The 288358-nt window shown below is 43.4% G+C and overlaps 2 protein-coding genes and 1 long non-coding RNA gene across 4 annotated transcripts in view; 1 reads left to right on the forward strand and 2 right to left on the reverse strand.

Moving 5' to 3' along the window:
• Nucleotides 1–9766, forward strand: part of LOC309567981 (surfactant protein C-like) — a 22667-nt gene extending 12901 nt beyond the window's left edge. Inside the window, exon 6 of the mRNA XM_082273538.1 lies at nucleotides 9633–9766. Coding sequence (XP_082129664.1) covers nucleotides 9633–9722 — 90 coding nt within the window. The 3' untranslated portion in view covers nucleotides 9723–9766. The remainder of the gene's footprint in view (nucleotides 1–9632) is intronic.
• Nucleotides 9767–29263: 19497 nt separating this feature from the next.
• On the reverse strand, nucleotides 29264–129631 carry LOC309567977 (glucose-6-phosphate exchanger SLC37A2-like). 2 transcript variants are annotated; one of them, XM_082273533.1, is made up of 19 exons: nucleotides 129388–129631; nucleotides 90653–90734; nucleotides 83141–83231; nucleotides 77400–77478; nucleotides 73617–73752; nucleotides 72468–72544; nucleotides 69531–69697; nucleotides 67765–67805; nucleotides 67197–67358; nucleotides 62731–62821; nucleotides 59719–59781; nucleotides 56401–56486; nucleotides 54925–54973; nucleotides 53566–53639; nucleotides 39887–39965; nucleotides 39014–39111; nucleotides 37789–37853; nucleotides 31543–31601; nucleotides 29264–29655 (listed from the first exon to the last, which is right to left on the reverse strand). In XM_082273533.1, exons 1-18 carry the CDS (start codon nucleotides 129444–129446, stop codon nucleotides 31556–31558), a joined length of 1545 nt encoding a protein of 514 aa, XP_082129659.1. In that variant the 5' UTR covers nucleotides 129447–129631; the 3' UTR covers nucleotides 29264–29655; nucleotides 31543–31555. The 2 variants fall into 2 exon arrangements, with proteins under 2 accessions (XP_082129659.1, XP_082129660.1); XM_082273534.1 differs by lacking the exon at nucleotides 31543–31601 and having other exon boundaries at nucleotides 29265–29655.
• A 139463-nt stretch (nucleotides 129632–269094) lies between these two features.
• Nucleotides 269095–283719, reverse strand: LOC309567984. Its single transcript, XR_014225980.1, has 3 exons — nucleotides 283611–283719; nucleotides 274138–274287; nucleotides 269095–269214 (listed from the first exon to the last, which is right to left on the reverse strand). It is a non-coding gene; the product is annotated as an uncharacterized lncRNA (long non-coding RNA).
• Between the last annotated feature and the right edge of the window lie 4639 nt (nucleotides 283720–288358).

The raw sequence follows: 288358 nt of genomic DNA on the forward strand, positions 1-288358 counted from the left end.
AGAGGCTTGGTCGAATATCAGTCCAGAGTCATCAGGAAGAGTCATGATGATTGTGAAGGCAAATGGTGAGATACAGGGAAATGGCAAGAATTCAGTATCTTCACCATACTGCACTAATATTGTTGAGAAGTATGGTAACGGCAGAAACATTCTCCTATGCATAGGCCACTGTTGGGAAGGGCAATGGGAAAAATAATAAGTGGTGTCTTGTCTAACTCCCCCTCTGGAGCACACCCTACATTTCATTGATGTTTTCGGCCTGTTTCTCTGGGAAGGACTGTATCAGGAAAATAACACTCGTGGAGTTGGCTCACTGATGTGCACTGATGAGGCAGCACTGATGGGTGCTAATGAGGCTCCACAAATGTGGCGGCACTGATAGACACATTGATGTGCACTAATAAGGGGGAACTGATAGGTGCTGATGAGGCTGAGGCTCCACTGATAAGGCTCCACTAATAGTGCGGCACTGATAAGTGGCACTGGTGAGGCAGCACTAATGGTCACTGGTAAGCAGCACTGGTGAGGCAGCATTGATGGGCACTGCTGGGCACTGTGTGGCAGTGTAAAACATGTGTTGCACTTTGTAATAAATGCACTCACTGTTTCTGGCTCAGATTGTCTCCTTCCCTCACAATCCGTCCCTGTGTGAGGGAAGGAGACCTGTCAAGCCCCCAATGACCCTGCATTGTTTACACTTGTAAACGTGTGTGATTGGACCCATCGATCATGTACGAAAAGGCTGCTGTGATTGGCCCTTTACCCCGATCTGTGATGCTCTGTGTCCAAGGCACACAGCAATCACAAATACTTCCTAATGGGTGCCCCAGGGGGATGCTGGAAGCTCGTTCACAGGAGGAAGTCCATAAACACCCTCCTGGAACAAGAAGCCACACTGTAGCTGTCTTTCGGCTATGGCGTGGAAAGAAGGTGAATTACCTTCTTATTATGGAAGTGGTTAAGAAGGTGCATTACATTGCAAGGCATCCAAATAGGAAAAATGTAGCCAAGCAAATGTGCACACAGCAGGATTAACGAGCCTTAACCGTACCCATACGTCCTTAGGAACAAGCAGTTATTTCAATGTAGCACTCTCCTAGTTAGAGTAGGCTACTAGGCCAAATTTAGTTTTGCTCCTCTGTAATCAGAGGAGTAGGGGTTGATTGATTGATTGAAACTGCTCAGGGATTCACAGTCTGCTGCTCTACTACTTCCCCCTGTCTTCTAAAAATTTCTAGAACATAGTGGGAGGGGGGGGGGGAAGAGCCTGCAGCCTGAAATAATATGGGACTATAGCCAATCCCTGGGGAGGTGTGCCCAGAAAGGGGGAGGGGTACATAAATAGTCTAAAGCCTGTGCAGCAGGGGAAATTGCAGTATGTGTGTGTAGGGCAGTTTTCAGAGTCCAATCTGCTGAAGGAGACTCCTGTTCAGAGACCTTACCCTCCTGGGCAGAAGCTGGGGAAGGAAGTCAGCCTGAAGATACTGAGGTTCGAGCTAGGCTTAGCTGGGGGCATATTTGCAAAGTAACCCAAGAATCCAGAGAGTCAAGAAAGTTAATGGGATAGAGCCGGTGGAAAGCTGTGGGAGAGAGCCCAAGTTATCCGAGAGGCGGTGTGAGTCTTCATCTCCCTCACTGGAAAGAGCCTGGTGGATATCAGCATGAGGCAAACTATGATCCTGTGGCTGGGTGAGTACATGGCCCCAGTGCTACAAGTGCAACAGTGTTATACTTTAGACTCTGGGAAGAGGACAGGTCACAGACAGCAGAGATTCTGTGGAATTTTCCTGGTAGAGTGTAGCTAGAAGTTTCTCTACAGCCAAGCAGTGGTGTAATATCTCCAGGAGTTGTACAAGTGCAGCCAAAGTTGTGCAACTTTTCAAGAGCTGTGCAGACAGGGACCGTATGCACTTCCGGGGTATCCCATGCTCTATATACGTATGCAAGATCACCGTTCCCCTTTAAAAAACAAAAAAAGAAATCCCTGGACTGATTCTTGAGCCAGAGGAAGAATGCCAAAAATGCTGTGGGGGGGGGGGGGGGTGGGATTTGTAGTCCCAAATTACCGGCAGCTCTTTTGGGGTTGCACTATACCAGCAACTGCAGCTATGATCCTAGAATCAAAATTTGCTTTCCTGTAAAACTGTTCTGAGTGACTCTACAGCTGCCCAATCACTTTTACAGGGTGTGGAAGAGGGTCCCCCTCCGCTGCTGCTGTTCCTGGGCTCTCTGGTGTGATTGGGAAGCCTGGGACCACTGCTCTCTGTAGGGCTGACTGGGCCATACTCCGCCCTTCTCTGTAACAAATGAAGACGGAAGCCAAAAGGTTTTTATAACTTTTGGTTTCAGTTTAATGTTTACAAGCTGTTTTTTTTTTTTTTTTTTTTTCTAAGCGTCTCTGGTCCTCCTATGCTTATGCACAAATGCAAAAGTAGGTCCTGCATGCATATGTAAATAATGATACCACCCCACATATGTGAGGTATTGTTGTGAACATCAGAGTAAAAGCAACAATTCTACTGCCTGTATAAAATAGGGAAATCCTATATATATCTATATACATATTTTTTGTAAATACTGTCACAAGTCAGTATCCATGATCATGGTAAGACCAGTCATATGGATGATGTTGTACTGTTCTGGTGACAGCATGTAAAAAAAAAAAAAAAAAAGTGAAATAAACATATTTTGTTTAATTTCTTCATTTTCCAAAAAACTGCGAAAAAAATTACAACTTCAAAAACTTTCCAAAAAGGGGTAATTTGGGGAGCATTTGTACTGTCCTGGCATTTTAGGGCCTTTAAGAAATAAGACTCCTAGATTTCCAAATAGCTATACCATAGCCGATGGACTTTCCTACAGACTAGATATTATACTCTAATTTTGGTTACTCTTACCAAAGAAATGTAGCAGAATACATTTTGGCCTAAGAAACCATTCACCCTGAATGCAGCTTTGATTTCAAAGCCACCAGTCAATGAGATTTCATGTTCGGCCTGCCAACTCTGGGCTTGGGATGCCTAAAGTGGAGTTCCGGCCTCAGGGGTCAATTTGAGCTAAAAATACCCCCGTGACAGTCAGGGCTAGTACATTCCATAATAGATAGCCTCTGAACTGTCCCGGGTGGCACTTACCTGTAAGAAGAAATACTTACCTTGAAAATTTCTTCTCCAACGCTGCCATCTCAGGTGTGGGCAGCTGAAGCCACAGCGTCCCTCTTCGTGTCCTCTTCCGTGTATTCTTCGTGACCTCGGAGTCCCACAATGCACTGCACCGGCCTCGCTTGTCACTTCCGGTGCAGGCGCGGCATCCCTGCACAGCACACAGGTGAACAGAGAAGCCAAAGACCACATGTGAAAAGAAGCAAGGTTGAAGCACTGCAGAAAGGAGACCTCTTTTAAGAACAAGCTCACATTAAGAAGTGAAAGCATTCAGAGATTGGAGAAGGCAGATTCTGTCATTCATGTGCCCATCCTTCGCAGAACACGTTGCATTCGTGGAAATAATATTATGAGTTCTATGTAAGGAAGAGGCAGGCGGAAGGTACAGCAATATTACACTATTGTGAGCTTCTCCTTCCGCATATGGTCCCATCCCGCTGAGTCCATAGGAGGTCCCTAGGTGGTCCCAATCAGCCATAAGGAATATTGCCCAGATTCCTTGCCGGACTTAGCCTGTGTGACCCTTACACAGTATTGTCTAGGGGTCCATTCCGTCCGGTAAGTGTAATATCCTGGGGGAGAGGGAAAGTCACCGTTTTCACCACACCATGGCAGCATGTTTTTGCACATAATTTCCAGCAAATGAGCACCTTTTTTCCTGGTGGAGTACCTTTCACTGGCTACTTGTTGAAGCACTTTGACATTTATAGATTTTATGATTGACTTTTAGTATTTATGGATTTACACTTTTATGAACTTTGTTCACTCACTGCACAGGGTGCAAACTAGTGTTTTTTATTGACAGTGGTTTTGTATCGATTTATTTGTCTCCTATATTTATTTATTTATTTATATGTTTATTTATTCATTTTAGGCACTCTAGTGGTTAGTCACCATATGCCAATCACAATCAATTTTGCGCTGTTTCTTTATATTATCATGCCCAGAAGCTGTTTAGCAGTGAATACCGCGCCTGCACCGGAAGTGACGAGCAGGGCCGGTGCAGGCGCATTGATTCCTGGGAGCGATGATGTTTAGCTCCCAGGAATCCTCGCAAACCGGAAGTGACGGCGCGGGCTGCGGCCGCAGAGGGAGGAAGTGGAAGGAAGGTGAGTATATTTTCTTCTATAATAAGGTAAGTGACCAAAAAAAAAAAAAAATCTCCATTATCCATTTCTTTTCCAGGTTCCCCTTAGCAAGCGGATGGCCCAAAATCGATTTTATCGATTTTGAGGCCGGAACTCCGCTTTAAATAGGGTATCACAGCATTGTGGACAATCAAGGCAGGGAAACAGAGACAGATGTGGCTGTAGACAATCTATATATGGGAGGAAGGGCTGTGTGTGGCAATAGGCCAAATCAAAGTACAGGTGACTAGGCAGACAGAATTGACCTGGTGCCTAGCAATGAGAATGCCTTCTGAGGGCCATGCCACTGTCAGGCAATAGGAGTGGCGGCCAGGGCATTGTCTGCATTGCTAGGTAATGGAAATGGAGGCAGGGCTGCAAGGGGCTGAATGGCAGGTTGCTGAATAGGAGTGAGAGCATATCCCATGCTCCTTACAGTAGAGGAGGTAAACCTTTAAAGGTCAATACATGTAGCGGCCAGTTTTTGAGTAGAAAAATTAAGGGTTAGGTTTCTTGTGGAGAGGCAAACCTGATTCCTGACCCAAATCTAAAGGGGCATGAGAGCGAAGGCAGTCTGAGAAGCATTTCTGGCTAGCCTGGATTTTGCTCCAAATTTGAGAAAATGCTTGAACTATGTTATTGGTTTCAGGAATATATGTGGAGAAGAAAAACAAAAAACAAAACAGGATTTGGGATGAGAACTATAAACCTAATTGAAAGAAGATGGGGCCAGTTTATATAGACACAGTATAGATATTTGCCAGCACACCACGGATCTTCAAGTTGAGTCCAAACGGCTTTAGTAAAGTATGATCACATCACAAACAAGAGAGTGCAATGCTTTGTAGTCATGCAGGCAGTGGCGGCTGGTGCTCAAAATTTTTGGGGGGGGGGGCGCAAAAAGAAAAATGTAATAGGTAATACTTCGCATCAAAAAACGCAGTAAAAAATTGCGTGACTTTGAAGTCATGGTACAGGCATGGCACAGGTGATGGTATAGGCAAGGCATAGGTGATGGTATAGGCATGGCATAGGTGATGGTACAGGCATGGCACAGGTGATGGTATAGGCATGGCATAGGTGATGGTACAGGCATGGCACAGGTGATGGTACAGGCATGGCACAGGTGATGGTACAGGCATGGCACAGGTGATGGTATAGGCATGGCACAGATATGGTATAGGCATGTCACAGGTCATGGTACAGGAGATGGTATATGCCCCCTTTCAATGCAGAGACCAGCGTACATGCCCCCTTTCAATGCAGTGACCAGCGTACATGCCCCCTTTCAATGCAGAGACCAGCGTACATGCCCCTTTTCAATGCAGAGACCAGCGTACATGCCCCCTTTCAATGCAGAGACCAGCGTGCGCAGCTTTAATTCAAGCGGTTAAACATAAATATCACATTTTAGGAACTGCAACCACAGTCCCCCCATTTTCATGGGCTCAAATGTAATTGGACAAATTAATATAATCATAAATAAAATGTTCATTTTTAATATTTTGTTGAGAATCCTTTACTGGCAATGACTGTCTGAAGTCTGGAAATCATGGACATTACCAAAGACTAGGTTTCCTCCATTCTGATGCTTTTCCAGGCTCTAACTGCAGCTGTCTTCAGTTTTTCTTTGTTTGTGGGTCTTTCTGCCTCTAGTTTTGCCTTCTACAATTGAAATGCATGCTCAATTGTGCTGACACCAGGTGATTGACTCGGCCATTGCAGAATATTTCATTTTTTTTTCCTTCAATAGCTCCTGGATTGCTTTTGCAGTATGTTCTGGATCATTGCCCATCTGTACTGTGAAGCGCTGTCCAATCCACCTTTCTGCATTTGGCTGAATCTGGGCTGACAGTATACAGTGGGTACGGAAAGTATTCAGACCCCCTTAAATTTTTCACTCTTTGTTATATTAAAGCCATTTTCTAAAATCATTTAAGCTCATTCTTCTTCCTCATGAATGTACACATAGCACCCCATACTGACAGAAAAACACAGAATTGTTGACATTGTTGCAGATTTATTGAAAAAGAAAAACTGAAATATCACATGGTCCTAAGTATTCAGACCCTTTGCTGTGACACTCATATATTTAACTCAGGTGCTTTCCATTTCTTCTGATCATCCTTGAGATGGTTCTACACCTTCATTTGAGTCAAGCTGTGTTTGATTATACTGATTGGACTTGATTAGGAAAGCCACACACCTGTCTATATAAAACCTTCCAGATCACAATGCATGTCAGAGCAAATGAGAATCATGAGGTCAAAGGAACTGCCTGAAGAGCTCAGAGACAGAATTGTGGCAAGGCACAGATCTAGCCAAGGTTACAAAAAGATTTCTGCTGCACTTAAGGTTCCTAAGAGCACAGTGGCCTCCATAATCCTCAAATGGAAGACGTTTGGGATGACCAGAACCCTTCCTAGAGCTGGCCGTCCGGCCAAACTGAGCTATCGGGGGAGAAGAGCCTTGGTGAGAGAGGTAAAGAAGAACCCAAAGATCACTGTGGCTGAGCTCCAGAGATGCAGTCAGGAGATGGGAGAAAGTTGTAGAAAGTCAACCATCACTGCAGCCCTTTATGGCAGAGTGGCCCGACGGAAGCCTCTCCTCAGTGTAAGACACGTGAAAGCCTGCATGGAGTTTGCTAAAAAAACACCTGAAGGACTCCAAGATGGTGAGAAATAAGATTCTCTGGTCTGATGAGACCAAAATAGAACTTTTTGGCCTTAATTCTAAGCGGTATGTGTGGAGAAAACCAGGCACTGCTCATCACCTGTCCAATACCGTCCCAACAGTGAAGCATGGTGGTGGCAGCATCATGCTGTGGGGTTTTTTTCAGCTGCAGGGACAGGACGACTGGTTGCAATCGAGGGAAAGATGAATGCGGCCAAGTACAGGGATATCCTGGACAAAAACCTTCTCCAGAGTGCTCTGGACCTCAGACTGGGCCGAAGGTTTACCTTCCAACAAGACAATGACCCTAAGCACACAGCTAAAATAATGAAGGAGTGGCTTCACAACCACTCCGTGACTGTTCTTGAATGGCCCAGCCAGAGCCCTGACTTAAACCCAATTGAGCATCTCTGGAGAGACCTAAAAATGGCTGTCCACCAACGTTTACCATCCAACCTGACAGAACTGGAGAGGATCTGCAAGGAGGAATGGCAGAGGATCCCCAAATCCAGGTGTGAAAGACTTGTTGCATCTTTCCCAAAAAGACTCCTGGCTGTATTAGATCAAAAGGGGGCTTCTACTAAATACTGAGCAAAGGGTCTGAATACTTAGGACCATGTGATATTTCAGTTTTTCTTTTTTAATAAATCTGCAACAATGTCAACAATTCTGTGTTTTTCTGTCAGTATGGGGTGCTATGTGTACATTCATGAGGAAGAAGAATGAACTTAAATGATTTTACCAAATGGCTGCAATATAACAAAGAGTGAAAAATTTAAGGGGGTCTGAATACTTTCCGTACCCACTGTATCTCTAAACACTGCAGAATTTTATTCCACCGCTTCGGTCTTCTGTCACATCATCAATAAACACCACTGACCCAGTGCCACTGGAAGCCATGCCTACCCATGCCCTCACACTGCCTCCACCATGTTTTACAGATGACGGTGCTTTGGATCATGAGCTCTTCCAAGCCTTCTCCACACTTTTTTCTTCCAGTGATTCTGGTACAGATTAATCTTAATTTAATTCGTCCAAAGAATTATTTTTGAGAACTGGTCTTGTTTTTTTCAATGTTTTTGAAAGTTTAATCTGGATTTTCTATTCTGTATTTGCTCTTGTGAAGTCTTCTCTTGATTGTAGACTTTGACAACGATACGCCCACCTCCTGGAGAGTGTCCTTCACTTGTCTGGATGTTGTCAATGGGTTTTTCTTTACCATAGAGAGGATCCTGAGACCACCACTGTTGTCTTCCATAGATGTCCAGGCCTTTTTTATATTGCTAAGCTCACCAATGCGTTCTTCTTTCCTCAGAATGTAAGAAACTGTTGATTTGGCCACTTCTAATGTTGCTGCTATCTCTCTGATGGATTTGTTTTTGTTTTTGAAGCCTTACAATGGCCTGTTTTACTTGCATGGACAGCTTCCTTGAACGCATGATGTAAGTTCACAGCAATAGATTCCAAATGCAAATACCACACGGGAATCAACTCCAGACCATTTACCTGCTTATTTTATGAAGAAATAACGAAGGAGTAGCCCACATCTGGCCATGAAACAGCTTTTGATTAATTTACTCAATTACTTTTGGTCCCTTGAAAAAGGGAGGGGGGGTGGCTATTTTTAAGAGCGGTAATTCCTAAACCCTTCTTCCGATTTGGATGTACACACAATCAAATTAAACCTGAGAGTGTGCACTTTCAGCCCATATTCATTATGGATTCATATGGACCTAACTGTATATTCCAGTATATTCACAAAAGACATGTAGTAGAATACATTTTGACCTAAATTTATGAAGAAATGTGATTTTCTATTTTTTATTTATTTTTGGATAAGTTCACACCAGAAATAAAAAAATTCTTGTTTTTTTTTCAAAGTTTTTGGTCTTTTTTTTTTTTTTTTTATCGCAAAAAAAAAACAAAAAACAAAAAACCAGTGGTGATCAAATACCACCAAAAGAAAGCTCTATTTGTGTGAAAAAAAAAGATAAAAATGTAATTTGGGTACAGTGTTGCATGACTACACAATTTCCAGTTAAAGTAGCACAGTGCTGAATATAAAAAAACATTTTGGTCAAAATGGGGGTAAAATTTTGAGATCAAGTGGTTAAAAAGCATGTTTACTTCCTTTACCCTTTGCTCCTACAGAATCCTCCTTTCCATGAGACTAGTCCTCCTGAAGCCGCTTCTCTTTGGCATGCTATCTGTCAGTCACGCTCTGACATATTTTCTAATGCATGACTAGCAGTTCTGCATTGTATGTGAGGATGAGGAGGGCCCTCCACAACCCAGAGGGAGGATAAGAGTGCTGGCTGCCAGAGGAGTGATGGATAAAGTTAGCAAAAGTTGTATAGACATGATTTACTAAGCTTAATTCAAAGCTGAGGAGTGTTCAATCGCTGACATTTTCCTTGTGTATCCCCATCTGCACACTCAAGTTCTAGGGCGGCCATGTGTCTGCTCTGTATCTAAAAAGGGGCTTACTTAAAAAAAAAAAATGTGACTTGCTAGAAGTAAGAAAGAAGTATCTTTCAGCATGACATCTATGTCACATCATTTCCACATATTTTTTTACTTTAGTTCACATTTAAGTGAGCTCGGGGGGTACAAGGGTAAAATAGAGCAGGAGAGAAAGATGACAATAATAAATAGCCTTTTCTTCTTCTAGGTGGATCTTCGGCAACGGAAAGTTCATGGCAACATTACAATAGATGTTCATGTTGGATGTTTTCGCCTTACATGCACTATAAGTTGGTGAAGTTACCCTCCTCTCCGGAGTTCTAGGCTTTAGGAAAATGACTGCTGTCAATATATCTACATAACATTCAGGCCCGGACTGGGACAAAAAATAGGCCCGGGCATTTTAGACTGAGCAGCCTTTTTTTTTTTTTTTTAAACCAAATTACAAATAATGACAGCTACCCGTTTCTCAATGTCTTTTAGTTCTATTTAGCCTTCTACAGTCACTGCTCACTGATTGCTAGAGGTTACTGCACATTTTTAGCACTAACCCATTGGTGGCTGGGGAAGGGGGAGGTGTAATCAGTGGCAGTACTGGGGGGGGGGGGAGGAATGAGTGGCAGTTCTGAGGGAGGGGGGGGGTAAGAATTAAGTGGCAGTGCTGGGGAGGGGAGGATGGAATCAGTGGCAGTGCTTGGGGGATGGGGTCAGTGGCAGAACTGGGGGGGGGGGGGGGTGGAATCAGTGGCAGTACTGAGGGGGGGGGTGTGATGAATGTCGGGGGAGATTGGATGTGATCAGTGTGGAGGGTAGGATGGAATAAATGGCAGAGTGGGGGGATAGGATGAGTGACAGTACAAGAGGAGGGTGAAATGACTGGTAGTGCTGGTTGGTTGTTGGGATGAGTGGCAGTGCTGAGGGGGATGAGATCAGTGGCAGTACTGGGGGGGATGGAATTAGTGGCAGTGTTGGGGGGGGGTTGGAATTAATGGCAGTGCTGGGGGGGATTGTATGGGATCAGTGGCAGTGTGGAGGGATGGTGGGATCAGTGGCAGTGCAGGGGGGGATAGGATGAGTGACAATACATGGAAGGTGGAATCAGTGGCTGTGCGGGAGGACGAGATGAGTGGCGGTGCTTGGGGGAATTGAATGGGATCAGTGACAGTGCTTGGGGAGTGGGATGAGTGGCAGCGTGGAGGGAGGGGATGAGAGGAGTGGCAGCGTGGAGGGAGGGGATGGGAAGAGTAACAGCGTGGAGCGAGGGGAGGAGTTGCAGCATGGAGGGGAGGGGAGGGGAGGCAGTGTGGAGGGAGGCAGCATGGAAGGAGGGAGGAAAGGGGAGTAGTGTCAGTGTGGACGGAGGGGAGGAGTGGCAGCGTGGAGGGAGGCAGTATGGAGGGAGGGAGGAAAGGGGAGTAGTGTCAGTGTGGAGGGAGGGATGGAGGGGATGGGATAAGTGGCAATGCTGGTGGTGGGATGGGATCAGTGACAGTGTTGGGGGGGTCAGTGGCAGTGCTGGGGGGATCAGATCAGTGACAGGGCTGGGAGGGAAGGATTGGATCAGTGACAGGGCTGGGGGGGATCGGATCAGTGACAGGGCTGGGGGGGGAGGGATCGGATCAGTGACAGGGCTGGGGGGGGGATCGGATCAGTGACAGGGCTGGGAGGGAGGGATCGGATCAGTGACAGGGCTGGGGGGGGGGGGGATCGGATCAGTGACAGGGCTGGGGGGGGGATCGGATCAGTGACAGGTCTGGGAGGGAGGGATCGGATCAGTGACAGGTCTGGGGGGGGATCGGATCAGTGACAGGGCTGGGAGGGAGGGATCGGATCAGTGACAGGTCTGGGGGGGGATTGGATCAGTGACAGGGCTGGGGGGATCGGATCAGTGACAGGTCTGGGAGTGATCGGATCAGTGACAGAGCTGGGAGGGAGGGATCGGATCAGTGACAGGTCTGGGGGGGATCGGATCAGTGACAGGTCTGGGAGGGATCGAATCAGTGACAGGTCTGGGAGGGATCGGATCAGTGACAGGTCTGGGGGGGATCGGATCAGTGACAGGTCTGGGAGGGATCGAATCAGTGACAGGTCTGGGAGGGATCGGATCAGTGACAGGGCTGGGAGGGATCGGATCAGTGACAGGTCTGGGAGGGATCGGATCAGTGACAGGGCTGGGAGGGAGGGATCGGATCAGTGACAGGTCTGGGGGGGATCGGATCAGTGACAGGTCTGGGAGGGATCGAATCAGTGACAGGTCTGGGAGGGATCGGATCAGTGACAGGGCTGGGAGGGATCGGATCAGTGACAGGTCTGGGAGGGATCGGATCAGTGACAGGGCTGGGAGGGAGGGATCGGATCAGTGACAGGTCTGGGAGTGATCGGATCAGTGACAGGGCTGGGGGGGATCGGATCAGTAACAGGGCTGGGGGGGGAGGGATCAGATCAGTAACAGGTCTGGGAGGGATCGGATCAGTGAAAGGGCTGGGGGGGATCGGATCAGTGACAGGTCTGGGAGGGATCGGATCAGTGACAGGTCTGGGAGGGATCGGATCAGTGACAGGGCTGGGGGGGATCGGATCAGTAACAGGGCTGGGGGGGGAGGGATCAGATCAGTAACAGGTCTGGGAGGGATCGGATCAGTGAAAGGGCTGGGGGGGATCGGATCAGTGACAGGGCTGGGGGAGGGATCGGATCAGTAACAGGGCTGGGGGGGAGGGATCGGATCAGTGACAGGGCTGGGGGGGATCGGATCAGTGACAGGGCTGGGGGGGATCGGATCAGTGACAGGGCTGGGGGGGAGGGATCGGATCAGTGACAGGGCTGGGGGGGATCGGATCAGTGACAGGGCTGGGGGGGAGGGATCGGATCAGTGACAGGGCTGGGGGGGGATCGGATCAGTGACAGGGCTGGGGGAGGGATCGGATCAGTGACAGGGCTGGGGTAGGGGGATCGGATCAGTGACAGGGCTGGGGATCGGATCAGTGACAGGGCTGGGGTAGGGGGATCGGATCAGTGACAGGGCTGGGGATCGGATCAGTGACAGGGCTGGGGGGATCGGATCAGTGACAGGGCTGGGGATCGGATCAGTGACAGGGCTGGGGGGATCGGATCAGTGACAGGGCTGGGAGGGAGGGGGGGATCGGATCAGTGACAGGGCTGGGAGGGAGGGAGGGATCGGATCAGTGACAGGGCTGGGAGGGAGGGAGGGATCGGATCAGTGACAGGGCTGGGAGGGAGGGAGGGATCGGATCAGTGACAGGGCTGGGAGGGAGGGAGGGATCGGATCAGTGACAGGGCTGGGAGGGAGGGAGGGATCGGATCAGTGACAGGGCTGGGGGGGATCGGATCAGTGACAGTACTCACTCAGGGAATTCAATGTCCATTCTAGGATCTTGGGATCTTCAAGGCTGAGGCTCTCATGGCAACTTTACAGCTAAACAACTTCTTCTTCCCAAGATCCTAGTGAGCTTCAAAGTGGGACACAACGTTGTTGTAGAGGCTAATCTGTGTGACTGACTGTCAAAATAGGGATTATTTTTTGCAGCTGGTGGCAATGTGGCATAATAGTCACTCAGTCACTTCACTTACCTTGCAGGACAGGGCAGGCCTTGGGGTGGTGCGGCGCCTGACACTGTTCCTTCCTTCCCGCCATCAAGCACTGTGCAGAACTCAGAAGGGGTCTCCTCTAGCTCCACCCCCTTCCTTCACAGACAGTGACGAGACTCACGACAAGTCACCTGCTGACCTGACCCCTCGTTTCCAATTCCACTGTGGTACGGTCCACCCCTCCTGACTGGGCTGCCTAGAGAAGGCTGGATGGCTGCGGAGCCGGCCGCAGTGAGCGGCGCTGGGCTCAGCATCAGCCCGGCTGCTCAGTGGGGAGTGGACTGTCACTGGGACATACCCGGCCGGCCACAACAATATGCGGCCGCGGCCCTCTCCGCGGAATCGGCCGCGGAGAGGCCAGCGGCCGGCAGCAAGTGATAGGGAATCAGAGGAGGGACGGTCACGGAAGTGAGAGTGACATGCGGTGCGGGCGGCCCACCGGGCATATGCCCGGTCTGCCCAATGGTCAGTCCGGCCCTGATAACATTGGTTACAATCACCTTATCCTATGAATATTTGTAAAGTACTGAGGCAAATACATGCACAAAGATAATGTCTAATTGTGTTATCCCTGACATCATCCTCTTTTCTATATCATAAAAATCATTCACTTAGTAAAACATTTTCAGCTAAAGTCTGCGTATTTTCCTCTTTCAACATACAAGTTTTATTCTGAGTATTTTTAAAGCATAACTCCACTTATGTTGAGCAAAAAACATTCCTCTCTGGATGATCTATGTACATTGCAAGGATTAGCTTTGTTGCAGATTCCTACCTTTTGGTATTCTGAAGAAATCCCTGTTTGTTCCTCTGTGCTCCTAGACTGAGTCTAATGGGGACCCACATAGCTGTAGAGCACTAATGAGGAATTCTGCTGGGTCTGCATCCCTTCAGACGTGTTCCTATTGGGAGTATCTCACCAAAAATGACATTTTTGTTGCAGAAGTGTTTTGCTTGCGTTTATTTAGCAAGGTTACTTTGCGGTATAATCAAGGAAGCTCAGACCTCTGCAGTGTATAAATGTGCTTTTACTATACAAAACCTGCTGTACATACAAACTATTACAATATTAGGGACATAATAAAAGACTGGCAGATACAGATAAAGATAAAGGAAAATATATCAAGAATACTTAACTAAAGATGTTTCCCGCCATGGAGTCCCGTTTGCTATTATGCAACATGGCACATGTAATCAGGACCAGACACTTGCTTCATGGATGTTCTGGGTGAAACTGCTCTTAACAGCTTGGGCAGTGGTATTTAGACTTGTGTATAAGGAATCTATGATCCCCCAAGCCAACACCCTTTATCCTGAGGAGAAAGGGCTCGCTTATCCATTGTTTGGACAGTGACTTCACCTTTTAAGGGGGAAGGGTGGGCTTAGTCATACTGCATTCCTCAAGCCTTACATCAGAAAGGTATAACCTATACATATGCCATTATATGGCTTCTTGAATGCAGTGAGCCACTTTATTATTAAGCAAATATGTAATATGCAATTTCCACAACAAGGGGATGCCTGAAATCTGACTTGTATCTTAGGTAGACTTCTGGTTAAATTGGTTAGTCAATCAGGAAATGATGTTTCTGGGGTGTGATCAGTACACATTCTGGTGTACGTTTATTAAACTGAGAATTTTTCTCTCAGTTCACTTTTCGGCAGTTCTCAGAGAAAAATTATCTCCTCTGGCACCCTGTTTATGAAGCAAAGAACTTTACTTCTCACAGGGAGAACAGAGGAGAAGTTTTTCCTCTGAAAACGGCAGAGATCTGTGAAAAACTGGGTGGACTGCCTGTAATCTTGCGAGATATTATGAGATTACAGTGCCGCCAGTTTAAAAAGTGAAACCAAAGTTTAAAAAGAACATGTAATGACGCTCGTGATAACTAACTAAATATCTATCTATCTATAGATATCTCTCTCTCTCTATTTCTCTCTTATACATACACACATACATATACAGTATCTCACAAAAGTGTATACACTTCTCACATTTTTTGTAAATATTTTATTATATCTTTTCATGTGACAACACTGAAGAAATGACACTTTGCTACAATGTAAAGTAGTGAGTGTACAGCTTGTATAGCAGTGTAAATTTACTGTCCCCTCAAATAACTCAACACACAACCATTAACCACTTTAAGACTGGAAGATTTGACCCCCTTCCTGACCAGGCCCTATTTTGCGATTCGGCACTGCATTATTTTAATGGACAATTGCGCGGTCGTGCGACACTGTACCCAAATAAAATTGACATCCTATTTTCCCCACAAATAGAACTTTCTTTTGGTGGTATTTGATCATCTGTGCGATTTTTGATTTTTGCGCTATAAACAAAAAAAGAGCGACAGTTTTGAAATAAAAAACAATATTTTTCCCATTCTGCTATATAACATTCCCAAAAAAAAATTAAAAAATCTAATTTTTTTTTAACATTTTAGGTTTTCTGCTACATACTTTTGATAAAAAAAACCGCAATACACGTTTTTTGATTGGTTTGCGCAAAAGTTATTGTGTTTACTAACTACGGGAAAGATTTGTCATTTTTATTGTTTTTTTTTTTTTAACTAGTAATGGCGGCAATCTGCAATTTTTTGCGGGACTGCGACATTGCTGCGGACAGATCGGACCCCTAACTGACACTTTTGACACTTTTGGGGGGGACCAGTGACATTACTACAGTAATCAGTGCAAAAATATGCACTGTTACTGTAATAATGACAATGGCAGGGAAGGAGTTAACCCTATGGGTGATCAAAGGGTTAAATGTATGCCTCATGCTTACTGACGTGTGTGTGTGTGTGTGTGTGTGTGTGGGGGGGGGGGGGGTTCTGTGACACAGACAGAGATCGCAGGTTCAGCCATGCTGAATCCTGTGATCTCTCCCTGTCTGTCACTGAGAAGATCCGCCTGCTCTTTTTACATAAGCAGGCGGGTGATTGCCGCCTCTCCTCCTCCGGCCCGACTCCCGCTGTGTCCAAACACAGCGGGAGCGTGCGCCGGGACCACTAGAAGTCCAGCGATGTAGGTCTACATCACTGGACCCAGGGGAGCCGCACTGCCGCAGTAGAATTACTGTTGGCAGTCGGCAAATGGTTGTCTAAATCACTGGCAACAAAAGTGAGTACACCCCTAATTGAAAACGGCTGTGAGATCTTTAGATCTCACTTTCAAAAACTGGCCTTTGGGACAGAACGGTCATGCACTGTGATAAGAAGCTAAGAACGTGTTCTCTGCTCTTCATCTCAGCTACATAAACTAGTATTTACTAGAGATCAGTTGTGATCCTGAGGATCACAGAATTTCTCTGTTTCATAACCGGACACCTACAGTGGGTACGGAAAGTATTCAGACCCCCTTAAATTTTTCACTCTTTGTTATATTGCAGCCATTTGCTAAAATCATTTAAGTTCATTCTTCTTCCTCATGAATGTACACATAGCACCCCATACTGACAGAAAAACACAGAATTGTTGAAATTGTTGCAGATTTATTAAAAAAGAAAAACTGAAATATCACATGGTCCTAAGTATTCAGACCCTTTGCTGTGACACTCATATATTTAACTCAGGTGCTTTCCATTTCTTCTGATCATCCTTGAGATGGTTCTACACCTTCATTTGAGTCCAGCTGTGTTTGATTATACTGATTGGACTTGATTAGGAAAGCCACACACCTGTCTATATAAGACCTTCCAGATCACAATGCATGTCAGAGCAAATGAGAATCATGAGGTCAAAGGAACTGCCTGAAGAGCTCAGAGACAGAATTGTGGCAAGGCACAGATCTGGCCAAGGTTACAAAAAGATTTCTGCTGCACTTAAGGTTCCTAAGAGCACAGTGGCCTCCATAATCCTCAAATGGAAGACGTTTGGGATAACCAGAACCCTTCCTAGAGCTGGCCGTCCGGCCAAACTGAGCTATCGGGGGAGAAGAGCCTTGGTGAGAGAGGTAAAGAAGAAACCAAAGATCACTGTGGTTGAGCTCCAGAGATGCAGTCAGGAGATGGGAGAAAGTTGTAGAAAGTCAACCATCACTGCAGCCCTCCACCAGTCGGAGCTTTATGGCAGAGTGGCCCGACGGAAGCCTCTCCTCAGTGTGAGACACATGAAAGCCCGCATGGAGTTTGCTAAAAAACACCTGAAGGACTCCAAGATGGTGAGAAATAAGATTTTCTGGTCTGATGAGACCAAAATAGAACTTTTTGGCCTTAATTCTAAGCGGTATGTGTGGAGAAAACCAGGCACTGCTCATCACCTGTCCAATATAGTCCCAACAGTGAAGCATGGTGGTGGCAGCATCATGCTGTGGGGGTGTTTTTCAGCTGCAGGGACAGGACGACTGGTTGTAATCGAGGGAAAGATGAATGCGGCCAAGTACAGGGATATCCTGGACAAAAACCTTCTCCAGAGTGCTCTGGACCTCAGACTGGGCCAAAGGTTTACCTTCCAACAAGATAATGACCCTAAGCACACAGCTAAAATAACGAAGGAGTGGCTTCACAACAACTCCGTGACTGTTCTTGAATGGCCCAGCCAGAGCCCTGACTTAAACCCAATTGAGCATCTCTGGAGAGACCTAAAAATGGCTGTCCACCAACGTTTACCATCCAACCTGACAGAACTGGAGAGGATCCGCAAGGAGGAATGGCAGAGGATCCCCAAATCCAGGTGTGAAAGACTTGTTGCATCTTTCCCAAAAAGACTCCTGGCTGTATTAGATCAAAAGGGAGCTTTTACTAAATACTGAGCAAAGGGTCTGAATACTTAGGACCATGTGATATTTCAGTTTTTTCTTTTTTAATAAATCTGCAACAATGTCAACAATTCTGTGTTTTTCTGTCAGTATGGGGTGCTATGTGTACATTCTTGAGGAAGAAGAATGAACTTAAATGATTTTAGCAAATGGCTGCAATATAACAAAGAGTGAAAAATTTAAGGGGGTCTGAATACTTTCCGTACCCACTGTAAGTGTATAGAACAACTCCAGGTAGCCATATTGTATTTTCTGAAAATTATAGTGGCTGCAGATGGAAAAGGAAAGGTAATTTTAATAACATTCAATTATAATATTGAGTCGCAAATGTATACGCTATATTATTTTTTCTTTATTTGCTATTTTTTTCCCCACGAAAGTAGAGCATTTCAAGGGAGTATGACTGTAATTTACAGTGCTTATGTCTAATTAAAAAAAACAGAAAGAGTTGGGAAGGTATTACTCCTCATCCCTTTACTCCTTTGCAAAAATTAGCAGGGGAAGGGGAGACACTACAAGAGTTTTTTTTTTTTTTTGTGATTTCCAGAATATGAAAATGTGATGCTACAACTCTGGGCTCCAAATAAAGCATAAGAGATTCACACCTGTGGCAGAATCACAGCCGCACAAGCGGTTAGACCAGACATTCAATTGAAAAAATTCGTCAACCCAATGTCCTATACTCATAAAAGCTTCTTTATTGCATATCCATCAGGAGTAAAAAAGATCCAATACACAAAAGGTTCTGACACCTTTCAGCCCTTATGGGCTTTAGAGCCAGTTCACATATATGCGATGACAAAAATTGCATGTGATTTGCAGCGCACTGCTCTGCAAATCACATGCAATGTCTGAGCGATGCAAATTCAGTCATACAGATTGTATGGCTGAATTTCCATTGCATTCGGACACAGTTTGCACAGGACCCTTTTTTGGGTCCGCACCAGAATCAGATCGTATGGGTGTTCACACCTATGCAATCCGATTGATGTCCGAACTGACAGTTCGCACTGCGATATGCAAACTGATCTAGGGGTGTCGTTAACTTTGTATGCATATGGCAGTGTGAACTGTCTGCGAGTTGAATGCGATGCGGGAAGCCGCAGTGGATTCACAGGGTTCCCGCATCGCATATATGTGAACCGGGACTTGGTCACATCAGAAGGTAACAGCATTAAAGTTTTTGTTACCCCATCATTTCATATTCTTGATTTGTGCCTGCTTTACCATGTACTTGTAGGAAAAAAATATCCTGTTCTCTTTGTATTGCTTTCCTTATGTGAAATCTCCGGTGTTCCTGCGTTTCCATCTGCTTTCCTAATAAAAACAGATTACACTAAGCAGGAGAGCACAGCGTGCTCAGTTCTCTAGCTATATGTAAACAAATGTACAGTGCTAATGTGTGATGTATAATGGAAAAAAAAAAATTAAAAACACAATGCTATTATAGGTAAATATGCAATATACCAAAACACATACTGCAATTGTGCTAGTAAATGTGAAAAACAGCCAAAGTGATGACTAAGATAAAGTTAATAGTCCATATTAATATTTCTTCCGTGGTATATGCAGTGTGTCAAAACACTCACCAGATTCAGAAAAAGAGAAGGCACAATAACTTTCAATACACCTCAGGTGAAGTGACAGTGCACCTCAAATGAAGAAAGCAATGCTTGCAATGTGCTCCCCTCCAGCTTTCCAATGCACTCACCAGAGACCAAATAAGTAAACGCCTTGCAACCAATCCGGCTGGGAGCTGGTACAACAGCTAGTAAGGCCACTCACACAGTCGCTGTGTCCTGGATAAGCTCTTCCCGTCCTCAAATCCGTCTCATCTCCTCTGACAGGCCGGCCTCTTTTAGTGCTCTATGCATGCACTGATTCTCGTATGGCAGCTTGCCCACATCAAACATGACCATGGTCATCACTTTGGCTGTTGTTTCCATTTACTAGCACAATTGCAATATTTGTTATGGTATATTAATATTGACAACCCCATAAGGGCTGAAAGGTGTCAGAACCTTTTGTGTATTGGATCTTTTTTACTCCTGATGGATATGCAATAAAGGAGCTTTCATGAGCATATTGATAGTTATTGTGCCTTCTCTTATTCTGAATCTGGTGAGTGTTTTAGCACACTGCATATACCTTGGAAGAATTATTCCATTTTTTGGATCAAGAACACTATGGACTATTGACTTTATTTTAGTCATCACTTTGGCTGTTGTTCACATTTACTAGCCCACATGCAGTACAGTAAAACCTTGGTTTGAGAGTAACTTGGTTTAAGAGCGCTTTGTAAGACAAGCAAAATTTTCAAATAAATTTTGACTTGATATACAAGCAATGTCTTGATATACAAGTAGCCTCAAGTCACAGCTGAGTATAAAAGAGAAGAGAGGCGCCTCTAAGTGTAGCAATATGGTTAAATTTAATGAAGGTACATTTAGCAACTCACATGGTTGATGATTGGAACAGGCACATCTAAGGATCCAGGCTAAAGCTGTCCACATAGACCATCCTCCTCACCGCCATCTATGTCATCCCTTCCATGCTGCCCCTCGCTTTCAGATCGCTTTACTGCAGGGTGGTCTTCCCAGTCAGGATTACAGACTGGCAGCCGGCGGTGCAGAAGATAGTCTATGTGGACAGCTTTACCCCGGATGCCTGCATACTTATGTGTGCCTGTTTTATTCATCAACCATGTGAGTTGCTAAATGTTGTACCTTAATTAAATGGAACCATATTGCTACACTTAGAGGCGCCTCTCTTCTCTTTGATACTCTGTAGCTCCTGCTGGATTTTGCTTCTAATTCCCTTGTGGAAGCGGCTATTTGTAATTATAATCTTTTTATATGGACTATAAACTGAAGGATTTATGAATAAATGAATAAATGGTTGTGGAACGAATCATTTGAGTTTCCATTATTTCTTATGGGGAAATTCGCTTTGATATAAGAGTGCTTTGGATTACAAGCATGTTTCCGGAACGAATTATGCTCTCAATCCAAGGTTTTACTGTATTTGTTTTGGTATATATAGAAATTCACTGCTTCTCCTCCCACCAGCTCTTATGCAGCAGAAAATAGAGGTAACAGAGGGAATGTGATCAGCTATAAAAAAAAAAAGGAAAAAAGATATTTATACATTTTTTTTTTTTAATTAAAAATGTTTAGCCTTTCATTTCTATTTTAAGCTGAATAGGTTGTTTTACAAGGTGATCATTTACAATCACTTTAAATAACCTCCCTCTGAATTCGCAAAAGAAACTGGGGCAAAACCAACGTACACAAACCACAAATAAACATGATCCCAAATGTAAGGGTACAGCATGCTTAATCGGCAAACCGAGGGAAGGAGAACTAAAAGGAATATATCTCATAGTTATATACTAATATATATATATATATATATATAACTATGAGATTTAATTAATATAATTTGTTTATTTTGTCAATTTACAAAATGTAATGTGAGCGCACAGTGTGATTGCCCTTTGACTAGCATCAATTTAATTCATCAAGCTCTTTTGAAGAAGCACAAAGAAAGGGGTAACTCTGAGGCTCGGTTCACACTGCCACGGCCCGAAAGTTGGCACAACTTTGCCGGGCAACTTTGATGCAACTTCAGGAAATGCATCAATTAAGAATAGGATCTGACTTGGAGGCAACTTCCATTAAAGTTAAGGCCACAAATCGGATCGAAGTCACCTTAAAGTAGTACAGGGACCTTTTCTAAAGTCGCAGTGACTTCAGTAGTGCTAATAAAGACATCTCTCGTTGACTAAAATAGGATTTTACATGTCACGTGACTTGGAGTCTCACAAGTCAGATCCCAAGTTGCAGCAGTGTGAACTGAGCCTGAGGATCATAGACACAGTGGTTGGCCAAAGAAACCTAATGGAGCAGATGAAAGACACATCAGGCTTACTTCCCTTTGACATCAGAAGATGTCCATCAGTGACATCAGCACAGAACCGGCAGAATCCAGGTACACCCATCTACTGCCCCAGGAAGTCTGGCCAGAAGTGGTATTCATGGAAGAATTACAGCCAAAAAGCTATACCTCTGATGTGGAAACAAGGCTAAGCGGCTCAACTATGCACGAAACATAGGAACTGGGGTTCAGAGATATGGTAGCAGGTACTCTGGACTGATTAATCAAAATGTGAAATATTTGGCTGTAGAAGGAGGCAGTTTGTTTGCCAAAGGGCTGGAGAGCGGTACAATATTGAGTGTCTGCAGGCAACAATGAAGCATGGTGGACGTTTCTTGCAAGTTTGGGACTGCATTTCTGTAAATGGAGTTGGAGATTTAGTTATGATCAATGGTGTCCTCAATGTAGAGAAATACCAGCAGATATTTATCCATAAAGCCACACCATTGGGGAGGATGATTGGCACCAAATTTATTCCGCAGAAGAACAACAACCCCAAACATACATGTTTGGAACAACCTACTTGGTGGAGTTTCTTCAAAAACTGTGTGCAAGTGTACCTAGAAGAATTAATGCAGTTTTGAAGCCAAAGATTGGTTACACCAAATATTGATTTGATTTGGATTTCTCTTCTGTTCATTTATTTTCCATTGTGTTATTTGATAAAAAAAAATAAACTATTACCACTTCTATTTCTGAAAGCATTCTATGTTTACAGCATTTTTTTTACAACTGTCATTTAACCTCTGCGGGCTGTAGTCTGCAATCCAAATATCCACCACACCTCTTTCTCCAAAAACCTGCAATAACCATTGCCCCCCTGGGTGCCTGGACCATAGGTTAGATCTCAAAAAATCCAAAAGATCACCCAATAATGCGGCCGGTTGGTTGTCATCATTTATTAACCAGGCATGTGTATAAAAAAAGGAACACAATCGCTCATTGCGAAAATTCTCAGCATAAGAAATGTATTAAAAGAACAGTATTCTACTCATAAGTAAAGGTAATAAATCAGGCGTGCTGACGTCACCTCCATCCCTGTTCTGCCACTGTGGTGTGTGTGTGTGGGGGGGGGGCGTCCTCCCGCCGCCTATTCCTGTAGAATCCAGTGATGTCGGGAGGCGGAGCAGAAAGTCAGCTGACGGCTGGTATAGTAAAGGGCGGGAGCTCTCCCATGTCAGAAGGCACATGAAGAGAGCAGAGACACAAAGAGCAAAGTGTCAAATGATACTGAGAGAAGGTGAGTGCCAGTGTCCCTGATCCCATCCCTATTCCACTAATCCCACCCCCCCATCACCACTGCTGCCTATGACTGATCCATTCCCCCCCCAATCACCACCGCTTTCTCTGACTGATCCCTCCCCACTTGACAATTCTTTCAGAAGCACATTTGTGAGGTCAGACACTGATGTCAGACAAGAAGGCCTGGCTCGCAGTCTGCAATCTAGCTCATCACAAAGGTGTTCTATCGGGTTGAGGTCAGGACTTTGTTTGGGCCAGTAAAGTTCCTCCACTGCACCGATTCGAACAGTGCCATTGCCGACAATAGGCTCCGATTTGACATGTCAAATCGCATGTCAAATCGGCCCAATGTGAATAGGGGCTTAAGTGCAGAGGAGGCATCTGGGGTCTGCTAAACCCCATAGATCCCAGATCTCTCAATAAATACTTGCCACTGCATATTGCTATCACAGGGGATATTTACATTCCCTATGAGAACAATAAAAGTGATTTAAAAAAATTTACGGAACAGTGTAAAAATAAAAATACATTTAAAAAACTTTTTAAAGCGCCCCATCAACACGTGCTTGCGAGCAAAGGCAAATGCACGCATCTGTCCCGCATTCACACAAAACGTGGTTGTATCACTGCGAACATCAGATCATGGGGAGGATTCTAGCACCAGACCCCCTTGTAAATCTAGGATAGATGCCTATGGATAGTTACATCATTTGTAAATAAAGGTGTACCGCGCTATGGATAAATAAAGGTGTTTAAACCCAAATGCTGCTGCTCAAAAATTAGGTACAACCAAATTCTAAATAGAAAGTGCCAATACACAGCGCAAAAAGGTATGTGATATAACAATACTGACAAATAATCACACCAAGTAATTATAAATAATCATTAAGTGCAATGTGCAAACCATGTGCAAAAATTGCTATGAGAACAAAAATCCCAAAACATATGGGATACCCCTTGTCAGGGTATCATACTTATAAAAATGTGAAATAATTCAATGTGACAGTCCAATAAATAAATAAATATATATATTATATATATATATATATATATATATATATATATATATATATATATATATATATATATATATAGTGCAATCAGCAAGTGTCCAAAGAAATCCAAAAGTGCTTAGGTGCCAGGAAAAAAGTGAAAAATCATGCCAGCAATCCAGTGAAGTGGGATGTGCCAATCCTCCCCCTTTGGATGTTCAACTTACCGGACTCAAATGACCCCTGGGCTGTATAGCTAAGAGGGTCAGAAGGAGCTTGTGTCCCAGTAAGGAACCTGGTGTAAAATTCTTGGAGGTTTGGTATTTGTAGTTCCCAACGGATATAATAGCCCGGTATGCATATATATATATATATATATATATATATATAAAGAGAAAGAACTCACAATAGTGTAACTCCGTAATGTAACTTTTATTAATATTGCACATAGAGTAACACTCACATTTTGTAGAACAAAATCAGGCTTGTAGATAATATGGATGCGGATCTGGTATAACTTCCTGGCCGCGGTGTGCGCTCGGGATGTGCCCTTGGTCCCGGCGTGCGTTCCACCGCAAACGGAAGTGACGTGGCGATGACCGTAAGACGCAATTTCCGGGCATTAATCAGAGAAGCAGCCAAGAGGCCCATGGTAACTCTGGAGGAGCTGCAGAGGTCCATAGCTCAGGTGGGAGAATCTGTCCACAGGACATCTATTAGTCATGCACTCAACAAATCTGACCTTTATGGAAGAGTGGCCAGAAGAAAGCCATAAGAAGTTCCATTTGCAAGAAGCTATGTGGGGGACACAGAAAACATGTGGAAGAAGGTGCTCTGGTCAGTTACTATGTGTAGCAGAAAACTAACACTGCAAATCACTCTAAACACCATCCCCACATTGAAACATGGTGGTGGCAGCATCATGTTATGGGGATGCTTTTCTTCAGCAGGGACGGGGAAGCTGGTCAGAGTTGATGGGAAGATGGAAGGATCCAAATACAGAGAAATTTTAGACGAAAACCTGTTCGAGTCATCTGCAAAAGACTTGAAAATGGGGCAGAGGTTCACCTTCCAGCAGTACAACAACCCTAAACACACAGTCAGAGCTGAATGGAATGGTTTAGATCAAAGCATATCCATGTGTTAGAATGGCCCAGTCAAGTGCAGACCTAAATCCAATCGAGAATCTGTGGCAAGACTTAAAAATAGCTGTGCACAGACGCTCTCCATCCAATTTGACAGAGCTTGAGCTATATTGCAACGAATGTGCAAATCTGGTAGAGACATACCCAAAAAGACTTGCGGCTGTAATTGCAGCAAAAGGTGGTTCTACAAAGTACTGACTCAGGGAGGACTAAATACAAATGAACGCCACACTTTTCAGACATTTATTTGTAAATAAGTTTGAAAACCATTTATCATTTTCTATACACTTCACAATTATGTGCCACTTTGTGTTGGTCTATCACATAAAATCCAAATAAAATACATTTACGTTTTTGATTGAAACATGACAAAATGTGAAAAATGTAAAGCTAACCTCTTTGACCTTAATAAATTAGGGATGTTACAGTCCAACAATAATAATTTGCAGGGCTTTAAACATAAGGATGTGCAGTCTTCAGAAGAAAATTTTAGTGGGAATTGTGCAGGAGTGGGTGCTTCAACTGGGATGAATGGACTAGATGAATTATAACATTATGCTGAAGGTCAGATATGTGGTGAGGGTGAAGGTTTCAGTCAATGTTCTATTCCCTTCTAAAAACCCTTTGCAAACACTCCTTTATGTCCAAAATCAGTTTTTTTTTTTTTTTTTTTTTTTTTTTTACCCCCACTATGTAAAAAGTGAATACATTAAAAGATTGTATTCCATGGTGTATGTTGGTTTTACAAAATTATGTCAGAATCCCCAGGCTGTGGGGTATAGTAACCTCACAAGCCTTGAAAAAGCAGCGATAAGGAATCTGGAAAAAATATATTTATTAACTAGATCAGCAGATAAGGGGGGAGCGATTCAAAATAGAGAAGATTATTTGAGAGAGGCATTTAGACTACTATACATATTAGGAGCTCCCTAGAGATCCTTTACCTAAATTTTACATCTGAGATTCACAAAATCATAAAGGAAGCATATGCCAATGGTATTAGTAATAAAACAGAGAAAATGTTCCTTGTGAGAGATTTCTATAAAACACCATATTTCTATCACATTACAAAAGGTCCACCTGGAACACCAATAGTAGCAGGGATGGATGGTCTTATTAACAGGATTTCTCAATATGTGAACCATTTTCTCCAGCCTGTGGGGACTTCCCTCCCTGCCTATATTAGGGATCCCCCCCCCCCACATATTGGAACACCTTCAAAAATATGGGTGGCAACCAGGGTATCTTTAGCTATCATTGGACACGTGTTTATTATACACATCCATTTGTCACGAGGTGGGATTGGAGGCCCTCAATCATTTTATTTTCGCTACAGACTATATGCACCTGCACCAGGCTTAGTTTATTAGTGCATGTACAAAATTTGCATTAGAGCATAATCATTTTCAGTTTCTTGATTCATATGATCTCCAAAAGTCTGGAACAGCAAAGGGGGCATATTTTGCACCCTGTTATGCGAACATTTTTATGGGCTTCTGGGAGAAAATGTGTATTTAGGGAGATAATCCCGTTGGTAGACATCTTGTGTAATATGGACAGTACATAGATGATATTATTTGGGAAGGCCCCCCAAGACACTGTTGATCAATTTGTGGATTATGTCTGTAACCATAATCAATATAATATCAAGTTTACACATTTTGTACACTAAAAAGAGTTTAATTTTTCTGGATTTGTTTTTTTCATGGGATGAGGAAGGGAATATTGTTTGCATTTTAGGGACACTGCAGGTAATACATACCTTCATTGTATTAAGTAAGCCTCACCTGGCAAGCTGGAACAATATATACCATATAGTCTATTTAATAGATTAAGAATAAATTGCATAAAGACATCTGATTATTTAGAACAGGGCTAAATATTGTGCAGAAAATTCCGGGATAAAGGGTATGATAAAGAGCACATCCAGGATGCTTTGTGCAAATATGAAAATAAAATGTTTCTGCCAGAAGAGATAGGGAAGAACAGTAGATATTGCTTAACAAAATGTATTACTGGATAAAATAATCAGCACTGGGCAAATAAAAACACCTTGAAAAAACAATGGCCTATATTTTTACAGGATCCAGAATTAAGTAACATTCTTCCCGGGAAACCAAATACACTATTTAAACAAGTTTTGAATGTAAAAAGTCGCAGAACGCCTAGAAAAATCAAGACTATTCAGCCTAAAATTCACGATATGCCTTCCTTTTTAGATATTTGTGGCTCTTTTCAATGTAGGAAGTGGAAATGCAAGAAATGTCGGTTCATCGGACATGGCAAAAGAAACTTTTACTACCAGGAATGGTAAGGTATACAAGATCAACCAATTTACCGTATTACTTGCAGCACACAATTTGCGGTGTACAGTATGGTTTGAAGTGCTCTTGCGGCCTATTTTTTTGGGCCAGACCATTTGCACTATGAGCACGCGGTTCAATGAACACTAAGTTTATTGAGCTTGGTTGCCGTAAATGTTGTGTCCCACAACATTTTAGTACCTGCCATGGCAAAGACACATCCGGATTGGAATTTTTCGGGATCGGGTCCATCTCCATGCAGTTACCTGATGCTGAAAGATTTTCTCAGCTTTGCCAGAGAGAAACTTTTTGGATATTTCTTCTGTGTTATGGTGCTTCATCTCACAGACTGACAGGTCATCCATATTGCGGATTGAGCTGTTCCACTCTAGTGCAGACCAAGGGAGCCTTGTATGGATTTCTTACATGTGTGGCACAAAGATTTACATTTTGAGTGCAATGGTTTATTTTACATAATAAAAGCTTATTACACTAGGGCGGTGCGCTCTCTTCTTGCTGCTAATACAATTGGTTGATTTTTGCAATACACAAGATACAATGTCCGGTACATTATCACTCTGAACATTCAAAAAGTTTTACGCATGTGTTATTCCCAATACTCAGGAGTAGTGGAATGCTTTTTGGGATGTATTTCCAAGTATGTTCATGTTGTGTGTGAAAAATCTCTGATAAAACTGAAAGCTTTGTGTAAGAAAAAAAAATAAATAAATTACATTTTCCTTCCACATTTTTCAAAATCTTGGAAAAAAAAAAAAAAAAAAAAAGAAGTCTTCGAGAGACTCACCATGCCTCCTAAAGGGACCACAGCAAGTTAGGAGAGACTATTAGAGGGCATGACAAATTGTGAGAGGTTATATTATAGGCCAGGACAGGTTGCAAGAGATGATCAGAGGCCACCATGGATAATCTCAACGTTCGGTCCAAACACATTCAGACTGAACTTTGGCTGTTCAGGCGTTTGTCCAATCAATTCATTTTTAGACCATTTGGTGGGAACTTAAACAGAATATATTAGTACAAATTTTTCCACTGCTACTACATATGACCGCTTGCCATCTGTCAATGATTGTTATGTCACCCTGCCCCATTCATTGGCCTAGGAAACTTGTGGTCATGTGAAAAAAGGGGCAGGGAAAGTGTGATATCAAGGGCCAAATAAGGACATTGACCAAATATGATTGTTGCATATTCTTGCCCCCTTAGCCCCCCCACCCTTTCTTTTTCTTGCATGCCAGGCAGCATCCTTAGAAAAGATTCTTGGGAGGGACACCAAGTTTTTGACTTGTTTCTTGCCTCAGGTTCCCCTTTAAAATTCATCCTAGAACCAGAGGTCGGATTTGGAATCTGTGGGTGCCCCCCCCCCCCCCTGAATTCCGTACCAGGCCATCAACAAAAGAGAAGGGTCTCGTATTTATTTTTAGGGGAAAACCCACACCCTTTTTTCTATGGTGGTCACCCATTAACATCTATATCAGACCCTAATCTAGGATAAGGGTCTGGTAGAGATAAAAGGAACCCAATAGCTGCAAGTGTAGATCTGGGTATTCTAGCAGGCTCCCCATTGTTAGAATACAAGGACACAGTGGGAGAGATCCCTGCATCAAGACATGTGTTGATGTGGGGATCTGTCAGTTGTTTTTTCTTTCAACTCGCTGATTAAAAAAAAAAAAATGAAAAAAAAAAAAACCTGTACGTGTATACCCTGCTTTAGTCTCACACAAATATTGTACCAGCCTGAGTATCCGCTTCTGCTTTGTCAGACAGTAACAAATTTCACACAGAAAATTATAGAGACTTTTTTTATTATAATTTGTTTTATGTACATACCATTAAACATCAATACCTTAACAATTATATGGTCGATTGTTGATTTGCTGCAAATAATCCTTGGTCTACAGTATATACAAGCTCTGAACAAGTCTCTATAAACATTAGGTGACGTAAAAAGTTTGGGATTTTGACTGGAACAAATGCAGCATAATAATAGAAACCAAATCCTATTTTACACAGAGATGGGAATGATATGACAAGCCTTTGGATTATTTAACCCTTTATCCTCTTCAGATCTTTAGTAGCGACAAGTCAAAATCCTTTGAAGAAAATCAATTAAAAACTTCCCACATTTAAAAATATTTAATAGCAGCAACTAGCTGGACCGGCCAGCCATAAAACGAATGAAAACACTGACCAAACAGCCGCAGGGGATTCATCACATATCTTGATACCTATAAACAGATAAAGATAAGATTTTCAATAAAAGCAAAAAATTCAAATTATTATTATTATTTTTTTATGATCTCAGGCAAAGCTTTAAATTAATTCATAAAATAAAATAAAAAAAAATCACTGCATGAAAATGATTGAATACCCATCACCAAGTTGTAAGCAGAGAAATCAGAATCGTTACTAGGGGTCATTGATTGGAAAAATTTGTGACGTTTTTTGCATGCATTAAGGAACGGATTCAAAATTAGGAAATAAACAGTGTTTAAAGCCAAATTTACATTCTAGTTTAAATCAGCTAAATGCATTCGATTTGAAATAAAACAGAAAGGTGAAAAAAGTCTCTGTATAATGCAGTCAAAATCTGAGTAGAAAAGTCTGTCTCCTGCCAGCATGGTATAAAGAAAGAGCCTTGATCTTTGGGTGGAACCAGTAGTCTCTGCAGTGATCCCACACAACCCTAATGAATCAGAGGTCTCCAGTCAGTAGGGAACATAAGCTTTCTTATTGGAGAACTGCTCCCACACAGGGAACAAGAGTTCTTCTCTGCAACATGTTGGCAGGGGACATGCTTTTCTACCCAGGCTGTGGCTACTTTCTGAAGAAAACAAATTGTCAGGCTCTGAGCAATTTTTGCTTTGATACACCTGTAATCTATTTCATGGATTTAACATAAAAGTTATGTTGAGCTTCTGTAGCCTGTGGTAGCCGAGTGACAACACTGCCTTCTTGGTCACCTGACCTGACCCACTAAGGACTACAACTAGAATTACCAACATAGACCTCCGTTTGCACCCTTTTTCCTCCGCCACAACAGTCAGCATGAACAGGCGTGTGCTCTGACACAAATAAAAGGACTGAGCAGCACGGCTTGCATGGCACTCTAAAATTAAAAAAAAAAAGAAAAAAAAAGCCTACAAAAAAATATATTAATTTTAAAAAAAAAATAAAAAATAGGACGGGCTAAATGTATGGAAGGTTTCATACACAAGCTTTTAATAATATGCAGTTTTGAATAACATGCAGCGGTGTGTGGTCATCCCTAGTGTACAGCATTTTTTACATGATTATGCAACCTAATTATCAAAATCTAAAACCCAACAAAATCTGAAAAAAATCCCCCCATGATGGCCTCGGAATCATTGGAAATTAATTAAGAGCGACATTCAAAGCTTATGATAGGCAAGATGAGTCTTAACAGATGCAATACTTGTTATGTTTTATTAAATCGGTTAGTTGTTAAACTGAATTGTATCAGTAAAAAAATATATTCATGCCCCTATTTTAGCCAGGTTCAAGACAACAAGGCTTACGTATAATATAAGTGGATGTAAGGACTGGAGGAAATACCTACATAAACCAGGTAATTTGGTTTTAGCTGTCTTAGGAGGGTGAACAGCAATTTATATATCTGATAGATCCGGTGACTGAGATTGGCAGAAGTTTCCAGTGAACCCCAGAGTCACCTGTCTAAGCCTATTACTGCAGAAACTACATGTATTCAGCTTCTTTAGCTCAACTCTGCTGCCCTCTGCTGGTAGAATAAAAGAACAGAGTTACATTCTCTGATGTAATATACAGATACAATAGGGGCATCATTTGTTATTTTCCCAGTGTGGTTAGTCATAGCTAGTTTTGTTATACGTTTAAGATTGTTAAAGGGTTAATACTGTTTTTTTTTTTTTTCTACCCATAAAAGTATGGTGATCATTACTTTAAAACACATTTTATTAGCTTTGTATTTTAAACTTTAGAACTGCAGTATGGTGTAATGATGGGACCTCCATGTGGAGGGGAGGAAGTTTTGCATCGGAGTTCAGACTCGGCAGAAAATTGCAGCAATATTTTTGATTGCAACACAAAGGGCCCCGGACACAGCTCATACTTACGATGTACATTTAACTACTCATATGATCCGGGAATATTGTTCTTTAATGTCAGACTATCACTATAAAACACAGTAAGAACTCGTTGTTTGGTATTTTCTGATTATGACCAATAAAAGGCTTAAATTAGATTTAAAAGATGAACTCCAGGCAAACAGCTAGATACACTGATTGGGTCTATGTATATATACAGTATCTCACAAAAGTGAGTACACCCCTCACATTTTTGTAAATATTTTATTATATCTTTTCATGTGACAACACTGAAGAAATGACACTTTGCTACAATGTAAAGTAGTGAGTGTACAGCTTGTATAACAGTGTAAATGTGCTATCCCCCCAAAATTACTCAACACAACGCCATTAACGTCTAAACCGCTGGCAGCAGTACACACCTAAGTGAAAATGTCCAAATTGGGCCCAATTAGCCATTTTCCCTCCCCAGTGTCATGTGGCTTGTCAGTGTTACAAGGTCTCAGGTGTGAATGGGGAGCAGGTGTGCTAAATTTGGTGTTATCGCTCTCACACTCTCATACTGGTCACTGAAAGTTCAATATGGCACCTCATGGCAAAGAACTCTGAGGATCTGTAAAAAATAATTTTGTTTTACATAAAGATGGCCTAGGCTGTAAGAAGATTGCCAAGACCCTGAAACTGAGCTGCAGCATGGTGGCCAAGACCATACAGCGGTTTAATAAGACAGGTTCCACTCAGAACAGGCCTTGCCATGGTCGACCAAAGAAGTTGAGTACACATGCTCATTGTCCTATCCGGAGGTTGTCTTTGGGAAATAAATGTATGAGTGCTGCCAGCATTGCTGCAGAGGTTGAAGGGGTGGGGGGGTCAGCCTGTCAGTGCTCAGACCATACGCTTCACACTGCATCAAATTGGTATGCATGGCTGTTGTCCCAGAAGAAAGCCTCTTCTAAAGATGATGCACAAGAAAGCACTGAGGACCAGCAGACTAAGGACATGGATTACTGGAACCATGTCCTGTGGTCTGATGAGACCAAGATAAACTTATTTGGTTCAGATGGTGTCAAGCGTGTGGGGTGACAACCAGATGAGGAGTACAAAGACAAGTGTGTCTTGCCTACAGTCAAGCATGGTGGTGGGAGTGTTGTGGTCTGGGACTGCATGCGAGCTACAGGCACTGGGGAAGCTACAGTTCATTGAGGGAACCATGAATGCCAACATGTACTGTGACATACTGAAGCAGAGCATGATGCCTTCCCTTCGGAGACTGGGCCGCAGGGCAGTATTCCAACATTATAACTACCCCAAACACACCTCCAAGACGACTACTGCCTTGTTAAAGAAGCTGAGGGTAAGGTGAGGGACTGGCCAAGAATGTCTCCAGATCTAAACCCTATTGAGTATCTGTGGGGCATCCTCAAAATGGAAGGTGGAGGAGCGCAAGGTCTCCAACATCCACCAGCTTCATTAAGTAGTCATGGATGAGTGGAAGAGGACTCCAGTGGCAACCTGTGAAGCTCTGGTGAACTCCATGCCCAGGAGGGTTAAGACAGTGCTGTAAAATAATGGTGGCCACACAAAATATTGACACTTTGGGCCCAATTTGGACATTTTCCCTTAGGGGTGTACTCACTTTTGTTGCCAGCGGTTTAGACATTAATGGCTGTGTGTTGAGTTATTTTGAGGGGACAGCAAACTTACACTGTTATACCAGCTGTACACTCACTACTTTACATTGTAGCAAAGTGTAATTTCTTCAGTGTTGCCACATGAAAAGATATAATAAAATATTTACAAAAATGTGAGGGGTGTACTCACTTTTGTGAAATACTGTATGTTTATATATATATATATATATATATATACATACATATACACATACACACACACACACACACACACACACATACATACACATATATACATACATACATACACACACTATATTGTCAAAAGCATTTGGACACCTGTCTTTACACGCACATGAACTTTATTGGCATCCCAGTCTTAGTCCGTAGAGTTCAATATTGGGTTGGCCCACCCTTTGCAGCTATAACAGCTTCAACTCTTCTGGGAAGGCTGTCCACAAGGTTTAGGAGTGTGTCTATGGGAATGTTTGACCATTCTTCCAGAAGCGCATTTGTGAGATCAGGCACTGATCTTGGACAAGAAGGCCTGGCTCACAGTCTCCTCTCCATTCATCCCAAAGGTGTTTTATCAGGTTGAGGTCAGGACTCTGTGCAGGCTAGTCAAATTCCTCCACCCCAAACTCGCTCATCCATGTCTTTATGGACCTTGCTTTGTGCACTGGTGCGCAGTAATGTTGGAACAGGAAGGGGCCATCCCCAAACTGTTCCCACAAAGTTGAGAGCATAAAATTGTCCAAAATGTCTTGGTATGCTGACGCTTTAAAAGTTCCCTTCACTGGAACTAAGGGGCCAAGACCAAATCCTGAAAGACAACCCCACACCATATTCCCCTCTCCACCAAATGATTTGGACCAGTGCACAAAGCAGGGTTCATAAAAACATGGATGAGCGAGATTGGGGTGGAGGAACTTGACTGGCCTGCACAGATCCCTGACCTTAACTCGATAGAATACCTTTGGGGTGAATTAGAGCGGAGACTGAGCCAGACCTTCTCGTCCACATCAGGGTCTGGGCCCACAAATGCGCTTCTGGAAGAATGGTCAAACATTCCCCATAGACACACTCCTAAACCTTGTGGACAGCCTTCCCAGAAGAGTTAAAACTGTTATAGCTACAAAGGGTGGGCCAACTCAATATTGAACCCTACAGACTAAGACTGGGGTGCCATTATATATTTTTTTTTTTTTTATTTACTAGGGTTGCACCGATACCAGTTTTTTTACCGGCGAACACGAGTCAATCAAGTACTCGCTGAAGCCTGAAACCAATACCTTTGTGGTGCAGTTTGAGCCCATACAAAATCAATGGGTTCAAATCGTACTGCATAGATTTGATTGCGATTTGAACAGGAATGAAGTGCGATTCCTGCTCAGCTTGCATGCGCTTTCCCACACTGCTCCTGTGTTAACCCACGCTGAAGACTGACAAGCCTGGGTTCACACAGGAGCAATGGAAGAAGCCACATGTGATTCAAGTCACATGAGATACTTTGCAGTGCGATTTGAGCAAATTCATTTTGTATGGGTTCAAATTAGTGATCGACCGATATCGTTTTTTCGTTGCCAATACCGATATTTTGGCCATTGCATATCAGTATCGGACGATATTTTCATACATTTAAAACATTTTTATTTTTATCACTTAGAAGGTACTCTTATGGAGGGATCTGGGGATCTAAAAGACCTCAAACCCCTCCTCTGCACTTAAAACCATTCAAAAAACGCCAAGTTTGGCTGTTTTGAATGCTGTCATTTTTTTTTTAATCTGGCGCCGAGTACCCGGAATTGGTGTCCTGACATCACTTCCGGGTTTTTACATGGAGACCCGATCAGAGCCCAATGCGGCTTTGATCAGGTCTTCAGCGGCCGTGCAGGCTGGTTGCCCGGGTCTCCCAATGGGGTGGGAGACCCGGGTGAGCCACGGAAGGCGGCGGGGGGGCGTCCCTTCCCGCTTCTTGTAATGACAGCTGAGTGACTTCTCAGCCGCATCGATTGTCATTACAAGTCAGCCGACTGTCGGCTATGGACGCCGGTATGGGGGTGATGCCTCTAGCTGCAGGCATCATTTCCGGTACAAACACTTTCCCGAAATATCGGCAAAAGGTTCAAATAGCGCCACAAAGGTATCGGTTTCAGGTATCAGAGCATTTGCACGAGTACTGATGCAAATGCTTAGTATCAACGCAAACCCTAATATATATATATATATATATACATACATACATACATACACACACACACACATATACACACACACACATACACATATATATATATATATATATATATATATATATATATATATATATATATATATATATATATATATATATATATATATACACACACACACATATACACATATATACACACACATATATATATATATATATATATATATATATATATATATATATATATATACACACACACATATACACATATATACACACACATACACATATATATATATATATATATACACACACACATACATACATACATACATACACAGGGCTTTTTTTTCAGCAGGAACGTGGGGGGGAACTCAGTTCTGGCACTTCCAGCACTGAATGTATGTAATAGCAAGGGATGTGGTGTAGGGTCTCTTGATGTTGGCTGCTTGGGGATCTATTGTCACTGGTAGGCATCTGTTATTGTGTGAGGGTCTATTGTTGCTGCTGGAGCATCTATTGTTGCTGGGGGGTCTTATGTTGTTGGTAGGGATCTCCTGTTGAGGTAGAGGTCTATTGTTGGCTGATCTATTGATACTGGTTGCTGGGAGAGCCGTTGTTGCTACTGGAGGGAGTCTAATGTTGCTGGGGTGGATCTTTTGTTGCTGGGTGAGGTACTTTGTTGTGTGTGGGAGGTGGGTAGGGGGTAGAACCAAGGGACAGTGCTCAGAGGTGGGTAGAGGCTGGAGACAAGGGGTGACTCAGAAGAGGGGAGTTACTGCACCTATTCTCCAAGAAAAAAAGCCCTGTGTATATATATATTACATACATGCACATATACAGTTGTATTGTAGAGACCTGATTCATTTACAGTCATGTTCCTCCCCAGCCTGTGTAACGGACAGTAAAAAGAGAGGCAGCAGACTGATTCTCTCTGGCATTCTGCTTACTCCTATCAGAAGGTTTCTTGTACTGCAGTATACTGGATTGGCTCCTTGTGCTGCTTCGCCCTTTCCTCTCTGAGTTTTACTGTACAGGAGCTGCACAAGGTTGGCAATTCAGGTACTTCGCTACATAGCTGAATATGTCTGCCTGAAGTTCAGCTTCCAGAATACAAGAGGTTTTTAAAATCAATAGGACTTATGACCAGTCTAACATTCTATAACACCTAAAAAAATTATCAAAGTTATACACACAGACACAAATGCACACGTGTATATATATTTTTCTTATTTTTACACACACTACTGTAAATTACACAATATGTGTAGCCATTTCCAATTTCTACATTCTTCCTAACTGGCCAAATACAATATCTGCTTCTCAGAACTGTATATGTTGCTTTAACATTATACAGAAGATATGTAATGCTCCATGATACCTTATACACAATATCACAGTACAAACACAAAATGAACAACAATAAAGGGTCACCCTTCCAAAAATAGACAGCTCAGTGTCTGGATGTTGTTGGAGTGTTAAACCATTTAACAATTTATTAAATACTATATGGCCAAAAGTTGTCAACATCTCACATCACACCTATAAGAGTTTGTTGAGACAAACTATTCCAAAATGATGGGCATTATATTCGGAGTCCCCCCACCCTTTGTGGCTATAACAGCCTCCACTTCTAAGAAGGCTTTCCATAAGATTTTGCAGTATATCTGAGACTATGCGCCCATTTATGAGGTCAGGTACTGATGTTGAAGAGGAAGACATTCCAATGGTCAGGGCTCTGCGCAGGTCACGTGATTTCCTCCACACCAAATTTATCAAAGCATGTTTGGCACAGTCATGCCGGAAAAGTAAAACACCTTCTCCAAACGGTTACCACAAGGTTAGATGAGCAGAACAGTATAAAATGTCCTTGTATGCAGTAGTATTATTAATACGCTTCACTAGAAACACCTGAACTTCCTCATTTGGAGAGGCCGGGGGTCCACATACTTTTGTGCATTTCTCAGTCATGAGATATCAGAGTTCTAGGATCTGCACACCAGCTGCAGACATTATAAGGGGTACTCGCTCTTCCTGCTGGATAATAAATTGGTTGTATACTATGGATAAAGCTAGAAAAACAGAGTTTGAAGTAAATGGGTATGGAGACAAGTAGGAGTTAGCGCTACTGGAGACATCGGATGCCGGCTGATCCCAAAATCAACCTATGATTGGACTAACATCTAGGAAAGCTGACATTTAAGCCTTTATTGGGTTTGCTACTTTGTATACATTTTAAGCTAATGGACTACACACAAACAGTTTTTCTAATCAAATTACTTTTCTTTCCATTATCCTGGGATGGACTCCGCTCTCCTGTGCTTGCTCTGTGCTCTCTACAAAGCAGCTTTTTGTTAAATCTTAGGATGATAAATATAAACATTTATAATGGAAGACATGGCTGAAAAGCAAAAAATGAACCTAAAAAATAAATCAAATAGGTAGTCTTACCCCCTGGCCTTGCTGAAACATCGGCAGAGCTGTTTAATCTCTTTGTACACCAGACGTGCCAGAAACTTGAGGATACAAGAAGTCAGGATTTGTTAACATTTATTAACACCATTTTCTGCTAAGTATTAATGGTAAAACTGATTGACGTTTCAGGGTAGCACTACAGTACGTTAGGAGCGGACTGGATTGCTGTACTTGCATCATTTGTAATGTAACAAACAAACCATGAAGAAATGTGCTCATATTGCACAGAAGCACTTAATATATATATTTTTTTCTTTTGCCCAAAAATATACTTCAATTACAGCATTTCATAGTAGGTTTACATTAGGGTCTTCTTTATGGTCAGTGCTGAGGGCAGGGAATGGCCCTTATGTACATGAATCGGTAGATATAAACTCATGCAGATTATTTTAGGGATCTAGAGTCAATCAATCATTACAACTGTTTATGAAGGTGGTTTGGAATTTCCAGTATCATACAAGATATTATTTCCAAATTCCTACCCCATCTTATGGCACTTTTCCACTGCAAGTACCGGCTCGGCTCCACTCGGCCCTGCTTGGCTCGGTTTGGTTTTCCACTGCATAGTACGGTGTTGGAACGGTTTGGTACGGTTTGCTTTTCCACTAAAGTAGTAAGTGGGTGGGATAACAACGATTCTCTGACCAATCAGTGGCTAGTAGTGACAAACAGTCAAGGCTGCATGCAAAGGATTTGTGGGATATGGTATCGGTACAACCCTCTTGGAACCCCAACTGAGGTGGTACTGCCTAAGCGAGCCGTACCGTTCGGTTCCATGTAGTGGAAAAGCGCCCGCTGGACCGTGCTGAACCTTTCCTACACCGTACCATGTGGTACCACGCAGTGGAAAAGTGCAAAAGCGAGCTGAACCGTTCGGTTCCATGCAGTGGAAAAGCGCCATTAAAGACTCAACAAACCAGGTCTTACCCTAAAGGTATACCACAAAGAAGCCATCTCCCACTTACCATATACTTTTTATTGCATACAAACCATATAACATTTACCATGGTTTTTATTCCATATGTTTTGTGTACAGGAAAAAGGATATTTTATGTGGGAGATGTCTTCTTTGTGGTAAATATTGGGTGAGACCTAGTTTGTTGAATCTATAAGGCAGGGGGTAGAATTTTGGGAAGAACATAGTGAACTGCTGATCCCATCTACACTGACAGTTACACCCAAAGAAATCAACGAAACTCACCAAACAAGCCAGGAGATCGGCAGCTATCAGCATGTAGAAGACATAGTTCCAGCCTTTGGAAGAAAGGACAGAGGCCAGCAAGGGTCCCAGAGCAGCACCTGAGCGACAATTAAAACTCGTATCAAACCCATTTACTAAACAGGGAAACAAAGCCTTCAGGGTAGAAATGTTTCCATCAACAGTGTCAGAGTGGTGGCTGGATAACCCATGATCCTCTAGCTACATTAATTTTTGCAGCCCCATAACTACTCTTGGCCACCTCAGTTCTACAGAAAGTCGCCTAAGGGGAATTCCAATTTCTTCAGTATGAAGTCTGAAAATACCCCTAAATGTAAAAAGAGCAGGGGGGAGGACACCTGAACGGACACCGGAGTCAAACAATGTATAATATCTACATGTTCTCTTGAGCTCCAGCCCTATACCCACTGCTCCATACTCAACATCCCCAGCCCCCATACTAACCTTACAATTAACATGTCTGCTGTGTTACCTCCTGTACCCTATTCTCTAACACTAAGAACCCTCCTTTGCAACCACACCACCAACTCTTTAACCTCCCTAACGCTTAACGCATCCTACATTATGTAAAATGTTCCTTCTCCTACAAGAGAAGTTATTTAGCTGAACATTTGCTCAAGCTGATGGCGAGGGACAGGGCATATGGGGGCAGATCAGATGAATACACTTGAGCAGGCCCTATGGGTCCCCTAGGAGAAGAAGCCTGGTGGCAGCCACAACTTCTGCTACTCCCTTTACCAACTATGTCTTGCATTGTACAAATCTCTTCTAGATTTCTGTTAATCCTCATGGCAGTACAGGTTACAAAAGAAGCTTTAGTCTTCCTATAAAGGTGAATGTGGTCACCCCACTAACCTATAGATCCAGAACCGTCAATGATGGCGGTGACTGTGGATAGGGCCTTAGCATTTCCGTGTAGAGATTCATGTGTTCCCTGCAAAATAAAAATGTAAATAAAGCCTTTAAAACAGAATTTCACTTTGAGTTTTTTTGCTGCAGAGGGGGTCCTGACCTCTTTTCACTGCGTGTATTAACTCCATATTCAGCATCTTTGCAGAACTTTGTGTACTTGCAGACAGCGGTATAGTTCTCAGTACTACAGGGGTGACATGCAGGCGTCACAGCCAGTAGTCTTTTATATGGTTTTACATATAATTTAAAAATGAAAAAAGTATTCTCTAGAGGAAGGGGAGGGGACTAAAGAAAATGATTACTTTATTACCTGGAGTTCTGCTTTAATCATTTTATGGACAAACAAAACTGTTCTGCATTTATTGGTATACTTAACATTGCATTTCATAACTTCGTCTCTAAAACACGACACAGTATTTCCATTGCAAAGGTTTACATAAAGCAAAACAGTACAAACTTATTAGAATAAGGATAACATGGCGTTTAAACAGGGCCGGATTAAGAGCATCATGGGCTTGGTGCTGAGGATTTTGAAGGGCCTTAAGGGCTGTGCCTTGGCATGCACCCAGAGGAGGAAGGGTGCAGCCATGCATGCCTAATTCCACATGGGATGCTGTCTCTGAAGCCCATAAACACATCCATGCATCAGCAACTGTCCCTCCTTGTCCGGCCTTCGTGCTGTGTGGGGAGGTTCTGAGGGAGCTGCCTGGGGAAGCGAGCATAGAAGCCAGACTTCTGTGTTTACAAGTGACAGAAGAGCGGTAACAGTGAATATGGCCAACCCGGGGCCTATATAAAAAGGTAGGGGCCTGGAGCTGCAGCTCCAATAGCCCCTACGTTAATCTGGCCCTGCGTTTAAACCACATTCAGATGTAAAAAAACAAAAAAACAATCACATTCTGGAAGCCTTCACCTACTTCTTGTCATTTTTTACCTTGCCAAGATACGCTTTTAAAGAATAACACCACATAAGTATAGTATATAAAAACACAGTTTAGGTATTTATTTAAAAGCTCTGAAAAATGGATTTGATAAACTGGTGTAGTTGTTTAAGTATCTTTTTTGCAAATACAAGTTGAAATTAGGCATGTAGTGGGTGAGGCTGCTCAGTAAATGAATAGGTGAAAGAGCCAAGGAGGGTTAAATAAAGGCAGAGGGGAGGGTGGCGTGGCCTGGGCATGGAGGAGTGAGGCAGCAGGACACCGGAGCTCTGTCCTCACACTGCTACAATCAGCTATAATCCGGGGTTAATCACAGCTGGAACGGACATCCTGCTATGTCTCACCAACGGAAAGCCTCTTCACAGCCTGCGACCTGGGTTGGCATAGATTCCTTCTTCCGAGGCCGGACGGACGCATGGAGGAGCTCCCAAGATGGCGCCCAAGCGGGGGGGGGGGGGGGGGGGGGTTGGAGTACGTGGCCCGGCCTCTACAGCAGATAGCTGCTTTATGATCCTCTTTCCTAGGATGGTGAGTGATTCAGCTCCCCCTGTGTCCCCCTGGTCCAACACCTCCCAGGATTTGGGAACTGATATATCCGACATCATAGGGGATAGAGACCTTAAACAGCACATATGGTCTCTCCCCACTAAAGAGGACTTGGAACGGACACATTCCAATTGGGTAATCGGTTGAAGTCCTTGGAACAGAAACTTGAAGAAACTATACCTGCCCTTTCACAACTTAAGGATAAATGCATGAAACAATACCACCAGATTACCAATACCACCACTCGCTGCTCCTGATGACGTCAGTTTTGATGACGAAACGCGCAGAGCGTAGGCACGTCAGTTCCGCACCTTGAGACGCACATCCGGCCGTTGAGGCGCACGGCGTCCGGAAATACCACTATACGAGGGGTTCGCGGTCCCTACTTTCCTACAGATGCTTTATCTTGTTTTTAAATGCGAGTACTTGATTTTATTTGCCTAATAAATGAACACACATTACGGTACTTCACTATATGAGTGTTTTTTATCCATATAATCCCGGACATTATCTTTTGCTGGAGCGCTGCATATTACCCCTATGACACATCGCTCATCCCTATTACCTACCATTTGAGGGAGGAAGTACAACTGGTCCCACCAGGAGAAGAGAGGCTCACCGCGGTTTATCGGGGTTTACCCCAATTACCCAACGCTGGTTACCCCTGTAGGGGTGCCGCTCTCTGGTGAGTGCGGGCTATTTAGGAAGGGGAGCACGGAATTCCCTCACCCAGCACCCACATCCTGATCCACACCAGGAGACACCCCCTCCATCCATGCAATTTTTCCTGGCACGTCCTATCACCATATTGCACGCTGTTGGACTATTATATTGAGCATATATTTTTCTTTGGACTTTTTGTCACTTATATTACGGACTATCTTATTTTTTATATTCATATTTATTTATCCACCAGAAATTCACCTATTTATTGGTTCTTTACTTTTTACATTTCACTTGGCACATCATATGTATTTTTACATTACTTGGCTGGTTTCTATATATATATTTACTTCACTTGGATACCCATTTTTGCACTTAATTTTAGATTTTGATTTAATTATAGCACCTGGCACTTTTCATTACCTATTATTGGTTTCACTTGGATATCCATACTTAATTTTGAATTAATACTGCCACCTAGTGTTTACACCAATCGTTTTAAGAGTCACTATACTTTCTATTTTGAGATACTGTTCACTGTTTTTATTAATTTATTGGCTTGCCTAATTATTGCATTTCTATCAAGTATTTATTCGTGATATTAATTGATGAATGGTTGGTTATATTATTAATTTATTTATTTATTGATATCTTTAATATTTATTGTGGCTTATTACTAAGACCATTGGTTATATTATGAGGACCATTACTTACAGCAATAATTTTTTCTGACCACCTATATGCACCCAGATTTATGAGACACACCTTTATATTTTTCTTCATTATTTGGCAGCGCCAATTACCCTAATATCTTCTTCATATTCAGATATAGTTTCACTATATTTTTGGGGTAGGCTGCAGCCAACCACACAATTTGATCCATTTGCGCGGAATCCTTTCTTTACAATACCACCAGATTGACTCTTTGCTGGGTCAACTAGATGCCGGGCTAATATCCGGATCAGGGTGCTATCTGAAGCCACTGCACCCAGAGATGTAGTCCCGACTTCGCAAGGGTCTTCAGGGATATCTTGGGACTCTCCGCCACGGATCCAGTGGAAATTAATAGAGCTCATAGAGCACTTCGCCCTCCATCTGATTGGCCGGGGGCGCGATTACATCACTCCCGCGCATGCGCGTGGGAGCTGCCGTTCACGGCACTGGGATCTGAAGGAACGGCACGGGTGGCCGTTCCTTCAAGAGCGCATGCCCCGATGACGTCATCGGCTGCATGCACTGTAAATATCTCCTAAACGGTGCAAGTTTAGGAGATATGTATAGCACCTATAGGTAAATGTAAACAAAAAATGGATTTTTGTAAGATCTTACCGTAAAATCCTTTTCTCTTAAGCTCATTGACAGACGTAGTCTTCTTGATTCTCAAGAGCTGGGTTATGTTGTCTCAGCAGGAGTAGGACTAGGCAGAAAGACAAAACGTTCTGGCTCCACCTTAGGGGCAGTCCCTGAGGGTATATCCTCCCTCTCTCTGCTACAGGGAATCAGTTCTGTTCTAAAGCAGTAACAGAGAATTTAACCCAACCCAACTCAATGATAGAGGGGCGGGTACTACGTCTGTCAATGAGCTTAAGAGAAAAGGATTTTACGGTAAGATCTTACAAAAATCCATTTTTCTCTATCGCTCATTGACAGACGTAGTCTTCTTAATTCTCAAGAGCTGGGACATCCAGAAGCAGTGCCACAAATGAGGGGTGGGATTGACAAAAATCAAAATCCAATCTAGAAGGCCCAACCGGTGCCAAACTAGAAGTTTTAAAGGCTCATTATAAACAAAGAATGAGACTCAAATGAAAATTTCCAACGGAAAAAAACCCTCGAGGTAGACCACTGGTCTCCTCAAATGGCGGCCTGCAAAACCTTGCGGCCAAACGAGGCATCAGACGATGCCATTACATCAACTTTATAATGTTTTGTAAAGGTATGCACCGACGACCAGGTAGCCGCCTTGCACACCTGGACCACTGACGCCTGATGGCGAAAGGCCCATGACGCACTAAGTGCCCGAGTGGAGTGAGCCTTAACAGGGAACGGGGGCTCCCGACCCTTAATAGAATAAGCCTGTACCACCGTCTGTCTGATCCATTTGGAAATGGTCGCGGCAGATGCAGGCAACCCCTTTTTGGGTCCATCCGGGATCACAAAAAGTGAATCCGTCTTGCGAAACGAGTCTGTCGTTTTCAAGTATACCCTGATCGCCCGGACCACATCCAAGGAGTGTAAAGCAAACTCCCGAGGATGACTGGGCTTAGGACACAGGGAAGGTAATACAATTTCTTCATTCAGATGAAATTCTGAAACCACTTTTGGTAGGAAGGATGGATTCGGACGAAGAACCACCTTATCTCTATGAACCACCAGATATGGGGAACGACAAGATAAAGCGGCAAGTTCTGACACCCTGCGTGCAGAAGTGATAGCCACCAAGAAGGCCACCTTCTGGGACAACGTAGGTAGAGGAATCTCCCTAAGATCTTCAAAGGGAGGTTTCTGAAGAACCGACAATACTAAATTAAGATCCCAGGGTGGTAACGGCGCGCGCACTGGCGGAGCCAGATGTCGCACCCCCTGGATGAAATTCCGCACCAAGGAATGAGTAGCCAAAGGCTTCTGAAAGAAGATAGCTAATGCTGAGACCTGACCCTTGATAGTGCTCAAGGCCAGTTTCTGCTCAACCCCTTGTTGCAGAAAGGCTAATATTCGGCTAACCGAATAAGTCCGTGGACGGAACCCCAGAGGTTCACACCATGCAATGTAGGACTTCCATGTACGATGATAAGTCTTTCTGGAAGTCGCTTTCCTTGCTTCAACTAGAGTAGGAATAACTGAAGCTGACAAACCTTTGTCCTTCAGCACCTGGGTTTCAATAGCCAGGCCGTTAAAGCCAGCGATCGTAAAGCAGGATGGAAGATCGGTCCCTGAGACAGTAGGTCCTCCCTCAGAGGAAGTCTCCACGGGACGTCCGCCACCAGTCTGACCACGTCGGCGTACCAAGCTCGACGAGGCCAGTCCGGAGCTACCAGGATTACTGGAATTCCTTCCTCCTCTATCCTGCGAAGAAGTCTTGGCAGTAACCCGAGAGGAGGGAAGGCATACATTAGCTGGTATTGCCCCCACGGGGCGATCAGTGCGTCTGCGGTCTCTGCTAGAGGATCGCGGGAGCGAGCCACGAATCTCTGTACTTTCCTGTTGAATCATGATGCCAACAGATCCACATCCGGGGTGCCCCACCGTAGGCACAACTGGTGGAAAACTTCTGGATGGAGGGACCATTCCCCCTGATCCAGAGTCTGACGGCTGAGATAATCTGCCTGCCAATTCTCCACCCCCGAAATGAACACCGCAGAGATAGCTGGAACAAATCGTTCAGCCCAGCGAAGAATGCAAGCCACTTCTTTGGCCGCTCGGACACTCTTGGTGCCCCCCTGGTGATTGACATAAGCCACGGCCGTGGCATTGTCCGACTGGATCCGAACCGGGCTGCCCTGGAGCTGCTCGGTCCAGTGAATCAGACAAAGTTTGATCGCTCTCAGTTCCAATACATTTATCGGCAACCTGGATTCTTCCAGGGACCAAAGTCCCTGGACAGATAACTGACCGAGAATTCCTCCCCATCCGGATAGACTGGCATCCGTGGTCACTATTGTCCAATATATTGGCAGAAATGACTTTCCCTGGCTGAGCATCGGAGACCGAAGCCACCAGACCAGAGACTCTCTGGTCTGTTTGCTCAATCGGATCCGATTGTCCAGGGATTCCGGATTCCGATTCCATCTGAGAAGAATCTCTTGCTGAAGAATTCGGGTATGGGACTGGGCAAATGGGACTGCTTCGAAGGAAGCCACCATCAATCCCAGAACCCTCATGCAAGTTCGAAGAGAAGACCAGCTGTTGGATAGTAACAACTGGACTGCTGATTGAATCTTCCGGAGTTTCCCTACCGGAAGAAAAACTCTTGACCTGACTGTGTCTAGAATTAGACCCAGATATTCGAGCCTCTGGGTGGGAACCAGAAATGACTTTTGCTGGTTCACCAGCCACCCGAATTCCTGTAAAGAAATTATAGTAATCTCTATGTTTCGTAGCAGGGTCTGAGGAGACTCTGCATGAAGCAGAAGATCGTCTAGGTAACCAAGAATCGATATGCCTCTTTGGCGCAGTAGTGCCAACATTGGGGCCAACACCTTCGTGAAGACCCGAGGAGCCGTGGCGAGACCGAAAGGTAACGCCACAAACTGATAGTGGTTCTCTTCTACGGAAAAGCGTAGAAACCGCTGATGTCCTGCGAAAATGGGAATGTGAAGATAGGCGTCCTTGATGTCTATGGACGCTAGGACATCCCCTGGATGCAGGAAGGCTGCTACTGTGCGAATGGACTCCATTCTGAATTTTCTTATGTTGACAAAAGAATTGAGTGCCCTTAAGTCCAGGATTGGACGCACTTTGCCCTCTTTCCTGGGTATTGTAAATAGGTTTGAATAAAACCCCTGAAAACGTTCTGTCCAAGGAACGTGGACTACCACTCCTTGTTGTAATAAATCCGTGACTGCTCTCCGCAGATCTTCTAAACGATCCGGGGATAGTCGAATATTGGAAGGGAAGAATCGTGCCGGTGGGAGAGATCGAAACTCGATCTTGTACCCTGACCTTATGACTTCGCAAACCCACTTGTCCGGGATTCTGGAAAGCCATGGATCCGGGAACCGACGAAGACTCCCCCCACCCCAGTTATGGGTGGGGGCGCACCTTCAGGCTTTGGACGATTTATCTTCAGGTCTGGAGGGGGCGGGCTTTTGCTTGCCCGACCAACGTCCCCTGAAGTCTCCTGAAGGAGCTTTGGAGGACTTAATTTTTTCACCCGTGGGACGAAAAAACCTCTTGTGAGCAGAAAAAGAAGGCCCTCGTTTTTGACGAGTTCCTTTACCTTTAACATTTTGTGGTAAAAAGGTGCTCTTTCCACCCGTGAGATCCTTAATGATCTCATCTAAGTTGGCTCCAAATAGACGCTCTCCTAAAAAGGGGATATTAGCCAATGCTTTTTTAGAACCTTGGTCGGCTAACCAACCTTTTAGCCACAGTGTACGCCTGAGAACCACCGCTGAGACTGATGCTCGCGCCAATAATGGAGTGGCGTCTAACGCCGCATCACATACAAACTGTAACTCCTGTATCATTTGTTCCAACAAATCTGATACCGCCTGAGGGACCTCTTCTAAGTCCCGGCATAACCACTTGGTCCATTCAGTTACAGCCTGCAAAACCAGCCCAATAGCAATTATTGGTCTGAAAGCTGATCCAATCAAGGTAAACATGGTGCGAGACATAGCTTCTATCTTGCGATCCACTGGATCTTTAAAAGACGGAGCGTCTTCTAGAGGAATAACCATGGCTTTATTCAATCTAGCAATTGGTGAATCCACCACAGGTGGTTCTGTCCATTTCTTAATGAGGGTTTCCTCAAACGGATAACGCCTGTTAATGCGTTTAGAAATAGTAAAAGTGCGTTTTGGCAGACTCCATTCTTCCTTGATTGGATTGCCAAAACATTTGGGCAATGGAAAAACCTTCGCCACTTTGATGCGTTTTTTAGTCCCAAAAGGGATTTCAGTTTCAGCTATTTCCGACGGAATACCCTGTAATCTTAAGGTTTCTTGAACAGATACAATGAGTGCGTTTACCAACGCTTCCTCTTTGGCTATGGCTGATGCCGAAACATCCTCCTCACTGTCTGAAGAAACAGTACACGAGATACCAATCCCAGATGAGGTACCTGCAACTGCAGAAATAGGCTCAGAGTCTGAATCCGAAGTTTCAGATAATAAGGGGTTAGGCGGGGGTCGCTTTCTTGCGCCCTGTCCCTGACAAGCCACTTCCACCCGGGACACAAAAGTTTCCATAATAGCTGACAATGATTCAATCGTCAGTGGGGTGCTGGAGGATCCTGCAGACCCCTCGAGGGGATCCGGAGGAGATACATGAAGGGCAGGGTCCATGTTAATTCAGGACACCTTTGCCAGAAAAAACAAAAAAACGTTTTTTTTTTTTTTTTTTTTTATGTGTCTCCCCCTAGCGCAATAGCGCCCCTCAGAGTACCTGCTTCTCGATCCCCACAGAGAGAGAGAGGGACCCCCAAGGCTCACCAACCGATGCAGTGAAGTTTCCAACCAACTGCAGTCAGCGTCTGTCTTTTACAGACTGGAAGGAGCTGTTGCTTTTTCCCGGGTAGAAGGACGTGGCTCCGCCCCCTGTGTACGCCTTCCGGCGTTCCCAGCTCTCCATGAGGTAGCTGGGCTCATGAAACATGGCCGCCCCCATACAAGAGACATTAGACTCCAAAAACATGGCGGCCGGCGTGACCTGAGGACATACATACACCTGGTCTACGGCAAAATGGCGGCGGACCGCCGAGATCGTTTTTCCCAGCACATCCACCTGCATCTCTGCTAAGTGGCGATTTATTTATCTACAGGAGATACACTACAAATAAGGTAGGATTATACCTCCTATGTCTGCTGTAATGCTACAGTCTGCTGGGTAGAGTGTTAGCTCTCAAACCAAGTCCACTTCCCACAAACACATACTGTATTTACAAGGGGGACTTTTTAGTGTCAGATATATACTGACCATGTATGGAGGGGCCCATAATTCATACTGCCTCATAACGAGGAAAAAAGGGAACGTTTACTCACCATACCGAACCGACAGGCACCCTCTCTTCACAATACCCTCTCCACCGGGGTGGGGGGTTGTGGACCACTCCGGACGCCTCGACTCTCTGGTTCCTGGCGTCCAAGCGAGACTTTTAACTCGCAAGGTCAGTCCCTCCACTGGGACTCCGTCGTGGCCGACCCAGCGCGGAGCTCTGGTCTGCATGCGCTCGTAGGCAGAAAACCGGGGTGACCACTGGATCTCAACATCCAGCCCGTCGCCCGGCCCCGCATACTTACTTGAATGTGTCGCGGCCGACCAAGCGCAATGCAATGGTCTGCGCTCGCTCGTAGGCCGGCTGGGGTGACCACTAGTGTCGCCCAGTCCGGCGTTTTTGCTTGAAGATCTCACAGGAAAAAAACACTGGAGAAAAACTACCTAAAAAAATATTTTTTCTAAAGAAAAATCTTGCCAGGACCAAAAAGATCCCAGCAAGGAACTTAGGTCCTTACTCCTGACTAGACAGAAAAAAACTGATTCCCTGTAGCAGAGAGAGAGGGAGGATATACCCTCAGGGACTGCCCCTAAGGTGGAGCCAGAACGTTTTGTCTTTCTGCCTAGTCCTACTCCTGCGGAGACAACATAACCCAGCTCTTGAGAATCAAGAAGACTACGTCTGTCAATGAGCGATAGAGAAAGAGGTTTACAACCTCTTTAAGGAGCGAATTATGCAGCAAATGCGGAAGAAGCCCTTCTATGATTTTGATGGGGCGTGCCTTTTCTTTTTTTAAGATTCCTCTAGACGCACACCAATGCAACGTAGGGCACTGCGCCCTCTTCTGGAAGCGCTAACTAAAGCAGGAGTTACCTACACCTGGGGATTACCTTTCAGCCTTCAAGCTCGGAAGGATGGACTGTTCGCTATTGTACGCACTAAGGATGACTTACTTTCTTTTAAAACTAGGCCTTAGTCCTGTGGATTTCCCAGATTGGATATTCACCCACCTTCGGGTATTCCTCCATGGCTACTGGCTCGATCTAAAAGGCCCTCAAGAGGCAATCACCTGCAACCACTCCACCTCCTCTGATGGGTGACTAGGCGACACCTCTTCCTGCTTCTTTCCAGTTGCTCCCACAACGGCTCATGGATGTCTATATTATCTGTCTCACGTGACTGGGGACACTATTGACTCGCTGCTTGCCATTACTACCTCTGGAGGGGTCCCCCCCCCTTTTTTCCCTCCCCCCTTCTCCAGAAGCCTCGTGACCCCAAACGCCTGGATGCAGTACCTGGATGACCATGAGGTTACGGTAAACTATCTGCCTTTTTTTTTCTTTTCTGGGAAACCCAGATGTGGTCACAGGCTGAGTCTGTAACACCCCCGATGTATGCCCGTTTGTACGCAAGTGTAGGCTTACATGTTAGGTGGTGTAGGAGCTTGGTCCTGACCTACATGGCGGACCACGTTCCCCACATAGGTCTTCCCCACAGAGGGGACCACCCTACTATGGGCACCTTGCTCACCCCCGGAGATCTAGCCTTTCTTGGTGGGACTTCGGGGTTGATCTCGCAGTTTAATTATGGCCTGTGGCCGTATAGATTTGTTGAATGTTTGACAGTTGTCTTTCATATGTTCCTCTTGCAGCTAAGTTACTTATTTTTTTTTTAGGCAGCCTGCTATTTTTCCATAGTTTCCCACTCGGAGGTTGTGGTTTGGTCATCTGGACAATCACTGCATTGGATCCCCCCAGGCCTTGCAGAAGCTTACTGTGCCCTGGGAACTTTTCGCAAAGCTCCTTGATTGACGAATTAACCGACGGATGCGGTATGTCGCTCGTAAAGATTATGAGCATGGCAAAAAATGCGTCAGGATGCTAGCGAGAGCCTTACGTAAACACAGCACCTCCTCTTGGGTACATAAAGTTCAAACCCCTCGGGGAGTTGCGGAAGTGCATACCTCAAAAATCGCCTCTCTATTTCGGGACTATTATGCTGTGTTGGATGACTTTGATTCTGCCTGTCCCCTCACTGACTTAAGACTCCAGGCTCTCCCATATTTCGAATTATCTGGCTTCTTTGGGGCTTCCCTCCCTCTCATTAGGACAGAGGCACCCTGGAGTCGCTGATCACCCCTGAGGAATATTGGAGGCATCAGGGTGGGCTCAGTGGAGCATAAGCTCTCTGCATATGTGAATGATATTCTGTTCCATATTCCGAACTCCTTGGTCTCGCTGCCAAACCTGATGGAGGAACTGAAGGCCTTTAGCCGGGTGTCTAACTTCAAGATAAACTATGTGAAGTCAGAGATACTGGCAATCACCATACCTCCGGACCTGTAATGATCTGTACGTGCATCCTTCCCCTTCACTTGGGCAAAAACCTCTGACATACCTAGGGATACAGCTCTCTAACCAATACAAATCCCTTTACATGACCAATTATATCCCCTTACTCACCAAAATCCGATCTGACCTACAGTCGTGGTCCAAGGCGTCATTTACTTGGCTGGAACGAACTAACATACTTTAGATGACCGTTCTTCCTAGGATTCTGTTCCTCTTGCAGATGGTGCCTATTTCTCTACCTGGCCGCTTCATTCTTGAGCTTCAAAGTCTGTTCATACAGTATGTCTGGGGGGTAGGGGGCAAAAGACCACCAGTAGCCATGCCGATATTGAAAAGACCTAAAAGGCTGGGAGGTCTTGGTGTTCTGGACATTAAAAATTACTACAGAGTGGTCGCTGTTCAGAGGATTCTGAATTGGGGATTCCATACTTCTTCTAAACTGTGGATCCCCCTGGAGAAGACACTAGCTGGCCGTAACCTATCTTATGCCCTATGGGTCAATACAGCTGACAGGGGCCTCTTGGACTGGGCTTCACCCTTAACAATACACACCCTTAAGGTGTGGGATAAACTGAATAGTTCCCTCTCCCTGGTACCACCGTGGTCACTCCTGGCCCCCGATCGGGGGCTTCCCTTGGTTTCCTCCGGGGAAAGGCTAACTGAGCTTGGCACTTGGGTGGCGGATGGGATTGTCAGCATAGGCAAATTTATGAGGGCGGTGACTTGGAGCCCTTGGACTCCTTAAGGGAGCGATATGGTTCTTTCCCTCTAGATTTCTGGAGATACCGCCAGCTCCTTAACTTTTTTTCTCACTCATAAGCAATCCCTCCAAATCAGGTCTGCTTTAAATGGCATTTGAAAGCCTGTGGGTGGCTACAGAACCCACACCACATATGATTTCAGCCCTGTATCAGTTGATGCTTTCCACCGCAACGCAAGCCGGGGTACATTAGGGAGTGGAAGCGAGACCTACAGTGTGAGTTTACAGAGGAACAGTTGTCTCATCTATATCAACTGACCCATAATAGTTCTCTGGAAACTAAAACACAAGAAAATAATTATAAGCTACTGACTAGATGATATCAGGTACCCCTCCTCGGCCTCTGATCTTTGTTGGCGAAGAATGCGGCCAGCGGGGCTCTTTGCAGCATGTATGGTGGGAATGCCCCTTGATTAAACCCTTTTGGACAGAAATTAGGGATAATATACAAGATATTCTAGAGAATGACCTTCCACTGTTGCCGGCCCACTTTTTGCTTCATGTCCCCACGATCTCCATGACGAAATACAAAAATGCAGCGCCCTCCCTCACTTGCTCAAAGCAAGTTATACCGATATATTGGAAGAGTGCTCAAGTACCTAGAAGTGGGGAATGGGTTCGGAGGGTGACCTCAATCATGGAGACTGAGGAATGGTTAGGCACCTGTAAAGGCAGACGTGACCGCTTTGATTATATCTAGGCACCGTGGAAGCAGCATGTTGCAGGGACACACTCAGTTACCTCCAGTTTAGATATTGCATTGCTTGCAGACCCCTTATTTCCACAACCTGTCCAGACGCACCACAGAACCTAACTCTCTTATTTTTATTTATTTTCTGACATTGTTGGTTTCCTTTCTAGGGGAGCCCTCTGACTCGCCTGGCACAGACACAGATACGATGGGAATCACCCATTAACCACATCTGATACCAATTATAGTTATTTATGCTGAATTTTGTCGCTTCTTCATCCACTTCCTTTCTTTGTGGGAACGGGGAATGTCTACCCAACTACCCTTGCAGGGAGGGTGGTTTCTCCAATACATACGCTCCTGATACCTGGCGTGGTTGGATCCACACCTCACTGGGGCAGCTCCTCCATGGCGACTTTGTGGGCACATTTAATGGCCAGTCACAGTGGACGGGGGCCACTGGCCCCGCTGCCACATTTACAGTTATGCGGCGGGGTCGGGGTTGTGTTGTCTCCACCTGGTTACGATCTATTCACAAAAAAGCAATCTGGAGTGTTGTTTTCTTTAGCATATCAGATAATGGGTTTATATATGAATCGGTTTGAATATTTGTGGTTTAAGATACTGTGGCACCAATTTAATTTCCATGTGAATGTTCATTTTTTGTTTCCTTTTTCTGAATAGAAAATAAATAAAGATTAGATCTAGCAGAATAGTGCTGCAGATAACGTGTTTTTGTTTTTTGTTGAAGGAACTTTCCTCCTGTGTACACTTTTTCTGCAATTGGCACTAGGGAACTATAAAATGCTGCTAAAGGACAACTCAGACAGTTCTTACTGCCAACATGAGGACCAATAGGAAGTGTTTTTGGTATAAGGGTGGAACACTTGGGTCTTATCACCATCCTGTTATTCATGAAACACAAACGCAAAAGACTGGGGACAACTGTACAAGTGTCCCCATTATAAAGCCTCTTTACACAACTGGTTAGTGGATCAGCGAGAGATCTTACCAGATCAGCAGATACGGCGGTGGTGATGAGAGAATACGGCCCGTTCACCAACATCCCGCAGATAATCAACATGGCTGCAGAGATGAGATATGACCAATGATACAATGTAACAAGGGACACACAGGAGATACGACCAATCACAAAACAAAGAAGAGATAAAACCAGAGAGCAGATATAACCAACGATACAAGGTAACAAGGAACAAAGAAGAGATACGACCCAGCATATGAAGTAAAAAGGAACAGAGGAGAGAAGACCGACGATACAATGTAACAAAGAACAAAGAGGAGATATAACCAATGATACAATATAAGGAGGAACAGAGAGAAGACAAGACCATTGATACAATGTATCTAGGAACAGAGAGGAGGTAAGACCATTGATACAATTTAATAAGGAACAGGGAAGAGATATAACCAATGATAGAAAATAATGAGGAACAGAGAGAAGAGAAGGCCAATAATACAATGTAAAGAGGAATAGAGAGAAGATATGATTACTGATATAATGTAGAAGGAACAGAATAGAGATATGACCAATAATTCAAGGTAAGGAGGAAGAGAGAAAAGACCAGACCAATGATACGATGTAAAGAGGAATAGAGAGAAGATACAACCACTGATATAATGTAGCAAGGAACAGATAAGAGATACGACCAATGATACAATGTAACAAGGAACAGAGAAAGACTAAGACCAATAATACAATGTAAAGAGGAATAGAGAGAAGATACAATCACTGATATAATGTAGCAAGGAACATAGAAGAGATATGACCAATGATACAAGGTAACAAGGAAGAGAGAAGACAAGAGCAATGATACAATATAATGAGGAACAGAGAGGAGATTTAACCAATGATACAATGTAACAAGGAAAAGAAGAGACCTAAGACCAATGATACAATGTAACAAGGAATAGAGAGAAGATATGGCCATTGATATAATGAAACAAGGAACAGAGAGGAGATTAGAACAGTAATACAATGTAACGAGGAATAGAGAGGAGATAAGACCAATAATACAATGTAAAGAAGAACAGAGAAGATACGACCACTGATATGATGTAGCAAGGAACAGAGAGGAGATAAGTCCAACAGTACAATGTAGCAAGGAACAGAGAGAACATATAACCACTCATACAATGTAAGAACAGAGGAGAGCTACAACCACTGATAAAATGTAACAAGGAACAGAGATAACATATAATCAATCATACAATGTAACAAAAGAACAGAGGAGAGCTACAACCACTGATAAAATGTAACAAGGAACAGAGATAACATATAACCAATGATACAATGTCGCAAGGAACAGAGAAGAGGAAATGTAGGACCAACACAAAGAAGATAGCCACTCACCAATCGTGGTGGAAAGTCCTGTCTGGCCAAACTGGTTATATAAGAACAGCTGGGAGAGCAGAGGAGGAGAGAGGGATTAAAAAACAGTATGCCTAACATCCTAAATCCAAGATTTATTCAAAATTCAATTATCTTTGTAAACTGAAGGGTTTGGTAAATTTTGATACCCAAATCACTTTAAATTTCTGGTACTGAATTTTTCACAAAATAAAATGAAAATTCTTCAAAGATGGCTTTGCACATTTCAATGTCATTGCACAATCCCTATGTAATCTCTTTTAGATCTATCAAAAATATGTGTTGTGATGACCAACCTAAATAATCGATTCAGTAGTTCAGGCCTTTGCACTTTGTTGGTGGATCTAAAAGAGATTGTACTATTAGACTGTAATGTCCATTGTTATTACAATCTGATTGTACAATCACCTTTGGTCTGTTAAATTATGATTGAAAGTGTTTTATTATATCTGTTCAATGAGTGCAAACAAATTACCAGATAATCCCTCCAGAAATCCAGAGAGTTTATTTTCTGTACAGTCTGCCTGTGCCACTCTCCAGATACATTTTCCCAGCTATCTCTGAGGACTACAGAACACCTCCCCCAATATTAGGGAGATAAGGAGAGAGGGAGGGTTTTTGGAAACGTGTCCTAGGGTTTAAATGCTGCTCCTCCATAGATATGATACAGTGAGTGAACATGTTACTGGCAGGATGATCATGTAAAAATAAAGAAGGGAAACTGCACAAAATTACATTTTAGTTCTTGAGTTTAGGAAAACTTGAAACAAATTCAATTTTGAACTCCAGCCTCCTCTTTAGGTTTGCACAGTTGTACAGTCTCCTCTCCTGTACTGAAATTGCTTACTCTGATTTCACTGCACACTGAGCTTCTCAAAATTTGTATTAGCAATTAAGATACAGCCTGCTTCATTTTATGACTGGATCTAGCCCTTTCAACCCCAGCCTCACTGTCCCTGGTCTACCCCTTTCATTCATTGGATTTCAGTGCTTTTAATCATGGAGGCTCAGCATCACATGTGGGCATTACCTAGGGCGGTGTGCATGCGAATGCAGCCTGTCTGGGAATTCCCACTTCTCCAGACTGACATCGACTCATCAAGACATTTTAATATTTTCATAACTCCTGCCAAGAAGCAGCCCACGAATTGAATCAGAGCTGAGGACTCTTGAGAAACATACTGAGGCTCCTCCCACCAACTGTGATCTGTGAATTGCATGGAAAAGCTCAGAGACCCAACAACGATGTCACTGGGTCTATCATATGGTACATAACATTTCATAATCTATCATTCAGAATGTGCCACGTATAGGGAGAGCCTTCTTTATTAATCTTTAGTACATAATAAAAACATTTTCCATTAGCATGTTGATGAAGGGGGAAGGGACAAAAATCGGAAAGGCAAGCAGAATATATTACAGCTTTATAGGATTATTGATCAGATATTGCACACTCACCATGGGGGCAGTTAATATCAGCATGACAGCGCAGGTAATAGCTCGTCCCCCAGTGTAATCGGATATTGCTCCTGCAACAATCCCACCTAGAACACAATTCACACATTGATTAAAACATGGCAATAATCTGGTGGTCTGGTATTTCAACAATTAGGAAAACTGACATGATATCTCATCAATGAAAAATTGTCTGCCATTCAACAACTTCAAAATGGTTTGGATTCCATGGATATTGCATTATTTTCCTGGGGACTTCAATGGGTCTCTGTGGATCAATACCCATCCAGACACAGGGATACAGAACTCAGCATGGTGGTGCCTGTGTTGGTCCAGATCCATTTCCCCAAAACCCCTTTCCGACACCATCCCTCTATCCTCCACCAGCTCCCTCTTCTTAACCTCTGCCCACCTCTTTTCTTCATCTCCCGTCTTCTAGTTAGGTATCTTCCTGGTTCTGGCCAAGAGGGATTCCTGGTGCAGGGCTCCTTCCCCAACTGGCTCAGATTGTCTACCAAAGTACGACCATGCAGCCACCCTCATACTTTGCTAGGTAGTATACGGTCTGAACAACTAGATACCCACCTGATAACTAATTGCTCAGTATGCAATCACATCAATCGTTGGTAAACACCCGTCTGACCTTCGTATGTCACCCACTCATCAATAGATTTCCTAAAGTGTTACTAAACCCAAAACCGTAAAATCACATGCACATTCAGGACATGCAGTAAAGCATGCTTGGAATACTCACTGTGGAACCTAAGGGGTTAATCCTCTGCATTGTGTAAAAAGGCTGTTTGATCCTGTCTTCTCTGATCCTCCCCTTTTTCCACAGTGCCTTGGGGGCACTTTGCACATGCTCGGTTTGGTGCGTATTGCTAGAGAGTTTTTTTTTTTCTTGGGAGGGTGCATGTGATCGGCACAGGGCCAATCAGCACAGTCCAGTCGGAGGGTCAGGAGAAACTCAGGTTTCTATGCATGTTCCCAGAATACGCAAAAAGCGCGCTTCATGCCTGTGGTGCCATATATATTGTTAAATGGCACCCCAAAAGTGGCTAGGAAACACACGTTTTGTCATGCGGTAAAAAAAAACGCACAAAATGCTCCATACGCTACTTTGTCGCACATAGGGTTGCCCATTAGCACAACACGAAGGGCTTAATTAACTTCTCTGATTTCATTTAATTAACCCTCATATTTCTTTTTTTTTCCTTAAGAACAATTCATAGACTCAATTGAGGTTTTTTTGATTTTTTCATCAAAAAACCCATAGCAGTTGGCCTCATACTCCATATTTTAGCATATTTTTTTGGAGTCTTTATAAATCAGTCATTGTCATTCCATTATATGAATGTTTTTCTTATGCATTGAATACATTATGTTAAATCAGGCTCACTTTAAAAACTACAACCTGGGCTGAGATTTAATATACATTGATGATATCTTTTCTTATATCTGTAAGTAGTAAAATCCAAGTGGGAGGGCGAAACGCGTCAACATATTTCCGGTGCGAGAGCCATTGACGCGTCACTTCCTGGAGACCATGGAACGCAGCACACAGCGTTCCCAGAACCTACCACTGTCAGGCGGCGATAGTGATATGCAGCTCTTTTATTACGTTTGTAAGTAGATTTCTGCTTCTCAATAAATGTTTAATATTACTGGTTTCACCATGCAAGTTTTTCATTCCTTTTGAGCAAATAACCACTGTAAGGGATACAGCCATACACCAACAGCTTGGAGGAATTTGATAAAAGTGAAGGGGTCACCCGTCCTGCAGTTCGTAACTAATTTTACATCAGTTTTAAGTCTATTTGACCCTGGCTGGAGGGTCCATTTCTGGTGAGTGAGGTTCTTGAGGGAGTTCAGAGACACCTTGCACTGGATATTGGAATATCACAGCACTTTAGCAATTTTTATCCACAAAAATGTGAGTGTTATCTTATTTATTATACACAATAAACTATCCAAACGGGATTATGCTTTGTGAGTTTCCTTCCCTATGGTTTTTATCCTACTGGCATATCTGGGGGAGATCGCTTTCCAACTAGCCTAAAGGACACAGAGCTCATTCCACACTGGACTTAGCGTGTTTGACCCACATGCAGTACTGCTAGGGGGTCCTGACAGTCTGGTAAGTGGAACATCCTTAGGGAGTGCATCTTCACAAGATTGCACCTTATTGTGGCACGGATTGCACTGATCTGCATACTAAGAAGCACTTTTGTGCACTTTTACTGGCCACTTGCTTACAACTTTGAACTGTTTGGGACTTTGATATTTTCTCAATATTTTTTATTTATTTTAATTTATTTTCATATTGTTGGTATATGCACCTGTGATTATGTATATTTGCACATTCATATGTGATTACATATGATTAATGCACATTTGTACTATTATGTGATTTGCACGGATTATAGGCACTTTGATGCATATGAACTTTTTTGGTGAAAAGGTAATAGATTTAATTGCACAATTGTCACTTTACACCCATTTTGCGCTTAATATTATTATTTTTGACTTTTTTGATTGTAGTATCACCAGCACTCATCTGCACTTGTATGGGACTGTCTTTGCACATTACATTGGATTTTTTTAAATAGAATTAATATTTGAGAATATCACATTTACCAGCACTTGGGCACTTTATATATGGAATAATTTCTTTTTACACGTATTTATTTATATACTATTCTGTAACAGTTATATAGGAGAGTTGGTATTCTTTGCAAGTGCTGTTTTTTTCTTTCATATTTAGTAAAATCCATAAAATAAAAAAATTAAGAAAAGAAAAAAAAAAAAAAAAAAAGTTCTCTTATTTGCTCCGGTTGTTTTTTTTTTAAAGTATATCAGTGACATTTTTTTGTTATATCTGTTAAGTTCTAAAAAAATACCTGTTGATCCTGGCAGAAATCTTGTGAGCTGATAAACTGTGGTGCACTCCTATCTGTTATATTTTTTTATGCTATTGCTAAAGGACTACAGAACACCTTCCCTCTATGTTTTGGAAAAAAGAAGAGAAGGAGCTGTTGTATAGACCCATGGGGTGACAAAGCTGCTGCTCCACAAATAAGAAAGGAAGTGAGTGTTGTCCCCTTAGGACAAAAAATTTGTTATTGGAGGATCAACCGGTAGAGAATAAGAAAAAAAAAGCCTGAAAGAACTAAAAAAAGGAATGCAGCAACCTCATCTAAGAACTGGCAAGCTGCAATATGTTACTTTTTTTTTTTGTTGTAGCTGGGTTTAGTGTTAATGATTTGGGGGTAGGGTAGCGATATTTATTGTAACTGAAACAAAGGATCTGAAAGGCCTTACCTATAATTCCGCCAGCATCAAACAGAGTAGACATGTCTCCAGCTTTTTTGGGATCAAAGTGAGCTAGAATGCAAAGGAAACAAAAATGTTAAAATATATAAATAATGTTTTTATTTTTGTAACTCTGATATTTAGAGCCGGTTCACGCTACTCCGACATGTCAGGCGACTTGGTCGCCTGACAAATAGCGCTCTATGCTGTGCAATGGAACCGTTCTAATCAGAGCGACTCAAGTCGCTCCGACTTAGAAAAAGGTTCCTGCACTACTTTTGGACAAAGTCGGAGCGACTTGCATTGACTTCTATTATGAGGAGTCGTTTGCAAGCCGCGATGAAGTCGTGCTGCATGGGCGACTTCAAAGTCGCCCAAAGTCGGGGCGACTTTGAGTCGTGGTAGTGTGAACCGGCTCTTAAGTGCACGCTCTGTCATAATCTATTGTATTATTTCATATACAGATTTGTGCGCGCTCCCTCTAGTGGCTGTTTGTACATCAGAAAATGCATTCAGCATCCTTGCTGAATGAGGAGGGCAGAAGCAGTTCCAAGGCAAACCACCAAAGAGGTTGCATAATTGTTTCTAAACCATCTACTGGGATTTTTGGAGTTTTTACATTTTTATTATTTATGGCACAAAGTGAAAGATAAAATGGTCAGGAGCAATACGTATTATAAGGCTACCCATGGATGAAAGAAGACTAAATTGATAACAATGGAAGAAGATGGAAACCATTAAACCTGACTCAGATCTATTGAAGAATTATTAAAAATCTAGAAATAACTAGGGAATCCACTAAGAAATAAACTAGGGAATCCAGCTGTGAGAGTCTGACACTTCTATGTTTTGTAAGAGGGGCAGAGACAAACTACTGGGAAAGTCCTCACGATTGGAGTCCTGTAGAAACGCAAAGTGACTCTTGTCATGAGGGAAGTATTGGGGATGACACTGCTGGCCTCCTTTAAAAATGCTAGTTTCCTGGCTTTTGTCTGACTTTAGTACTTTTAATCATGGACTTAAAACAAGCATGCTATAAATAGTCAGAAAAGTGTCTGAATTCATCATCTCTAATACTTGTTCTGGGTCAATGGTTTCCAAAGCACCGAAGTCAAGATATCAGCATGACAGCCAAGAAAGCAGCATATTCAGTGTTTACAGTGCATCCAGAAAGTATTCACAGCGCTTCATTTTTTCCACATTTTATGTTACAGCCTTATTCCAAAAAAGATTCAATTAATTATTTTCCTCAAAATTCTACAAACAATACCCCATAATGACAAGGTGAAAGAAGTTTGTTTCAAATCTTTCCAAATGTATTAAAAATAAAAAACGAAAAAAAATCCCATGTACATAAGTATTTACAGCCTTTGCTCAATACTTTGTTGAAGCACCTTTGGCACCAATTACAGCCGCGAGTCTTTTTGGTATGATGCTACAAGCTTGGCACACCTATTTTGGCAGTTTCTCCCATTCTTCTTTGCAGGACCTCTCAAGCTCCATCAGGTTTGATGGGGTGCGTCGGTGCACAGCCATTTTCAGAATTCTCTTTAGAGATGTTCAATTGGGTTTGAGTCTGGGCTCTGACTGGGCCACTTAAGGACATTCACATAGTTGTCCTGTAGCCACTGTTTTGTGATCTTGGCTGTGTGCTTAGGGTCGTTGTCCTGTTGAAGATGAACCTTTGCCCCAGTCTGAGGTCCAGAGCGCTTTGAAGCAGGTTTTCATCAAGGATATATCTGTATATTGCAGGGTTCATCTTTCCTTCAAGCTGGACTAGTCTCCCAGTTCCTGCCACTGAAAAACACCCCTACAGCATGATGCTGCCACCACCATGCCTCACTGTAGGGATGGTATTGGCCAGGTGATGAGCGGTGCCTGGTTTCCTCCAGACATGACACTAGCCATTCAGGCCCAAGAGTTCAATCTAGGTTTCATCAGACCATGATTTGAGAGTCCTTCAGGTGCCTTTGGGCAAACTTCAGGTGGGCTGTCATTAGGGTTGCCACCTCATTCCTTTAAACCAGGACACACATTAATTACACAGGTTCGGTGGTTGATTAAGGTGGTAACCAAAATCACTTAGTGCCTTACGTTCATTTTATTAGCCTCAGAACCTATGTAATTAATATGTGTCCTGGTTTAAAGGGATGAGGTGGCAACCCTAGCTGTCATGTGCCTTTTATTAAGGAGTGGCTTCCATCTGGCCAATCTACCATACAGGCCTGATTGGTGGAGTGCTGCAGAGATGGTTGTTCTTCTGGAAGGTTCTCCTCTCTCCACGTAGAAATGCAGGGACGTTTGGGTTCTTGGTCACCTCCCTGACTAAGGCCCTTCTCCGCCAAATCGCTCAGTTTGGTTTGGCGGCCCGATCTAGGAAAGTCCTGGTGGTTCCAAATTTCTTCCATTTAGGGATGTTTGAGGCCACTGTGCTCATTGGGACCTTCAATGCTGCAGAACTGTTTGTTACCCTTCCCCAGATCTATGCCTTGGTACAATCCTGTCTCAGAAGTCTACAGACAATTCCTTGGACTTCATGGCTTGGTTTGTGCTCTGACATGCTCTGTTAACTGTGGGACCTTATATAGACAGGTGTGTGCCTTTCCAAATTATGTCCAATCAACTGAATTTACCACAGGTGGACTCCAATCAAATTGTAGAAACATCTCAAGGATGATCAGTGGAAAGAGGATACACCAAGTTCAATTTTGAGTGTCATGGCAAAAGCTGTGAATACTTATGTACATGGGATTTTTTAATTTTTATTACATTTGCAAAGATTTCAAACAAACTTCTTTCAGGTTGTCATTATGGAGTATTATTTGTAGAGTTTTGAGGTAAATAATGAATTGAATCCATTCTGGAATAAGGCTGTAACATAAAATGTGGAAAAAGTGAAGCACTGTGAATACTTTGAATGGCATAAAATCTCAGGGAGGAAAAAGATTCCATTTGTTATTTCTAACCCCTTTGCATCCCTGAATGGCCCAGGCCCTCCAATTACACTGCATGGGATCTTACCAACATTCGATATATAGAGGGGGAGCCAGTAGAGAAAGGTGTAACTGACAAGCTTTGCGAACAGCAGACACAGCGAGAATTCCATCACGCCCTAAAAAGAAAAAAGTTGCCTCTGATCAGAGTCAGACAAACAATGTACAGAGTAGAGGTTTTGGGGCCCATTCACACACAAGCTCCCCTTGTTGTTTGATTCCATCAAAGTTTTAGTATAAAAATGTTAGGATTTTAGCATGGTTCTTTAGTCATGTGACTGGTGAGATAGAATCTTCGCTGGTGAGACAGAATCTTCGCTGGTGAGACAGAATCTTCGCTCAGTATTTCTGCTTTTAAGCATGGGAGGGGATGCAGGGTGCAGAATAAGTACTATCTGTACATAAAAAAAATATTGAGGCGCTAACACATGAGTATAACAACTGGTCACAAAAAAAAGGTAAACTCAATATATTGTAATAAATATCACCAGAAGTGACGTGTATCAGTGCAAAGAGTAAATAGCTCTACCTGCACTATAGGTCCCCAGAGGCCTTAGTGCTTCTGGTAAGTGACCTCAGCTCACTGGTGAAGGATCAGGCATTTTTTTTACGTCACTTCTATATTCCACCGAGAGAAGAAGCACTGAGAAAATACACAAGATTTGTCACCATTTCACCTGGAATTTTTGCACAATTTTATATGGACTTTCTTATATTTTATTATGTGTCACTTATGTACATTTATATGTGTGTTTAAGCACTTTTTTACACATCTGGTACAATTTGTATCCCCAATCTTGTTTTGGAGATTTTTGCATGAAGCACTCCGCTCCCTATTATTGATATTTTTTGGCTGTATTAGTTGGTACGCCCACCTGCAGCACCAGCACTATTGACTTTAGGAAGATTATTGCACAAGTACTTCTACCATTTTGTTCATCATACATTCACATTTGCTTTATGCACTGGTAATAATTGATATAGGTTTATTTCTTCTATATTTATATTTCTTTTGCACTGATACACGTCACTTCTGTGTTAGCGCCTCAATATTTTTCTTCATCTTCATTTAAGTCCACTACACTTAAATTCGAAGGCAGCTTCACTATATACACTGAGTTCATTTAAAGGGAGGCGCCTTTACTCTCTACATTACCCCATACAATCTGTACATATTCATTGAATAATGTATGTTCATGGGAAAATGCCTTAAAAAGTGTTTGCTAAAATTGCTACCCTAAAAAAAAAAAAAAAAAAAAAAAGAAAAAAAATTAGATCCATTTCCTTTACAATAAAAGCATTGTGCTGTGTAATTTGACCCCCTGTAACACCTGGCTGAACCTGCCTGGCTATACCCTCACCTATGAAAACTGACCACGGTATATCATGGCTGCTGAGCCCTGACACCATGGTCAGTTTACATGCTTCCATCAGCTGCAGCCCTGCTCTCTGTCTGTGTCCTCCTCAGCCTTCCCTGCCTTTCAGCTCCCCGATCCTCCCCTCCTGCTGTAAAAAAAAAAAAAAAAAAAACTGTTTGTGCTTTCTATAAGTTCCTCTGTTATATAATATTAAAGCTACCCAGTGGCTGTCATTTATAAAAATATGCTGTATAATACCCATAGGCGTGCGCAGCCTATTGCATTAGGGTGTGCACCCCAAAGCTCAAACACACATGCGTGTATATTATATATATATATATATATATATATATATATATATATATATATATATATATATATAGATAGAGCAGTGATGGCGAACCTTGGCATGAGACGGTCAGACTGCAGACATGATACAGGAGATGGTCAGAGACTGCAGACATGATACAGTAGATGGTCAGAGACTGCAGACATGATACAGGAGATGGTCAGAGACTGCAGACATGATACAGGAGATGGTCAGAGACTGAGGACATGATACAGGAGATGGTCAGAGACTGAGGACATGATACAGGAGATGGTCAGAGACTGCAGACATGATACAGGAGATGGTCAGAGACTGAGGACATGATACAGGAGATGGTCAGAGACTGAGGACATGATACAGGAGATGGTCAGAGACTGCAGATGTGATACAGGAGATGGTCAGAGACTGCAGATGTGATACAGGAGATGGTCAGAGACTGCAGACATGATACAAGAGATGGTCAGAGACTGCAGACATGATACAAGAGATGGTCAGAGACTGCAGACATGATACAGGAGATGGTCAGAGACTGCAGACATGATACAGGAGATGGTCAGAGACTGCAGACATGATACAGGAGATGGTCAGAGACTGAGGACATGATACAGGAGATGGTCAGAGACTGAGGACATGATACAGGAGATGGTCAGAGACTGCAGATGTGATACAGGAGATGGTCAGAGACTGCAGATGTGATACAGGAGATGGTCAGAGACTGCAGACATGGTACAGGAGATGGTCAGAGACTGCAGACATGATACAAGAGATGGTCAGAGACGGCAGGCGTGATACAGGAGATGGTCAGAGACTGCAGACATGATACAGGAGATGGTCAGAGACTGCAGACATGATACAGGAGATGGTCAGAGACTGCAGACATGATACAGGAGATGGTCAGAGACTGCAGACATAATACAGTAGATGATCAGAGACTGAGGACGTGATACAGGAGATGGTCAGAGACTGCAGACATGATACAGGAGATGGTCAGAGACTACAGACATGATACAGGAGATGGTCAGAGACTGCAGACATGATACAGGAGATGGTCAGAGACTGCAGACATGATACAAGAGATGGTCAGAGACTGCAGACATGATACAAGAGATGGTCAGAGACTGCAGACATGATACAAGAGATGGTCAGAGACTGCAGACATGATACAGGAGATGCTCAGAGACTGAGGACATGATAGAAGAGCACTAGGGGGGCCGGAGAGCACAGGGGAAGCAGAGAGCACTGGAGGAGGTGAAGGGCACGGTGGGGGGGGGGGGACAGGAGAGAATTAAGAGGGGGTTTGGAAAGCATTGTAGGGGGGTTGGAAGGCGCAGGGGGTGGAGAGGACTGGGGGGGCGAGCAGGGAAAACCAGGGGGGTGGAGAGCACTGGGGGGGGACAGGGAGAATAGGGGGAGGGAGATGAAAAGCACTGTGGGGAGCTGAAGAGCATCGGGGGGGCAGCAAAGGAAGTTGTATAGGAGGGGGATGGGGCAGCTGCATATAGATGAATTGATCTTTCCCTATTCTTCCTGCAGGAGGGAGAGGAGGAGAATCAGTTATTCAGCAGCTGCAGGAAGAATAGAGAAAGATGAATCCCTCTATATGCAGGTTCCCCATCCCCCTCCTATCCAGCACAGAACACACACCCTTGAGCAATGGGCACTCACCTTCTTCCCGCCGAGGCCCCGCCCCATTCTTCCCGCCGAGGCTCCGCCCCCCTTTCTTCCCGCCGAGGCTCCGCCCCCCGCTTGCAGCACGGATTGAAGGAACTGCCACTGCAGCTGCCTTCACACTGCCATACAGGATCTCTCAGAGGACGCTGGCTGATTCCCCTAGTGCGCCCCCCCCCCATTGGTACCCCACTGTGTGTGTGACACTGTCCTGACTCCTGTAGTAGCTGCTTGCGGTGATGTCGGGGGTGGGTGGGATCGAGCAACTGTCAAACACCAGCCAATGATTGGGCTGCTTAAGAAAGGGGCGGAGCCACATAAATGAAGCAGCCGCCCAGACCCCATCCCATTGGCTGGTGTTTGATAGCTGTTCGGTCCCGCCCATCCCCGACATCACCCCTGAGTTCTGACAGCTGGTCTTTCCCCTGCAAGCAGTAACATTACCTGACAGTGTCACACACACTGAACGGCTCTGGTAAGCCGCACTATCTGCTGGAGCCAACAGCACAGCCGCCTCTCCACCGAGTATCTCACTACCCTCAGTGCCAAAGATGGAGATCTCGGGAGACAGCAGGCCCTACACTAACAGACACAGGGTGATTAGGGTGTGCCCAGGCACACCCGGCACACCCCGTGCGCACGCCTATGATAATACCTTATTTACGAGTGCCGCTCATGTGCCTGCCTGTCTCATTATCCGGGCTGACGTCAGCATGGGGGGGTTACCCAGCAACTTCCCCTGCAGCTATCAGATCGGGAGAGACCAGCGGGCAGTTACGTGAGTGCCGAACACTGCTCGTAAATAAGGTATTATACCACATTTTTATAAAGGAGATCCACTAGGGAGCGTAATGTTTTCTAATAGAGGGAACTATAAAAAAAAAAAAAAAAGTGGCTTAACAACTACTTTAAGATTTAGAAGAAATAGATTGGCTTTATCCCTTTTATAACCATGAAAAAAGTCTGGAACCAAATTTTTGATGTGCATGACTCTTCAATTAAGGCACTCTTCAATGCACACACGCAAAAGTTTTCATCCTGAGGTACCAGCATCCGGCTAAATGAGAAGCAGAAGACCCTCACAAGGCCCCATCAACCATCCATCGGAGAACCCCAATTTCTTTGGCAATGCCCGCTTACCGGTATCCTAAGCGCCCCCAAAAAGCTAATGGCCTGTGGGTGTTCAACAGGCTCTTGAGGATTCCCAGACTCCTCGAGGTCGGCTCCGGACTGTCTCTTAACTATGTTCTCTGTGCTGCTGTTCATGGCCTGAATGTTCTCCAACTCATCTTTCGCTTCTTCCTGAAATGGTAAAACATAATGGCATTGGGTCAGTTTTCTCCCTGACAGCTGTGTGTGTATGTCCAAACCATGGCATAGTTTTTCTAAAGAAAATGAAACAAACACTGATTGGTGATTTATAATCTCTGGATACTAAAGGATAACTAAACCATAGAACAAAAATATATTTTCTATGTTGTCTATATTGCAGCCCTCTACTCCTTACTAGATGCAGCAGTTGCATTATTTTACTTTTTTTTATTTTAAGGATAAGGTCATTTTTATTAGGTACAAGAAAAAACGACTACCGATCCGGCCATAAATACAGTGTCAATGTTGTTATCTCATTGTCCTAAATACCTGTCTAGGGCAGCTTCTGTACAAGGATTTTCAGAGAGGTATTTTTTATGGTAATTAAAGGACTCACATTGTTCTGATCCGGAGGGGTACAGCCTATATCTTCGGGATCTGCAGAGAAAGCATAAATAAGACCATTTGGATGAGATAAATTCAAGAAACAGCTATGACCCGACATGATTTATCAGGACAGATATACCAACAAAAAAGCAATCATGTGTTCACCCACCAGCTCCGTCACGGCTACATCACCCCAATTCCAGGCCCCTTACACTGGGTTCCAATTTTATGGAGGATAGCCTTCAAAAGTCAGCCTACCCACAAAACTCTAAATAACTTGCCTCACCCTGTTTGACAGAACATCTGGTCACCCATACACCCACATGTGCCTTCTGCTCCTCAACGAAAAGAGAAAAATTACAAATTAAAAGAAAAATTACTCGTGCCCAGAATTGTCCTGAAATCTCCTGGATCTCATGCATTCTGTCTTGTAGCACACACCACATGGAGCTCACTGCCATCCATTGTCCAGGAAGAACTTCTCTGCAGACTCAGGACACACCTATAAATCCAGGCTATAGCAACACCTGACAAACCCTTTTCTTCAAAGATTCCAACACCAGCTTAAGAAGTGCTTTGAGTCCCCAGGGGGAGAAGTGTTTTATTATTATTATTGTTAAATGATAAATTGAACAATGCCTCAGCTGGTAAAGGCTGCACTTCTGTAGATACCTTCGGTCAGGAAATACTTTATGGCCCGCACTCTAGGATACAATTACCAAATGACTGCAGTTCAGCAGACAAAAAACAACTAATTACACAGAACACTGTTCCACCAACACAAAAGTTGAGGTTGCAAGTGTGACCCAGCCCCATGCTCCAGGGGGCCCGTGCAGCCCCCCTGTACATCTGGATAGGAGAAGAGGCGGGGGCGGCTGCATATAGAGGAACCGATCTCTCCATTTTCCTCCTTCAGGATGGAGAGGCGAAGGGGGCATTCAGTGGCTGCAGGAGAAAAATTGAGAGATTGGTTCCTCTATATGCAGCCACCCCCGCCGCTCCTCCTATTCAGCTTCTTTCTGCTGCCCCCTGTGTGCTCTCCAGCACCCCTGTGCTCCTTTCCAGCCCCCTGTGCTCTCTTCTGCCCCCCCCCCCTCCTTCCCGCAGCTCTGCCAGGTTCCCCCTTCCCTCTCCTGCCGGCTGCTGCGGGGGATCTGTCAGGATGGAGAGCTGGGAAGGGTCCCATTTACCAGCCTCTTCCTTTTCTGAATGGAAAGTCAGTGATCTGTACCCATCACTGACTCTGTCCATTTATAAAACTGAAACATAGTAAATTTTGTTTACTATGCTTCAGTTTGTGAATGAACGGGAACCTGTACAGAGCTATTACTGTCCATTCATTCAGTGTAGCTGAGGCAGCAGAGAAGGAGTTTGAGTGCTGTGTACTTTATCAGCTTTCTGTGTCTCAAAGGTAAAACATCAGAGGTCTTTTTAGACCACTGATATCTCCCCAAAGCCCCCCAACAGGGCTCCTAAAAAAAAAAAAAAAAAATTGCAAAAGATAAATTGTAACAAAAAAACAAACACACAATAAAAAAAAAAAAAAAAAAAAAAAAGATAAAAAAAATTACAAAAATTAAAAAACGACTGACACCAGCGGTAGAACTACCAGGGTCACAAAAGTCGCACTTGCAACCGGGCCCTGGTGTTCTGCAATCAGCTTCAGAGGGAAGGCCCCCCGGTCAGAGCCCTTCATGGTTTCTTGCATTGGGGCCCTGAAGGTTCTAGTTACGCCACTGGCACAAATATGCCAGAACAAATATACTAGGGACTTACACTCAATGAGGAAGAAGAAGCATATAATTCCCATGGCACCGATTATAATTCCAGGTACGATGAAGGACAAGCCCCAGGCAGAGGAGACAAAAACCCCAGCGATTAGAGAGCCCAATATGTTGCCGACAGCTGTGTGAGAGTTCCAGATCCCCATGATGAACCCTCGCCTGTGAGTGGAACAAAGTAAAATATGCCAATTAGATTGTATCAATAGAGAAGTTCACAATTTATTTCCATCCTTCCAACATAGATAAACAGAGACACAACTAAGTAGCTTTAATAAAAGCATGGTTAAATCACATGTGGAATGGTGAAACAGACATGGATTTGATGTATATTTTATGAGGCATCCTCGGATTTATTTTTCTTTTTGTGTTCTCAAAATGAGGTCTCACTGACACACAGAGGGCGGGAGGGGGGTCCCAGACTATTGACACACCGACACTTGGGGGTGGGGGTCCCAATGACCAGGGGAGGACTGAGCCAGGGGGACAATTGCCCCCTGGGCCACTCTGATGCCCCATAAAAAGGCTGCACCGCATCTGCTACAGACATGCCCTAAAGGATTTCTGAGTGCGGGTTGAAGACAAGGACAGAGTGCAGGCCTACCCCCCCAGCATGGATGGTGTAAACTGTGTCTGAACAGAGGCTGGTTCCATGCCCCACTGGAGACTCTTCTGCCCCAGCCAGCCCCAACCGAGCTGTCCCAGCTCCCCCCAACCATCCCCTGCTAGCCAGGTCAGAAACCCTGATTCAGCCGGTAAGTAGAGAGTATCTGGAGCAGGGCTTCAGCTTGGAATGGGGGGTCAGGAGGAGGATTGGGAGAGAGGGAGTGGGGCTGAGTCGCTGCACCATGGGCCTCTGGTTTGTACTTGTCCCCTGGGCCGAAAGTTGCCAGTCTGCCCCTGCCAATGACACACCGACACTTGGGGGTCCCAATGACACACTGACACTTGGGGGTCCCAATGACACTTGGGGGTCCCAATGACACACTGACACTTGGGGGTCCCAATGACACACTGACACTTGGGGGTCCCAATGACACACTGACACTTGGGGGTCCCAATGACACACAAGATTCTGGTGTCCCAATCAGCCTTCAAAATTTCCACTTGCCTATTCGCATTAGGTGAGTGGAAATACATTGAGGAAAACTGTGGAGCAGCATCAGAGGGGGAGCAGGCGCTGCCGGCATGCAGGGTTGAAAGGGAACAGATTCTCCTCCCAGCCTCCGCTCATCATTCTCTTAGCAGAGCCTGGCACACAGGGGGAGTCGGTAAAGAACTAGATAAGGTGGGGGCGGGGCAGGGAGGGGGATTGGGTGGGAGTTGCCAAAATTTACCAAATTAACTCATATGACGGCGGGTCAGAATAATGCAACCACCTTCCCGTCGTCAATTGCCTATAGGGCGGGCAATGGTTAAGGCTATATTTAATATAGCATTAAAATATTTTAACAAGGTAGTATTGATGTGTACAGTGCCTATAGTAGTCAACCATATTTTATCCTTATTTTATTTATCACAGTCAGATCAATGAAATATGCTTTATGGTAATATTGTTAAAGTCGCTGTTGTTAATATTTATTTTTGTAACTTAACCTCTTGCCAACCAGCCACCACCGCACTTTTATTGTGGCAGGTCGGCTTGATTACGCAAAACGACATACCTGTACATCTTTTCATGTAATAGCCAGTTGGGGCGCGCCGGCCACCCGCGATCGCTCCACATAGAGACAGGACGGTGGCTTGCTTATGTAAACAAGGCAGACCGCCGTTCTGTCACAAATGAGAACAAGGATCCTGTGTTCCTGCTATTTAGGAACACAGATCTCTATGTTCATCTAGTCAGTCCATCCCCCACACAGTTAGAAAGCATCCCCTAGGGACACACTTAACCCTTTGATCGCCCCTGGTGTTAACCCCTTCCCTGCCAGTGTCATTAGTACAGTAACCGTGCATATTTTTAGCACTGATTAATGTAGTAATGTCACTGGTCCCCTCAAAAGTGTCATTTAGATGCCCGATCTGTCCGCCACAATGTCGCAGTCCCGCTAAAAATCGCTGATCGCCCCGATTACTAGTAAAAAGAATAAACAAATAAATAAAAATGACAAATCCCCTAAAAAAATTGTTGTATTTTTTTAAGAATTTTCGTTTTTTTTTTTTGTTTTTTTTTTATAGCGCAAAAAATATAAACCGCAGAGGTGATCAAATACAGCCAAAAGAAAGATCCACTTGTGGGGAAAAAAAAGGACATAAATTTTTTTGGGTACAGTGTCGCACGACCGCGCAATTGTCAGTTAAAGTAACGTAGAGCTGTATCGAAAAAAATGGCCTGGTCATTAAGGGGGTAAAACCTTCCAGGCCTTAAGTGGTTAATTCTGCATAAAATATTTAACAGTGAGATAATTTACGAGGGAGTGTTTAGGGGAGGAATTATGGGCGAGACAGGGTAGGGGTTGGGTGGGGAAACTGGTGGGGAATAACTTTTAAGGCCTGCCTAGTAGCTCAAGACTTTACATTTTAAGCCCTGCCCAATGACACATTCATATTTGAGGGGTCTCAATAACCCTCAAAGGTCCCAATGCTACACCAACACTCAGAGATTTTATTGACACAGTAACACGGGTTTCAAATAAGAACACATTGACACCCTGATACTCAGGAGTCCCAATGGCACTGACACTCAAGGGGTTCAATGACACGTAATATTCTGGTGTCCCAAAGACACACTCATATTTGGGGGGGTCTCAATGACACACAAAGCTCAAAAGTCCCAAAGATACACCGACACTCAGAGGTCCCTAAGGCACACTGACACATAAAACAGACTAATGGCGCACTATGATCTGCTGGTTCCTCTATATTGTACAAGAAGATCTTTAACCTCTGAAGATACACTAAGGAAACAGACACAGCTCTATTAATAACTTACTTTCCTTTACCAAACCAATTCCCCATGCAGGCTACCACAGACGGCCATCCTGTAGTCTGAACCAGGCCATTTAATATCTACAAAAAAAAAAAAAACATGATTAGTGAGCTGACCCATCATAAGGAAGCATCACAAATAGACAGAATTAAATAAAAGAAGGTTTAGCCAACATTTTTGACTATTTTTCATAGAAAGTCCTGTAATTTTCCTAACACCAATAGGACAGAGTTTAATTAATTTGATTCTGTCACAGGGTTGTAAGGATTTATAGTAGATACTCTTGGCACTCAATACGGTATAAGGAATGAGCTTTATGTTTTTTTCTGGTTCAAGTTAAAAGTAAAGTGGTTGCAAACCTCAGACATGAAATATGAACAAAGCATATCCCTCTAGTGTGTACTTGTCTCAATTAAAAGTACAAAGTACACGTGCTTAAACAGGAAAGTGCAAAGGACTATGAAAATGGGAGCTTTTAGGCCAGGTTCAAACATAAGCTAATTGGATGCGGGTTTCCCCACATCCAATTCACATGACAGACATGTGTGACCAGCTCTCAATGGAGTCGGTTCACAAATGTCCAGGGTGGCCATGGTCCGGATTGAAAAAGGGTCCGATGAATGTTTGGGTCCAGTTCAGGTGCGAAGTCAGGCAACAATTTGAACTTGAATCACACCTGAACTGATGAACAAACAACGCCCTGGACCCCAGGGATGAACCTGTGTCCGGAAACATGTGAACCCAGCCATAGTATAGAGTCTATCCGGCTGAAACTGACTTTTAAAACTGAGTTTTAACTGATAGAATCAAACCTAAAGCTGGCCAAATACGATACAATCTCCAATACATTTACCAAAAATATGAAATAAGATGGACACACCCAAGTAATCCATTCAATTTGTATCATATCAGGCAAGTCCTTTTACTACATAGTTGATGGCAGGTCTAAAGGAGATTGTAGAGTCAGATCGTTCAGTAGATGGTCACCTAAAGGGTTAAACTAATGTTATGGGTCAGGGCATCTGAAGAACCATTTCTGATTTTAGTACTGAAAAACACTACTGTTCTTCATGCCTAGCATACTGTTATCTTGGTGTTCTATTATGTGGTTATTTTACATACTGGTATTGTTCTTTGATATTATGATCTCACCTGGAAGAGGATATAGTACCAAAGGGCGTGAATTTTCCAGTAATAGCCCAGCCCCAGGAAAGCTGTGAACACACCAGAGATGACCATACCACCGGACAAATAATAGCGTAATGGAAGGCGTTCGCCAAAGATACCGCTGCAAGCAAATAAAAGCAATAAATAACAAATAAAAGATTTTTTTCTTCTTTCAAAGACATGTTCTCTATGGTCTTCCAATATCAGAAAGCTGCTAAACAGTAGGAACAGCTTCGTTACTTCATGATGATCTCTTACTTACCAACAATAAATCCATTTTGGATGCTCTGTGAAGCAACTGATGGTTTTAAAGCCTTAATTCAACGGATAGAATGAATGGCTTGAAGACAGTAACAAGCGGGTCTATGGTGTGCAGTTCTAATTAGGAGTAAGTAATGTGTATTTGTCAAAGCTCACCATTGATAAAATATCGCTGAAGCAGAAACTCTGTTTTGCTCACTGCTTTGCTTCTGCAAAAGTTTTTAAAAAATTAAAAAAAAAAAAAATATTCTGTGTGTCCTTTACATTTTTTTGTGCTTTTGATCATTATTTATTTGTGTGCTGTCACTTTACATTTTTAACATACTTTCTATTTTACCATTTCTTTTCGGTTAAAAAAAAAAAAAAAATTAAAAATGATGAGACTAATGAAGGGTCAGTTTTGGGCACAAAGATTCAGGATAGTTGAAAGGTGCTTCTCTATCCCTAAAGAGCTATTTAATTAAACCTTACTGTTTCATTAAATAAAAAAAGGCCTTTAATTTTCACTTTCCTCATTGAGATTATCATATTACACATTCATTTTCTGTTTTCCTTCAAATAATTTTGCTCCAGCCTCACTTCGTGGCTAGAAGATACTCTGTATAGATAGTCCCAGACTCTTCTCAATGTGTCTTTAGTTTCTGTTCTGAGCACATGTAATTGCTGGAGCTAGGCATACTATGATCAGTACAAGTTTGGATTAAAGCTTTGTACGGTCTACAAGATGTCATTTGGATTGAGTCACTGTCTGCTAATTCTACTGAGACTGTAAATTACAGCTATCTTGCCCTAACTGGATCAGCTATAGAGATCACACTTTCAGTGTGTATATTGCAGAGGCAGAACAGACACTTTTTTTGCCAAATTGTTCAGGTTTTGGATCTAACTTTGGGGAAAATAAAAGAACTCTCAATTTTGTTCATGTCCAGTTGTTGTATGTTCTAGCTGCTTAACAAGAACACATACACTACAAAATGATAATTTTGTCCTCTTCATATTTGAAAATTCAATTTCACACATGGACATAATCAACATAATGCCTTGAGACAGAGTGAAGACTGACTGCCAGAATTTATAAGGGCCAATCAAATTTCAGGCCTTTAAGCAGATTCCATTACTTTTTTATATTGTAGTTTGTTTTACTGGATTTGTGTGCATATGCCGTAATTGCATGTACATTTTACACTTGTCATTTAGAGTAGGGGTTCTCAACAACCAGGCTGCAGCCTCCCTCCAGCTAAGGGACACTCAAGACTGGGCCACTGGAAAGCTAAAGCATCATCTAGTCAAGTGGGTGCCTGTTTCGTAAACCTACAGCTCCATAAATATATAGATTTCACATCCTCTCTCACATTGACACTGGATCATTTTTTTCCTCCCTCTCTGACACTGCAGCATTTTTTCCAGTCAATGATGATGGGCCATTTTTGCTCTGGAAGGGCATTTTTACTTTCACTTAATGACTTTTAATGACATTTTGCTCCCACTGACAGGTAATTTTTTTCCTATTGAACAAGGACACCAGGCATTTTTCCCTTACTGACCATCAAAAGCAGAGAATTTTCTTTCCACCCAGAAATGTAAAGGGCACCAAGTTCCATAATCCCAACTGCTGATCTCGGTTCTATACCAGTAGTTCTCCACCACCAGTCTCTTTTTAATACAGATTTTATATTCTCATACATTCATTGTGGGAGTACAAGCTTTTTCCTTTTTATAAAAAAAAAAAAATGGCTGGGACGTGGAAGGTTTTGGAAACATTTACCAGGACCTGGTCGCACTAAAGTTAAAAAACACTGGATTTAGAAGCCTGGCAAACATAAGAAAACAGTAGTTTCCTTTATTTACGTAAAACACATAATTACTGTTTTAGGAGGACTTCTTCATTTATTTAATTACACTTTTGAAGTGGTGCTAATTATCAAACAATGAAAAATCAAAAGACATCACAGCCATTTAAACCAGATCCTACTGGGAGTGGTTTACAGTAAATTACAATTACTTGGTTCCATCATGAAAATAAAAGCATGCCGCATCAGCATTAATCGTTTCATTGCTCCGGGAGATAAATATTATAGTTCACACCCCTGCTGGAAATACCAAGCATATCATATTTCAGGGTTCTGCTATTGATCTTCTAAACCCAGCCATGTGAATTATTGACTTTATTATTGAAAAGGCTGCCAACGCCATAGGCCCTGGGCCATGTCCACCAAAACTCACTCCCAAGGACTCCTAGCCTTTCTTCAGCTGCACCATATGCAATATCAAAAACAACAGTTCCCTTAATGCTTCTTCAGGAGATTTAAGGGAATTCATAATGCTCCTGAAGAAGCGCGTGGGGCGAAACGGCCGTAGAGCAGGGTTATATGCCAGAGGTCCATAAGCCGCCAGTCTTTTTAGTCTGGTGGCTTCATATGTAAATGCTTTATATGCTGTTACACTGTATGGATCTCTATTTTGTGTTTTATACATTGCTTTTAACTATTATGGAAGTTATAATAAATACTACACCATGAGGAGATTTCTTTTCTCTCTTGCCTGTTAATTTGCCACTCTGGAGCTAACATCTGAGGAAAGCAAGTTCGGTAAAGGGATAAGATGATCACCCCCCCGCCTGATTTCTGACTTCATCTTACACGCTTTTTAGCTGTCCTGATGAGACAACATAAGAGTCTGGTGAGTGTTCACTTTTTATTTTGTTGGAGAAACACTAACTGGTGTCGACATTGATTTTATATTGACACAGAATACTGCTATCCACTTGGATTTATGAGTTGACTGGACTTATGTTTCACAATTGGAATTGATTTTCAGACACTCCTTATAACACCATTTAGTGCTACAACCTTTTATTTGTTTATTTCACTGGTGTTTGTATATTCACACTGTTTTGCAAGCTGCTATTTCTTATGGATTAGGCTCTGACATTTTTCTTTTTGTTTATTCATAATACAGCATTAAGAGCCGGTTCACACTAATCCGACTCAAAGTTGCCCCGACTTCGGGCAACTTTGAAGTCGCCCTTGCAGCGCGACTTCATCGCTGCTTGCAAACAACTTCTCATAATAGAAGTCAATGCAAGTTGCTCCGACTTCGCCTAAAAATAGTGCAGGAACCTTTTTCTAAGTCGGAGCGACTTGAGTTGCTCTGATTAGAACGGTTCCATTGCACAGCATTGGGAGCTACTTGTCAGGCGACCAAGTCGCCTGACAAGTCGGAGTAGTGTGAACCGGCTCTAAAAATGTGACTTTTTATCAAAATTAGGTTATGGTGTTCACCATTTTGTGACAACTCCACATCCATTAAAGTCCTATTTCTTAGTGGGTTGCAGGAGGGCCTTTTCTGTTTTTTTCTCTCTATTTTTAAGGTTCTATGGTACATTTATGGATGCGGATATGGTTAGTTGTCTCTAGAACTGATATTTTACACTTCATATATGTTGTATTTTTTCTAATTTAGTAGTATTTGTCAAAATCTAAATCAGCGATATCTTCATATACTGACCTCAGAAACATGCCAACGGCGTACGCTACTAGAAATGCTGTATCCAGAGACCCCAGAAGTTCTTTATAATTGGGACCGTCTAGAATGAAAAGACCAAGTTTATTTTCTTTACATACACCATTTCTATAGCAGCAACCAAATGAAGCTATAATGTTGCTCATTTTACGTAAAATTATGGTCGAATTTGTCCGAGCTTCAGAATGCAAAAACCCTCTTAAAAAAAACAAAACAAAAAAAAAAACACCTCTTTACACTGAAGGTAATAGGTAGCTTTATTTTCACATATATTTAGAATGCACCATATATGAACCAGAAATACAAAATATTTTCCAGCAAAGGAAACTTTTAAAGTATCCAACATGTGTGACCTCAAAGAAAAATGATTTTCCATTAAAGATTTTGTCACATGTCAGCTATGGGTCTCGTCTTAAGATTTTCCGAACAAAAAGAGGATTCAAAGAGAAGTTCTAGGCTGACATTACAAATAGCAGATATTACTCATTGATTAAAATAGCACAGAGGAAATGGTTACTCTGCTGATCCTAGGATATGTAAAACACCAATTCTGGAATACTACGGATTTATTCCAGAGGTATTAATGTCACGCTTCACACCGAAATAAGAGTGGATGTAAACCTAATCACTAAAATCCTATATATGAAAAGCTTGAACCGGAATATACAGTATCTCACAAAAGTGAGTACACCCCTAGTCCATATCAATATAGATATAAAGCATGATATTTTCCCCATTGAGATCTGATGTGTTTTCAAAGTGTTCCTTTAATTTTTTTGAGCAGTGTGTATATGTATACAGTATCTCACAAAAGTGAGTACACCCCTCACATTTTTGTAAATATTTTATTATATCAACACTGAAGAAATTACACTTTGCTGCAATGTAAAGTAGTGAGTGTACAGCTTGTATAACAGTGTGAATTTTCTGTCCCCTCAAAATAACTCACACAGCCATTAATGTCTAAACTGCTGGAAACAAAAGTGAGTACCCCCCTATGTGAAAAATGTCCAATTTGGGCCTTTAGGTCTGGAGACATGCTTGGCCAGTCCATCACCTTTACGCTCAGTTTCTTTAGCAAGGCAGTGGTCATCTTGTGTGTTTGGGGTCATTATGTTGGAATACTGCCCTGTGGCCCAGTTTCCAAGGGGAGGGGATCATGCTCTGCTTCAGTATGTCACAGTACATGTTGGCTTTCATGGATCCCTCAATGAACTGTAGATCCCCAGTGCAAGAAGCACTCATGCAGCCCCAGACCATGACACTCCCACCACCATGCTTGACCGAAGGCAAGACACACTTGTTTTTGTACTCTTCACCTGGTTGCCGCCACACACGCTTGACTCCATCTGAACCAAATAAGTTTATCTTGGTCTCCTCACCAGACCACAAGGCATGGTTCCAGCAACCCATGACCTTAGTCTGCTTGTCTTCAAGCAGTTTCAAACTGTTTGTGGGTTTTCTTGTGCATCATCTTTAGAAGAGGCTTCTTTCTGGGATGACAGCCATGCAGACCAATTTGATGCAGTGTGCAGCATGTGGTCTGAGCACTGACAGGCTGACCCCCCACCCCTTCAACCTCTCCCACTCCCACCACTATGCTTGACTGTAGGCAGGACACACTTGTCTTTGTACTTCTCACCTGGTTGCTGCCACACACGCTTGACACCATCTGAACCAAATAAGTTTATCTTGGTCTCGTCAGACCACAGGACATGGTTCCAGTAATCCATGTCCTTAGTCTACTTGTCTTCAGCAAACTGTTTGTGGGCTTTTTGTGCATCATCTTTAGAAGAGGCTCCCTTCTGGGATGACAGCCATGCAGACCAATTTGATGCAGTGTGTGGCGTATGGTCTGAGCACTGACAGGCTGACCCCCCACCTCTTCAACCTCTGCATCAATGCTGGCAGCACTAATATGTCTATTTTCCAAAGACAACCTCTGGATATGACTCTGAGCACGTGCACTCAACTTCTTTGGTCGACCATGGCGAGGCCTGTTCTGAGTAGAACCTGTCCTGTTAAACAGCTGTATGGTCTTGGCCACCATGCTGCAGCTCAGTTTCAGGGTCTTGGCAATCTTCTTATAGCCTAGGCCATCTTTATGTAGAGCAACAATTTTTTTTACAGATCCTCAGAGAATTCTTTGCCATGAGGTGCCATGTTGAATTTCCAGTGACCAGTATGAAAGAGTGAGAGCGATAACTCCAAATTTAACACACCTGCTCCCCATTCATACCTGAGACCTTGTAACACTGAGTCACATGACACCGGGGAGGGAAAATGGCTAATTGGGCCCAATTTGGACTTTTTTTTTTACTTAGGGGTGTACTCACTTTTGTTGCCAGCAGTTTAGACATTAATGGCTGTGTGTTAAGCTATTTTGAGGGGACATCAAATATACACTGTTACACAAGCTGTACACTCACTACTTTACATTGTAGCAAAGTGTAATTTCTTCAGTGTTGTCACATGAAAAGATATAAAATATTTACAATAATGTGAGGGGTGTACTCACTTTTGTGAGATACTGTATATTCAAACAAATAATATGTCAACAGGTCAGATCTTCTAACTGCCATGTGACATCTGCGGCAATAGACTAGTCTAAACGTTCAGCTTTAAGAACATTTAATTTTCTAATCCTTACTGGCGTCAAATTAACATTCTTTTCTAACCACAATTACAAGAGAATTCGAAGGAACACGATGGAAAATTTTTCTTCAATGTACAAATTTCTAACCGTGTACGTGGCTTTCCTTATCTATGATTACCAAAATGGAATGCTAAAAGCAAACAACATTTTGCCAAACTTCACTTGTCAAGTTACTGAATGTGCGTAGATTTTTAAATGAATGTTGAACCATACAAAAATTATACTAGTGTATGGCAAGTTAACCAGGACCCACAGCTTAGGGGTAGATGCTGGTCTCCGGGAAGGGGGAATAACTAAAAACTCACCTGTGATCACTCAAGCATCATGTGACCACAGCAATGGGAAGGCGCATAAAAAAATAAAAGTGATTAATACAGTTTACAACCTTTACATAAGCCTCTTATCTGCTAATTGTGTGTAAATTAAATGATTCAGTGTTCGGTTTCAATGACGAGGGCCAATAAATGAGAAACACAAAGGATGATAAATGGTCACTAATGTCCCATTTGTGCCAGCAGGTAAATAAATTTATGGCATTATAATCGTATCCTTCACTTTAATATGGAAGCCGGAGGGCATTAGATGTCTAGTGTCTGCCATCCCTCTTTCCTACAGGTTTACCTATCAGTCAGACTCTCTGCGGGGTCTACATGAGCATTGCTCACCTCAGTGGCAACACATACTGTACAGTATATAGAATAAAAGTCAGCCTTTCTTGCAAAGGCCCATTGTTCGCCTTTCCCTGCCATCCATGTTTGTTGGCATTGGTCAAGAAAAAAAATCGATTTAGATTGTTGCTCTGCCAACATGTTATTAAGCCAATGTAAAAAACACACACAATGTCCCAATTTTCTTTTGACCTTTTTCTTTTACTGAACATGTAAAAATCAATAAATAAATGATCTACAGGTCATTAAAAAGGCTGAATGTATTATATATATTTTTAAGGTTGGCAAGCTTAGTCCCATTCGGGGCACTAGTGACATCTTACTGCAGAAGGTCCCACTTTGCTACATAGGCACCAGGACTATTTGGCTTTACCCACATGGTTATAGCGATCTCTTTTACTGGGTGTGTATATATATATATATAAATAAAATGCTTTTATATGCATTAGGCTATTAGCAATATAGAGGTTTGTATTTTTAGATCCTCAGTTTATTTTTTGTTATTTGTTCCTTAGCCCTGATGAAGTGGGAGTGTTAAGCCCATGAAACATGTTGACTTTTTCCCTCCTTGTCGCGATTAATAAACTCATTCAAGTCATACGGCGTGCTCATCCTATTTAATGCACGTCTGAACTCCATAGGGACCCTTTGGGAAACAGATCTGCCTCTAAAAGTTAAGCCCCCCTACTTTGTTATTCACCTATCCTGGCCTATCTAGAGCTCCACTAAATCTCAGCAACACTTTTCTGGTGGTAGTTTTCTTTAAAACAACCATGTGCCTAATTCTGGCAAGCAATTGCGCCAGTTTTGGTAACACTATTGGCACGGGTGACAAATTTAGGTACTTCTAACTATGGTCACTGTGGTAGTGAAAGGTTCCTTAAGAATTACCACCAGTTCTCAGGTTGGAAAACTAAGACTAGGTCTAATGTGTACAGAGTAATGGCAAATCTTAGGGTAAGGCATGTAGGGGATGGGACGCAGTCATGAATGACCCTGCACAGGGCTCTAGTCCTATCCCCAAGAGATTTCCCGGCCATTGGTTAAATGTAAAAAAAAGGGGCCGGGGTATTGGTGATGTCATTGCCCAAAGTGTAAATGCCCATTTTTGGAAATGGACTTGTGTCACTGGGTGGGCAGAGCCTGATAGTGTACTGACAGATTTGTTACTCATTTTCCCATCAAGTTGTCCTTACTTGTGATTGACAGGGCATTGCAGTGGGAGGATTTAAAAGCAGCTATTGGACTGAATAGAAGCTGTGGCTATGCCCACTGCCATGCACTGTCAATCACCAGCCGGGCAGACCTGATAGGGAACTAGTCTGTCAGCTCCGAATCAAGCTCCGCCCACTCCTACTACAAAACTCTTCAGCCTTAAGCCTACACATTGATTGTTTTCAATGAACAGAGAAAATGAACAAGCTGAAAACATCAGCAGAATTTTGCAATCTTAGCAGCAGCAGCAGAGGAAGAGGTGCAAAACACATTCGTTATAGGGTGCGTTATGGTAACATGTGCATTACCGCAGAGCACATTATATGCCAACGCACCAGAGCAACACAGCTCCGGTGCACATGTTGTGGTGTGTGTGTTGTGGTGCTCTACTTGGGCTGCCCTTACGCAACACGTTAATTTATGACACAGTGAAATTTAAAATAAAGGCTGAAGGTTTTTTACCCTAATGCATTCTCTGCATTGAGGTTAAAAACTCCGCTCCCCTGCCCTTCCCTATACTTACCTGAACCCGATTGTGATCCAGCGATGTGCACAAGAGCAGCAGCTCTCTGCACCTCTTCCTCCTCATAGGCTATCAGATACCGCTGCTGTCAATCACAGCCAGTGTGGAGGAAGCAGGGGGGCGGAGCCGAGCAGCATAGACACACAGAGCTGGCTTGGGAGTGAGCCCACACAAGTCCGCTCATAGCAAGTGGCTTGCTATGGTGGGCACTTGGCAGAGGAGGAAGGAGCCAGGACTGCCCGGGGGGGGGGGGGGGGGGACACGAGAAGAGCAGGATCTAGGCTGCTCAGTGCAAAACTCAACAGGTTTGTTATTTAAAAAAAAAAAAGTGATTGAATACATTTTTATATATGTTATGAGATCTATGAACCAAAAAGGTACCGAAAAAAGTCCAACTACCCTTCCGTTTCCCCCCCCCCCCCCCCATTTCACTTGAGACTTGTTTTTTTGGGGACAACATTCTCTGTCCTCCCCTCTTTTTTTAAAGATGTCAATATGGATGTGGGTACCTATCATTGTCCTTCAACAATTACAGGCTCGCCTTTAAAATAAAAAAATGATGGGTTTACAATCACTTTAGGGCAAAGCACAGGAATGGAGAATCTACATGAAAATTTTATCAGCACTGAGTTCATCAGTGTGAGGTTAGTCTATTCCCACTTACCGAAGGGCGCCCAGTTACACCATGTGGTGTCATTTTCAGAGAGGTTTGCTGGAGGGTTGGGAAGTTCAGAGCAATTTCGATGCAGCTGACCCTGTAAGCACAAAATAAGACATGGTGTTAATATACAACAGCCGTTGAGACATTTTCACTTAGGGGTGTACTCACTTTTGTTGCCAGCGGTTTAGACATTATTGGCTGTGTGTTGAGTCATTTTGAGGGGACAGCAAATTTACACTGTTATACAAGCTGTACACTCACTACTTTACATTGTAGCAAAGTGCAATTTCTTCAGTGTTGACACATGAAAAGATATAATAAAATATTTACAAAAATGTGAGGGGTGTACTCACTTTTGTGAGATACTGTGTACATATACACACTGCTCAAAAAAATTAAAGGAACACTTTGAAAACATATCAGATCTCAATGGGAAAAAATATCATGCTGGATATCTATACTGATATGTACTGAGTAATGCGTTAGGAAGGATGCCACATCGTTTGATGGAAATGAAAATTATCACCCTACAGAGGGCTGAATTCAAAGACACCCCAAAAGCAAAGTGAAAATGATGCAGCAGGCTAGGTCTATTTTGCTGAAATTTCTTTGCAGCAACTCAAAATGGTACTCAGTAGTTTGTATGGGCCCCACGTGCTTGTATGCATGCCTGGCAATGTCAGGATATGCTCCTCATGAGATGATGGATGGTGTCCTGGGGAATTTCCTCCCAAATCTGGACCAGGGCATCACTGAGCTCCTGAGCAGACTGAGGGGCAACCTGGCGGTGTCAGATGGACCGAAACAGAATGTTCCAGAGGTGTTCTATTGGATTCAGGTCAGGCGAGCTAAATTCCTTCATCCTCCAGGAACTGGCTGCATACTCTCACCACATGAGGCCGGGCATTGTCGTGCACCAGGAGGAACCCAGGACCCACTGCACCAGTGTAGGGTCTGACAATGGGTCCAAGGATTTTGATCCTGATACCTAATGGCAGTCAGGGTGCCATTGTCTAGCCTGTAGAGGTCTGTGTGTCACTCCATGGGAATGCCTCCCCAGACCATCACTGACCCACCACCAAACCGGTCATGCTGTACGATGTTACAGGCAGCATAACATTCTCCATGGCTTCTCCAGACCCTTTCACATCTGTCACATGTGCTCAGGGTGAACCTGGGCTCATCTGTGAAATATTTGCTCTCATCGGTGGCGGACCTGCAAAATTCTGGTGTTCAATGGCAAATGCCAATCGAGCTCCATGGTGCCGGGCATTGAGCACAGGGCCCACTAGAGGACGATGGGCCCACAGGCCACCCTCATGAAGTCTGTTTCTGATTGTTTAGTCAGAGACATTCACACCAGTAGCCTGCTGGAGGTCATTTTGTAGGGCTCTGGCAGTGCTCATCCTGTTCCTCCTTGCACAAAGGGGCAGATACCGGTCCTGCTGATGGGTAAGGACATTCTATGGCCCTGTCCAGCTCTCCTAGAGTAACTGCCTGTCTCCTGGAATCTCCTCCATGCTCTTGGGACTGTGCTGGCAGACACAGCAAACCTTCTGGCAATGGAAGATATTGGACTGCCTGTGCAACCTCTATAGCAGTGGTCCTCAACCCTGGCCTACAGGGCCCACTAACAGGCCAGGTTTGCAAGATAACTGAAATACATCTCAGGTGATATCATTTGCTGCTCAGTGATTGCAGTACTCTAGTCTGCATCTTCCCAAGGTAATACTTAAAATCTGGCCTGTTAGTGGGCCCTGAGGACCGGAGTTGAGGACCACTGCTCTATAGGGTCCAGGTATCACCTCATGCTACCAGTAGTGACACTGACCCCAGCCAAATGCATAACTAGTGAAAAACAGTCAGAAAAGATGAGCAGGAAAAAAAAAAAAATCGTCATTTGCCTCCACCTCTAAAACCAACCATTCTTGTTTTGGAGGTTGTCTCATTGTTAAATAAGGTCTTTCTAAAGCAGAAGCTTGGAAAAGTTATAGTGGTTGCAAGCCCTTACATTTACCCAGTGAAGTGACTGGCCTCAGGTGATACACAGAGATTAAACAAATCCTCCTACATAAGTTGTACCTGTTTATCTGCAGCCTTTTCTCTACAGCTGTTTAAAGTGCAGAATTTTTTTAAAGCTTGTCTGAGCTGTCAGAAAAAAAAAAAGGGGGACAGAGAGCTGAATTATGCTCTGCAAAGCTCATTGAGGGGAGCTTTGAGAGCTGATTGGAGGGAATCAGACACACCCCCTTTACAGAGCACGCAAGAACAGAGCCAAGGCTGTCAATCAGCTTGAGATCCCTCCCGTCACCTTTTTTCTCTTGGTGTCAAGAAAACTTGTCAGAAGTGATTTATGCCGACAGTAGCTGACAGAAATGACACTTAGTGCTCCTTATTGAGACAAGTACACACTATAGAGGGATACGTTTGTTCATATTTCATGTCTGAGGTTTACAACTACCTTAAAGTGGAATTCCAGGATAATCCTGAACTATTCTTAAAAATATCCCCTACCCCTCCTAACACCTGTGCTGACCTGTGTAAAAAAGATTTTGTATACTTACCTATTTTCAGCTCCCTCCGGTCCAGTCACATGATCTGACTCCCCTGTGTTAGCTAGTGGCAGCTGCAGGGGAAAGGAGGGAGCGTCAACATTGGATGGGCCATAGGAAGCCTATGGGTGACATCACCACTCCTAGGCACTGCCAATACATTTTAGAGCCCTCACTCCTTTGCCCTGCAGTTGGCATGAGCTGATACAGGCAATCATGTGACTGGGCCGGCCTGAAAATAATATACAGATCTTTCTTACTCCGGTTAGTCAGAATAGGTATTAGGAAGGGGGAGGAGCATTTTTAAACATTAGTTAGGTGTAACCTGAAATTCCACTTTAAATGTACAATCAGATTGTATAGTGTGTGGCCAGCTGTAAAATAGTTCCTGCTCTATAAGTTATCTCACCAGTCCTTAAAGCGGTTGTAAACCCAAAGTTCAAAAAAAAAAAAAAAAAACCTGCAAGACAAAAGGCATAATGAGCTAGTATGCATCGCATACTAGCTCATTATGTATTACTTACCTTAGAGCGAAGCCCCGACACGGAGCCCCGGACATCGCTGCGGGCGCTGCCATGATCCCTCGCCGTCTCTTCCGGGTTCGGCGGCTCCGGCACGGTGATTGGCTGGAAGAGACGGCTCCGGCGCGATTATTGGCCGGAGCCGCGATGACGTCACTCCCGCGCATGCGCGCGGGAGTGATTTTCCGGCAAGCTCCCGGCAAATAGATTGAAGGTCCCCCCGGACCTTCAGAGCGCATGCACCGCTCGCGCGAGCGGCTGCATGTACTGTAAATATCTCCTAAACCATGCCGGTTTAGGAGATATTATTTGTACCTACAGGTAAGCCTTATTATAGGCTTACCTGTAGGTAAAAGTGTAAAAAAGCTGGATACTACCGCTTTAAGCAGGGATGCTAACCACATTCCCTGAAAATGTATCAGACAACTAGAGGAAACATTTACAATCTGTATTTAAAATAATCAGTAAGTGGAACAGCGAGTTTGTCAGCCATTACACAAAGAATCTCATATGTGTAGGGAACAACATGGATGTTGGAATTGCTGTAATGTGGAATGTAGCTCGCAGCAACTTCAGGAGAGAAGCAATGAAAGTGAAGAGATCAAAAAACAACTTGGATTATATTAAACCCTGCGTACATAAAAGCAGACAGGTCAGGAATCTTGTAATAAATGAGAAATAGTTTTTGCATTACTGGTGAAAAGGTGGAATACCCTTTTAAGCCCTCCTATCAGAACCTAGAGTTAAAAACAGATGACACATTTAGATAACTTTTTAAAGCTGAAGTTTAATCCGCTTACAATGGATACAAAACGTCTACACACCCCTATTAAAGGTTTCTGTGATGTAAAAAAAATGACAAAGAAAAATAATTTCAGAACTTTTTCTACCTTTATTGTGACCTATAAACTGTACAACTTAGTTGAACAACAAACTAAAATCTTTTATGTGGAGGGAAGTAAAAATAAAACCTAAAATAATATGGTTGCATAAGTGTGCACACCTTTAAAATAAATTACTCTGTTGAAGCACCTTTTGATTTTATTACAGCACTCAGTCTTGACTTGGCAATATTTGCCCACTCTTCTTTGCAAAAACACTCCAATCTGTCAGATTGTGAGGGCATCTCCTGTGCTCAGCCCTCTCAGACCACCCCAAAGATTTTCAATGGGATTCAGGTCTGGGCTCTGGCTGGACCATTCCAAAACTTTAATCTTCTTCTGGTGAAGCCATTCCTTTGTTGATCTGGATGTATGCTTTGAATTGTTGTCATGCTGAAAAGATGATTTTCCTCTTCATGTTCAGCTTTACTGAAGGTTTTGTGCCAATATTAACTGGTATTTGGAACCATTTATAATTCCCTCTACCTTGACTGAGGCCCCTGTTCCCGCTGAAGAAAAACACCCCTAAAGCATGATGATGCCACCACCATGCTTCACGCTGGGTATGGTGTTCTTTTGGGGATGTGCAGTGTTGTTTTTGTGCCAAACATATCTTTTGGAATTATGGGCAAAAAGTTCAACCGTGGTTTCATCAGACCATAACACATTTTCTCACGTTTTTAGGAGACTTCAGACGTGTTTTTGCAAAATTTAGCTGGGCTTGGATGTTTTTCTTAGTAAGAAAAGGCTTCAGTCTTCCACTCTACCCCATAGCCCAGACATATGAAGAATACGGAAGATTGTTGTCACCTGTACCACACAGCCAGTACTTGCCAAATATTCCTGCAGCTCCTTTAATATTGTTGTAGGCCTCTTGGCAGCCTCCCTGACCAGTTTTCTTCTCGTCTTTTCATCAATTTTGGAGGGACGTCCAGTTCTTGGTGATGTCACTGTTGTGTCATATTTTCTCCACTTGATGACTGTCTTCACTGTGTTCCATGGTATATCTAATGCCTTGGAATTTTTTTTGTACCCTTCCCCTGACTGATACATTTTAACAATGAGATCTCTCTGATGCTTTGGAAACTCTCTGCGGACCATGGCTTTTGCTGTAGGAACTAAGAAAAAGTCAGGAAAGACCTACTAGAACAGCTGAACTTTATTTGAGGTAATCAGAGGCACTTTAAATGATGGCAGGTGTGTACTGACTCCTATTTAACATTAGCTTTAATGTGATTGCTTAATTCTGAGCACAGCTACATCCACCGTTATAAGAGGGTGTGCACACTTATGCAAGCATATTATTTTCGTTTTTTTTTTTTTTTTGTTTCTACCCTTTCAATTGAGTTGTACAGTTTATAAAAGATGAAAACATTTTTTTTTTCATTTTTTGTCAAATTTTTTTACATCACAGAAACCTTACATTTTAACAGGGGTGTGTAGACTTTTTGTATCCACTGTACATTTTTTTGCCTTCACCCTTAACATGCCAATGTCATTTTTAAAATAAAACTGGATTACATTACTTTATTTTAGACCCAGAAATGTCATCGACTCTACGCAATGCAGGTAGATCATGGCTGGTGGGAGGGGTCAGCAGGGTGCTGTACAAAGCTTCAACAAGTCTCAAGCGTAATTTTCTCACAACACACAAGTGACTTGTAGCTAGTGATGAAAATGTGAATAAAATGAACATTAAATGTGCTTATTTTTTCCCTTCCCCGATTCATCCTCCTTTTTGTTCCTCATCAAAATATTCTGCACTTCTGCGTCTGGGGCACGCACGCATGGCGCCAACCTGCTCCTGCAGTGATTGGACACAGCGGGTCCGGTGGACGCGATGTCCGCTGGGATTCGCCAATCATTCAAGGCACAGGCAGAACGGCGTTCTGTCAATGTAAACAAGGCAGATTGCCGGTCTATGACAAGGGAAGGCAGTGATCTTGTGTTTCTGCTTAGCAGGAACACTGATCTCTGCCTTCCCCCAGTACAAGCACCCCCCACACAGTTAGCAAGCACGCATGCTGCCGGTGACCTGCTCCCGCTGTGATTGGACACAGCCGGTTCGGCGGATGTGATGTCTGCCGGGACCCGCCGATCGTTTGAGGCACAGGCAGTACGGCGCTCTGCCTATGTAAACAAGGCAGATCGCCGGTCTATAACAAGGGAAGGCAGTGATCTTGTGTTTCCGCTGGTTTTCCTCCAGTACAAGCACCCCCCACACAGTTAGCAAGCACTCTCTAGAAACCCATTCAACTCTTTGATCGCTCCTGATGTTAACCATTTCCTAGCCAGTGTCATTAGTATAGTGACAGTGCATTTTTTAGCACTGATCACTGTATTGTTGTCACTGGTTCCAAAAAAAAGTGTGTCAAAAGTGTCAAAAGTGTTAGTGTCTAACTTATCCGCCACAATATCGCAGTCCCGCAGCGATCGCCGCCATTACTTGTACGAAAAAAAAAATTACATAGATATCTCCCATTGTTTGTAGAGGCTAGAACGTTTGCACAAACCAATCAATACATGCTTATTGGGATTTTTTCTTACCAAAAATATATGTAGCAGAATGCATACTGGCCTAAACTGAGGCAGAAATGTGATTTTTTTTTTTTTACATTTTTTTTTATTAGATAGGTTTTATGGTTTTATAGTAAAGTAAAACATTTTTTTTTCAAAATGGTCTGTCTTTTTTTTTTTTGTTTATAGCACAAAAAGTTAAACTACAGAGGTGATCAAATACCACCAAAAGAAAGCTCTATTTGTGGGGAAGAAAAGGACAATTTTATTTTGATACAGCGTTTCACAACTGCGCAATGTTCAGGTAAAATACTGCAGTGCCGTATCGCAAAAAATGGCCTGGTCATGAAGGGGAGTAAACCTCCCAGAGCTAAAACAGTTAAAAAACGTTGTAAAAATAAAGAAAATAATGTATAAAACGTTTCCATTTTCATTACATCCCAGAGACCCAGAGATCTGGTGGGAGGGGCCGGCAGGGTGCTGTACAAAGCTCCCTACACAGAACTCTGCCTCAGTACTCCTCTCAAGAGCCGTCAGTCCTGATGCAAGCAGTAAGACAGCAGCTGGGAGGAGTTATGCAAATGTAAAAATGCCATTTATTGGGAAGCTTAGCATGCTGCTGCTTCTCCTCCCCCAGCTCTTATGCAGCAGAGAACAGAGGGAATGTGATCAATTGTAAAAAAAAAAAAAAAAAAAAAAAGGCAATTAGAATGTTTTTTATATTATATTATATATATATATATATATATATATATATATATATATATATATATATATATATATATATATATATATATATATATATATATATATATATATATATATATATATAATATATATATATATAAATAAATAAATAACTTTACGAAAATGTTTTGCCTTTCATTTTTATTTTAAACTGAATGGGTTTTACAAGTTAATCGTTTACAATCACTTTAAAAGAGGAGCCTGTACAACTGTGCAAGACTGAAGGGAAGGCTGGAGGTGAGATTTAACATACAGGTACTCTTTCAACTACACGTTAAATAGAAAATCACTACTCACCTTTACCACACTGAGGGGCTTCCTCGACAAGTGATAGCTGGTGTAAAACACAAAAGTCAAAACGATAATGTACCCCCGATACCTACAGGAAAGAGAAGAGAGATAAAAACATTCAGAGTTCCCCTTTAGATTGTGACGGTCACATTTTTAGGATTATATATTTTCAAGGCTGTAAGTACAATTCAGTAAACCGTGCCGCAATCGGGGGTCCCAGTAGCATCTCCATAGGATGAAGCGATATAATAAATAATAAATAAATCCATAAATAGATTATTACATACAGCTAGTTGTCACCTTCTTGTCCAATCACAGGCAGGAGGTGGGTCCTAGAACAAACTATATTGCCTAACTAGGAATATTCGAGGTGGGAAGTGAAGGTCTGCTTTAAAATGACACAAAATTCTATCCTTATTTTTCAATAATAATGCATACACATCCACTACTTAAAGTGGAAATAAACTGTATCTGATCACCACCAACTGAACACACTATTTCATTCATTTGTAATATTCAAGGCAAACTCACCCATCTATCCATGTCTGTATGCCTGATTTTGCTATGAAATCATTTTGAAAAACATCCTCCAGCCATAGGCGTGCGCACAGGGTGTGCCAGGTGTGCCTGGGCACACCCTAATCACCCTGTCAGGCACAGATTCACTCTGTTTAGGCCCCTGATGTTTCACAAAATGTAAAAAAAACAATAAAAATTGGCACCTGCCACTGCCCTACTGACACTGCCCACTGCTCTGCTGACACTATCAGTATATACAGTATACATGTGTGTTTGAGCTATGGGGTGCACACCCTAATGCAATAGGCTGCGCACACCTATGCCTCCAGCATTTCTAGCTGCAGACGTCTTATTAAGGGCAGATGATTGATGTATCATTTACTTCCGGAAATCCATCTGCTCTTAGCTCAGGCATGCAAAGTGCTTAGCTGAGAAAGCCCCCTCCTCCAGATGAAATACTCCTGGGATGTATGATATCATTGTGGCCTTGGGCAAAAACCAGGAAGTGACTGAAGAAATTAAAAAGGTTCATACAATATACCTTCCTATCTTTTTACTAATGCTAGCAGCATATGGATTAAAAGATAAAAAGAAGGGCCGAATTTAGGGACATTTTCCCCCTCCCCCCAGATTTTAGTTGTGCCCCCAAGGCACTCAGATAGCGGCAGTTGACCTAAGCGGGCATTCAGATGGGGGCACTCAGATGGGGGCCTCTAATGTAAGGGGGGGGGGGGAGTAGGGTGGCAACATTTCTATATACAGTGAGATAATAGAGAACAAATGTAGCCACACATCAACAAGTAGCCAGATCACAGTAGGGCACATAAAAAAAAAGAAAAAAAAAAGGACTTTGGAGATTTGGAGGAGGCTGAGAACAACAGATAGGACATTTTGGAGTCAAGATTTCATATTTAAATCAAACTTTTTTCAAACCAGCATTTAGTGTCACTTTAAGGACAGTATGTGTTTAATTACAGTAAAACACATTGATTATACGTAAAATGAAATATCCTCACCCCTTGCAGTGCCAGTCTGGCTGCACAGTAATATACTGTAAATGTTGATATAATTTAAACTTTACTTTAGTGGTAGCAGCAACTGCCGAACACACAAGACCACCATTTGAAGTCCAAACTTCTTAGAAGGTCAGCCAACGTGCATTGTCAGAGCCGATCAAATAGTCTGCATTAGGAATCGGCAAAGCGGATATATCGGGGGCCGATATGCACTTTCCCCGATCTAGCGGAATCGGCCCCTGAGGTAAGCGATATTGCCGATATTTTCGGGAAAGTGCTTGTACCGGAGTGATGCCTGCAGCTGGAGGCATCACCCCGGTACCGGCATCCATAGCCGACAGTCGGCGGTCTTGTAATGACAACCGATGCGGCTGAGAAGCCGCTCGGCTGTCATTACAATGAGCGGGAGGGGACGTCCCCCCCTTCCGTGGCTCGTCCGGGTCTCCCGTCCCACGGGGAGACCCAGGCAACCAGCCTGCACGGTGGCTGAAGAGAAGACCCATTCAAAGCCGCATTTGGCTCCGATCGGGTCTCCATGTAAAAACCAGGAAGTGATGTCATGACATCACTTCCGGGTATTCGGCGCCAAATTAAAAAAAAATTACAGCATTCAAAACAGCCAAACTTGGCGTTTTGAATGCTTTTAAGTGCAGAGGAGGGGTTTGGGGTCTTTTAGACCCCCGGATCCCTCCACAAGAGTACCTGTCAAATAAATTAAAAAAAAATGTTTTTAATGTACGAAAATATCGGCCAATACCAATATGCGATGACCAAAATATCGGTATCGGCAATAAAAAAACGATATTGGTCGATCACTAGTCTGCATGTAATGGCTTAAAGCAGCATTAAACTGCAAATAAAAGTGTAATAGCTTTCTTGGCTGTAAGGGATAGGAGAGCTTAGTTAAAGCGGATGTAAACCCCAAAACAAACATGTAATATATTGCAGCTTATCTAACCTTAGATGCGGTGGCTGAATTTCTTTTCTTTTTTCCTTTATTTTCACCTGGTGATCCAGCCAGTAACACTTTCTGTCTTAGAGTGGCTCTACCCCACTGGAGGAGCAACAGAGCTACCCCTGGACGGCAGCATTGTCAGTCTGCGGGAAAGGGTAGCATTAAATGCACTAATATATTTTGATGGATTGGACTAAATCTGCCCATACAAGGATTGAAATTCATCTGGTTCAGCAGGGACTGGCTAAATGTATGGCCATGTATTGGCAGGCTGTTGGATATTTACTGCTTGATCAGCGCCACTAACTATAGCGGACATCGGTGATCAATGTGTTCTGACGGCGCGGGAGTGACGCCACTGTCAAAATACAAAGGCACTGCAGCAAATGTGTGGATGGGGGCAACTGATGAAAGAGGGCATTCAGATGGGGGCAACTGATGAAAGGGGGCACTCGAGTCAGCAGGCTGAACAAAAATAAATATATTATCAGGGACACTGTGGAAAAAACGAAAAGCGGGCGCACCAACCTTGCGCATTACCTAAGTGGTGTCTATTGGTATAAAAAGTAAACTGGCTCTGAGGAAGAAGGATCTGCCCTCCCGTGTCAGCCATCTGGAAGGTTCTCTGTGGAGTCATTGTGGACTTTGTTCAACAGAAAAAAAAAGGATGGTGCTCTGGCGTGCATAAATAAGAGTAAAACACCCCAAAAAGAGTTCACATATATAGTCTTAAAAATGTATTATGCACATCCAAGGTAAATAAAAACAGTTGTCATACGTTCCAGCTGAACCTTGAAGCCTCTGTATCTCCTTAGCGTGCTGTGAAAATCCCTGATGAAAGTCATGGGACACAATGTGTTAGACTCCCGCTGTGTCCGCCGTGAACACCAGAAGTCGCACTCGGATGACGTCACCAAAGGGGGCCGGAAGTCACCTGCGGAGACGAACAAGAAGCCGGGCGGGACGGAGAAAGTAATGCACTCGCTTCTATGGAGCCTCCCGTTGCCACAACTACATGTTTCGCTACTGGGTAGCTTTGTCAAGTCTTTGTCATTGGCCCCGGTCTCAGGAAGCGGCCGCACACTGGACCGTGTGAGCCTTCGCTATTGGGGACTGGCTTTTTCCACCAGAGAGTGCCCTCTTCTCTTCTCGTTCGGGATTTTGAGGTACTTGTGTCCCATGACTTTCATCAGGGATTTTCACAGCACGCTAAGGAGATACAGAGGCTTCAAGATTCGGCTGAAAAGTATGACAACTGTTTTTATTTACCTTGGATGTGCAGAATACATTTTTAAGACTATATATGTGAACTCTTTTTGGGGTGTTTTACTCTTATTTATGCACGCCAGAGCGCCATCCTTTTTTTCTGTTGAACCTTTCTATACACCATCCCGTGTTAAGGATTAGGTGATCAGCGGGGCAGTCTATATACTGTTACATCAGTCTTGCAACCTTTGGGTCAGGGCTTCACAGGAACATTGTGCCTAGGAATAGCGCCTGAACTTTTTTTGTGTTTTAATTGTGGACTTTGAAATGTTTTTATGACCTACTTGTTCACGAGTAGATTTCTTTACTTTTTATACCAATAAAAACCACTTGCGGAGTGTGCAAGGTTGGTGCGCCCTCTGTTCATTTTTTCCACAGGGTTTCCATTGGGTGTCCCAAGACCATTGGACGGTAGCAAGGTCTGTGCATTTACCCAGAGCCATAGAGATCCCAGGCAATATTTACTGCGAACACATTACTTTTGAGCGCATGAGATTTTTTTTACTGATAATCATTTCACTGATTATCAGTGTAGATGTCCCTTTCACACATCCTGGTTATCGGCTCTCCTCCCCTCACGCTGTCAGATAACCGCTTCATTGTGATCAGCTGTGATTGGACAGAACTGAGCATGTGGTAAAGAGTCGCTGATTGACTCTTTACCCCGTTCTGTGATCAGCTGTGTCTGGAGGGCAAAGCAATCACAAAGCGTGTCGCCCACCTCAGCGGGCGTGCGCAATCACGGGAGGATGTCATATGACGCCCTCCCAAAACTGACAGGCCACACTATAGGCGTCATTCAGCTATAGTCCAGTCGGCAAGTAGTTGAGCAGTTAGAGCAAACTTTTTTTTTCTTCTTCTTTTGAGATAAAAGGTTTTATATAAATAAAGGCTGATCATTTTAAGAATCCCTGTCAATGGATTGTTTCAACCCTCTAACTGTCACTTTGGGTCTATTAATGTAAGTTAAAAAATAACAGACTAACTGGCTGTATCACCACATGAAAATAAAGGGAAGACTTCTAAAAAAAGAAGAGTAATGCATTAATTACATCTAAGAATTGGTAAGCTGCAATATATTACATTTTTGTTTATGGCTTCAATGATGCCATTCCTAAGTCTCTGCATAAGCCAACTGGCCTTGGGTGACCAACACAGTCTCTCTCTGGCTCACTGGTCTTCCCGGCAACTTGAACAATAGAATCATATGAAGTGGACTCCTTTGTCCTAGTGCTTCTGTTATCCTGACCAAGTTTGAAGCTCATAAGTCTTCTTCCTGCAAGATTTATCATCCAACATGGAAGGCCCTGTTTGCCATTCTAGAAGGTCTTCAAAGAGGTTCTCTGGCTTCCAGATCCACCATTTCTAAGTGGAATCAACAGGTTGTTGTGTAGGCTCATCGGCTGTATAAATCAGATGACGATCGGCTTTTCCATTTACTAAAACAGTGAGTAGATCTTATGGCCCCTAGGGGGCTTGCCATCAGTTTTTATGTGCCTGGTGCCAATTTCTTCTTTATTTGGCAGTATAACTTTACAATGCGTAAAGTAGAACTGAAGGCACAACTTTTTTTTTACCATTTGGATAGAGTAAGGGAGGGTTATAATCCCTGACAGATTTTTTTTCGCCATCGGTGTCCCTTTTCAGAGATTTCCTGTCACTTCTTGTACCAAAGCCAAGCAGGAAGTAAGAGGAAATTCCTGAAAATTAAATAGAATTTCTTGGTTTCACTAACAACAGCAAACCGGACAAATAGAGGGTGAATCTCCTTAACGGAGGCACAGACAGCAATAAAAACTGACAGGTGTTCTAATCCTTCTCCATTCTATCCAAAACTAAAAAAATCAAGATGTGTTCCTCAAAGGACTCTGAGAAACGTTTTACAGGTAGTACAAAAAATCCTACCATTATCCTCAGCAGATGATGCATGGCTGTATCTCACCGTTTAATCCCACATAGATAAGCAATATTATCTCTGCCAATGTAAATTGAAGAAATAAAATTTCTATATATAAGTGTATACATTGGCAGCTCCATGGGATAATTGTTTTTCTATGTGGGATTAAATGGTAAAATACAGTCATGCATCCTCTGCCCAAGATAACATAGATTTACCGTTGTGGATTATTCATTATTTGCATACACTGTTGTCATATGTATACGGATGTTGCGTATCGAAGGAAATGACCTTTTGGGAATTATTGTTTGATATCATAGGAGACATTTACGTTACATGATTTGAAATGTTATTAACCCTAATGACATGCTAGAAAAGTTTATAAAATGTTTTTAAAAAGTTTATATGCAACGTGTACCGCTGTGGGAAAATAAATAAAAAGGTCAATTTTCAGTGTCCAGTGCGCCTCTGTACCCCTTTAGAGGGGTGTCCTATATCTATCCATTATTTTACATGTGTTTCTACTATGAAGGCTTTCCAAAATGTATATAGAGTTAGGACTGCATATAATACTGGGGTGCCGTGACGGGGCTCTGCAGCTTACGCATGTATTTGCAAATGTGTGCAAAGTAAACCCCTGTTTTTAATGCAAACTGTTTGACAGGAGGATTTTTCTTTTGCAGGCTGGTTGGTGAGTTGAGCTGGGAATTTTCTTTGGTTTTGCTTGACATGCGTCATTCTTTCATGTGCTCCTTGCTGCGAAGGCAAGTCATTGGTGAGGGAAGTGGCCATTTGTTTTTTCATTTTGTAAGTATAGTAAAGCAATTTTTAGGTTTGCCTAGCTAGAAATGTTTGTTTTTTTTTTTGGGGGGGGGGGGGGGGGACGCAAATGGAATTTATTCATATTTCCTCTATAAAACACAAAGGATACAAATCCAGACAGTGTGCACGAAAAAGCTTTGCAAACGCAATTATTATCTTTTAAAACATCCCGGATTTATCCCGGACTTCAGCTTTAAGGCATTTTAAAGCGTTTTTTTTATTAGAGTAGGAAATGGTTAGAACCTCTTGTGACTGACTCAGGACACCCTGACTGGGTATCTCCGCCAAGAAGCTGCTTCCTAAGCTCTGGAACATTAGACCTGTGAATCTGGCTATAGTTACCCCAAGAACTCGACAGTACAAGTTTTGGAGTCAACCAGAATAAAAAAACTGTTTATTCAAACACAGGCACAAAGAGATATACACTTTGGGACAACCCCCCCTTCTCCCCCTTAGCAGCCAATCCACATACACATATACATCCCATGATAGATTGATCTTAAGGCAGACAGAAACAATAGAACAATAGAATACAGGTACTTAACAATAACAAACCCCACCCCACCTCACTATCTAGCAAGGGTCTATGAGACACTCCTGCAATATTCTAGCAATCTGAAAAGTCAAATTGTCTATCTCTAGAGGGCCCTTCACTCTTTCAACACAAACCACACATATAGAACCTAGGATAACCGGGGTAACCCAAAATGCTGAGTCCAGTGTGGTTGTACAGAGAGTCTGATTAATGCAGACCCGACTGGGGTTCTTGGTCAGCCTGTGCCCCTAATAGACACAGGGTAACTTACACATAAGAGGGGCGTGGGAAACTGGACAAGGAGTTTCCCAACCTCTCTAAAGTAATCTGGGTTCCACAAGCCCACCACCTGAAAGTGACTCACGTCACACCTCTAATCTTCAAGATGAAGTCCAAACATTTTATTAAAGTGATCACATCACATTGATAAAGTGCAACGTACTCATGCCTGACAAAGGGGTCCAGACAGGTACCCACTCCAACTTCTGCTGGGGCCACCTAGGTGGCTCGAGTGGAAGTTCTCCTCTCCCCTTTCCTCCCTGGAATCTTCTGGGACATGTCACAGGTCCCAGAAGATTGCCTGTCCACTCAGTGCGCACCTGGCTGTGAAGCCAAAAGCTGTCACAACTGGGTGCCCACACTAGAGATGCCGGCGCAGCGGAAAGAACAGAGGCATCGCTGGACCATCAGTGTGTGTTTATTAAAAGTCAGCAGTTACACTTTTTGCAGCTGCTAACCTTTAATGAACACAAAAATAGGTGGTACTCCACTTTAAGGTAATAAACCTTTTGGACTTCATCTTAAAGATCCATGGTGTGCTTGTGATCAGTGTTGGGGTAGTTACTCAAAAAAATGTAACTAGTTACTTCTGTAAATTGTAATGAGATTACTTTACTAGTTACTGCATTTGAAAAGTAACTTCACTACTTATTACTTTACTCTTTCTTCATTTACCGTGTAGACGAAGATACATGACACTCTTTCTGCATAGAGTTTATTGTATAAACACAGGCTTTGGGAAAAATGAGAACAAAACCTGAAAAAAACAGAATAAAACATAAAGTGCAACAAAAAGTCATAAACTTCATCCCTCTCTATTCTTCGAAATAACGATTGTATCGCACGGCTTGGGTAACGCAGGAAAGCGCATTCCTATAGCCTAGTAAAGTAGTGTAGTTACCTCCTATAGCCTAGTAAAGTAGTGTAGTTACCAATATTAGTATTGTAACTAGTTACTTTACTTAGTTACCAAAAAAGTAATGTAGTTACTGTAATCAGTTACTTTGTAACTAGTTACCCCCAACACTGCTTGTGATATATGCTTTGACCTATGACGCTAACAGTCTCCAGCTGGTAGTGGCTATAGCATCCATTTTCTTCTTCCAGGAACATATGCAATGGGAATATTACATATGGTTTGAACCTCTATCTTTATTTTATTTCCTTGCTGTCAGTGTTCTGTTCAGGAGATTTCTTAGACAACTGTCATTGGAAGAAGTGTCCTCAAAGATCTCCCTTTACCTGTTCCTATAAAACATTGGGTACCCCTCAACTTCTGTGATAATGATCAATAGGATAACTAGAGTTAATCTTCCACTTGGACACACATATAAACCCAACAGGGGTACTAAATTCTGACATTTATGGAAAAAAAAAAAATTATATATATATCTCCTGATCATTTCTTCCTGCAAAAAAAATGAATGAAAATAACCACATGTAAAAAGATTCTGTAACCCACAGAGAGAACTGAGAATAATGTAACTGACAGCCAGCGCAGACAGAGAGCACAGGAAGTTACCAGCTCACAAGATTTCTGGCAGGATCAACCGTTTTATTGCATTTATTGTACAGATATAACAAGATGGTTTAAAAAAAAATGTATCAAGAGGGAGCAAATAAAAATGTAATTGTTGGGGTATACATACAAGTGGATTGTCTACCAGTACTAGCTCTGCTGCAAAATCTCTTCTGCATCTTCTATCTAACCTTCTCCACTGGACTGTACACTCTATCACAGTCTCTGGAAATGTAAAAGTCAGTTCTATGGGTTGCATCCTGATCGTCTTTGCAGAGCACTATGGAATAAATTTGTCAGTGAGTGACAGGGAATCACGTTTTCCCAATTGTCAGACAATGTTTCCAAAAAGTCACTCCCGGCCAGTCACATGACATGATGACTCAATCTCTGCACCAGATGCAACAAATCTGTCCAAACCACAAGAACAGTGAAGTTGTCTTCACACCGCTCTCTGGGTCTTGTGTAATGAGGCATCTAGAAATTTCATTTGAAATCAGTTTTTAATGCTGGTCATTTGTTGCTCTCAAGTTGTGCTTAATTTTTATGACACAACTTGTCCTACCAAGCACGCTCCACACTGATAGCAGATCTATAATAACACAATAATAAAAATATTATAGATTTAACTTCTTTTAATAAGAAAAAAAACTAAATCTTTAGCCAGCACAGTAAGCACTCATGTACACTTGCAGACGAGGAAAAGGGGGGGGGTTTGAAAAAAAAAAAAAAAATAGGGGGGGTTGAGTCACCTTTTTACCTCCCCCTCCCCCAAGAGTTGCAATCATGGCAAAGGCAGCAGGATGGGGTTGTACATGACAATTATATCCCCCTACACACCTTTACAAGGAGATGTATAGGTTCCTCGGCTGCCCGGAAAAATTTCACAAAGTGGGACATCTGGTTGGAAAAAGCGCCACTGCTGTAGACCAACAAGACTCTGAGTTTGCTACCAATATTCCTAAAGACCGGCCTATGTTTGATCTTGAACTTAACTATCCCCCCCCCCCCCGACTAATGGTGTCTCGATATCTCAGCCCATAAGGTAGTGGGGAGGGGATACTTTCCTCAGTATACTTTATTATCTTGTTATGCTAGTCCGAATAGTCTGGGTTTTTTTTTGTTTAAGTTCTATGAGTAGCAAGGGTGGGGTTTTTCTTTTTGGTTTTACTCTAGATTGGTTTGCTTTTGTGTCTTTTTTTTTTTTTTTTTTTGCGCATTTCTGTACTACCTTGAGATGGGGTATGCCCAGAGGCTCCGTTTTGTACCTCTACCTTATTTATGAAAACAATAAAAAGAAGAAGTTTAACTCCTTGGCGCCGGCCACACACAAATATGTAGCCTCTCAGTGGCCGGGCCTTGACACCGAACGGCCGCATATTTGCATGCACTAGTGCAAACAGCACTGTGCCGAGAGCTCCCAGAACAGTTACTGGCGCCTGACAGAAAACTCCCGATCGATTTCCAATCGTGTGGCCGCTGTCCAGCCAATCACAGTGGTCACATGACCTTAAGCCCTTCCATGTAAAACCCCTTAAGGGGCTGGCACCTGCAAGCTCCAAGGGGTAAAAATTTTAAAAAATTATACCCCGTAGTGTTTGACAAGCAGTACCTCCCGCCAAATGCAACCCATTTAAATAAATGGGGGTCTTGCAGTGACAACCTAGAGGTAAACCTAGAGGGAGCATCATACAGTTTGGAAAACTTCAGGAAACAAATGTTTTGGCCAGACAGTTTAGCATTTAGCCTGGGAGTAACACAGGGGGGTTAATTTACTAAAACTGGAGAGTGCAAAATCGGGTGCAGCTGTGCATTGTAGCCAATCAGCTTCTTACTTCAGCTTGTTGAATTAAGCTTTGACAAAAAAAAAAAAAAAAATCCCTGGAAGCCGATTGGTTTCTGTGCAGAGCTGCACCAGTTATTGCACTCTCCAGTTTTAGTAAATCAACCCCCATAGTGCAAGTATATTTTCCAATTTCTAGATATGTGTGAGTCCTCTTCGCCCTGGGTGGATTGTCAGATAGTTTTCTAATGTCACATGTAGATAGGATTCAGATAGTATGTCTCACCAGGGAAACTAGTGGTGCATATGGTTTCCAGAGGGCTGGGAAAAATGATATTCTTATTTATGGGTTTCGACATATTTCCTTATTTAAAAATATAAGACCAGAAGATAGTGAGGCCAAGGTGATTTAACCCAGTTAGGTCTCAAAACTTCTCTGTGATAAAGTCCTTCACTTTAGGTTATGAGTACGTGTGTAGTGGTACGTTGTTTCGGTATATACCAGGACTACAACAAGCTAGATACTATTTAGTTCCGGACCCGTCACTGAGCTCCTAGCCTGAAGAAGTCACATGATGAGTGACGTAACGTGTAGGAGGAGCCTCTGAGGTCAGATCCGGTGTCACCGCAACCCATGTTGGAGAGCAAGCAAGCTGTAGCTACTCAGCTCTTGCAAAGTCCGTATCTATGTGGAATTTACTCAAGGCATTTTACAAGTTCTTAATGTGAGTGTACTAATTTAGCTTTTAAATGAATAAAACGTTAAAACTTTGCTGCACGATGAACCTATTTTGCTTTATATGAATACCATCTATGGAGTCTGATCGCTCAGGATAAAGGATCATAAAGGGTGGATAAAGAAACAGTCCAAGGTGGACTTAGCCTTTATGCAAGTCTGTATTCTATCCCAGTCTAATCGGTCAGGATAGAGGAGGATCCAAAAGGTGGATAGAGGAGCACTGCAAGGCTGTCTTTTAGCTGTTAATGCGAATCTGTATTTTATCTCAGGTGAACGCGCATTGCACTTAATTGGATACATTGCACTTGTGGATACAAGGTGGCTGGTCACAAAATCAAGAACCACTGTATATCACAGAACGCTTATAAAAGCACTTTGAATCACTTATGCACTGAAGTTTCACAAAATTTAAAGTGACTTTATTGCGAGAAGACCCAAATTGCTTTTCTCACTGTTTTTGGTGAATGTTGTGTGTATATATATATATATATATATATATATATACACACACACATATACATACATATACATACATACACACACACACACACGTTTTGGAATCTGAAGGTTTTTTTTTTCATTAGTGTGTACTTATGTTGATGCACAATTTCACATATTGAAACTATTCTTATATATTGATTATTGCAATGTTTTATGTAGCACATGGGATTGTCACATGTATTATTATTATTATTAGCAAGGGTTTACTAGTATATACTGTACCTAAACAGCACACCACTACACACGTACTCATTTTCTAATTGATTCAAGACGCAAATAGCTTGATTTTGGTGGTTGCAGTTAGATTTCCAAATGGGGTTATTTATATTAAATTACACTAGCAGCGCACCAGTGTCCCCATTACACTCACTTTAGGTTATATGGTCATGTTCGGCATGTAGGAAGGATATCGTCAGACCGGATTGGGGTTTGTAGCTAGATTGTATTTGTCCCCAGGTTCATCCAGAATGTGTGATGTATCTGTCATTTAGTTCAGTTTAAAGTCTTAATTTGTGTTCTTTGAATTTTGGGAATCCATAGGGTCAGGTCGCAATTTTTTTCCCAAAAATTTATTTTCTTTCTAAATAAAAATAACAAAATATGTTATACTTACCTGCTCTGTGTAGTTGGTTTTGCACTGAGCAGCCCAAATCCTCCTCTTCTGAGTGCCCCCACAGCAAGCAGCTTACTATGGGGGCACCCGAGCTAAGCTGCAGCTCCGTGTATCCATTCAGACAACGAGCTGCAGTTTGTCCCCGCCCCCTCTCTCCTCCTTCACTAACTGACTTTGATTGACAGCAGCAGGAGCCAATGGTGCCGCTGTGTCTTAGCTAATGAGGGAGAGGGGGGGGGGGGGTTGGGAGTCCCAGACAGCTAGAAAAGTCATGGACATCGCTGGGTTGAGAGGGGCTCAGGTAAGCCATTGAAGGGGGCTGCCGCACACAGAAGGTTTTTTATTTTATTGCATAGAATGCATTAAGATAAAAAAACCTTCTGAGTTTACAAACCCTTTATTATAAAACCCTAGTCAGTGAATTAGCATGTAAAGTTTAAAGCTTTGCAGCCCTACCCCTCCTTCAGAGTTAGGCTGGCCATACACTATACAATTTTCTTATTCAATTTCCTTTAGATTTACCTTTAACTATGTAGTGCAAAGGCCTGCCTGATTGCATACAAATTGAAAGTGTTTAGGTATGACCTTAAATTATATGGTTTTGGTAAATCTAAAGGAAAGTTGAACAAGAAAATTATATAGTGTATGGCCAGCCTTAGACAAAGTTAAGAGGAAGTGTTTTATTTTTGGTCTACTGTTGTGCCAGATAAACTTAGTGATATGGCCTTGAAGATGCTTTAACCACTTCTGGACCGGAAGATTTTCCCCCTTAATGACCAGGCCATTTTTTGCGATTCGGCTCTGTGTTACTTTAACCGACAATTGCGCGGTTGTGCAACGCTGTACCCAAATAAAATTGATCTTTTTTTCCCACAAATAGAGCTTTCTTTTGGTTGTATTTTACCACCTCTGATTTTTTTTTGCGCTATAAAACAAAAAGTGACGATTTTGAAAAAAATAAAATAAATAAGAATTATATATATATTTAGATTTCACTTTCTGCTATATAACATTCCCAATAAAAAAAAAAAAAATTAAGAATCACATTTTTCCATCAATCCCAATAAGCATATTTTGATTGGTTTGCGCAAAAGTTATCGCGTCTACAAACTAGGAGAAAGATTTATGTCATTTTTGTTTATTTTACTAGTAATGGCGGCAATCAGAGATTTTTAGCGGGACTGCGAAATTGCGGCGGACAGATCAGACCCCCAACTGACATTTTTTACACTTTTGGGGGGGGGGGGGGTGACATTACTACAGTAATCAGTGCTAAAAATATTCACTGTTACTGTAATAATGACACTGGCAGGGAAGGGGTTTACCCAGGGCGATCAAAGGGTTAAATGTGAGCCTAGGGGGTGTTTTCTAACTGTGGGGGGGATGGGCTTGTGAAAACAACACAGAGACCTGTGTTCCTAAATGGGAGGAACACAGGAGATCTGTGTTAATAGCTGAGAGAACAACGGTCTGCTGTGTTTACAACAGCAGACCGCTGTTCTCTTTTCACGGGGAGCGACCAGGGGTGCCCGGCGGCAATCACAGCTGCTGGCCCCTTGGATCAGCTTCCCCACGCGACTCCAGGATAGCTCCTGCCAACCGCTGTACAGGTACTGCAATTCGCAGAAACCTGCCACCGTATAACTGGCAAGTGGTTAAAATTAATGTGGCAGCAGAATAGAAAATTTGAAACACATGCAAAAGTCTAGGCAGGATAATGAATTTATCCATAGCTATTCAACTAAACCAAGAAAAATGTGTCAGATCCCACTTTTGAAGGTCATGTTTGGGGCAAAAGTGGAGCTGGAAGAGGTCAGGTAATCAGGAGGGGGATGTGGATATACATGTATTTAATATACTTCAGTTCCCAGCAGACAGGGAAAGAAGTCTTGAGACTGGGGAATGAGATGGGACCAAAAATATTAAGGGTCAATGATTTGGAACAATTCGTTTTAAAGTTAAAAATGTAATCATATGTTGCAAAAGCTTTGAGAAGTTGTTAAACTGTAGACTGTGGTTGGGAAATGTTAATTAGAACGCCATCAACAAATGCTGAATCATGGTATTCTTTTGTACCCGCCTTGACACCTATAAAGTGTGGCAAAGAACGAATTGCTCTGATAAAGAGCGTGATTGATAACCAGAAGATACAGCAACAAGGGACAGGTGACACCCTGGTTGTGTCCCATTACTAGGGGTTAGGACTGGAGGTGATTGATTTTGAGCTTAGTACTTAGGTTTGAGTACAATCTGGCAATCCAAGTGGTCATGTGAGGAAGAAAGTCTATTTTATCCAAACATGACAAATAAAAAGCTCCAGACAACGCTACTTAAGGCCTTCTCCACATTTGTGGAAAGGAGAAGGCCCTCGATGTCCTAACTACCAACAGCAATCAGCCAATTAAATTAATTGTGCCCATTAGATTTTTTTCTCAGGCAAGCCTACAAACATTCCCCCAAGCCAACACTACGTCATGCATTCTCTTACATCTGTGGTACCTATGGGATGACCTTTGCACATATGTTAAGCCAATGTTTACCAATGGGAATTTACCAAGATCAAACTGGCTAAAAATTGGACCTCTCAAGAAAATATTTTCTGATAAACTCCCATGAACTTTAGGTGTGATTTTCTCATTAACTATTCCTAAAAATTGACATAAAATAGCCTTTGAACCAATTCTCCTTATAAAAATGGCAAGCCAGCACTTCTGCTTGGACATCCTTTTAAGAAGATTGTGTGACCAAAGCTAAAACGGCCAGGATTGGAAGGGTGCTGAGTGGAAATTAGGTAACTATTTTCTCATTGGTTAACCTTTACCCAGATTATGGAGAGAAAAAGGATTATTACCATGATCTTTTCAATTCCCAGAAGCTGGTGAGATATTCATTACAAATCAGGAATTGAAATATGTTGAATAAAAATGTCACCGTTGTCCTAGTGATAGTATTTCTATGCCAGGAATTAGGATAAAACAGTAACATGTAATTACAAAGTCTGTTCATTCTCCTTAAGGATGAAATTCAGTATCACTGTATTCTGTTGTCAAAAGATTGACACGTCATCATTGACGCATAGGGCTCATTTACACTTGCTTCAACTTTACCACACATTAATGCACCTAGCACTTAAATATGCCTAATTGATGCTTTTTTAAAGTTTTAATGAAGCTTGGCAAATGTCCTGTGAGTGGATTTACCATTTGTTTTAAAGGGGCCCAGTAGAACACAGGCTTAGTAGTACAACCACTCAGCAGATCCCCAGCTCATTAGTACCCCTATTCAGCAGATTATTAGTACCCTCCCCAGCAGATCCCTAGCTTATTATAACCCTCGATCAGTAGATCCCCTGCTCAGTACTATCCCCAGCTCTGCTTATTCCCACTCTGAAGTATCCCCAGCTCTGCTGATCCTCTAGTTTGCTATTGCTCCTCTATCTTTGGTCGCCTCTCACCTCTGGCTATATTGCTCCCACGCTGCTCACCTAATGCAATATCTGCTAGTTTCTCCTGCTCTGGTCACCTAGCTTTGCTGATCCACTGCTGCTCAGTCCTCTTTCCTGTCTCTGCTCACCATCCACTATAGAGATCTATTCTTTTGATTTTTTTTTTCGCGCCGCAAGGTTCGATAATATTCACATAGTTCTTTTTTTCCTGTGAGATTGCCCGGGGGAGTGTTTGAGGCTCTCATGCCCTCAGACATTTAACCCCCCCCCCCCATAGGTTGGTCCCAAACTACGGAACTTTGTACTCTGCCTAGTTGCAGATTGGGAGAGGATGCCGGACATGGACTGTGCTCCCCTGTCTGGTATCATCTTCTCTTTAGAGAACACCCCCCCCCCCCCCATTGCGGGGCTCTACATTGCTCTCTCTCTTTGTTTTCCTGGTTTCAGCTGTTTCTATGTGTTATTTTTTTCCTGTTAGGTGTATTTCTCGACTAAAGATGCATCTCTTTATGAGACATTTAGGTCTAGTTATGTTAGCAATGCAGTACTTGGCCCCATTTTATAATACTTTCAACCTAAGTGTATTATGGCTCATGATCTGAAATTGTGTCATATAATGCGAGAGGTCTTTGTTCTCCACATAAAAGGGGTCATCTTCGGCAGGAACTGCGTCACCTGGCTGCAGATTTTTTTTTCAGGAGACACACTTCACGGCAAGGTCCACCCCACGTAAGCCTCTCTTGCCTTTCAACCAGTGGTTTCATGCTTCATCTCATATCCCTAAGGCAAGGGGGGTGACGATAAAGATTTGGAAAACATGTCCTTTTTCCCCTCAAGTCTCTTTTACCTGAACCTGAGGGTCGTTTTCGCTTTCTCAAAGACATTTGAATGGCCATTAATATACTTTGTCCTCCATTTATGCCCCCAATTCGAGAACTGTAAACTTTATTTCTAAGACCCTGGGGACACTTGGTTTTGGGTGGGGACTTTACTTTGCCTTGGATCCCTGCCTGGCCACCTCATTGGGGAAAACATCACTGTTCTTCAGAGCTCTCAAACAAGTGCTCCCTACATCTGGTGGACAGCTGGCGTGCTCTCGATGCCAGAGACAAAGACTAGAGCTACTACTCCAAAACCCATGATACTTACTCCCGCCTTGATTTGTTGATGGTAGATCAATTTAAGGTTAGACTTATTCGCTCATCGACTATTGAACCCATTACTATTTCCGATCTCACTCCTATAACCTTGACCCTTCACCCAGTCTCCACCCACCCTCTTGAGCGGACGTGGCGAGTGAATGAATCCCTCTTAGATGATAAGTTGGCCCTAACCCACACTTTGACATCACACTTTGAAACTAACTCCCAGAAGGAGGAGGTGTCCAGCCAGGCAATCTGGGAAGCCCACAAGGCAGTCATTAGAGGGAAATTGATCTCTCATTGTTCACGTATCAAAAAGGAAAAGCATAAGAACTTGACGAGCTATTGGAAAAGATACACTCCCTTGAGATCAAACAAGGCGAGTTTTGACCCTGTTGATGGCCAAACACTTGGAGGAGACATTACGACTGAGTTTCTCAGTGTTTGGATCGCAGGGCCAAAGATAAACAATAATATTTTGCCCATTGTTTTTATGAACAAGGGAATAAATGTGGCAGGTTATTAGCCAGGCAATTGAAGAAGCAACAGGAGTCCCGCTATGTTCATGCCTTGTTTGTCCACAACAAGCAAGTGGGGGAAACTCAATCCATAGCAGCGGAATTCTACCACTTCTATGAATCCTTATATAATATTCCTCCCTCCTACCCAAAGAATTTAAGCTTATCTTAAGGAGTCTGGCTAACTGAGTTACCCTCAACAATTCTTGAGGAGCTGGAAAGTCCCATTTCTGTTGAAGAGTTGGGTAAGGCAGTTGCTTCTCTGCCCTCGGGGCAAGAGCCCGGGACCCGACAGCTTCACCAATACGTACTACAAAAAGTTTTTCAATACCCTGGCATCACCTATGTGTAACTATTTTAACTCTATTACCACCTCTAACCTCCTGCCCCCAGAGGCCCTTTTGGCCCATATAACAGTGTTACCAAAACCTGGGAAGACCCCAATTTTTGTGCTAATTACAGACCCATTTCTTTCCTAAATTTCAATACTAAACTTTTAGCCAAGATCTTGGCCCTTCGCTTATAAAACCACATAGTGTCCCTAGTGCATCCAGACCAGATGGGCTTTATGATAGGCCATGAAGCTAGAGATAATACTATACGGGCCCTCCACTTGCTCCACTGGGTACAACATGGACCTGATCAAAACCCACGAGTAGTTTTTTTGTATTGACGCCGAAAAGCCTTTAGATCGCATGAACTGGACCTTTATTATAGCATTTGTATGGAAAGACAAACGCCCTAGGCTGGCTTACGAGATTCTCCGTAGACACAAACTGGATGGAGGAGTGGGTCTCTCTGATATTGCTTTATATTACAAGGCTATGTCTCTGGTGCGTATACTAAATTGGTGTCATGACTCCTCGACTAAACTATGGGTTCCCTTAGAGAAAACAATGGCAGGCAGACTCCTTGAATCCCTGCTGTATCTAGAGGCCTCTCGGATTGGACATCTCCTTTGACCCAGGTTTCCCAGTCAGTGTGGGATAGATTAAATGTTCTGGGCCACTATGCCTCCCCAACTCCCCCCCATCTCCACTGGGGGGCTACCCATGGTTCCCCCCTGGTGAAGAATCTAGATATTTTCCCTTTTTGGGCTCAGGTGGGAAAACGGCATGTGCTAAATTCACACCACAGGGCACTTTATCCCCCCTTTCAGAGTTGACACATTCCTTCGGGAATATACTCTTAGAGACTTGGAAATATCACCAATTACTGGACTTTTTTTCATAAATGACATCCTTGTGTGCGACTTCTTAATACACTTACCACCTTTGAATCTCTCTACATCGACCGTCTAGAGTCTTGGTATCTGCTATCGCAGATGTATAGACTCATCCTCGGGGGCCCAGTCTTCCTCTGTCCCCTATTTTAGGGAGTGGGAGAGAAATGGGTCAAGACTTTACCCCACCACAGATCCAGAGACTGATCAGACTGACTCACTCTACCTCTAAGTGCAAGAAATGTCCTCCAAATTCCTCAGCAGATGGTATCAGACTCCTGTCTGACTAGCACAAATGTACCTGATGAGATGCACGTTGCTGGAGGGGATGTGATGGCCCAGGCACATTGCCCCATGGATAAACGGACGACTTAGACCTATAGAGTTCGCTCCTCTGCATTTCTTGTTTATGGGGTTTCCCTCCTCCTTCAAACTCTCCAAAAAAGTTTAACTCCTCATTTTATTGAATGCAGCCAAATCAATAATTCCCAGGTTTTGGAAACAATCTAAATGTCCCATTCTGCTAGACTGGAAAAGGGAAGTTGATACAATCATGGAAGCTGAACGTTGGGTCCAAGATCAACGATGTGCTGGAACTGGAGAGAGTCCAGAGAAGGGCAACAAAAATAATTAGGGGAATGGAGGACATCAGCTATGAGGAAAGACTACAAGCACTGAACTTATTCTCTCTGGAGAAGAGACGATTGAGGGGGATAGGATATCAATGTACAAATACTGTACTGGCAACCCTAGCATAAGGAACAAACTATTCAGAGAAAGGGAGTACAATAAGACACGTGGCCACTCACTAAACCTGGAGGAAAGGCGGTTTAACCCTAAAATACGTAGGGGGTGCTTCACTGTAAGAGCAGTAAGGATGTGGAATTCTCTTCCGCAAACTGTCGTATCAGCAGGGAGCATCGATAGTTTCAAAAAACTATTAGATGGGCACCTTAAAGACCACAACATACAGGGGTATACAATGTACGGTTAACAGCAAACACATCATAGGTTGAACTGGATGGTCTTTTTTCAACCTCACTAACTATGTAACAAGAAAGGTTCAGAGACACATGGTCAGGTTGGATGTACTTTTCTTCTGAGATTAGTTCAGATAGTACAATATCGCTGTACAACACTTAAGTGGCACCTGAGAGTCTACATGTTTTTCTCACAAATATACCTGCAATCTGTTCACTTGGTTCAAGTGGTTTGTTTTCCACATCTTCCTCTGTGGTTATCTCTTCTTTTTTTTGTTTCCTGTTCTTTCTTTCCTTATACATCACTCATTGGATGCAAAATAAATATGCAAATTAATGATATGTTTATATGCTATAGATCCTGAGCTGGAGTGGGATACCCAGGGTGCTTTCTTGATGGGGTGCTATGATGAGTCCTCCCCTGTCCTGATGTACCCGTGTTGACAAAGGTGCAGGGATGGGTAGAACATCAGGGCGCTCTGGGACTGGGTGCCCTTCGTTTATCCACACTGTTTGGACCTTCCCATTTGGTATACTCCACTAGATGCTCATGTCACTAGCGCATTCTTTCAATATTACATGTATTCTTCCTTTTTTTTTTTTTTTAATACACATCTAGGGCCGATGTATTTTTTTTTTTTGTTACTTATTTTATTATTTATCATTCTTGTACTGGTTGAACATATCTGGTAAAAATACCAATAAAACTATCATACAAAAAGAACAAAAGCCTCGCAAAAGCTTTCGGTGCTGTAAGCGAGCATTGTCATAGACTTCTATGGAGGCTTTGGAGGCGCTTTGATACACCAAGCGACATGGGGTAAAAAAAATTTGTGATCCGAACTGAAGGAAAGCAAAACACAACATGTACACAGGACTGTAAGCTAGCCATTTTATTTAGTGACAGGCGTACTTTAAAAAGGGTGTCCAATGCCACATTTTGAAGTGCAAATGAGCCCAAAAAAAGCAGGAAAAAAGTTCCGCTGTCACAAATAGCGAGGAGGCAGGCTTTTATTGCAGAAGAGATAATGTCTCTTCTGCAATAAAATGCCCCATCTGCGTGCTTGCGATCTTCGGCGCTAGAAACTGAGCAGTGCATGTGCAACTTAGCTTACAGTGCCAGGCTGGTCAGAATGACATCCTCCTGCGCATGCAGGCCAATGGAGACAGCCAAGGACCAGCACATAGGAGAAGACGCAGGCGTGGGATTGTTGAAAAGGTGAGTGTTAACCTCTTTGGTTCCTCTTTAAATGTTCCATTGTGGTGCATTACTTTACAGATGTTAATGTACATTAAGGTGTGTTGCATTAGAACAGCACATACATTGTGAATGGTCTGCCAACACAACACAACAGATGAAAAAACCCACATGACACTTTTTTGGCCCAGAGTGTTGTGTTGCACTGCAGTGTGCTGTGCATTGAGCTCTACTGTACAACTGCCTCCTGCCCAGGGGGGATGCTATTGATTTGTTTATGTGATCAGATGGTGCCAAGATCCTGCCAATACATTGTATAATCTTCATACGTGGCGGTCTTGTTTTTGCTCTTGCTCCCGCCCATATTGGCTGAATTATCCCTACCACCTGGGATTGTGGGACTCAGCACCTCCCAATTGGCTTGTCTTGGGAGCCCTCTTTAGTTGCTTCCACTGGATGTCCGCAGCATAGATTCAGGGCGCCTCTCGTCCTGATCCTTCATATATGCTATTCTGTACATTTGTGCCTGCCTGGGATTGAAGGGGTCTCTGAAGAAGCAGGTATGAACCCCTTTGGTTCAGCGAAACGCATCAGACCCATACCATCCTGGTTGTGACTATCGACAGGCCATCTTTCTTCATGGGCCAGAAATACCTTGTGGCAGATATTGTTATGTCTATACAATTTTTAGCTGTGTGATGTTTTAATTTTTTCTACATTAATAAAATGAATTATTTTTCATATGTCTTTCTTTGATGTCTTATGCTCGCCTGCACCATTTATGCCCCTTGAAAATCCTTTATTTTTTTACTAGGTGCGGTACGGCCCAGTTAGTCTTCTGACTTTTTGGATCAGACCACACCCGTGTGTTTTATTTGTACAATGCATTGGGGAGCACACCACACACAGAGCAGGCACATTGCAATGTGTTGCATGTTTCACATGTTAAAGGGTAACTCCACTTTTGTGGGGGTAAAAAATAGCAAATAAAGAAAAAAATAATAATAGAGAATACAATTGCAACACAAATATTGTAATTGAATGTTATTAAAAAAGCACCTTTCCTTTTCAATCTGTAGCTGCTGTAAATTTCTGAAAATGCAATACAATATGGCTACCTGGTGCTGTTCTGTACACAGAATGTGTACTGACCACACCCCAGAAACATCATTTCCGGCTTGTGTGATTGGCTCACCAATTTTCCCAGAAGTCTGCCTAAAATACAAGTCGGATTTCTGGCATCCCCTGCAACAAAAATGTCATTTTTGGTGAGATTCTACCAATAGGAACATGTCTAAAGGGATGCAAGCCCAGCATATTTCCTCAATAGTGCTCTGCAGCTGCACAGCTATTTGAGAATTATGAAACCACTCCCATTAGACCCACTCAGCACAGAGGAACAAACAATGATTTCTTCAGAATAACAAAAAGGTAGGAATCTGCAACAAAAGGTTGTTATAATCCTTGCAATGTACATAGGGGAATGTTTTTTTCTCTCAAAAGTGTAGATACGCTTTAAGATCATTTTAAAAGTAACGTTTAAACTTTTTAAAAAAGGAGTTGTAAAGTCTCAAGGTTTGTCACCTTAATGCATTCTATGCAGCTGTCCCCCAGACCCCCTTTATCCTTACCTGAACGTTGCAGCGACGAGCACGAGCCCAGCAGCTCCAGCCGCTGCCTCGGATCCTCATTGGGTATATTGATAGCAGCAGGAGCCAATGGCTCCTGCTGCTGTCAATCAAATCCAGTGACAAGTAAGCGGGGGGCGGTGCCAAGTCCTGCTGTCTGTGTCAATAGTGGCAGTAGCGGGACTCGTGAGCGTGTCCGCAAAGGGGCCCCTATGGAAAGCAGCTCTCCGTGGGGGCACTCAATGAAGAGGTGGAGCCAGGAGCGCTGTCCTTGTCATCCCAGAAAAGGAGGATCGGGACTGCTCTGTGCTAAAACGCTTGCACAGAGCAGGCAAGTACAACATGTTTGTTATTAAAAAAAAAAAAAAAAAACCCCCATTTACAATCACTTTAAATCTTCAAACGTGAGGCTTTGTTCAGGTACTTCCTGTGACAACCCTCTTTTTTCAGCCAATTGTACCCCTGCATTGTCACCTTGTCCCCCTGACGTAGACTTTAACCACTTTACCACCGGAGGATTTTGCAGTCTTACGTCCAGGCCACTTTTTGCGATTCGGCACTGTGCGAATTTAACTGACAATTGCGCGGTCGTGCCACGCCATACCCAAACAAAATTTACGTCGTTTTTTTCCCCCACAAATAGAGATTTCTTTTGGTGGTATTTGATCACCTGTGTGATTTTTACTTTTTGCGCTATAAACAAAAAAAGAGCGTTTATTTTGAAAAAAAAAAAAAAAAAAAACCAACAATATGTTTCACATTTTTTTTTTTTATATGAAATCCCCCCCCCCCCCCCAAAATGTAAAAATCAAAATTTTTTATCATTTTAGGTCAATTTGTTTTCTGCTACATATTTTTGGTAAAAAAAAAAAAAAAAAAAAAAAAAAAAAAAAAAAAAAAAAAAAAAAAAATCGCAATAAGCGTATTTTGATTGGTTTGCGGAAAAGTTATTGCGTTTACTAACTAAGGGAAAGATTTCTGTCATTTTTGGTGTTTTTTTTTTTTTAACGAGTAATGGTGGTGGTCTGCGATTTTTTTTGCGGGAGTGCGACATTGCGGCGGACAGATCGGACCCTTGACTGACATTTTTGACACTTTTGGGGTTACCAGTGACATTACTACAGTAATCAGTGCTATACATATGCACTGTTACTGTAAAAATGACACTGGCAGGGAAGGGGTTAATTTTTATTGGAGAGGGAGGGGTTAATGTATGCCTGGTGCTTACTGACGTGTGTGGGGGGAGGTGACTGAGTGACACAGGGACAGATCGCATGTTCAGCTATGCTGAATCCTGCAATCTGACCCTGCCTGTCACTTAGGAGGCCCGCCCGCTTTGTTTACACAAGTGGGCGGATTTCCACACTCGATCCCCGACGATCGGGGAAGAGCAGCGGCGATCACCGCCGCTCCTCCCCTGGCCCGACTCCCGCTGTAACTGAATACAGCGGGAGCGAGCCTCCGGCAGCGCGCGCGCCGCCGAGAGAGGGGGTCGTCTGGTGACGTAGGTATACGTCGCCAGACGATAACGAGCCACTTTGCCGCAGTACAGTCAACGTGACTGGTCGGCAAGTGGTTAAGTGTCCAAAACATATTACACAGGCATTGCTTACTGTTGTCACCATCGGAAAACCTGCAGTGAGAAATGCAATGTAGCTATTCTGGAGAGTGCATGTAGACAGGAAGTGGGTGCAAAAAGGCTGCCAGAGATCAGCAGCAGTGAGCTGTACCAAATGGTTAATAAAAAAAAAAAAAAAAAAAAAAAAAAAGGGTTTATGATACACAGTGCACAAACCAAACTAAATCTTGTTCAGTTAGGCCTTATTCACACATGTGCTGAGGCTGCTCACCTGCACACCTGTCAAATTAAGACAGCTGTCCTTGCAGTCGCTGCATCCCCATATACTAATTCCCCTTTCACACAGGCTTTCTGATCCGGTCTGCCTGCCAGTTTTTCAGGCGGACCTGATCGGGTGCTCCATGCACTTCTATGGGGCAGCGGATGTTCGTGGTCACATGTCCGCTGACACCGGCTGCTATCCAATCCTGTCCGTGAAATCCGGACGGATAGAAACCCTATTTTCCATCCATCTGGAGGATCGGATCGGATGAAAACAGACAGGCGGTCAGTTTTCATCTGATCTCCGATAGAGGAGAGCGGGGATCTGACAGCTCCGTCTCTGTAGACTAAGCAGAGACAGAGAGGTTATCCGCCTGCTCAGTGGATCGATCCCCGCTGAGAAAAAAAGCCAGGCGCACCGCTCGTGTGAAAGGACCCTTACATGAGCTGCCTGCACACACCAACTTGTGGCTCAACCTGCATAAACCAATGCTCCATTTTTGGTCTAAGGACCTCACCGCCCATGTGAATGAGACCCTTAGGGTATACATCTACTTTAAAAAGAACTGCAGGCAATGTTGCAGCAGGAAATCTATAACAATCCGAAGGTTAGAACCAGTGTTATTTTGGCAGCAAATTTCGATTTAGTTTTAGTCGTATTTTAGTCGACTAAAATTGTGTTAATTTATCAGAGATGTATAGTAACTAAGTATAACTACTTCACTACTGTACTTAAGTACCGAAAGGCGGTATCTGTACTTTCCTAGAGTAGAATTTTTTTCTCCTACTTCCACTTTTACTTCACTTCATTTTTTCGATGATTTCAATACTTCTACTCCGAAATTTTTTTTTTGCGCTGCATAGTTACTCGTTACAATTATAAAAATTACCACTGCCAGAACAGTAGATAGCAGGTTTCATGAAGCTCAAAACGTGTATTATCAGCGCATACGAAAATAAACGCTACTGTATGTATAAATAAAAGCTGCATTTGAAATAATAAAAAACAATATGATGTTCAAACGTTTGACTTCTTTCTTTAATAACTACATAACACAGTACTTGTACTTTTACTTTCAGTACTTGAGTAGCAATTTTTTTTTCAAAACTACTGGTACTTTTACTTTCAGTACTTGAGTAGCAAAATTTTTAAAAAAACTACTTGCAATAATTAAGTACAAAAAATGTTGAATACTTTAGTACTTCTACTCAAGTCACTTTTTGATCGAGCACTTCTACTTCTACTCAAGTCACTTTTTGATCGAGCACTTGTACTTTTACTCAAGTATGGGTTTTGAGTACTTTATAAAACTCTGTAATTTAGTAGACGAAATGAACACTGGTTAGAACAGAGATGTGCTTATTTGGTGAAAATCTTCCCTCATCACCCAGAAAACACACATTGCTGACACAGCGGAGGATTGTTTGAAAAAGGAGAAATAGATGTTTGGAGAAGGAATACATGATGTTTGCTTCTTGCAGTTTCTAGATGTTGTAACCGTGATATGAGAGAGAGTTTAAAGGGATACGTTCTTCCTTCCAGAGGATAACAAAAAAAAAAAATCCGTCTAAAATAAAATCAGCTTGGATACCGTATTCACTAAATGCATCAGCCGAACTTCTAAAGGCATGTGATGTGCTACAGAGCAGTCAGCTGCCTTCTTCTCAGAGCCCAGGGCATTTTCAGGCTGCTGGCAACAAAAAAGGCTTACATGGCCCAGGTTGAGCTGCTATAAAAAAAAAAAAAAAAAAAAAAAAAAAAAAATCACAACGCTGTACATACACACACAGAAATCCACTGCTCAACCTAAATTGAATTCCCCAAGAAGGGTCTGCACATAGCCACATACACTATATTACCAAAAGTATTGGGACGCCTGCCTTTACACGCACATGAACTTTAATGGCATCCCAGTCTTAGTCCGTAGCTGACCCACCCTTTGCAGCTATAACAGCTTCAACTCTTCTGGGAAGGCTGTCCACAAGGTTTAGGAGTGTGTCTATGGGAATGTTTGACCATTCTTCCAGAAGCACATTTGTGAGTTTAGGCACTGATGTGGATGGGAAGGCCTGGCTCGCAATCTCCACTCTAATTCATCCCAACGGTGTTCTATGGGGTTGAGGTCCGGACTGTGCAGGCCAGTCAAGTTCCTCATCCATGTCTTTATGGACCTTGCTTTGTGCACTGGTCCAAATAATTTGTTGGAGGAGGGGGGGGGGGGGATTATGGTATGAGGTTGTTTTTCAGGGGTTGGGCTTGGCCCCTTAGTTCCAGTGAAGGGAACTCTTAAGGCGTCAACATATCAAGACATTTTGGATCATTTAATGCTCTCAACTTTGTGGGCACAGTTTGGGGATAGCCCCTTCCTGTTCCAACATGACTGTGCAACAGTGCACGAAGCAAGTCTGAAAAGGCATGGATGAGCGAGTTTGGAGTGGACTTGTGGAACTTGACTGGCCTGCACAGAGTCATGACCCCAACCCGACAGAAAACCTCTGGGATGATTTAGAGCGGAGACTGAGCCAGGCCTTCTCGTCCAAAATCAGTGCCTGATAAACCCTACAAGCTAAGACTGGGATGCCATTAAAGTTTGTGTGTGTGTGTAAAGGCAGGCATCCCAATACTTTTGGTAATATAGTGTATATTCCTTTTCATCATCAGTGTGCTTTTGGGGCTAACATTTTGTACTTTTGCATCTCATTTACATATGCATGTGCGTGGGAGTCTCAGCCGTGGTACACAGCTCTGAAGAAACAGCATGGGTATGCTGTTCGTTCAGAGTGCATGCGCTGGTCACGTCATCGGCTCTTGCTCACGTTTAGGAGATATTCATTTTACCTACAGGTAAACTTTATTATAAGCTCACCTGCATGTAAAAATCAAAAATGTTGACTTTACTGCCACTTTAAACGACTTGCCGACCACCCACCGCAGATTAACTGCGGCAAGGTGGCTCGGTTGCACAAACCATATTCTTATACTTGCCTGCCTGCTTAAAAGGATATTATTGATCCAGTTTAGCTTGGTTTGGGGTATAAAAGAACTTGCGCTATAATTATTCTCATTGCACAATTTGATGTAGTATATCTACAGTTGATCAGCAGCATCTTATTTCGCTTACTATATTTTTGACCTAACCTTTGACATCCAAGGCGCTTGATTATTTATTTTCTTCTTACCTGTACATCGCTTGCGTCCGCGTGTAGGGGGGAGTGTGCATGCCCGTCGACCCGGCGGTGATTGGATTAGTTCCAGAACCGATCACTCGTCAGGTCCAGCCCAATCATTTATAGTTTGGACCTGCTGATCGGTTCTGTCGTATCACAGAAAGTCCTATGCCCGTATAATGTAAACATAGGCACAGGAAATAATGCAATCTCCTCTCCTGGAGCCCTTTTCAGTTCCAGCGAGCAAGGAGAGCGCATCAACTGAGTACACAAGCACTACACTGACACCAGTACACATAGGCACATATTTCCCCCCCTGATCACCCCCCCCCCAGTTAACCATTTTACTCCCTGTCACAGTATCACTATATACAGTGTAGAGATATTTTACTGATCACTGTATTAGGGTCACTGGGGATTCAGTTAGTGTGAGCAGCAGTAAGCGTCAATCCCAGATAGGTAATATATGGTGGTTATCCTAAACCTAATAAAGTTTTAACCCCCTGAAACCCCCTAGTTAACCCATTCACTGCCCTGTCACAGTGTCATTATTACAGTGTACAGAACATTTTTCTGATCACCGTATTAGCGTCACAGGTGACGTCAATTAGCGTTAGATTTCCCGCCCCATATTTAGTAATAAATGTTAACCTTTTACTTGCCAGTGACACACACACTAAACACCTTCAGTGCTGATTCACACTACAGTATAGCGATGTCAGACATTGCATATGATTTGCGGTGCGAATCACATGCAATGTCTGTGCGATGCGAATTCAGCCATACAGATTGTATGGCTGAATTTGCATCGCATTTGGACCAAAATCGTACAGGACCCTTTTTTTGGCCCGCACTAGAATCTGATCGCATTGGGTGTTCACACCTATACAATCCTATTCCTGTCCAAATTGACAGTTTGCACTGCGATATGTCATTAACTTTGTATTGACACTCCCAGCAGTTTGCATATAGCAGTGTGAATTGCCTGCGAGCCTGGTGCGATGCAGGAATCCGCAGTGGATTTGCAGGGTTCCTGCATCGCACCAGTGTGAACTGGCACTTATAGTGTCTGCACAGATCAATATCTTTGATCAGATCAGAACTATACTAGCGTTCCCAATATGCAGCGTTAGCAGGATCAGCCCCGACACCTGCCAGAACCTGCGTTTCGCCCCTCCGCCCAGCCCCCAGTTCTGATAGACAACACACAAAACCGCAGCATTAGCAGAGTCAGACCTAATCTCTGCTAGCACTAGCAGTTACATTTTTTGGTAGCGGTTCAAACAGTCCTTGACAACTAGGTGCTTTTTTTAACTGAGTCTCACTAGGTACCTATAAACTTATTGGCCAAAATATCCAAACAGAGGCCCACTAGTGAAGAGGCCTACAGGATGCGGAGCATGACAGATGAGAGCGATGGGGAAGCCTCACTGTCAGAATCAGGGTTAGTATTCAAACCTGTAGAGAGCAGTGGAACCCTGACAGATAGCTCTGACGATGGAGTAGTGGTCCCTGCTAAGGTCAGGCGTACCCAACCCCATTCCCAGGTTGCTGAGGTGCAACAATCGTATGCAGCAGAGTGTAAGTACTATTGCCGCTCAACCTTCTGGTGAACTGTCGAGCACCGGCAGTCTAGTACATCCTGGTCGTAGACAAACCAGCACTGCCGGAACACTTGGTGGCGTGGTGAGTCCCATAAGTGCAGTTCAAGCTGGTGTGGTGGCTAGCACAAGTAGTGTCCCGCAGCCACCAAGAATTCCAACACAGGCCCGTAGAGCCCATAGTGTCCTTCCTGATGCATTTCTGGCCACCTTGTTTTCAAACAGTTCCTCCCCAGCAAGCGTGCCAGATATGGAGTCAAGATGTACAAGCTCTGTGACAGGGCAACAGGCTATACATGTAGTTTCCGGATTTACAAGGGGTAACATTTAAATGTGGACAATTATTACACAAGCGTGCCACTTTAGTCACCTTTTTGATTCTGGAATTGGCGCATGTGGCACCATGCGACCTAATCGCCGGGGCTTTTCCAACGGATTGTAGATGCCCGAAAGATGGGGGAAGAGAGCCTGCTTGAAGCGTAAAAAATTGCTTGTAGTGAAGTGGAGGGACACACAAAATGTTTTGTTTTCCATTCACACAGATACGACCGTCCAAATTACAACTGCGACTGGTGTTGTTGGGAAGCCCCTCTGTGTCCATGACTACAACCTTAACATGGGAGGGGTGGACTTCAACGACCAGATGATGGCACTCTACTTAATTGCCCATAAGGCCAGATGCTGGTACAAAAAAGTGTCTGTATACCAATTGGCTCTGCTGAACACTTATGCGCTATATAAAGCATCAGGAAGAAGTGGATCCTTCCTAAAATTCCAGGAAGAGATCTTCACAGCCCTTCTGTATCCAGAAGGAGTTGTGGCCCAAATTCACAATCCAGATGCAGTGAGCCGGCTGCATGAGAGGCATTTTCCGGATTTCCTCCCTGGTACCCCTACCCAAAGAGCACCCCAAAGAAGATGTCATTTCTGGAGAAAATGCAGATATAGGCGTGACACCCTTTTTTTTTTTTATGTCCCCTCCTATCCTGGGCAACCTGGTCTCTGCATCGGGGACTGTTTCCGTCGCTACCACACACACTAGTGGAGTATTAGTATAGGATACAGCATTGCACAGTCTAGGGCACATTCACACAGGGTCTCAAAAGATGTTAGATGGCTATCACATTTTGAGAGACCCTAGCCTGAAACGTTGAAAGTTTTCTTACAGTTACAAAAAAACAAATAGTTGTAGTTTTATTGTACTTTATAATATACTGCTATACTGTTTTATTGTTACTGTTTTTCATTGTTAACCATAGTTTGCTTTGCAGATACTGCCATTCTACTTTTTTACTACACTGTATACTATTATGTAATATTTTATTGTTGCTGCGTTTTTCATTGTTAACCATAGTTGGCTTTGCAGATACCACAATTTTACTACTTCACTGTACACTATTATATTGTAATGTTTTATTGTTACTGTGTTTTCCATTGTTAACCATAGTTTTCAGATACCGCCATTCTACTGTTTTACTGTACACTATTATATTGTAATGTTTTATTGTTACTGTGTTTTATTGTTAGTCGTTGTTTGTTTTGCCGGTACACCCATCAGCTGCAGCACTCATCTGTTTATCCTGACAGCAACAGTTTGCTTTCAGCATATATGAAAATCAATGATTGCAGCGCTGTAGGAGGGGATTTCGCAGTTTAAAATAAAAAAAAAAAAAAAAAAAGGGAGCATATATGGCAAAGCATAGGGGATGGGTTGAACACAGAGGGCAGATCTCCCCTATGCTTCGCCATATATTTTTTTACACTTTTCTTTGCAGAGATTTTTTCATCCACATCGATCGATGTTAATGGAGGAATTTGTTATTTTCTTTTTTTGCTGAACCAAAAAAAAAAAAAAAAAAAAAAAAAAAAAAAAAGAAGAAGAAGAACATTGTATGTATGCCCATGATTAGAAGTGGGTGGATGCTGGGAGTTCTAATGGTGGGCACCCCACACACTTTCTGGAAAAGATTTCTTCATCCCCATCGATCGATGTGAATGGAGGAATAGGTTAGGTTTTTTTCTTTCAGCCCACAGGCTGCATAAAAAAAAAAAAAAAAAAAAAAGAACGTTAAATTACAATATATGCCCAACTAGGACCAGCAATGTACTGGTACAATGCTGGACTTTGAGTGGTTATACCGGGATGATGCCTGCAAGTTTAGGCATCATCTTGGTATTGTATTTTTCAGCCTGCGGTCGGCTTTCATGTAAAAGCAATCCTAGCAGCTAATTAGCTTCTAGACTGCCTTTATAAGCAGTGGGAGGGGACCTCCCATCCCCCCCCCCCCTCACCGCCTTCCACTCAGGCTCTCCTGTCCCACCAAGTAACCCGAGAATGCAGCCAGTGGTTCCATCAGCTACCCATGGAGCTGATCGTTGACCAGAACAGCTCCAATCATCTCTTTGGCCTAAGATACAGGATGCTATGAACACCTTTTTTAAATTGGGAAAGCATCTTATCACACCGATCTTGGTGTGGTCAGATGCTTTAAGGTCAGGTCTAATATACCCCTGTCACTAATAGAGTACCTGTCACTACATATTGCTATCAGAGGGATATTTACATTCCCTCTGATAACGATAAAGTGATAACTAAATAAAAAAGCAAAAAAAATAATTAAAAAAATAAAATGAAAGCACCCCTGTCCCTCCCCGTGTTTGCGCGCAAAGGCGAACGCAAGCATTGGTCTCATGTTGTATGTAAACAGCAATTGCACCATGCATTGAGGCATCACCGCGAACAGTATCCTGTAAAGGCTTTAAAAAATGTACATAGTTGGTCACTGCTGCACAGGCGTGCGCAAATTTAAAGCATGTCATGTTTGGTATGTATGTACTCGGCATAAGATTATATTTTACCAAACAATTGGACAATATATTGCGTTTTTGTGCATTACATTTTAAAAAAAAGTGTTTTTTTGTTTGTTTAAAAAAAAATAAAATGCGTTTGGAAAATCTCTGCGCAAATACTGTGAGACAAAAACAAATTGAGAAACCCACCTTTTTTTTTTTCTGTAGGGCCTCGGCTTTAAAATATATATAAATGTTTGGGGGTTCAAAGTAATTTTCTAGTAAAATAAAAAAAAAAAAGAAAATTCTCATGTAAACAAAAAAGTGTCAGAAAAGGCTTGGTCTTCAAGTGGTTAGAAGAGTGGATGATATGTGGCATAAGCTTCTAATATTGGGTAGTCAGTAATCACATTTAGGCATACATTAACCCCTTTGATCACCGCTGATCGCCGCCATTACTAATAAAAACAAAAAAATAAAAATTCCAAAAATCTATCCGTTAGTTTGTAAACGCTATAACTTTTGCGCAAACCAAATTGAAATATTCTTTTTGGGATTTTTTTTAACCAAAAATATGTAGCAGAATACAAATTGGCCTAAACTGATAATGGAAAAAAAAAAAAAAAAAAAAAAAAAAAAAAAAAAAAAAAAAAATCGCACAGGTGATCAAATACCACCAAAAGAAAGCTCAATCTATGGGAAAAAAAAAAAAAAAAAAAAAAGGACATCAATTGAATTAGGGTACAGCATCGAATGACCGCGCAATTTTTCGTTAAAGTAACGCAGTGCCGAATCGCAAAAAATGGCCTGGTCATTAAGGGGGGTAGAACCTTCCGGACCTGAAGTGGACTTGTGGCAAAATATAAAATATTCCATGGACTCAATATGCCTCTCAGCAAATAGCTTGGAGTGTCTACTTTCCAAAATGGGGTCATTTGGAGGGGGTTTTGCGCTATCTTGACTTTTCAGGGCCTCCGAAACTGTGATAGGTAGTGAGGAGGTGAAATGAGCAGTTTACACCCTTAGAAAGCCTGAAGGTGACAATTGGTATTTCAGGGTCCTGTACGCTGATAGATTGCCAAAAAGTCTCACACATGGGGTATCCCCATACTCAGGATAAGCAGCAGAATGTATTTTGGGGTGTAATTCCACATATACCCATGGCATGTGTGAGAAATCTCATTTCAGTGACAACATTTTCAAACCTTTGTGACAAAAAAAATTAAATATTCAATTGGCTCAACATGCCTCTCAGCAAATTCCTTGTGGGGTCATTTGGGGGGTTTGTGCTATCTTAGCATTTCATTGCCTCCGAAACTGTGATCGGTAGTGGGGAGTGAAATATATAATTTCAATGACCAGTTTGTGTTTGTACTGCCCTGCCATTCTAGGCACTTCAAGAAATGAGATAGGTAGTCAGAAAGTAAATTCCGGTATATAGACCATAGTTTGTAAACGCTATAACATTTGCACAAACCAAGATTTTTTATTTTTATTTTTAAGACATGTAGCTAAATACATTTTGGCTTAAATGTATGACAAAAATTGAGTCTATTGGATATTTTTTATAAGAAAAAAGTAGACAATATTTTTTCCTCAAAATTTTCGGTCTTCTTTCGCTTATATTACAAAAAATAAAAATCCCAGCGGTGATCAAATACCACCAAAATAAAGCTCTATTTGTGGGAAGAAAAAAAAAAAAAAGACAAAATTTTGGTTTGGGTACAGCATTGCAATTACCAGTTAAAGTCACGCAGTGCCAAATTGCGAAAAATGGCCTGGTCATTAAGGAGGTAAAACATTCCAGCCCTTAAAGCGGAGTTCCACCCTAAAAATAAACTTTGCACCGTTCGTTAGCTTAAAAAAACCTGAAAAAGAATTGGATAATTAAAATTTTTTTTTGTTTCAATTACCTTGTTTTTAGTTAAAATAAACGTACCTTCCTTCTTCTTCCTCCCTCTGCGGCCGCGCCCCCCGACGTCACTTCCTCCATTGCATTGACTCCTGGGAGATGAGCATCATTGATCCCGGGAGTCAATGCGCCTGCACCGGTGTCACTCGTCACTTCCGGGTGCAGGCACGTCATTCCCTGCTGAACAGCTTCTGGGCATGCACAGAACCCGCTGCGGGATGGCGCGCCTGCCGCGAAACTGACGAGCAGGGCATTCTGGGACTCCGATGTCACCGAAGAGGGACGCTCCGACTTCAGCTGCCCACACCTGAGATGGCAGCGCTGGACAAGACATTTTCAAGGGAAGTATTTCTTCTTACAGGTAAGTGAAACAGGGGACAGTTCAGAGGCTATCGTTGCTTAAATGCACTAGCCCTGACTGTCCCGGGGGGGATTTTTAGTTAAAAAATGTATTTTAGGGTGGAACTCCACTTTAAGTGGTTAATATGTGAATCAGGTTCACTTGTCGTCCTCCCTGTTTGGAGCTCGGAGCCTTGTTTAAATATTTTGTCCCCTGAACACATGATTTTGCTTTGCATTCCTCATGTGGTACAAGAATCCGGCTCTACTGCTGCTAGACGAGACAAAAAATTCCAAAACCGCCTTGAAAATGTACAGCTCAGCACACGATGTGCAGAGAAAACACGTTGGAAGCAAACAAAATGTTTAGGTACTTTTAAATGATATTCATGAAATCATTGAATGTACTGAGAGTTTTCATACAAGTATTTCTATTTTTGCAATCTACTATCTACCAGCCTTCAATTAGGGTTCCCTGAACAAATCAATTGCCCTTACATAGATTATCAATACAAGGGTGCAATATTTCACTAACCACCAATGCAAAGGGTCTCGGATATGCTGCCATATATATTCATCTCATTTCATGATTAATACTGAAATAGTTGGATGTACAGAGCAGGGGGGGGGGGGGGGGGGGTAATAAAAGTTATATGTTCAGGGGAGGACTGGGCCAGGGGGCAGGGGGGCAATTGCCCCCCTGGGCCGCTCTGATGCCCCCTAAAAAGGCTGCACCTCTTCTGCCACAGACATGCCTAAAGGATTCCTGGTAAAGAGAAGTAAAAAGTCCCCACTGATTACATACTGAGTGTGGAATGAAGACAAGGACAGAGCACAGGCTTCCCACCAGCATGGATGGTGTAAACTGTGTCTGAGCAGAGGCCACTTCCATGCCCCACTGGAGACTCTCCTCCCCCAGCCAGCCCTGACCAAGTTGTCCCAGCTCCCCCCCCCCCCCCCCCCAACTACCCCCTGCTGGCCTGGTCATGAACTCGGATTCGGCCGGTAAGTAGGAGAATACCTGGAGTGGAAATTCAGCCTGGAATGGGGGTCAGGAGGAGGCCGGAAAGAAGAGAGAGAGTGGAAGGGGGGCCGAGTCGCTGCACCATGGGTCTCTGGTTTATACTTGCCCCCTGGGCTGAAATTTGGCAGCTTGCCCCTGTATATGTTCCAGCTGTGAAATACAGTAGGTACTTCACATTATTTATTCTTATATAGAACGTTACTACAACCGATCGATCGATCGTGCTTATCTACCATAAGTTGTAGCAGGGGTTCCCTGAGACAATCATTTTCCCAAGGGTTGCCATGGGGGTAAAGTTTGGATCTAGGCTTATGTTTGCCATCTGCATGTAGAATTTTGAACTCAATTCTGTTTTAGGAACGCTCTTTCAATTTTCTAATGGTTAGTGGGGTCATATCGACGTTCGTTTTTCACCACAGTGACAAAAAAAAAATTAGGAGCAGGATAGAAAATTCTATGAAAGTTGTTTTTGTTCGGAGGAAAAAAAAAATAAAAAATTGTAGAATATTGCAAAGAAACCTTTTTATTATGTCAGATAAAGCAGTATTAGACCCAAACACTAAAATCGTACATATTGCAGCAATTCTTAGTCGTGATGGCTGCATTCGTTTTATTTTCACCTGTAGATCCTGACAGTAAATCTGTTATTTTTCAGCTTCCTTCAATGGACAAAGCTGCCAAGCAAAAATGACAGTTAAAGGGCTGTAATTTCACACTGACAGGGGGTGCTTACAATGGTCAGCTAAAATGTATGTAAAACTTTTGTCCCAAAAGGGAAAAAAGGATTGGTGTAACTGCTTAAAAAGTGTTATCTGAAGTTCAGGCTTTTGATCGTTAGAATTTGTTATTCAAGTCCCTCTAAATTTGCTGGTACATTGAACACTACCCTCTCCCTGGAATGACAACGCTGCTGTCCAAAGGCGTCGCCATTGTTCCTCCATCCAGGACAGACACCCCAGAAATTTGCTAGTAGAATTTTGTTTGCAATTTTTTTTTAATTTGAAAAATTTGGTTTGATTTTCTAATCATTAGTGGGGTCAAATGTAAATTCATTTTCAACTGAAGTCATGAGAAAATGCAAAGGAGAAGGATGGGAAATGAAATGTTTGAGCGTACAGCGAATGTGGTTTTCATTCAGGAAATGACATTTATTCCAAAATTATTGTTACAAGCAAGTGAAATTTTGAAGTACTCTCGAATGACATGCAGTCTCGGTTCACACTTGTGCGATTGCGAACGGGTGTGATTGCAATGTGAATTTTCAGTGTGAGTTTGCCTTGTGTTTTTCAATATTACCAGCGCGATTGTAATGCGAATTGATTGCGTTGATTATTTTAATTAAGCTCAGATGCGATGTAAGGAGGGGTGGAGCTGAGGGGAAAAATCGACATAAAAAAAATAAGAATTCGCACATATCTGAACTGATAATGCGAGTCCAGACTGATTTACATTGATGTCTATGGAGACTAAATTCGCAATGCAGTGCTGTAAACTCGCACATGACCCTTTTCATCATTGCATTACATTCGCATCTGAATCGCAACGCATAGATGTGAACGACCATCACAAACTCAATGTATTTTGGGAAGACATGCAAATCTAGACTTTTTGTAGCGCATCGCGTTCGCAGTAAACTCGCACAAGTGTGAACCGGCACTTAAGTCCTTGAATGAACCAAGAATTTTCATACGAACGCCTACAAATGTGTGGCAAGCTTAAGGCTCGGCTCACACTAGTGCAATTTGTCATGCGACTTACGATACATAAAGTTGCATGACAAGTCAAAGCCCGTTTATTTCAATGGCACCTGTTTCAATCTATGCAACTAAAGTAACAACATCTTTAAAAAAAAAAAAAAAAAAGTTCCTGCAATACTTAAGCCCCGTACACACGTACTGATTGTTGGCCGAACGATCGGCCGTCTTTTGTCCAGGGCTGTCGTGTCTGTTGAAAACTGCAAAAGACTGCACACGAATTTTGTCGGCCAACAACAGCCGACTGCAGAAGTGATGTCATGTGATGGTTAACTTATCTTTTTTCTTTTCTGAGCATGCCCAGTGTTGCTAATCTGCTGTCTGTTGGCCGAAATCTGTACTGACTGACGAACAATCGGCCGTTCTGGTGTTGGACAACAAAAATTTTAAAGTCTGCACAACAGATTCTGTTCGGCTGAAAATGCGCTGTCGGCAGCATCATACTAACAAGCCTACAATCGGCTGATCGGTCATCGGCCGAATATTTACGGCCAACAATCGGTACAAACGTGTGTACTGGGCTTTATTTCGACTTGAGTGCTATAAAGTGTAATAAGGAAATCACGCAATCAGAGTCCCCCAGAGCAATGCCTCGCACACGCAATCAGATAAATCATATGAAAAAAAAAATACTTTCGAATTGATCGCACGATAATCTGATTGTTAGTACACAGCTTTCGACAGCCGATTGCGACATTTCATCCAACAAAATCCGAAGGGACAAACAGGAAAACTTTTGTCGTACGATAGCCTAGCGAACGACAATCGTTTAATCAGTACAGTATGTGTCCGCTAAAAAACGATAGAGAAAGACCACGAAGGATCAGAAACATGAAAATAACCCAGAAAAAGCCTGGCCGCCATTGTTTTTGGTTTGCACTATCCGATACGTAGCTACGCAACCAGGAAGCTTTTCCTGAATCGTACAGAAAAAAAAAAAAAATCCTACGTTTAGTACGCATTGTTGAATTGGATATTAGTATCATGCAACAAAATGCGAACGATAAGTCGTCCGATTATCTGATCGTGTGTACGAGGCATTAGGCAATAAGTGCGTTATTGGCTGGATCGTCAGGTGAAAATAAAGGAAAATAAGTCTAAAAAAAGAGAACAATCATGGCTAACACATCTAAGAATTGGTAAGCAGCAATAGATGACATTTATGTTTTAGGATGGGATAGATGTTTGAAAACAATTCAAATCATATTGATACAATTCAAATAATATTGATACAAATAAATATCACTACAAGTGCGCCAACGTAGCTTTAAATCGCTTTTTATTTCATAACGCAGATCAAAGTGTTGCTATCCAAAACAACCGACTTGTTTTTATTGTATTACTCCGGGACAAGGCTGAATCTCGGTTGCTCAGGATGATTACTACACTCTGCAGTCCCTGAACTTTGCACTGCGCTGATGAAAAGAAAAAGAAAAAAAAAAAAACAAAAAAACAAAACACACAATAGACTAAAAGTAAAAATTAAAACAAAGGGAACGCTGCTAATCAGGCTGCATCCGCTACAAAATTTGGGCACGGTTACTTCTCCAATATGCTTAAATACAAAGAAATTTGGCTCATACAATCCAGCAGCATCCGCAGATGTGATTTCTTATTGCTGCAGTTTTCTACAGCTGGTAAAAAATATATTAAAGAATTCTCTACTGAAAAATGTAAATTCATTCTCCCTATCTGATTGGATTCCCCCAAATCCCTTCCCCCACTGCCCCTCTTACCAGCTGTCTCTGGACACAGTATGGAACAGCCTGATGGCTGGAGCCAGGGAGGATCTCATGGTGAAGATTTAGGAAGGAGCAGGTCCTGGCAGGGGTGGCTGCTGTGCTGGGGCTCCTGGCTGCAGGATCACATGGCACTGCTGGGGTCCTGCATTATATACTGTGGCATCTAACCCTCCCAGCGCAGCACCAAACAGCTGTACAGGCAATGAATGAGAATAAAGAAACACCATGTGACCACAGGGGACATGTGATCACTATGGGCAGGACACAAAACAAAAAAAAGAGGGACTGCCCACATTAACCCTTGCAACATCTGTCTGGGTGCTGAGTAAAGTTTGGGGTGGGTATTGCTCAGTCACAGTGACAAGTGTGCAGCACAAGCTTGTGTTATGTCAACAGGAGACTGGAAGTGACAAACATCAGTGTCTGCTGTCATCCTGCTGGCCATGTGCACAGATTATTTTATTTAATTTCCTTTTTTTTTTTTTAAGATGTTTTATTTATAAACAGAATTTGACATCACGATCAGAAAACAAACAATAATGATTATACATGATTGCGTTGTATGTATTCCCTGAGTGCGCTGACACATGCATGCGATAAGGACTCCCGCACACTGATCTTTAACATAAATCCCTGAACACATATGACCCTAACGCATAGTACAGCTTCTAACAGCCACATATTTCAGCCTGTCATAGATTTTAACAGGCTGCTGGCAGCGGAACCCTCCTGAGAAGGGTCGGCAAGGTGTTCGCACATGGACACTGGTGTCGGTGAGTGGTCCTTGCAGGGTCCGCCGCAGTCACCGCAGACTTTTTTGTCTCTGACTCACTGAGAATCAGTTTAGAGCAATCCTGGATGCGATGGCTCAGGGGCGGGGCCTAGGCGCAAGTGGAGTGGGGGTGGAGAGAGACCTGCATGCGCGGCTGCGGAGTGATCTCTCTGTGAAAGTCTATCTGGGCCCTGGGGGGAGGGACAATCTGTGTGTGCAGCGGCCGCCCAGGGAGGATGATGCTGAAGGAGGATGATGGTGGAGGAGGAGGAGGATGATGGAGGAGAAGGATGATGGAGGAGGGAGGAGCAGGATTTCCTCATGCAGCTGCCACAGCTGATAGATAATTATGAAACCACTCTCATTTGACCCACTCAGCACAGAGGAACAAATAGTGATTTGATTTTGAACACTTCAGACACTCTTCCAAAAGAGCCAAATTAAATATTCCCCACGCACGTTCCTGAAAATGGCTATTCTGGGGGGTCAGCAACCTGTAGCTCACGATCTACTAGTAGGTTGCGGACAGGTGACTGGTAGATCGTGGTCAGTTTTTAGCGCTGTTGCATTTTGAATGACAATTACACGGTCATGCAACACTGTAGCTAAACCAAATTTATGTCATTTTTTCCCCACAAATAGAGCTTTCTTTTGGTGGTATTTGATCACCGCAAAGTTTTTGTTTTTTTGCTAAACAAATAAAAAAAGACCGAAAAGTTTAAAAAAAAAAGTTTTTTTGTTTATGTTATAAAATTTTGGAAATAGATACGTTTTTTCCTGCACTGATGAGCACTGATGAGGCCGCACTGACAGGCACCGTTGAGGAGGCACTGATGGGGTGGCACTGATGATGAGGCACTAATATGCAGCACTGATAGGCACTGATAGGTGGCACTGATATGCAGCATTGATGGGCACTCATAGGCGGTACTGATGGGCACTCATAGGCGGCACTGATGGGCAATGATGGGCACTGGTGCTCTGATTACCAGCACAGACCCCCCCCTACCCGTCAGGAGAGCCACTGATTGGCTCTCCTCTACTCGCGCCTGTCAGGCACGAACTGAGTAAAGCCGATCAACGGCAATTTCTATTTACTATGTGACCAGTTGTGATTGGACACAGCTGGTCACATGGTAAAGAGCCTGCGTCATAGGCTCTTTACCAAGATCGGAGATGCGGAGTGACATACCGCACCACCGATCGCCGCTCTACGCGCCTCCCAGTCAGGATAGAGCAACCACTGTGCGGCCGTCATTTTGTTATATGAAGGGCGGGAAGTGGTTAATTGTAAAGTTGGAGCTTTAGTAGGGAGCAAGAGCCACATAAGCCGATGCCTCCTCTGTATTGCTGGCTCCTGTCCTATGCGGAGTGATACCAACTGCACCACACCTCTTATCCCGGCTAGTGGTTTCCAGACTGGTGCCAAAAGGAGGAAAGAAGAGATCTTCAGGTCAGTGTGAAGCTATACACTGGGCATAATAGTATAGGGTAGGGAATCGACTGATCTCGGTTTTTTCGCTGCTGATACCATCACCGATATTTTGGCCATCGCATATCGGTATTGGGCGATATGGGCCGATATTTTGTACATTTAAAGTTTTAAAAAATAAAGACAATTTTTGACACAAATCTGGTACTGAACATGTTAATTTTTGTTTAATGTTTAATGGCTGGCTTTCTGGCACCCTGTGGTGGGTGGCTGGCTGGCACCCTGTGGTGGGTGGCTGGCTTGCTGGCACCCTGTGGTGGATGGCTGGCTTGCTGGCACCTGTGGTGGATGGCTGCCTGTCTGGCACCCTGTGGTGGGTGGCTGACTTGCTGGCACCCTGTGGTAGGTGGTTGGCTGTCTGGCACCCTGTGGTGGGTGGGTGGCTGGCTGGCTGGCTGGCACCCTGTGGTGGGTGGGTGGCTGGCTGGCACCCTGTGGTGGGTGGGTGGCTTGCTGGCTCCCTGTGGCAGATGGCTGGCTTGCTGGCACCCTGTGGTGGATGGCTGCCTGTCTGGCACCCTGTGGTGGGTGGCTGACTTGCTGGCACCCTGTGGTGGATGGCTGGCACCCTGTGGTGGATGGCTGGCTGTCTGGCACCCTGTGGTGGGTGGGTGGCTGGCACAGGGGCTATGGGTGGCTGGCTGGTACAGGGCCTGTGGGCGGCTGGCTGGTACATGGCTTGTGGCTGGCTGGTACAGGGCCTGTGGATGGCTGGCTGGCTGGCTGGTACAGGGTCTGTGGGTGGCTGGCTGTCTGGCATCCTATGGTGGGTGGCTAGCTGGCACCCTGTGGTGGTTGGTGGCTGGCACAGGGGCTGTGGGTGGCTGGCTGGTACAGGGCCTGTGGGTGGCTGGCTGCTGCAGTGCCTGTGGTCTGCTGGTACAGGGTCTGTGGGTGGCTGGCTGTCTGGCATCCTATGGTGGATGGCTAGCTGGCACCCTGTGGTGGTTGGTGGCTGGCACAGGGGCTGTGGGTGGCTGGCTGGTACAGGGCCTGTGGGTGGCTGGCTGCTGCAGTGCCTGTGGTCTGCTGGTACAATGCCTGTGGCTGGCTGGTACAGGGCCTGTGGGTGTGGGTGGCTGGCTGGCATCGGGCTGATGTGGGTGGATGTATCGCTCTGATACACTCCCGCGAGACTAGTCCCAACTCCAGACGAGGCTGTCCAAGGTGAGGGAGGCAGATTAAGAAGGCAGAATGACGTCACGAAAATATCGGCAATATCAGTAACTTCCCGGGCTGATTCCGATATATCGGGGAAAGTGCATATCGACCCCCATATATCGGCCTTGCTGATAATCGGTCGATCCCTAGTATAGGGCTGCTTTGACACTGATGTGCTGCGGTTTACCCACACCACGGGTGCAGCTTAGTGTACCTGCAGCTTTCCTGCGGGTTTGCTGCGGTTAGCCATAGACTTCTAATATATACTGGGGGTTTGGTGCACTTTCTGAATGCAGGAGTTTTGGTGCGCTTTGAGAAAGTACACCACATCATATATATGAACAGTAAGGGTTCATTTACATTTGATTTTGGGGGGTGGTAAAAACCCATTTTTAAGACATGTTTTTATCACCCCTTCCCCAAATGCACCCTCTTTAGCTGCAGTGGCCAGGGGTGTACACATGTTGCAGCCGCAGCAGAAGTTATACGCCCTGTCATGGTTGCCAAGCATGACCTATTCAAGTGAATGAGGCTGCTCTGCAAATGTCCTGCAGCCTTGTGCAGTACAGCAAAAAAGGGGTTAAAGCAGGCAGCGTTGTGTTGCTTTCTCACCACCTGCTTTAACCCCTTGGACCCCACAGAAGCATGCAGTTGCGGTGCACTTGCAGAATGGCCCCATTTACTTGAATGGGTTGCAATTGGCATTCAGTAGCCCCCACCAAAAGTAACAGGGGGCTAAAAGCATTTGTTACCCCAGAATTGATATGTGCCTGCTGTACCATGTACCAAAGCAAGAGAAACTGAGGTAGTTTGCAGAAAACAGTAATAGTTCTCAAAAGACATCTTCAACATAGTTCCCATACAAAGCTCCCTAGTGCCCCGTAGGTGGCTGTACCTTAGGCACCCTAATCACTGCGCGATGTGCCGATTTTCCGCTGCTGCCTGGGTATCCCCCCCGTGTTGTGCTCCCAGAATGGAGAGTGGGATAAGGGGCTAGTAAATATGTAATTTACCGACCCCTTCCTTTTATAAATGAACACAGCAAACACACTCACTCACTGTGTTCATTCATAACTGAAGCATAGTAAACGGTGCATACTATGCTTCAGTTTGTGAATGAACAGGAAGCTGCTCAGCACAAAGCACTTGCCATTCATTCACTGTCCAGTGTCCACTGTCCACTGCAGCTGCGGTTGCAGAGAAAGGCGTGTGTTTTTGAGCTTTGGAGTGTACACCCTAATACAGTAGGCTGCACACACCTATGCATAAAGCAATACCTTTTCAGGCAAGAGTCCATACCAGGCAGTAAATCCACAAGAGATATTGATATTTCCTTAGAGTCCACAAATTGGCAATTATCCATACAGGCAGTAAGTCCATTACTTGGCATCTATAAGTCCATGAGGGTCTAAGCTCTAGTCCCCATCAGGAACCCCCGGCTGGGCTCCCCTCCCCCTCCTCCCCAAGGGGGTGATCACTTAGGAAGAGTAACAGGCTACATTTTGGCAGTATTTCCAGCTTCCTCTGGAACTCTCAGGCATTTTAGCAACCCCTTTTTAATATGGTACGACCTGTAGGGGGTTGTAACCTTGCTGAAAATGGTGAGAAATGTTAACCTTTTTAATTTAGTTATCCCCTGCTCCCAGGTTAACCTAAGGACACAGTGAAACATTAAGAGCCCTTTCACACTTGGAATCCGTCAGGCAGACTCCGTTTTTTTTTGCCGGTGCTTCCACTAGGCAAACTAGGCAGCCGCCTAGGGCGCATTGCCACTTAGGGGTGCAGTCACGAGTCGGCACTCTCTCTCCATCATGAATGATTATTGTGAGCTGAAAGGAGAGGTGGCGGCAGGGGAGGAAGAAGGGACAGAGGAAGATGCCAGGTGTCTTGGGCAGTGGCGGAACTACCAGGTCCTGGCTTTCCACCACTGTTGGAGAGGCCCCAAGACGCAGGAATGGAGCCCACCAGAGTGCTGCCTGCATGAAGATCCTCTTTGGCTGAAGCTGAGCAGCCTTAACCCCAGGCAGGAAGAGACTCTCTGCACTGAGCTGGTAGGCAGCCGTTGATTTCCCTGGGTCGGTATTAAGCAGGGAGCGGAGGAGAGCTGAACCTGAGCCGGAGCTCGGCACTGCAGGGCGGAACCTTTACTGGGGCAGAAGCGACGAGGCACCAGAATGGTCTGAGGAGGTTGGTGATGAAGGACATGCGGAGCTCTCTGACTGCTGCTTTTCCCTCCACCAGGAGCCGGTTGGAGCTGTGGTGAGCACTGTGGTCCAGGAGAGGAGCGTCCTGGGAGAAGGAATCAGCAGGATCACAGTGAGGGAGGGCAGAGTGCAGGCCACTCTCTTCATACCGTCCAGTGAGTGTCCCCAGAACAGGGGATCAGGGCCCCTGGGTGTTACATGGAGCATCCCTGGTATGAAAGGGAATCGGGGTCACCAGGTGTGCCATGGGGAATCAGAGTCACCAGGTGTGCCATGGGGAATCAGAGTCACCAGGTGTGACATGGGGGATAGGGGTCACTGTGTGTAACAGGGGTTCGGGGTCACCAGGTGTGCCATGAGGAATTGGGGTCCCTGGATGTGCCATGGGGGATTGGGGTCCACAAGTGTGACACGGAGGAACATCAGGGTCCCCAGAAGTGACATGGAGGAACATCAGGGTCTGACATAGAGAAGCATTGGGGTCACTGGGTATGACAGCATGACATGGAGGAATATTGAGGTCCCAGGGTGTGACATGGAAAAACATCAAAGTCCCTGGGTGTGACATGGAGGAACATTAGGGTCCCCAGTAGTGACATGGAGGAATATGGGGGTCACTGGGTATGACAGCATAACATTGAGGAACCATCAGATCAGGGTTACTAGGTATGACATAGATGAGTTTTTATCCCCTTCCCTTTTTTGGGGGGGGGCGCAAGTAGCTGGTCTTGCCTAGGGCGTAAAATAGTCTTGCACCGGCCCTGGATCCGCCGATCCCTCGCTGAGCAGGAAGATGACAGCCCTGGTCTCCGTGTTTGTGTGCGGAGACACAGCTGTCAGGTCCCCATGCATCTCTATGGGGGAATCGGATGGGAATGGACTGTCTCTCCGTTCTCATCCGATCCGACCTGCTGGATGGATGGAAAATAGGGTTTCCATCCGTCCAGATTTGACGGATCGGATCGGATGTCAGTGGACATGTCTCCACTGATATCCGAAGCCCCATAGAGATGCATGGGGGGACCGTTCAGATCTGCCAAAAAACTGACAGGCGGAGCTGAACGGTCCGCCTGTGTGAAAGGGGCCTAAGACACTAACATTTTACAACTGACTGTACCAATGAACTTGAAGACATGAGCACAGTGAGGAAAAACAGGAACACAGCAAGAAAAACACATTAACCCTCTTGTAGACACCTGTCTTCAAGTGTGTCATTATTGGTGGTGACAAAGTCTTTGAAGAAGAATACCAGGTATGAATATTTTTACATTGATCCATACCTGTCAGATCCCCGTGGAAGAGACACGGCTACTCCAGTGATCTCCACTTGCTTCCATGTCTCATGCCGAGTGGCTGCCTTGCTACATTGTGAACACAGGAGGTCAGCTGCTCAGCACAGTCACCAATCAGAGAATGCCTTGCATTTTCTCACTGAATAAAGACGATTCTTTAATTGGACTAGGTGGACACCGTGACATTACCGCCCCGCCTCTCCACCTCGTCCAATCAGACAACACTTTGCATTTATTCAGAATAGGCAAAACAAACTCCAATGGTACCCCAGCAGAACAGCCATCGCTCTGTGTCCAGAATGCAGCAGGGCAGCCAATCAGTAGGGGACACAGGAGCAAGTGGAGATCGGTGGAGTAGTGATGTCTACTACATTGATTTCCAGCTTTGGATACAGAACATATATGGTATATACATATTTAAATTTGACATTTTCTCCAAGGTGGGGCTTTAAATGGCACTTTGAGAATTAAAGATATCACAATTGTAAAGATAAAAAATATGTATAATTTATTAGTACAAAAACTCATAAATTTACACGCAATGCAAAGTGTATACGGTATACACACTATATTACCAAAAGTATTGGGACGCCTACATTTACACACACATAAACTTTAATGGTATCCCAGTCTTAGTCCATAGGGTTCAATATTAAAGTGGAGTTCAAACCAAAAGTGGAAGTTCTGCTTTAAGGACTCCTGACCCCCTCACATGCCACATATAACATGTCATTTTTTTTGGGGGGGTACCTAGTTTTGACAGGTACCCGCTCCCACTCTCGCTTGGGCCACCTAGGCAGTTCGAGCGGAAGTTTTCCTCTCCCCCTCCCTCCCTGCAATCTTCTGGGACACATCACAGGTCCCAGAAGATTGCCTGTCCATTCAGGACGCAAAGCGTGACTCGTGCATGCGCAGTGTGCACCCCCGGCTGTGAAGCCGCATGCTGTCACAGCCGGGTGCCCAAACTAGTGATGCCAGCGCCAGGGAGAGCCAAGGGAGAGGACCGAGGCTTTGGGCGGCCACATCACTGGATCGTGGGACATGCGAGTGCGTGTTTATTAAAAGTCAGCAGCTACAGCTTTTGTAGCTGCTGATTTTTAATAAACACAGAAATGGCTGAAACCTCGCTTTAAGTTGGCACATCCTTTGCAGCTAACACAACTTCAACTCTCCTGGGAATACTGTCCACAAGGTTTAGGAGTGTGTCTACGGCAGGGAGAGAAGGCCATTGTGAGGTCAGGCACTGATGTTGGAGAGAAGGCCTGGCTCGCAGTCTGCACATTAATTCATCCCACAGGTGTTGTATCGTTTTGAGGTCAGGACTCTGTGCAGGCCAGTCAAGTTCCTCCACCCCAAACTCGCTCATCCATGTCTTTATGGACCTTGCTTTGTGCACTGGTCAAAATCATTTGGTGGAGGGAGGATTATGTTGTGGGGTTGTTTTTCAGGGATTGGGCTTGGGCCTTTAGTTCCAGTAAAGGAAACTCTGAAGGTGTAAGCATACCAAGACATTTTAGACAATTTCAGGCTCCCAACTTTATTAGGGGATGGCCCTTAACCTGATGCACACCAGTGCACAAAGCAAGGTCTAAAAAAACATGGATAAGCGAGTTTGGGGTGGAGGAACTTGACTGGCCTGCACAGAGTCCTGACCTCAACCTGATAGAACACCTTTGGGATGAATTAGAGTGCAGAATGCAAGCCAGGTCTTCTCGTCCACATCAGTGCCTGACCTCACCATTTTGCTTCTGAAAGAATGGTCAAACATTCCCATAGACACACTCCTAAAACTTGTGGACAGCCTTCCCAGAAGAGTTGAAGCTCTTATAGCTGCAAAGGGTGGGCCAACTCAATATTGAACCCTACGGACTAAGACTGGGATGCCATTAAAGTTCACATGTGTTTTAAAGGCAGATGTCCCAATACTTTTGGTAATATAGCGTATATATACAGCATGTAGTGAAACTGGTTATTGGCTGCTTTTCATATCCTACAGTATATGAGGCACATTGTCTTCTGTCACCAGACGCGCTTCAGAGAGAAAATCTCCTTCATCAGGGGTAGAGACAAGGCTTCTTTTCTATAACATAGTAAAGCATTTTGGTAAAAAGATGCAATATTGTTCATAAGTGCAATTGATACTACATAACTCTCTATATAGTGTAATACTTTATTTCATACATTGTCATTTACTTACAGTCAATTGAACGATCATCACAAAGGATTACCGTACAGGGTTAAAAACAAGCATAGGTTTCCAGTCCTGCCCGAAACATATTGTCTTAGAGGGGTAACAGTATCACAGCGGCCCCTGGAGCAAAACTGCCAATCCTAAGATTAAATATAGGAAATGTGCAACAATACCCATTATGAATAACTGAACTTGCTATGTAGGTTACCAAAATTTGCACTGATGGTACATGAGAAGAGACATAACACCATATCCATAATGAAAAAGCCGGTAAGAGTCCTTCATTTGATCTGCAGATATCATAGATGGCTTCCAAGCAGAGACAGAATTAGTGTCTGTGGACAATGTAGATTAATATATTCTGTACAGCCGTGGCCAAAAGTTTTGAGAATTACACAAATATTAATTTTAACAATTTTCTGCTGCTTCAGTGTTCATGATGGCAATTTACATATACTCCAGAATGTTATGAAGAGCGATCAGTTGAATGAAGTCCCTCTATGCCATGAGAATTAACTTAATCTCATAAAAAACATTTTCACTGCATTTGTGAAGAAGACTTCAGGGTGCCTAAGAAAGTCCAGCAAGCGCCAGGACCGTCTCCTACAGTTGATTTAACTGTGGGATTTGGGCACCACCAGCGCAGCGCTTGTTCAGAAATGGCAGCAGACAGGTGTGAGTGTATCTGCACGCACGGTGAGGAGGAGGCTTTTGGAGGATGGCCTGGTGTCAAGAAGGGCAACAAACATGCCACTTCTCTCCAGGAAAAACATCAGAGACTATTCTGACTCGGATTGTTGTGGTAGTGATCTAACCCTTGTGAGACCTCTGTGCCTGGCCTGTATAAGCAGATAAGGTCACTGCGGACAATCCTCTTCAGATAGCTTGAACTCACCAATACTGGTTTCATCCAAAAGCTGGTTTATTCTGAACATCACACAACAGGAATACAGCAGAATGAATGGATTTCAGTATTATGCGGTCAAAAGATGATGCTTTCCTTAGCTAGCATGTGGAATACAAGAGTCCCTGTTACATGAGGCAAATGCAAGCAGCCATGACACAGGAAATACAGCAAGAGCAGGGGGTGGAGTTTACATACAAGGAAATGATGTATCATGCTCACGGGAGGAACAAGAGCATTACCAAAAAAGGCCAGAAGGTGGCAGCAAATACCGACCCATAGAAAAATACATGGTAAATAAATCACAGAATATACTATGTAAATTGCATCTACAATAATGAGAATATTAACTGTGTAACAGCACACTCCCCATCTGACATTGTAAATGTCACTATTTTATACCATAACGGTAGTTATACAAGTGCAAATAAACAACAGTGCAATTTGCTTGATGTCTTGAGTAGGGATGATCGAACTTTTGAAAAGTTCGGTTCGACCAGAACACCCGAACTTCACGAAAGTTCGGTTCGGATTTCAGAACCCCATTGAAATCAATGGGACCCGAACTTCGGTAATCAAAAAACACCATTTTGAAGCCCCAAAACCCAATAAATGCCCCTAAAAAGTGCCTAGGGTTCTGGGTCATGCCCCATTAACTATTAATCACACAAAAAAAAGTTCTTAAAAATTGTCATTTTTGATAAAAAAGCCAATTATTGAAAAATTTAAAAAAAAAAAAAAAGAGATTTTTTGATTTTTACTTTGGATTTAGTATCTGGGGGGTCTAAAAGGTGTGCATGTGAAGTTTCAGCTCTGTAGCATGTCCAGAACCATGAAAAAAAAGAGATAATTTTTCAGTAGAACAGGGATGTGGTTCGGGAGCCTCCTTTAACTTTAACACCTATATGATCTTTTTTTCTGGTTCTGGACATGCTACAGAGCTGAAACTTCACAGGTACACCTTTTAGACCCCCCAGACACAAAATCACACAAAAAAAAGTTCTTAAAAATTGTCATTTTTGATAAAAAAGCCAATGATTGAAAAATTATAAAAAAAAAAAAAAAAAAGAGATTTTTTTATTTTTACTTTGGATTTCAGATCTGGGGGGTCTAAAAAGTGTACATGTGAAGTTTCAGCTCTGTAGCATGTCCAGAACCATAAAAAAAAAGATTGTTTGTATTAGAAAACTTTAAGCACAGGAATATGGCTTCTCTGCTGTAACACCTTGCCGGTTTAATAGAAGGCATTTTTTTGGGTTCTTTGCAGTCAGGAAAAACATCTGAACTTGTGTATAGTGGTATTGTGCACAAGTTCTGATGTTTTGCCTGCCTCCAAAACCCCCCAAAAAATGCCAGCAAAAACACACCTGGGCATTTTTTTTTTGACGCTAGCGTTTTTTTTGGCATTTTTTGGGGTTCTTTTGAGGCAGGCAAAACATCTGAACATGTGTATAGGGGGTATATATAGACATATATGTCTGAATATATACCCCTAGACATATATAGGTGTGATAGTAGCAGAAATAAATGCTTGCGCTAATGAAATCATTTACAGTAATATATTTCTGCTACTATCACACTTATATATGTCTAGGGGTATATATTCAGACATATATGCCTATATATACCCCCTATACACATGTTCAGATGTTTTGCCTGCCTCAAAAGAACCCCAAAAAATGCCCAAAAAAACGCTAGCGTCAAAAAAAAAAATGCCCAGGTGTGTTTTTGCTGGCATTTTTTGGGGGGTTTTGGAGGCAGGCAAAACATCAGAACTTGTGCACAGTACCACTATACACAAGTTCAGATGTTTTTCCTGACTGCAAAGAACCCAAAAAAATGCCTTCTATTAAACCGGCAAGGTGTTACAGCAGAGAAGCCATATTCCTGTGCTTAAAGTTTTCTAATACAAACGATCTTTTTTTTTATGGTTCTGGACATGCTACAGAGCTGAAACTTCACATGTACACTTTTTAGACCCCCCAGATCTGAAATCCAAAGTAAAAATAAAAAAATCTATTTTTTTTTTTTTTTTTATAATTTTTCAATCATTGGCTTTTTTATCAAAAATGACAATTTTTAAGAACTTTTTTTGTGTGATTTTGTGTCTGGGGGGTCTAAAAGGTGTACCTGTGAAGTTTCAGCTCTGTAGCATGTCCAGAACCCCAAAAAAAGATCATATAAGTGTAAAAGAGGGGTCCCACCATCCCTGCTCTACTGAAAAATGATCTTTTTTCTGGTTCTGGACATGCTACAGAGCTGAAACTTCACAGGTACACTTTTTAGACCCCCCAGACACTAAATCCAAAAAAAGTCATGCCTGCCTCCAAAAATGCCCGATAAATGCAAGAAAAAGCGCCGTAGAGAAGCCGTATACCTGTTCTAATAAAAATTATAAGAAAATGCTAATTTTTGGGGGGTTCTGGACATGCTACAGAGCTGAAACTTCACATGTACACTTTTTAGACCCCCCAGATACTAAATCCAAAGTAAAAATCAAAAAATCTCTTTTTATTTTTTTTTTTATAATTTTTCAATCATTGGCTTTTTTATCAAAAATGACAATTTTTAAGAACTTTTTTTTGTGTGATTTTGTGTCTGGGGGGTCTAAAAGGTGTACCTGTGAAGTTTCAGCAAAAGTTCTGATGTTTTGCCTGCCTCCAAAACCCCCCAAAAAATGCCAGCAAAAACACACCTGGGCATTTTTTTTTTTTTTTGACGCTAGCGTTTTTTTGGCATTTTTTGGGGTTCTTTTGAGGCAGGCAAAACATCTGAACATGTGTATAGGGGGTATATATAGGCATATATGTCTGAATATATACCCCTAGACATATATAGGTGTGATAGTAGCAGAAATATATTACTGTAAATGATTTCATTAGCGCAAGCATTTATTTCTGCTACTATCACACCTATATATGTCTAGGGGTATATATTCAGACATATATGTCTATATATACCCCCTATACACATGTTCAGATGTCATGTCTGACATCAAACATGTCCTCAAAAAAACACTGGCAGTGGCAGCCCCTGCAGCATAAAAAATGCTTGCTGGTGAGAAGCCACATACCTGTCCCGAAGCAACTCAGAGAAATGATCATTTCTCTATAGCGGTCACCCTGCTATGGAAGGGTTTTGTCACCCTGCCATAGCAGTCACTGTCAGTTAACCCTACACTACACTACGGTCCCCTGACACTTAACACTTTCCCTACAGAAACTAAATTTTTGAAGCTAACTTAAGTGTAAAGGAGCACTCTAACTACACTAGATATCCCTTTCCTCACACTAAAAATAGCTAAATGACACTTTTAAAGTAAAATTAACAGAACTGCTTCCACTCTCTTCCATGTCCAGTATAACAATGCTGGGAATATGGCGGGGGCGATCTTATATACTGGGGGGCGTATTCACTAATGATTGGTCTAGGGACCCCCTAGTCACTCCAATCACATTCCTAGCATTCTCCTGCCCCCTCAATTGGCTTTTGCTAATGGTTCTGGTCCAATCACGGGCTTTTAAAGCCCATTTCCTGAAGCATTGCATTTTGGGCGGTTCTGGTTGCCGAATTCCGAACTTTTTGGGCAAAAAGTTCTAAATTCGGCCGAACCTCGAACACCCAATGTTCGGGCCGAACCGATGGTGGACCCGAACCGTTCGATCATCCCTAGTCTTGAGAACCTGAAAGACATAAAGAAAAAACATGCAAAAAATGCAACAACTTCAAGTTAACATTAACGTCCAAGACACTTCACATACCATCATTGTCAATGAATGGGTTTAGATTAGCAATTGCACTGGTTTTTGGAATATCCCTCTTGTCACGGATACATTTAATGTCTGAGCCAAAGACTTCCTGCTGTACAATGCGTATTATGACCATTTCACCTTCAGCAATGTCCTTTGCAGAAAGAAACCTTTGACATATGTGCCAACCTTGACATTGCGGATCAGTGGGCTTTGTGTGAAAGCAGCGTGCAATGTGGACTAACCTTGCGATGGTGCGTACAAGCTTTATCCACTTGGAAAATCGTTCAAATTGCTGACAATCCAAGATGAGTCTTTGTTTAGTTTGAGTGACGAGGGTTTTCACTTCTGGACGAATCTCTGGATCTTTGTCAGGTTCTAGGATACTGAAGACATCAGCTGTGGTTTCTTCTGGCTGATCCAGCAGGAATTCAGGACTTGTTATCCAAGAAGAATTAGCAAAGGCACTTGCAGACACTGGCCTGGTGGCATGATCTGCAGGATTCATTTCAGATGGGACATAATGCCATTGTTCAGATTTAGATGATTTCCTGATTCTTTCAACACTGTTGCTGTTACAACTTTACTGTCTGTGTAGAATTTGATGTCGTCTATCACAATGTCCAGCTCACGTAGTATGAAATCTGCAATTTCTACAGCTAGAACAGTCCCACAAAGTTCAAGCCTAGGGATTGTGTGCTCTGGCTTAGGTGCTAACTTAGCTTTCCCAAACAGAAACCCTATGTGGACTTGATTAGAAGAGTCTCTTACCTTGAGGTAGGCAACAGCTGCTATAGCCTGAGTTGATGCATCTGAGAAGATGTGAAGTTCTTTTCTCTGACTTGTAGTAAGGGAAGCTGAATTGTAGCAGCGTGGTATACGGATTCCATCGAAGGCACGTAGAGATTGTTTCCAGGACTCCCACTTAGGAAGCTTGTCTGATGGCAGTGGAGCATCCCAATCTTTAATAGTCTCTCAGAATTGCCTAAGCAAGGATTTGCCTTGTATGGTAATGGGGGCAACAAATCCCATTGGATCATATAGGCCATTTACTACTGACAGAACACCACGCTTGGTAAACGGCTTGTCTGTAGAGCTGACTTGAAAGCCGAAGGTATCCTTTGACAAGTCCCACCGTAGGCCCAGACTTCTCTGTTCAGGCGGCATGTCCATTCCAAGATTAAGGTCTTTAAACCCTGTGGCATGATCATCAGGTTGAAAGGCTTTCATGATGGCAACACTATTTGAGGCAATCTTGTGTAGTCTGGGGTTAGCCTCAGAGAGCATATCTTGTGTCCTTTTGAGCAGATCTATGGCTTCTGCATCTGCAGATAAAGACTTAAGCCCATCGTCAACATAAAAGTCTCTCTCAACAAAGTGTCGAGCGTCACTGCCATACTCCTTTTCTCCTTGAAGGGCAGGCCTTCGTAAACCATATGTTGCAACAGCGGGTGAAGGACTATTCCCGAAGACATGAACTTTCATGCGGTATTCTATGATCTCATTGTCCATGTAGTTGTTACAGTGCCACAGAAACCTTAGGAAGCTCCTATGGTCTTCGCGTACAATGAAGCAATGAAACATTTGCTCAATGTCGGCAGTTATTGCAACTGGCTCTCTTCTAAACCTCATGAGTACACCTACAAGGTTGTTGGTTAGATTCGGGCCTGTGAGTAGAACATCGTTCAGGGATACGCCTTGATGCTTGGCACTGGAGTCAAATACTACCCTGATTTGTTTAGGCTTGCGTGGATGATACACTCCGAAGAAAGGCAGGTACCAGCACGCATCATGGCCTTGAAGTGGTGGCGCTGGTTCGGCATGATCATTGTCGAAGATCCTTTTCATGAAAGCGATGAAATGATCCTTTATTTCAGGTCTGTTCTTTAGCGTTCGTTGAAGTGAATTCAATCTGGATACAGCCTGTTCACGATTGGTAGGGAGTTTGGCTCTTGCTGCTCGAAGAAGTAATGGCGCAACCCAGCTGTTAGACTCATCCTGGAAGAATTCTTTGTCCATTATTTTGTTGAATTCTTTGTCTTCAATCGACAAGGCTAATTTGTTGTCATCATTTGTAGTACTAAACACTGCAGCACCTAGGTTGTCATAAGAAAGAATAGAAGCAGTATGCCGAACTTGGATGACGTCAAGAGGTTTTTCCTTTACTTCATAATGGCGAGGGCATCGTTTGAAGTGGGAGGCACGTCCATTCCCCAATATGTAAGTTTTGAAGGAGCGGATCTCAGATGACGTACACTTCCTGTCTAAGCATACATCGCCCACTATTACCCAGCCTAGGTCAAGTCTTTGTGCATAAGGGGCGTCGTCAGGTCCATCACAATGGTCGCGCACTTTATGTACTCTGAGGATGTCTCTTCCTAGGAAAACCAAAATTTCAGCATTCATGTCCATTGCAGGAATCTCATCAACAAGGTGCCTTAAGTGAGGATGGTGATATGCGGCTTCTGGAGTGGGAATCTCTTGCCTTTCATCTGGTATCTGATCACACTCAACTAATGTTGGTAGGGGTATACCCTGTCCCCCTTTGATGTGAGAAACCATGAACCCATCCACTCTTCTGCCAAAGGCCTCTACATGACCAGAACAGGTTCTAAGAGTATACGGTGTGGGATGACCCTCTATGCCAAAGATCTCAAAGAATTTAGGCTTAACCAGGGATCTATTGCTCTGTTCATCTATTATGGCATACATCTTAGTAGCTTTCTCAGCATGGTCCTTTGGGTATATCTTGACTAGGCACACCTTGGCGCAGCATTTGTGATCCAAGCCTTCTCCACAGACTTCTGTGCATGAAGAGAGAACATTATCCTTGGCTGGAGCATGACTTTGTTGCTCCCCGCCATAACTTGAGGCAGGTGAGGAGGTAGGTGGCTGCTGTAACTTGTCTGGAAGTGGAGTAGCATGCATAGCTGTAACATGTTTGTCGCTGCTGCATTCTGTGCACTTGATGAGGGCTTCACAGTCTTTAGCAAGATGGCTATAAGAAGCACAGCACTTGAAGCATATTCCAAGTTTCTGGAGAATCTCCCTGCTCTCTTGTAGAGTCTTTGCCCTAAGTCCACGACATTTCTTAAGAGGGTGAGGCTTCTTGTGAATAGGACACTGGCGATTAGGGTTTTTATCTTTGTCAACCACGCACTCATCACTAGGTGAGGTGACAGAGGGTAAGATATCTGTCCTCTTGACAGATATTGCTTTATTAAAGTCTCTACGTTTAGGTGCTGTGTTATCATACCTTGATGATGATGAGGATGAAGCAGGCATGTTGGGTTCACTGAAGCTGGGGTCATTTCTCATCCAAGCTTGATCACTAATGAACCTGCAAAAGTATGAGAATGAAGGAAAAGATACATTATAGTCTCTTTTATACTTTGATCCTTGATGTGCCCATTTCTCTTGTAGGCTGTATGGCAGTTTAGACACCACTGGGTTGACACCACGAGCAGTGTCCAGGAAGCTTAGTCCAGGTAGACGTGGATCTCTCTTTGCCAACTCCAACTCCATGAGGAAGTCACTTAGATCTTGCAGCTTGCAATGGTCTTTGTTTGATATTTTTGGAAAGTTTTGCAGTCTCTTGAATAGAGCACTTTCTATGGCTTCAGAACTACCATACGTTTGCTCAAGTCTTGCCCATGCAGCAGAAAGACCTGCATCTGGGTGGTCAACATGTACTGTTCTCAGTCTTTTAACAAGATCGGAAGATTCTGGTCCCAACCATTTTATGATCAAATCAAGTTCTTCCTTAGCAGTAAGGTTGAGATCAGCAATAGCAGCCTTGAATGTTGCTCTCCAGGCCCTGTAGCTCTCTGCACTATCGTCAAACCTTGAGAGGCTTGTGTTAATGAGCTCACGGCGCACCATATATCTGGCAAAGTCATTCAAATCTGATTTCTCACTCTTTGGTACCAAAGTAACTTGTGGAACCCCTTGGTTGTGAAAGTTCTCTGGTGATGTAGGGTGAGGTTCACCAGGGTAGAATGATGTAGCATGAGAGTTTAACTTTGGCTTAGTCTCTAAGGCTTGTGCTGGCGGTGGCTTCAGATGCAGATTGTCACTGAAAGTCACATTGTTGTTTGCAGGAGAAGATGTGGTTGGCTGCATAGATGTACCTGTATTGTAGACTTGAAGAGGCTCAGGCATATTGTGTTGAGAGGTCTCCGTGTTGAGAGTCAGAACAGTGTTGCTTGTAGGAAGTACAGGAGATGACTTTGTATCCTTGCAAATGTTATGCTTTAGTATATATTCACTGGTGCGTTCAACTGGATCTTCCAGTTCTGCTGGGATAAGACATTCCAGATTAGTGCTTTGTTCCATTGCTTGTTCGATGACTTTTAGCCTTGCCAGGGAAGCTGCTTTCTCACCTTCCATTTGCAGAATCTTTATTTGTGCTTCTTCCTCTGCTTGCTTTCTGATAAAAGAGCTTTGCGCCTTTTTTGCTTCAGCATCAGCGCGGGCCTCAATAAGCTTATCACTTAATGTTGAATTTCTGGAGCGAGAGGATCGAGAAGAAGGTGCGGTGCGCTTGGTTGAGGTGGATCTGTGAGATCTGGTCTCCAGCAGATGAGCTATGCGGAGTTCTGCCTTAAGCTTAGCATTTTTCACTTCAAGATCCCTTTGTTGGTTTAGTGCATTGGTCCTGGTCAGTTCTGCTGAAGAATCCTCTATATTAGAGTCCTGCAAGAAGGCTGAGTATTTTACAGACAACCGCTTATAGCGTTCATATGCAGCACATAGACGATTTACAGAGTCTCTTAATTCAGACGGTTGATCAGTCAAATTTGCCAAAACTGACATGCAGTGTGAGGTTCTGTCCCAGAATTCTGATAGATTACTGGAGAACTCATCTCTAGTTGCTTCATAGTTTTCTCTGAGTTTCTGTGTCGGTTTTATTATACGTTTGGCTTTTACACTTTGTTCTGTAATATCTGCTGGATCTGTTCCCTGTGCACCTTCTGGTTCAGAGGCATGATGTATCTGTATTGTTTCTGCCATAAAAGAGTGTTCAGAGCCTTGGCTAGACATTTTATATTTTTTTGCAAAAAATGGTACTGTCTCTTTAAGAAACCACACAGCAGCTTAGACAGCAGCTTAGACAGGTAACACAGTTCAGTGTAGAGAAGCAGCTTCAATGTTCACATGAAGTGCAGTTAGAATGCAGTAAGAACAGATCATATGCAGTGCAGTGAGCTTCAGCCACCATGTGCTTCACAAGATGGGGGATGGGACTGAGCTAGATTGTAAATTATGCTCTCACATATACACATATTCCTGCAGCTGCAGGAATTCTATGCATCTTTTGACTATTCTGACTCGGATTGTTGTGGTAGTGATCTAACCCTTGTGAGACCTCTGTGCCTGGCCTGTATAAGCAGATAAGGTCACTGCGGACAATCCTCTTCAGATAGCTTGAACTCACCAATACTGGTTTCATCCAAAAGCTGGTTTATTCTGAACATCACACAACAGGAATACAGCAGAATGAATGGATTTCAGTATTATGCGGTCAAAAGATGATGCTTTCCTTAGCTAGCATGTGGAATACAAGAGTCCCTGTTACATGAGGCAAATGCAAGCAGCCATGACACAGGAAATACAGCAAGAGCAGGGGGTGGAGTTTACATACAAGGAAATGATGTATCATGCTCACAGGAGGAACAAGAGCATTACCAAAAAAGGCCAGAAGGTGGCAGCAAATACCGACCCATAGAAAAATACATGGTAAATAAATCACAGAATATACTATGTAAATTGCATCTACAATAATGAGAATATTAACTGTGTAACAGCACAGAGACCGACTGATAGGGATTGGAGTGCTGAGGACTGGGGTAAAGTCATTTTATCTGATGAATCCCCTTTCTGATTGTTTGGGGCATCCAGAAAAAACCTTGTCCGGAGAAGAAAAGGTGAGTGCCACCATCAGTCCTGTGTCATGCCAACAGTAAAGCATCCTGAGACCATTCATGTGTGGGGTTGCTTCTCAGCCAAGGGAGTGGGCTCACTCACAAAAAAGAACACAGCCATGAATAAAGAATGGTATAAAAACATCCTCTGAGAGCAACTCCTCCCAACCATCCAAGAACAATTTGGTGAGGAACAATGCATTTTCCAGCATGATGGAGCACCTTGCCATAAGGCAAAAGTGATAACTAAGTGGGGAACAAAACAGGGGAAATTTTGGGTCCATGGCCAGGAAACTCCAGACCTTTAATCCCATTGAGAACTTGTGGTCAATCCTCATGAGGTAGGTGAACCAAAAACCCCACAAATTTTGATAAACTCCAAGCATTGATAATGCAAGAATGGGCTGCCATCAGTCAGGATGTGGCCCACAAGTTGATTGACAGCATGTCAGGGCGAATTGCAGAGGTCTTGAAAGAGAAGGGTCAACACTGCAAATATTGACTCTCTGCTTAAACTTCATGTCATTGTCAATAAAAGCCTTTGACATTTATGAAATGCTTGTAATTATACTAAAGTATACCATAGTAACGTCTGGCAAAAAGATCTAAAAATGCTGAGGCAGCAGACTTTGTGAAAATTAATATTTGTGTCATTCTTATAACTTTTGGGCATGGCTGTACTCTTCTCTTCATTTAGTATGTAACAAAAATATGGACAGTAGACATGCATTTATGCCAGCGTGTTCACTATGGTAAGGGATCCCTATATATTTATTTAAAATGATGGGCATTACCTCTTATGGAGTGAAGTATGAAGTAGCTACAATACATTTATAATGGAATAGAAGGGTCTCTTTACGGGCTTCCACTTGATTCCGTGCCCTGGTGTTACAAGGACTTGCTGGCCTCGGTTCGCACCCACCCTATGGTGGGGGAAACCTGGCGGATAGGTGCCAAAATATTACAATCTACCGCCATTGCTTACCCCTATAGTGGGGAACCCCCACCTTCAGCCCTGGTCTTCATGACTCAGGATTTGAAATCCACGGGTCATCATCAAACCAGGCACTTTATAGTGCGTGGACAATTGATTACCAGATAGCAAATCATGGAGGACCAGGTATACGCGGGCCTTTCCTTTTAGCAGAAAACACAGTTGGCGCATTTCATTGGCTCTCTACCCTACATGGATGCCTTTACACATCCCCTTACCATGTTTGGGCTCTTATGTACAGAGCAGTCTTCGCTGCGCCACAGAGTGTCTCAGACTTATTGATTGCTGATGTCCCCACCTCTGACCTTTCGACTGCCATATATTTCCAAATGGGAACAGGACCCAGGGCTGAGCCTCATGGACAAACCGGTGGAAAGAGTTCTTCTGTTTTCCTATAAAGCCACTATTTGTGCTAAAGACCAGGAATCTGGTTTCAAGATCCTGGCCCGGTGGTACCATACACCTGCTAAGATTCATAAGATGTTTCCCCTGGAGACGTGGAGAGGAGATTGGCTCCCTTCTCCATATTTTCTGGTCCTGCCAACTATTGCATTTCTTTTGGACAGAAGTCCATCGCATAACCCAAAAATTTACTGACCGTGACCTACTGAAGGACTCTGCGCTTTTTCCTTCTGCATCACTACTGTTTCTCTGGCAAGGTTTACAGGTGCTCTATTCTACCACTTCTGACTATTGCAGCAAAGAACTGCATCCTGCTCTTTTGGAAGCAGGCACAGGCTCTGCCCATTACCGTCTGGTTGAGAAAATTTGCTGAAATTCACGAGTTGGAGGTCATGATGGCCACTGAGAGGGGCCTCCAAGATAAATTTCTCAAAAAATGGTTCTACTGGCATGAATTTGTATACTTTGAAGAATACAAGGCCTCGTTGAAAAGAACTATGCAAAACTGAGATTGTACCAGCGTGCTTCCTTGATCTGGAGGGTTGGCGGTTGTGACTGGACCCATTACTGTCCCTTCCCCTCTGTGCTATAATTTTTTTTTTTCCTACGTCTCTTTCCTTTCTCCACCTACCCTCAAACATCCGTCTCCCCCCCCCCCCCCACCTTTTTTTTTTCCTTCTGTCCTTTTTTTTGTTTTTATTATTGAAGGCGTTCACCGTGTAAAAATCACACAGGGTATAGAGACTCTTATGTGTCGGGTATCCCGGGACACTTTTTTTTATACTCTGCATGCCTTATGTGACAGATATTGTATCCTAAATTTCATGACTTTCTGATTCTCTGTTATCTGTGGATGAGCATGTCAAATGGTTTCTGTACTGACCGTGAATTGTCTTAAAATAAAGAATTGCCAAAAAAAATGTATAATGGAATAAAGTTCATACTCCTGGATGTAATATGTCAGGATATATGAGTATTTATAGTTCCTAGAGCAAAACGATGAGTATTTCATATCTTAGGACCGGGGAAATGGGTATCTGCAAGAAATGGATACCCCCTCCCAACAAAAAAGTGCCAAAAATGTCGGGGGGGGGGGGGATTAGAAAAAGTGGATCATCCCTTTAATGGTGAAGTTGTGCTTTAACCTCTTCCCGACCACCGGTCCTCTTGCGGCCCTCCTGCGCAAACCGACGTAGACCTACGTCAGTCGCGCGCCTTCAGCTAGGGGGCGAGCGCGCACCACCGGTGGCGTGCTCCCGCCCCCACTTGGCAGCAAGGAAGCAAATGCACGGGGCAGGTGGCTCCTATTGCCGCCTGACACCCACGATCACTCTCCGCTGAGAGAAAAGAACGGTCGGCTGTTGTAAACACAGCTGACCGTTCTTCTCCCTGGAATGATCACAGAGCCCCTGTGATCCTTCTATATAGGATCACAGGTCTCTATGATCATTTCACAAGCCACACCCCCCCTCCCACAGTTAGAATAACTCCCCTAGGCTCACATTTAACCCCTTGATCACCCACAATGTTAACCCCTTCCCTGCCAGTGTCATTATTACAGTAGCAGTGCATATTGTTAGCACTGATTACTGTAGTAATGTCACTGGTCCCCCCAAAAGTGTCAAAAATGTCAGTTCGGGGTCCGATCTGTCCGCCACAATGTCGCAGTCCCGCTAAAAGATCGCAGATCGCCGCCATTACTAGTAAGAAAAAAAAAAAAACAACAATAAAAAATGACAAATATTTCCCGTAGTTAGTAGACGTGATAAATTTTGTTCAAACCAATCAAAATACACTTATTGCGATTTTTTTTTTTTTTTTACCAAAAATATGTAGCAGAAAACAAATTGGCCTAAAATGTAAAAACATTATGATTTTTTTTTTTTTGAGAATGTTATATAGCAGAATGTGAAAAATATTGTTTTTTTTTTCAGAATTGTCGCTCTTTTTTTGTTTATAGCGTAAAAAATAAAAAATCGCACAGGTGATCAAATACCACCAAAAGAAAGCTCTATTTGTGGGAAAAAAAGGACATCAATTTTATTTGGGTACAGCGTCGCACGACCGCGCAATTGTCCGTTAAAATAACACAGTGCCAAATCGCAAACTATGGCCTGGTCATTAAGGGGGAAAATCTTCCGGTCCAGAAGTGGTTAATATCCCTAACACTTGACCCTATATTAAAAGAAAAAAAACACTTACTAGGTCTGTGAATTCCAACATTTTCTTCATTGCAGGTGAAGTTCTCCATGCAATGCTCTGTTCCTGGCCTGGCATCTTGAGACAAGATGCAGCACATGCCCAGGCCTGCCACAGCTTTCTGCCAGGTCCTGACAGAGACCCGCAGTGTGTTTGTGCAGGCGCACGATTTGTCTGAGCACGCACTGAGGTGTCCTTCCATTTTAGTAAGATTACTTTTCACCATACAAAATCAGGAGTCTTATCAGTTATTCATAGTTCGCACACATTTAGGGAGATTTTCGTACTAATCAATCAGCTTCTAATTTCGACTTGTTCAATTAAGCTCTGACAATAAAACCTGATTGGTTACTATGCACAGTTGCACCAGATTCTGTGTGCTCTAGTTTTTAGGCCCCTTTCACACTTGTGAGACCTGAAAGTGGCATGACTTGAAGCAATGCCTGTGTAATCTTGAGGTCTATGGACCTCAAGTCACATTAAAGCCAGAGCAAATATTGCAGGGACTACTTTGAAGTCACACGGTTATAAACGGAACTCATTGGAAATCATGGGGTACAACTTGTTATGCGACTTTGCAGTCCCAAGTCGCAGGACAAGGCACACAAGTGTTAAAGGGGCCTTAGTAAATCTCCCCCATTATGTGGTTTTGCAGTATAGCAAGCATGTCAATTCCTGGAAGGTATTGTAGATTATTGCCCCAAATTATAGTCAGTAAGGAATGTATTTGTTGCCTCTAGGTCAATATTGTGGGACATGCCCAAAAAATGTGCCAAATGCCTACCAGTGCTGTAAAGCAGAGGTAGAATTGATCTGAATGGGTAATTCCCAGTCTGGACATTTTATTGGGAGTTTTGTTCACAATATGTAAATGAGGAAGAATTTTGAATGACGACCTTGGGTACTGATGACTTTAGGAATGAAGAATTTTAGGAGCGCATGCGCGGCATGAAGAGGAGCAGCCGCTTCTAATATCAGCTCTGGTTCTCTCTGGGTTTTTAGCCACTAATTCGAGGCCAACAATAGCAGTAACTGGAACAAAAACCAGACACCCCCATGTAAACGTGGAGGAGTCCAAAAGTCCCTCACACACTACCTTCTCAGATCAAGAGATTGGTGCAGCATGGCTCATTATGGCGCTGGCTCCCTGCCAGCCTCTCCAGCGACTTCTTCTCTCTCCACAGAACAACCTCAGCAAGATAAAGGAGTACTGAAGAACGGTGAATACACTCCCCTTACAAAAGCAGGTCTTGTCACTAGCCTGGACTCCCTCTGCTCTAAACTGCTAACAAAGTTCCAAACAGAAATACAAAAATCCACTTCAATATTGTCACAGGAGATAGCCAATCTGGGCACACGTACAGACTTGCTGGAAAACAAACATGACGAACTTGCAATCGCATTTAATGACCTTTCCAGGGAGCGCGAGGCACTATCTTCTGCGTTCATTCAACTATAGTCTCATGTTGAAGACTTAGACCAGGGGTGGGGAACGTGCAGCCAGCAAAATCATTTGGTCTGGCCCCCATGTCATCCCAAGTCTCCCGCGACGTGAGCTGAGCTGTCAGAATGGAGCCAATTTTTCCTGTATAGTTCCGGCTCCGTCTTGAAAGTCTGAGTGAGTCACAGGCAGAGTGATATCAAATGCACTCCGCCTGTGAGGAGACTGACCAATACAGGAAGCCTCCTCATCCAGCGCAGCGCTGCTCCTGAGTCCTCACACGTGACTCGCTTCATTGAACTTGATGTCTCTAGCCAGCATTTCCCACCAGCAGTACCCACAGCAGTACCAGCCAGCACTACCAGCCTGAGGGAGCACTACCCACAGCAGTACCAGCCAGCACTACCAGCCTGAGCCAGCAGTACCCACAGCAGTACCAGCCAGCAGTACCCACAGCAGTACCAGCCAGCACTACCAGCTTGAGCCAGCAGTACCCACAACAGTACCAGCCAGCACTACCAGCCTGAACCAGCAGTACCAGCCAGCAGTACCCACAGCAGTACCAGCAAGCAGTACCCACAGCACAGTACCAGCCAGCAGTACCCACCAGCAGTAACCACCAGCAGTACTCGCCAGCAGGACCAGCCAGCAGTACCAGTCAGCACCTCAAAGAGAAGCAGTTCCAGCCATCACATTAGGGGTGAGTTAATTAAATGTTTGACCAAATATAACAGGCCCCCGAATGATGTTATAAATATCCAAATGGCCCTTGGCAGAAAAAAGGTTCCCCACCCCTGACTTATACAATAGAAACAACCTCAGGATCAGGGGTGGCCCTGAATCAATTACTGATCTCTCCACATACACCCTATAGCTTTTCCATTCTCTCTTACCTAATCACGAATTACACAACTTTGTTTGTGACCGCATTAATCACGCTTTAAGGGCTAAATACCCCCCCCCCCCCGATAAACCACCCAGAGACATTGTACTTTGTATGAAAGACTTCTTGATTATAGAAGTATTTCTGCGTGCAGCAAGAAATACTAGAAACATCTCCCCCCTGTACCATGTCCGCAGCCTCAGACATCTCCCCCCTGTACCATGTCCGCAGCCTCAGACATCTCCCCCCTGTACCATGCCCACAGCCTCAGACATCTCCGCCACTGTACCATGTCTGCAGCCTCAGACATCTCCCCCCTGTACCATGCCCGCAGCCTCAGACATCTCCCCCCTGTACCATGCCCGCAGCCTCAGACATCTCCCCCACTGTACCATGTCCGCAGCCTCAGACATCCCCCCCCCCCTGTACCATGTCTGCAGCCTCAGACATCTCCCCCCCCCTGTACCATGTCCGCAGCCTCTAACCATCTCCCCCCTGTACCATGTCCACAGCCTCTAACAATCTCCCCCCTGTACCATGTCCACAGCCTCTAACCATCTCCCCCTGTACCATGTCCATTTGGTGGGCACTGATAAGGCTGCATTTGGTGGGCACTTGTAGGCTGCATTTGGTGGGCACTCGTAGGCTGCATTTGGTGGGCACTGGTAGGCTGCATTTGGTGGGCACTGATGAGGCTGCATTTGGTGGGCACTGATGAGGCTGCATTTGGTGGGCACTGATCAGTCTGCATTGATGCATTGATCTCTTGTATCAAGTCTGCAGTCTCTTACCATCTCCTGTTTGGGGGCTCTGTCTAACAGACTCTCTAACAGATGCCCTCTCTGTGTCCATTAGATAGACCCCCCCTCCAGTTCCCATTAGAGTACTCTGCTTCTCTTACTTTAATTTGTTTATTGTTAAGAGATCGTGGGAGTGTCCCGCGGTAAGGAAGACGTCTTAGGGGAGCATCTCTGTGTTTGAGCCATTGCCATAGAAACATTTGTAAAGGGGAGGAGTTAGTAAGATGACTACGCCCACGTGGGGGTGCCAGAAAAATGTCTGCACCCAGGCGCCTGTGACCCTAGGATCGGCCCTGGCTCTGTCTGCTTACCAGAGGGGCTGCAGGTAAATCTATATTGTTCACTGCCTACCAGAGAGCAGGATCTGTTAGTGAGGCCTACTCGATGTGCTCAGAGTGCAACTTATTGTGTCTAGAAAGTGTTTCACACTGGTCTAATAGGGAGGCATGTTGAACAGTGGGAGGAAACCTGACGAATGGGTACATAGGCTTTTGATACAGTCCTGATGAATGTCAGAGGGAAAGTCGCCTCAATGCATGTTGGGATACTGTATAAAAGCCAGGAGCACATGTGCTCTAGGTCTTTCGTTGGGGAGCAGAGTTCCGGAGGGAGGGGGTGGCTGCCTCCTTCTCTGCAGAGGTGCCATGGAGCCGCAGGGGGTCGTCTTGAGGGCCGGAAGAGTAGCAGTGAGGAGCTGAACCCAGAGGTCCAGGGAAACTGACCTAGAGCGGAAACACTGGAGGATCTTTCTCTGCAGTACAGTGAGTACAGAAACTTGTGTCAAGGGGGCCTGACCTGAGGGGGGCCACCCCTGCTCTTAGGATAGTCAGTGGACGGGTGTCAGCGGGAAGAGGATGCTAGTGAGAGTGTCCTGAAGATAGATTATCTTCCATCGAGTCATCTTGTTAGAGAGCAAAGAGAGCAAGAGACTTAACCCTTTTTACACTTGTGGCAGTGTGAATTAACAGCCTGGCTGTTCCATATTTTCAAGCAGAACTCTGAAGATAGAAGTCCTCATACAATGTGAATAGTTCAATTGGAGTATCCCACTATTCTCTTCTCCTTTCCCAAATTATCAATAAACAACAAAACAAACAACACCCCTAGACTGTTCATTTATGTGACTAGCCAATGGGAGCAAGGAGGGATTTAGAAACTTGTTCAAGTAAATATGTGCTGGTAATCAGGGGAGCCCACAGACAATATCCAGCAGTTCCTGTGGGGGCAGTGCTACATACAGGAAAGATGCATTGCTTATAACATCTTTGTATGCCCTGCTCACACCTCTTTCATTAAATATAAGAAGAAACCTGTTAACCATTTTATATAAAATTATTTTTATAACTCAAATTTCTGATTTCTTACAACATTGTCTACCCCTATGAAGATTATCTCCATTTCACAAATTGTTCAAAGGTTTAATTCCCCAAATAAACGTAAGAAAGCTTTCTTGCACCCTAAAAAGCCAGGGACTAAGATAATTATGTTGCAAAAAACACACTTTCTAAAAGACAAACACCCCACTTTCTTCCATAAAACCTATAACCAATCATTTTTTACCCTTGCTTCTTCTAAATCATATCCACCCCTGTCCATGGTCCGGCCACCATATAAATGCACGTAGCACTCAATTTATTGGTCTTTCATCTACTCCTTATTCTTGGAGACTAAATTAATCCCTTTTATCAGATCCTACATGTGATCAGAAAATAGCGACAGCTATTTATGAATATTTTAAATTAAACTTTACACCAGACACTCCATCGGCAACCCTCTCTCCTTCGAGGTCGACTAATTCAAATAGCAGTAGACTGCAATAAAGAAAAGTGCAAAAAAATCTTAGCCATCACAAATGACCTACAAAGAGTCTATAAAACTCACACTAACACTCATGAACCTTCAATCGCCAACTTAATATCCCAAAAACGCTCAGAACTAGATACATTACTAACACATAAAGCAGAAAAAGCACTCAGATGGGTCCAAAGCCAATTTTTTTTTTATCAGGCAACTCCTACTCATCAATGTTTGCTAGGAAAGTCAATAGACCCCCTCATATATACAAACTTAAGAACTCTGCAAATCAATTAGCCACACATCCACAAGAAGTTTTATCGATATTTCAAAAATTCTTCTCAGACCTTCTTTCCAGTTCAGAATCTTCCGCCTCATCACCGAATCCCTCTTGGTTGGCTAATATTCAAATACCTTCATTATCATCCACTCAAATAAAAAAACTAAACGCCCCTTGTACAGAAGGCAAATTATTACAAATAATCAAATCTATAAAAAGAGGCTCTGGACGGGATGGATTTTCTACATTGTACTACGCCCCTCTTCCAAATTTAACAAGATTATATAATGATATCCTCACACTCGCAACGAGGAGGTTTATTCCCAGAAGAGAGGTTACTGGCCAATATGTCTTTAATACCCAAACCTGATAAAGATCATACTCTGCCTCAAAACATTAGACCAATATCAGTAATAAATAATGATCTCAAAATTTTTGTAGATTGTTAGCTAACAGACCACCATCCATGATTTCCTCACTGATATCCCAATACCAGTCGGGTTTTATCCCTGGCCGCCAAATTACAGATAATATTCGCTTAGCAACAAATGTAATCCAAGACGAAAACCTTAAATCTCAAGCAGGGCAGTGGTATTTGGACCGACTAGAGGGACACACACCAGTTCTGGCACCTCCAGACTGACTGTGACCTCTGACTAGTCCTGTCCACAATCTCAAGGAAATTATCTCTGACGATATTTTATTAATTCTGTTGTTACTATGATGATGTTTCATGTTATCTTGTAACAGTAATGTCCTTGTATTTGTATTTGTATTTTTCTCATTCTATGTGATATAATAAAATTATATACTTTTTAGTTATTTTTGTAGATACATCTCTCTTATTAGTTATACAACGGTACCCTTAAAATCCCACCCTGGCCCCACACTTTGCTACCTTTCCGAATTTGACTAGGGATGAGGTACCTTAATACCTAATATCTAATCCAATGGGCTAACTTCTGTTAAATCTCAAGCAGTTTTACTTCGGAGCCTAGATATCAATAAAGCATTTGATAGTTTCTCCTGGAACTACCCCAATATTATTTCACAAAAATATATTTTTTAAAGGAGAGTTTCTTCATGCATTTCAGGCACTTTATAATAACCCATACACAAGAATTAGACTACCAGGTTGCAATTCTGAATTTATCAAAGTGGGTAGGGGCACAAGACAGGGATACCCCCGTCTCCTCTCCTTTTTGCACTCGCTATATAACCGTTAGCGACAGCAATTCTTTCACATCCTGATATCAAAGAATACACTGCCTCCAATATCACATATAAATTAGCCATGAACGCCGACGACATGTTGTTATTCCTCACTCAACCAGTAATATCATTCCCGAATCTACTCAAAACCCTAAATCAATTTTCATCCCTTTCTGGTTTATCAGTTAATATCTCAAAATCCATTGGTATGCCTATAAATATTTCAACATCACAATTTAGTGCTCTAAGGAATTCATTCACTTTTACATGGTCCATGGACTCTCTCTCATATTTAGGAATTCACCTTACCCCCCGATATAAAATTTCTGTTCTCCAAAAATTATCTCGCACTGATGTCAAAACTTAGAATGCTGCTGAAACTATGGAAGTCCTATCACATTTCCTTCCCAGGAAGCATAACAGCTATTAAAATGACAATACTCCCAAAACTATTATACCTATTTAGAGCGCTCCTGATTAGGTTGAAGAAAATACTAGTCACTAAATTTAATTTGGATGTTAATAAATTTGTCTGGGCAAACTCTCACCCTCTTCTCTCTAAAACAACCTTATACTCACCACAACACACAGGAGGTCTAGGCCTCCCCGATTTCTGGCTATATTACTTAGCTTCACGCATGTCACAAATCGCACAATGGCATGTTTGTCAACCAAAGGCCCCTTGGGATAAATTTGAACCTTAAACCTTATGCACTCTCTGTTTTATTATGGTCCATAGGAGTGCCACTAAACAATATTGCCTTACGAAACCAACTTGTTCTTCAATCACTTCAATTTTGGAGACTTTATAAACAGAAGTTTGGTTTAATATCTAAAACACCCCCACAAGCAACATTTCTAGGAGATCCAAAATGTCCCCAAGGCTTACAGAGAATGGAAGATTTCTCCTGGTGGATATCTAACAATATTTCCTCCCTTTTAATAATTTATTAAAAACTCCTCTTTTGACACATTCTCATCCCCTCAAACAACACAGCATATCCCAAATAATGAACACTATTGAATTCTTGAAATAAGCAATTTTTACAACACATAACTTTAAAACATCTATGTTCAGACAAATGCTGCATGGAATGCAGTGACCGAAAATAGGACATGCTGTATTTAAATGGGCTGCCATGAGAAATAACAAAATAAAGTAATTAGGTTCCTGCTGTTAAAAAAAAAAAAATGCACAAAAAGAAATGTGTAAAAAAAAATAAAATAAATAAAAACACATGGCAACACATGTCAAAGCAAATGCGTTTCACAAACATCAGTGAGCGCTGAACAAAACTCATGTATTGTGAATCCAGCCTAACTCCACGGCCTCTACCAGGCACTGAAATATCAGATTGTGGTGGACGGACGCTTTAAAATGGTTGTACGGGCTGGGTTTTTTTTTACATTAATGCATTCTATAAACAAAGAACAAAAAAGGGCACAAACGCTTAGTGCATGATCTCCGACACTTTACTTTAAGGTAAAAGATACAAATTATACTCACAAACCAAAAAGAGATGTAAGTGTATCAAGATCCTAGAGTCCAAAAGTCAGCTCTCTAGCCTAATGGAATAGTATGAATGGCAGAACCAGCTGATGTGCTTCAAGGAACTGGCCCTTCCTCAGACACATTGCTCGGATAAAGGGGGCCAGTCCCCCGAAATGCATCAGCTGGTTTTGCCATTCATGCTATTTCATTAGGCTGGAGGGTGGATTTCTGGACTCTACAATCTTGTTATGCTTATATCACTTTTTGGTATGTGAGTATAATTTGTATCTTTTACCTTGAAAAACAGGGTCAGAGATAACGCAATAGGCGTTTACACCCTTTTTTGTTCTTTGTTTATACAGTACAGAATTCCCTGATCTGAGGAGGGCTGCATTGCTATCATTATCCTGTCCTGGTTGCACAGTGGTTATGATATTGGCTCAGGTTATGGCAAGCATCCCTGTGAATTTGGATTGTTGAAGTGTCAACTTTACATTGCGCAGCCCCCCCCCCCTTACTCCCTTTATACTTACTTGAACCTGATCTCGATCCAACACTGTGCATGAGAGCTGTGCATGAGAGCAGCGTTTCTATTGACTTTCTCCTCATAGGGGCAGGACAGCAGCGGGAGCCATTGGCTCGGGAACAAGCCTGTATGAGCGTGCCCCCATAGAAACTGGCTTGCTATGGTGGGCAGTCGGCCTGGGGGAGGAGCCAGGAGCACCGGTGGGGGACTGGAGAAGAGGAGGATTGTGGCTACTCTGTGCAAAACTATTCCACAGAGCGGGTACTAAATAACAAAATATATAAGGTTAAAGCGGAGTTCCACCCTAAAATTTTGTTTTTAACAAAAAATACCCCTAGGACAGTCAGGGCTAGTGCATTTAAGCAACGATAGCCTCTGAACTGTCCCCTGTTTAACTTACCTGTAAGAAGAAAAACTTACCTTGAAAATGTCTTGTCCAGCGCTGCCATCCCAGGTGTGGGCAGCTGAAGCCGGAGTGTCCCTCTTTGTGTCCTCTTCCTTGATGTCGGAGACCCAGAATGCCCTGCTCATCACTTCCGGGGCAGGTGCGTCATCCCGAAGCTGGTTCTGCGCATGCCCAGAAGCTGTTCAGCAGGGAATGACGCGCCTGCACCGGAAGTGACGAGTGACACCGGTGCTGGCGCATTGACTCCTGGGATCGATGACGCTCATCTCCCAGGAGTCAATACAAAGGGGGAAGTGACTTCGGGGGGCCGCGGCCGCAGAGGGAGGAAGTGGAAGGAAGGTAAGTTAATTTTCTGGAAAAATAAGGTAAGTGAAACAAAAACAAAATTATAACTATCCGATTCTTTTTCGGGTTATTTTATGCTAACAGAAAATGCAAAGTTGAAAAATAGGCCGGAACTCCGCTTTAATACATGTACTGTATGTATCCATTAAAAAATATTCAATGTAACTAGTAAACATACCTGCATTTGACTTGGAAGTGGGAGGGGCATCACTAAGTGTCAATCAGGTATACTGTATGCATGAATGCTTAAAAGGAACATGCTAACAAGGGTTAAAACTGCTAAAACTAGGTTTCCTTGCATAGGTATGGGATCTACATTCTATGTCACCATGAAACATTTGTATTATTGTTATCTCTTTCTGTTTGTGTGCTGTTTTGTGCTCTGGCAGAGTGACAACAAGCCATAAACAGATAAATGGTCATTTAATAAGCGTTAAGTTTAGGTGTGGTTTAGAGGAAGGATGTCATCGTAATGAAACCAATATAATAATTAGGGTATACTCATAACATTTTATTAAATTGATAAAAACAAAACAGCCGTGTTTATTACTGCATTCAGAACACCATGTCTGTAATCAAATAATTTTTTAATTGCGTGATAATGACAGCAAAATAAAAAAGTGCAACCCTGTTTGTACACTACAAAATAGTGCTGTATTTTTCCTTAGCATTATGAAAAGTCCTGGGTAGAGGACCAGAGTGATATAGAAGTTTGCCTGGGACTAGAGGGAGCGCTAGGCCATTCTGTGTTACAGTTGTGCTTGTAGCCCCCTTCCAGTTAGTGTAGGTTGCCAGGTAAATTTAGTTTAGGTCCTCTTTAATCAGCGGAACAGGATATGAATGTTCTGGTCTGCTCAGTGTTTCACTGGCTGCTGGTCTGATCCCCCCCCTCCCCTGCATTCTAGAAGATTCCCGAATTAAAGTGGGAGAAAGAATGGGAGTGCAGCTTGAAGGTTTATGGAGGTCCAGCCAATCCCTTTAGAGGTATGTCCAGAGGGTGGCAGGAGAGCCCATAAATAGTTGTAAGCCTAGAGGGCTTCTTCTTGGATCCTGAGTTCAGCCCTGCCAGAGGCGTAGAGGCTGTCTGAGGGGCTCTGCTCCTCTGTGCAATTTACTGGAGATGCTGTTTGGAGATCATCAAGGTCTCAGCCCTAGCCTAGGGTGGGGGACATATTCTCTAAAGTCTGGGACCTCTCTTTTATGGTCTGGAGAAGCTCAGGATACCAGGTGAAGGCCGGACATAAGGCTATCCAGTGGCTTCTGATATCATGAGTCTGGGTCACCCTCACTGAGAAGTGCGCGGTGGATGTCAAAAGGGGACCATTGATGATCCTGAGGCCTAAGTCCTGCGCCCTAGAGACTGTATGCATTTCTCAGTTCTGCAAAGAAGCAAGTCTTAGGCATTCTACTAGCAAGTAAGTGGAAGCTCTCTGCCAGGATAGTGAGAAGAGAAGTGTCCTCAGTTATTTTAGTTATTTTGGGGTATCCCATGCCTCTCCCCCATAGCCATTCAAGTTCTACTCAGCCAAAAAAAAATACAGACAACACCAATAGACTATTTATTTGAGCTAATAAGAAAGAAGTGTAAATAAATATACCTATAGTGAGGTTCAAAAGTAGTCTTATACGCCAGAAAATACAGTATATCCCTCGTGCCACAGTGAAAACGAGTAATGTGTTAAAAGTAAAAAATTGCAGCAGCTGAGGGCAAAAGATGTAAAATTGTTAGATATAGCCACTATTTCTAAGGTCAAACTACAGCGCTTGCCTATGATATGTACAAATACAATAATAAACAATTCACATAAAGTCCATGTGCATCATAAGTGACCGTGCTCTGTGTAAGTCCACAAATAATTGAAAATTATGTAATAAAGTGACTAAGAGATCATAGTCCAAAATAAGTTCATTGTGCAAATAATATATAGGAATCCAGTGCAGGTAAAGTGCAGGTGCTAAGAGCAGATTTCCCAGTCAGCCGTGTGGTATTTAGATAACACCGACCACTATCCAACGTGACTAAGGATGGGTCACTCACCAGATGTTGTTGGTATTAGGTACTGTATAGTAGTAAGACCAATAGCGCTTAGGTGGTCACCAAGACCAGAGTAGGTACCGAATCTCCTGCGTGGCCACGCCGTTCAATTGCTGTGACAGGTCCCACCTTCCTTACTCACAGCGCGAGTAGAGGCCAAAGGGAAGAGAAACTTCAAAAAAGTTGGGACACTGTACAAACTGTGAATAAAAACAGAATGCAATTATGTGGAGGTTTCAAATTTCAATATTTTATTCAGAATACAACATAGATGACATATCAAATGTTTAAACTGAGAAAATGTATAATTTTAAGGGGAAAAAAAAGTTGATTTTAAAATTTAATGGCACCAACACATATCAAAAAAGTTGGGACAAGGCCATGTTTACCACTGTGTGGCATCCCCTCTTCTTTTTATAACAGTCTGCAAACGTCTGGGGACTGAGGAGACAAGTTGCTCAAGTTTAGGAATAGGAATGTTGTCCCATTCTTGTCCAATACAGGCTTCTAGTTGCTTAATTGTCTTAGGTCTTCTTTGTCACATCTTCCTCTTTATGATGCGCCAAATGTTTTCTATGGGTGAAAGATCTGGATGGCAGGCTGGCCATTTCAGTACTCGGGACCTTCTTCTACGCAGCCATGATGTTTTAATTGATGCAGTATGTGGTCTGGCATTGTCATGTTGGAAAATGCAAGGTCTTCCCTGAAAGAGACGACGTCTGGATGGGAGCATATGTTGTTCTAGAACTTGGATATACCTTTCAGCATTGATGGTGCCTTTCCAGATGTGTAAGTTGCCCATGCCACACGCACTCATGCAACCCCATACCATCAGAGATGCAGGCTTCTGAACTGAGTGCTGATGACAACTTGGGTTGTCCTTGTCCTCTTTAGACCGGATGACATGGCGTTCCCAGTTTTCCAAAAAGAACAGAATAGCTTTCCACTTCGTCATAGTCCATTTTTAATGATCCTTGGCTCAGAGAAAACGCCTGCGCTTCTGGATCATGTTTAGATATGGCTTCTTTTTTAGCCGGCAACGGCGAATGGCACGGTGGATTGTGTTCACCGACAATGTTTTCTGGAAGTATTCCTGAGCCGATGTTGTGATTTCTGTTACAGTAGCATTCCTGTATTTGATGCAGTGCCGTCTAAGGGCCCGAAGATCACGGGCACCCAGTATGGTTTTCCAGCCTTGACCCTTACGCACGGAGATTGTTCCAGATTCTCGAAATCTTTGGATATTGTGCACTGTAGATGATGATAACTCCACTCTTTACAATTTTTCTCTGAGAAACTCCTTTCTGATATCGCTCCACTATTTTTCGCTTCAGCATTGGGGGAATTGGTGATTCTCTGCCCATCTTGACTTCTGAGAGACACTGCCACTCTGAGAGGCTCTTTTTATACCCAATCATGTTGCCAAATGACCTAATAAGTTGCAAATTGGTCCTCCAGCTGTTCCTAATATGTACTTTTAACTTTTCTGGCCTCTTATTGCTATCTGTCCCAACTGTTTTGGAATCTGTAGCGCTCATAAAATCCAATATGAGCCAATATTTGGCATGACATTTCAAAATGTCCCACTTTCAACATTTGATATGTTATCTATAATTTATTGTGAATAAAATATAAGTTTATGAGATTTGTAAATTAGTCCATTCCTTTTTTACTCACAATTTGTAGTGTCCCAACTTTTTTGGAATCGGATTTGTATTTGTACATATCATAGGCAAGCGCTGTAAGTAGCCCTTAGAAATAGTGGCTATATCTAACAATAAGAAAATATTGTGTGCCTGACTTTGTGTACTAAGTTGGGGAAACAGGACCATTCAAAGCCAGCGACTCTTGCAGGGGTGTGCTACATGCTAAGTTTACAAATCCCTGGAAGAGTTAGTTAGACCATTTTTTTTATAAAACATCAGACCAAACATACAAAAGTGACAGCAGAAAGAGGCCGCTTGTTCCATCAAGTCTGTCTCAAATATGTTTATATTTACTTACTGTTGGATGAGGCAGCCCATACCAGTAAGTTAAAAAAAACTGACAAAATTTCCTCATCCACATATTAGGAGGAGGATGGGGGAATCCTCCCACTGAGCTATTGTATTCTGAAAGCAGGGAGACTTCTCTGCTGTCAGAATACGCTGATCAGGGTTTCTGGCTATAGCCTGCAGCGCTGATCGAGAGGGGAAAATCTGACACGGCGGCTCTACAGAAGTCGATCAGTAGACTGACTTCTGTACAACCACAGTGCCCATACATGGATCAAAAATCAGCTGCTCACTCCTGAACTGGATGAAATTTTAACCAATTTATGGCAAGCTTACCTCTGCTGAAAGTCTATTCCAAGCATCAACTACTCTTTCAGTAAAATAATACCTATTAAGGTTAGTGTTGAACCATCCACATCCTAGTTTAAGGTCATGTCTCTGGGTTCTTGATTGTAAATGAATATTCAAAATATTGGCCTCCTGAACCTTATTCATATATATTTCATGTATTTTAAGTATTCAGTCATGTCCCCCCTTTCGTCCAAACTTTACATATTAAAGTAGAATTCCAGGTTTATGTTTACTTGGCCCAAAGGAACTCTTACCATTACTAAAGCCAGCCATACATTGACCAAAATTCGGCCAGTTCAGCAGTGACCAGCTGAATTTTGATCCATGTTTGGGCAGGGTGGTTGTAGATAAGTCTACAGTATCTACTCATTGACTTCTGTACAACCGCCCTGTTGGATTTTGCCCTCTATATCAGCACAGCCGGCTATATGCGGCAGCACAGATATAATTTTTTCTGACAGTGGGGAAGTCTTTCTTCTGTCAGAATGCAATAACTCAGCGGGAAGGATTCAAAGGAGGGAAGGAATCAAGTCAGCTTTTTTTTTTTTTTTCATTCAACCCACTAGTTTAACAAAAAAACGGTATCATCCATGTGCTGCCTAAAAGATGTGTACGCTGTACTACACTGAAGTTGCATCCGCTACATATAGTAAGTGTAGTAGCCTCCTAGCTAGGTGCTAGAAGAGAGAATATCGTTTTTGGATCTCTTCTGCTTATCAGGGAGATTGCCAGGTAAATTTATATTGCTCTCTGCCTACCAGAGAGCAGGATCTGCTGATGAGGTCTGCTCATGGTGCTCAGGTACAGCCCAGTTTGTCCAAAGTGTTTCACACTGGTCCAATAGGGAGGCATATTGGACAGTGGGAGGAAATCTGACCAATGAGTGCACAGGCATTAAGTACAGCCCTGGTGACTGGCAGAGGAAAGTGCCTCGGTGCATGCTCGGATTCTGTATAAATGCCAAGGGCACATGTGCTCAGGGTCTTTCAGCTTGGGAGTGGGGTCCCAGAGGGAGGGGGCGGCTGCCCCTCCTCTATAGAAGCTGCCATGCTGCCTCAGGTGATCAACCTGAGGGTCGGAGAGTCAGAGAAGAGCTGAACCCAGATGTCCTGTAGACCTGACTGGAAGGGAGACACTGGAGAGGATCTGATTCTACCTACAGTGTCATGGGGCCTGTACTGAGAGGGTCACCCCTTCTGTTGGAAGAGTCAGTGGACAGGTGTCAGTCAAATGGATGCTTGAGAGTGTCCTGAAGATAATGTAGTTGCATCAGGTCTGCTGCTAGAGAGAGCAAAAAGACTTAATTCTTCCATACAAGTGGCGCTTAGTGATGAGCCGAACACCCCCCTGTTCGGTTCGCACCAGAACACCGCGAACAGGAGAAAAGTTTGTTCGAACAATCGAACTCCATTGAAGTCTATGGGACTCGAACGTCAAAAATCAAAAGTCCTCATTTTAAGATGGTGTTAGCTCAAATCTCGTCAGGAGGCAATTTACAAGATGATATACGGCCCTTCAGTTGCTAACCCCCCTGGATAGTGAATTCCCTCTCTCCAGCCGGAAGATGCGAGGACACAGCGCACTTAAGCAAGGTGTAGACACATCTGATTTATTTCAAGTTTCGCTCATATTTAAGGGAAGTTTGAGTGGGAAAAACTGCTTTAAACTGGTTACAATTCATCGGTCAATTTAACAATAGAACATATCTCACAGAAACAGTACAGACAAAGGTCCTTGTGTTCCCTATACACCTGTGTAAGTGTGGGGTGTCGTGTGTTGGAGATTGTGTTTGTGGGAGAGCCGCTCCGTCTGTGTTCAGCTGTCATGTGTTAATGTAAGCAATTGTCAATTGTTTATGGATGGTGTCAGTAATCTCTATGTGAAGCCTCAACTTGTCAAGTGTCCAAATGGATGAATGGAAAGGTGTTTAACATGTCAACGTCTTGTCATCTATATGCAAAATACAGCTGTCTGATGTCCAGGGTGTATGAATGAGTGTTAGTCTGGCTCGTTAATATGTAATTGCAAGGGACCACATTCCATTGGAAAGTGGGCATGAGCTGAAATATATTATGAAATATAATAAGGCAGGTTAATACAATCTTTCAACCCAACCTTTGATCCCAACTTTATTCATAAGGATGGGATCACCTAGAGTCTGTGAATAGCACTATGTTCCCTCCTGGGATATATGTCCAACTATGAATGAGCTGGACATTCTTGACATACCTGGGTTGTGTTATTGTATGAGTGCATGTCAGATGGGAAAGATGTACCAATGCAAATTTTTAAAAAGAAAACTATTGTTTTTAAAGGAGCAGTGATTTAACCACTTTACTACCAGTCACGTAACCTCTACGTCGGCTGACTTTGAGTGGTTATACCGGGATGATGCCTCTAGCTAGAGGCATCATCCCGGTACCGTTGTTTGAAGCCGACGGTCGGCTTTCCGTCGGTAATGATCGATGCGGCTCGGGAGCCGCTCGATCGTTACCCGGGGGGGCGGGAGGGGACGTCCCCCCCCTCCCGCCGCCTTCCGCGGCTTTGCTCGGGGCTACCGTCCCACCGGGAGCCCCGAGCACCCAGCCGGCACGTCCGCCGGCTGGATGGAGTCCCGATGAATGCCGGAAACGGCATCGATCGGGTCTCCGATGACGTAACCCGGAGGCGGCGTCCATGACGTCACGTCCGGGTTACTGTGCTGCAAAAGGCGGCAGATTTGAAAAACGGCTGTATGCAAAAATGCTGTTTTCGGCGTTTTGCATACAGGGAAGTGTAGTGGAGGGGTCTAGGGTCTTTTAGACCCTCGATCCCTCCATAAAGAGTACCTGTCACGACATATTGCTGTCACCAGGGATGTTTACATTGCTTGTGACAGCAATAAAAGTGATCAGATTTTTTTTTTTTAAAAAAACCTGTAATAAAGTTTAAAAAAAAAGAAAAAATAAATAGGAAAAAAAAAAAAAAAAAATTTAGCCGTCCCCGTCACCGTTAGCTCGTGCACAAAAAAAAACGTATACGCAAGTCGAGCCGCAAATGAAATCGCTGTTCAAACCACACATGTGAGGTATCGCCGCGATCGCCAGAGCGTGGGCAATAATTAAAAAAAAAGAGCTACACTCTAACTCTAAACTGGTAACCGTTAAATAAATTTAAAGCGTCGCAGATTGAGATCTCTATTGACCGTAGTTTGTCGCCATCCCACGGGGGGGCGCAATTTTAAACCGTAACATGTTTGGTATCTATTTACTCGGCGTGACATCATCTTTCACAATATACAAAAAAAATGGGCTAACTTTACTGTTTAGTATTTTTTAAATGCAGTGAAATGTGATTTTTCAAATTTTTTCCAAAAAAATGGCGTTTTAAAGACCGCTGCGCAAATACCGCGTGACAAAAAATTTTGCAATGACCGACATTTTATTCTCCAGAGTCTTTGCTAAAAAAATATATATAATGTTTGGGGGTTCTAAGTAGTTTTCTAGGAAAAAATACTGGTTTTAACTTGTGAACAAAAAGTGTCCGAAATAGGGCTGGGGCTAAAGTGGTTAATGATGCTTAAAGTGAAACTATAAAAATAAAAAATTCCTCTAAATATGATGCCTGGGGGGTCCCCTTAATGTTCCTGTAAAGTGGCGCATCTGTGCGATGCATGCAGCCTGCTGCAGCAATACTGACATTTCTTGACCCTCCCTTCTAGATTGTAAGCTCTAACAAGCAGGGCCCTCTAGTACCTCCTGTTTTGAACTGTATTGTAACTGTATTGTCTTCCTTCACATTGTAAAGCGCTGCGCAAACTGTTGGCTCTATATAAATCCTGTATAATAATAATAATAATAAAGGAAAAAAAATGTCATTTAAACCTGCTCCCGACTGTAATGTATTGTCGGCTCCTGGCAATACAGAATAAAAAAATGAAAAGAAACGGCATGGGGTCCCCCTCCTAGTCCATACCAGACCCGAAGGACCACCACTTTTCACTGTGGACACAGAGGCTGCTTGCCCTGTTTTTGTGGCCTGTGAGTGTCTGCCTTTCGGACATGTTGTGGATTTGGGGGGGGTTTATTACTGGTTGATCAATATATAATATATATATACTGCACTGCTGATATGTACTGAACTGACCGATAGATACTGAATGGCCTGATATATACTCAAGTGGCTCGCTCTAATACCCGCTTCCTGATTGGCCGCAAGGCAAACCCCATGCCATTGGCCCGAGGAGGAGGCGGGAGGACTCGAGGAGACGCCGCGGGACTGAGGAGAAGCCGCCGCCGCTGCTGCTGCAGGTAAGTGCACTGGTCTCAGGGGGGGGGGGGCGCCACACTGCATTGAAGGGGGCACGCACGCTGGTCTCTGCATTGAAGGGGGCACGCACGTTGGTCTCTGCATTCAAGGGGGGTACGCACGCAGGTTTCTGCATTGAAGGGGGCACGCACGCTGGTCTCTGCATTGAAGGGGGCACGCACGCTGGTTTCTGCATTGAAGGGGGCACGCACGCTGGTCTCTGCATTGAAGGGGGCACGCACGCTGGTCTCTGCATTGAAGGGGGGCACGCACGCTGGTCTCTGCATTGAAGGGGGAACGCACGCTGGTCTCTGCATTGAAGGGGGCACGCACGCTGGTCTCTGCATTGAAGGGGCACGCACGCTGGTCTCTGCATTGAAGGGGGCACGCACGCTGGTCTCTGCATTGAAGGGGGGCACGCACGCTGGTCTCTGCATCGAAGGGGGCACGCACGCTGGTCTCTGCATTGAAGAGGGCACGCACGCTGGTCTCTGCATTGAAGGGGGCACGCACGCTGGTCTCTGCATTGAAGGGGGCATACACGATGGTGTCTGCATTGAAAGGGGGAATGCACGATGGTCTCTGCATTGAAGGGGGCATGCTGGTCTCTGCATTGAAGGGGGCACGTTGGTCACTGCATTGAAAGGGGGCACGCTGGTCACTGCATTGAAGGGGGCACACTGGTCACTGTTTTGAAGGGGCACATTGGTCACTGTGCATTGAAAGGGGGCACGCTGGCCACTGTGCATTGAAAGGGGGCACGCTGGTCACTGTGCATTGAAAGGGGGCACGCTGGTCACTGCATTGAAGGGGGCACACTGGTCACTGCATTGTAGGGGGCACGCTGGTCAGTGTTTTGAAGGGGGCACACTGGTCACTGTGCATTGAAAGGGGGCACGCTGGTCACTGTGCATAGAAAGAGGGCACGCTGGTCACTGCATTGAAAGGGGGCATGCTGGTCTCTCTGCATTGAAAGGGGGTACGCTGGCCACTGCATTGAAAGGGGGTACGCTGGTCACTCTGCATTGAAAGAGGGCACACTATACCTTAATTACTGAAGGCCCGTTTCACACTTTTGTGACCTCAAAGTCACGCAATTTTTACAGCGTTTTTTGCCATCTACTCTTGGTCCGACCCCCGGGTCCAATATATGAACCCATTGCGGCCCTCGAGTCAAAAAGTTTGCCCACCCCTGGTCTATACTGAACTGGCCGATAGATACTGAATGGCCTAATATATACTTAAGTGACATACTGTATATACTGTATATATATATATATATATATATATATATAAATAGATAGATAGATAGATATCAATGTATGGTCTGTACTAATTTGACCAATAGATACTGAATGGCCTAATATATACTCAAGTGCCCTATATATATATATACACACATACACACACACACACATACATACATACATATATATATATATACAGTATATCTATGTCTGTCTAGTAATTTATGGTATATACTGCTATATACGGAACTGAGCGATAGATACTGAATTGTCTGATATAAACTGAAGTGCCTATATATATATATATATATATATATATATATATATATATATATATATGTGTATATATATATATATATATATATATATATATATATATATAGTACTTTGTGGTATAGACTGCACTGCTGAATACACTTCACTATCTGATCTCTTCAATTGTAAAAAGCACAAATCTGTCTCCCTGCCTAACTGACTGCTGGCAATGTCTTAACTAGGCTACACTGCTGACTACACTGCACTTCACTGTCTGATAAACTGTCTGATAAACTACAAATCACGTTCCTCTCCCTGCCTCAACCACTTCCTATCTCGCCCTCACACTCCACACGCCGATGCTGTGTTAGCAGCCTTTTTTACAGTATAGTGTGGGGCGTGTACTTAGCTCCTCAGCCATGATTGGCTAAAGGCAGCCTGCCTTTGTCCAATCACGGCAGAGATGATTTGATTGGCCAAAGAATGGAGGTCAGGGTGCATGCTTTGGCCAATCACATAATGCACTGCAAGCGCGCAGTGTATTATGGATGTGGGCGGTCAAATTTCCCACGAAGGAGCCTAATTGTTCGTCATTCGATGAACAGGCAAACAGCCAATGTTAGTAGTCGAAAAAACGTTTGACTCTAACACAAAGCTCATCGCTAGTGGCGGTATAGTTAAAGCAGTGTGGCTGCTTCTACAAATAACCTGGTGAGGCCAAGTGAGAGTTGTCCTTATCAATTGTAAATAGTTCAAGTTGGAGTATCCCACTATTCCCTTCTCTCATTCAAGTTCCACAATAAATATAAAAACCAAAACCCTGGACTGTTTATTGAGTAATGAGCAACTGGGAGTAAGGATGGATGTGTGAACTGTCCCTAAGTGACTGTCTGCAGGTAATCAGAGGAGACCCAAGAAGTCAACACACAGCAAGCCCTACATGGACAGTACTACATAAGTGATGCTGTAATTTCCAGCAAATGGAGTCAACCCGAAAGCTTCTCTGCCATTCAGGTGAAGTCTTGTATTTTGTATCAATGAATACAAGACTTCCTCTAATTGGCCGAGGTGGAGTGGTGGGCGAATGTGGTCACAATTTCACCTCAGCCTATCCTCTGATAAAAATCCAAGGGCAGAAAAGAATTCAGGTCAACTAGATTTAGCTCTGGCAGCAGACAGATATAATTTGGCTGCAGCACACAGCATTCGCATCAATTTGTAAAGGACACTCAAAGTCAAAGTAAACCTGGAATTCTACTTAGCTTCCCACGGACTCTCCTGATATGGTTTATTCTTCAGACAGTTTAGCTTTTTTGTTGGTTTTCTGACTTATTTTTTCTTATCAATAACTTTTTGGACGTGAGGTCTCCAGAACTGGACACAGTATACTAAATAAAGTCTAACTAAAGATCTACAGTATATAGGGGGGAATCAGGACCTACCTTCTCCTACTGGTATTCCTTCTACTAAAAACTCAAGACCTAACTAGAGCAGGGGTCAGCAACCTTTTTCCACTTAAGGGCTGGATTCAATGTATGTGAATGCATGAAGAGCCACATTCACTTGCTAATAAATGAAGATAATAATCTTAACATAGTAATCTTAATCTTAACATAGTAATAACAGTACAGGTTTACCTCACTTTAATGTGCATAACAAATACAAAGCCAGTTCACCCTGAGGGAGCATGTGGCTGGGGATTCAGATTTTACAGCCCCCTCCCCCACCCTGGCACCCAAAGGTGGCTAGCGCCAGCCCTGCCAGGCAGCATGGTCTGGAGATGGGGTCCCCATCCCCAAGTAAAAAGGGGTCCCTGACCCCAGGGGAGATGGGGTAAAACTCTCCTACCTTACACAGGTGTACAGCACAGCAGAGATCACCTGGTATCACAGGGCTGGATGGGAAAAGTTAACTTTTCCCATTAAGAGGCTGGGGATTGGTTGCTATGATCAACCAGCAACCAATCAGCTGCTGTTTAATGTGAAAAATGAACTCCAGCAGCTCCCGCCGCCATTCAGCCGTGTAATAACGGCCGCTGTACAACGAAAAGGAGAGCTGGTAATCTCTAGTAATAGAGAGAGCTGGTAATCTCTAGTAATAACTAAAAATCTATATAGAGGAATCAGGACCTCCCTCCTCTTGCTGCTGATCTATCTAGTGATGACTGAAGAACTACACTGCTCAAAAAAATTAAAAGAACACTTTGAAAGTACATCAGATCTCAATGGGGAAAAAGATCATGCTGGATATCTATACTGACATGGACTGGGTAATGTGTTAGGAACTAAAGGATGCCACATCGTTTGATGGAAATGAAAATTATCAACCTACAGAGGGCTGAATTCAAAGACACCCGAAAATCAAAGTGAAAAAATGATGCAGCAGGCTAGTCCATTTTGCTGAAATTTCATTGCAGCAACTCAAATGGCACTCAGTAGTTTGTATGGCCCCCATGGGATAGTATGCATGCCTATTCTAGCGCAGCAATTATATGTTTTATAGTATGCATGCCTAACAACATTGGGGCGTTCTCCTAATGAAACAACGGATGGTGTCCTGGGGTATTTTCTCAGAGATCTGGACCAGGGCATCACTGAGCTCCTGAACAGAGGTGCAACCTGGTGGCGTCGGATGGACTGAAACATAATGTCCCAGAGGTGTTCTATTGGATTTAGATCAGGCGAGCGTGGAGGCCATTCAATGGTAACAATTCCTTCATCCTCCAGGAACTGGCTGCATACTCTTGCCACAGGAGACCGGCATTAACGTGCACCAAGAGGAACCTAGGACCCACTGCACCAGTGTAGGGTCTGACAAAGGGTCCAGGGATTTATTCCTGATACCTAATTGCAGTTAGTTTGCCATTGTCCAGCCTGTAGAGGTCTGTGCTTTCCTCTATAGATATGCCTCCCCAGACCATCACTGACCCACCAGCAAACTGGTTATGCTGAATGGCGTTACAGGCAGCAGAACATTCTCCAGACCCTTTCAAGTCTGGCACATGTGCTCAGGGTGAACCTGCTCTCATCTATGAAAAGCACAGGGCACCATTGGTGGACCTGCCAATTCTGGTGTTCAATGACAAATGCAATCAAGCTTCATGGTGCTGGGCAGTGAGCACAGGGCCCACTAGAGCAGATACCGGTCCTGCTGATGGGTTAAGGACCTTCTACGGCCCTGTCCAACTCCTCTAGAGTAACTGCCTGTTTCCTGGAATCTCCTCCATGCTCTTGAGACTGTGCTGAGAGACACAGCAAACCTTCTGGCAATGGCACGTATTGATTCCGGTGCCATTCGGGATGAATAGCACGGGTTTGCAGGCTCCGGCGCTGTGATTGACCGGAGCCACGATGATGTCACTTCCATGCATGCACGTGGAAGCCACCGCTCATGGCACGGGGCTCGGAAGGAATGAACTAGTGGCCGATCCTTCAGAGCACATGCGCCAGTGATGTCACTGGCTGCATGTAATCTAAATATCTCCTAAATGGTACACGTTTAGGAGATATTTTCACTATCTATAGGTAAGCCTTATTATAGGCTTACCTATAGGTAAAAGTAGGTCAGCTGAGGGGTTGGCAACACCGCAGCTGCCTAAAGGACCTTATTGCCAAATCTTGTATCAGAATATGCATTGACATCTACCTGATGCAAAAGCCGATTTTTTTTAAGGGCTAATAGAACAAAGTGAAGTCACAAGAGTCACCCTAAACAAAACATCTTCATCAAGGAATGAGCAGCCAACAGCCTTTTCGGAGGGGAGAAACCTGACCCTTGATAGGCCTGAAAGCCAAAATTATGAATTTGCTAGGGTTAAACTCTTGTGTCTTGCACAAAACAAGGTATGCCTTCTACCTTTGTTGCTAGACTTTGGGAGAAGTTGATATCCTGGCTTTTGGCATTGCGGGAATAACTGATTCAGGGATGCCCCCATTTCTCAGCACCTGGGCTTGTAAAGCCAGCTAAATAGAAAAGGTTATGATATCTGCGCTTAGACTAAAAGCATATAAATATATGAATATAAATATATAAATATAAATAAGTTGAATAGGCAGCCAGCTAAGTAAGTGGATTACAAACTTATATGCATAAAAAGGGATAAAAGCAGCGCCCAAAAAATTATATAAAATTGAATAAAAACGTCAAAAAATACAGTCCAAAATGTCCAATACAAATAAATGGAGAAGGGAAGATCAGAGCAAGATCCCGGATACCAGTGGTAAGATCAGAGAAGATTGTACACCCAATCGTGATGGTCACACAAACTGCTTACCAGATGGTGGACAAAACAGGCGTATATAAATCTCAAACAGATCAACCAAGGAAAGGATGAGCCACTGGAACTAATCACATCGACCCATTCCAAACATCTCCAATATACTGTGTCTGTAGCGTGACCCAGTCCTTGTCCCAAGGTAAGTGTCCTTCACAGATCAAACATTTGTATCCTGGTTCAGAGATAAGCAGCCATGCTCCCAGGTGCTTCCTCACCTGGAGACGTCCACACGAGTGGAATACCGCCAGGAAGGTTAACAACAGGTCAATCATGGACTTGGTGTTTGAGGTCACGGAGTAACAAAATAAACTTTTCTTGCTCTCCATCAAAGAGTGAGCTATCCAAGACTGAGACTTAGACTTCTTTGACTTCCTTTGACTTTACCTCCCTCGGGAGGGTTCATATATTCTTATTTCATAGGTGTTTCCATATCACAAAAGAGAAAAAAAAACACATCAAAAACTGGATAAAACAGCTAGTAACCTTAATTTTAACATTAAAAAGTGTAATAATTGAGACACGGCAGGGCTTTTATTGCACTGTAGAGCAGCCTGGGAGGTAGTGTTTCCCCGGATAATTGGGGACGATTGGGACGACATATGGGATATTCATTGTTTCCAGATTGGTCTCGACCAGGGATCACCTCATTCAATACAAGTTTTTACACCGCAGTTATCTTACACCGGCTAGGCTGACGAGGAGGTTTCCTACTCAGTTGTCTGGCTGTTGGTGGTGCACTTCAACCAATGCAGATTTTTTACACATATTTTGGGAATGTGTGGTACCCAAATGTTCTGGCGGGAGGTCACTGACTGCATTGTAAATGTTACAGCAATCATAGTACAGCCTGTGGTGGAGGTGTGTCTTTTGGGATTAGTGGATGCCCTTGCTCATAGACAAGCAATGCATATGCTTCTGATGCTGCTGTTTTATTATGCCAGGAAATTAATTGTGCTGTCATGGAAAAAATCCTCCCTGCCAGTAGTTATGGCATGGAAGGCTATTATTAACAAGGCCCTTCCTTTATATAAGGTGACCTAGTCAAAAAGAGGAATGCCTACCAAGTTCAATAAAGTATGGGATTGTTGGATAAAACAGCACATCCACAAATCAAAACTATAACAAAATCTTTACCTTTGCACTTACACACGAAAATCTTCGGAGAACTAGCTGAACACAAAGGGGGGGGGGGGGGAAGCATTTGCAGACTTCCTTGTTGTTCTGTCTTCCACACGTCATACAAGGCCACAATCGAAGCATCCTTGTAGCGGCCCCTTTGGCATTGAGTAAATAACGAGAGGAGAGCTTCTGACGGGTGCAGTACTTTTATTCTTTTGCATCAAAGGTGTGCAGGAGGGTTGAACACCACCAATGTTAATCTCTTTAACACCTTGAGCACCGTAAACCATAAGCACCATGAGCGCCATAGCACTGTGAGCACCATAAGCACAGTGAAAACTCGCTCCGCTTGCCAAGGGGTGCAATTTTAAACCTTAGAAAACCTTCATAGCAATCGCCTTCCCATGAGGTTCTGCTGCCATGGTTTGCATATTAAATTCTGGCTCACAGAAAGCCTTGCCTCTAAACTAGAGAAAAGAGGAGTGGTCTGCTGATTAAAACACTCCCCAGGGAAACAAAAGGAAAGCAGAAAGGTTCACCTGGCAGTAAGTGCTGAAAAAGTGATAAGCGGACAGTTACAATCCTTCTCGTTCATAACTCGATTTCCCAATTATCTGTTTATACTATATTATGGGGAACCCATTGGGGGAGGATAACACCACCATCTAGCTTTGTCAGGGTGCAAGATGTGAGCAGAACTGGAAACTCTGGTAGAAAAAAGAAAAATCAATCTGCTGGACCCCTAAAAAACATAAGAAGCCAGCATATGCTTCAATTTGCCAGGAAGAGTGCAAAACCTTTAAAAACTGGTTTTCATGGGGGAGTTGTCTTTTAAATATTTGTATCTGAACTATTAATGTTTCAAAGAGGACCTGTCACCAAACACAAACTCACATGGCAATTGTACAGACTACACGCCAGGAAAAAAAACGAAACTCTGCCTGAAGAGCACACACTTCTTGTGTGTATACAGACCTGGAAAGGAGAGCTGTGGCTACAGAATGCCCAACCCTAAAATCCAACAAATTCCTTTTTTGGATGACATAGAACTGAGCAAAATGTCCACTATAAGCAACCTATCCCCACCGCCACTAACAGTGTGCAAAAAAAAGAAAAAAGAGCCACCGCACACTGGATGATTTAAAGACTTCTACGGTAGGGATTGTCAAGTTTGTGGATATGCTGCAAAAAACATGGAACTGCCTCCTCCAATAAGTTTAACCCAATTAGGGCTTAATTATAGTTCATCAAAAACATCCCTATTCTGAGACCACTATTGGCAAATGTAATGGGATTGTTATTTGTGAAAAATCATATATTGAACAATATATAACCAAAAATGGGGAAAAAAACCCAATGGGAATCACAGTGATGGGTGGGTGTGTGTAAAATGAACAAACAAAATTCTCAAATAACACTCAGTGTGACTAAACAAATTAAACACTGAAATAAAAGTCCATTAAATATTGTGATCCAAAGATGTGAAAAATGGTGAAAAGAATCCAATTAGGAATCAAGGTGATGATGTAGTGTTCCCTCCACCTGGTGAAATGCCTCCTTACCTGGCGGAAAGAAGGTAAGTGCCTGATAATGATATTCTTATATAGGTAAAGCCAGTGTTCTAATTCCACCTGCACACGTGCACGGTCACCCGGGTGATAAGTATATGCAAGCCTCTTACCAGATGTAAGAGACAATCAAGCCTCTAAATATCCTGATCATGAGGATGCTTCCTTAACACCGTAGATGGATGAAATCATTCCCACTTTCTTCCCTCTGTATAAGCCAGCGTGTGTCTCCTATTCTTTTGGGGTGATAGACTCCCCGCGATGCTCCAAAGTACATAAAAGAATGGATGGGACTAATAGTGCATTACCTTAATATACGATTTATTTATATACAGACTTGCACTTACAGTTAGGTTGAATGGTTACGAGCAGAAAATCATATGATGACAGGCTGAGGATCTCTAGGTGCATCGGGTCCGGCTGCAGCACGGACCGCCGATGACGCAATGACGGCACGCCTCCCTCCTGACGCGTTTCCTCCAATGGGGCTTCGACTTTAAACATACACACGTCTTATCATCTGGTTGCAGCCTTTCACCCAATCAGCGCACCCCTTTCTTTTCAACAAATGTAATGGGATTAAAAGACTTCAAAATGGTACCAATATAAAAATAAAATTTACTAAAGAAATATTACAAGTCTATAGATTTTTATTCATAATACCTTAAAAACACACTTAGGGCCCTTTCACACAAGAGATCCAGTTGGGTCCGGCTGTTGGTTTTTTAGCCAGGCCCTCCTTGCATGGAGCGCTGGATGCAGCTTCCTCTGGGTCCAAAAAAAAAAAAAAGGGGGATGGAGAATCTGTTCCCTTTCAGCTAGTTGGATTGGATCAGAAGGCAGCCAGGTGTAAAAGAACAGGCGGTCCTTTTAGATGTGGCTGTCCATAGAGCATGGGCTGTGTCTGTGTCTGCTCTGCATAAGCTCTGCAAAAGCATAGCGGGCATGGACCTGGCATCTGCCCACTCCGCTCAGCTGGGAATCAGCGGATGGATCTCCTGCCGAGCAATAACCGATCTGTCCCAGGTGAAAGGGGAATTAGAATACTAAAACAACATTCAGTGCCATTACAAAGATATTCTTGCTATATTATTTAGGATAAAAAATAATTGAATAAAAAAAAAAAAAAAAAACAAAACCACACACACACACACACACACACCAGCCTAAGGGCCTATACACACCAGTGGGTGCAATATGTTGCATAACTCGTGTGCTGGTGTGCACGTGGGCTGCATTGCATTGTTACAATGCATATCAGTGCTTGATTTATTTATTTTTTACTTTTTCTAAATTACATTCATTGAAATGTGTTGCGATAAAATGTGTGACTGCATAATTTTATCGCAATGCACAACAATGCTGCCCACATACGGCAATGGGGATTGGACGTTTCATAGGTATGAGGTCAACCTCGAGATTTTAGCACAAGTTGCTGATTACAAATTTGCATCCCATTTATTTTCACCTTTTCGAAAAATGGCACAATTTAAAATTTACTAAATATTTGTTATTTATTAGCTAAAAAAAAAATTTTTAGATTTAGTAAGAATTGTGTAAGTTATGTTATGCTTGTGAGCAAAAAATGATTTTAGTGTAGGTTTTATCAAAATATTGTCTTTGTTTTTTCTGACAGGTTTCAGTAGTTGGCTTAAAAGTATGAAAATTATATTAAGGAAAATATTTCAAATTCCAAAGTGTTTTTTAACCTACTAGGGCCCCTTAACTGCATACATCCGTGTAATGCGAAAGGTGAACTTAGCTTTTAATAAGGTCTTTTTTATAAATATATTGTTATATTGGTACCTTTAAAGTCACGTTTTCCCAATACACTTGTCAACAGCGAAATCAAATTGTGGCAGTCAAACCTCTTTTGCAGTCCAATAAATTCATTTGAATGAACATCGCCATCCTGGGCTGGTTCCCTGGCAGACATATTTAGCTTTGTCCCTTACGGAAATCAACCTGAGAAAAGTATTTTATGGACATACCCTAAAAGTTGGCAAATCAGTGATAACCCAAATGATGATATAAAACCTTGTGCAATATTACAATAATACATAACTATCTCAAATCTGGCTTGTAACTGCAGCTCTGCCCATCAATAGGTTAGCTGCCAGAGTTAGATAAAGGAGACAGTTAATGTCAAATAATTGGAACACCATAAAATGTGCAAATAGTGCGTGCTGATGGCTGAGTAAGCCTCACCATTCATAAAGACCCAGCAGGTAAAAGAATCTCACCTAAAAAAATATCAAACACTTTTGTTCAAGCTATACGCGATTTCGTGCAGTGGGTCTGGTCCCCCCGCCACCAGCCCACTCCCGCTGTGATTGGACACAGCTAGAGCCAATCAGCGTATATGGCAGACGGGATGTCCGCAGGAACGCGCTGATCATTCTCAGGAGAGGCAGAACAGAGGTCTGCCTATGTAAAAAACATTTAACCCTTTGATCGCTGCTGTTAACCCCTTCCCTGCCAGTGTCATTAGTAGAGTAACAGTGCATATTTTTTCGCACTGATTACTATATTAGTGTCACTTGTCGCCAAAAAGTGTCACTTAGGGCCTAATTCGTTGTACCGCTATTTGACTAACCCCGGGATTTTTGCGAAATGGCGAATTTGAACGTATGAAATTGGTATTCACGATACCGCCGGCGGACAATAACGTATAGTGTTAGATTCACTAAGATGCTACAACGTCAGAGCGCGACTTAAAAACAGGTCAGCTAAAAGCTTGACTAATGTTTTGCCAAATTTATATAAGTACCCCCAAAAATCCCAAATCACTGTGGAAGGTGTGGGAGATCATTTGGAGATGAATGGCTTTTAAACTGTGTCAAAAAATGACATAGAAAGAGAGATTTCTTCAAAAGTGTAAAAAGTCAAAATAGCTCCTCAAGTCCCGAGCTGCAAGAGAGCTCATGTGCGCATGCGCAACGCCAACTAGGCTCAAAAAGTTACGTTTTCACAAACGTTAGCATGCGGTATAGTGAATTTGAACGTAAAATCCGCTGTATCGCCCATGTAAAATGGAATGAACTGGCGGATTTGAAAAACATGCACATAGTCCATACTTCTAGCAAGTGATTCCTTAGTAAACACCATCACATTACAACGTTCTAGAAACCTTTCCTGCTCAATCATATTTCACTAGAACAATCTTATATATAGTTTTTATATAGAACCTCAACATTATCTAGGGTATCCCACAAAATATTTAATCAGGAAAGACGTATGGCCAAGCTTTTGCATTTTATAACACATTTTACTGCAGGTATATCCCCCTACTTGGCTAATTAGAAAATATGGTAAACAAACAAATATAGCTCTATCTCTCAATATTGCTAGATGTTGACTTTATGTGGCATCTTTTTTATTAAGGCCTCTTTCACACGGTCCGCCTCCGTAGGCGGATCCGTGTTGCTCAGCGGGGATAGAGCCGCGATCCCCGCTGAGCCGGCGGATGACAGCTCCGTCTCCGCTTGCAGAATGGAGAGGGAGGTGTCTCAGCCCCCGCTGTCCTCTATGGGGGATCGGATGAGAGCGGACCGCCTGTCTGCTCTCATCCTTTCCGATCCGATCACTGAACGGATGGAAAAATAGGGTTTCCATCCGTCCAGATTTCACGGACAGGATCGGACACGGATGGCAGCGGGTGTCAGCGGAGGTGTCTCCGCTGACATCCGCTGCCCCATAGAGCTGCATGGAGGATCCGATCAGATCCGCCTGAAAAACTGACAGGCGGATCTGATCGGATCGCCCGTGTGAAAGAGCCCTTAGGTAATGTCTTTATATTAAGAGTTTGGTGATACACATGCCTATGTCAAACATAGCAAAAGTATTGATGCTAACATTTGGAGGGTTGGAGACCTCCAATTGTTGCCCATAGAGAGGGCTCATTCTGGATTCGAACTCACAAACCTACAGCAGGAAGGCAGACTCCCTAATCATTGTGCAATTTCTCAGTCCTTACAACTCCGACAACAACCTGAACCCCAAAACAAATGCTCCCCCCCCCAAAATAATTTCAAAGCCCAAATTTGGTTTTTAACTTCAAACAAAAAATATATAAATATACATATATATGTCTCTCTCTCTCTCTCTCTCTCTATATCTATATATATATATATATATATATATATATATATATATATATATATATATATATATATATATATATATATACTGTATATATGTATATATCATGTATTTGTGTATATATGTATATATATGTATGTATACCTCTATATAAACATTAGAAATAGTGATTTGTAATCCCTAAAAAACATTTGTAATTTCCAATATATACACATACATACATATATATATATATATTTTTTTTTATGTCTCTCTCTCTCTCTGTCTCTCGATTTCTATTTCCCATTTTTTTTTCAACTGGGCATGCTCGAGCAGTTAGACGATTTAGTGTGTTTTTGGATAAACCATGCATGCTCCAAAGCTTGGCAATTCATCCCTCTTACATCCTCCTCGAAATAGCATTTGCACTTATGTTGTTTTGCTTCCAGGACACACACAGTTCAATTTTCTCCTGGGCGTTACCATTACTAGGTGTGTTGTTTCCAGTATCTTATAAAAAACACTCAGACATGAGAGAAGATTTGGCCTGGCAACAGGTCCAATATATTGTGCGTGGGACATGCTTTATGTTAAAAATTTGGGGGCCTTTGTTATTTTTAGGTGGTTGGTGGGATTTGGCTGTGTTGTCTGTTATGTCTAATGACACATAGCCCAGGCCTGTATTTGTGGGAATGAATACTTGACTCTCTGTAAGTATTTGTTTGTTTTAACATAATTGTGTATTGGTTAGTCAATCTGCACATGAATCTGAATTTTATTGGATCTTTGTTGATGTATGTGGTGTAAATTTTGTAAGAAGTTAATGTTATAAAATATCTCAAATTAGTGTGACTTCAGGCTTTGATACTGGAAAAAAAAAATGTCATGTGAAATGTTTGAGCTGTGTATTCTGTTTTTAATAAACATTGATGGTGGTGGGCGGGCATGTTTCAAATGTCTTTTCAAAACATTGATTATGTGTATAAATAAAAATGTATTTTGGTCTCCCCAAATGTTTGTTATATTATTATTTGCAATGTTTGTTAGACATGCTGATTGTGTATAGGCAATGTTTACTCTTGTTCGCAAATTCGCTAACATTTTAAAATGCGTGCTCACATTTCCAAAATCAACCGGAAACGACACTATTATTGGGTGCACACGTTTCCGGAATGTGTACAGTTCCTCTCGCATTTCTGGGAAACATGGCGCCATCACTATACACTCCCGCAGTTGTGGTGTTTATCTGCAAGGTAAGATGTGTGTGTGTGTGTGAAAATGTACACATTTGAATGTGCGAGATCTCTCAGTTAGCTAGTGGGGTCTGTCGCCTATCTAGCGGGTGTCCAAGTTGACTGTTCTATAGTGTAGTTTCCCAGGCGTGCACTTCCTGCCTAGTATACGTCAGTTCCACTATTCTATAAACTTCCTGTATGTGAACCTGTTCCTATATCTATAGTTACATTATATTTCTCTCTATGTTGTGTGTATGTGTATATGTGTGTGTGTGTGTACAGTATATGTAACAAAAAAAATATTTAAGATCTTATATATAATTAATAATTTCTTTTAAATATTTTTAGGATTTCCGAAACCCAAAAAGAAATATAATTTAAATTTTACATTTATTTAATAGGAATTTGATATATATGAAAAAAAAATATATATATATATATATATATATATATATATATATAAAATATTATTTTATATATATATATATATATATATATATATATATATATATATATATCATCTTTTTTTATATATATATATATATTCTATAATATATATATTTTATATATAATATTTATTTTTTTTACAAATAAAAAAACAACAAATAGTGTGTGTGTGTAGAGAGATATATTTTGAAATTAGACAAACAAGTTACATATTGCTAATACATTTTAGAATATGTCTATATAAACACAAATGGATTTCCCCTTTTCATAGATGCAAGATTTGAAACATGATATTCCCTAAATAAATTTGAAACACAATTTTAGGTATAAATACATACATACACACCAGCTCTGGTGGTCGACATGTTTGGCTGAGAGTCACCATCATAAGATGGATGTACAGACAGCAGCTAATTTGTTCACCTGAGATGGAATGAGTGAGCACGAAAATATGGCCTGGTCATGTCTCCAAAGGATTGCATTGGATAAAGAAGCAAAAAAGGCAAGACATGAGTGTGTGTTCACTTGATACTGATGTGATAACACTGCAAGTTGCCTGCGTGTTCATGGATCGCATTCACAGCACAGGCCTCTCACACTGGCATATGTGAATCCATGGGGGTGTCCATTGCAAGTTAACAACACCCCCAGATCAGATCGCAGTGGGATTTTACAGGTCGCACATGAATCGGATGGCACTGCTGTGAACCACTATGCAATCCAATTCTGCTGTGGACCACAAAAAAGGATTATGTGTGACTTGACTGTGATTGTATTGATAATTCAGCCACACAAACTGTATGGCTGAATTTGCAACACACACACATCGCATGTGATTTTAGGAGCATTGTGCTCCAAATCACATCTGATGTCCGTCATAGCAAGAGTGTGAGCCGGCAGTAAGAGCTGCTCCAAAGTCGCACACAAGTAGTGTAGTAGTAGTGGAGTAGACGGTGCAGCAACTTGAGTCACTCTGCTTAGAAGGGTTACATTGCACACAATGGACTGTGACCTGTCAGGCGACTAAGGCTGGCCATACATGTTCAACTTTTGTTGTACACTTTCTGTTAGATTTACCACAAACCACATAATATGAGGTCAAAGATAAACAACACTTTCACTTGTATCTAATTACGCAGGCCTTTGTACTACATAAGTCATCCCAGTGTGAAAGGGCGTCAACACATCATTAGCTTGACCAATAATGTATGTTTGTGTCGAGACTTCGATGTTAGCTCTAACATGTGATCCCAAAAATTCCATTGGTACAGATTCCAAGATGGGTAAAGAGTCACTTTAGCATGTACATGATAAAACACCTCAAAAATAAAACATCTTAAAAAGCACCAACAATAGAGATTGTGCCCTTTCTTGCTTGTCTTGCTTTTGGGAAGTAATAAATAGGCTACAAGTTGTGCTCAGGGAATGTCAGAGCTCCCCCCTAAACTAACATCTCTAGGCGCCCTGTCACCTATAACCTAAATAAGCGTGTCCATATCTTGGACATGGGCATTCTTCCAGGGAAGGCCCCTAAAGGGTTTACTCATCTCTGTGTCTATGAGACTTTGAGATGTCGTAATTTCTCCTTAGAAAAGTGTGTTCACCTATCATAGGTCCTCACCATTTCAAATGCCCCTCCCTCCTGTGAATGAGTATGGATTGTGTTAAGTAACACATAACTAAATTACTTAGTAGACTTTTGTTTGTGGGGGGTGGGGACAGGATAAAAAAAAACAGAAGCCCCCCCCTCCCCAAACACTAGCCATGGTGATGTATATAAGCCTCCACATGTTGTTATAAAACTTTGAAGTGGGTATTGAATTGACAATCGACACAATGCCAACATCATGCTGATGTAATCACCAGTGTGGGTCAACCTATGTCATGGAGCTAGATTTGGACATAGATGTATATGTATCACCAGAAATGAGATTCATTGTTCTACAATACCTAAAAGTGGATCTAGCATGTTTTTGGAAGAATTAACATTTTTGAACATAGTTTGACTCAAACATACATTGCTCTTTCCACAGCTCCTCCTCCTCCAGGGTTATGATGAGATCAACACCCACCTTCATACCAAACACACCATACTGTGTCGTGTCCGGATGAGGCTGCGGCGGAGATTTAGGTTCCGTGCCATGTTTGTGGACCTGCAGCGGGCTTGGAGTGATGCCAAGCATCGTTCTACAAGACTGCTGCAAAAAGCTGCGGACCAAATCTCCGGTAAGTAAAGATATACATTACATGTGCCCAGATCTGTGATTTTTTTTAGGTAGGCGGGCCTGTGTTTAGGTATGCTACAATCCCCCCCCCCTTCTGCTCCCTTTGCCCCCTACCTTTGCCACCTCCATGAAGTGTCTCTTCACAACCTTTTTTACTACTATTAACATTGGTCTTTTAATTTGTTCTTCTTTATCTTCTGGTTCTAGCCACAGCGGACGGACGCTTCTTTGGTAAAGAAGGGGAGAAGGAGGACTGCCACAATGCAGTATGTTGTCCCTGGGAGCGAGCCGCTAGACCGTCTCCAAATCGTTGATCGTAAGCAGAAACATTTTAATTGTAGAACTTTAAATTAGAAAGTTTTTTGGGGTTAGTGATCAGGACTAATAATGTTGGTGCATTTTTTTCAACCTACGTATTTATATGTAGTTATCTAACACTTCATGCTGAACTGTGTTAGAGCAACATGGTAACAGCAAACTACTCAGGAGTGGAGGTGTATTAGCAATGTCGACAAATTATAGTCATTGTATAATACTCGAAAAGTGTGTAGATGTGTCCATGGTTCATTTGCTATTTTTTGCTAAAATAACCTTTACATGGTCAATGTGTAAAATCAAGGGCAGATTAACAAACGTTATCATCCTCTTTCTGAAACTCTGACTAATGTGACTGCAGAGTGAACACATGATATTGGGGGGGTGTTACCCATTGTGAATGGATGTTGGCCTCCTGTTTCTAAACATGGTCAATGCATCTCATTGATGTAAGTGCTCTTCTATGTGCAGAATTGTAGGGGCATTGAATATGGTACTAGCATGTTGAGAGGTTGCTGCCTATTTGTGTCCTAAAATAGTGTGTAAATTGTGATGTTGTTCTTTTTAGAAACAAGTGACAAGGAGCTGGAGGCTCAGCCTTCTCAGGCCCACTGTAAGTAATGTGGATGTGCTGGTGTGTTGTGTGTTTGGTCTTACTTTGAGGAATGAATTTTTGTTTTGTTCTCTTTTGTGGCTGATGTAGCTTCAGCGAGAGCGGAGCCTGAACAGGCAGGCCCAAGTCACGTGGCTCAGGGGCAGGAGGGCCAGGACCATGGGGACCATGATGAAGTGGGTGGCCAGGACCATGCGGATGAGGATGAGGACAACAGCTGTCCTCAAATGGGAAATAAGTACTCTACATGTGTTTGTGTGTTCAATGTGTCCTGGTAATTATAAGGGCTGTAATGTATATTTTTGCCTTTGGGGTTATGTAGCAGCTGACATTGAGGATGTTTGTTATGGAGGACTGGGGAAGAGGGGCCGCTGCTTACCCAGTCCACTGTAACTACTACCCTCAATGTTTAGGGACTACCTTCTGTGTGCCTTTAGAAAATAGCTGTTGTTAAATGATTGTATTCTTGTCTTTGTGTTTCTAGGATCTCCAACACCATCACCCCATGCAGGGTTTCCCCAATTGTCCCCCACTCCAGGGGTGGAGGATAATTCTTCCACAGTGTTGGCTGGCTCCCCTGAACCACACTGTAGGTACATTGAATGTGATTCTCACATGTATTGTGTGTGCTAGGGTGATGTGTATCTGTGCTAATCTAAGTTGTAGTCAAAGCAAGTGCAGTTTTGCTACATGTGACAGGAAGGTTGATAATGATTTTGACATGGAGGATTGGTAAGGTCAAGGATGGAGAATATACCATGAGGGTCGATGTAAGGGTGGCCATTTTTGGGTTTGGGGAGCTTCTAGGACTGACCAATATTTGGAAGGTTATATTGCACAACACTGTCAGCGTGGAAACACTATTGCTTAACTTTCATGTTTGGAAGGTGGTATTGGGGAGCATTACTGGACATGTTAGTCTTTCTTTGCTTTCTCAAGCCACCCTCCTCTAAATTTGTGTTAGTTTCCCTACAAAGGAAATGGTGTTCTTTGGACTTCTAATTTCTTTGGGGCCATGTTAATTAACTCATGTCCTGATTTTGTCAACACTTAAAATGCGAGTGGCTTGGCTTGAACATTGTGTGTGTTTCACAACATGTCAAAAATGCTCATCCCCGGGAATGTCCCACATTCTAGTTCACATTTTGTGTTATTTTTGTACAGCTTCTCATGACCAAAGGCCATCTGACTCTGTGGCCCAACAAAACATTGTTGATGGTAAGTAATGTGTGCTTTTGCTGTAATGTGTCTACTTAGTAAGTGGAGAAATGCTACATGTGTATGTCCCCGATCAGGCTTCAAGTAGTTATAAAGGCAGCAGGTTCTTTATGTGAATGCATTCTATCCATTAGTATTCCAAGTGTTTGGTGTGCATATGCCCCCTTAGACTTACCAGGGCCCTTTTCTTACTGGACAAATTTTCGAGCAAACACTTGTCTGGTCCTGACTCCCCCTCCTCCTTAGCTGAGGTGACAGCATGCCAAGATTTCCTCCTGATGCTGTCACTCCAAATCATTGAGACTATCGGAAGGAAGGGGGGCCAGGCTGGCTCACAGCCTAGTGCCTGAACAGGCACAGGGTGCTTGGCTTCATCTCAGGTGCCTCCATAGCAAGCTGCCTGCTGTGGGGTCAATCAACAGAAGGGAGGTGCCTAGAGGGGTGTAGAGGGGCCATTTTAAGAAGAGGATCATGACTGCTCTCATCCCAAAAAATCAACAGCAGGTAAGTATAACCTGATTTGTTTTGCCCAGCCATCCAAAAAGGAGTTCCCAACATTTATAACAGGCAGGGCTGAGGCAGAAACACAATCAGCACAAAAACATGGATTACCGATCTTAAAGGCTACAAGCTTCACCCAGAAGCATTAAGCTTGCAGTATAAAAATCAGCCTCCCTACCCTAAAAATGCTAAACTAACACTTTCAGGGGAGTGTGGAGGGGGAAGGAGTGGCTGCTACAGCTTTTTCCTGACTGCCTAACCTACATTTAGTGTGAGTCCATTCCTTGATAAACGTTTTACTCTCTCTTAACACAGTTGTGCTGCAGCCAAGAGGATCTTGGCCGGAGAGGGATCAACCCCTGCAACCATTCACCATCCGTCTTCCAAGGGGTGAGTCTCTACAATGTGTTTGTTTCAATCTATAGACAGTAGGAGGGAGAGAGTACTCAATCCAAATTATTAAGGTGAAAGAGAGAGATGTGTGCACATGTATCGTGGGAAGCAATTGAACACAACACCTTACATTGTTCAAAATGTTTGGTTGTGTTGACGTGGAAAGCCTTTTACATTGCTTTGGTGGAACTGCTACTAACATTCCAAGCCATCTTGTGTAACCTTTTGAACAATTTGCCTTGGATGTTTGAGTTCAAGATTTAGGTCCTAGTAAAGTTGGACCACCTAGGATTTATTTGTTAACACCAACAAAGTGCTTGCTCCACTATCATCTCTACCATCTTCATGCTTCAATGCTAAGAGATGAAAGACCACACCTAAGCTTGCTAGGAGCTTGACCTCCTCCCTTCCAAAATTTGTGATTACTCAAATTATCAGCCCAATAGGGAAGCTCTGTTCCTGTGTGTATGCAATTGTCTAGCATTCCCAAACAATCCATATCCAAAGAGGTTGAAGTGACAAATTTCTTCTGGTTGACTATAGAATTCACCTTACAGCTGACAAAAACATGTTTGTGTATAACGCTTTTGATTGTAACTATGTAGACCAGCAATCTATCATATTTTCTCCAGAATGTGGAGAAAAGCAACCCAATATACTCCAAAGCATATTTGTTGATGCACATTTATTACAATCCTTGTTTGCCTCATTTTGCCTCAAGAGAATTATCTTGTATTTTTCTACCCAGGGTACACCGACCTCACCAGGGAGGTGGTAATCTAATATTTTCAGTGGTGTGGGGCTCGGATAGCCCTCTTGGAGTGGAGGTTGGGGGTTGATCGTGACCCCAAAGATCAGTTTATTCGGGATTATCTCCTATTGCAGTAAAGTTTGTTTTATTTTTTTTTACATTGCAACAGAATGTTCTTTCAATTTTGATTGTAAAATAATATATATTTTTATCTAAAATTTGTATATTACAAATTTTTTACAAAAAATAAATATGTATGTTTTATACAAAAATAAGTTTTTGTGTTTTTCAACATTGAATCTGTTGTGTGTTGGATTTGTTTAGTTTATTCTGAGTGGGGTGTTCTGTAATTGTTTGCATGTTGGCTTTGGTTTCTGTTCTCCATGAGACCTGTATTGAGGCTAAATTTGAAGGGAGACCTTTTTTTTGGGTCATTATGTGAAGATTGAGTTTAGAAAATTGAAATTTAACCATTGGTTTGGAGATAGAGAAGCATGTGTGTAGAAAGGCCTACATTAACCAGGGCCATTAGTAGGCCAACAACACTCCCAAAATACCAGAGATCAAACACAAACTAATCAGTTTCTATATAAATTTATTGCATCACAAAATACAAATGTATAAATAATATCCTGCCACCCTCAAATTACAAAAAAAAGGGGCCCCACAATTTGGCCAATGGTCACATATATCCAGAACAAATAATATATAAAAGAATTATCCCAAATCACAAAAATAAACAAAACTAAGGTGGTGGCTGATGAGGTGCGCTTGAACCCGGAAGAATACCAGACAAAAGCTGTTGTGCCAAGATGAGTTTCTGCTCCGGGGTCAGCTGCAGCAGTTGTGCCAGTTGTGCCAGTTGGAGTAGTGCTTGCTGCTGCTGTTGCGGCTGTGGCTGCTGTTGTGGCTGTGGCTGCTGCTTTGGCTGCTGCAGCTCCACCCAGGCTACTTGTTGCTGCTGGTGGTGCAAGGGGTGTGAATATGTGTGGGGACTTGTGCTGGATTGTTTGACGGTGTGGGCCACGGTGCGGGTGTAAGTGAGATTTCTGTGTGGTGACAAATAAGGGGAACGGCCTGGGGAGTAGTGAACCGAGAAAGGTGCGGAGGGATGGAAGCCTGTTAGAAGGGGTAGTGTGGAACCAGTTTGCAAAGGGGTTGTGCAGGAGGATTGCTCATTGAGGAGTGGGAGATTTGGAAGGGGCTGTGAAGTGCTGGGAGTGGCTACAGGAGGAATTGTCCCCTCCCCAGCTGCCTGCCCAGTGGCCAACACTGGCGTCGCCCTCCCACTAACACAACCTGCAGTGGCAGGCCATTGTGCTGGTTGGGAGGGCTCTGCCAATGGGGCATCTTCAGCTCCAACCAGGCGTGTGTCCAGCACCTGAGTGTCGAAAGTTTGGCGATCCAGTGGATGCTGGTCTGCTAACCTTAGCAAGCAGTCACGCATATCCTGTTGAACCTGTACCAAAGCTGTCAGATTTGTGGCCAACATTGATACAGATTCCTGTATGAGCCCTTGCAACCGTACTAACTCACTAAATTCATCATCAGGCCTCCTTGACTCATTTTGGAGCCGATACTCGGCAAGCAGCATCTGGGCCACATCCATCAGAGATGGATGAGGTGGGGTAGGTGACAATCCCGCTGCATCCAATGCTGGCTGAAATCAGAAGAAAAAGACAAAATATTTAAAAAACATCATTACAAAAGAGTTAAGATTAGTTAGACAGCATAAACACCCCAAGCAAAACTTAGAACAGTTGGATGTGCTTCTAATAAGCACTTGATCATTGTAATGTTATCCAAGCTAGCAACACTTCTGATAATGGGTACATATTATGTTTTTATTACTAATATTACAATGGCAGAACAGTTTTTACATTAACCAGTTCAAAACTAGCCCTGGTCTGGTAGGTTAATTCTGGTTTTGTAAAGTCTGTTAGTACACCAATGACTTTCAACATCTAAGTAACTTGTCTAAAATCTGGCCAGAAATAGGCTACATGACACCCCCACAAAAAGACACACATGAAGTTTGACATGGAAAATCAAAGACTGGCAGGACTTTAAAAGTCCTGTATGTTTTAGAAACTTTTGGGGCCCCCGAAATTATACAATAATTCCCTGACGTTCAGGATCTAATTCTTGTGGTGCTGGTGCTTCGTCAGAATGTTCCTGCACAAATTTCTCGCAGACAATGTAAGCCACATCTAGCCAAAAAACAGTACTACCATTTAAATGGAACATTTGCACCTTGTTCCCTTAGATCACATACCCCAGCATTGGATGCAGAATCCTCGCCAGCTCCTGGTCCAACTCCAGCTGCTCCTTCAAGAGGGGCCTGATGTTCTTTGAAAAAAGAGCAAGAAAAGGCTTAGGAAATAACCTTATGCAGTAAGGATTTGGGGCAAATTTCAATCCTAGCTTCATGAATTAAGCATTGAGGACAAACATTCAAAAGTGTTTCCCTGGGCTCATAGGACACTTGCTAGCATCCTCCCAAAGGCTAAGAAGGCATGGTCAGAATACTAAATAAGGCACCCATGAATGATGACAACGTGTTTTGAAGGGTCGACATCTAAAAGCCAACACTCTTTCTAAAGAAATTACATTTGCTTCAACTGGGTTAACAATAACATTCAGAAAAATAAACATTAGCAATACATACCAACACCTTCCTCCAGGCCTTGCTGCACTAGCGGGGGTTCCCTGACGCTGCTCTTCTGTCAAGAGTAGTGTTGAGCGAACACGGACTGTATTATTCGTGTTCGTACCGAATAATTGGATTTTTTGTACCCGAACACGGACACGGACACTTTACTGTATGTTCGGGTAAAAATCCGTGTTCGGTCGTTTTATTTCCGGGTTTTGCATGCTTTGGCGCTCTTTTCATGGCGGGCTTTCAACAGCCAATCAACAATCGTTTAACTGGTGTGCCTTAAGCCATCCCAGCCATGCCTGCAAATGTCTCAGTAGCTGTGATTGGCCGTCTGAAGCATGTGACCAAGTCTTTATAAGTTCGAGGCAGCCGCAGCGGCGTCATTATGCTGCTTAGATTCAGGGACAGAGCACACATCAACGTGCTGGCTGCTGATTAGGGAAAGATAGGCAGGAAAAAACCATTTGTGTCCGGATAGAATTGAGGGACAGGTCGGAGTGTTTAGGCAGGGCGAGTTGTAGGCATTTTAGGGATAGAGTCTGCTGAATTATAGGGTCAGTGTCTTCTACAAACTACAATCGATATTGCTGTGTGGGGGGTGGGGTCTGCACTCAATCCTGATCTACGATCTCTTCTCAATCCTGTTAGGGACAGAGTCTGCTGAATTTTAGGGAAACTGTGTTCTACAAACTACAATCGATATTGCTGTGTGGTGTGGGATTGGAGATAGGCAGGTGTCAGTGATCCACATCCATTTTTCTGTGTGTGAGCTGCAGTGAACACAATCTTTTTGGGCTGCAGTGAACACAATCTTTTTGGGCTGCAGTGAACACAATCTTTTTGGGCTGCAGTGAACACAATCTTTTTGGGCTGCAGTGAACACAATCTTTTTGGGCTGCAGTGAACACAATCTTTTTGGGGTGCAGTGAACAAAATCTTTTTGGGGTGCAGTGAACACAATCCTTTTTGGTGTGCAGTGAACACAATCTTTGTGGGGTGCAGTGAACAAAATCCTTTGTGGGGTGCAGTGAACACAATCTTTTTGGGGTGCAGTGAACAAAATCCTTTTTGGGGTGCAGTGAACAACATCCTTTTTGGGGTGCAGTGAACACAATCTTTTTGGGGTGCAGTGAACAAAATCCTTTGTGGGGTGCAGTGAACACAATCTTTTTGGGGTGCAGTGAACACAATCTTTTTGGGGTGGAGTGAACAACATCCTTTTTGGGGTGCAGTGAACAAAATCCTTTTTGGGGTGCAGTGAACAAAATCATTTTTGGGGTGCAGTGAACACAATCTTTTTGGGGTGCAGTGAACACAATCTTTGTGGGGTGCAGTGAACACAATCTTTTTGGGGTGGAGTGAACAACATCCTTTTTGGGGTGCAGTGAACAACATCCTTTTTGGGGTGCAGTGAACACAATCTTTTTGGGGTGCAGTGAACACAATCTTTGTGGGGTACAGTGAACAGAATCTTTGTGGGGTGCAGTGAACACAATCTTTGGGGGGTACAGTGAACACAATCTTTGTGAGGTGCAGTGAACACAATCTTTGTGGGGTGCAGTGAACACAATCATTGTGGGGTGCAGTGAACTCAATCTTTGTGGGGTACAGTGAACACAATCTCATACTTCTGAAGGTTTGAGGGTGCTGCCTGTTCCATACTCCCCCTACTCCTCATCTAGCCTTTTAGGGGTACAAACAATAGTAATTGGGGCCTAGTGTGGTTGTGTACGTGTGATATACATACACTTTTTTGGGATCATATTTTCTATTCCGCTATTTAATCAAAAACCTTTGGGGATCAGTTAAATTGGGGGATAGTCTGTGTTGGTACGTGTGAGAGAGATCCACCTTTCCAAGTTGTTGGGGTTCATCTCATACTTCTGAAGGTTTGAGGGTGCTGCCTGTTCCATACTCCCCCTACTCCTAGCCTTTTAGGGGTACAAACAATAGTAATTGGGGCCTAGTGTGGTTGTGTACGTGTGATATACATACACTTTTTTGGGATCATATTTTCTATTCCGCTATTTAATCAAAAACCTTTGGGGATCAGTTAAATTGGGGGATAGTCTGTGTTGGTACGTGTGAGAGAGATCCACCTTTCCAAGTTGTTGGGGTTCATCTCATACTTCTGAAGGTTTGAGGGTGCTGCCTGTTCCATACTCCCCCTACTCCTAGCCTTTTAGGGGTACAAACAATAGTAATTGGGGCCTAGTGTGGTTGTGTACGTGTGATATACATACACTTTTTTGGGATCATATTTTCTATTCCGCTATTTAATCAAAAACCTTTGGGGATCAGTTAAATTGGGGGATAGTCTGTGTTGGTACGTGTGAGAGAGATCCACCTTTCCAAGTTGTTGGGGTTCATCTCATACTTCTGAAGGTTTGAGGGTGCTGCCTGTTCCATACTCCCCCTACTCCTAGCCTTTTAGGGGTACAAACAATAGTAATTGGGGCCTAGTGTGGTTGTGTACGTGTGATATACATACACTTTTTTGGGATCATATTTTCTATTCCGCTATTTAATCAAAAACCTTTGGGGATCAGTTAAATTGGGGGATAGTCTGTGTTGGTACGTGTGAGAGAGATCCACCTTTCCAAGTTGTTGGGGTTCATCTCATACTTCTGAAGGTTTGAGGGTGCTGCCTGTTCCATACTCCCCCTACTCCTAGCCTTTTAGGGGTACAAACAATAGTAATTGGGGCCTAGTGTGGTTGTGTACGTGTGATATACATACACTTTTTTGGGATCATATTTTCTATTCCGCTATTTAATCAAAAACCTTTGGGGATCAGTTAAATTGGGGGATAGTCTGTGTTGGTACGTGTGAGAGAGATCCACCTTTCCAAGTTGTTGGGGTTCATCTCATACTTCTGAAGGTTTGAGGGTGCTGCCTGTTCCATACTCCCCCTACTCCTAGCCTTTTAGGGGTACAAACAATAGTAATTGGGGCCTAGTGTGGTTGTGTACGTGTGATATACATACACTTTTTTGGGATCATATTTTCTATTCCGCTATTTAATCAAAAACCTTTGGGGATCAGTTAAATTGGGGGATAGTCTGTGTTGGTACGTGTGAGAGAGATCCACCTTTCCAAGTTGTTGGGGTTCATCTCATACTTCTGAAGGTTTGAGGGTGCTGCCTGTTCCATACTCCCCCTACTCCTAGCCTTTTAGGGGTACAAACAATAGTAATTGGGGCCTAGTGTGGTTGTGTACGTGTGATATACATACACTTTTTTGGGATCATATTTTCTATTCCGCTATTTAATCAAAAACCTTTGGGGATCAGTTAAATTGGGGGATAGTCTGTGTTGGTACGTGTGAGAGAGATCCACCTTTCCAAGTTGTTGGGGTTCATCTCATACTTCTGAAGGTTTGAGGGTGCTGCCTGTTCCATACTCCCCCTACTCCTCATCTAGCCTTTTAGGGGTACAAACAATAGTAATTGGGGCCTAGTGTGGTTGTGTACGTGCGAGATACATACACTTTTTTTGATCATATTTCCTATTCCGCTATTCAATAAAAACCTTTGAGGATCAATTGAATTGCGGGATAGTCTGTGTCGGTACGTGTGAGAGAGATCCACCTTTCCAAGTTGTTGGGGTTCATCTCATACTTCTGAAGGTTTGAGGGTGCTGCCTGTTCCATACTCCCCCTACTCCTCATCTAGCCTTTTAGGGGTACAAACAATAGTAATTGGGGCCTAGTGTGGTTGTGTACGTGTGATATACATACACTTTTTTTGGATCATATTTTCTATTCCGCTATTTAATCAAAAACCTTTGGGGATCAGTTAAATTGGGGGATAGTCTGTGTTGGTACGTGTGAGAGAGATCCACCTTTCCAAGTTGTTGGGGTTCATCTCATACTTCTGAAGGTTTGAGGGTGCTGCCTGTTCCATACCCCCCCTACTCCTCATCTAGCCTTTTAGGGGTACAAACAATAGTAATTGGGGCCTAGTGTGGTTGTGTACGTGCGAGATACATACACTTTTTTTGATCATATTTCCTATTCCGCTATTCAATAAAAACCTTTGAGGATCAATTGAATTGCGGGATAGTCTGTGTCGGTACGTGTGAGAGAGATCCACCTTTCCAAGTTGTTGGGGTTCATCTCATACTTCTGAAGGTTTGAGGGTGCTGCCTGTTCCATACTCCCCCTACTCCTCATCTAGCCTTTTAGGGGTACAAACAATAGTAATTGGGGCCTAGTGTGGTTGTGTACGTGCGAGATACATACACTTTTTTTGATCATATTTCCTATTCCGCTATTCAATAAAAACCTTTGAGGATCAATTGAATTGCGGGATAGTCTGTGTCGGTACGTGTGAGAGAGATCCACCTTTCCAAGTTGTTGGGGTTCATCTCATACTTCTGAAGGTTTGAGGGTGCTGCCTGTTCCATACTCCCCCTACTCCTCATCTAGCCTTTTAGGGGTACAAACAATAGTAATTGGGGCCTAGTGTGGTTGTGTACGTGCGAGATACATACACTTTTTTTGATCATATTTCCTATTCCGCTATTCAATAAAAACCTTTGAGGATCAATTGAATTGCGGGATAGTCTGTGTCGGTACGTGTGAGAGAGATCCACCTTTCCAAGTTGTTGGGGTTCATCTCATACTTCTGAAGGTTTGAGGGTGCTGCCTGTTCCATACTCCCCCTACTCCTCATCTAGCCTTTTAGGGGTACAAACAATAGTAATTGGGGCCTAGTGTGGTTGTGTACGTGTGATATACATACACTTTTTTTGGATCATATTTTCTATTCCGCTATTCAATAAAAACCTTTGAGGATCAATTGAATTGCGGGATAGTCTGTGTCGGTACGTGTGAGAGAGATCCACCTTTCCAAGTTGTTGGGGTTCATCTCATACTTCTGAAGGTTTGAGGGTGCTGCCTGTTCCATACTCCCCCTACTCCTCATCTAGCCTTTTAGGGGTACAAACAATAGTAATTGGGGCCTAGTGTGGTTGTGTACGTGTGATATACATACACTTTTTTTGGATCATATTTTCTATTCCGCTATTCAATAAAAACCTTTCTAGGGCAAGATCTTAAATTACAGAAATATGAGGAGACCGTCAAATAAGGGCCGTGGCCTGGGTCGTGGTGCTGCTGGTAGAGCTCCTGTTGCAAGGAGAGGACATGGTCGATCTGTGCCAGCTACACGCACAAGTGAAACACCTTCCTCAAGTGTGAGTAGGCGACAGAACCTGCATCAGTATTTGGTAGGGCATCAAACGCCCCTAGAAGTGATGAGGCCAGAACAAGTTGAGGCGATAGTAGATTGGTTTGCTGCTGACAGTGCCTCCAGTTCCTTCACATTGTCTCCCACCCAGTCTACTGCAGAAAGGTCAGAGTTGGCACCTGCAGCCAATGTCCAACCGTCTTTCACCTCACCCCCTTGCAAATCAGGCCAGCAGTCTGAGCCCCAAGCCATACAGCAGTCTCTTATTCTTTTTGAGGACTCTGTCAGCAGGGTTTCCCAGGGCCATCCACCTAGCCCTGCCCCAGAAGTGGAAGAGATTGAGTGCAGCGATGCCCAACCACTTATTTCTCAAGATGAGTACATGCAAGGATCATCGCAGCACGTCTCCGATGATGACGAAACGCAGGTGCCAACTGCTGCGGCGTTCAGCATTGTGGAGACCGACAAGGAGGGCAGGGGTGAAGACTGGGTGGAAGATGATGTGGAGGACGATGAGGTCCTCGACCCCACATGGAATGAACGTCATGCAGGTGACCTGAGTAGTTTGGAGGAAGAGGCGGTGGTCGCACAGAGCCACCAGCACAGCAGAAGAGGGAGCAGGGTGCAGAAGCGGAGCGGCCGTGCCCTAGACACTACGCCCGCTACTGCCCAACGCAGCAAGGGAACGAGCGCACCAAAGTCAGCTCAAAGGAGTTCTCTAGCGTGGAAGTTCTTTAGAAAATGTGCTGATGACAGGACACGAGTGGTTTGCACCCTGTGCAATCAGAGCTTGAAGCGAGGCATGAACCTTCTCAACCTGAGCACAACCTGCATGATCAGGCATCTAAGTGCAAAGCACGAGCTGCAGTGGAGTACACACCTTCAAAACCAAGAAACGTCTCTGGCTCATCCTGCTTCCTCTTCTGCTGCAGTCTCGGCCGCTCCAGCCACATCTGTAGTGATACCGGCACCTGCCACCCCGCAAACAGACGATCTGTCAGCAACACCACCACCTGGGTCACCAACAACCATCTCCACAATGTCCCGTGGAAGCGTTCAGCTTTCCATCTCCCAAACACTTGAGAGGAAGAGGAAGTACCCCCCTACCCACCCGCGATCCCTGGCCCTGAATGCCAGCATTTCAAAATTATTGGCCTTTGAAATGCTGTCATTCCGTCTGGTGGAGACGCACAGTTTTAAAAACCTTATGTCGGTGGCTGTCCCACAGTACGTCGTGCCCAGCCGCCACTACTTTTCCAGGCAAGCCATCCCTTCCCTGCACAACCAAGTGGGGGAAAATATCAGGTGTGCACTGCGCAACGCCATCTGTGCCAAGGTCCACCTAACTACGGATACGTGGACCAGTAAGCACGGTCAGGGGCGTTATATCTCCCTAACGGCACACTGGGTAAATGCAGTGGCGGATGGGCCTGAGGCGGATAGCAATTTGGCGCATGTCCTTCCACCACCGAGGATTGCAGGGCGCTTCAGTTTGCCTCCTGTTCGTAACTCCTCCTACTCCGCTTCCTCATCCTCTACCGCCTCCTCATCCGGACAGCGTAACACCTTCACCACCAACTTCAGCACGGCCAGGGGTAAACGACAGCAGGCAGTTTTACAACTTGCCTGTTTGGGGGACAAACCACACACCGCGCAGGAGTTGTGGAGGAGCATGGAACAGCAGACAAATGAGTGGTTGCTGCCAGCGAGCCTCAAGCCCGGCCTGGTGGTGTGTGATAACGGGCGAAATCTCATAGCAGCTCTGGGCCTAGCCGGTTTGACGCACATCCCTTGCCTGGCGCATGTGCTGAATTTGGTGGTGCAGAGGTTCCTTAAAAACTACCCCGATATGTCAGAGCTGCTGCAGAAAGTGCGGGCCGTTTGTGCGCACTTTCGGCGTTCTCACCCTGCTGCTGCTCGCCTGGCAGCGCTGCAGCGTAACTTCGGCCTTCCCGCTCACCGCCTCATATGTGACGTGCCCACAAGGTGGAACTCCACCTTGCACATGCTGGAAAGACTGTGCGAGCAGCAGCAGGCCATAGTGGAGTTTCAGCTGCAGCACGCACGCGTGAGTCGCTCTGCGGAACAGCACCACTTCACCACCAATAACTGGGCCTCCATGCGAGACCTGTGTGCCTTGTTGCGCTGTTTTGAGTACTCCACCAACATGGCCAGTGGCAATGACGCCGTTCTCAGCTTAACTATCCCACTTCTATGCCTCCTTGAAAAAACAATTCGGGCGATGATGGAAGAGGATGTGGCACAGGATGAGGAGGAGGAGGAGGATGAAGAGGTAACATTTCCAAGGCTTTCAGGGCAGTCATTCGCAAGGGGCTCCGAGGGTGGGTTCCTGCACACGCAAACGCCAGGGACGCAATTGTCCAGCAGGGGCACAGTTCTGGAGGATGAGGAGGATGAGGAGGAGGAGGAGCTGGAGGAGGAGATGGAACCATGTTCACAGCAGGGTGGCACCCAGGCCAGCTCATGGCCATCACTGGTGCGTGGCTGGGGGGATACAGAGGACACGGACGATACACCTCCCACAGAGGACAGCCTTTCGTCGCCTCTGGGCAGCCTGGCACACATGAGCGATTACATGCTGCAGTGTCTCCACAACGACCGCCGAGTTGCCCACATTCTAACTTGTGCTGATTACTGGGTGGCCACGCTGCTGGATCCCCGTTACAAGGACAACGTACCGTCCTTAATTCACTCACTGGAGCGCGATCGCAAGATGCGCGAGTACAAGCGCACGCTGGTAGACGCCATGCTGCTGGCATTCCCATCTGACAGCGGGGCCACAGTGGAAGCACAAGGCAGAGGAGGAGGAGGAGGAGGTCGCCAACGCAACCAGGGCACCGCCAGCACCTCAGAAGGCAGGGTTAGCATGGCCGAAATGTGGAAAAGCTTTGTCAGCACGCCACAACAAACAGCAGCACCAGCAGCTCAGATGGAACGTCTTAGCAGGAGGCAGCATTTTACCAACATGGTGGAGCAGTATGTGTGCACACGCCTACATGTAGTGAATGACGGGTCTGCCCCCTTCAACTTCTGGGTCTCCAAATTGGGCACATGGCCTGAGCTTGCCCTTTACGCCTTGGAGGTGCTGGCGTGCCCTGCAGCCAGTGTATTATCTGAACGGGTATTTAGCACGGCTGGGGGCGTTATAACAGACAAGCGCAGCCGCCTGTCCAGAGACAATGTGGACAAGCTCACGTTCATTAAAATGAACCAGGCATGGATCCCACGGGACTTTTCCGTACCTTATGCAGAATAGCAATGGATACCGACCTTACCCACCCATTGTTCCATTTTTGCTCTTTCTCACTCTTTTGGGGTGTACCCTCATTTAAAATTTTTGAAAAGAAGCAGTGTTGGCTACCTCGTCCTCCTCCTCAGGGCCAGATTAATGTAGGGGCTATTGGAGCTGCAGCTCCAGGCCCCTACCTTTTATATAGGCCCCGGGTTGGCCATATTCACTGTTACCGCTCTTCTGTCACTTGTAAACACAGAAGTCTGGCTTCTATGCTCGCTTCCCCAGGCAGCACCCTCAGAACCTCCCCACACAGCGTGAAGGCCGGACAAGGAGGGACAGTTGGCGATGCATGGATGTGTTTATGGGCTTCAGAGACAGCATCCCATGTTGAATTAGGCATGCATGGCTGCACCCTTCCTCCTCTGGGTGCATGGCAAGGCACGGCCCTTAAGGCCCTTCAAAATCCTCAGCACCAAGCCCATGATGCTGTTAATCCGGCCCTGGTCCTCCTCCACCGCCGCTTCCACCTACACCGCCCATAGGTGTGCGCAGCCTATTGCATTAAGGTGTGCACCCCAAAGTTGAAATACACATGCATGTGTTTGCCAGCAGGGAGAGTAATGTATCGGGGCCATGTACCTGTAGGCAAGGAGAAATAGAGCAGAGCAGGTCCCAGGGAGATCTTTCCCATCTCCTCACTGGCAATGCTATGTGCCCTAGGTGATTAGGGTGTGCCCAGGCACACCCAGCACACCCTGTGCGCACGCCTATGTCACCGCCACATCCACCACCACCTCAACCTCCCTCCTACTCCATATGGGCCTCGTCCTTCAGAGATGAAGAAGAACATTGTTTTATTTTTCTGTTTTTTTTTTGTTGTTTTAAGTTATTTCCCTATCCACATTTGTTTGCAGAGCACTTGCCATGCTCTTAATTACGTTTTGCTGCCATTTGCAGCACTCTAGCCCTTTCCTTTGGTGTTTTAGAGCCATTTTAGTGCCTTAAAGTTCGGGTCCCCATTGACTTCAATGGGGTTCGGTGTCCGGGAAAAGTTCGGTAAAAGTCCGGGACACGGACCCGGACTTTTTTTTAAAGTTCGGCCGAACCCGTCGAACACGGACATCTAGGTGTTCGCTCAACCCTAGTCAAGAGCACATAGCAATATAAGCTATCATTGAAAGCAGAAAATAGTCATCTACATTGTTTAGCACAGTACGATTTGGGACCTACCAGGAGGAGGGTCAACATTGATGTCACCAGCCGTGAGTCCGTCCGGGTCGCCAAGCTGCATGGGCTGTGGAGGGGCTGAGATCCGTGCTACAGATGAACAAATTGCAGGTGTTGGGAAAAAAAAAAGACAATTTGAAGGCCAAGTAGAAAAGTCAATTCATGTCACACATAGGATAGTAGTTAATAGTTTCCCAACAACTCACACAATTAACATCTAAGTTAATAAGCTACCTTGGTGCAAAGCATCCGTATCAACGTCCTCCCTGGAATGGATGGTGTAGGGGCCAAGGATCTTCAAAAAAGGCAATTGATAAGTCCAGAGAGAACGTTCAGCACCTGGATCCAGCCGACCTTCTCGGTCATAAAGGCCCTCCGCAGCCCATGCAGTTAGCTTCTTCCGAACGGACCCACGGATGTTGTTGACCCTCTTCCGCACATTTGTAGTAGAGCGGCGTGTACCACCCAGTGCATTTACGGCATCCCGGATTTCCTCCCACAATCGTAACCTCTCACTGGTAGAGGTAGTCTGGGCCCTGGTCCCTTGTAGGTGATCATATCTTGCCATATAGGCCTGGACCAGGACCCGGCTCTGATGTTAAGAGAAACGGGGACGCCGGGGGACTGAGGACAAGCTGCCTCTCGTGGAAATTCCCTCTCCAGGACTACTGGGAGGAGAAGCAGCTTGTCCACTTGGTGTGGTAACACCCCCCCCCCGGCTTCCTCCTCCGGGATGGAGACGGTGGACTCCCTTCTGGATACAGCTGGAGCCTCCCTCACACCATGGCAAGACGATCTGCCCCCCTTGGCCCCACTGGCCACCCTACCCGCTACCCAACTACTCCTCCTAGTCCCTATGCAAGTGGGTGGGGCCATGGGAGAACGAGGTGGGCAGGTAATCTGGCTGTCCAGCAGCAGCAAATAGGCTCAACGCCACAATCTGCAATAAAAAAAGAGCAAAAAGGAAATAGAAAAAAACATGAGTTTCACAATGCAAAAAAATACAGTATAATTAGTGAACAGTTACAGAACACACTTACCAAAGCTAGCCACTGATTGCTTTCCAAGCCGCGTTGGTGGTGGTGGTGGTGGTGGTAAGTATGGCCAAAGGAGGCTGCAAAGAAAATACAAACATGAGAAATCGCATATGCAACACTTACCAAAGGTCACTAAACTGTGGCTTGCTTGTGGTGATGTTGGTGGTGGTGGTGGTAAGAATCAATGGCCAAAGGAGGCTGCAAAGAAAATATAAACATGAGAAATCACATGAGCTAAATGCCTGCACATGAGAGGAAATTACACTTAGCAGGAAAAGCAAAAAGGGGGTCTTTGGAAGCTGGGAAGGTAAGGGGGCAGGTTTTCAGGCCAAATATAGACAGCAAACATTAAACAAACATGAGAAAACACATGTAAAAACAACATGCACATGGGGGCAACTGACAATGATTAAAATACACTTGAGGGTTTCCCGAGGTATTGTGGGTTGGAGGGGATTCACCATAGACAATTGAAGCACCCCCAAGATAAGTAAAAAGTGCATACTTCAGGAAGCAATAACGGTGAGCAAGACCACACAGACAGATATATATATATATATATATATATATATTTATATATAGAGCGAGAGAGATACAATTGTCTTACCTAAAGATAATCAAAGTTGTGGCTCACACAGTCTTGTAACATCCATCAGCCATATTGGCCATGTGCTGATTTTATAGCAGGCTCAGGGTGTGGCAATTAGCAGCCATTTGTATATATACCTGCGCATGTGCGCCTGCTAATTCCCGCGCTCAAAATGGCAAACCGAAGGCTTTTAGAAAATGCGCATTTATTGGTGCCCTGTTTGAGGAGGCCATAGCGTGTTGCACAACATGTGCGTTGCCCGGGATGAATCCTGGGAGCTGACGGAGGAGAGGGAGCCAGAGGTCTGTCAGCTGGCAGCCCCCAGGCGGTGGAGCACTGCTGCAGGGATGGACACCCGGAATGCCCTGGTCAATAGCCATTTTACATGTATGTACTGTAACCGCTCGAGATACGGCATGTGTATTAACTTGCTACTTTGCAGAGTTGACACTCACAGGGAGACAGATGGTAATTATCATCTGCCAATGACACTTGCCATTCTAGATAAAGTGTAGGCAATATTCCTAAACTTTGTTACTTGAGCAAGAACACGCACCTCAAACCAGAAACATGTTGGTATTTTAAATAGTGGAGAGGGATGAGAAGAGCTGGCAGGTGTTTAGTTGTGTCTATGCCACCTGTGTAGTTATTGACAAAATGAAAGGCTGCTTGGTATCTTATGGTGTAATAATTTTTCAGAATCTGGACATCTTGGATTGGAATCATGGCACGTACCCTGAGAAGCCTGTGGTGATGGGCTGTCTGGCGTCACAGGTGTGTATTCAAAATGTTTGCATTAATGATTTCTGGTTTGTGTAAGTTGCGTGAAAATGTGTAATTTCACTCGTGATGTAGAAAATAAATGAAGTTAAAAATGAAGCAAGCGTGCAGTAAGATGTGATTTTCATGATGAAAGGGCTTATCCTTTGCTTTAATTTTCCAGGAGTGGTACTGCTTGCGGTTGTAGCTGGTAGAAACCCACCTTCATGGACTCCACTCGTCTTCATTTGTGGTCAGTGGATATTTTATGAGGCACAAGCCCAGAACTGGCCTCGATCACCAACATGAACACCCTGGAACTTCAGAAGTGGCTTGGAAGCTGAACAGCAACCTGGCCATGCCTGTCCTCTATGAGCTGGTAGAGGTGCAGAATTGCTTCTCGACTCTGCATGAACTTGCTCAAGATATCTGAATCCCGTATCTTTGCCTAATGTAGCCATGGAGCAAAGATCGTGGGCTGCCGCAGTAAAGGCACACGGACTGGAGACTGTCAATATTACCTTGCTGCATCCCTCCTTATGCTGTAATTCCATGAAAAATAAATACTTTTGAACGGAACATGTCTTTATTTTTTTGTGGGTGGCTACAGAATTAAGCTGCCAATGCCGGTGTTCTAAAATTTTGTCGGACCCGTGAAAAAATCGGACCTCGTCACTTCCGGTGACAGAGCGTCACAAAACAGTTGATAGGAGTCGTCCGTGCGCATGCGCAGAAGACATTTTTCGAGGTTTGGCAAAATTATAACAGAGAACGGACAGCTGATTGAGAGAAGGCGGGGCTGAGGTGCGACGGGACGGAGGCACATATGCAGAGCTGGCGGAGGAGGCGGGACGGAGGTGCGGCCGTGTAATATATGCAGGGCTTAAGCGACTCCCTGTTTTATTATCTTTAGTAATTATCGTATTATTTTTCCTTCGCATTTAATGACATTTAGTATTTCTATAATGCAAAATAAGAAATACTAAATGTAATGAAATCCTAAGGGTAAATAATACGATAATTAGTAAAGATAATAAAACATAAGGAGTCGCTAAAGTCCTGCATTTATTACACGGCCACGCCTCCGTCCCGCCTCCTCTATTCAGCTCTGCAGATGACGCGGCGGTGTCTTCCGTCCCACCTCAGCCCCGCCTCCTCTCATTCAACTGGTCGCTCTGTGTTATAAGTTTACCAAACCAAGATAATGTCTGGTGCGCATGCGCACTTGAGACTCCCATAACCGGAAGTGACGAGGTCCGATTTTTTCACGGGTCCGACAAAATTTTACAACACCGGAGCTTTGCACTTTGAATGCTGCTTGTACTGGTGATGTGAGGGGTTGGAATGTATGGGATGGGACAGTGTTGTGTTGAGGTGTGAGGCAAAGTGTAGTGTTGGACTATGAGGGTCTGTGTTGTTAAAATATGGAGAGAGTCCAATACCAGACACATATATGTTTGTTGTTCCTGAAATTCAACAACCATGGTAAATGTGTAAACAATTGTAGCTCCAGAAAAATAGGACCACACTCATACAGTTAAAATTGTGTTTGCTCCATTAGTGCTCTGTATATTTATGTAGACCCCCCCCCCCCCAAAAAAAAAATATACAAACAAAAACCAAAGAAAAATGATAGTGAAAAGAGATCCAAGTGTAGTGATTGTTGGGATTTGAAACCATGACATTGCATGACGTTGTTAACTGTAGTTAAGTTGCAAAGCACTTAGCTATTCTGCAGAATAGAGCTGTTTGGTGAAAAAAAAAGGAGTGTGTTAAGGCTAAAATGCACATATAGCTAAAGTACTGAACATTGTAGGGAATCTAGGAACAAGTGTGTATGTGGAAAGTGCGCAGGATACTATATGGTGAAGCTGCACCCTAAATAATAATAGTGGTAAATTTGTAAAGATAAGGTGCGCTAAACTCATATAAAGTGTTCCCTGAATTAGGGAAACAAATCACAAACGTGATTAACAAATATAGTGGTATAAAAAGTACTATACCAACAAATATTTTTGCATGTGCTCTAATATATCAAATGAACATCAAAGTGAATAAAACACTCTTCAATATAATAGTGCAGAAAAAAATATAGAAAAAGTTGGCAAAGAATGTATAAAGTCCAATCCAAATAGTCCAAGTGATATAGTGATTAAAATAAACTCCTTGGTGAAAACTCCACAGCAAATCAAAGTGCAGGTGTTCCCATCACCAACTCTGGATTGGCTCCTTACCGGAAAGATGGATAAGTAAGGGCGTAATATAGCACAAATCCAGGTATAGAAAAACCACAGTGGATCCCTGAGACCACGCTAAATGAGAGGATGTGCCTCTTACCAGAATGATTCTTGGGTGTAGGCATGAACATACACTTCACAGGGGTGGTGGGTGTCCCTTCTATGATCCCTAGGTCTGGATATGGCTCCTCCAAGGTCCGGACTTATCTCACAGTGCCCCAGAAATAACAAAACCGCACAATGGTGTAATACCTCACAGACTCTGGGTCAATGACCGGTAATCAACTGAAGCTTCCATGTGCGGATACATTTTGGGGTCTCCAAAACAGGTGGAAAAAAATATCTTCACACCTGATCTGGTGTCTTCTGCAGGTTCCCATTCAGAGCAGAACACAGACAGGCAAAGCCGAACTCCTCCAAGATCAGCCAAGGTCAGAGCCAGCAATCAGATCCTCCTGTAATTGGAGCACACTTGAAGTCAGCTTGTCCTCTTCAGTTTGTGAATTCCACATTTCAGAAGTTTTGTTGCCTCCCTCCCTTTCTGACACTGGAGCTGTCAACAGGTCAGCACAGCATGGTGTGAAGATATCTTTTATTCCACCTGTTTTGGAGACCCCAAAATGTATCCGCACATGGAAGCTTCAGTTGATTACCGGTCATTGACCCAGAGTCTGTGAGGTATTACACCATTGTGCGGTTTTGTTATTTCTGGGGCACTGTGAGATAAGTCCGGACCTTGGAGGAGCCATATCCAGACCTAGGGATCATAGAAGGGACACCCACCACCCCTGTGAAGTGTATGTTCATGCCTACACCCAAGAATCATTCTGGTAAGAGGCACATCCTCTCATTTAGCGTGGTCTCAGGGATCCACTGTGGTTTTTCTATACCTGGATTTGTGCTATATTACGCCCTTACTTATCCATCTTTCCGGTAAGGAGCCAATCCAGAGTTGGTGATGGGAACACCTGCACTTTGATTTGCTGTGGAGTTTTCACCAAGGAGTTTATTTTAATCACTATATCACTTGGACTATTTGGATTGGACTTTATACATTCTTTGCCAACTTTTTCTATAATTTTTTCTGCACTATTATATTGAAGAGTGTTTTATTCACTTTGATGTTCATTTGATATATTAGAGCACATGCAAAAATATTTGTTGGTATAGTACTTTTTATACCACTATATTTGTTAATCACGTTTGTGATTTGTTTCCCTAATTCAGGGAACACTTTATCCACTTTACGACCGGCGCACGACGATCTACGTCGGCACTCAGCCCCGGCCAGGCAAACTGACGTAGGCCTACGTCAGCACAATTTGCCGGCCCTGTGCGCGCTCCCGCGCGTCCCCGCCGCCGATGATGACTCGATTGGGTTCAGAACCGATCAGTCATCAGGTCCAGGCCAATCATTTTTGGTCTGGACCTGTTGATCGGTCCTGCCCAATCAGATCATCCTCTAAGCCTGTGAAATGTAAACACAGGCTTAGAGGAGATGTGCCCTCCCCCCACAACGGTCTTTTCGGATCCAGCGTGAGAGGAGAGCACATCTTACTGTGAGTACTGCACCAAGCACACCCACACACAGTTAGATAGGCACATTTCACCCCCGATCGCCCCCCCAATTAACCCCTACAGCACCTGACACAACACACACTATATACAGCATATAGCATATACCTATATACCTGTATAAGTGTGATTTGTGAACAGGTGTAGCCCTTGCGACCCCCCCTTTTCCACTCAAATTACCCCCCACCCCCCCCTAATAAAGATTTAACCCACTGATCCCCCCTGAACCCCCCCTGATCACCGCCGTTAACCCCTACACCCTCTGTCACATCAGCACTAATACAAACGCAATATACGGTGTTATTGTATTTTTGTATTAGTGTCATTGTGATCAGAATTAGCGCAGGCGACTAAGTTTCTGTCCCAAGAAGGTTTAGGGTCCCCGCCACCCGCCCAATAAAGATTTAAGCCCCTGACCCCCCCCTGATCACCCCTACACCCCCTGCCATAACACACACCGTATACAGTATATAGCATTTTGCTATATACCCGTATAAGTGTGATTTGTGGTCAGGTCTAGCGCTTGCGACCCCCCTTTTTCCACTTGAATTACCCGCCACCCCCCCCTAATAAAGATTTAAGCCCCTGATCCCACCTGATCCCCCCCTGATCACCGCTAGTTAACCCCTACACCCTCTGTCACATCAGCACTAATACAAACGTAATATACTGTGTTTTTGTATTTTTGTATTAGTGTCATTGTGATCAGAATTAGCGCAGGCGACTAAGTTTGTGTCCCAAGCAGGTTTAGGGTCCCCCCCACCCGCCCAATAAAGATTTAATCCCCTGATCCCCTCCTGATCACCCCTACACCCCCTGCCACAACGCACACTGTATACAGTATATAGCATTTTCTATATACCCGTATAAGTGTGACTTGTGACCAGGTTTAGCGCTTGCCACCGTTCCTTTTATCCTTAGGATACCCGCCAGTCCCTTCCAATAAAGATTTAAACCCCTGATCCCCCCCTGATCACATCCCGTTAACCCCTACACCCTCTGTCACATTAGCACTAATACACACATAATATACTGTTTTTACTGTATTTTGTATTGGTGTCATTGTGACTTGAGGTTGCGCTAGCTAGCTAGTTTCTTTCCCAAAGGAGGTTTAGGGTCCCCGCCACCCCCCCCCCCAGATCCCCAGCGCATAGTTTAGAAGTAACCCCTTGATTGCCACACACGCACGCACGCACGCACGCACGCACCTACACTTCCATTTCTAGTATAGTGTTTGAACAGATCAATATCTGATCTGATCAGAACTATACTAGCGCCCCCATAGTTTAGGGTTCCCAAAACGCGGTGTTTGCACGATCAGTACTGATTCCGGCCAGCACCTGCGTTTAACCCTTTCACCCAGGCAAGTGTAGTAATCAATAGATTACTGTCACTTGCAAAAAAACACAAGACACAAAACCGCTGTGTTAGCAGAGTCAGGCCTGATCCCTGCTAGCATTAGCAGTTTTTTTTGTAGCGCTTGAAATAGTCTTCGACAACCAGGTGCTTTTATTACCTGTGAGTCGCATCACTGTACGAGTAAATTTAGTTGCCAAAATGACCAAACGTTCGTACAGGGATGAAGAGCTTCTCAGTTATATGCTGACCGAGTCATCTGATAGCGAAGGGGAAGCTACAATGACCGAATTAGTGTCAGTATATGAACCTGATGACGGCAGCGGCTCCCTGACAGATAGCTCCGACGACAGATGGGTCCCTGTTAGACCCAGGCGTACCCGACCCCATTCTGAAGTTGTTGTGATGCAGGAATCGCAGGGTGCTCGTATGGAGCAGAGTGTGGGTACTAGTGCCGCTCATCCTTCTGGCGACCTGGCAAGCGCCAGCGGCCTAGTACAACCTGGACCTAGTACAACCAGCACTGCAGTAAGACCTGGTGACGTGGCGAGTCCCCTAAGTGCAGTTGAAGCTGGTGCGGTGGCTAGCACAAGTAGTGGCCCGCAGCCACCGCGTATTCGAAGACAGGCCCGTAGAGCCCATAGTGCCCTCCCTGATGCGCTGGCATTTCCTAATTGGCAACCCACCGATACTACAGCGCCAGTACTTCCCCCATTCACCGCCCAACCTGGAATCCACGTGGAGACAGCTGGTTTTACGCCCCTGAACTTTTTTGAGCTGTTCTTCACGGAAGATCTTTACAGATCTATTGTGGATCAATCAAATTTGTATGCACAACAGTTCATCGCCGCCAACCCAAATTCACACCTTGCCAGACAATTCGGCTGGAAACCTATAACGGTTTCCGAATTTAAGATCTTTCTGGGCCTTTCCCTCCACATGGGCATAACTAAACAGAGTGAATTGCGGCTATATTGGTCCACTAGCCCAATTCACCATATGCGCATGTACTCTGCCTCTATGTCCAGGACGAGATACGAGCAAATTCTGCGATTTATGCATTTCAGCGACAATGAACTCTGTCGTCCTCGGGGAGACCCTGCATACGATCGGCTCCACAAAATTCGGCCCCTCATAGACCACTTCAATCAGCGGTTTGCAGCCTTGTTTACCCCCGAACAAGTTGTCTGCGTTGACGAGTCCCTGATTAAATTTACTGGCCGCCTTGCTATGAAACAGTACCTCCCCAGCAAGCGTGCCAAGTACGGGGTCAAACTGTATAAATTGTGTGACAGGGCCACAGGCTATACAGTTAGTTTCCGGGTCTATGAGGGAAAAGATAGCTGTGTGGAGCCCCCCAACTGCCCAGACTACATAGGGAGCAGCGGTAAGATCGTTTGGGACTTGGTGTCACCCTTATCCGGAAAGGGGTACCATTTGTACGTGGACAACTTTTATACAAGCGTGCCACTATTTAGTCACCTTCTTGATTTACAAATTGGCGCATGTGGCACCGTGCGACCTAATCGCCGGGGCTTCCCCCAACGGCTTGTAGATTCCCGTCTTAGTCGGGGGGCGAGAGCCTGCTTGAAAACGGACAAATTACTTGCGGTGAAGTGGAAGGATACACGGGATGTTTATGTTCTGTCCTCCCTTCACCCAGACACGACGATCCAAATTCCTACGGCAACTGGCGTTATGGAGAAACCCCTCTGTGTCCACGAATATAACCTTAACATGGGAGGGGTGGACCTTAACGACCAGCTTTTGGCGCCGTATTTAGTTGCCCGTAAAGCCAGACGCTGGTACAAAAAAGTGTCTGTTTACCTATACCAATTGGCTATGCTGAACGCCTTTGTCCTATACAGGGCGTCAGGACGAACTGGATCTTTCCGGGAATTCCAGGAAGAGATCATCCTTGCCTACCTGTACCCAGGAGGCATGCCTGCCCAACTTCCCCTTCCAGATGCAGTGAGCCGGCTGCATGAGAGGCATTTTTCACATGTCCTCCCGAGTACCCCTACCCAAAGATGGCCCCAAAGAAGATGTCGTGTCTGTAGCAAGCGCGGATTTAGGCGTGACACCCGTTATTATTGTCCCAAATGTCCTGACCAACCTGGTCTCTGCATCGGGGAATGTTTCGAGCGCTACCATACACTAGTGGATTATTAGCGTAGGGTACAGCACGACACAGTGTAGGGCACATAAACACAGGGTCTCGAAGGATGTTGGATGTCCATCGACATTTTGAGAGACCCAAGCTGGAAGAGAAGATCGCAGATGATCGCAGTCCCTCCCAAATCAAGAAGTAAAGGAACAGTTAGAAAGAAAAATAAAAGGATCCAAAAACTGTTGTGGTGTCAGTAATTTTATATGTCCTTCTACTCCTTCCTACTATACTTTTTTTCAATGTCCTTTGTTTGTTTTTTCATTCTTTTGTGACCTGTTTCTCTTGCAGGTCCCTCGTCGGCTACCACGCATTGATTTTATATATTCTGACACAAACAGCGTTTGCGCTCAGCATATATGGATACCTTTGCTGATAGCAGCTGTGGTGATTTTCTGATTTCAGCACTGCAGTTAAAATCCTATTTTGGTATACGTGGATAGCGCCGTGTATACCCATCATTAAATTCAGTGGGTGGTTGTTTGGGCGGTTAATGATGAAAATCCAAAAACTGTTGTTGTCAGTCATTTTATATGTCCTTCTACTCCTTCCTACTATACTTTTTTTCAATGTCCTTTGTTTGTTTTTTCATTCTTTTGTGACCTGTTTCTCTTGCAGGTCCCTCGTCGGCTACCACGCATTGATTTTATATATTCTGACACAAACAGCGTTTGCGCTCAGCATATATGGATACCTTTGCTGATAGCAGCTGTGGTGATTTTCTGATTTCAGCACTGCAGTTAAAATCCTATTTTGGTATACGTGGATAGCGCCGTGTATACCCATCATTAAATTCAGTGGGTGGTTGTTTGGGCGGTTAATGATGAAAATCCAAAAACTGTTGTTGTCAGTCATTTTATATGTCCTTCTACTCCTTCCTACTATACTTTTTTTCAATGTCCTTTGTTTGTTTTTTCATTCTTTTGTGACCTGTTTCTCTTGCAGGTCCCTCGTCGGCTACCACGCATTGATTTTATATATTCTGACACAAACAGCGTTTGCGCTCAGCATATATGGATACCTTTGCTGATAGCAGCTGTGGTGATTTTCTGATTTCAGCACTGCAGTTAAAATCCTATTTTGGTATACGTGGATAGTGTCGTGTATACCCATCATTAAATTCAGTGGGTGGTTGTTTGGGCGGTTAATGATGAGTAATACTACGCATTATTCCTGTGCTGATTTCTGATAGGTTCTCTTTTTTTCCGTTCAGCCCACAGGCTGCATGAAAAAAAAAAAAACCTATATGCCAAACAAGGACCAGCAATGTACTGGTACGTTGCTGGACTTTGAGTGGTTATACCAGGATGATGCCTGCAGATTTAGGCATCATCTTGGTATCGTTTTTTACAGCCAGCGGTCGGCTTACATGTAAAAGCAATTCTAGCAGGTAATTGGCCGCTAGACTGCTTTTACATGCAGTGGGAGGGGCCTCCCCCCCCCCCACCGCCGCCTTCCGCAGCCTTCCATGGTTTTTCTCTGGCTCTCCTGTCCCACCGGTTAACCCGAGAGTGCAGCCGGTGGTTCAATTATCTAACCATAGAGCTAATTGGAGATGAGAATGGCTCCAATCATCTCTATGGCCTAAGATGCCGGAGGCTACGAGCATTTTATGACTTCTGTTTCGCCAGAAATAAACAGGGCCATTGGGAAATTGGGAAAGTATTTTATCACACCAATTTTGGTGTGGTCAGATGCGTTAAGGTCAGAGGAGAGATCTAGAGTCTAAAAGACCCCAATTTTTTTTAAAAAGAGTACCTGTCACTACAGATTGCTATCATAGGGGATATTTAAATTCACTATGATAACAATAAAAATGATTTAAAAAAAAAAAAAATTAAAGGAAAGGTGTCAAAATAACATAAAAAAGCAAAAGAAAAAAAAAAAAAAAAAAAAAAAAAATTGAGCCCCCCCCCTTACCCCCGGTGCTTGCGCGCAATGGCGCACGCAAGCGGTGGTCTAGTGTCATATGTAAACCACAATTGCAGCATGCATGTGAGGTATCGCCGCGATCGCCAGATCGAGTGCAGTAATTCTTGCAGTAGACCTCCTCTGTAAGTCTAAAGTGGTAACCTGTAGAGACTTTTAAAGGTTTTCAAAAATGTACATACGTTTTTGTCGCTGCGCAGGCATGCGCAATTTTTAAAGCATGTCATGTTAGGTGTCTATGAACTCGGCATAAGATCATCTTTTAAATTTTACCAAAAAAATTGGAATTATATAGTGTATTTGTGCAATAAATTTAAAAAAAATGTATTTTTTTCGCAAAAATTGCGTTTGGAAAATCTGTGCGCAAATACCGTGTGACAAAAAAATTTGCAACATCCACCATTTTATTCTATAGGGCCTCTGCTTTAAAAAAATATATAATGTTTGGGGGTTCAAAGTAATTTTCTAGTAAAAAAAAAATATTTTTTCATGTAAACAAAAAGGCACAGAAAAGGCTTGGTTTTCAAGTGGTTAGAAGAGTGGGTGATGTGTGGATAAGATTGAGTATAAAATGCCGGAACTGTTCAAACACCCCCCTAATGACCCCTTTTTGAAAAGTAGACACCCAAAGCTTTTTTCTGAGAGGCATGGTGAGTCCATGGAGTATTTTATATTTTGCCACAAGTTTCGGGAAAATTATTATTTTTTTTTTTTTTTGTTGTTTTTTTACAGAAAGTTGTCACTAAATGATATATTGCTCATGCATGCCATGGGAATATGTGAAATGACACCCCAAAATACATTCTTTTGCTTCTCCTGAGTACAGGGATACCACATGTGTGAGACTTTTTGGGAGCCTAGCTGTGTACGCGCCCCCGAAAACCAATCCACATCTTCAGGTTTTCTAATGGCGTAAATTGCTGATTTTACCCCTGACTACCTGTCACAGTTTCAGAGGCCCTGAAATTTCAAGATGGCACAAAACCCCCCCAAATGACCCCATTTTGCAAAGTAGACACTCCAAGCTACTGGCTGAGAAGTATGGTGAGTCCATGGAATAGTTTATATTTTGCCACAAGTTTCGAGGAAAAAAATTTTTTTTATTTTTTTTTATTTTTTTACACAAAGTTGTCAGTAAATGATATATTGCTCACACAGGCCATGGGTATATGTGAAATGACACCCCAAAATACATTCTGCTGCTTCTCCTGAGTACAATGATACCCCATGTGTGAGACTTTTTGCCAGTCTAGCCGCGTACAGGACCCGGAAAACCAATGCGCACCTTTAGGCTTTCTAAGGGCGTAAATTGTTGATCTCACTCCTTACTACCTATCACAGTTTTGAAGTCCATAAAAAGCCAAGATTGCACAAACCCCCCCCAAATGACCCCATTTTGCAAAGTAGACACTCCAATCTATTTGCTGAGAGGCATGGTGAGTATTTTGCAGCTCTAATTTTTTTTGGAAAATGAAGAAAAAACAGGAAAATGCATTTTTTTTCCTCTTTTTTCAATTTCCAAAACTTTGTGACAAAAAGTGAGATCTGCAAAACACTCAACATGCCTCTCTGCAAATAGCTCAGGGTGTCTACTTTCCGAAAAGGGGTCATTTGGGGGGGGGTTGTGCTGTCTTGGCATTTCATGGCCTCCAAAACTGTGATAGGTAGTCAGGAGTGAAATCAACAATTTACGCCCTTGGAAAGCCTGAAGGCGATGATTGGTTTTCGGGGTCCTGTACTCGGCTAGACTGCAAAAAAGTCTCACACATGGGGTATCCCTATACTCAGGAGAAGCAGCAGAATGTATTTTGGGGTGTCAGTTCACATATACCCATGGCATGTGTGAGCAATATATCATTTACTGACAACTTTGTGTAAAAAAAAAAAAAAAAATATATATATATATATATTTCCCGGAACTTGTGGCAAAATATAAAATATTCCATGGACTCACCATGCCTCTCAGCAAATAGCTTGGGGTGTCTACTTTCCAAAATGGGGTCATTTGGGGGGGTTTTGTGCTATCTTGGAATTTTAGGGCCTCCGAAACTGTGATAGGTAGTCAGGAGTGAAATCAACAATTTACGCCCTTGGAAAGCCTGAAAGTGGGGACTGGTTTTCGGGGACCTGTACTCGGCTAGACTGCAAAAAAGTCTCACACATGGGGTATCCCTGTACTCAGGAGAAGCAGCAGAATGTATTTTGGGGTGTCATTTCACATATACCCATGGCATGTGTGAGCAATATTTCATTTACTGACAACTTTGTGAAAAAAAAAAAAAAAATATATATATATATATATTTCCCGGAACTTGTGGCAAAATATAAAATATTCCATGGACTCACCATGCCTCTCAGCAAATAGCTTGGGGTGTCTACTTTCCAAAATGGGGTCATTTGGGGGGGTTTTGTGCTATCTTGGAATTTTAGGGCCTCCGAAACTGTGATAGGTAGTCAGGAGTGAAATCAACAATTTACGCCCTTGGAAAGCCTGAAAGCGGGGACTGGTTTTCGGGGACCTGTACTCGGCTAGACTGCAAAAAAGTCTCACACATGGGGTATCCCTGTACTCAGGAGAAGCAGCAGAATGTATTTTGGGGTGTCATTTCACATATACCCATGGCATGTGTGAGCAATATTTCATTTACTGACAACTTTGTGAAAAAAAAAAAAAAAAATATATATATATATGTATTTCCCGGAACTTGTGGCAGAATATAAAATATTCCATGGACTCACCATGCCTCTCAGCAAATAGCTTGGGGTGTCTACTTTCCAAAATGGGGTCATTTGGGGGGGGTTTGTGCTATCTTGGAATTTTAGGGCCTCCGAAACTGTGACAGGTAGTGCAGAGGTGACATGCACAATTTACGCCATTAGAAAACCTGGGAGTGTTGATTGGTTTTCGCGGTCCTGTACACAGCTAGGCTCCCAAAAAGTCTCACACATGGGGCATCCCCATACTCAGGAGAAGTGGCAGAATGTATTTTGGGGTGTAATTCCACATATACCCATGTCATGTGTGAGAATTTTATCTTTTAGTGACAACGTTGTGTAAAAAAAAAAAATAAAAAAAAAAAATAGTAATATTCCCAAAACTTGTGGTAAAATATAAAATATTCCATGGACTCACCATGCCTCTTAGCAAACAGCTTGGGGTGTCTACTTTCCAAAATGGGGTCATTTGGGGGGGTTTTGTGGTATCTTGACATTTCAGGGCCTCCTAAACCGTTAGAGGTAGTGAGAAAATGCAATGAAAAATGTACGCCCTTTGAAATTCTGATGGTGGGGATTTGTTTTTGTGGTCCCGTACACAGCTAGGCTCCCAAAAAGTCCCACATATGTGGTATCCCTGTACTCAGGAGAAGCAGCAGAATATATTTTGGGGTGTAATTACACATATACCCATGGCATGTGTGAGCAATATATCATTTCAATGACAACTTTGTGTAAAAAAAAAAAAAAAAAAATTTTTAGTCATTTTTCAAACACCTGTGACAAAAAAATGAAATATTCAATGAGCTCAACATGCCTCTCAGAACATTCCTTAGGATGTCTACTTTCCAAAAAGTGGTAGTTTGGGGGGGTTTTGTACTGCCCTGCCATTTTAGCACTTCATGAAATGAGATAGGCAGTCAAAAATTAAAGCTGCGTAAATTTCTGTATTTACACCATAGTTTGTAGACGCTATAACTTTTGCGCAAACCAATAAAAATACGCTCATTGAATTTTTTTTTGTCAAAGACATGTAGCTAAATATATTTTGGCCAAAAAAAAATACATAAATTGAGTATATTGGATATTTTTTAAAAGACAAAGTTGAAAATGTCATTTTTTTGCAAAATTTTCGCTCTTTTTTTATTAATATCGCAAAAAATAAAAAGCGCAGAGGTGATCAAATACCACCAAAAGAAAGCTCTGTTTGTGGGAAAAAAAGGACGTAAATTTCGTTTGGGTACCACATTGCATGACCGCACAATTGTCAGTTAAAGTCACGCAGTGCCGAGTCGTAAAATACCCCCTGGTCGGAATGGGGGTAAAATCTTCCGGGGCTTAAGTGGTTAAATGAGTTTAGCGCACCTTATCTTTACAAATCTAGGAAGAAGACCATAGAAAAAGTGTGAGTTTTTAATGTGGACCTGAAGTGGTGTAGTGGTTAGAATGCTTTGCTCTGCACTGTGCAAGCATGAGTTCGAATCTACACACAGATGAGATTATGAAATCGCTGAACATAATGTAAGGAGCAATATCCTCTGATGATGTCTGTGTGGACGATACGCGTCAGGAGCTCGCAGTAGAACTTCATTTTAACACATTGCCTGTTACCATGCGATTCTTGTAAGTGCGATTCCTTTTATTTCATTAAAAGTTTTTAGCAATATTACGCTATGTGCACTCCTTTTTCTGGTTTTCATGTCACCTGGTCTTGAGAGACTTCCATCCCTCTGCCTACTACTGTATGAGCTGAAAACTACTTCCATGGTAATGATCGTAGGAGGAATCAGGATCACCTTGTACAGCCTGAACAGGTCTGTTTGCTATATGGCAATTCAGACCCATTTGATCTGGTGAGAGCCCACTTTTACTGTTCACTTGGTGTTGGGATTCGTTCCATCACGTTTGGATATTTATATGTATACCAACAAGATGGATCACTTCTTTGGGACTTTTATTTAAGCCCTATTTCAGTATTGGACTTTATTTCACAATATCCTATATTCTATATATATATGTTCAATTGTACTCTTGTATATTATGTACACTCATTAGCGCTGCACTTTTTTCTTCCATAATGTAAGTTTGCAAGCGCTTCACAGTGTATGTTATGTGTATGTACGTGATGTAAATTTTGTAGCAACATAAATGATCCAATCCGTTAGAGTTTTTAAACAAACAAAAATAATACACAAAAGAAGTTAGGTGGAGATGGTCAGCCTCAAACCTACGGCAGAGGGAGATGCATTAATCAGAGGATATGTGCACAAACCCACTAGACCACAGTGCTATGTGACACTATCCTGTGCACATAGACATAAGTATGAGAAATTGACAAGTCGCGATCGCCATTCAGCATAGCTGAACGCCGCTGAAGGCAGAATTCATTGTTGCTGTCACGCTGTCCAATTCGCCACCGCGGAAGTTAATTGATTGGAATGCGGCAAGAAATAAACAAGCCAAAGCAGTCTTAAGCTAGAGGTTTAATAAATTCGGCCCCCCGTGTCAAGATTTGTCCGCCGCAATGTCGCAGTCCAGCAAAGAAAAAAAAACGCTGATCACCTTTTTTTACAAAAAAAAAAATAAATAAGACAAATTCAATAAATATATCCCATAGTTTGTAGATTCTATAGCTTTTGCGCAAACCATTTTAAATTATTTACTCTTTTTCTTTTTTTGGGTATGTTTTATAGCAACTAAAAAATATTGTTTTTTTTTTCCTCAAAATTGTTAGTCTTTTTTCTGTTTCTAGTGCAAAAAATAAAAACCACAGAGGTGATCAAATACCACAAAGAAAGCTCTATTTGCAGGGGGGGGGGGGGAACCTTTATTTGGGTACAGCGTCGCACAACCGCACAATTGTCGTTAAAGTAATGAAGTGCCATATTGCAAAAAATGGGTCATGACTGGGGGTAAACCTTCTTAGGCTGAAATGGTTGATCTATATATTAAAATGAAAGTTTGCCTGAAGCTCAGCTTTAAATCAAATTATTCCAGCCATTTTAAAAGTGAACTTGACCCAGCTTAAAATGTTTCCAGAGTAACAGTGCTGAAATGCTACACCTTATGTTAACCTTCATATCAAAATGCTGTGCTCCTGTGGAGCCCCTTGGATCCTCTGGGAAGTAAAGGGGGTCTGGACTTCTGCCCAAGCTATGGGTAAAGCAGAACTCCAGTTTTCCTCACCTCCCTGGAGCCCTCTTGAATCTATTTAGAAAAAAAAAAAAAATCCCCCATACATACTATTTTCTTGCAATTATCAGGCTGGTCTTAGGACATCATGGGTCCTTTCTTTTATTCTTCCAAGAGGTGGTCCAGCCCTCTCAACATAATGTGTAAGTGCCGCTCAAACCAGGAGTACTGTAAATCCATCCTGTACAATGAAATGCCCCCAGCTGGGGGTTGGATAGGAAGTAGGTTGGATAAAGCTAGGTGTCACTGAACTTAACCACTTAAGCCCCAGAAGATTTTACCCCCTTCCTGACCAGGACCTATTTTGCGATTCGGCACTGCGTGATTTTAACGGACAATTGCTCGGTCGTGCGACGCTGTACCTAAACGAATTTGGCGTCCTTTTTTTCCCACAAACAGAGCTTTCTTTTGGTGGTATTTGATCACCTGTGCGATTTTTTGATCATGCGCTATAAACAAAAAAAAGCGTAAATTTTGCAAAAATAACAATATTTTTCACATTTTTTTATATGAAATTCCCCCCCCCCCCAAAAAAAAATGTAAAAATCTAAATTTTTTAACATTTTCGGCCAATTTGTTTTATGCTACATATGTTTGGTAAAAAAAAATAGCAAAAAGCGTATTTTGATTGGTTTGCGCAAAAGTTATCGTGTTTACTAACAAAGGGAAAGATTTTTGTAATTTTTGTTGTTTTTTTTTTTAAACGCGTAATGGCGGCGATCTACAATTTTTTTTGCGGTACTGCGACATTGCGGCGGACAGATTGGACCCTTGACTGACATTTTTGACACTTTTGGGGTTACCAGTGACATTACTACAGTAATCAGTGCTATAAATATGCACTGTTACTGTAAAATTACACTGGCAGTGAAGGGGTTAACTTTTTTGAGAGGGAGGGGCTATGTGTGTCCCTGGGGCGTGATTCTAACTGTGATTGGCTGTGGCTTGAGGTGTAGGAACAGTGATCAATGGTCCTACATAGTAGAACCGTATGATCAACCTTCATACACAGGGGAGAATGACAGACGGCTTGTTTACATTAACCGCCTGCCTTTCTCCCTCTCCACCTACGATCACGAGTGACCGGCGGACAATCGGGTCCGCCGGTCACACGCGCGGGGGGGTCCATGACCGCGCGGGAGCGGGAGCGCACCTCAGGCGGCGCGCGCTCGCTCCCGAGACCCTCACAGGCTAGCGACGTAGACCTACGTCGCTTTGCCTGTGAGGGGCTGACTGCCGCAGTACATATACTGTGGGCAGTCGGCAAGCGGTTAAAAGATGTACAGCATTGTTATGTCTCAGTTGTAAGTCTGAGTGGCGGGGGGACAGCACCACGGATAGGGCAAGCATTATGGAAGAAGCTAATTTTTTCATAAACAGTGGAAGACACCTGTAATGGAACCGCCACCCACACTGTGTTTGTGGGCTTCCGTCAGTATATGGCTTTCTTCAGTCTTCAACAAAGATATCAAATATTCCAGCCGCCTCCATACAAAGCTAGCCGACAACTTAGCTTGTTCTGGAACCTTCTCTTTTATTGAACATCTCACACAGTTTATATACAGCATGAACATCCCCCTCCTGAGCAGATTACCACACACACAGGTCAAATGGAAAAAAAAGACACCCTGTCAAATGTGCCCTTGGCTTTTATGGTCAATCCCAGGATGCACTGCAGTAGTGCCCTCCCAGTGAGACTGCCACAAAAACCCATTTGCCACTGGCTAGGTTTCCTCTACTGTCCAACAGGCTCCCCTATTGGATACAGTGGGGACACTCCCTCAGACCAAGTGACTCACATCTGGACACATGCAACAGGCATAACTAACAGATCAGGCTCCCCTGATAAGCAGATGGAGCATAACAATGCTTTTATCCTAGCACCTATCTAGGAGGTTGCTACATTAGTATATCCCAATGCTGCTTAATGATGCGTTTGACCTGAAAATGTTGGGTGGAAAAAATTGGTTATGAATGGACAAGTGAAACTTGGGTTAGTCTCTCTTGTTTTATTTGATAATAGGGGTTCTGTCAGATTATTCTGACCCCAATTGTTGTAATAGTGACTGATCCCTTGCTGAGACTAAGGGTGTTTTCACACTTGGTGCGATTGCCTGGTCCAAACCCGAGTCCGATTGCTCCTGCCCCCGATGGACTGTGCTCACATTTTATTTTTGTATCCGAACCGCGGTATGCTTGCGTCATCAAGCTGCAGCTGGCGCGTACTCATGAGGTTGGGAACCTCTCGCAAAATAATTGTCTTGAAGATAAAACGAAAGAGGAAAATAAAAGGCATGAGTGGGGTTTTATTACTAATTTCAACGAACAATACAAGGAGGTTGAGAACATCTTTAAGAAACATTGGGGCGTCCTCTGTATGGACAAACTTTTGGGAAAAGTCATTCCACAGGCCCCTGCATTTATTTACAGGAAAGGCCCGTCTTTTGGAGATAAGGTGGTCAAGAAAATCATAGATCCACCGACTAGACCCAAAATGTTCTGGGACAGACCCGGTTTTTTTGCCTGCCGCAGGTGCATATCCTGTCGACAGGTAAGGGCGCACCTAAGAGGTATGAGTTCCTTTATTTCCAGTGCCAATGGGAAACAGTTCGACATCAAAGAATGCATTTCTTGCTGTACTACCCATGTGGTGTACTGCTTGGAATGTCCCTGCGGTCTGATGTATATTGGACGCACAAAAAGGACGCTATCCAAACGTGTATCTGAACATATAACTAGCATCATTAAGGGATATAAAGACCACAGTGTGTCTTTACATTTTAAATTGAAGCACAACCAAGACCCCTCAGGTTTGAAATTTTGGGGTATCGATAGGATACACCCCAATTGGAGGGGATCCAATATGGTCAGAGAATTATCACGCCGGGAAACCTATTGGATATATCTTACTGATGTACTCCATCCTAGAGGTCTTAATGTTGAACTGGATGTGAATTGCTTCATCAGTGATTATTGAGAAAGCACAATTACTTCAGTTCCACCCAGCATGCGTGAGGAGATTGAATTTCTCCTTTTTTTCGCATCCTTGCATACTGTGTGAAGACTTTTATATAATTTTTTTATGATAATCTTTTTATGATAATTTATTGATATAATCATTGGCAACTAATAGACTAGCATAGGCCTACGCTTGGTAGTTTTTTTGAACTAGCAGATTTCCAAGCAGTGAATTTTATGGATAATACCCGTACACCCATGTGGGTTTCTTATTGATATGTGAGTGTAATCATTTTAACATTTTATGTGTTTACATTTTATATGGGGATTTATGTAACAATTTTTATATATATCACATGCATCTGTTATCATTTTAACAATAATGTAATTAACATTTATTATAGGAATTATGTATATGTATTTGTGTCTTAGAAATTTGGCAATATACATACGATGGAGCTTACTATAGTGGGATCATACCACGGTATACGAGTATATGGTCCAGTCAATCTAATTGCACCATATATTCCTGATAAATGTTATTAAATATGACGTATAGATTGTTCCTGTAGCCATTACCAAAGTGGAGTATAATGACATGGAGATTATGTATATGAAACAAGCACACAATTTATATGTGGATTGATGGTGTCTTTGTAAATATGGGCTCCGTCATCAATGAGTACCGATGACGTCGGTGCTCCGCTGCGGCTGACAGGCTGCAGAAGGGGTTAATGTCCGGCAGTGGTACGAGATAAAAAGGAGTGACGTGACCGCGCAGGCACGCTCTCCGTTGAAGTCCTCTGACGAAACGCGTTAGGGCGGTGACTTGCGCGGTCACCTTGGCAACAGGACGCTGTACGACCTCGAGGTCCGGAGCTTCTGGGATGCTGAGAAGCAAGCGGGAGCCCGGTAAGCGGTCGACAGTGACCGTAGCGCCATATTGATCTGTACACGCTGGTTTTTATCTGAATTGATGTGAGTGTAATGGGTGAAGGGGGGAGTTTTTGAATAAAGGTGCATGTTATTTCAAACGGTATTGCCCTATGTGTGTCTTTGCTCCCTCCTTATGCACCACATCATTTGGAGAATACTACTTGTCACGATTGGCTTCTCCAGGGATCTGATTGCTGTGAGAGTCCAGGCATGGTTTTGTTCTACGGGCTTTAACATACGAGCCATCTGGTAAGCGTATATACTCATGTGTCCCACGAGTGGTGAGGTGGAGGTACACATTGGGTAGTGCTATACGTGGAGCCTATAACTTCATACCTGCATTGAACAATTGTGGTGATGGACTTTCTATTTGCACGGACTCTGTTTTAGACACATTTTAACATTTTTAACCATTTTAATTGTGTTTAATGGTTACATATTGCATTCAATGTGGATATTTAATTTCCCACTACCTGAATTTATGTTTTTTTTTGGGGTTTTAAGCGCCGCTTGTGTATATTTATATGCACCGTTTTTCCATTTGTCTTATCTATTTTAGGCGGCTGCTCTCTGTGCATTAGCACAGTTTAGATCAGTACAGAGCGCTGGGTGATTGAGTTTTCGTGTTCTTGGTGCTCAGTCCTTTTTAGTTTGGCGCGTACTAATGTTGCTTGGTAACCGCTGTAAACGAGAAGGTGACAAAATGGATAGAATTGCTGGCTTCAATTTTGTACTTCTATTTTTGAACTTTTTTTTTTTATTTTTTCAAAGAAATGATACAGAAACTCACTTGCGTCTGTCTGCCGCAAATATACTGTGTGTGTGTGTGTATATATACAGGGCTTTTTTTCAGCGGCAACGCGGGGGAACGCAGTTCTTGCACCTCCAGAACTGAATGTATGTATATAATGTATGTTGCTGGGGGTCAGTTGTTGCTGGGCGGGAGGTACTGTAGAGGAAAGGGTCTATTGATGCTGGCTACTGAGGAACCTTTTGTTGCTGGAAGGGATCTATTTTTGCAGGGGGGGTCTATTGCTTCTGGTAGGGGTCTATTGCTGCTGGGGATGAATCTTATGTTGCAGGGGGTCAATTGTTGCTGGGAGGGATGTACTGTTGAGGGAGGGGTCTTTGTTGCTTGCAGCTGGAGGGTCATTTAATGATGGCTGTTGGGAGTCTATTGTTGCTGGGGTGGATATATTGTCGTTGGAGTGTCCATTGGTGCTACATCATTTTTACTGTCTTTCTTGTTATCATTAACAAATTCCATACGAAATACTTAGCACTACAAAATAATACTTGGGTCTATATTCTCTAAAAGGGGCGGTATTGGGAGGTGGGTAAGGGGCGGAACCAAGGAACGGTTCTTGGAGGTGGGTAAGGGGCAGAGGCCAGTGGTGTATTTAGGTTTTGTGCTGCCCTAGGCCGGACTAAACTCGTGCACCCCCTAATTTACCTATGACCCACCCCTTCCTGTCAAGGCCACACCCTTTCCTGTTTCAGACCCGCCCTGTCATCTGTAAACCACACCCCTTCCTCTTTAGGCCCCACCTCTTCCTCTCTGTACATTAAAAGTGGGTACAAAGTGCCTACTTGTATATTTTGTTGTTTTGTATGGGTACGTTGGTTTGTGGGAGCGCTCCTGGGGGGCCCCCACTCGGCAGCGGGGATGCCAATCCACGGGACCAGCGGCCGCAATTGCCACCGGGCACCCGCGATCATTCCCCACAGAGAGAAGGACGGTCGGATGTTGTAAACACAGCAGAGCGCCTGTGATCCTTCTATTTAGAATCACAGGTCTCTATGTTAATTTCACAAGCCCCTCCCCCATACAGTTAGAAAACACCCCCTAGGCTCACACTTAACCCTTTGATCACCCCCAGGTTAACCCCTTCCCTGCCAGTGTCATTATTACAGTAACAGTGCATATTTTTAGCACCGATTACTGTAGTAATGTCACTGATCCCCCCAAAAGTGTCAAAAATGTCAGTTAGGGGTCCGATCTGCCCGCCGCAATGTTGCAGTCCCGCTAAAAATCGCAGATCACCGCCATTACTAGTAAAAAATAAATACAACATAAATCTTTCCCCCAGTTTGTAGACATGGTATAGGAGATGCAGGGGTTGCGGGCATAGTGCAGGGGCTGCAGACATGGTATAGGAGATGCAGGGGTTGTGGGCATAGTACAGGAGATATGGTGCTGCGGGCATGGTACACTCGATGCAGGGCTGTGTGAGCAGCATGGTACACTCGATGCAGGGCTGTGTGAGCAGCATGGTACACTCAATGCAGGGCTGTGTGGGCAGCATGGTACACTAGATGCAGAGCTGTGTGGGCAGCATGGTACACTCAATGCAGGGCTGTGTGGGCAGCATGGTACACTAGATGCAGGGCTGTGTGGGCAGCATGGTACACTCAATGCAGGGCTGTGTGAGCAGCATGGTACACTCGATGCAGGGCTGTGTGAGCAGCATGGTACACTCAATGCAGGGCTGTGTGGGCAGCATGGTACACTCGATGCAGGGCTGTGTGAGCAGCATGGTATACTCAATGCAGGGCTGTGTGGGCAGCATGGTACACGAGATTCAGTGCTGCGAGCATGCCATGGTACAGGAGAATCTCCTGTACCATGCCCGCAGCACCTGCTGTGGAGGAGTCTCACTTACCTTGAGACGCCTTCCATTTAAAAATGGCGCCGCCCGGCGCCATTACGTCACCACGCATGCGCCGCCTACCCGGAAATAGCCGAGCGTGTTCGGCTTTCCGAGCGGCGGCGGCGCATGCGCAGTGCACATGTCGGGCCGGCCGCGGCCATTTTTTTTTTTTTAGGTTTTAGCGGCAGATCGGGGGTTTCTTTTCATGCGGGGGCGGCTTTTTTGCCGCCCCCCACAAAGTGCCGCCCTAGGCCTAGGCCTTGTCGGCCTAGGCCTAAATACAGCAGTGGCAGAGGCGAAGGGTGACTTAAAAGAGAAGAGTTCCTGAACCTATTCTCTGAGAAAAAAAAGCCCTGTATATATATATATATATATATATATGTATATATATATATATATATATATATGAATGTACAAAGGCATGCACGTAGGAGCTAACGTTTATCCAAACAAGTACAATATTTTGTACACCTAACTGTTACTAACTGTGTTGAATAGAATGACTAATGTTTATTTGTGTGTAGTTTTAACTTTTATGAAATGTAAAATTATATGTACTGATATCATACTGTATATAATTAAATAAATGAGCTTAAATAATGATTCTACATTCCTATTTATAGCATAGATTGTGTAATGCTTCATTTTCTTTCATGTCATAGGAGAATTTGGATACGTCATCGATCTGGTGTGTGGTGGAATCATGTCCTAACCAGCTGGACATATGAATGGTAGGGATGATCGAACGGTTCGGGTTGACCATTGGTTTGACCCGAACATTGACTGTTCGAAATTCGGCCGAATTACGAACTTTTTGCTGAAAAAGTTTGGAATTCGGCAACCAGAACCGACCAAAATGCAATGGGACAGGAACTGGGCTTTAAAAGCCCGTGATTGGACCAGAACCATCAGTAAAAGCCAATTGAGAAGGCAGGAGAATGCTAGGAATGTGATTGGAGTGACTAGGGGGTCCAGAGGCCAATCATTAGTGAATACGCCCCCCAGTATATAAGATAGCCCCGCCAAATCTCTACCATTTTAATACAGGGCTGTGGAAGAGAGTGGAAGCAGTTCTGTTACTTCTGCTCTCAGTGTCATTTAGCAATTATTAGTGTGAGGAAAGGGATATCTAGTGTAGTTAGGGTACTATTTTCCACTATAGTTAGATTTAATAATCTACTTTCTGTAGGGAAAGTGTTAAGTGTAAGGGGACGTAGTGTAGATGTAGTGTAGGGTTAACTGACTCTGACTGCTATGGCAGGGTGACAAAACCCTTCCATTTCAGGGTGACCGCTATAGAGAAAAGATTGTTTCCCATATGGCTCCTCTGCTATAACACCTATATATGTGTATGTGTATAAAAAAACGCCTGCAACAACACACCTGGGCGTTTTTTTGGCGCAGGTGTTTTTTTGGGCATTTTCTGGGGGTCTTTGGAGGCAGGCAAAACATCTGAAATTCTGTATAGGGGTATATATACACACACACTTATATGTATTTATACACATACACATATATAGGTGTTATAGCAGAGAAGCCATATGGGTGTTAATTATTTCATTAGCGCAAGCATAGTGTTCTGCTACTTTCACACCTATATATGTGTATGTGTGTATATATATACATACATGTGTGTGTGTGTATATATACCCCTACACAGAAGTACAGATGTTATGCCTGCCTCCAAAGGCCCCCAAAAAATGTCCCAAAAAAACGCCTGGGCCAAAAAAAAAAAAAAATGCCCCGGTGTGTTGTTGCAGGCGTTTTTTTGGGCATTTTTTGGGGGTCACACACACTTATATGTATTTATACACATACACATATATAGGTGTTATAGCAGAGAAGCCATATGGGTGTTAATTATTTAATTAGAGCAAGCATAGTGTTCTGCTACTTTCACACCTATATATGTGTATGTGTATATATACATACATGTGTGTGTGTATATATAACTCTACACAGAAGTACAGATGTTATGCCTGCCTCCAAAGGCCCCCAAAAAATGTCCCCAAAAAACGCCTGGGCCAAAAAAAAAAAAAATGCCCCGGTGTGTTGTTGCAGGCGTTTTTTTGGGCATTTTTTGGGGTTCACACACACTTATATGTATTTATACACATATATAGGTGTTATAGCAGAGAAGCCATATGGGTGTTAATTATTTCATTAGAGCAAGCATAGGGTTCTGCTACTTTCACACCTATATATGTGTATGTGTATATATACATACATGTGTGTGTGTGTATATATAACCCTACACAGAAGTACAGATGTTATGCCTGCCTCCAAAGATGCTCAAAAAATGCCCAAAAAAACGCCAGCTACAAAAACGCCCAGGTGTGAAAATAGCGGAGCCACTATCCTGTTCTATATTAATTCTAATACAAACTAACTTTTTTTTCTGGTTCTGGACATGCTACAGAGCTGAAACTTCACAAGTACACTTTTTAGACCCCCCAGACACCAAATCCAAAGAAATCTCATTTTTTTTTTCAAAAATCTTTTCAATAATTGGCTATCAAAAATGACAATTTTTAAGAACTTTTTTTTGTGTGATTAATAGTCCCTGGGGCATGACCCAGAACCCTAGGCACTTTTTAGGGGCATTTATTGGGTTTTATGGCTTCAAAATTGTGTTTTTTTGATTACCGAAGTTCGGGTCCCATTGATTTCAATGGAGTTCTGAAATCCGGGCTGAACTTTCGGGAAGTTCGGGTGTTCTGGTCGAACCGAACTTTTGAAAAGTTCGATCATCCCTAATGAATGGTGCAAGAATTTTAGGATGAAGAGGACCCCATTCATGCAGCTATGTGATATCCTTAGGCCACATCTTGAAAGACATATCACCAGATTTAGAAGACCATTGTCTGTGGAACAGCACGTTGCATTATGCATCTGGAGGCTGGCTACAAACCTGGAATTCAGGTCAATTTCAAATTTATTTGGAATTGGATTGTCCACTGCTTGTATGGTAACAAAATATGTTAACATCAGTCATTGTACAGGAATTGCTCCAAGTGTACATCAAAACACCTTCTGAAACTGATTTCAAGGTCATCATTCAAGGTTTTCGTGACCATTGGGGTTTCCCACAATGTGGTGGGGCTATTGATGGTACACATATTGATATTTTATGTCCACCAGACAGTCCAGTGGACTATTATAACCGTAAAGACTTTTATTCAGTCATTCTACAAGGGGTGGTAGACCATCGAATGAGGTTCTGGGACATCAATGTAGGCTGGCCAGGCAAAGTTCACGATGCCAGAGTGTTAGGAAATTCATCACTTTATCAGAGAGATTTCAAGATGTTGATGTGCCAATAATGATATTATGGGATGCAGGGTATCCTCTACTGAAATGGTTAATGAAACCATACCAAAAAAACAGAGGAACAACACCGGCACAGGCTGTCTTCAACCACAGGGTAAGCAAAGCACGGATGACTGTCGAGAGGGCTTTTGGTCATCTCAAGGGAAGATGGCGGTGCTTGATGAAAAGGTACGACTGTAACATCAAAAACATTAATACTACCATAAAGAATTTATAAAAAAACAAAACATTAATACTACCATAACAGCGTGTTGTGTGCTTCACATTTTTTGTGAAATTCATAATGAGGACTATGATGAAGAAAATGATGCAGTAAATGAGTCCAGCGAATCAAATGCACCTGAGTCAAACAACACTGCCAACTAAATTAGAGATGCCCTATGTTATTATTTTTCAAGTTTTTAATTGTGGGTTAATTTTTGTATTTTTTCTTTTTTTTTTTTTACAAAACTTTCAAAAACAATAAACAATTCCAAATCAGTTATACACAAATCAGCATGATTTGCACTTGAGCTGTCATATGGATCATAAATTAAAAAAAATGCTTGACTGCATTTGTTTTTCTATTCATTTATATGCCATTCACATTTCTTTTTCTATTCCATTTAGGGTTATTTACTGAAATATAGTTAAAAAAAAGACATCTGTAAAATCACTACTTGATACCCTTTATGTGAGATAGAAAATGTACTCTCAAATGTAAATTTTTTTCTTTATTTGACAACTCATGTTGCAGTTTTGTATTACTTTCTGTCAATAAAAAAGAAGGGATACAAGAAACTGTCAAAAACTTTTATTGAAAGTGCAATAAGCAGTCTTGCTGAACTATTTGAATCAACAATAAACTTTAACTCAGAATAAAGGCACATTCAGGTGAGCCTATTGTCAAAACATTTCTAAACATGTTCTGGGAAAAGCACTGTTCCATATGAAAAGTAAAAGAGTAAATAAAATAAATTATAGTAACATTTTACAATGTCAGTTCTACAAAAAGTGCTCCATATCAGTGGCAGCTGGTGCCTAAAATTTTTTTTGGGGGGGGGGGGGGCGCAAACAGAAAAAATCGAATAGGCATTGCTTTGCGGCAAAAAAACACGGCAAAAAATTGCATGACTTTGAGGTCACAAAAGTGTGAAAGGGGCCTTCAGTAATCAAAGTATAGTGTGCCCCCATCAATGCAGAGTTACTATAGCGTGCCCCCATTCAATGCAGAGTTACTACAGCGTGCCCCCACTCAATGCAGAGTTACTACAGCGTGCCCCCATTCAATGCAGAGTTACCACAGCATGCCTCCATTCAATGCAGAGTTACCACAGCATGCCCCCATTCAATGCAGTGACCAGCATGCCCCCCCATCAATGCAGTGACCAGCGTGCCGTGCCCCATCAATGCAGTGACCAGCGTGCCGTGCCCCCATCAATGCAGTGACTAGTGTGCAGTGCCCCCATCAGTGCAGTGACCAGCTTGCCGTGCCCCCATCAATGCAGTGACCAGCTTGCCATGCCCCCTTCAATGCAGTGACCAGCTTGCCATGCCCCCATCAATGCAGTGACCAGCTTGCCGTGCCCCCTTCAATGCAGTGACCAGCTTGCCATGCCCCCATCAATGCAGAGATCAGCGTGCGTGCGTGTCCCCTTCAATGCAGTGTGGGCCCCCCCGAGACAAGTGCAATTACCTGGAGCCCTGGAGCAGCCGCGGCGGCGGCTTCTCTTCAGTCCCGGCAGCGGCTTCTCCTCACTGTGCGCCCCGGCTCCACCCTTTGCATCGCCCTATTAGAGCCTCTGGCTCTAATCAGGTGATTTAAAAAAAAAACACCCATTAAGCTCCATGTGTCCGGCGCCCTGCATGCAGATTAGGGGGCCGGACGCATGGATGGGGGGGTCGCCACTGCTCCAGATTCTCTCTTACGTTTCATGAAAAAAACAAGTTCTAGAAGAAATTGTACATATTTTTCTGCAAACTCTGCTTATGTGAATCACCTTAAAGCGGAGTTCCACCTAAAAAAAAAAAAATACATAAAAATACCCCCGGGACAGTCAGGGCTAGTACATTCCACAATGGATAGCCTCTGAACTGTCCCAGGTTGCATTTACCTGCAAGAAGAAATACTTACCTTGAAAATGTCTTCTCCAGCGTTGCCATCTCAGGTGTGGGCAGCTTGAAGCCAGCGCGATCCTCTTCTGCGTCTTCTTCCGTCCTCTTCGGTCCCACGATGCACTGCACCGGCCCCGCCGTCACTTCCGGGGCTGCAGCGTCATCCCTGCACAGCTTCTGGGCATGCCCAGAAGCTGTTTAGCAAGGAATGACGGCGCCTGCACGGGAACTGACGTCGGGGCCGGTGCAGGCGCATTGATTCCTGGGAGCGATGACGTTCAGCTCCCAGGAATCATTGCATGCCAGGAAGTGACGACGGGCCGTGGCCGCCGAGGGAGGAAGAGGAAGTAAGGTGAGCATATTTTCTTCTAAAACAAGGTAAGTGAATTAAAAAAAAAATTGCGAGTATCCATTTGTTTTACAGGTGGCCTGGGACAAGAAGATGGACAAAAGTAAAATTTTAAGGTGGAACTCCACTTTAAACAGATAATATTAAACAATCTCTTCTGAAACCTATAACTCGTGATAGGATGGAGATGGGCTGTCTCTTGTCTCAGTGTAGTAGGGCACTTCAGACCGAGAGTGCTGTTGAGCACAAGGATGCAGGTTTGTGTATGCTATAATGTCATTAGCTGAGCAAACATGATGTAAAGAACTTGGTTGTAAATGTGGGGGTGCCTGCTGGTGTGATGAAGGTGCAAAAATTTCAAACACTCTGTTAACCATTATCATTAACATTCTATTATTTTCCTGCCGTTCCTCTCTTTGTGCTTGGATGCGGCACTCCTCCATATCTATTTGCACTTTCATCCAGTTATCCAGTGTTTCTTTCTCCTGTTGCTGATGGACTTGCTCAGCCTGCATGAAGTCATCATATTATTTTTTCTGTTGATCTACATCAACCTTGGCCTTTCTCTTCTTGATGACTGTTCTGGGCTGGATGCTCTTTGCTTGGGTAGAGTTAGGTCTGTCAGATTCACCTTAAAGGTTGATAAACAGACATGTAAAATTAACAACAAAGCTTAACTTTATTAAATTGTGCAAATTGTGCATGCATGTATTGAAGGAAAACATGTGATTACAAATGTGATTAGATGTATAGCACCTTACACCACAGAACAAGGCAAACTAAACAGCATTTTGCTAAGTCTTCTATAATTACACATGCAGCCTCTATGGCATCATATAATCAATAATAGAGACAATAATAAACTGCACTTTCTATGCAGGACTAATTTCACTAGTAAAAAAAAAGTTATTAAATAGGTAACAACTAAAAAGAAATGGTGGCAATAAAATGAACCAAGACATATTTCCCCTGTAGCGTTATAAAGACATTCATAAATAGGGTAAGTGCAGCGCTAAGGGGCTATATATGCATAACCATATTGCAGACATCAAATGAATAAAGTGAAACTTATAAAACAGTGTCACAAACAAAAAATTACAACCCTCATTACTGAAATAACAGGAGAAATTAAGTCTTTGTTGAAAAAAAGTCCATATAATAACCAAAGTGAAAAGGTGACTTTTGTAAATAATGTTGTGATGATAGTGATAGATTCCAACACCAGCAAGGTAATATGAATGCGCTCACCAGAAATAATGGACCCAGAATTCCATATAGAATATGGGTCATTCAGAGCAGATTATGGTAGCACGTCCCTTCTAACAGCATACAGTTGCCCGATATACATGCCAGGATGACCAGGATAGTCAGCAGTGGAACACCCGGACTTTCAAATGGATGATGTATACATGAAAGTAACCAAACAGTGCAAACAAAGTGTAAAACTGTTTCCCACAATTTATAAAAAAAAAAGGAAATACACTTACAAAGTTATCATGTAAGGCAACGCATGTAGTGAAGAGATGGCAGAATGAGGTTCCTGGCACGTTTCATCCGATAGGATATAATCATAGGAGAATTGCCATGCGTGTGTACCATAATCATACAATATATATATGCTAGAGCCAGGAACTTGCTTACACAAGCACTTCCGCCCACCTATCAAAGATGGCGGCGGCGTGCAGTCCAAGCCTCCATATCAAACAGGAAATTACCTCACATTGGCTAAGCAATCCAAATAATGTATAGCAAATTATATTACTAATACGCCAATCTCATGCTTGCATTTACTGAAAAGCCATTAGGGTACATCCATGTGTGTCTTTATATTAAATTAAAAAATGCTGCAGTGGGATAACACAAATAAACCCACTGGAAAACCGGACTTCAATAGCCTAGTGTTCACCGGAAGTGATATCACAATGCGTGTCACTTCCGGGAGATCGTGTGCAGTCAGTCGATGACCCGGAAATGGTGTCATCACGGGCGTTACCTCCGGGAATCATAAATGTCGGTATATTTCACACGATTGGACATCTCCCATTGGGAGGGATCTAATTGCGGAAGCCTCGATCGTGACACTGCAGTACACAAACTACACACTTCCTCCCAAATGAGTGATTCCAGTGCCAGACCAGAAACTTATAATGGGCAAAAAGCGGAATATCCCGGTCTACATTTAGGATGGAGGTGCCCTTTTGTGGATACAGCTTCAGGGCTCTCACTGATTATAGGTCAAATAGACAACCTATTTAAAACCAACTATTTATGTTAAGATGAATAAAATAGGACATTAAAATACATGAGTTAAGATAAAATCAACAACAAAATATAGAAGGAAAAAGATGAACGGAACAAATGGTCATATGTGTAGGTACCAACATAGTGGATATGTATTCTAAACAGCTTAGATTGGATTTCTCTGAATATATATAAATGACAATATGCTGAAAAGTATGTCGCAGGAAAGAGAGGGAAATTCACCCATAACCAGCACTTAAGAAGTGCTGATAATTGCGTTTATGTCCCAATCTATATTCAGTCCATAAGGAATGTAATTCTGTAGCGTATAGATCCAAAAAGTCTCAAGGCGCGAAACCCCCCGCTTTTTGGAGCCCCCCCTCCATGGGGCCATGTATTGATCTATAACTTGAAACAGAGTGCCCTTGGGATCTTTATTATGATGAAGGAGATAATGTTTTGGGACGCTATGATTAGTCTTTCCTTTTTTAAAGTTTGCGATATGTTCATTCACTCTAACTGCAAATGTTCTGATAGTACGACCCACATATTGTTTCTTACATGGGCAGGTAAGGAGATACACAACATGTGTCGTATTGCAGGTAGCGAAAAACTTGATGTGAAAAATAGAGTTAGTGACCGTGGACTGGAAGGACACTATCATTCTCCCATGATGACAGTTCAACTTACATACATTATATCTCTTACACAGAAAGTAACTAGTTAAGTTGTGAAAGAATTTGGGTTTAACAGGTGGGTCCAACACATTGGATGCTAACCGGCCTCGCAAGGAAGGAGCTCCTCTGAATGTCACCAGCGCTCTGTCTGGTAATACTGGGCCCAAGACCCGATCGCTCTTGAGGACATCCCAATGTTTGGAAAGAATGTTTTTAATTTGTCGATGTTGTGTGGAGAACTCTGTGAAAAATTACCATTTGGCAAAGTCAGTATTCCTGGATGCCCTAGGTGGATCTGATAGCAGAGCTGTCCTGTTTAATTTGGATATTTTATCAATCTCCACCTGAAGATCTGACGACTTGTACCCCTTGGCCACAAATCTATGTTTCAACACTTGGGACTGCTTAAAAAAGTCAGCCTCAAGTGAACAATTTTGCCTCAGTCTTGTTAGCTGACTACGAGGTATAGAGTTAAGCCAGCTATGATGGTGGCATCTGTCTACGGGTAAGTATGAGTTTCGGTCAGTACTCTAGAAATATGTACTGGTGATTATTTGATTATTGACCATAGATATCTCTAGGTCAAGAAAATGTATGTTGGTATTACTCCACTCATACGATAATTTGATACCTCGATCGTTTTGGTTCAAATATGACATGAATGTTTCAAGGGAGGTGGATTCACCCTTCCATAGGAGGAGGATGTCGTCTATATACTTGACCCATAATGTCAGCTCCGGCTGAGCCAGAGGGAGGAGGATGTCGTCTACCTTCTGTTGTCTACCCTCTATCACAACATTATTTACAAAAGTCACCTTTTCACTTGGGACTCTTTGGTTATTATATGGACTTTTTTTCAACAAAGACTTCATTTCTCCTGTTATTTCAGTAATGAGGATTGTAATTTTTTGTTTGTGACACTGTTTTATAAGTTTCACTTTATTCATTTGATGTCTGCAATATGGTTATGCATATATAACCACTTAGCGCTGCATTTACCCTATTTATGATTGGTTATCACTACTTATGTAAAGTTGAAGTGCTGGCAGTGGCAGCTTTTACAGACCATTAAGTTAGCGCAGTTTGATTTCACAATTTACATTTATAAAGACATTATCCAAAAAATATTGACGTGGATGAAAAAATACACACATTACGTGTCTGCTACTCAATATACAGATGAATAAGGAATTGCCATTTTATAAAAAGAAGCAGTAAGCTGCTTTTTTTTACACTATGTTTTCATCTACAAGCAAAATTACGAATAATCATGCAATCGTGATTTTTGTCCATTTGTTCAATTTTGCTTATAATATCAGCAATAACATAAACCAAGCGTTAAAGAAATATACTCACTGCTTGATAGCTCATTTGTAGTTTCGGATGATGGCTTGGAAACTGAAGAATGTTTGTGTTGCTCATTGGGAGTTGCATAGAAGGATGAAGGTGTAGGTGGATGTGATTTGATTATGTGTTGAGGGTCACTTGTGGGCCTCGAACCAATAATGTTGTCAATGGCATCAAACCACGGAAACGTCTCCTTCTCTTATGTTGAGCTTCCAGTCTTGCGTAGAGAGTCACGTATTTTCAGATATTGCTGTCGCAGTTTCTTTACCTTCACACAACATTGATCTGCCGTTCTTGTGAATCCCCTCGTTTTCAGGTGCTCGCTGAACGTTCTAAAAAATGTCAGCATTTTTATGCGTATTTTCAAGTTGTGTTTTTATGTTTTCGTCAGCCCATACTTCTAACAAGGTTTCGATTTCTTCTGATGACCACAGCAAACCCTTTCCACTCATCTTGACGCGTGTGATTGACGACGGTTCTGTCAACCACATTATACATTAATAATAACAGCGGTTCACTTCTGCGATTTGGTACGATTGCGTTCTCATCAGCAGCGAACCATACTGGAGTTCACATGAACCGTACCCCAGACCACCCTTTTTAAGCGGACTCGGGTATGGTTGGCGGGTGCGCACCCAAGTTCAAAGATAGTGTTCACATCATCAAAAAGAACCGAATTCTGACGTCAATCGAACCCGGGTGCGCACCAAAAGTGCTAGTGTGAAAGCACCCTTATTCCTGGCCTGTATAAGCAGATGCAATCACTGCGGACAATCGTTATCAGATAGCTTGAACTCACTAACATATGTCTTTTTCCATCCACGAGATATTTATTGCAAGCAGCAGTTACAGCAGACAATAAGATGCGGTAGATGATTGAAAGACTGTATTTTGCAGGTCAGAACATGGTAATGTGTTTCCGAATGCGAGCAGATTGTATGAAGGCCTAGACAGATGTGGCCATCTCTTATCCCAAGCATGAAGAAGCAGGAACAGGAAATACATCATAAATGGGAGGGGACAGGAAGGAACACAGAAGGGATAGACAGAAAGCAAGTGCAACAACCGAATCAACCACAAGATGGCAGTATAATAACCAAATATATAAAAGTCAAATAACAATGACTTATGAAAATTAACTATATAAATTCAAACAACATGTGCAACAGCACACAGATAGTTCTACATCTCTAATGATACAATCAAGATCCTCTGCTTTATAACCATTCTGTACAAACAGTTCTTTTAGTACCTGGCTCTATATACGAAAGTCATTGGGTGTACTGCAATTTCTTCTCTTTCTGACTGACCATCTGTCCTTTGTGGATATTTTTTTTAGCTAGATAGGATTGTGACAGCTGGTGAGGGGGATGTAGCTCTTACAATCAGTACTTGTGTGTGACACTGGTGGGCACTTGTGGGCACTAGTAGGTGGCACTGGAGGGCACAATTTGCCCTCTCCTCTTCAGGACCGATGTTAGTCTGACAGCAGCTGACGATCGTTTTTTTTTCTCCTCACACTGACAGTGTGAGGATAAAAAAACAGCTGATCACCGACTGCTGTTTACTTCACATGATCAGCTGCCATTGGCTGACAGCTGATCACATGGTAAAAGGGCTGATTACAGAATGAGCCGGGCTCGCTCCGTAGGGAGCACGCAGGCCACTCATGCACGGGAGGACGTCAATGTACGCCCTCCCGGCAATTAAGGTCCGCGCTGTAGCCATCTTTCCGCTATAGCTCGGGCGGCAAGTAATTAAGTTGTAAAAAAATAATTGTGTGACATCGCAAAATCTATAAGATGTAAAATTAACCATTTCTGAATGGTAGGAATATAATCAACAGTCTGTAAATGGAACTCAAACTCTTGTAGACCATCATCATGTGAAATATTTGTGTCAAGCGAGACAACGTTGGTCGTACTTAAATAGGCACCCTGTATTGTGTCAAGAACATTGATTACTTGTTTGGTATCTTTGTTGTAGGATTTAGTGTTAACAACCAAACATTGAAGATAAAAAAATCTACATATTCCCCTATTCTGGAAACCAGAGAACTCCCCGGGATTGGTATCTTAGGGGGAGCTGGGGGATATTCTTTTTCCTTTTTATTTAAATTCCCATGTTTGTAGCCCCATTTATTTTTCTCAAAGTGCTTTTTTATATTATTATTATTTCAGGTTCTTATATAGCGCTGTCAATTTATGCAGCACTTTACATATACATTGCACATTCACATTAGTCCCTACCCTCAAGGAGCTTACAATCTAAGGTCCCTAACTCACATTCATACATACATAGTAGGGCCAATTTTTTTTTTTTTTTATACAGGATCCAATTAACCTACCAGCATGTCTTTGGAGTGTGGGAGGAAACCGGAGTACCCGGAGGAAACCCACGCAGGCACAGGGAGAACATGCAAACTCCAGGCAGGTTGTGTCATGGTTGGGATTTGAACCAGTGACCCTCTTGCTGCTAGGTGAATGTACTAACCACTACACCACTGTAGTGGGATTTTTATTCAAAGGTCTATATGAACTGGTGTCACCTAGTATGTTCTGCATTTCAATCATGCAGTCTTGTTTATCTAATTGATTGCACGTGCAAATTGCACAATTGGGAACACTAAAACCTATATATTTGCCAAGATGTCAGTGGAAAATGACCCTTTTACAACGTCCTTTAGGGCGAAATGCATCGGGGCATTATATTTGTCATTGATCTTCCGGTGCTGATCGATTCCGGCTCGCCAGAACATGCTATGTATTTTACTATGATTGAATATACCTTACTACACAATGACAGCACTTCTGGGCTCTGGCTGAGCTGATTTATCTCCATTTGGAACCTGCTATGAATTTATCCACTGTCATGATATGCAGAGGGACCCACATAAGGGTTTTGAGGCTTTCTTGGTGCTGTAGCGGCAGCCTTGAAATTTGGTGAGCTCGCAATCCATCTGCTGGTGGCGGTGGCACTCAATTTAAACACCAATTATTCTGCACACTGGATTGGTTGTCTTACTTTTGACTATTGCTAATTCATGGAATCATGATGCATGGACTTTTGCTTATATATTTTTGAACCAGTATTAATTTTTATGTGTTCACTCTGTGAATAGGTGCTATCAGACCACTAGTCATCAGGGGACAGCTCTGACATGAGCAAGTGAAGCCTTGCCTCTAACAAGATAGCGGCCTCCACACAGAGCAGTGGCGTAGCGTGGGGGGTGCAGGGGGGGCCGGCCGCACCGGGCGCAACATCTGGGGGGGCGCATCCTGCAGTGTCACTCTGTCTGACATTATATATATTACTAACACGGTGTCATCACACACTGTTTGCGGCTGCCGCCATCTTTAGGCTGGGAGATAGCCGGCGGGTGCCCTATGGCTGGAAATTGCGGGTCGAGGCGGGGCGGAGCTGGACTGTGCCTCCCCTGCCCATTGGCGTAGCGTTGCAAGCCAAGCCCCACCTGTCGGCAGCGTGTTCTGCACAGCTCAGTCAGCTCAGCGAATCAGCAGCCTTCTTTTCACTCAGCCACCCGGCGCTGTCAAAGGAATCATTCATCTCTATCTTTCCTGTTGTTGCACTCAGCCAGCACAGCGTGAAGAGGACTGAAGAGAGAGTTGTGAGAGGTGAGGTGAGACCATGAGAGGTTTTTCTGGACTGACAGACACACAAGGCATCTAGGGAGGGAGGAGGAGGGGGGGGAGCAGCCTGGACTGGAGAGCACTGACTGCAGTAAAGTGAAAGTGGAACTGTAGGGGAGGTCAGTGTAGGTGTCAGTGGGGGGTGGGTCAGTGAAGGGGGGTCAGTGTAGGTATCAGTAGGGGAGGGGGTTAGTGAAGGGGGTCAGTGTAGGTGTCAATGTGGGGGGGGGGTTAGTGTAGGTGTCAAAGTGGGGGGGTCAGTGTAGGGGAGTCAGTGAAGGGGTCAATGTAAGGGGGGTCAGTGTAAAGGTTCAGTGAGGGGGGGGGTCAGTGTAGGTGTCAGTGTAGGTGTCAATGTGGGGGGGGGGTCAGTGTAGGTGTCAGTGAAGGGGGGTCAGTGAAGGGGTCAATGTAGGGGGGTCAGTGTAAGGGTTCAGTGAATGGGGGGTCAATGTAGGGTGGGTCAGTGTAGGTGTCAGTGTAGGGGGGTCAGTGTAGGAGGGGGGTCAGTCTAGAGGTCAGTCTAGGGGGCAGAGAAGAGGGGTCAGTGAAGGGGGGGACAGTGTATGTGTCAGTGTAGGGGTCAGTGTAGGGGGGGTTCAGTCTAGGGGGGTCAGTGAAGGAGGGGCAGGGAAGAAGGGTCAGTGAAGGTGGGGTCAGTGTAGGTGTCAGTGTAGGTATCAGTGAAGGTGTCAGTGTGGGGGGGGGGGTCAGTGTAGGGGTGTAAGTGTAGGGGTCAGTGAAGGTGTCAGGTAGGTCAGTGTAGGCATCAGGAATGTCAGTGTAGGGGGGTCAGTGTAGTGATAAGGGTTGGTTAGTGCAGGAATCAGGTAGGTCTGTGTAGTGGTCAGGTAGGTCTGTGTAGGTGTCAGTATAGTAATCAGATAGGTTAGTGTAGGAAACAGGTAGGTCAGTGTAGGGGTCAGTGTAATTGTCAGGTAGGTTTGTGAAGTGATCAGGTTGGTTAGTGCAGGAATAAGGTAGGTCAGTGTACGAATAAGATAGGTCAGTGTAGGTGTCTGTGTAGTGGTCAGGTAGGTCTGTGTAGTGGTCAGGTAGGTTTGTGTAGTGGTCAGGTAGGTCTGTGTAGTGGTCAGGTAGGTCTGTGTAGTGGTCACGTAGGTCTGTGTAGGTGTCAGTATAGTAATCAGGTAGGTTAGTGTAGCAATAAGGTAGGTCTCTGTAGTAGTCAGCTAAGTCAGTGTAGGTGTCAGTGTAGTGGTCTGTGTAGATTTGTGTAGGGGGCACAAATTACTTACCCTGCCCCGGGCGCTGACAACCCACGCTACGCCACTGACACAGAGACACAGTGTAGAACAAGGCAAGGGAAGTCAGACTCAGCAATGGGAAAAGCTCAGCTGCAGTGAGACATTAGGCAACACTAATACCAGTGAGTGACTAGTCATTTGTCGTCTGCCTGCCTTTTGTGGGCACAGCTTTAAACAATACAGGTCATCTTTAAAGGTTGCAAGATTATACCTGGCATATCATACACACAAAATTAAGTACAACATTATAAAACTTGGACTTCAGAATCATTCAGGTCATACTCATTACATCATTGTCATGATTTGGCTCACTAAAACAGACCCAGTGGTGGCAACTGACTCTAAATTATGTATAAGCTGGGATACACAAAATTTGATGATTTGCATGAATTGAACCATAATATGTTAAAGATTTAATCAGATTTCCCCATCTGAGAAATTAGAAATGCAATTAGTTGAGAGTTCTATCTTTCAAGCCGAACATGACAAGCTTCACAACTAAAGAACATCCAACAGAAACAATAACTGCACTAGTCATCAATATTCCAGTGACATCTGTTATCACTGCAAACTGTACAACTACTGGGATTATATTGTACCTCCCTCAAACAATAAATCTCTTGTTTACCTCTGTTGCAGCCAAATACAATCCCCGTGTGAGTGTTTTATACAAAACACCTTATGTAATTATGGGGTTTATTTAACCTTTACAAAGTGTAGGTATTTTACTAGGCACTGGCTGTATAAAGACATCCTACCTGTACCAAGATAATTATCAAACATTGGAAAATGATTTCTGTATAAATCAGCTATATGAGCTATTTATCCAACCATGTCCTGAAATACTCTGCACTGCGGGGGTACTTTGCTCCTCCCTCTATCTAACTCTCCTCTCCTGAAATACTCTGCATTGCTGTAGGACTCAGCTCCTTCATCTAAACTCTTCTCTCCTGAAATATTCTGTGCTGTTGGAGGACTCTGTTCCTCTGTGTAACTCTCTTCTCCTGGAATACTGTACTCTGCTCCTTCCTCTGCCAAAATACTCTGCTCTGCTAGAAGACTCTTCTCCTTCCTCTAACTCTCCTCTCTCGATATACTGCTGGAGGACTCCTTTTTCTATCAAATGCTTCTCTCCAGAATACTGAATTAGTAGTTTATGGTATGGTATACTGTATATAGACTTGCAGCATGAATCAGACCATAGGGGGAAAGAAGCTCCTCTTGGATAACTAGAACCTGACAGAGGGACTTAAAACAAATGTCTTCTGTGAGGAGCATATCAAAAACTGCCTTAGGTCAAGAGAAGGCCTCAACTCACCTTATCCTATCACAAGACCAAGAAGGAAATGCTAGTGCATGTCTTGAAAAGCTAATTTATCAGATTCTCAAGTTGTAGAAGCAAGGACGGCCAGGGAAAGAACCTCTTGAGGTGAAAGGAAGTAGAAATTCTGTACCTCCAAAGAGTCCAAACAGAAGTTCCTCAGAATAAATCGAAAACTGAAATTTGATTCAACAGACTCTCAAGGGAAAAATGGGGGAGGAACATGAGAACCCTCTACACAAAGTCCTAAGCTAGGGATAGAAAGTTATCAAGGATAGGTTTAGATAGTGCTGAAAGCTGAGCTCTGGTCCAATACTATCTGCACAAAGAAACATTGTAAAAGTACAGATTTAGAGATGCTATGAAACAATGATACAATGAAATGTTAGAGCCCACAAAGCCATAAGAGCCTCACCGGATCAGCGAAGCACATTCACCTGGATCATTTCCGATCAAGGAAGATCAGTGAAAGCCCTCCTTCTCGAGTCTGAGAAACTGATAAGGAGGAAGCATTAGAAGGAAAGGCCTAGACGCAGGTGAGTCTCCACAGAACCCACACCTACCCACATCTACTACCAGAGGGTTCACATATGGCATCCTTCACCTGTAAACAATGGTTTTGGAACACACTGAGGTGTACGGATCATTTCCCAAGATCAACATGATTACAGCCACACTTCCCGATTTATCAGATAGTGAGGATGATTCCTCCACACCTGTAGCTGGGCACGAAAAGCCACTAGTTGATGCATTGATTTAATCTGTGCGGGAAACGTTAAAATCGGCGGATGCAGCTGAGGCTGCGGCGGAAGTGCTGTTCCCCTTTGGCAACCTCAAGCCATCTCGCCTGGCAAAAGTGTTTTTTTATCCCTCCTATTTTGACAAATGTATCTACAGTATAAAGAATAGGAGCATCCAAAATGTCCCTTTGTGGTTCCTAGTGAGGTAACCCTTTGAGGAGTCTCTCCTCAAGAAGTAGACTGTTCCACCAGTGGTGGACCCCCCCCCCATCCCTAGGTTGAACAAGGCAACCATGATTCCAGTAGAGGAATCTCTGGCTTTTAAAGATCCGGCTGACAGGAAGGTGTAGTCTGTGGCCCGCAGTATGTTCATTATTGCTGGTTCGACACTTAGGCCAGTCCTGGCCATTGCCCTGGTGTCGCAAACACTAACTTAGTGGGCTAACCTTTTGTGCCGTGGCCTAGAGGGTGAGAAGATCCCCCCTGCCTTTGCTGAATTGGCAGACCAGTTGGTCCAGGGGCTGCAGTTTGTCTGCGATGTCTCTTTAGATGCTGCACCCCTGATTTTTAAGCTGTCCGTTTCGGCAGTGGTGCTTAGGCGTGTATTGTGGCTTAAGTGTTGGTCTGCGGATCAGACTTCTAAAAAAGCTCTGACTGTTTACCCTTTCAGGGTGATCGTCAGTTTGGGGCTAACCTGGATGAAAGAGTACTTTTCTTCTACAGCCTGGAAAGGGAAAAGGACCTCATCACAGACGTGGCCTGTTTTTCTCGGCATATAAGAAGTTTTTTTGTCCCTCAGGGACCACTGACAAGGGTTCAAAACCTTTCAAGTCCTCCTCGGCTGGTGCCAAGTGGCCCTGGTCTGGCAAACCGAAAGCAGGATTCTCAAGACCTGCAGACAAGGCTCCATCAGAATGAAGGTGCCCCCTCACCCATGCCTAGGGTGGGAGGATATCTTCGCTGGTTTCTGGGCCCATGGACCTCCTTGGTAAATGACAAATGGGTCCACAAAGTGATATTGCCTGTTTACAAGATAGAGTTTCATTCTTGCCCTCCTGAAAGGTTCTTCCCTTCCAATGTGAGTCTGTCCCCGGACCGATTGCAAGCTGTCTTTGGGGCAGTGCAAGATCTGTTGCTTCAGGATGTGATTGTCCCGGTTCCGGTTTCGGAACGGTTTCAGGGTTTTTATTCAAACCTGTTCAAGGTCCCAAAGAAGGAGGACAAGGTAGATCCAAATCCGGACCTCAAGGCCCTGAACTGCTTTGTGTGCGTGCAGAAATTCAGGATGGAGTCCATTCGCACTGTGGTGGCATCCCTTTATCAGGGGGATCTTCTTGCTTCTAGCGACATCAAAGATGCTTACCTGTAATATGTGCTTCCTCTGTTTTGCTGTGGGAGAGGAGCATTTACGGTTCGTGGCCTTTCCCATTTGGTCTTGCTGTCACTCCTCGGGTCTTCACAAAAGTGTTGGCCCCGGTTCTGGCGTTGCTACGTCAGCAGGGGATTGTGGTACTGGACTATCTGGATGACCTCCTCTTGTGATCGGAGTCCTCTGTACCCTGATGGACGATGTGGAGATCACTATACAGACTCTGAAAGAAGAAAGAGTTTGGTTGGCTTCTAAACTACCAGAAGTTTGCTCTGATTCCATCCAGAAAATTGGATTATCTGGGTCTGCCTCTGGATTCAGCTCTAGCCAGAGTGTTCCTTCCTCTGGACAAACTCAAGAAGTTGCATGCTGCGATTCATCGAATGCAGCATGTGGACTTCCCTCCGGACTTGCATGTGGGTGCTGGGCCTGATGGTATCTACCCTTGATGTGGTTCCTTTGCATGGTTTTATACGAGGTCCCTTCAAGGGGAGATCCTAGTGAAAATGTCCAAGGTCTCTGAACAATCAGATTCGGCTGAGCCGGGAAACCAGGGGGTCCCTAGTCTGGTGGCTTTGCTCTCTGGCTCTTTGGCAGGGAAAATCCCTTCTCCCCTTGTATTGGACAGTGGTCACCACGGATGACAGTCTGTCTGGGTAGGGAGGTGTCCTGGGACTGAGCTCTACTCAGGACGCTGAAGGAATCCAGACTACGGATCAATGTCTTGGAATTTTGATGATCAGGATGTGCCTGGTTTACTGGCTGGATCGACTTTGGGGGACACAGGGTATGGATCCAGTTTCGACAATGCCATGGCAGTGGCCTATATCAATCACCAGGGTGGAACAAAGAGTGTGTTGGCAGCCCTGGAAGAAGTCGGCATTCTCTGGTGGGCAGAATGCTTTGTTCCAGCCCTTTCCGCCATACACATTCCAGGAGTGGAAAACTGGCAGGCAGACTCTCTCAGTCGGCAGGCATTGGACCAAGGGGAGTGGTCCCTTTTCCCGTACAGGTTTCATCAGGTGTGTCTCTGGTGGGGCACTTCTGAGGTGAATCTGTTGGTGTCCCGGCTCAACAGTGGGGCCAGGATCCTCTGATTTACGCCTTTCCTCCTCTCAAACTTCTGCTGTGGCTTTTGGGCAGGATGGAGGCTGAAGATATTCTGGTCTTTCTAGTTGCCCCGGACTGGCCTCGCCAGTCTGGTACGCTGACCTGGGGCGACTGGTCACCAACGTCCCTTGGCGACTGCCTCTCATGGAGGATCTACTGTCCCAAGGGTTGATCTTCTATCTTGTTTTACAGTCGCTGGCTTTGACGGTCTGGCTATGGAAAGCTAGGTGCTGAAGTATAGAGGTTTGCCTGGGTTGGTGATTTTGACACTGCTGAAGGCTAGGAGGTCTACCTCTAAGAAGATCTACCATCATACGTGGTCGATTAGAGTTTACCCTCATTCTTTTTCTGTGGCTTTGATATTGAGCTACCTTCAACATGGTGTAGAGCAGAAATTGGCCTTGAGTACCATCAAGGGCCAGGTTTCGGCCTTGGCGGTCTTCTTTGAGTGACCGCTGGCCACGCACTTCCTGGTGAGTACTTTTTATTCAAGAGGTTCAAAATCTGACTCTATCGGTGCGGTCTAATCTTTCTCTGTGGGATTTGAACTTGGTGCTTTCAGTTCTCCAGAAGCCTCCCTTTGAAAATATTCAGGAGATTCCTCTGCTTTCGCTGTCCCAGAAAGTGGCCTTTTTGGTGGCCATCACCTTTGCTTGCAGGGTGTCTGAGCTGGCGGCGTTGTCTTGTCGAACCTCCTATCTGGTGGTCCACAAAGATAAGGTGGTTCTTCGCCCATGTCCGTCGCTCCTTCCTAAGGTAGTCTCTGATTTCCATTTGAATGAAGACATTGTGTTGCCTTCCCTGTGTCTCAGGCCAAAACACCCTAAGGAATTTGCTTTGCATGCCTTGGATGTGGTTCTGGCGACTCGGGTGTATTTGGCAGCCACAGAGTTCTTTTGGAGGTCAGACTCACTGTTTGTGATCACGGACGGGCCAAGAAAAGGGATGCCTGCTTCTTCTGCAACCATTTTCAGATGAATCAGACAGACTGACTCAAGCCTACTCTTTCAGGGGTCAGGTTCCTCCTTTCCCTGTAACGGCGCACTCTACTTGGGCGCTTAGTGCTTCTTGGGCCTTCTGTCATCAGGCGTCAGTGGCGCAGGTTTGCAAGGCGGCCACTTAGTCGTCGGTGCACACATTCACTAAATTCTACAAAGTGGATGTGTTGGCATGTGCGGATGCTTCCTTTGGCCCCAAAGTTTTGCAGGCTGCTGTTTAGAGGATCTGTTCCCTCTTTAAAAATGTATTGTTCAGGTTGGACTCCAGTCTTTTTTGTTGAGCTCCAGTATACCTGGTTGCATATTGTGTTTATCCTTGGCATTTTATGTTGCCCCGCCCCTAATGTTTGGCACTGCTTGGGGACATCCCTGTGGTTCTAAATCATAGAGAGCTGTGTCCATCAATGAACGAAAATGGGATTTTTGACTTACCATAAAATTAATTTCTCTGAGTTAATTGACGGACACAGCACCCACCCCTCTATTGAGTTGTAATACTTCTGACACTGCTTGTTACTAAACTGAAGACCTATAAACAGAGAGGGGGGAAGCATACCACCTAGGACTGCCCATAGGCATAGCCAAGCCTTTTTCCTGCCTAGTGTCCTACTCCTGTAGGGGGCAATATAACCCTGTGGTTCGGAATCATGGAGAGCTGTATCCCGCAATTAACTAAAGAAATGAATTTTACGGTAAGTCAAAAATGCCATTTTTGGTCACATAAAACATGTGACCAAAGTACTAATAGAGCAATCTGAAGGATTGTTCATGACCTGCAGGAAACTTTAACCTCTGGTTACAATATACAAATAATATCTGAAAGTCGCCAATACCATTACCATTGTTAGTGGAACACTCCCAGAATTAAAGATCTTTTATTTTTATGACTTTTATCTAGGATAGCACAGGGTGATTAACACACAGGGCAGACATTACATTGGCAAACATGTTGACATAATCTAAAAGTGGGATCTCAGACATAGTTAGAGAGCATCAGCCTTGTACAACTACAACCCCTGGCAAAAAGTATGGAATCACCATTCTTAGAAAATGTTCATTCAATTGTTTAATTGTGTAGAAAAAAAAAATAATCACAGACATGCCTCAAAACTATTTTCATTTAACATTCCAACCTTCTGGCTTTAAGGCCCTGTTCACACCTGAGTGTTTTTCAGCTGGTAAAACGCTCATCTCTGAAGTCCCAAAACGCCCAACAAGCAAAATCCCATTAATTTCAAAGGCCTCTGTTCACATCTGAGCATTTTGTCTCCAAAAGAAAAACGCCTGAAGCTCAAAAAAGTACATGAGCTTCTTTTTTGGCTGATTACAGGCACTTTTGTTAGATGTCAATGCCTTCCTCCAAACACCTGCAAAAAACGCCTGAAAAAAGCCAGAAAAAAACGCCTGAAAAAAGCCAGAAAAAACACCTGTACAAAGCCCCAAAAAACGCCTGAAAACGATACACTCAGGTGTGAATGGAGCCTTATAAACACTTAAAAAAATAAATAAAAAAAGAAGAAAAAAAACTTGCAGATCAAGCAGAGGAAAAAAATAAGTAATCACTCAATTCTGAGGAAGATGCAACCGTGAAAAAAATAAATAAATACTACAGTACACCACTAGTACTTTGTTGCACCACCTCTTGCTTTTGTAACAGCTTGAATTCTCTGAGCCATGGATTTAACTAATCGACAAACAGTATTCTTCATTAATCTGGCTCCATCTTTCTCCTGTTACAGTTGTCAGATCAGCTTTGCAGGTTGGAGCCTTGTCATGGACCATTCCCTTTCATGTCCACCATAGATTTTCAATTGGATTGAGGTTCGGACTATTTCGAGGCCATGCCATCCCATGTCTTTCTTTAGGGAAAGTTTTCACAGCTTTTGCCCTATGGCAAGATGCATTATAATCCTGAAAAATTATTTCACCAAACATCCTTTCAAATAATGGAATAAGAAAAGCGTCCAAAATCTCAATATTAACTTGGGCATTTATTGAAGATTTAATGACTGTTATCTTCCCTGTACCTTTGATACAGTAACAGGGATAATATCAGCGCAAAAAGATATTTAAAATTCACATAAAGCAGCTGCACTCTCAGGTCAACAAACAACACCCGTGTAAAATCTATAACATAAAATAGAGCAGCGCTAGTAGACATAAACTAAACACAAGAATGAGACAAAATAAATATTTGGTATTGGAGAAAAATGTCCATGCAAAAAGCCCGTGGAAAGAACAAGTGTCAAACACTCTCTCATGAAGGACAGACAGGTGCGCTTGTGCACTACCGACCACCACCATGCGAAATGGCCTCTCACCTCCAGAGCACTGATTGTAAGCATATATCAAACGGGCAATCACTGGACGATCATCCACAAATGTAAGGGAAGACAGCTCTACTCCACCGCACCTTAAGCAATATATGTCCCTGGATAAGGCTCTGGACTGCTGCTCCACTCAGGACCATGTAATGGGGAACATAAAAGCAGACAAGCCCATAGTGCAATACTGACATATACTTTATTTGCTAGGTGCACACAAAGACAGCCTCTTACTTTGTAGTTGTGTAAAAACGGCAATAGTGATCATAGCGGTGCTGGCGGGTCATACAGACAACCGCGCCAGACTTCCAGATAGTAGCAGGTGACGTCAACGGCTCCGCCTTCCCCCCGAACGCGTGTCGTCCTCCTAGGGGTGGAGACTTCTTCAGCGGTATGAAGGCGGCCGAGGGACGTCACCCCTTATGTAAAACGGGCTTACCGCTCATTGGATGGGCGGTCCCGATCTGCTGATTGGCTATTCTCCCTCGTCATGGCAACACAGATGCCGCTTCTCACTACACAGCGGAAGTTAAGACATCTGGTGCCGGAGAGGTAGCCTATGTTGTATGCTATGCCGCTCGCTGATTAACCGAGCTAGCATTAAGATTACATAATATGTAAATCTCAAAATAATTCACTACCAATGCTTATCCTCTCCACTGGCTAGCGGAAACAGATTAGCAGAGGGAAATCAATAGTATGGTCTATATGAATTCTATGGTTAACCCTAAGGACACTGTAGGTGCATTATTGTTGTGACTACAGGGAAGGTGATCTCCCTATTAGGCTTATAACCCTTTAGTTACACAACATACCGGAACCACTATATAGACAAACTAAATAAATAAATAAATAAATATATATATGGAGCTATTGACGTCCCGCTACTATCTGGATCACATAATTAGGCTGAATACAATATAAAATTGACTAAATACAATGTAAAATTATTCCTAAAACATTATAAAACACTAAAAACCTAAATTACTAAAAAGTAATATAATTTCTAAAAGGCGGTTAAAACAATATTATCGATCTGAAATAAAACAATTGAGATCAAACTCAACGTTTAACCCGCAGGGAACCCCCACTTTGGTTTCATATATCCAGAACGATTCACGTTGACTGAGTTTCCTGATAAAATTTCCCCCCCTCCAATGCTTATTGACCTTTTCTATTCCCCAAAATTTCAAACTGCTAGGGTCTTTGTTGTGATGTTTTTTAAAATGTTGGGTAACATGGTGGGGGGTTTTTCCTTTTTTGATGCTTCGTACATGCTCGGCTATTCTAGTCTGTAGGGCCCTGGATGTCCTGCCGACATACTGCAGACCGCAGTCACACTCGAGCATGTACACCACTCCTGTAGTGGAGCATGTAATGAGGTCTTTAATCTCATATTTTTTATTTGTGGCATTAGCCGTGAAATCTTTCCTGCGTTTGAGATTCTTTTTTGCGGTGCGGCATACTACACATTTGCCGCAGGCATAGAATCCTGACAAAAATGTAAATAATTTACTTTTGGTTTGTGTGGGCGGGTCTATTACCCCTGGAGCCAAGATGTTCCTCAAAGTTGGAGCCTTTTTGTATACAAAAGAAGGTTTAGGTGGTAATTTAGCCCCAAGTACCTTGTCCTGTTGTAAGATTGGCCAATGTTTCTTTATTATTTTTTCGATTTTTTTATATTGGATATTGTAGTCCAATATAATCCTGATTTCCTCAGTTTTAGGATTGGCCACCTTAGGGATATTGGACAGGAGGGAATCTCTTGCGACACTCTGTACCGTTAATCTATCCCTCTCCAATTTTTCTTTACAGTACCCTTTTTGAATGAACCTCTCTGTATACAATTTTGACTGGGACTCAAAATCCGTATCTGATGCACAATTTCGCCTTAGGCGCATATATTGTCCTTTAGGGATGTTACAAAGCCATGTGTGATGGTGGCAACTGTCCAGCGGGATGTATGCATTACGATCTGTTGGTTTTGAGTAATTGGAAGTGATGAATTTGTTATCGGTTTTTGAAATGACTAGGTCCAAGAAAACAACCTTTTCTTGACTAGTTGTCCATGTTAGAACGATGTTCTTATTGTTTAGGTTTAACTTATCCATAAACATGACCAGGCTATCTTGATCCCCATCCCAGATTAGGAACAGGTCATCGATATATCTTCGATAACATAACAACTCTGGAGGACGATCGCCAAACACTACCTCTTCCTCCCAGTGGGCCATAAACAAGTTGGCCACACTGGGAGCAAATCGAGCTCCCATCGCCACTCCCCTAGTTTGTAAGTAATATGATCTGTCGTACCAGAAATAATTTCTGGTCAGACAAAACCACAAACTACTGAGAAGGAAACTCCTTAGTTTTCTTGGAAGGTGGGAGTTGGAAAAAGCCCATTTGACTGCTGCTTCAGCAGCGTTATGTCCGATGATGGTATACAGGGATCCAACATCCGCTGTAACCAATATCGCAGAGCTTGAGCACGGTAAGTTTTCCACAATCTGTATTATGTGCTTGGTGTCCTTTAAGTAGGCCTTGGTGTTGATGACCAATGGTTGTAGGTGTACATCTATAAACTGGCCTAGTCTGGACGTCACCGACTCAATTCCATTTACAATTGGCCTACCCGGTGGCTGTTCTTTGTCCTTATGCATCTTAGGTAAAAAATAGATGACTGGGGTACGGCAAAATAAGGGATCCAAGTAAAGGGACTCCTTTTTATTAAGGACTCCTTTCTTTTTGCCTGTTTCTACTAGAACGTTGAGTTCACCTTTGTATTCTGACAGAGGGTCACCCCGCAATATGCAGTATGTTTCCCGATCAGAGAGGAGGCGTGTCATCTCCTTTTTATAGTATTCTTTACTGAGGACGACCAATCCTCCCCCTTTATCGGCGGGTCTGATGACTAACTCTTTGTTCTCTTCTAATGATTTTATTCCCGCTCTAATAGTTTGGGGGTCATTCACTTTTCTTACTTTTAGCTCCTCCAGATCCTTGAATACCATGTTCTTAAACACGTCCATATATTTATTATCCCTATTTTGGGGATTAAAAATAGACTTGTTCCTTAGGTTAGTGTGTAGATTAGGATTACTGGAGGAACTAATAGAAGCAGAGGAACTAGCGGCGGGAGCAGAGGAATTCTTAATGATGGGGTTGGACATGCAGTACTTTTTTACATTAAGAGAATGGACAAATTTTTGGATGCCAACATAGGTCTGAAACTTGTTTAAGTTTCGTGCCGGAGCAAATTTTAGGCCTTTGTCCAAAGATCTCAATTCATCGTCTGTTAATTGGACCCCACTCAAATTAAAAATGCCGGCTCCTAACGGGATTTTTTTCCTCTGGACTCTCCTGCCTCCTCTGTTTCCTCTCTGCTTCTTTTCCCTCCTTTGGCTCCTGGGGTGCCCTCTAACGGGCCCCTCCACCAGTTGTCTAACTGGTTCTGGTAGGGGAGGGGGGGGCCCTCTCTTGTCCCCCCGTGTTCCCTAAAAAAGAGTTCTCATATTGGTTATTCCTAAGTGGATCAAACCTATTCTGGGTAGTGACTTGCGCATAGGTGTAATCATTCCTTCTGTTTCCCTGCCCTCTATTACCATGCCCTCTTATAGGCTGACCACCTCTTTGGGGGAGGTTTGTACCCCCTCTCCCCCGATTATACCCTTGTGGGTTATGTCTCGGGGTCTGTGGTCGTTCACCTTGGGGGTATGTATAATAACCATTTTGGTGATTATTAGGCGGGAAATGGTAATTCCCTCTTCCGGGGGTGTTATTTTTCCCTCTTCCACCTCTACCCCCCCTTTTCCTTCCCCGATTGGAGTGTCCTTGTTGGGGTTCATTATTATAATAGGGAGCAGGTGAGGCTCTCCATACATCATTAGGAATATCCCCAATAATAGGAGCAGGAGTGGTGGGGGGGTTTTGAGGACCTTCTCCACCATCATCAGCATTATTGGTACTTTTTTGCCACTTGTAGATACTATCTACCTGGAAATCCCCAAAATCTCTGATGAATTTTTTCTTTTTCTTATTTTGGGTTTCTATATCCCATTTGACCATCCTATTTTTGAGGATCCCTGAGAGTCTGGTGAACTCCTCGGTATCCTTATGCGGCTCTAGGGATGTTTGTAGATCTTTAATCTGGGACTCAATAATTTTCAATTTGCGTTTTTTCCTGATAAGGAGGAAATCAATAAGTTCAAGACCCTTTTTATTAAAAAATTCCTTCCATTCCTCCATAGACTCATTATCCAGGAGTCCATCATTGGGTGGCAGATCCCACCTCAGGCGCCTGGGGATGAGTTTCTCACGCAAGTAGTATTCAAAAGTGGTAATATCCCACCATATTTTGATTTTTTTCTCTAGTGCGTATCCTAATTTTTTGAAAGCAGTAGAAACATCTCCTTCTATATTGGACACTTGACTACTAGAGAATATATCCCCCAGATTTACCTCTCTTTTTTCTAGATAGTTGAAGATATCCATATTAATTGCAGCTAGATATATGTAAATTGAGATAACAATGATACAGTAACAGGGATAATATCAGCGCAAAAAGATATTTAAAATTCACATAAAGCAGCTGCACTCTCAGGTCAACAAACAACACCCGTGTAAAATCTATAACATAAAATAGAGCAGCGCTAGTAGACATAAACTAAACACAAGAATGAGACAAAATAAATATTTGGTATTGGAGAAAAATGTCCATGCAAAAAGCCCGTGGAAAGAACAAGTGTCAAACACTCTCTCATGAAGGACAGACAGGTGCGCTTGTGCACTACCGACCACCACCATGCGAAATGGCCTCTCACCTCCAGAGCACTGATTGTAAGCATATATCAAACGGGCAATCACTGGACGATCATCCACAAATGTAAGGGAAGACAGCTCTACTCCACCGCACCTTAAGCAATATATGTCCCTGGATAAGGCTCTGGACTGCTGCTCCACTCAGGACCATGTAATGGGGAACATAAAAGCAGACAAGCCCATAGTGCAATACTGACATATACTTTATTTGCTAGGTGCACACAAAGACAGCCTCTTACTTTGTAGTTGTGTAAAAACGGCAATAGTGATCATAGCGGTGCTGGCGGGTCATACAGACAACCGCGCCAGACTTCCAGATAGTAGCAGGTGACGTCAACGGCTCCGCCTTCCCCCCGAACGCGTGTCGTCCTCCTAGGGGTGGAGACTTCTTCAGCGGTATGAAGGCGGCCGAGGGACGTCACCCCTTATGTAAAACGGGCTTACCGCTCATTGGATGGGCGGTCCCGATCTGCTGATTGGCTATTCTCCCTCGTCATGGCAACACAGATGCCGCTTCTCACTACACAGCGGAAGTTAAGACATCTGGTGCCGGAGAGGTAGCCTATGTTGTATGCTATGCCGCTCGCTGATTAACCGAGCTAGCATTAAGATTACATAATATGTAAATCTCAAAATAATTCACTACCAATGCTTATCCTCTCCACTGGCTAGCGGAAACAGATTAGCAGAGGGAAATCAATAGTATGGTCTATATGAATTCTATGGTTAACCCTAAGGACACTGTAGGTGCATTATTGTTGTGACTACAGGGAAGGTGATCTCCCTATTAGGCTTATAACCCTTTAGTTACACAACATACCGGAACCACTATATAGACAAACTAAATAAATAAATAAATAAATATATATATGGAGCTATTGACGTCCCGCTACTATCTGGATCACATAATTAGGCTGAATACAATATAAAATTGACTAAATACAATGTAAAATTATTCCTAAAACATTATAAAACACTAAAAACCTAAATTACTAAAAAGTAATATAATTTCTAAAAGGCGGTTAAAACAATATTATCGATCTGAAATAAAACAATTGAGATCAAACTCAACGTTTAACCCGCGGGGAACCCCCACTTTGGTTTCATATATCCAGAACGATTCACGTTGACTGAGTTTCCTGATAAAATTTCCCCCCCTCCAATGCTTATTGACCTTTTCTATTCCCCAAAATTTCAAACTGCTAGGGTCTTTGTTGTGATGTTTTTTAAAATGTTGGGTAACATGGTGGGGGGTTTTTCCTTTTTTGATGCTTCGTACATGCTCGGCTATTCTAGTCTGTAGGGCCCTGGATGTCCTGCCGACATACTGCAGACCGCAGTCACACTCGAGCATGTACACCACTCCTGTAGTGGAGCATGTAATGAGGTCTTTAATCTCGTATTTTTTATTTGTGGCATTAGCCGTGAAATCTTTCCTGCGTTTGAGATTCTTTTTTGCGGTGCGGCATACTACACATTTGCCGCAGGCATAGAATCCTGACAAAAATGTAAATAATTTACTTTTGGTTTGTGTGGGCGGGTCTATTACCCCTGGAGCCAAGATGTTCCTCAAAGTTGGAGCCTTTTTGTATACAAAAGAAGGTTTAGGTGGTAATTTAGCCCCAAGTACCTTGTCCTGTTGTAAGATTGGCCAATGTTTCTTTATTATTTTTTCGATTTTTTTATATTGGATATTGTAGTCCAATATAATCCTGATTTCCTCAGTTTTAGGATTGGCCACCTTAGGGATATTGGACAGGAGGGAATCTCTTGCGACACTCTGTACCGTTAATCTATCCCTCTCCAATTTTTCTTTACAGTACCCTTTTTGAATGAACCTCTCTGTATACAATTTTGACTGGGACTCAAAATCCGTATCTGATGCACAATTTCGCCTTAGGCGCATATATTGTCCTTTAGGGATGTTACAAAGCCATGTGTGATGGTGGCAACTGTCCAGCGGGATGTATGCATTACGATCTGTTGGTTTTGAGTAATTGGAAGTGATGAATTTGTTATCGGTTTTTGAAATGACTAGGTCCAAGAAAACAACCTTTTCTTGACTAGTTGTCCATGTTAGAACGATGTTCTTATTGTTTAGGTTTAACTTATCCATAAACATGACCAGGCTATCTTGATCCCCATCCCAGATTAGGAACAGGTCATCGATATATCTTCGATAACATAACAACTCTGGAGGGTGATCGCCAAACACTACCTCTTCCTCCCAGTGGGCCATAAACAAGTTGGCCACACTGGGAGCAAATCGAGCTCCCATCGCCACTCCCCTAGTTTGTAAGTAATATGATCTGTCGTACCAGAAATAATTTCTGGTCAGACAAAACCACAAACTACTGAGAAGAAAACTAAGGAGTTTCCTTCTCAGTAGTTTGTGGTTTTGTCTGACCAGAAATTATTTCTGGTACGACAGATCATATTACTTACAAACTAGGGGAGTGGCGATGGGAGCTCGATTTGCTCCCAGTGTGGCCAACTTGTTTATGGCCCACTGGGAGGAAGAGGTAGTGTTTGGCGATCGCCCTCCAGAGTTGTTATGTTATCGAAGATATATCGATGACCTGTTCCTAATCTGGGATGGGGATCAAGATAGCCTGGTCATGTTTATGGATAAGTTAAACCTAAACAATAAGAACATCGTTCTAACATGGACAACTAGTCAAGAAAAGGTTGTTTTCTTGGACCTAGTCATTTCAAAAACCGATAACAAATTCATCACTTCCAATTACTCAAAACCAACAGATCGTAATGCATACATCCCGCTGGACAGTTGCCACCATCACACATGGCTTTGTAACATCCCTAAAGGACAATATATGCGCCTAAGGCGAAATTGTGCATCAGATACGGATTTTGAGTCCCAGTCAAAATTGTATACAGAGAGGTTCATTCAAAAAGGGTACTGTAAAGAAAAATTGGAGAGGGATAGATTAACGGTACAGAGTGTCGCAAGAGATTCCCTCCTGTCCAATATCCCTAAGGTGGCCAATCCTAAAACTGAGGAAATCAGGATTATATTGGACTACAATATCCAATATAAAAAAATCGAAAAAATAATAAAGAAACATTGGCCAATCTTACAACAGGACAAGGTACTTGGGGCTAAATTACCACCTAAACCTTCTTTTGTATACAAAAAGGCTCCAACTTTGAGGAACATCTTGGCTCCAGGGGTAATAGACCCGCCCACACAAACCAAAAGTAAATTATTTACATTTTTGTCAGGATTCTATGCCTGCGGCAAATGTGTAGTATGCCGCACCGCAAAAAAGAATCTCAAACGCAGGAAAGATTTCACGGCTAATGCCACAAATAAAAAATACGAGATTAAAGACCTCATTACATGCTCCACTACAGGAGTGGTGTACATGCTCGAGTGTGACTGCGGTCTGCAGTATGTCGGCAGGACATCCAGGGCCCTACAGACTAGAATAGCCGAGCATGTACGAAGCATCAAAAAAGGAAAAACCCCCCACCATGTTACCCAACATTTTAAAAAACATCACAACAAAGACCCTAGCAGTTTGAAATTTTGGGGAATAGAAAAGGTCAATAAGCATTGGAGGGGGGGAAATTTTATCAGGAAACTCAGTCAACGTGAATCGTTCTGGATATATGAAACCAAAGTGGGGGTTCCCCGCGGGTTAAACGTTGAGTTTGATCTCAATTGTTTTATTTCAGATCGATAATATTGTTTTAACCGCCTTTTAGAAATTATATTACTTTTTAGTAATTTAGGTTTTTAGTGTTTTATAATGTTTTAGGAATAATTTTACATTGTATTTAGTCAATTTTATATTGTATTCAGCCTAATTATGTGATCCAGATAGTAGCGGGACGTCAATAGCTCCATATATATATTTATTTATTTATTTATTTAGTTTGTCTATATAGTGGTTCCGGTATGTTGTGTAACTAAAGGGTTATAAGCCTAATAGGGAGATCACCTTCCCTGTAGTCACAACAATAATGCACCTACAGTGTCCTTAGGGTTAACCATAGAATTCATATAGACCATACTATTGATTTCCCTCTGCTAATCTGTTTCCGCTAGCCAGTGGAGAGGATAAGCATTGGTAGTGAATTATTTTGAGATTTACATATTATGTAATCTTAATGCTAGCTCGGTTAATCAGCGAGCGGCATAGCATACAACATAGGCTACCTCTCCGGCACCAGATGTCTTAACTTCCGCTGTGTAGTGAGAAGCGGCATCTGTGTTGCCATGACGAGGGAGAATAGCCAATCAGCAGATCGGGACCGCCCATCCAATGAGCGGTAAGCCCGTTTTACATAAGGGGTGACGTCCCTCGGCCGCCTTCATACCGCTGAAGAAGTCTCCACCCCTAGGAGGACGACACGCGTTCGGGGGGAAGGCGGAGCCGTTGACGTCACCTGCTACTATCTGGAAGTCTGGCGCGGTTGTCTGTATGACCCGCCAGCACCGCTATGATCACTATTGCCGTTTTTACACAACTACAAAGTAAGAGGCTGTCTTTGTGTGCACCTAGCAAATAAAGTATATGTCAGTATTGCACTATGGGCTTGTCTGCTTTTATGTTCCCCATTACATGGTCCTGAGTGGAGCAGCAGTCCAGAGCCTTATCCAGGGACATATATTGCTTAAGGTGCGGTGGAGTAGAGCTGTCTTCCCTTACATTTGTGGATGATCGTCCAGTGATTGCCCGTTTGATATATGCTTCCCTGTACCTTTACCTGACATGCAACCCCATATCATCAATGATTGTGGAAGTTTGCATGTTTTCTTCAGGCAGTCATCTTCATACATTTCATTGGAATGGCACCAAACAAAAGTTCCAACGTCGTCACCCTGCCCAATGCAGATTTGTGATTCATCACTGAATATCACTTTCATCCAATCATCCACAGTCCATGATTGCTTTTCTTTAGCCCAATGTAACCTTGTTTTTTTTTATTTTTAGGTGTTAATGATGGTTTTCATTTGAATTGCTGTATGTAAATCCCATTTCCTTTGACATCAGAACTGTAAGACTGATGTCATGTAAGACATCAGTCTTACAGTTCGGTCACAGACATGGACTCCAGTTTCTGGCCCTTTTTTTCCCTCATTTGTTTTGCTGTGTATTCTCTGTTTTCTTTCTTTTTTAAAGAAATGTTTGAGTTTTAAAGACACACAAAACAAAACAATGGCAACACAGTGCCCGGTCCAAATGATGAACAATCTTCGTTCAACTCTCTTCCCTCTTCAGGACTCAGACTGGGAGGGAATGTTGGCATCGATGAACACAGAACAGAAATGGGAATGTTTCAAAAAGTCTGTATGCAAACTCACTGCAAAGTATATTCCCATGGGCAATAAGTTTTTTAAAGGCTAAAAATAAAACCTATGTGGCTCAAGGCCAAAGTTAAAAAAGCTATAAATAAGAAAAGAGCTTTTAAAAAATATAAAAATGAAGGAACACTATTATTGTTTAATTGTTATAAAGAATATAACAGAATATGTAAAAAGAAAATCAAGGATGCAAAAATTCTAAATGAACGACAGATTGCAAAAGATAGTAGGACAAGCCCCCAAAAATTCTTCAAATATATTAATAGTAAAAAAGTTAGGTCTGAGCATGAAGGCCCTTTACAAAATAATCAGGAGTGAGTGTCTGGGGACAAAGAGAAGGCAAATTTAAAAAAAAAACTTTCTTTAGCTCTGTGCATGCAAAGGAGCATTGGGAAACTCATGACCATAATGAGGATGGTATTGACACAGCCCCAAATGATCCACAATGGCTCAAAAGTGACATGGTCCAGAAATATTTAGACAGAATAAAAGGTGGATAAAGCACCTGGACCAGATGGCATCCACCCACGCATCCTAAAAGAATTGAGCGCTGTCATTTCAAAGCCTTTGTTTCTAATTTTTAGGGACTCGTTAAGGACTGGGATAGTACCAATGGATTGGCGTAGGGCCAATATGGTGGCTATATTTTAAAAGGGATCAAAGTCTTTGCCAAGTAACTATAGACCTGTTAGTTTAACTTCTATAGTCAGGAAGGTACTGGCGAGTTTAATAAAAGACCACATAGATGAATTCTTGCTTGAAAAAATATCTCTGAACTTGTCAAACAAACCTGATTTCTTTTTATGAGGAAGTAAGTAAAACCTTGGACAGAGGGGTGGCTGTGGTATACTTGGATTTTGCAAAAGCGTTTGAAACAGTTCCCAAACGGCTAATGTGTAAGGTAAAGTCTATATGCTTGGAAAGATCAGTATGTAAATGGATAGAAAATTGGCTAAAAAGATAGAATTCAGAGAGTAGTGGTTAATGATTCTTACTCTGAATGGTCTAAGGTTATCAGTGTTGTACCCCAAGGTTCAGTGTTGGGACCCTTACTTTTTAATCTCTTTATAAATGACATAGAGTCTGGGATTAAAAGTAGCATTTCAGTCTTTGCAGAGGACACCAAGCTTTGCAGTGGAATAACTTCCTTACAGGATGTCTCCAATTTACAAGCCAACCTCAATGCACTGTTTCATTGGGCAACTATGTGGTAAATGAGGCTTAATGTTGATAAATGTAAAGCTATGCACTTGGGGGCTAAGAATATGCATGCATCATACATACTAGGTGAAGTAGAACTGGGGGAATCCATAGCGGAGAAGGATCTGGGTGTTCTTTTAGATCCTAAGCTTAATAATAGCATGCGATGACAAGCTGCGGTTTCCAAAGCAAGCAAAGTCCTTTCTTGTATTAATAGAGGCATGGACTCCAGAGAGAAAGATATGATTTTGCCCCTGTGCAAATCATTAGTAAGGCCCTTATCTGGAATATGCAGTTCAGTTTTGGGCATCAGTTCTCAAAAAAGATATCGGGGAACTGGAGAAGGTGCAGAGAAGGGCAACCAAACTGATACGAGCCATGGAGGAGCTCAGCTATGAGGAAAGATTAGAGGAACTGAATTTATTCTCTCTTGAGAAGAAGAGATTAAGGGGGGATATGATCAACATGTATAAATACACACGGGGTCCATATATTGAACTTGGTGTTGAGTTATTTATTTTAAGGTCAACACAGAGGACAAGGGGGCACTCTTTAGATCTAGAGGAAAACAGATTTCGTCTCCAAATACGGAAAGGTTTCTTCACCATAAGAGCTGTGAAAATATGGAATTGACTCCCTCCAGAGGTATTCCTGGTTAGCTCACTAGATTGCTTTAAAAAAGGCCTGGATTCTTAAGTTTAGTGGGGTCTGATCGTCTAAATAATTTCTCTGGGGGGGGGGGGGTACCTGAATAGGATTATCTAGAGAACCAAATTGTGCACGTACAGCGTGGCATGGTTGGTAGTAGTAAAAACAGTAAGTACATGGTAAATCAAAGTCCACACGCAAATGATAGAATGTTTCAAAACCCTACGCACTAGCGAGATGGGATAAATACTTAACCTCTTTGGCAGACCATCTTTGTGGGTCAGGTAGAGAATATAGCTCTGGGAGACTATGCTTTAAACCACAAAGGGTTACTGGGGGATGTCAGCCACGAGTCACAGGTTTTTGCCACAATGGACTTAAATAAAGATAGGAATGTATGTAGAAGTGATGTATCTGGGTGGGCTGGAACACGCGTCTATGGTTACTGTGGAGAGATCCTGGGATAAGGTAATGGCCGCTTCCATTGGCAAAGGGTGGATGCAACCAGTCATGGATATGGACTAGTTGAGAGGCCAAATAGTATAAGAAAACATTTGGAAATGTCATTTGAAAATTGTTTTAGGTATTCTGCATTACGATTTGGCCATAACATAGAACAATTTGGGAAGGTGTATCATTTTGATAATATTAGCCCTCCCCATTGGGTCTAGAGGTAGGTCCACCCATCGATTAGTTTAAAGTTGTAGTTGGGACAATAAAGGACACAGGTTGTTACTTATTTACGAGGACAGTGGCAGAAGAACTGTATTACCTAGATATCTAAATGAGGACACAACTTGTAGTCTGGAATCCGGGTGGACTATAGGAACTGCCATTTGGTCCAAAGGGAGGAGGATGGATTTGTCCCAATTCACCCAGAAACCAGAGTAGTCTTCAATGTGTCAATTTCTACCGTAAGTGCTTTAACTACTTACCCACTGGGCACATAAACCCCCTTCCTAACTAGAGATGTATAGAACTGTTCGCCGGCGAACAGTTCCCGGCGAACTTAGCATGTTCGCGTTCGCCGCTGCCGGCGAACATATGCGATGTTCGGTCCGCCCCCCATAAGACATCATTGAGGCAAACTTTGACCCTGAACTTTACAGTCAGCAGACACATTTCCAGCCAATCAGCGTACCTCCCTCCCACACCCTCCCACCTCCTATAAATAAGCAAGGGCAGCATCCATCTTAGATCATTCTGAAGCAGTGTGTGTAGTGAGAGGGAGTGTAGTGTAGTGTAGTGTAGTGTAGGGAGAGCTGCTGCTGCTGCTGCTGCTGTTAAGCTAGGGACAGTTAGTCAGTGTTCCTGGTCTTGCAGTGTTCTTGGTCCACTACTGCTGTAATATCAGCACCCCAAAAAGCCCTTCTAAGGGCTGGTATTTGTGTTTTTTTTTTTTTTTTTTTATATATATATATATATATATATACCTAGCGTCCCCAAAAGCCCTTTTAAGGGCTGGTAATTGAGTTGTTTCTTCATATATATATATATCTATATCTATCTAGTGTCCCCAAAAGCCCTTTTAAGGGCTGGTAATTGAGGATTTTTTTATTTATATATATACATATATATATATATATATATATAGTGTCCCCAAAAGCCCTTTTAAGGGCTGGTAAGGTAATAGAGTTTTTTTCTTTATATATATATATATATATATATATATCTATTGTACACTGCAGTTGCCTGCCCGCTGTGTGTGAGAGGCCACAGACCTACCACAGACTGTACTGTGTGCACACCACACTCATTTCGGGTGGCACAGGCACAGTACCTGGCATTTTAAAAAATATTTTTTTTTCCTCTGTCATAATTGCAGTGAGTGCTGTGTCAGGTCCACAGAGTGCACTGTACCCACTGCAGTGCACTGCCCACCACTGATATATATACGTTGGCACAGCATCTTGTTGCAATAAATTGAAAAAAAAAATATTTTTTATTATTGCAGTTGCCTGGGCTGCCAGTGACTGTCAGGTCCACAGAGTGTACTGTGCCCACTGCAGTGCCACTGTGTGCCCACCCACCACTGATATATAAGGTGGCACAGCAGTTTGCAAAGTAAAAAAAATATATATATTTTTTTAAATTGCAGTTGCCTGGGTGCCAGTGACTGCTGTCAGGTCCACAGAGAGTGTACTGTGCCACTGCCCACCCACCACTGATATATAAGGTGGCACAGCAGCTTGCAAAGTAAAAAAAAATATATATATTTTTTAAATTGCAGTTGCCTGGGTGCCAGTGACTGCTGTCAGGTCCACAGAGAGTGTACTGTGCCACTGCCCACCCACCACTGATATATAAAGTGGCACAGCAGCTTGCAAAGTAAAAAAAATATATATATATTTTTTAAATTGCAGTTGCCTGGGTGCCAGTGACTGCTGCCAGGTCCACAGAGAGTGTACTGTGCCACTGCCCACCCACCACTGATATATATGCCTGCAAGAGAAAAAGCCAGCCGCAGAGAAGCCGTATTCCTGAAAATATAAGAAAAATGCTTTTTTTTAGGGGTTCTGGACATGCTACAGAGCTGAAACTTGACAGGTACACTTTTTAGACCCCCCAGACACTAAATACAAAAAATGACATGCCTGCCTAAAAAAATGCCCGATAAATGCCTGCAAGAGAAAAAGACAGCCGCAGAGAAGCCGTATTCCTGAAAATATAAGAAAAATGCTGTTTTTTAGGGGTTCTGGACATGCTACAGAGCTGAAACTTGACAGGTACACTTTTTAGACCCCCCAGACACTAAATACAAAAAATGACATGCCTGCCTAAAAAAATGCCCGATAAATGCCTGCAAGAGAAAAAGACAGCCGCAGAGAAGCCGTATTCCTGAAAATATAAGAAAAATGCTGTTTTTTAGGGGTTCTGGACATGCTACAGAGCTGAAACTTGACAGGTACACTTTTTAGACCCCCCAGACACTAAATACAAAAAATGACATGCCTGCCTAAAAAAATGCCCGATAAATGCCTGCAAGAGAAAAAGACAGCCGCAGAGAAGCCGTATTCCTGAAAATATAAGAAAAATGCTGTTTTTTAGGGGTTCTGGACATGCTACAGAGCTGAAACTTGACAGGTACACTTTTGTGACCCCCCAGACACTAAATACAAAAAATGACATGCCTGCCTAAAAAAATGCCCGCTAAATGCCTGCAAGAGAAAAAGCCAGCCGCAGAGAAGCCATATTCCTGAAAATATAAGAAAAATGCTGTTTTTTAGGGATTCTGGACATGCTACAGAGCTGAAACTTGACAGGTACACTTTTGTGACCCCCCAGACACTAAATACAAAAAATGACATGCCTGCCTAAAAAAATGCCCGCTAAATGCCTGCAAGAGAAAAAGCCAGCCGCAGAGAAGCCATATTCCTGAAAATATAAGAAAAATGCTGTTTTTTAGGGGTTCTGGACATGCTACAGAGCTGAAAATTGACAGGTACACTTTTTAGACCCCCCAGACACTAAATACAAAAAATGACATGCCTGCCTAAAAAAATGCCCGCTAAATGCCTGCAAGAGTAAAAGCCAGCCGCAGAGAAGCCATATTCCTGAAAATATAAGAAAAATGCTGTTTTTTAGGGGTTCTGGACATGCTACAGAGCTGAAACTTCACAGGTACACTTTTTAGACCCCCCAGATGCTAAATCCAAAGAAATTTTTTATTTTTATTTTTTTTTAATTTTTCCAATAATTGGCTCTCTATCAAAAAATTATAATTTTTAAGAACTTTTTTTTGCGTGATCCCTCTCCGGCATGCCACAGTCCAGGTGTTAGTCCCCTTGAAACAACTTTTCCATCACTATTGTGGCCAGAAAGAGTCCCTGTGTGTTTTAAAATTCGCCTGCCTATTGAAGTCTATGGCGGTTCGCCCGGTTCGCCGGTTCGCGAACATTTGCCGATGTTCGCGTTCGCCGTTCGCGAACCGCGAATTTTAGGTTCGCGACATCACTATTCCTAACCAGACAAATTTTCAGCTTTCAGTGCTCTAACATTTTGAATGACAATTACTCAGTCATGCAACATTGTACCCATATGAAATTTTCGTCCTTTTTTTCGAAACAGAGCTTTCTTTTGGTGATATTTAATCTTCATTGGGTTTTTTCACTGGGAACAACCAACATCTTTTTCAACATTCCATGATAATTTACTTTCTTGAAGAAGTTTTATAATCCTCTCAACTAATATCTCTCGTGTTGGAGCCATGATTTATGTCAATCGGGTTGGTGCAACAGCTCACCAAGGTGTGCAAACACTCTTTTTTTAACTGCAGAGGAATTAGCAGATGTAATCTGATGGAGAGGTTGGTTTTAGAACTGCAAAGTACATGGTGATTCCATAATATTTTCCTCAGAATTGAGTAATTCCATATTTTTTTCCTCTGCTTGATCTGCAAAAACAGTTGCAATTGACTACAGTTTTCCTTTTTTTTTCCTTTAAGTGTTTCTTAAAGCCAGAAGTTTGGAATGTTAAATGAAAACAGCCATGGGACGACAGCCATGCAGACCAATTTGATGCAGTGTGCGGCGTATGATCTGAGCATTGACGCACTGACAGGCTGACCCCCCACCCCTTCAACCTCTGCAGCAATTCTGGCAGCACTCATACGTCTATTTACCAAAGACAAGCTCTGGATATGATGCTGAGCACGTGCAATCAACTTCTTTGTTCGACCATGGCGAGGCCTGTTCTGAGTGTAACCTGTCATGTTAGACCGCTGTATGGTCTTGGCCACCATGCTGCAGCTAATTTTCAGGGTCTTGGCCTTCTTCTGAGACCTTGTAACACTAATGAGTCAAATGATAACGAGGAGGGAAAATGGCTAATTGGGAACCAATTTGGACATTTTTACTTAGGTGTGTATTCACTTTTGTTGCCAGCGGTTTAGACATTAATGGCAACCTGTGAAGCTCTGGTGAACTCCATGCCCAAGAGGGTTAAGACAGTGCTGGAAAATAATGGTGGCCACACAAAATATTGACACTTTGGGCCCAATTTGGATTTTTTCACTTAGGGGTGTACTCACTTTTGTTGCCAGCAGTTTAGACATTAATGGCTGTGTGTTGAGTTATTTTGAGGGGACAGCAAATTTACACTGTTATACAAGCTGTACACTCACTACTTTACATTGTAGCAAAGTGTCATTTCTTCAGTGTTGTTACATGAAAAGATATAATAAAATATTTACAAAAATGTGAGGGGTGTACTCACTTTTGAAGGTACTGTATCTGTAGTTTTATTTCGCTCAGCCCACTGGGTTAAACGAGGGTTAAATGCATAAGTATCTCCTATGTGTTTATAAATGAAAAAGTGCGCTGATAAATGTGAGTGTGCTGCTACCAAAGGTGTATAAATGAAATAGTGTAAAAAAAGTCTGGTGCGCTACTAAATTGCAATAAAATGAACAATGTCAATCATGCATACAAAATAGTGTACAAACAATTTGAAAAAATGTAAAACAAATGAAAATGTGAGTGAACAAAGTCTCTGGTTTCTCTTGCAAATCAATATAATGTGTTTTTCGTGAACAACTCCACCAGAAAAAAAGCTGAATAGATGAATGTGCAAATGAAGTCCAGTGTTCATGTAAATTCCAAAAATAATCACTGGTGGCCGTGAGAAAACCAAGTGCTGCCGCAAATCAACGAACGTGACGTGAAAATCCCATCACCTGGTGAATTCCCCGCTTACCAGCTTTAAGTAGATTTAGGGCAGATAGACAGAATATGAATCCAAAGGGACCTCTGTAGATAATCAAAGGGAGTGCTATGTTGGAATCCACCCTCCTGTGTGACGGGGGGGGGGGGGCAGGGGGAGCTGCTTACCAGATCCCACTGTTTCCAAACATGTAATGAGTGTAGACTCTCTCTGGATACGTAAATGAGGGACTCCTGGTGTTTCCTGGTTCTTCTCTCGGACTGACACTCATATAAGGTGCACCATGAAAATGAGGGAAGAGACTAGTAGTGCATTACCTTTTATCACATTTATTAGAAAAGTAAAGATTGCACTTACAGGAAAAAACGAACATACAAGTTCTGTCTGGAGAGCGGCGGCTGCCTGCAGTGCAAGCCGCGGCTGTTGTGATTGACGGTGCGACTCCTCCTTCACTCCGACGCGTTTCCTCCCTATTGGGCTTCCACATAGATAGGAGGGGCTCATTTACATATCCAGAGAGAGTCTACACATTACATGTTTGGAAACAGTGGAATCTGGTAAGCAGCTCCCCCCCTCCCCTGTCACACACGAAGGTGGATTCCAACATAGCACTCCCTTTGGTTATCTACAGAGGTCCCTTTGGTTTCATATTCTGTCTATCTGCCCTAAATCTTCTTAAAGCTGGTAAGCAGGGAATTCACCAGGTGATGGGATTTTCACGTCACGTTCCTTGATTTTCAGCAGCACTTGGTTTTCTCACGGCCACCAGTGATTATTTTTGGAATTTACATGAACACTGGACTTCATTTGCACATTCATCTATTTAGCTTTTTTCTGGTGGAGTTATTCACGAAAAACACATTATATTGATTTGCAAGAGAAACCAGAGACTTTGTCCACTCACATTTTCATTTGTTTTAAATTGTTTCAAATTGTTTGTACACTATTTTGTATGCATGATTGACATTGTTCATTTTATTGCAATTTAATAGCGCACCAGACTTTTTTACACTATCTCCTATGTGTTATGCAGAGCCCCCTTGACCGAAAGGACTAAAATCCAATGAAAGAAAGTGGCAGGGCAGGGCAGGGCAGGCTGGGAAGGAAAGGTCTAGGTGATGCTGGACATTATCTAGCCAGAAAATGAGGCAAGCTCTGACTTTCTGCAGCTTCTAATATACACTATGGAACGCTGACAGTATGCTGTGAAATTGGAGTAAGCCAATTCAGTACAGGAGAAGAGCCTGTAAAACTGTGCAAGACTGAAGGAAGGGTCAGCCAAATCAGCTTTAACAAACAGAAGTTATCATAGAAACTGATTAGCAGGGTCAGCCAGCTGCTATTCCTACTAATTAAAGTGCAATCCTGCAGCACAGTAATTAGAAGAAATAATTAGTCATAGATATTTTCACCCACTTGTTTTCGGTCTTCCTCTTCATCAGCTCCTGGGCGAAGTACAAGAGCAGCTCGGTAATCGGTGTTAAACACTGGCGCCAGACCAGCGGGATAAGATGCCTTCATTAGACGATTACATATCTGAAAAACACAGGTGTCAAAAGAACAATTAATGACTACTACAGTATGTGATAATAAGGAGGAACATGTGACGTGCCACTGCGACCAACATCACCTCATATTACCTACCCAATGTTAACAGGCACTTTGGTCGGGGGTTCTATATGCAGCATATAAGGATAGGCCCAACTGTGTCATAGATCCTGCAGTACTGAATTTGCGACCCATCTGGAGGGCTGGCTGTGTGGCTATTTGGATTTTTAGAAAAGACAATAGCTACACTAAAATAAACTGAATTAAACCCCCCCCCCCCATTTTGATAGGAAAGGGAGTGTTATAAACCTTGTCTGAATTTTTTTTCCCATCTGGGTTCCATTGGGGAAATTTGCCTTATTTTCCTGTCCCATAGCCAGAACAGGATGAGAGAAGAAATCCCTTCAATGTGAGGGAATCTCAAGTTTTCACTAGATTTTCCCAGTTGGAAGATTTTCCCTCTATTACTGTTATGGGAACAGCCCCAAAACTGGGATTTTCTTTCACTTTGAGTGAAAATGATAATTATTATTACTATATAAGATTTACTGTATATAGTACGAACACTTTGCTCCGCACTTGTTTGGGCAAACAGTACAGTTACAATACAAATCAATATTTGATCAAGAATATCAAATATTTCATCAAGAATAGGAATCTGCATTCTTTGACAAAGCAACGCCTGGGTGCTTTACAAAGCAAAAATCATATCTAGCACAGCAAGCAGTCATCAGGACTTTACACTAGGCAAACCTGACACTCCGTGTGGGTTCCTGAATACAGATAGTGCAGGTTCAGGGACCCACACAGATGTCAAACTGGGAGCAGCCGCTGGATCCCAATTGATACAAATGGGTCTGCCTGTATGGAACACCTATGCATCCCATGTGGGTAAAACATGGCTCTCACATGGGTGTATGCTTAAATATGCCCTTGTGGGTGAGGTATACGATGCGGATTGTATTTATTTTAGCAGTGAAATGGTACCTGAGCAGGTGTAGTCAAGTACCACGTGGATGTTGATCACAAAAAAGAATCAGGCTAGAAAGCCGATGCTCCCTCCACAGAAGACAAATTTACTGCAGGAGTAGTGTGCATGGACAGACACGAGGGAATGGGGGCCCCCAGGCCTGCCTGGCCTTATAGACCGGCAGCCTGCCTCAGAAAGTGCTTAGCCTGTGCTGAAAACAGACTAGTGGACTAGGCAAACCAAATACCCAGGAGGCTAAATGGCTTTGTATCTGTGTAATCCCGAGAAGCCCTGAGAGGGCAAATCTTGTGTAGCACCCTCCTATGTGGAAGGATTTTGACCGTGCATTTGACAGCAGGATATTTATTCTTTATAGTTGCTGCACACATACTGTGGGGATCTTAGTCGGCCATGCCGAGAAGGGCAGTGGGGCTAGTCCTGGAGCCAGTATGGAAGATGAGGATTGCATGTGTGTGGCAAGGAAGAGGAGTATCGGCCGTGCAACCGGCAGCGGGATGCTACTCTTGCCAAGCAAGAAGAGACAGCTGGCTTCAGTCAGGAAAAGCGCAGTGGAGGCCCTAGTGCAATTGAGATGGGCGGATGTGTTTCTGGCAAGTGACACAATCCACTTTGCAGCTATTTCCCAAAGGTGTGCACGAAGCAGCATGGCAGGGGAAGAGTTACAGTACTGCGCAGGAAAGTGCGCCAAGTGCAGGCCTGCCCAGTGGGAGGAGTAACCACCCAATATGGCGAAAGGATGGAGACAGCGGGAACGTCCGGCCAATCAGGAGTGATCAAGGGGACTCTATTAATATCCCCTCCTTCGGTTGTTGCCATGTAGGAGACACGTGTAGGAGAAGGAGGCATGTCGTTCATGAAAGGAGCGAAGAGTGTTCCCGCTATTACTGCCACCATAGGCTAAAACCCTGCGGAGCAGAACAAGGAGCAGATCCAGCAGCCTGATCCCCCCTAGTCTGGGATACTGGCATCCGGATGGTTTCGGACGGCGGACTAACGTTGTGCACCGGAGGAGGTCGAGAGTTCCTTGGAGTGGTATGTCCCCAATGTGCCACCATTACTCTGAAAGTGCAGGCGTGGGTTCAATGTGGGCAATGCGGTGATCTACTGCTCAGGGCTGAGAAGGGTGAGGGCCGTCCCAGGAAGCTGACTGTTATGTGGGAGACCGGCCTTACCCAGGAGCTGACGGGGAACGAGTCCAAGTTCCTCCGCGGAGCAGGAAGGGGCATGTTCAGGCTGATGACGCAGCTGGAGGCCCTGCCAGCAGTCAGTGGGTCTACAGTCTGCGGGAAGGGAGTTCGATAACAGAGCTCCCTAGGGAGGGGATCTGTGTCCACACAAACTGTAGGAGAGTGGCCAGAGATGCCTGCAGCAAGGGCCTTAACAGGATCCGCTCCTATTACTGTTCCACAGTCTATCAAGGTCGAAGTCACACAGGTGTCCTCTTCCAGCACCAGCAGTGAGGGTGGGATATATAGTACCCTGTTAGAGTTGATTCCCCATAATTTTACATGAAATACGGGTCATTTGAGGATGGCATGGATGAGTGGGGATCAATGGATGAGGCAGAGTGGGAATGGGGGTAAGAGGCTGGGAGCAGCTCCCTAGGTCTCGAAGTGACTGTGCCCCTAGACCAGGAAGCCAAGGAGGCTATTGAGAGGGGAGAATTGGCCCAGAAATTGGGGTTCTGTGATGCCTATGTTGCAAGAGTCCCAGACCTCACCCCACTAGGGAACATTTCCAGGGCCAGGGACCAGAACACGGCATATGAAGAGATGATTCAGAAGGTATGCACCCCTTTTTCTCCACCAGGGAGAGGAAACTGGAGAACCCTTCCCCGGTTGTCTAAAATGCAGCGGGGGATACAGAAAAAGGTTGCATTGGAATATGGGTATGACTACCCTTATGCACCAAGGGAAGTGATGTTGCTAATAGAAAAGTACAGGGACTTTTGGTGCGATGAACTTATCTGGGATTACCTGTTTGTCCCAAAACCGTATCGGGACTACCCAGAGGAGGGATTAAAAGACAATTTCAACAAGGTCAAAGCTCAATGGTATTATGGGGGGTTCCATCTACATAGATAGGGTGGAGGTCCGCCGCCAAGACGGCTCAAGACATGCTTGGTCCATCCAGGTCATAAATGAGAACGGGGAGTATGTTCAAGTGCCCCATCCAGAGTATTACATCTAAAGGCAGTCAGGGAGGGAATGGAAAGGTCGCCCTTACATCCAATGAAGGAGGGCCTTTCCATTCAACTGTACAGATAGTTAGGCTTGTATTTAATATGTGATATGGTTGACTAACTTTTGCTTCCTCTTTCTTTATACAGGTGGGACCACCTTAGAGATAGACAGTCAGAATATTTACATCGTATTTTTCTTTGTTGTTCTCCACCAAGTGAGTTATCATGCACCTTAAACTATGTAATATACATGTACAGCAGAGTGTAAAGATCTATTTTTCCATGCTAATTTATTTGTAAATTTGTTTTCCCTTCTCCCCCTTTCCAGGTTTGTGGGATACTCCTGATTTTTGGCAGAGTTTTGATAGGGGGTGGCTGCCTCGGAGTCAGAGGGACCTGACTTATTTTGGTGTGGGGTGGGTGTAGCACCCTACAGGTAGGTGATAGGCAGACAGGCCAACTATGCATAATTTACCTAACAGCAGGGTCATGTTTCTTTTTGCTAGGTAGGTTGTCATGGTTTCAAAATGTGTCTCCTGTGAGGGGAGTCTCCCCACTGGCTCTAGTAGAGGCTTCTGATAGGGCAGTGGAGGAAACCCAATCAGGGGGCACATCCAAGCTTGTAACTACCCCAGAAGGCAGATTATGCTGCAAGGGATTCTGGGAGTGGGTATAAGTTTGGGGGAAGCGCGTGACGCGGGGTCTTTGACGGGAGCAGAGTCCCAGGAGGGAGAGAACGGCTGTCTCTCCTCCTGTCTGAGGAAGTGGATGTCTCGGGGTGTCGCCTGAGAATCCAGAGAGTGCTGAGTTGAGCTGAGGGGATCCGGTGTGCCGAGAACCAGTGGAGAGCGAGAGGGGTTCAGTCCTAGTAAAGCCTACACAGGTCGTGAGTACTGAGGATTGCCCCTGGGGGACTGCCTGAAGAGTTAGAGGAGACTGATCCGGAGGAGGTTCTGGGATTCAGTGCCAGCTAGCTGAAAGGGAGCACCTGGGTTGAGGACCCTGAAGTAATAGAGGGGGTACATAGTCAGTGGACCCTGAAGAGCTAAAAGTGTAAAGGGGGCACCTGCGGTTTGGGCCCTGAATGGTGCAGAGTGGCAGTTGAGAGTTGCAGCTAAACAGTAATTCACAGCAAGCTACCTCAAGCCAGTGCCAGGCTGGAGAGAGTGGTTGAAGACTTTGCATTGCAGCAGTGTCAGTAGTTCTATGCTCCACGGTCCTGAGTCTTCTGGACCAAGAGTCGAGGATTCAGCACAGTCAAGTAATAGCGTCAGTGAGCGCTAGCTAGCATCGGCTGGCGTCAAGGCAGCGTTAACAGACATTTCTTTGGAAAAAGTCCCGAATTGTATTTAGTTAAGCCTACAGGAGTACGGTCGCTGGGAGCAGATACTACAATGAACAAGCCTACAGGAGTATCCCATTCATTCCCTTCTCCCATCCCCTCTTTCTACAATAAAACCACAAAACAAAGGTGCCGGAGTTGTCAATGTCTCAGTTCTCACACCCAGGGCCGCAGCTCACATGGCCTGGAGAAGTAACCGGTAACAATGGCAGACCCACATCAGGCCACAGGCCTGGAAAACCTGCTACATATATATATATATATATATATATATATATATATATATATATATATATATATATATACAGTATATATGTTTTAATTGAGGAGGGTTTGGAGCTCTATCAAGTTTTTGTTGTCTTTTGTGCCCTAGAAGATAATCTTTACTAAACTTACCGGCTTCCCATACCCCATTCTGTTCTCGGTCTGCTCCTCTGGCTCTGGAACAAGCAGCTCCACTGGCAGATCATGATAACCCCTTAGAAGGGACCGGTCTTTCTCAGCATGTGGTTGATGCAGAATAGGAGATCTCCGGGAGATGGGATTCTACAGAAAGAAACAAACACACATTTATATATTTCTGTACAGTCACTCCTCTATGTTTTTCTGCTTTGCCTCCACAGACAGGGCTGCGCCTTCGGTTTTTATTCTCGCTTTTCAGGGGAAGGTGACCATTTTGCTTATACAACATGAATTTTTCATGACTGAAGCTGCAATCTGAATGGTTGATATGGAAAGCTGCTGCTGCTACTACTACTACCGCCTTACAATCTAGATCACTATCGCACACACATACATACTAGGGCCATTTTAGACAGTATTCAATTTACCTGCTTGCATACCTTTGGATTGTGGGAGGAAACCTACACAAGCTACACAAACACAAACAGAGGAACACAGTGCCGCAAAGCAGAAAGTTGTAAGCACCAAGAGACTGTTCATAACAGCTTTACCTGAACAGCAGGCCTGCAGCTCAATTTAAAGTAGAACTAAACCCTTTGATTTAACAATTTAACCACATCCCTACCGGCGTATAGACAAATGACGCCGGCAGGGTGGCTTTCTAGATCCGGGCGGGCGTCATATGACGCCTGCCCGGTCTCGCCGCTACTGCGCACCCCCGGGGGCGCGCCGCGTGGCGATCGGGGGTGAGGCTTGTCCTTCGGACTGAGCCCAACCCCGATCAAGGTAAACAGGGAGCGTTCCCTCCTTAATGCTTAATCCTTAATCCCTCCTTAACCGTCCCTCGGTCAGAGCTCATCCCCAATCTAGTTAAAGAGCCAATAAAATTGGCCTTTTACCACGTGACCGGCTGTGTCCAATCACAGCCGGTCACAAATGTCAACAGAGAACACGGTAACTAGCTGTCACCGTGTTCTCCTCCTCACACACTGATCCTGTGTGAGGAGGAGATTGTGGTAACAGCTAGTTACCAATTACAGTGCACCCTAAACACACTGATTGCCCCCCCCCCCCAATAAAGAGCACCTGTCACTAGCCCATCAAAGTACCTGTCACTAGCCCATCAAAGTACCAGAGTACCTGTCACCAGCCCATCAGGTACTCTGATGACAGGTACTCGGGTACTCTGATGGGCTGGTGACAGGTACTCGGGTACTCTCATGGGCATGTGACAGGTATTCGGGTATTCTGATGATGGGTACTCGGGTACTCTGATGAAGGGTACTCGGGTACTCTGATGACAGGTACTCGGGTACTCTGATGACAGGTACATGGGTACTTTGAGTACATGTCACCGGAGTACCCGAGTACCCGTCATCGGAGAACCCGAGTACCTGTCACCTATCCATCAGAGTACCCGAGTACCCGTCATCGGAGAACCCGAGTACCTGTCACCTATCCATCAGAGTACCCGAGTACCTGTCACCTACCCATCAGAGTATCCGAGTACCTGTCACCTACCCATCAGAGTACCCGAGTACCTTCCATCTGCTCATCAGAGTACTTGACGCCTGAAGTACCCGAGTACTTGCCGCCTGTTCATCAGTACCCATCACTACTCATCAGTACCCATCATTACCTATCACCTATCAGTATCAGTACTGATCATCAGTACCCATCAGTACAGTATCAGTATCACCTATCAGTATCAGTACTACTCATCAGTAGTCATCAGTACCTATCACCTGCCTGTCACCTTGCCATCAGAGTACCCGAGTACCTGTCACCTGCCTATCGGAGTACCCGAGTACCTGCCACCTGCTCATCAGTACCAGAGTACCTGTCACCTGCCTGTCACCTGCCCAGCAAAGTACCCGAGAACCTGTCACCCTTCATACAGCCACCATGTCCAAGTCCAAAAAAGTTTATATACGTCCTCCGTTTAAACCTAAATACCCGTGTTATGGCAGCAGATAGCTGCCATAACCCTGGTATTTTTTTAAACGGTGGACGGTTGGCTTTCCGGGATGGCGGAAGAGGTGCCCCCCCTCCCGCCGCGTTCCGGTCCTTTACCCTGCTTACCGGACCCGCCGGCAGCGGGGAAAACAATCCAATCCCGGAACCTCACAGACAGGATGTCGAGTGAGGGCAAGCTTGCCCTCACTCGACTCTATGGTCTTGGAGGACCGGAGCTACGGCAAACGTCATTGCCTAGCAACCGGTTTAAAGGTCCCCTTTTTTTTTTCATTTTATTTTATTATTATTTTTTTTTTCTATCTTTTAGTGTACTAGTAAGATCTAAGGACTTTTTGACCCCAGATCTCACAAAAAAGAGGTCCTGTCGTGCCTATTTCTATTACAAGGAATGTTTACATTCCTTGTAATAGAAATAAAAATGATCAATTTTTTTTAAACGGTGTAAAAATAAAAAATAATAAATAAAATAAATAGTAAAAAAAAAAAAAAAAATTTAAAGCGCCCTGTCCCCACGAGCTCACGCGCAGAAGCGAATGCATACGGAAACCCCGCCCACATATGTAAACGGTGTTCAAACCACACGTGTGAGGTATCGCCGCGATCATTAGAGCAAGAGCAATAATTTGAGCCCTAGACCTCCTCTGTAACTCTAAGATGGCAACCTGTTGAAATGTTTAAAATGCCGCCTATGGGGATTTTTAAGTACCAAAGTTTGTCGCCATTCCGTGAGCGTGCGCAATTTTGAAGCATGACATGTTGGGTATCTATTTACTCAGCGTAACATTATCTATCACATTATGGAAAAAAATTGGGCTAACTTTACTGGTTTCTTATTTTTTTATTGAAAAAAGTGAATTTTTTCCAAAAAAATTGGGTTTGGAAGACCACTGCGCAAATATGGTGTGATAAAAAATATTGCAATAATCTTCATTTTATTCTCTAGGGTCTCTGCTAAAAAAAATATATAATGTTTGGGGGTTCTAAGTAGTTTTCTAGCAAAAACAACTGATTTTAGCTTGTAAACACCAAATGTCAAAAATAGGCCTAGGCAAGTGGCTAGGATGCATGATGGTGCTCCTTCGATGTTGGGCCCCTCTATATGGCTAGGCTGTGAAAAAGTCTCACACATGTGGTATTGCCATACTCAGGAGGAGTGGCAGAATGTATTTTGGGGTGTCATTTTTGCTGTGTACATGCTATGTGTTAGGAATATCCTAAAAATTGACAACTTTGTGTAAAAAAAAAAAAAGTTTTCATTTTTTTCCCACATTTTCCAAAAACTTGTTGGATATGTTCAAACGACCCATAATGCCTCATAGAATATACATTGGAGTGTTTGCTTTCCAAAATGGGGTTATTTTGTGGACTTTTCCATTGTATTGGTGCTATAGGGCCTTCAAAAGTGTGATAGGTAGTAAGAAAGTTTTATGTGTATTTATGCTCCTAGAACGCCTGAAGGTGCTACTTGGATGTGGAGTCTCTTTTTGTGGCCAGGCTGTGTAAAAGTCTCACACATGTGGTATCACCATACTCAGAACAAGTAGCAGAATGTATTTTGGGGTGTCATTTTTGCTGTGTACGTGCTGTGTGTTAGAAATAGCTTATAAATTAACAACTTTGTGGGGAAAAAAAAAGAAAAAAACATTTTTTTCTTCATTTTCCCAAGAATTGTGGGAAAAAATTATAACTTAAAAAAACTTACCATGCCTCTTACTAAATACCTTGGACTGTCTACTTTACAAAAAGGGGCCTCAAGAAAGGAGATAGGCCGTCAGTACATCTGGTGTGATCAATTTTCAGTAATTGGTACCATAGCTTCTAGACTCAATAACTTTCACACAGACTAAATAATATACACTAATTTGGGTTAATTTTACCAGAGATATGTAGCAGTATAAATTTTGGCCTAAATGTATGAAGAAAAATAATTTTTTTTGCAAAACTTTACAATAGAAACTAAAAAAAGTGTTTTTTTTTCAAAATTTTTGCTCTTTTTTTGCTTATATCACGAAAAAAAAAAAACCCAGTTGTGATCAAATACCACCAAAAGAAAGCTCTATTTGTGTGAAAAAAATGATAAAAATTTTGTTTGGTTACAGTGTAGCATGACTGAGCAATTGTCTTTCAAAGTGTGAGAGTGCTGAAAACTGAAAATTGATCTGGGCAGGAAGGGGGTCTAACTGCTCTGTATGGAAGTGGTTAAAAATAAAAAACAACAGTTGCATTCCCGACATGCCAGGAATGTTGTCACATGCTTGTGCTCTTAAACAAACTGTCAAACCATTAAATTGCTGGTCCCATACAAAAGAAACACAGGGCGCACCAATCTAGTGTATTATCCTAAGACAAATAGTATATTGGGTAAAAAAGTTGTAAGTATTCTACTCACAAAATTGGTAAAAAGCACATCATAAATTCCAGCATAACTCTAGCCGTGGTAAAACTACTCATAAGCCAGAAATTTGAGGTCCAATTTCGAGGGTTAACCTCTTCCTCTGAAGAAGAGGTTAAATCTTTAATTGGTAAAACAACTCATAAGACAGAAAATTGAGGTCCAATGGGCTGACGAGTTTCAAGGGTTAACTTGTTCTAAAGAGGTTAACCTTCGAAACGCATCAGCCCATTGGACCGCAAATATCTGTCTAATGAGTTGTTTTACCATGGATGGAATTATGCTGGAATTTATGATGTGCTTTTTACAAAAGCCATTTTTTTTTTAGTATAATACCACTCTTTTACCCAATAAATTATTTGTCTTAGGATAATGCATTAGGTTGGTGCACCCTGTGTTTATTTTGTACAATTGCAGTGTTTCAGACTTCCTGAGCAACTGAGGGCAGCAAGACGGATATTATCCGTATAGAACCAAGATGGAGACATACAGTGGTGATCAAAAGTTTGGGCACCCCAGGTAAAAATTTGTATTAATGTGCATAAAGAAGCCAAGGAAAGATGGAAAAATCTCCAAAAGGCATCAAATTACAGATTAGACATTCTTATATGGCAACAAAAGTTAGATTTTATTTCCATCATTGACACTTTCAAAATTACAGAAAACAACAAAATGGCATCTGTAAAAGTTTGGGCACCCTGCAGAATTTATAGCATGCACTGCCCCCTTTGCAAGGCTGAGACCTGCCAGTGTCATGGATTGTTCTCAATCATCGTCTGGGAAGACCAGGTGATGTCAATCTCAAAGGTTTTAAATGCCCAGACTCATCTGACCTTGCCCCAACAATCAGCACCATGGGATCTTCTAAGCAGTTGTCTAGAAAACTGAAAATAGTTGACGCTCACAAAGCTGGAGAAGGCTATAAGAAGATAGCAAAGTGTTTTCAGATGTCAATATCCTCTATTCGGAATGTAATTAAGAAATGGCAGTCATCAGTAACAGTGGAAGTTAAAGCAAGATCTGGAAGACCAAGAAAAATATCAGACAGAACAGCTCGCAGGATTGTGAGAAAAGCAATTCAAAACCCACGTTTGACTGCACGATCCCTCCAGAAAGATCTGGCAGACACTGCAGTTGTGGTACACTATTCCACTATAAAGAGATACTTGTACAAATATGGTATTCATGGAAGAGTCTTCAGAAGAAAACCTCTTCTACGTCCTCACCACAAAAATCAGAGTTTGAACTTTGCAAATGAACATAGACAAGCCTGATGCATTTTGGAAACAAGTTCTGTGGACCGATGAGGTTACAATTTAACTTTTTGGCCGGAATGAGCAAAGGTACATTTGGAGAAGAAGGGGCACAGAATTTAATGCTTTGGGGTTGTATTGCAGCCAGTGGCACAGTGAACATCTCAGGAGTAGAAGGAAAAATGGATTCAATAACATTTCAGCAAATTTTGGATGGTAACTTGATGCCATCTGTGAAAAAGCTGAAGTTAAAGAGAGGATGGATTCTACAAATGGATAATGATCCTAAACACACCTCAAACTCCATGGGGGATTACATCAAGAGGCATAAACTGAAGGTTTTGCCATGGCCTTCACAATCTCCTGACCTCAACATAATTGAAAATCTATGGATAGACCCTAAAAGAGCAGTGCGTGACAGACAGCCCAGAAATCTCAAAGAACTAGAAGATTTTTGTAAGGAAGAAAGGGCAAAGATACCTCAAACAAGAATTGAAAGACTCTTGGCTGACTACAAAAAGCGTTTACAAGCTGTGATACTTGCCAAAGGGGGCAGTACAAGATATTAACTCTGCAGGGTGCACAAACTTTTGCAGACGCCATTTTTTTTTGTTTTCTGTTATTTTGAAAGTGTAAATGATGGAAATAAAATCTAACTTTTGTTGACATATTATAAGAATGTCTAATCTGTAATTTGATGCCTTTTAGAGATTTTTCCATCTTTCCCTGGCTTCTTTATGCACATTAATACAAATTTTTACCTGGGGTCCCCAAACTTTCGATCACCACTGTAACATACTCATCTGGAGTGGGCACTCTTCCAAGCGTGGGAGATTGTGTTTGTGACTGTTTGCTGTTTCATTAACCCATTAAGCCCCGGAAGATTTTACCCCCTTCCTGACCAGGGGGTATTTTGCGATTCGGCACTACGTGACTTTAACAGACAATTGCGCGGTCATGCAAAGCTGTACCTAAATTAATTTAACGTCCTTTTTTTCCCCACAAACAGAGCTTTCTTTTGGTGGCATTTGATCACCTGTGCGATTTTTTGATCATGCGCTATAAACAACAAAAGAGCGTCAATTTTGCAAAAATAACAATATTTTTCACATTTTTTTATATGAAATTCCCCAAAAAAAAATGTAAAAATCAAAATTTTTTAACATTTTCGGCCAATTTGTTTTATGCTACATATGTTTGTTAAAAAAAATTGCAAAAAGCGTATTTTGATTGGTTTGCGCAAAAGTTATCGCGTTTACTAACAAAGGGAAAGATTTTTGTCATTTTTGTTGTTTTTTTTTTTAACGCGTAATGGCGGCAATCTGCGATTTTTTTTGCGGTACTTCGACATTGGGGCGGACAGATCGGACCCTTGACTGACATTTTTGACACTTTTGGGGTTACCAGTGACATTACTACAGTAATCAGTGCTATACATATGCACTGTTACTGTAAAAATACACTGGTAGTGAAGGGGTTAACTTTATTTGAGAGGGAGGGGCTGTGTGTGTCCCTAGGGGCGTGATTCTTACTGTGATTGGCTGTGGCTTGAAGAGTAGGAACAATGATCAACGGTCCTACATAGTAGAACCGTATGATCATTGTTTCTACACAGGGGAGAATGACAGGCGGCTTGTTTACACTAGCCGCCTGCCTTTCTCCCGCTGTCACGGACGATCGTGAGTGAGAGGCGGACATCGGGTCCGCCGCTCACACGCGCGGGGGGGTGCGGGAACGCGCCTCCGGCGGCGCGCACTCGCTCCCCAGAGCCTCACAGGCTAGTGACATACCAGTACGTCACTTTGCCTGTGAGGGGCTGACCGCCGCAGTATATCTACTTGCGGCGGTCGGCAAGTGGTTAAATTGCTGGTGTCATAACCGATCACATGTGCAGCATCATGGCAGTTGCAGATCAAACAGAGGAAAGATGGCAGCTACTTTGGCTAAAAAGGATAGGAGGGTTTAGTCCTGCTTTAATGTCAGGCAAAGGATGCTGGAACAGTTACAGGATCTGGCAGTCTTCCAGTGCTCTTTTCTTCTCTGGGCAGGCCGATGCTGTCCTCATATACAATGTAATGCTATTAGTCTTGTGTTGTATGTGGTGACCTCAACGAATGACCACTGGTCAGTGTGACTTATAGAAGAGGCTTCAAAGAACTGGTCATTCTGCGTGGTGGAAGCCTGCCGGAGCAAGGACTGCAGTAAATATTATGTATTGAGCTTAAAATATAATTCTGTAAGTGCCGGTTCACACTAGGGCGACCTGTGAGGCGACCTGGTAGCCTCACAGGTCGCCGCAGGTCGCCTCCCATAGGAAAGCTACGGACCCGTTCTAATAGGAGCGACACAAGTCGCTCCGACCTAGAAAAAGGGTCCGGAGCTTCTTTGGGGCGACCAGGAGGCGACCGCCATAGACTTCAATGTTATGAAGTCCGTGGCGGCCGCTCCGAGGTCGCGGCGCGCTGCTCGCACCGCGACCTCCGAGTAGCGTCGCGGTAGTGTGAATGGGGGCTTAACCACTTGCCGACCGCCGCACGACTATCTACGTCGGCGGTCAGCCCCTCACAGGCAAACTAACGTAGGGCTACGTTGCTTGCTTGTGAGGGTCTAGGGAGCGAGCGCGCGCCCCCGGGGGCGCGCTCCCGCTCCCGCGTGGTCACGGACCCCCCGCGCGTGTGACCAGCGGACCCGATGTCCGCCGGTCACTCGGCGATCGGCGGGGGAGAGGGAGAATGTCAGGCAGCCTGTGTAAACAAACTGCCTGTCATTCTCCTCGCTGCAAAGACACTGATAAAACGGATCTGGTATGTAGATCCGTTGATCAGTGTCCTTACAGCTAGAGCCACAGCCAATCACAGTAGAAACCACGCCCCTAGGGACACACACAGCCCCTCCCTTCCAAATAAAGTTAACCCCTTCACTACCAGTGTATTTTTACAGTAACAGTGCATATGTATAGCACTGATTACTGTAGAAATGTCACTGGTAACCCCAAAAGTGTCAAAAATGTCAGTCAAGGGTCCGATCTGTCCGCCGCAATGTCGCAGTACCGCAAAAAAAAATCGCAGATCGCCGCCATTACGCGTTAAAAAAAAAAACAACAAAAATCTTTCCCTTTGTTAGTAAACGCGATAACTTTTGCGCAAACCAATCAAAATACGCTTTTTGCGATTTTTTTTACCAAACATAGGTAGCATAAAACAAATTGGCCGAACATTTTTAAAAATTTTGATTTTTACATTTTTTTTTGGGGGAATTTCATATAAAAAAATGTGAAAAATATTGCTATTTTTGCAAAATTGACGCACAGGTGATCAAATACCACCAAAAGAAAGCTCTGTTTGTGGGAAAAAAAGGACGTCAAATTAGTTTAGGTACAGCGTCGCACGACCGCGCAATTGTGCGTTAAATTCACGCAGTGCCGAATCGCAAAATACCCCCTGGTCGGAATGGGGGTAAAATCTTCCGGGGCTTAAGTGGTTAAGGAGAATTTGTAAGTGTCAGAAAAGCATATGCAAAACTTGGTTCTATTAGTGTGTAGTCATGTGTGTGCCTCCAATCTCTTGGCCTTCATTTAAGGCCACTTTGTGTCACTTAACACCATTTTTATCCTTGACATGAAGGTGCTGAAATATTTTACAGCATAAGAAAACCCAGTGATGGTTTTGCAACATACAATTACAAGAATAAAAATTTATGATCCGGATATTCAGTGTACACGAAGCATCATAAAAAGGAAATCTTGGATTAGGTATTGCATCCTGGCTGGTGCTCGGAGGTCTAAACCACTCTGCCCTTTGAAATGGCGTAAGGTAAAAGACAATAAAGGGAAGCTCAGAACTTACATCTCTGGTGGGGGAAACCTTCCAAAGGCCCCCAGGTAGGGTTAACTCCTCACTCCACAGTTTTCAGAGCTGCCAGACGGCCACGAACCTGTCTCATTGTTTCCTTTAGCTGTCAGTAAAAGAGGAAACAAGAAAGACACTGAGAAAATTGTGACAAGGGCCATCATTTCCTCCAGTTAAGTAAATATCTGATTTGGTGCAGCTTCTAATATACATTGTGGGAGGCTTAATGTGTGCAGTAAAATCAAGTAAGCAATTTCAGTAGAGGAGAGAAGACTGTACAAACTGTGCAAGACTGAAGGGAAGACTGGAGATTTCAGCTTTAAAAGATGTTCAGAAACTGAAAGGCATCATCACTGCTTTGACAGGTTTGCAAACGAAAAAACACACTTGTGCAACATGGAGGAAGAAAGACGAAGGAAGAAAGAAGAACCTACTGAACCATAATAAGGCATAGGTAAGCCAAAAAGAGCACCCCTTACTGTGCAGCAGGTTGTTTCCAAACCATGTCAATGTCACTTTTTTATACAGGTCATACGGCACACATCCCATATGTATTTACAGATGTAGCACCCTCCTAGGTAGGTGCTAGGAAAATGCATCTATTTGCTCCTTCTGCTTATCAGGGGAGCCTGATCTGTTAGGTTGCCTGTTGCATGTCTCCAGGTGTGATTCACTGGGTCTGAGGGAGTGTCCCCACTGCATCCATTGAGGGAGCTTGTTGGACAGTGGAGGACACCCAGCCAGTGACTAATTAGGTTTTATGGCAGTCCCAGTGGGAGGGCATTCCTGCAATGCATCCTGGGAATGACCATAAATACGGAGGGGACATGTGACAGGTCGACTTTGGCGGGAAGCACAGTCCCAGGAGGAGGCTGATGGCTGTCTCTCCTCCTGCAGAGTGTGAGGAAGGTGGTCTTAGGTGGTCAGCCTAGGGAACCAGGTGTGGAGCTGAGCTACAGAAGATTCAGTAGAGCTGACAGTGGAGCTGCTGGCATAGTCTCTCGAGAAAAACAGTGTCCGTGAGTACCAGGAGATTTGCCTAAGGGTCTGCCCAGGAAGGGGGACCACTCCAGTGAAGTCAGGAGATCAAGGAGCTAGCTCACACAGAGAGTGTTACAGTAAAGGGGGTGCCATGTAAAAAATCCTGAAGAATAGAAACAAAGGGGGTGCCAGGAAGGGCCCTGAAGAGTTTTCTGCAGTACAGTACAGCTTATTTAAAGCAGTTCACTAATTACTTCTTCACCGTTAGTGACAAGGTGAAGCAGCGGCCTTGCCTCACTCAGCAATATCTAGTCGTCCCAGCAAACTGTGCATAGTTTATTCAAGTTGGAGTATCCTACTCATTCCCTTCTCCTATCCAAGTTCTCGATAAAACCACAAAACCCAAAACTCCTAGATTGTTTCCTGACTGAGCCTAAGCACTTTAAAAATGCTGAACTGTCATATCGTTGCTAAAGGTAACTCAGGGGAACCTGTAACCAGCAGCTCCCAAGGGAGTAGTGCTACATTTGGGGGCTCGTCCGGGATGTCGCCCTGGGTTACCGACCCGGTTGCTAATGGCAACGGCTGAAGAACATTTTCAGAAACGCCATTTTTGCTTCCGGGACTTTGTTCTAATGCTCAATCCAAGTGTGAGGCCTGCTCTACAGGAGATAGAGAGAGTGGGATAAATAAAACATTGCACAGCGGTGGTTACCCATGGCAACAGTACGATTGTTCTAAAAATTGCTGTCTGTGTATGCAAGCGATGACAAGCTTCTGTCAGGATCGCAAGTTTTCTGCCTCAGTGATGTGTTGGATAGCAGGAGAAGGGCACCATTTTGAGAATATGGACTGTGTCTGCTTAACAGTGAAAGGATGGAGAAAATGGCGGCCAGGGGCACGTGGATTGGTGTGCCGGGGTCCGTGTGTGTGCCAAGACTACATGGAAAAATGTTGACCGTGCAAACGACAGCGGGACATTTATTCTATATAGTGGCAATGTCAATACTGTGAAGAAATCTGTCGGCCATGCAGTAAGGGGCAGTGGGACATTCTTCAGAGACAGTATGGTGACGGGCCTTGCTTGTACATGTGCTGGGAGGAGGACTGTTGACCGTGAATATGACAGCGGGACAATTCTCTGTATTGGCAAAGAGGGTCAGCTGGATCAAGGTGATGGAGCCCTGCTCAAGGGTGTAGGAACCCGCAAAAATCTGGGGGGGACAGCATTTTTACTCGCCAGGTATATGCTTTTTCAGTAAACTGCGAGAGAGAGAGTGTGTGTGTGTGCGTGCGTGTGCATGAATTTTTTTTAATTAGTTAAAAAAAAGCAAAAGAGTTTAAAGGAAGCTGCACCCAACTAAAACCCTCCCAACCACCCCCAATCCCATATCCCTGTTGCTTGTAGGTGAACACCTCCACCAGCACAGTTTGTAAGGTGACACCAATTTACATCAAAACCTGAACATATTAAAGTTTTAACTGAAGACCAGATAGCAGAGCTTAGAAGGTCTTCTATGGCTAGGCTATTTTTTTTAAATTAGTAAAATAAGAAAAATTGTTTAAAGGAAGCTGCACCCAACTAAAACCCTCCCAACCACCCCCAACCCCATATCCCTGTTGCCTGTAGGTGAACACCTCCACCAGCACAGTATGTAACCAAAGGTGACATAGATCTACATCAAAACCTGAACATATTAAAGTCTTAATTAAAGACCAGATAGCAGAGCTTAGGAGGTCTTCTAGGCTAAGCTATTTTTTTTTAATTATTAAAAAAAGCTAAATTGTTCAAAGGAAGCTGCACCCAACTAAAACCCTCCCAGCCACCCCTAACCCCATATCCCTGTTGCCTGTAGGTGAACACCTCCACCAGCACAGTATGTAACCAACGGTGACACAAATTTACATCAAAACCTAGAGCAGGCCCGGGGTCCCCATAGATTACCCTTTTGAGAAGGGTCCCCATAGATCCCCCTTTTGTGCACGGTCCCCATAGATCCCCTTTGCAACAGGGTCCCCATAGATCCCCCTTTGGAGCAGGGTCCCCATAGATCCCCCTTTGGAGCAGGGTCCCCATAGATCCCCCTTTAGAGAAGGATCCCCATAGACCCCCTTTAGAGAAGGGTCCCCATAGATCCCCCTTTAGAGAAGGGTCCCCATAGATCCCCTTTAGAGAAGGGTTCCCAAAGATCCCCCTTTAGAGAAGGATCCTCATAGAATCTATTGGAACCCTTCTCTAAAAGGGGATCTATGGGGACCTTTCTCTAAAGGGGATCTATGGGGACCCTGCTCCAAAGGGGGATCTATGGGGACCCTGCTCCAAAGGGGGATCTATGGGGACCCTGCTCCAAAGGGGGATCTATGGGGACCCTTCTCAAAAGGGGGATCTATGGGGACCCCGGGCCTGCTCTAAAGGGGATCTAGGGGAACTGAGTTGTAAAGGGGGATCTATGGCATAGATCCCCTTTAAAGCAAGGTTGCCATAGATCCCCCTTTAGAGCAGGCCAGCATCCCCAAAGATTCCCCTTTACTAGGGCAGGTCCCTCCATAGATGCCCCTTTAGGGCAGACCTCATAGAATTCTCAATGGATCCCCATTCCAGGCCAGGGAGGGTCCCCTATATATTCCCCTTTAGAGCATTCAAGGCACTAGGCAGGGTCCCCTATAGATCTCCTTCTCCTTTAATGATCCATTCCGATTTTAAATGCTGGATTCGCTGTAATAGGAGGTCACATACTCACAATGCAGAACGAATGAAGAGTTGACTTGTCCACGTCTCTCATGAGAAGCTGGAGCCCGGGTGAGCTGGGGCATGCTGCGCACTGCTGAGACAGGTCATGGCAGGCACGGGCAGCAGGTTAGAGGAGGAACTTGTAAGTTCCTTCCGTTCTTCCCCGAGTCCTCCACTCTGAAGCACTCAGGGCCTGGGGGCGGGGCAACCGATGCGCAAGGCGCAACTTGAGCACTAGTTCACCTGATTGGCTAGGACGCCGGCACAATCCTACTAACCAGCGGGCAGCGGTGTGGGAGGTGGAAGTCAGCTGTGACTGTCACTGACTGTGCCGCCACCACGGACCCTGCAAGGACCAATCACGGACACCAGCTGTTCGTGGTGTAGTTAACAGCACTCTCAAAGTACTAAACTGGGGGGGATTTCACCATACCTGTCCCCCCCGCATTATTTCCTGGGGGGGATGTGTCCCCCCCATCCCCCCGGTTCCTACGCCCATGGCCCTGCTACAAGCAAGAAAAGCGGATGTATGTCTGGTGAGGGGCACGGTCCACTTTGCAGTAACTTCCATGTCGGTTAAGATGAGAGAGAGCGGCAGTGGAGGGTCACTGCACCGCGTGGGAAAGAGTGCACTGAAGAATTCTGCCTAGCAGGAGGAGCCATCGCCAGAAAGGAAATGTGGGTGGAGACGTCGCTCGCGCACAGGTAATCAGGAGAAGGGAAGTCCATAAATTACTTCCGCCTTCGGGTGTGGCTGAGAGGGAGACACGTGAGCGGAGGAGCAACATGGAGAGTGCCGGAGAGAGTCAGAGCACATCAGCGATCGTTACACCTGTTGCCGGAGAACCTGCTGGGCAGACCCGGGAGCAGACCGGAGAGCCGAAGACATCCATCCTGCTGGATATAGGAGTGCGGATGGTGCCCGATGGAAGACTGGCGTTATGCATGGGAGGAGGCGTGCAACACTTAGGCTTGGTATGGCCCCAGTGTTTGAGTGTGACCATGCGGGTGAAAGGGTGGAGCCAGTGTGGGC

The sequence above is a fragment of the Pelophylax lessonae genome (assembly GCF_965119305.1).
Source record: "Pelophylax lessonae genome assembly, chromosome: 12".
NCBI lineage: Eukaryota > Metazoa > Chordata > Amphibia > Anura > Ranidae > Pelophylax > Pelophylax lessonae.

Coding starts and splice junctions, on each gene's coding strand:
- LOC309567977 (XM_082273533.1), bottom strand. CDS start 129,446: ATGAGATCCTCCCTGGCTCCAGCCATCAGGCTGTTCCATACTGTGTCC. Junction 90,735..129,387: donor ACTGTGTCCAGAGACAGCTG/GTAAGAGGGGCA, acceptor TCTTTCCTGTAG/GTATCGGGGGTACATTATCG. Junction 67,359..67,764: donor CCCCTCCGGATCAGAACAAT/GTGAGTCCTTTA, acceptor TTACCATTTCAG/GAAGAAGCGAAAGATGAGTT.